The sequence below is a fragment of the Pieris napi genome, chromosome 22 (assembly GCF_905475465.1).
Source record: "Pieris napi chromosome 22, ilPieNapi1.2, whole genome shotgun sequence".
NCBI lineage: Eukaryota > Metazoa > Arthropoda > Insecta > Lepidoptera > Pieridae > Pieris > Pieris napi.
The window spans coordinates 325,916-540,960 of NC_062255.1; the positions used below are offsets into that span (position 1 = coordinate 325,916).

At 33.4% G+C, this 215,045-nt stretch overlaps 10 protein-coding genes and 1 long non-coding RNA gene across 30 annotated transcripts; 5 read left to right on the plus strand and 6 right to left on the minus strand.

Moving 5' to 3' along the window:
* The first annotated feature begins 87,619 nt into the window (after positions 1-87,619).
* Positions 87,620-105,804, plus strand: LOC125060893. Its single transcript, XR_007118938.1, has 3 exons — positions 87,620-88,101; positions 96,027-96,031; positions 105,791-105,804. It is a non-coding gene; the product is annotated as an uncharacterized LOC125060893 (long non-coding RNA).
* Positions 95,333-95,974, minus strand: LOC125060892 (calexcitin-2-like). The gene has a single exon (XM_047666008.1). The coding sequence runs from the start codon at positions 95,934-95,936 to the stop codon at positions 95,412-95,414; it is 525 nt and encodes a 174-aa protein (XP_047521964.1). The 5' UTR covers positions 95,937-95,974; the 3' UTR covers positions 95,333-95,411.
* Positions 101,633-102,314, minus strand: LOC125060891 (calexcitin-2-like). The gene has a single exon (XM_047666007.1). It carries the CDS (start codon positions 102,274-102,276, stop codon positions 101,725-101,727), a length of 552 nt encoding a protein of 183 aa, XP_047521963.1. The 5' UTR covers positions 102,277-102,314; the 3' UTR covers positions 101,633-101,724.
* Positions 104,770-105,479, minus strand: LOC125060890 (sarcoplasmic calcium-binding proteins I, III, and IV-like). Its single transcript, XM_047666006.1, has one exon. It carries the CDS (start codon positions 105,428-105,430, stop codon positions 104,879-104,881), a length of 552 nt encoding a protein of 183 aa, XP_047521962.1. The 5' UTR covers positions 105,431-105,479; the 3' UTR covers positions 104,770-104,878.
* A 7,289-nt stretch (positions 105,805-113,093) lies between the features above and the next one.
* LOC125060763 (protein transport protein Sec31A) lies at positions 113,094-128,950 on the minus strand. 4 transcript variants are annotated; one of them, XM_047665814.1, is made up of 27 exons: positions 128,844-128,950; positions 128,425-128,674; positions 127,599-127,735; positions 126,584-126,753; positions 126,236-126,318; positions 125,897-126,013; positions 125,401-125,545; positions 124,830-124,976; positions 124,067-124,228; positions 123,566-123,640; positions 123,386-123,486; positions 123,134-123,246; positions 122,552-122,634; positions 121,573-121,629; positions 121,364-121,448; positions 120,266-120,376; positions 119,798-119,995; positions 119,284-119,495; positions 118,700-118,858; positions 118,078-118,204; positions 117,606-117,731; positions 116,664-117,097; positions 115,944-116,012; positions 115,230-115,595; positions 114,517-114,642; positions 114,238-114,309; positions 113,094-113,818 (listed from the first exon to the last, which is right to left on the minus strand). In XM_047665814.1, exons 2-27 carry the CDS (start codon positions 128,625-128,627, stop codon positions 113,639-113,641), a joined length of 3,858 nt encoding a protein of 1,285 aa, XP_047521770.1. In that variant the 5' UTR covers positions 128,628-128,674; positions 128,844-128,950; the 3' UTR covers positions 113,094-113,638. The 4 variants fall into 4 exon arrangements, with proteins under 4 accessions (XP_047521770.1, XP_047521771.1, XP_047521772.1 ...); XM_047665815.1 differs by lacking the exon at positions 128,844-128,950 and having other exon boundaries at positions 118,084-118,204; positions 128,425-128,833; XM_047665816.1 differs by lacking the exons at positions 121,573-121,629; positions 128,844-128,950 and having other exon boundaries at positions 128,425-128,832.
* A 1,510-nt stretch (positions 128,951-130,460) lies between these two features.
* Positions 130,461-135,615, plus strand: LOC125061053 (trichohyalin-like). Its single transcript, XM_047666203.1, has 13 exons — positions 130,461-130,621; positions 130,716-130,873; positions 131,064-131,239; positions 131,896-132,099; positions 132,583-132,703; positions 133,025-133,195; positions 133,419-133,540; positions 133,606-133,749; positions 133,880-133,979; positions 134,085-134,261; positions 134,646-134,819; positions 134,891-134,986; positions 135,432-135,615. Exons 2-13 carry the CDS (start codon positions 130,718-130,720, stop codon positions 135,495-135,497), a joined length of 1,707 nt encoding a protein of 568 aa, XP_047522159.1. The 5' UTR covers positions 130,461-130,621; positions 130,716-130,717; the 3' UTR covers positions 135,498-135,615.
* On the minus strand, positions 135,507-189,463 carry LOC125061051 (pericentrin). Of its 12 annotated transcripts, XM_047666191.1 has the most exons (39): positions 189,280-189,463; positions 188,056-189,081; positions 186,951-187,663; positions 186,859-186,867; positions 186,532-186,655; positions 185,800-185,943; positions 185,260-185,349; positions 184,434-184,490; positions 181,487-181,585; positions 163,716-163,822; positions 163,314-163,448; positions 161,688-161,938; positions 161,272-161,384; positions 161,048-161,181; positions 160,693-160,825; positions 160,423-160,470; positions 159,091-159,258; positions 158,198-158,248; positions 157,514-157,873; positions 157,297-157,413; positions 156,999-157,157; positions 148,999-149,163; positions 148,476-148,593; positions 147,659-147,838; positions 145,547-147,237; positions 144,778-144,974; positions 144,583-144,693; positions 144,332-144,464; positions 143,923-143,984; positions 143,720-143,854; positions 143,517-143,640; positions 143,280-143,441; positions 142,792-142,976; positions 142,594-142,714; positions 142,421-142,507; positions 138,610-138,779; positions 138,195-138,475; positions 137,758-137,815; positions 135,507-137,218 (listed from the first exon to the last, which is right to left on the minus strand). In XM_047666191.1, exons 1-39 carry the CDS (start codon positions 189,322-189,324, stop codon positions 137,125-137,127), a joined length of 8,157 nt encoding a protein of 2,718 aa, XP_047522147.1. In that variant the 5' UTR covers positions 189,325-189,463; the 3' UTR covers positions 135,507-137,124. The 12 variants fall into 12 exon arrangements, with proteins under 12 accessions (XP_047522147.1, XP_047522148.1, XP_047522151.1 ...); XM_047666192.1 differs by lacking the exon at positions 186,859-186,867; XM_047666195.1 differs by lacking the exon at positions 184,434-184,490.
* LOC125061054 lies at positions 140,068-141,409 on the plus strand. 2 transcript variants are annotated; one of them, XM_047666204.1, is made up of 5 exons: positions 140,068-140,263; positions 140,369-140,498; positions 140,640-140,799; positions 140,910-141,030; positions 141,107-141,409. In XM_047666204.1, exons 1-5 carry the CDS (start codon positions 140,220-140,222, stop codon positions 141,378-141,380), a joined length of 729 nt encoding a protein of 242 aa, XP_047522160.1. In that variant the 5' UTR covers positions 140,068-140,219; the 3' UTR covers positions 141,381-141,409. The 2 variants fall into 2 exon arrangements, with proteins under 2 accessions (XP_047522160.1, XP_047522161.1); XM_047666205.1 differs by having other exon boundaries at positions 140,071-140,263; positions 140,387-140,498.
* Positions 189,464-190,922: 1,459 nt separating the features above from the next.
* On the minus strand, positions 190,923-193,436 carry LOC125060595 (protein phosphatase inhibitor 2-like). Of its 4 annotated transcripts, none has more exons than XR_007118892.1 (3): positions 192,852-193,374; positions 192,122-192,302; positions 190,923-191,656 (listed from the first exon to the last, which is right to left on the minus strand). XR_007118892.1 is itself a non-coding variant. In XM_047665536.1 (3 exons), exons 2-3 carry the CDS (start codon positions 193,245-193,247, stop codon positions 192,225-192,227), a joined length of 474 nt encoding a protein of 157 aa, XP_047521492.1. In that variant the 5' UTR covers positions 193,248-193,282; positions 193,360-193,436; the 3' UTR covers positions 190,923-192,224. The 4 variants fall into 4 exon arrangements, 2 of the variants coding, with proteins under 2 accessions (XP_047521492.1, XP_047521493.1); XR_007118891.1 differs by having other exon boundaries at positions 192,050-192,302; XM_047665536.1 differs by having other exon boundaries at positions 190,923-192,302; positions 192,852-193,282; positions 193,360-193,436.
* Positions 193,437-193,541: 105 nt separating this feature from the next.
* Positions 193,542-194,514, plus strand: LOC125060596 (protein aveugle). Its single transcript, XM_047665539.1, has 3 exons — positions 193,542-193,761; positions 194,078-194,191; positions 194,305-194,514. The coding sequence occupies exons 1-3, from the start codon at positions 193,723-193,725 to the stop codon at positions 194,485-194,487; spliced, it is 336 nt and encodes a 111-aa protein (XP_047521495.1). The 5' UTR covers positions 193,542-193,722; the 3' UTR covers positions 194,488-194,514.
* A 137-nt stretch (positions 194,515-194,651) lies between these two features.
* On the plus strand, positions 194,652-214,305 carry LOC125060592 (SET domain-containing protein SmydA-8). 2 transcript variants are annotated; one of them, XM_047665534.1, is made up of 11 exons: positions 194,652-196,728; positions 201,863-201,903; positions 208,255-208,412; positions 208,682-208,819; positions 209,138-209,299; positions 210,188-210,377; positions 211,555-211,755; positions 212,124-212,356; positions 212,781-213,040; positions 213,680-213,783; positions 214,116-214,305. In XM_047665534.1, the coding sequence occupies exons 2-11, from the start codon at positions 201,877-201,879 to the stop codon at positions 214,254-214,256; spliced, it is 1,614 nt and encodes a 537-aa protein (XP_047521490.1). In that variant the 5' UTR covers positions 194,652-196,728; positions 201,863-201,876; the 3' UTR covers positions 214,257-214,305. The 2 variants fall into 2 exon arrangements, with proteins under 2 accessions (XP_047521490.1, XP_047521489.1); XM_047665533.1 differs by lacking the exons at positions 194,652-196,728; positions 201,863-201,903 and adding an exon at positions 207,932-208,078.
* The last annotated feature ends 740 nt before the right edge of the window (positions 214,306-215,045 follow it).

Genomic DNA, 215,045 nt, shown 5'->3' on the forward strand with positions numbered 1-215,045 from the left:
ACGCAATATTGTGAGAGCAATAATTATGACAGGAACAGCAAAGGGAGAAGAAGTGTTAATTCCCCGTATTCCAATAATCCCTACCGATTTGCCATTCCAATTCAAAAGAGTACAATTTCCCCTGAAAGCAGCATTCGCTATGACGATAAACAAAGCTCAAGGACAGACACTCAAAGTAGCTGGTGTTCATTTAGAAAAAAACTGTTTCTCCCATGGGCAACTGTATGTGGCGTGCTCACGAGTATCGAGTCCACAAAACCTACATGTTTTGACCAAAGAAGGAAAAACAAAAAATGTCGTATACAAAAACGTATTAAACTAAGTTAAGTCAGGGATCAGGGTCAGGAAAAGTCTACCTATGTTAATCTCAATAATTCAATGTGCCGGCTTCATTAGAATCGTTTCATTATAGTTTCAGAGCCTATTCAGTCCAAACAAATTTACACGAAGTAGTAGTTCTACGCAGACGAAGTCGCGGGTAACAGCTAGTATTTCATAAATTCTTAATAGGTCTCAATCGCTCTCTCTCTCTTTTCTTCGACAAAAACACTGTACATCTTAGTGGCGCTAATATTATTATTATTGCGTTTCATCCGTAAAAAACTTCACTTCAAAAGAAACATAGTACCACTTTATTGCACAACAAAACCTTATTGCTCAAGCATTTTTAAAAACTTTTAGAAAGAATACTTCGCTAAGGAAACTAATTTAGTGTTCTATGTCCGTGAGAAAGCGTGTCTCGTCCCAGCTGTGAGCTTTTATCTGTAGCTGACCTTTTTGTAATATGTACTTGATATTTACTGCTGAGAGATTAAAGAGAATTTATTTTATCTAAGTGAAATGTAAAGGAACGTAATTTTTTAATATTATTAGTTGGTAAATTATATTTTAGAGTACCTAATACCATATTACAAAATCATTCGTTCCGGAAGTAATTTCATTTGAACAATCGTACTGTATGTATAAGGAATAAAAAAGTTTATTGACCTTAGTTATGTAACCTAACATTAATTTATAAGTTACATTATATATATATATATATGTAATCTAATATATATATATTAGATTACATATATATATATTATTTAGATTATAATTAGAAGCGCCAGTTAGAAACCAAATGTTAGCAATTATCGCACACTTGCAGCCAACACGATTTCCTTAAATTATTCCCACACTCATAAATTGTAATATATGTTATATTTCAATTTTCTCGTTTCCGATAATGTCCAATAGAATAGAATATATTCTTTATAGGTAACATAAGTGTCACTTAGATTTAAGAAGCCTTAAATAAGTCAAATTAGTTTTTTGTTAATCCATCGTCGTAACCCCTTTATGTTAGATATAAGCTCATGTTTTGAAAGATTACAGTTGACGCCCAGTATGAAATAAATAGTTTCATTTAACATATATTTGTACATACCCTACAACAACCAACACCCAACAAAAATTACAAAAATAAATAACATTCTCCAAAAAACTTTTCAAAGTGAAGAACTAAACGGTCAATAGAAATAAATATGATTTATTAGCTTTAAGACAAATATAATGATAATATTACTTAAGTTAGAGAGCAATATAAAAATTTCATCCAATTTGTCTATTGGTACTTTGTTGTAATAATTGTGTTCAAGAAAAACTCCAAACTCTGCCAATACCTAACGACGGCGGAGCCAATTTGGCAAGCTTTTATCTTAATATTATTAAGCCTTATTTCATAAATATTTTGTCTGACATACTAAGCCAATATTAGAAATAGAATTTCCAATAAATATAAAACTGTCTGGCCCAATAGATTAACTTTATGTAAACTTATATACAAGCTAACTTTTGTTTTTATATTCTCAGATGGCTTACCTATTGACAAAACTAATGAATAAATGAGAATACTGTATACATGTATACTTCTTCATCCTCATAGGTTTCGTAATTAAAAAGGCTGTCCCAATATAAGTTACGAACAGAAGCGCTAGTAAAGATTTTAAAAATTAAAGGCACATAAAAAGCGTGTATAATATATTATTAATAAGTCGGGCGGTCCATATGGCTCGCCTGCATTTCATCTCATGACCCCACAGGTTGGAAGCGGTAGCGAGGTTACGCCTGTAATTTCAAATATGTTAAGTATTACATAATTATATAGTCTAGATGTTCTTCGTTATCCGATGCACTTTATATCGTGAGATCTAAAGCAGACTGTTAGCTAAACGCCCGTTATATAAACGTGTAAAAATTCTTATTAAAATTAAAGTAAGTTATAAAATATTATTAAGTGGCTTCAGAGTGTAAACTCATCTCTGAGGTTGTAGGTTCGATCCCCGGTACCAATGGACTTTCTTTCTATGTGCGCATTTAACATTCGCTCGAACGGTGAAGGATAACATCGTGAGGAAACCAGCTTGAATTAGACCCAAAGAGTCGATCACCTACTTGTCTTTTAGATTAACAAATAATCATGAAACGGGTACTGAAATCTGAGGATTATACCTCAAAAGGTGGTAGCGCCACTGATTTTTTTTCATTGGAGAATCGTAGAAAATTAATTGATATATCGTTTGTATTTAAGATATTTAGCAATCAGGTTGATTGCCCCAACCTTTTAACAATATTTAAATTTCGTGTACCCTTTAGATACCCCAGACATCCCATCATTCCATTTGTCCCTGCTTTCCGAAGAAAGCGTTTTTATCTCTTCATGTATTTAATGTTTGCCTATAATTATTGCTTGTCACATTAAACATTGTATTTTATTGTTCTTGTACCAATGTATGTGTACCGAGCGTTGGAAAGATTTTATAGATGAATAACATCTAATATATAATATTCTCGTGTCACAATGTTCGTTCCCATACTCCTCCGAAACGGGTCGACCGATTCTTATAAAATTTTAAACCCCTAAATGTTAAGGGTGTTCCACCCCAAAAAATTTATTTTTATTTTTTAGACAATTTTTTTTGTTTTTATTTTTTTATGATACCTACAGCGTACAAAAATACATACAACCCTAAATTTCACCCCTCTAGGATCTACTCATATTTTTTATTATAGTAGATAGTTATTTTAATTGAACTAATAAAATGTTTCCTAGAAATAATATACATGGCAAAACAACTTTTGCCGGGTTTATGTTTATAAAATCTAATTAAATTTAAGAAATATTTCTTTACTCTGATCTCAAAATAATTAATTAATTTACAACGCTGTCGTTTTGAACTTATACTCTCAACGAATTTATCAATCGGCAGGCAGTTGCGTGGTACCCGCATAAAATGACTTCGGTACCGACTGAGTATTCAGATTGTTTTTCTTGTTTTTTCCGCTTTCAAAAACAACTTAATTAAATTACGGTTCATCAAAGTTGTTGAAATATGAAAGGATTTTCAGGGACAGGCTTGTCTCAATAAAAAAGGTTTCAATTGGATTATTAGAGCGAATTTGCAGTCTGGTTTTAAAAAGTGTAAATTTTGCTTATAATACAGGAGATACGTTTAAAAATGATTTACGTTCGGACACACCTTTCAATATTTCATAAACGTTATAAAATACGGTATATAAAATTAATATAAAATGCCTACAATGTCTGAAATTGTTTATTCCTAAACCAACTTCATTATTGTATGCTACGCACAAATTAGATAATGTCTATCTGTCTGGTAGGGGAAGCTCTCATAACTTAACAGACCTAACGGTATTGAGAAATTGATTTAATTTAAAGCTTATCATAAATTTGGGGTGGGCTGATTTCATTGATATAAAAAAGCATTTAGTTTTGGTATACAACAATTCACTATAGTTTGTTACACATATTTAAATAATAAAAAGAAATAAATCAGTGGTGCTACAACCTCTTTAGGTCTTGGCCTCAGATGTCTGAATCTGTTTTTGATCATTTTTAAATCTAATAGGCAAGTAGGGGATCAGCCTCCAGTGCCTGACACACGCCGTCGACTTTTTGGGTCTAAGACAAGCCGGTTTCCTCACGATGTTTTCCTTCACCGTTCGAGCGTATGTTAAATGCGCAATAGAAAGTCCATTGGTGCACAGCCTGGGATCGAACCTATGACCTCAGGTATGAGAGTCGCGCGCTGAAGCCAGGCCAACACATATTTAAATGACTATAATTTAAACTTAAAATGGTCTTTTGTAATGTATTCTTAAGTATACTTTTGACTTACCTACCTGTCACTAAATATTTAATAATATGATGGTTTGTAGTTGGGATTGTTTATGATAGACATTTAAAATGTATAAATGTAAATGTAGAGGAGAGTGACCAAATATGGAATACCATTTTGATTTTTAGGCATAATTTCCACAAGTGTTATAAATAAAAAACGTTTTGTGGTAATTATTAACAATCATATATTTGCACTTTAGTTTGTAATAAGTTTAGGTTTTATTGATTAGTTTAAGGTAAGAAAAAATTTAAGAAACTAAATAAAGATTTAGGTATCTAAATATGGAATAGGTACCCCAAATATGGAATACTATAAACACTATCAAAAATTAACCTTAAAATACACGAGACTCTTTGGAAACTTGGTAAAAATATAGAAAGGTACACAATTTTTTTACAAAAGTCACAAATCCAGGTATCAAACTCTGGCACAGCGCAATCATTACATGCCCAGAGTCCACACATAAGATACTTGATCCATGTTTCCCCATGAGTATCATTCGAAAACAGCACACCACAGAAAATACACTCCGAATCTTCAGATTCTGGAGCTGTATATCCTATAAAGGCATCGGGTTCACTGTCAGTATCAAATAGCATCACCTCCTCATTATCTGAATTAGGCTTAGTCTTCTCTTTTGGTTTTTTCCTTTTGATATTTTCTCATTCTTACTTCTTTTTTTTTGCCAACACGACAGTTTTCTTTCCCAGTGTAGTAGCTGCGGCTTGTTCTGGAGAAAATTCGTTTTTCTGACATAATCAAAACAAAGTAGATCTTGACACATCAAAGTATTTTCCAGCTTTTAAATAACCCATTTGTTTCTCTCTTACTAATTTTATTACTTCCGCCATATGCTCTGAATCCATTCTTTTCGCTTTGTTTTTGAGTTAACGCCCGCCATTTTGGTAAAACATTTAAAAAAAATATAATTAACAAAATCATCATGTCAGCTGATACTTCAGAGAACCAATTATGGAATAGTCCATAATTGGATACTGTGATCTGTCCATATTTGGATTTTCCAACGATTTCAAAATGACATTCAGATTTTTATATTTAAGAAAGTAATATCATCTAATACCGCTAAAACATACAAAAGAACGTCTAAACGGTCTCTAAAAGCTATAAAATCAATACTGTGTGCACTTTCTTTACGAAAAATACGTATTTTTAACATACTTTAGAAAGTTATGCGGTAGCGACAAAACAAAAAACTGTCACAATGACGAAAGCACTTGCTCAACTGACATGCTACAACTTGTACGCGTAAACGGGAGTAAGAGGAGACAGAAAATCATTGTTTAATGAGTATGTGAGTTTGCATTTGGGAGAAATAGGGGTATTCCATATTAGGGATACTATCCCATATTTGGTCACTTTCCTCTAATGTGTATTATTTGTTCTTTCTAGAATTATATTTTATCAATAATAGTTATTTGACATAACAAAGTGTAAAAGCTACTTAATCAACATTCTCGATTCAAACGTGAGAAATAACAACTTCGTTCGAAAAAACGAATTTTACAAAGTCTTTAAACCGGCGCAAACATCCAACGCTTCATTTTCCTTGTTCTAAAGCAAAAAATACCTTCACAAATTTCGGTATCCACGGCACAATAAAGCGCTGTAAAGCTTAAAGCTGTAATTCATTAAATCGGTACAAAATCTAGATCGGATTGGGGAATTTCACGAACAAGCATGTCCAATTAACAGCGCTTTTATTTTTAATGGTACGAAGTTTCAGCTCTTTGAAAATAATGTACGTCGGAGTCAGGAGTTTTGTGCTGACATAATGTGTCAAAGAGAAATAAAAGTAACGGAGATTCGGCGTTTTAAACAAATTAAATCACCTTGTTAAACATGAATATTATTCGCTACAGTAGTATAGTATTTGTAAGTATAATCTAAATTAGTGTTTATAAATACGATTGCAGTTTTCCATTAGTTTCGTAGAGAACGTAATTTGTAAATATCCGACGCACCATTCGTAAGATATAATTTTATATAACTACGTAAAGCATAAATTTAGTCCGAAATCTCTCAATCTGGGTATCTCGTTAAAATCATCGAAAACGATGGCCACAAAATTTTCATGAAACATTTTTCTATTAGGTTGGTGATGCACCTGCCCGTTTTTCTCTGGTCACTAAAGACATACTTAGGTTATTTCAATGCAGAATAACCTAATAAGAAATATTTGGAGGCCAACCAAGTCCCTTCAAGAACACGGTTTCTTTGTACGTATGGGATATGTGTGACGGCGAAAGTGTTGTTTACGATAAACCCAGAACCAGCACAGATCGCCGTGAACGAAGGCGGTGGTGCGCCTACTGAATGCTGTTTCCGACACTATCGACTTTATATGTTCACAGAGTTAGTTCACAGCGATATTGTGTATTTTATGTATTTAATATTATATATTTTTTGTGGACATTATCGTATTGGCTTAGTAAGTTGAGCAAGGATCTATGTGAATAAGTAAATAAATAATGTATGTACGTACTAATATGATAAAGTGTAAGATTTGTATTGTAACCCACCAATTTCAGAAATTATTTCATCAACAAAATGTATCCTTCATTCCTGAGTAATATTTAGATGTATGTATATAATATGATGTTGATGATGTATATTATATTATGTACTAGCTGACCCGGCTAACTTCGTTCCGCCTTAATAATAATATCGTTGTTACTTTAGTTAAACTTATTTTAGGATTTCATTAAGGTGATGACTTTTTTTGCAAATAGAGAAATGTTTTATTGCTTGCCATTGCAAAAGAAGAATGGCAGTTTTACACATTAGGCCTCTTCTCTCTATCGCCAATATTGCGATACTGCATGTTAAAGCACTTTCTGCTTTACAACATTTTTTGATGAGGTAACACATGCTTTCGATCAAGATCAAAGACTGGTTATGCATCTCCTCATTTACCTCAAGTTCGGAATTTCTTGAAGTGACACGAATTCGACGCGATTGCGTAGTTTTGTCAACAAATGTCACCACATGCCGTGTGCATTCGTAAAATTAATTAATTAATTTATTGTTATTCGATAACTTATCCGATATTTTATTACTTATTCTGCTATTCGGAGTGGAGAAAAATCCATCAAAAAAGACATAACTAACATCGGTCCAGCCGATCTCGAGTTATAAGTGTTGTAACAAACACGACTTTCTTTTATATATATAAGATGTATGATGTATGTCCTTAGATTTCGGTTTCATTTATAAATATTTTCAATATAAATTTCTAAGCGTACAAAGACAGGACAGGCCCAATATATTTATTTAGAGATAACACGTTTAAGAAATTTTCACATAATGTACTAAATGATCCAAGATATGAGGATGTAGTAAACTCAGTGTACAACAAACCTTCAGCTCATCAATAATCGAAATCGTCTTAACGTACTCTGGAGGTTTAGGGCGCTGAAGGGTCATTGAAATGTTATTAAATTTGGAGACAATCAAGAATTCTTTCGTAACAAGAGTGAGCTCCAGTGCGCTGGAAATTCGACAAATTGCACCATTATCTCGAGAGAATTATGGATTTACAAAAACAGCTGAGTTTCAGTCTTGAATTCTATTCCGGTTTCAATCCAATTCAGTCAATGTTTTATTTAATTCTCTGATTGCCTTTTTAACTTAGTGTATAATCTGTTTCATCGGCATCTAGGCTCAAGAATAGATTACCCAGTTAGTTATAAGATATTTTTTACCATTTTCTTACAAATTGTAAACAAATTAAAGGTGATAGATAGACATTTTTGATGATATTAACTATTACACGTATCTTTTGGATAATGAAGATGTATTCAGGCTCCCATAATAAGTTTTCCATATGACTTCATAAGTGCTTCCTGTCATTAACTCTATATTGAATTTTATTGTAGTTTAAGTATTATGTACTTTAAGCACATTCTCACACTTTATTCATAAAAAAAGTAAAATAATAGCACTCCCTCAATCAAAGAAATCCTTATTTCATTGACCTATTATGGCTAATGTCAAAATGATTCGGAATTACTTCTATGAACAGCTGGTGAACGGGAAACACCTCCGACGAACTACGAGTTTACTTAAAAGATGGAACAACTTTTTATACATAATATTCTTAACGACCTTTCTAAAAGTATTCATCTTTAACCAAATTCGTAGAAACTAGAGTATTTACAGTTTATCTGTATGTTACTCATACATCGAGATAGCATTGTATGACATAGGAACCGGGTCAACAAACAAGCGGAGTTCACCGCAATACCACTGAGCTAACCAAAATACGAGGTTTCTTAGAGTACGATTTGGTAACGAAATACTCTGTGAATAATCCAGCGAACGGGCTTAGCTTTTCACGAATGCTTAACACTAAACATAGGTAACGTGGCTTTAAGTGACTGGAACGTAATTAATTTTCAAGATACAGCCTTAATGCTATTGTTAAATAACAAAAGAAACCTTTAATTAATTCCCACTTTAATATAGTCTAACAAAACAACATATGGGAGTAATGTTACAGATAAACTATATATCTTGTGCCTTTTTTTGGAAAGCTAATAATTAAAATTATTTCGTGCTGGCTTTTGTAACTTAGCGTTCTATTTTTGAGTAGTTAATTTCTATGTTTGAGTCATTAATTTCAGCGTTGTTTAAAATACTGCAACACTTAAATACTTTATTAAGTATAGTAATGGAAATTAAAAGTATACATTATTATTAAAGTATATGCTTTTAAATAGTTAGTTAAGATAGTCCAATGTAAGCAGTTTGTGTTATGTTTGTGTCAAAATGAATAATAGTGCTAAACTGCTCGCTGCGCACGAATATGTTTGAATTTATAACGTACACGGGGCTTCCGAGATTTACCTTCTCAATTTATTATCGCCAATTTATAATACACAGAAGGACCTTTACTTATATTTCTATTAGGTAAATTTAAATTTTCAATACAGCCTAACTAATATGGAACCATAGTAATGAAATATTTACCTCTAAAAGCACGCAAATGTACCTCTTACGGTGAGTTTGGAGGTTAAAAAGAGAGGTATTTATGTAATGAAATAAAAACAAGATGACAAAAAGATTATTTAAATATTTTTAATTCTGCAACATTATTTTAAATAGATCTTTTCCATTGGTTTTGTTTTGAATCCAGTTCTTACACTCAATAATAGAAAATACAATTAAGATACATTGTTATAAATGATAGCCTAAAAGTTAATGTACAGCTGTTATTATTCATTAAAAATGTAAACAATTAAATCTAGATACGTATTTCGCTCTGTAAAGAATCCTTTACACCAAAGTTTAAATGATCATACTTGATTTTATGAATATACAATTCTAGCTTAGTCTACAATAAACCTGTGTTAAAATAAACTCCGTCACAGCACTTAACCATGGCTGTATATCCTAAAACTGTTTTGTATGCAGTAGTAACTCAATTGAAACATTAGGCCAGCGAACACTAGATGGCGCTGATTAATATTCACATAAACACCAATCTAACGTTGATCCCTCTCACCATATGATTGCCTTCAAGACAAGTGCCTCATGAATATGGAGACGCGTACTTAGGGACCATTTGCATTGTTTGATCTACTGGGGATAGTAAGGCAAACTTCTAATAAATAGTAGATGAATTTTAACAGTTCAGTATCTTAATATTGGTAGAAATATAGATTTTTTTCTTCTAAAGACTGCAGGTTCCTCCTCTTCGGAAATTCCGAAGCTATTAAATAGGGAGAGATGGATAGAGGACAAGAGAATTATCAATTAACTACCTACCTATACCTCTCCAGCAAATAACAGATATCTTTATCAAAATAAAAATAATTAAATTGTTGCTGTTGTCTTATTTGTATAATTAATTTAATAAACTTGTGTATAATATAACTAAAAATTAAGTTTAATACGTTTAAATTATCTACTACTACTAATAATAATAATATAGCGTTTATATTCCGAAACTCTGTGATCTTTAATATATTTTCACTATAGTATATCTCGGAGTTCAGTGAGCCTCTTGGCAAAGGCCTCCTCTAACCTTTCCACTGTTCTCTACCCTTTGTGACTCTTCTCCAATTGTAGCCTAGGGTTAATTTGAGTACTTAAAGTTTCGTTCCGTCTCTAGGGTACCATTCCGTCAATGTTTTGCTCCATATTTTCATGGGTGCTCCGTAGCATATGATCCGTCCATTTCCATGTCGTTTGGTCTATCTTAGTGAGAATGTCTGTCACACCTGTTCTAGCTCTTATGTCTGTGTTTCTTTGCTTGTCTAATTAAAAAAATTTAAATACGGTCCTAACTTCAATTTAAATAATAAGTCAAATATTATGCGATAAAAAGAAAGTACACTGTGAATAATACTTGTTCTTACTGGCGTAAGACAACTCGCGGAAGTGAATGAAAAGCACTAAATCTGCCGGCGCCGGGTGATCACTACCAGTAAGTGATAGAATTAATGGCATTTGTTGTATAATTAATGTGGGTAAAGAGAATAATATAACATAACTATTGATAAGCCCTGCGGGTGACAGATATTGTATTACCCAAGTCGTAAATTATAAGAAATTAGATTTCAGCTAAATTTTCATATTGAGGGAAATATAATAAATGAGGCCTTTAAGCGCTTTATATAAAACACAGCTATTAAAGGTATATATATAAATGATGTCATCAAAAAAATTCATCAATATATCGATATATTAATCTAATAGACAAGGGACTTTTTGGGACTAAGGCAAGCCGGTTTCCTCGCGATGTTTTCCTTCACTGTTTGAGAATGTTAAAGCGCACATAGACAGAAAGTTCATTTTTGCACAGCCGGGGATCGAACTTCCGACCTCAGGGATGAGAGTCGCACGCCAAAGCCACTAGGCCAACAATGCTCTAAATGGTGTAATAACTGTAATAATAATTTCGTTTGCAAATCTGATGTTGAAAGTAAACCAGAGCGGTTAACAATCAATCTTATTTGAAAAGTTTAATGTAATCAAAGAAACCGCGAGCAAAGTTGGGAAGTGCGTATCTTTCTTGTTTATTTTCAACTGATTAAAATTAATAACCGGCCAAATGTCTGAGTTCAATAACAAGTTTCCAGTGAGCCAGTGGAATTTTAATTAAAAATGAAGTACGCGGAATTTTGTATTTGGAAAGATGAGTTCTTATAAAAGTATTTTGTTAACAAATAGTCACTAGGCTTTGAAAACCTATTTAATAGGCTTGTAAAAAATGTAATTAATAATAATTGTAATTTGTAAAAAAATGTAAGGCAAGGTAAATATATATATATATATATATATATATATATATATATACCTTGCCTTAGACCAATGTATGTAAATATATTTTTCATTATATATGCCTTTATAACAAAATAATCGTAAAATTTCGTATGAATCTATGTTGGTCTTTCATAGCCTCCATAGCTGAGTGGTTAATGTACATTGTACAAGTCACTTTAATGGTTATGGGTTTTAATTCAGATAAAACAATAATTATTTTATACGACTAAAGTAAATTATATTTTATAAGTTATCACAGCTTTTAAACAAATAAACTCCAAATTGCAATATTATTTCTTCAAACTAATACCTACAAACGCAATTGACTGTTTGGAATTATAATAATTACTCATACAATTAAAAAAATGTGTAATATAACGTACTGTAATGTAAGCACACGTAAAATCCTACGATATACAGTATCTCCATACATGACAATATCAGTTAATTCCTGTCAACAGATCAGGGAGTAATGCCCATCTACAGTTACTAATGCGTTCTCATATTCCTGTTCCGTACATTAAACTTTCTTTGTTTCCCAAGAAAATGTGCTCATGAGTAATCAGTTAGTTTATTGAAATATATATTTCGTCGCAATTAAGTGTCTTTCTGTAAATACAACAGCTCGTCATTATATTTTCGTATATGACCAGGCACTTAATAATTGTAGTATGACCAAACAATATTTTTTTACACCTGTGAAGAAAGACACCTGATCCAAAATGGAAGTCAACATATGAGCGAAGACAGAGTGGAGGAAGACGATTGCATCTGGAGGCCATTGTGCGAGAAATATTGCAGGACAGAAAGCGGCGGAAGGTTCTCGTTTCGAAGGCCAAAACATATTTTGCTTCGCAAAGCCGTAGGAGTAAGTGGGGATGAACATTCACGAGGCAAATGATGATGTGTCGAGGTTCAAAAGATGTAAATAATGCTTTGTACATGTTGCTTCAAGGCAAAGAGACTAGTAATAAAAAACTGAAAATCCAGGAGCGTGTCAACACTTCAAAACACTCAGATTTTATTTCAAGGAATGACACGAATGGCACTTTTATCTAAGGACTTGTCTTGAATTGACTTATATAATGAAAGTTAATTTTGTTTGCTTTAATACGTATACGTTTTTCTCTTTACTTTAATGTTGATGAGTTAAAATGAAGTTGACTGCTTTAATCCAAGTTCTACGGAGCGTAGTAGTAATAAAATTAAAACAATGTTTTGTACTGTAATTATCTACGGCTATATATTTAAATTTGACAAAATAAACGATGAAACACGACTGCCTGCTGGCGTTGGAAGATTTTTCCTACAAATATTCCACAACATTTGAGACTGAACCGAAATAATGTGATCAAGCAAGATGCAGTATATCCGTGACTGGAAAATATCACTTGATGCCCTCCTTATTATTCAATCATTATAATTGTACTGTATTTTTGCTACGTGTTAAATAATAAAATAAATAAATATTGTAAGTGTATAAAACACACTAGATAAATCTGTTTTTAATTACTTATTTCATTGTAAATAATGAATCACTTGATCATATTAATAATTATTTATTATTAAGCTTAAAGTGTGGATGGATGTTTATTCAACGCTTGTACACACGCCCGTTATTAAAGCATGTTAAAAATATTAAAAGAGAATTCAAAATTTTAAAGTTTCAATAGTTTGTACATCCATAAGTTAATTTCTTTAAATCTCTACTAAATAGCCGAACTATTATTTTCATGTTCAAGATAAATGTATCTGCATAGCGTGTTTTATTGAATCAATTATAAATTACAAACTAGACGAAAGACAGTAAACAGTTTTATTTTCTTCTAAAATATTTTGCAATAATTATGTTCCCATATAAAGATTATACATGTGTGTACACATCCCGAATCGCCCTTCGATTAAGAGCGATCGTCTCCCAGAACAAACGAATAGGGCCTGTCATCGACTAAGACAGGCCCATTTTATTTATTGTAATTACATTATTTACTGTTTATTTATTGGCTTCAGAGTCAATTTAACACGTTTAGTTAATTTGTCTTTATATTCGGGTTTATACAAAACAATAATAATCTAAATTATTAAAAAAATATGATAAAAAAAGAAATAAATGTATATATGTACTAGTAGTACATAAAAATGTGAAATATTAAAAAATTATCACTAAAAATAAAAAAATAAACACTAATAATTAATCGGCTAGCCGGTTGATTTCTGTGTTTATATGTATATACGTATAAAAAGTTATACTCGTACAGCTTGTCCTTGGACAAAGGCCTCCTCTAAGGACTTCCACTCTGCTCTATTTCTAACTTTACGTAGCCACATAAGGCCAGCTACTCTTCGCACATCATCTTCCCATCTTTTTATTTGTCTTTCTCGTTTTCTTTTGTCTTAGCGAGGAAGCCATTCCGCCTCTCGTCGTCACATATTCTAACAATATATATAGTAACAAGTAGTAAATGCACAATGCACATACAATAAAAGGCCCGCATAACACAGACAGCGGCTGGCAATCGTCTGAGGGTAGGCTCTGTTCGAGAGGCATTAACGCCTGCCCTCGCCTCACGAGTTAACGGCTGCCAACGTGTGGCCAGAAAATTCGTGGAAAATTGGTACATTTTAGTTGTTTTTTCTAAAATCTTGCTTTTCAATAAGTTTTATCTTAGAGAAACGAAAAGCTTATATATTTCTAGTTGCCAATTAATATTTATTATTAAGGTTTTTGATGGTAATGCTGATAAACTTTAACTATCCATATTAAAATTTTAGTAATCCATATTTTAAACAAATTGTTATTAATGCTTATTAACAAGGTATATAGATTCATCAGATGGTAGATACATGATTAAGTATTATATTACATTGGTGATTATTTCATTTGTTTGCCCTTACCATTACATTGAAAACATAATGCAATCTTTAGTGATTGTTTTTAATAAAACAAAATATTACACAATAGAAATTAAATAGTTTATTATAACAAGTCATTTTCTGAGTATATTTTTGATAAAGCAAAACATAACCTCTAATAGATTATCAGTATTTTCGTAGCCCTGCGTTTGAAGGGTGATTAGGTAGCACAATAGTTAAGTTTGCTTTTATAGAGGTGATTGTGAAGATTTGGTCCAGTAGCCTGCCAATGGTTAGCGCAGATTTATTATCTTATGGGGGCGAGGAGTAAGCTTATATTATTCACCCAACTTCGTTTTGATAGAGACATTCCGTCTTTGATATCAATGCCTTAATATTTAATTAAAGCCTTGCCGTTATTTCATGATAATTTGTATATGAATAAATTTGGCGGGTTTTATGCAATCTAACATTAGTTAAGTTACATAAACATGTATGTATATTTTATTTTGTTATTAGAATCGCAAATTTTAAAGATCATCATACACTTGAAGACAATAAATTGAGAAACGTCTTTCGTAGTTTTCCATACACTCATAAATTATAATATAACATTCTCGTTCCGATAATGTCCAACAGACTATTTAAACATTATTTTGTTAACAGAAGACGAGTAAAAAGACAAAAATCTTCACTTGACTTTCATAAAAATCGATTCAATTAATCAATATTATATTGAAATTATATATATCATAACTCAACAACATCCCTACACAATTATCTTTTAAAGTAACTTTGGTTTGTATGTTATTCCAAAAGAGGTCGCTGCTATTATAAGACAGGCTTTTAAAGATCTAATATTTTGAAGTGGAACTGAATAACGACCGAATAATCAGCGAAGTGCGTTATCATTTATCTGTAGTGGCAAGTTAATTATTCAGCTATCGAGTAATTAATTGAGCAACGTACACTAATTGTTCCTGATTGCTCGCCCGCTATCGATTTGGGTTTGTCTCATAATCATAATTTACTACAATCATGCGATATTGGGTCTTAAAGAATAATTAGTACAAGTATAATAGCTGGGAAAGCTGAATAAAAACTAACAGGTCTAGTTTCGTATTAGTTCCATACGAGGTTAGTGTCCTTACAATGTCAATGTGATAAGATTCATTCATACAACAATATACTATATATAATAATTAATGTTCATTCCTGATATTTATAGTCATATCCCGTAGCCGTGCATGAGGCAGATATATTTAACTTTCTAGGACGGTTTATAGATTTATAGACAAGTTGGTGATTACCATATTTGCCTAAAAGATGTTGATTTTTAGCTCAAATAATAGAGTTCTAATTGTTTAATTTTGCCATAAAAGTAAACGATAAAAGAAAAATCCACGATATCTTCTGGATGTGAAATTGTATTGTAACTTGCTGCTTGCGTCTAAGGTGCAACGGAATTGTTATAAATAAGTTTTTGTAGATTATCCTAGTATTGATTTTATTTATTTACTCTACATTTTTTGAAAATGTGTATGTTTGATTTAATTGCTATCAGAGATTTATAAAAACATCTTTGAGCTTTTAACGTAAACACAGACGATATACTAAACACAATGGAATTAAATGAACGAGCACGATTTACCAAAGCTGTTTGCAAATGCTTACTAACCCCTCAACTGCGTAAGTCCAAATCAAGAAGCCAATCACCCGGTCGTTTATATACCAAAGGAAAGACGCTGGGAAGAAGGGCAAATTCAAATATTGACAGAACTCTCAACGACAATGCGAATTGGAGTTCGCCCGACCGACTCAAACGCCAGTATTTTCACAATAAACATCGTATATTCGGTAGGGAAATTGTTAGGTTTATCTCCTTTGCCAACATTGCTAAGTGTCATATTTTTGCGCTTTAATCATGTAACTGGGTTAACCTTTACTAGTTTAAAATAAATTTGTGTTTTAAGCACACTATTTCTTTTATTAATTAATTTATAATTGAAATTAAAATGCTACAACAGTAGCAAGTTATAAAATTATCAATGATTATTTTTCCGACCCTAATGTCGGCCAATAGAATTGCACCATTCGACGTCACGTGGTACAACCTACATGGTATTATACTGAAAATTTTTTGTGAAAATTTTCTCTGGTCGTTGCTTCAAGAAAAGTATTAAGTAGTTGTTTTATTCATTATGAAATTCTTATTTGTTAACTGTACATTTCGTCTCATGGTGCAATTCTATTGGCCGACATTTGGGTCGGAAAAATAATCCCCCGAATACCACACGAGCTTCAAAATTATCTGGTATTTCCCTCAAGGTTCGTTGCAAACAAATATAGTCGTCATGACGACTATATTAATTGTTTGCAACGAACCTATCGGGAAATACCCGATAATTTTGAAGCTCTTGTGGTATTACATATGAATAATGTTTGGTTTGTGTATTTATTATTAAGGACCCCAGTGAAGGCTAATGCTATTATGTGTCCATTTCAGAAGTCGACGCTTTACGCCAATACATCAAGAATATACACTATATGCGTTTATAGCCATAGATACCAGTAAAATGGTTTGATTTATAATTTCTTCGTTCAAATAAACTACACATATTCTTAAGTGCTAACCACTGTTGTGTGAAAAAGTAACACAAGAACAGAGTGTCTTCCCCTTAAAAGACTGTTAGTAGTGTTATGAGACACTTTCATACGTTAAATATCGATTTTAGTTAATTAACTAAAATCGATATTATTATAAACCTAATTAGGTTAGATTTAAATTACTTATTAGTCTTAAGTTAGGCTAGATTATATATTAAATTGTGTCTTTGTGTAGAGACAATTCATAAAAAACAAACTAAACACAACTGCCATTTAATATCCCTTACAAAAAACTCCCAAGGAAAGAGATAGTTTCCCAAATCAATTTAGATCGTCCTTACCCCATACAATTAAATTGCGGACTGACACAGCCATTACGGACCCTGAAATGGTTGAAATCGTCTGAGAACAATTTATTGTAAGTTCGTGAGTAGTGACATCACACTCGTCTTCAGTGCACCTGGTACAATCAGTCCCTTGTCAGCTTGAAACGGGTTATTCTTTAACTTACGAAAACTAAAATACATATTAAAATACTCCGGAACACTACGGTATATTTAGTTATACATGGTTACATACAAACAACTACAAAGAAGTGGTATTGTTTTTATGTAATGCCGAAAACCTTTATATACAGATTTTATTATTAAGACAAAAACGCGCACCGTTTATCTTTAAAAGGAATACACAAGTAACATAAAATGTCTTTTATTTATGAGGAGCTAACTAAAGAAAGATGACAGAAGAACATTTTATTTATTTATTCACAAAAAATACATACACTATCCTAACAGTACTAAACCAGTACATGTTGAAAAATAAAATGAAATATATAATATTAAATACATAAGATACACACTATCGCTACTGTGAACTCACTCTGCGAACATATAAAGATGTCGATAGTGGCAGAAATTACTGCCAAAGCCATCCATAATTATAATGAAGCACGTAATATTAATTAATTAACTGAGCGTCATAGCCTATATTAAACCACCGAAAATGACCATATTATTAGATCCCACAAAGATCTAATATTGTATTTGATGGTGTAATATAACTGTTATTACGTCGGCCCGTTACGATCGTAACTCGAAATTAACTTGATAATCTAGCATAAAACAAATTTATGGACTATCAAAGCTGAGTTGGACAATGGTTGCGTGACACCGGGCCATAATGTTGCGAACCGTTTAATTTTAACGTGAAATTATTTGGGTGCAAATGATCCCTGCTGCATACAGAAGTTAACTAGTTAGGAATCGATATTTAATGGGTGCTTGGGGTGTGGTACATTATTTTCTTTTTACTTCGTGTACTGTCGATTTTTACGCTTCTAAAAACAACTAAAGTTACCTTTGGTGTACGCAACGTATAGTACTTTGAATAAAACTTAATCTCTTGCTGACACTGATTTCTGAATAGCAGTGGAGACGTTATATTAATAATGTAATAAATAGCTTAAAGAAGTATTTTGAAGTGAAACGTTTTTAGGCGCTTGAGGGTAATTTTTTTACGAATGAAACGCAATAATAATAATATTAGCGTCACGAAGATGTGCAGCGTTGTTGTCGAAGAAATTGAGACCAATTGAGAGAGATTGAGTTACCTTATAGAAATTCTATTTTAAAAATTAAAGTTTCGTAAAGAGAATTTATGAAGTATTAGTAAGTATATTATATTTTATGCAAAATAATTTATTGAAAACTCAAATGACGAATTGTAAATTAAAATGCCACGTGTTTTTATTAATATTTTAATGAAAATTAAATTCATTAAATTCCTTACATATCTTCCTTTTTCCCTCTAAGTCTCTAATATGAACAAGACTTAAAAAGTAGTTTGCCAAAGAAGTTTCACTTCTCACATGTGTACTTTGTACGCACGCACTTTTTTATTTTAATTGCTTAAGATGGCATAAACCATGCTTTGGTTATACTTATCTAGTTTTCTATTATCACGAAACTACCGAGAGGACTGTCCACTTCGTAGCCACATCACCAACGATATTTCTAATATTCATAAGCCTAGGTAACATTTAAACAAAGATAAAATAATCTGCAAAACCTTTCCTTTGGTGTCCCATAAGCCCCCACAAAGTAGCTTGGGCCATGTTTCATTGATTGTTCTTTGAGTCATTTCTCTATGACTGTACAAATAAAAATTCATTTACGCACATCTCAGGACCCACATTGCTCTTTCTTATAAACCCCATAATTTACTCACACACATCATTAATGAAAAGAAATCATTAATCATTATTTCCAGATCAAGCTCATTACTCAGTCAATAAATCATTCCTTCGGTATCTGTTGAGAAGTGCTTCATTATCTTTCAACTCGGTCGCGTTGTTAACAAAGACACTCACTCATGCGTACCTTACTGATATCGCTTTAGGTTTTCTATATTTAAACTTGTATTGCCTCACTCCTGCTTTACTCGATGCCTAGTAAAATATTTAGTTATTTTAAGGTACATCTAAAAATATCGAAAAAGAAATTTATATTTTGTTCACACCTCCTTCAAGCTATAAATCACTATGATATCAAAAAATAAATATAATTCAAAATGTCTGAGGCCTGGTATGAATATTAAACAATATAATAACAACACCGATTATTGTGTCTGTTTAAAACCGGCAAAATTGGTGTGCGTGAGAGAAATACTGATGGCATTATACTCACTGTGCTATACAGTCAGTTATTAGGAAAAAAGAAAGCGCTGTTTATCTTTTGTTTTTTGTCCCAAAATAAAGTTATCTCATCATTGAACTTTTGGTGCGTTACACATATTTACTGTTACACAAAAAAAAATCAATTGCGTCACTTTAAACTTATGGTATAATCCTATTACCATTTGGATATCAGTTTTTAATTGTTGAAAAACCAAGTAAATAATATTTCCAAATATTACAGTGCGTAAATCCGTTCCGAGTTGTGTTTCTTGTTAAGAAGTTGAATGAGATTTTTTCCCGCGAGCGCTTCTACGAATGCCAATTAACGCTGGTGACAAAATCAACAAGATAGACCAGTTCATAAAAGTAATCATAGAAAATAAGTTATTAATATCTGATCTGAGAAGAAAAGCTCAAGAACTATCTCAATGTGTTACAAATAACATTAATTTAATAGCCAAAGTATAAAATAATTATCATAAGTTTTACATTATTCATATTGCAAACTAATGCACTCAAATGCAAAGAAGCTATTATTTTAATAAAAATAAAGCAGTGGCGTAAAGGTTGTACTTTTTAGGTCTGAGGTTCAGATTACTGTATCTGTTTCATGATCATTTGTCAATCTAATAGGCAAGTTGGTGATCAGCCTCCTGTGCCTGACACAGGCCGTCGACTTTTTGGGTCTAAGGCAAACCGGTTCCCTCACGATGTTTTCCTTCACCGTTTGAGCGACTGTAAAATGAGCACATAAAAAGAAAGTCTATTGGTGCACAGCCAGGAATCGAACCTACGACCTGAGGTATAAGAGTAGTACTGCTCTTTTATTTTAATTATCGTGCCGAAAACCTGTGTGTAATAAAAACAAGCAACTCTGGTTTTTTACAACCAGAGTTCGGACAACGGACTCAAATACCAAGGAAAGAATTTTAATAATTTAAAGAAGTCATGTACGTAGCGAATATATAATGTGATAGATATATGAATAAAATTTGTAGAATAGCCGATTGAAATGGCATATTGTGTTCATTACATCGGCAAAGGCATTTCTTTCCATTCATGTCTAACAAGCCGGAAAATTGTGTTACTGCTCGATACCAAAGCCTTTGCAGAACAAAAATAGGACGCCCGCGCCGTCCGCCCTAGGAAAGTACAGTTAGCAGTGAACATTTTATAAATTTACAATTTTTAGTATATGCAATATAGAGATTTGTATGATGAAATGTTATATATTTAGGAACATACATATGCCAACTTGATAGATAGAACGACGATTATTTCCAATTATTTAAGTAGTTATACCAACTTTTGCTTTAGTTTTCTGACACATGCTGACCGGTACTATTTTATAGCTAACAGGAATAGCGCTCCAAGTAAACCGTAAATCTTAACAAGCCTGTCATACGTATCTCAAAGAAAATTTATCCGCGATCGTACACACAAGGAGTTCCAAAAGTGCAGCCGTCAGCCCTCCGCTTCTCTCCGCATTATCGCTAACGAAGCGGAGGGTCCAGGGCCGCTCACTCCACCGAACTGCAATAAGAGGATACAACGCCCTTTCTCTGCGGGACAAGACGTAAGCGGAACGTGAAAAAGGAATACAAATTTAAATCGTCTAATTTGAGTCTTTAAAAAAGTGAAATTTAAATGATTTACGACAGGTGTGGATATTATTGTTACAGGCTGTCTCAATCATATGCTAGAAATAAAAAAGAAAAGAAAATACTTTATTATACACAATAGGAAAGGGATGTTTAGTTAAAAAAAGAAAGTGCACTAGCCCTCACACTGGGATTCCCTGTTGTGGGTAGCTAGTCTATTCCATTTGACATGATAACAGTACTTGACAATAATTCAAGACTTAAGAAATTTATTATATCAAAATAATAGCTAATTGTTAATAAACTTACTGCAGAGAAAAAATATTGAAAGCTTCATAGGAATTTCTGATAGAGTCGCAATTCTAAACATTGTGCAGGGCACCAAAATCTATTTTATACAAGTCGACGTACCCACAGATATAGCAAAAGAAGACGAGCTCAAAACGTTTTATGCATACGTGTATCTTTGCAACTATGCTTTAGATCTCGCACATAATACATATATTCGAGCGATCTAAATGCCAAAATAGGTCAACCTAAGGCAAATGAGATACCTGGAGATTCTTGGAGGGGGCCTTGCAAGAATCTTGCAGAAAATTTCTTGCAAAGTAATTAGGAAATAGATAAAAAATAGTGTCATTTATTTTCTATAACAAATATATTATAATTGGATTAACTTAATTGCTTATATTTGTTTTTGCATGAAATAAAAAGTCTTTTTAATTTAATTTATATTATAATAATATCTATATAATATTTGTGTTTATACCACACCCCTCCAAAAAGTACGCTCGATCTCCTCAATTACACCGTCAAATAAAAGAGGAAATTGCATTAAATTATAAGTCGACGAGCAATCACGTTTTGTTTCCAACAGGATTTAACGGTGTGAATAAATCCGATTAATTAGTGAAAATCTAAAGATGGCGGATGCCAGCTGACTTGTGACGTGACTTGAACTTAAAGAAGAGATTTGATGATGTCATCTCATTTATCTTTCTGGTTGAGTTAAATCGACTTTAAAATGCATTTAGGTGTGCTTACAAAATATTTAAAATGTAATTAATGTTTTCTTAACGTGAGTACGCAAATATTAACAAAGCATTAGGGAGAGATACATTTTAGAAGTTTACAAACGTATTTAATTATCCCATTTTTCAATTATCTATATCAAATAAAAAAATAATTACGCTGTCCTGACTGACTAATATACTGTTTTTTTCTATGGCGTTTTTTTCTTGTATTTGCTTTGATTAATTATATTTTATCGTTTTATCGTATTAAAGAATTAAAAATTATGCATTGATCATCTTGGTAGATAAAATGAGATCAGGTTAAGTTAGTAGTTGGTAAATCCGGCCATTGTAATCTAAAAACAAATGATAAAATGTGAGTGTACTAGGCGATTTTAGTTAATTAATATAATTTAGTTGACTTTTAAAATGTTTAAAGAAAAAGAATGTATTTTATTTACATGAGAAAGTTAACATATACGAACGAGATACACGTCGCCATTAACCGTCCCAATTTTAGTCTACTCTCATTCTAATATATATCTTTAATGTCCTTTTGAATTGGTTAAGCGCACTAATATTACGAATTTTAGACGGTAATTGATTAAATAATTGCACACCCTCATACTTAATAGACTTCTTCAAATAATTTTAAAAATATTTATATCTATTACTTCATATAAAGTGATAAAACTATAGGATACCGTACTTTATTGAGTCCCGTAGCCCATAAAGCACAGTATTTCCTTTGCGTATGCGCGTCACGCGTTGACAAATTTTTGCAAACTTAACATTGATCCTGTATAAGCCTTCTCGTTTGCATACAAATTACGGACCTGTCTTTTGTTAACGAAGAATATTTCCGGGTGTGAAAAACTTTATAAAGAACTTATAAGTTGGAGTAAATTGTTGATCTATTAGAAAGGGATTATTTTTTTATAATTCTTATTTAGATAAAGATGTTCCTAGGTTATAAAAAAATTTTGTTCTTAAACAGTACTTTGAAATACTAATACAATTTTTAAAACATTTAATTTATTTATTGTCTGTTATATTGCTACATAACAAACAATATACAAACTCTATGAAATACATTTCCATACGCATTATGTAAATTGCTTGTAATTACTTTATTTTATTTACAAATAGAAGATTCATTAAGAAACATACAGATATCACAACCTAACACGAACGGGTTCGCGCCACTGTTTTTTTTTGGTGATATTCCCTAGATATGAATTGGAGGCCCTAACGGTGTATGACTCCCTCATAAAATCACCGTATTATATTTTCTAACGCCTATAAAATGCGCTAATATTCTTCCTACAAGTTGAACAAAACTCTTTATAATGTTGTATTCAAAATCTGGGCGTAATAAAAAAGCTAGACAAAAAGGGATGTGCTGGCAACACCGGCTAATCTCGGTTCTGGCTCAGCTCCAAACACCTAATTCTAGTTCTGGTGCGGCTCTCGACTGAAATATTGCTTCAACCAGATTATCAATTAGAATTCACGAGTATTTTGACTATTAAAAATATATATTTAAAAGGTGATAATATATTATTATGGATGTCACAGAATTAATATTATAAAGATTCTTGTAGCTAAGAGATGGTACCCAAGGTGTATTTATTTTAGTTGTTAAATTAATTTATTTACTTTCACTGGTATAAATTTTGTGTATGACGGCGGTGTCGCAATAGAAAATACAGTGCGTTTTTGGTTCCACCGTTTTCGTTCTGGAAACTTCGACCTGCAAAACAAGCCCCGTGGACGGCCGGAGACCAAAGATGATAATGAAGAATTGAAGACTATTGTGTAAGCGGATTCATCGCAAACTACGTCTGAGTTAGCTGGAGGCTGCGGTATTAGTGATAAAACTGTATTTATCCACTACAAAACGCCAATTACATAATATGTAAGGACCTAATATATTATCATAAGTTGTCCTAATTTTGACATATGTGATGTTTGAAAACATAAATTAAATTGAATCAGATACACGAATTCATGTTACCTATTCAAATAAAATACATTATTAACAAAAGTAATGCCAATAGAGTAGTAGCGAGATCTAGAACAAGTTGGAAGACTGCGGTGCTCTTTCGACAATTGGCCAACCATTTTCGTCTAATCTAGACCAGACTACAAGTCGTAATAGCTCTGTTAATGACCACAACAACTTTTATTGCCATTGAGCTAAATTTAAAATTCTCGAACCTAATGACTGTATTTGTATCATATTTAAATTATATCATTAATAGGCATGTCTGTTCATTGGACTTTTTGATGATAAATTACTTCGCCAGAAGATAACGAACTTTTGTATAACATGGTAAACGAAAAGAGCACATATTAAACTTAGCTAAATGTTTTGACGGCATAGCTTTAAAATTATTATATACAAAAAGATATTTTATTAGTATATATGTGCTACAAAATCGACAATTTCTTAAATGTTATTTATTAAAACTAAATACTTTCATAAAATTACTGTTAATGTTCGAACTGAATCATTAGCTTATTAATAGGAATTATTATCTATCAAATGAAAAAAAAATCAAGTTATATAAATAATGTTAAAATGTTCGCTTCTCTTCGCTGTTAAAGAACTCGAATCTAATCTCGTAGTTGCATACACAAAAATCTATTAAAGATATAATTTCTTCACATCGGTGACCTAGGTTACATACATCTATGAACGCCAGTAAAACGTTATCTTAACAATGGCAAAAAGCACTAGTCTAGCACTATTGGACAGGGATTTTAAAAGTTGCAACTATTACACCATATTATTTGTATATTAACTCAATGTTAAGGTTCAGTTAAATGTGAGTTTAAATACTTAACATAATTAAACTATAATATTTGAGGCATTTTGATATTAAACAGTGAAGTCTAGACTCGGCTTCAAAGTTAGGTTATAAATTAAGTCTATTATTGCGGAAGTTTACAGCTAAAATAATGTTTTGAAACGGAAAGTTTATGTTTTTCGTGTAATGAAACTGGTAACTATGAATTTCGCGGTTACAAATAGCAATGCAATTGTAGTTTTGTTTTTATCTTTCCATTAATTTTTACATGCTTAAAATGTTATACTTACATCACGCTTACATTTTTACCGTAAAATTTAGATTTATCTGTGCATAATTATATTTATATCTGTATAGAGAGAAAGTGTGAGTGTGTTTCTTCTATATGTACTTTCGTATTGAACTCAATATTTTAACTTTATTTTAAATTTTATGAATTGTTCAATCAAATCCTATATTTCATCTTTCTATGAAATAGTATTGATAGTCTAGTCGACAAGTTGAAAATGGAACAAAATAGAGATACTACTCTTAAAATTATGTGCGATAGCTCATTGGATCCGGAATGACGTCTAGAAAAATGTGCTAAAAGCGTGTATTAGCACATAAAAAATTGCAAAAGTTATAGACCATTAAAGATGAAAAAATAATGGCATTTAGTTTTTTGCCAATATTTAATAAACTATTAATATTTAAGAAATTTCAAATAAAGATTCTGAAAGAGGAGGAAATTTCTAATAAAAAACTCCTGACTCCCAGAACTCTATCTCCATTATTGATAATGTTAATTTAACGCTGAAAATAGGTCTGCGGTTGACATTTTTAGGATTCGCGCGTGGCGTCAAAAGCGACTACGGCACATTAATTTATTTATTTAAGGTATTGAATTTTTTTTTTTAAATTTGAAAAAATTATGGTGTGTTCTGAACACTATAATTAATTTATTCCCGTTGAAAATTTTACTTAAAGTTAATTTTTCAACAAGTTAAATAATTGTTAACTAACGAAATTTTCTCGAACGACCGTCTTAATTGTAAGTGAAAAAAAATGTTTAAATAATGGTCGTAAAAATATTTCGCTTCGTAGAGCCTTTCTTACATACATACTTAACAAGATCGTGCCATAAAAGTTAAAAAAATATTTATACTTTGTTTATAACAATTTTTTTACTTAAACAAAAACTTAAAAATCCATGTAATGATGTTAAAAAAAAATTTTTTTTTCTAAATCATCATATAATCGTTTTTTTATTAATACAAGATATTTATTGATTTGCGAAAAAAAAAATTCCCGCCATTTGTTGATAAATTTTTTTTAAACAAATTGATTAAATCAATATTTTTTAAAAAAAATTTAACACAACTTTATTACATTAAAAATTTTATGATTTTTAAAAAAAAAATTTTTCCTTAATAACAAATTTTAATTGTTTATAATCGTTTTTTTTAATTTTCTATTGTTTAAATAATTAGTTAAGAAATTTTTTTTTTCCTAAAAATCATAATTGACAGTCTTCTATAAAGTAACAGAAAAAATTTTTTTTTTAATCAACAATTCTATTGTTTATTAACTTACCAATTTGTTATAAACAAATATTCAACTTTTGTTTATTTTTTTTCTAAAACTTCTAAAATTAACAAAAACAACCATATATAACAAAGTATAGAAAAAATTTTTTTGTTAATTTTTTGATTATCATGAATATTATTTTTATTTAAAATTAAAAAATTTTTTTTCTATACTTTGTTATATATGGTTGTTTTTGTTAATTTTAGAAGTTTTAGAAAAAAAATAAACAAAAGTTGAATATTTGTTTATAACAAATTGGTAAGTTAATAAACAATAGAATTGTTGATTAAAAAAAAAAATTTTCTGTTACTTTATAGAAGACTGTCAATTATGATTTTTAGGAAAAAAAAAACTCTTAACTAATTATTTAAACAATAGAAAATTAAAAAAAACGATTATAAACAATTAAAAATTTATTAAAGGAAAAATTTTTTTTTTAAAAATCATAAATTTTTCAATGTAATAAAGTTGTGTTAAATTTTTTAAAAAAAATATTGATTTAATCAATTTGTTTAAAAAAAATTTATCAACAAATGGCGGGAATTTTTTTTTTGCAAATAAATAAATATCTTGTATTAATAAAAAAACGATTATATGATGATTTAGAAAAAAAAATTTTTTTTTAACATCATTACATGGATTTTTAAGTTTTTGTTTAAGTAAAAAAATTGTTATAAACAAAGTATAAATATTTTTTTAACTTTTATGGCACGATCTTGTTAAGTATGTATGTAAGAAAGGCTCTACGAAGCGAAATATTTTTACGACCATTATTTAAACATTTTTTTTCACTTACAATTAAGACGGTCGTTCGAGAAAATTTCGTTAGTTAACAATTATTTAACTTGTTGAAAAATTAACTTTAAGTAAAATTTTCAACGGGAATAAATTAATTATAGTGTTCAGAACACACCATAATTTTTTCAAATTTAAAAAAAAAAATTCAATACCTTAAATAAATAAATTAATGTGCCGTAGTCGCTTTTGACGCCACGCGCGAATCCTAAAAATGTCAACCGCAGACCTATTTTCAGCGTTAAATTAACATTATAAATAATGGAGATAGAGTTCTGGGAGTCAGGAGTTTTTTATTAGAAATTTCCTCCTCTTTCAGAATCTTTATTTGAAATTTCTTAAATATTAATAGTTTATTAAATATTGGCAAAAAACTAAATGCCATTATTTTTTCATCTTTAATGGTCTATAACTTTTGCAATTTTTTATGTGCTAATACACGCTTTTAGCACATTTTTCTAGACGTCATTCCGGATCCAATGAGCTATCGCACATAATTTTAAGAGTAGTATCTCTATTTTGTTCCATTTTCAACTTGTCGACTAGACTATGAAGAGAAAAAATGTCGAAAACAAGATTATAACATACGTATTGGTTTTCTACGAGCTAGTGCTAATTGTGGTCATTGAAACAAATATCCGTGCAGAGGTGGGATTTCAGCGCACGTCAAGGAAAAGAGATGCTTTAACCACTAGGAAGACAGATAAACAGCATAAATGAAAACCGCAATTTAAAGGTATACATTATACGATATCTACATAACCAATCTCATTTTGATACAACGTTGTCAATGAATAATATCTACAGGCATAGTGAAGTGAAGAGTAGTTAGAGAGCAAAGTGACGCGGACGCAGATAATCAAGAGACGGCGTTGTGTCGTCGGCGGATTAAAAACTTTGTTCATGAATGGTACAAAACAGAAGCGTCGACGGAATGTCATTACAGTAATTTTTTGCAGTAGCTACTCTGTGTCAGTTTTTAGTGTCTTTGTCTATTTTGAACCTTAGAAAATGACAACTTTAAAGTGGTATCGAAACTCACCTACTACAATAGCTAAGGATCTGAGCCGCTTAAATAAAAATCTAAACCTGTTGTCAAAAATATTAATAACTTTTAAATTGTCGTATGATTTATATAGCTATAATAATCATAAATTTATCAAAAACTGTAATATACTGTTTTTAAGTTTAATTTAGTCAAGATCACTATTAAAGTTTATATATTGCAAAACATATTTAAATCATCTGCAAGAAACATCAATTTAAGGAGAAATACTTTTGTTTTTATTAAACTAGTAAAATAGAAGTGCGAATTCAATTTTTTTATGTTATTGCCATTTAAATTAATAAATTTATGAAGTATTTAATATTTTGTGTTAATCATTACATCATTGTACCATCTTCAGTTTTAATTACATGATTGTCCGTTTGGTTGCGCCACATTCGCAGCTTAGTATCTGTCAAGTAGCCGATTTCTATCACTTGCCATAAACATGGTGTAGACTAAGCCCGAGTTTAACTTCGGGCGTCTCTTAATACAAATAACGTCAATATTTCATATTATCGTTCAAAATAGTTCAAAATATAAATTACTTCTCCACCCTATTGTATCTTCTTTACAATGACAGCCTGATATACATTGGCTGGTGATGGCAATTTTTACCTAAATGACTGAATTAATAATAATAATCTAAACTAAAATTAAATAGTTATAATATTGCGATGTTGACGTTTCTAAATCTAATAGGAAGTAACGACACATGGCGCCCTATCTTACAATAATCATAACAAACATTGCGCCTTATGCGAGATGTGTGAATGCCGCAACATTATATTGAATTTGTAATAAAATTAATTAGTCCGCTTATACTGTATGACTTGCGACAATAATAAAGGACGAATCATTTTCGATGCCTCACAGTCGCAGCTGATCCATCGAGATCGAGACTTTTTATTTTTACTTTATTCCATATTTCATAGATTTTTGTCGATCAGTCGACAAAAGGCAGATCTAAGGTTTACTGTTGTAAATATTTAAGGTCATGAAATAGGTTTTCTTTCAGTATATCTGCACAGGTTAAAAAATATTTAAAGTTTTTAAATATAGCCAAAACGGATTACAATATATATACGAAGAACATTATATACAAACAAAGACAATGTACTAATAATATACTCGTTGATAATATTGATAAAAAATTGTTAAAATACACTGAAATATCTCCGTTAATAATATCAAAATTGCAGATGGCGGTAAAATTATATAAAATACTTTTTTTTTAAACTAGATTATTTTTTATCTTTTATTAATGTAAATAAAATATCTATAAAAGTTGAATTACGATCACATCATTCGTAATAAAATAAAATGTTATTACAACAATGCATTTTACAATGAGCAAGGACATCAATAAATAACGAAACACAATGAACATTGTTTCAAAACCACTACTGAATTACTATTGCTTTAATAAAAAATAAACAATGAAACAGCTTGTGGCTACTTTAATTTCTTATCGCTTAGGGCTGTTATATTCGAATGTGTTTTATTCGCAATTGTTAGTAAAATAAAATATTCAATCTATACAGTAGGCGTCGGGTCATACTTGTACAAGTTTGCACTAAATAAGATAAACATTACTTAACTCAATATTATCCTCAGCCAAAAAAATATATTCATATTCATTGGGTTCACATTGCTTTCCTTTGAATTATTTCTTTATTAGTAAATATAAAACCAGTTATTTGCAGATCATCAATAAATAAAGTAAAGTAAAACATCACGAAGAACCCGGCATATGTCCACTTGACTAATTGTGTTTGATACATAAAGCATTGAACTTAATAAAACTGGTAACCGAAACAGACACAGAAATGTGTTTGCCCCGTGTGCCATTAAAAAAAAGCTGGATTACAGCTTCCAAAACCCTCGTGTATACTTCGCTTTAGTGCTCACAGCCCTAGAGACGTGGGTAATAAGACCCTAACAGTACAATTACGCAGCCCAGACAGTCGAGTAATTAAAAAAATGTGTAAAATATTCTTTGCAGTGCGTATTCACGGAGACAAAAACATCTTTATTCTATAGTATTATTGCTTCGCAATTCTTTGAATAATGATGGTAATGTGATGTTTTGATTAAAATAATTTAATTCATTATATTATTTTTAATTAAATACGTAAAAACAAACACATATTTAGTTAATTTTTTTTAAAATTTGACATAAATTGACTCTAAATTTCAACTGTTATAATCATAGTAACTGAGGCGTTTACAAAATATCACTGTTCATTTGTTTTTGTTAATGTAGCCATAAAATATGAAATACATATATTTAAGAGCATTGGTAGAATCTTGTGTCAGTGTTCATATTGATAGTAGTATGTGCATCCAAGTTAGAGTAACGTTGTAGTCTAATTAACAATTAATTACTAAAGAATCAGTGAAACCCAAGTATGTTTTTCGTCTTGAATTAAAAAAAAATACAACTTCCATAACGAAGAAGAAATAAATATTTTTTGTAAAATGTAATGAAAAAAGTGGCATGGGTGAGCAGATACGTACCATAGAGTTTCACTTCATTTCTTTCATAATAAATCTGCATTTTAATATAAATAATCATCAATTAATCGATTACTTAAATCACAAAGCGTGAATGATCTATTTGTTTTAATTTGACGTCGACACAACGTCGTATCTTGATTTATACCGGCTTTTGTCCCAATAGTGAGACATTTTTAATTAAGAAAATCGGCGCGTTGTCACTGCGAGGGGCCAGCCATGATTTCTTTGAGTAGCTTTGTTTTAAACCTCCTTTGTCCTTCTAGGTGCATTAGGTAATGAGGAGCTGGAGTTCGGCGTTAATTGTATATTTATTATGTCTATACAAAAACTTTAATTTATTAGAACCCTGTCATTTTAATCAAAAAATTGCGAAGAATTTAGCGACTTTCAAAGTCGCTAACTTTAAAATTCTCCATTCATCTCGCATCTCTTCTTTGTTTGTTTTAATATTTTATAATTGGAAAATAGCACTCCATTTCCGCGTCCAATATTAATAAAAACCTATAAATTTTTATGACGTTTGCAAGCACAACTATTTTAATAAAAGTCCACGATTTTCATTAATTTAAAGTTGTCTGACAGACGGCTGCTATAAAACCAATACAGAATTATAAATTGTATTAGCGCGAAGCAAGATGTAATAAAATTTCATTAAAATATCTTCTTTGACGGAATTAAGAACGTTTGTGAAACTAACTTGTTTTTGTAATGCTATTTTAATAACACCATAGTATAATATTATGTGTACTTTATTCAATACAAACAATGTTTAATACTTAAAATCGCACATATCCTAAAAGGTATGATGAGAAAAAGAATAAAAATACAAACTAAGCCTGCCATTAGCACCCCTGGTACGACAGAGGCGTTAAATTGGAAAATTCCCGAACTGGCCGGAGCCATTGATTCCACAACGACAATAGCAGGAGAGCGCACTAATCTTTTCATTAAAAAGCGATTATTCGCTGCACGAGCCACTGCACTAATAGGAATAAAGAACGCGCGGCGCCTGCATTTGATTAAGCCTTATTACTAACGCTGCAAGTGCTGTTTTGCGCAGCCTCCTCGTCATGCTACGGTCATGCTACGCTACGGTGCTACGAGGACGTGATGACATTTCAATTTGAATTCTCGATGTCCGGAATGTTATTAAATAACATTTTTTGACAGATAACTGAGGGATAGAACGTGACTGGGAGTTGGAGTCAAAAGTAACAAACGACATTCCTCGAATTATAGAAATAGAGAATTCAAGAGCAAAATAGTCCATTATTCTTAAATACAAAAATATATGTTAATATAACGGCTAAATTATATTATATAACAGATAATATTTAACATTTGAATGATTAAAACAAATCCTCAACTATCAAACAAACCTTATATTAGTTTCTTAAAAAACACTTTAATTGTATTTCTAGTCAAAATTTTAACACAGAATCCGCTATCTGTATCAATAATTAATAATAAAGAGGTTCTCACAGCTCATCAGAGCTGGTATTTTCATACATAATCTGTACTCCAACAGGAATAGAATTCAGACAAAGCAGTTACAAGAGTGTCAAGCATCTTTTGAAAAATAAACATCATTTGCAAGTTAAACGCCCGTCAATAATGATCTATAAAACGCCTCCACTTCACAGGGTGTTGTAATGCCACATAGGTAACCGCAGCCGTGCGTCCAAGTATACCCTCTCCCCTCTGCGGTTATATAGCCTTGAGGGTGACAATCAGCTGCTGTGGCTTTGTAAATAACGACACGTGCATATGCTTTACTTTGCATAAATACTATTTGGGCTAAATCAAAAATCAATCCCCATTCAAAAGTTATATTCAGTTTTAACAAAATCAAATTGTTACAACACTTACAACAGATAAACTAATCTTCTTTTTATTTTCAACCAAATAAACCTCTACCACAAGTTATGTAGCCTAACGTTAGTTAAGATATTTTAAAAGTGTATACCAATAAATTCATATTAAAAACTAAAATAGTATAACAGTCCCGTTTTCGAGAATGTACTATCAACATCAATTATATTCACTTAGTTTAAGAACCCATAAATAAGTCAAGTTATAGTTTTTTATTTCCAGCGTCGCAACCCCACTACCCTTAATTTTTTGTTAGTTATTAGCTCTTTTTTTACGATTGACAGTTGACACTTCGAACAGTGTTTTATTTACTTGAACATCCCTCCAACAACCGCCACCGAACTTAACTGACCTTAAATTAAGTTCATAACAATAGTTTTATGATAGAGGAGAAAACAATTTTAATTGTATTTATTTCTGAATCTGTTTCATGATCATGTCAATCTAATAGGCAGGTTGGTGATCAGCCTCCTGTGCCTGACACACGCCGACTTTTTGGATAAGGGCAAGCCGGTATCCTTACGATGTTTTCCTTCAGCGTACGAGCGAGTGTTAAATGCGTACATAAAAAGCCGGGGTTCGAACCTTCGACCTCAGGGATGAGAGTTGCACGCTGAAGCCACTAGGCCAAAAGCTGTTCTTTGCTATAGTAATGCATAAACTATTTCTATAAGACGATAATAATATTTTGAAATAAATGACATTATTATGTGATTCCCCTTATATAAAATATGTTTATATATGTGAATTTCTATAGTTCAGAATAAATCCTTCTAAATAGTTGTAGCCGTGGAATCTCTTGAAACTTGAAGCAATTCTCAAAGCCACACGTCAAGTCGGTGATAATGTCAAAGTCACTCAAATCCCATTCAGAAGCCGCCTCTCGCGATAATCATGCCACAAGTTGCTGCGAAGTGCTCTCTGCCAAGTTGCCCCACCCTTAGCTATTTTTACGCACTTTTGATTCGCGACATATTGTACTATGCTTGTGTAATTGTCTTGATATTACTTTGTAATAATCCGACAAAGCTAAAAGGAAATTACACCATAAATCGTGCTATCCTTCGTAGTATGGGAAGTTACTTAACGTAAACGTAATACTCCTTGAAAAATCTGTTGCTTATATTAGTAATGTGTAGCATGGCGCACTAAGGTAGGTAGGTAGGTTCTAATCTGGTTAAAAAATGGATTTTCACAAATCCATCCATTACGTACTGAGTTAATTTAGAAAAATAAGTCTAAAAAAATATTTATACAAAAGACGTGGTAATATGTCTGACTTAGGCTTAGCTACACTCTCAAATACATACTTTTCATTATTATTATGATCATGAGTTTTCCGTATTGTGATCGGTTTGTCCGTAAAAATATATTTTTGTATTTAAAACAAAGCCTTTATAAATATTAAGGCATTACATTTTTTGAATAAAATTTAGAGGAAAATTTCAGTCATTTTCATCCCTAAAATTCGAAATAAGGAATCCGTAAATAATGATCTGAAGTTAAACTTTTGAGTTCTGTGTCCGTTTCCTTTTTCCTTTCCTTTGTTGCCTATTATGAAATATATATTTCTAGAGATAGATATTATTTCCTGCCTAGCCATATTGGTTTTATCGTCGTAAATGCTTAAATTGTTTTATAATTCCAAAGTTGTCGAATAAAAATTCGCTCTTCGAGTCATCTTCGGTCTTTGTTCATTTATAGAAACCTAAATATTTTAGTGTAAGAACAATGTAATACTGATGTAGTCAATGTTGAGTTAAGTCCTACGTATCTTACTTCAATAAAAAAATCGGTATATAAAAACAGATTGGGAGCGATAGGTACACTTAATGGATCTAGACTGGCGAACATGAATATATAACAAACAAGGCAAACGGTTATAACTAATACACACAAGTGTAATATTATTGTGTGAGTAATTATGATGTCACTACATTAGTGACCGGAAATAATCCTTTGTGTGTTGTTAGTGACATTTTTTCATCCCATTTAAAATTTGCATTTTCTATAGGGGCAAGCTGAGAATCAACTTCCAGGAAAGATATTCCCATATAGACGAGACCTGAAACTCTTGAAGAAAAGTGCCTCTTTCTCAACTCTTTCTTAAAAGAGTTCATAGTTCTTTGAATAATGAGCATTATCCGCTTATATTCATACTGATTATCTAAATAAAAGAAAACCAAAAATTTGGTATGAACTTATGTAGAAAAAACTTAAAATTACGCCAGAAAATACGTGATCATTCCATAACATAGTATTTGCAGTCAAACAATGGTGTTATAAATCGATTAATAAAACTGGATAGTTAAATTGTAGTTAGTTCTAGTTCAAGCAGTTAAGTAGTTAGTATTGTTTAATGGTCAGCCTTCGATAGCTCTCGAGTGTGGATTAGTATAGTTACTAAGTGGTTCAAACTAGAAGCTAGGGACTTATAACATGCAAATTTACGTTTGGCAATAGCTTTTATCAATCGAAATTAATTAATAATTGAGTTAATTAAGAGCGGTGATAACTTGCTTGAATAACTTGCGTATTTAATTAATATATTACGTAAAAAATATATGGGTGTGGTAGAGAAATAATGAAGAGGAGAGCGTCAAGAAGTATGTGTGGTGTAACAGGATAAGTAATAGTGAATGCTTGGGTTAAAAGAGTGCGTTATAACCTAAATAAAAAGGTAACAAGTAGGATATGCAAAGCAATCGTGGATGGTGAAGTTGGGTTTGGTAATGGGTAGGCCTTGTCAGATATACATAGAACAAATCCAGGAGGTACTAGAGAAGGGATAAGTATCCATAACCGACGAGATGCATGGTGAATGTATTGATAGTGGATGAAGCTAGATATGTCAGGATCGTATAAATTGGAGTATCATAATCTCTACCCCTTCAGAAAAAGGCGTAAATATATAAATAAATAAAATAAAATATACAAGTATACGTTTATGAAAAATTTAAATAAATTTAGTAAACTAACTTAACTTCAGTCTTATTGAAGTTGTTGTGTTTTATATCTCCAATTTTATATAAATTTAAAAACGTAGCACTTAATGCTAATAAAATATTTATTAATGCTAAGTATGTTTTATTTGGTATGGAGTAATATTTAAAATACCTTCTTATTAATACATAAATTTAAGAAGACTAATGAAGTTTTATAATTACATTAATATGATAAATCTAAAAATAAAACAAGATACTACTATTTTCGCAACAATTACTAAGGATTCTGTTTAAATTACAGTTAACACATTTGTGATGTGAGAACTGAAACTCTCAAATTATCATAGTTCTCTGACACTAAATGCACAATACAAAGTTTATACCCTCTAAGCTCACCAGAGCTTATAAGTTAGCGGTTAGGTAGTGAGAGTTCGGACAGCTCTGTAGTGAGCAGCTTGTATTGCCTTTGTTAGCGATGGCTCTAATATCTGTTAACTAGATATATTACGCAACAAATATATATACTATTGTTATAGTATACAGTTTGTTATTATAAAATCACAAGAAATAAGTTATTAGCGATAAGATATTCTAGTACAGGCTTGAATCTCTTGAGTAATGATTTAACCAAGTTATTACAATTTTATTTACAACTTTCATGTTTGAAAAGTAGAACTGCTGCTAAGTTGGATTCCTATTACATTCATGAGTCTCACTTAACTTTTCAGGTCGGACGGGGTAGGAAGCTTATCTGACTGGTCGGAGACCTAGACCTAGGGTCGGCCTAGGTACCGCTGGTTAGATAAAGTGGCGAAGGACCTGCTGCAGCTGAAAGCCAGCAACTGACGGGAGGTAGCACAGGACAGGAAGCGCTGGAAGATTCTCGAGACCCTTTTTGGGTCACAGAGCCAGCGGAGTAAGAAAGTAAATCTAGATAAATTATTTTATACCTCGCAAAAAGCAACTGAGAAAATCTGCAAATTCTGTTAACCAAAAGCGTACACATGTTAACAATATATTGTAACGCATTCTGCTATAAACGATATCGGTCGCAGACATCAAACAAAATGCAAAAAACAAAATATGATAATTTTTCAAACAACAACATATCTGTATTGGTTCGTAACGACAGTCATTTAATTTTGATTGGCTCGCTCCAATCACGGTTGTTCTGAATTTTATGTTATGAAAGGGAACCGATGTGGATAGATTAGTATGTAATTTTTACAAGCCTGGGTATAAAATAATCTTTATCTTATATACACGCGAATCGATTACATTATTTTCATATTTTGATGTTTTCGCACACCATAATAAACTTTTCTGCGTAGTGCTTGCATAAATAAAAAATAATATCTACATTTATTTCGTCTAATGTGAATCTGAAATATATCTAAATACCTCGAGACAAGCTGAGTATAGAGTGGTGTGGAGGCAAGTTCACGAATTGGTTAGGGCTTTTCAAAGACAAGGACTACGTTCAGTACGGAAGACTACGTAGAAGTATAGTAAAGTAGCAGCTACTTAGCAGTAGTAGTAGTAATAGTTAGCGTACAACTCTCAACTCAACTGAACCCAATGGCCGTGCGTTCCCCTGAAAATGCATATTTTTTTAGATGTGCAATTATTCTACTACTGTAAAAGGAAACATTGTAAGGACACCGGAATCTCGTAGATTTAAAAATCAAAGACAAAATGGCTAACAATCTATTTGTCCACCCAGTATACTCTCCTTTTCTTCTTCCCTCAAGTGAATTCCTTCATAATAGGTAATCAAATCATCTGTCTGCGTCCCACTTTCTTTAAGTATATCTTCAATGCAAGCACTCGACATTGAAATAAGGTAATTGCACGCAATCCATTCATTCTATCCCCTGACTGCAACAAAACTTTTTTTCACTTGGTGCGACAATCCTTGCCACTCAGCCGGTTTAATTGCGAGTAACACAAACGAGGATGTGGGGGGGCAAACAGACCGGCTGATGAAACGCGGCGTTTTAAATACAGTTATTTTTCTAGTGTGATATTTTCCAAATTAAATTAATTAGTCTATTTAATTGTTAATTTATAGCAAGCGTTGGTGAACGTTTGTCTAAATAAGTTCAGTGTTTTTTTTTTCAGAAATCGAAAGGAAACAAAATATTAGTCAAAATGAACAAATTAATATTTTCAAAAAAACTAAACTTCAAATCAAATCATTTTTTTCATAAAATATAAACTAACATAAAAACGCTCACTTACAACTTCCTAGTTCAGCGACAGAAATAAGCACACACTATACAGCTCAACCACAAATTCTCGCATCCGCTTTCCTCGCTCTATTTTCGTGTACCATTGTGTAAATGTCAAAACATCCTTTCTATTTACATTTTTTGTGTCTTTCGCTCAGTCTAACTATGAATATTTATGATCTTACAACACTGAGATTATTTTAATGTAGTTATTCTGACAACATTTACGTGGTTAACAACATTTTACAATAGAAAAAATATTCTTAAAAAGCAAACGATTTTTTTTAAATCATACCCTAACAGGTTTTGTTAAAGTTACAAGAAAGTAAAATTACAAGTACTATATTTTGACATAATATTAAATTAGACTGATTTTTGATCCCTGAAAAAACATATATACGAAAAAAATACTAAAAAAAACAATACCTAAGCCTTGGACTGACTGTTTAATAAAACACGTTTTTAATTTATTTATGAAAGTACAAAAAGCTTTCTTCTATGAAATCTATTGAAATTGAAAATTTAAGACCCAACTGTAAGATGCTTTAGTGGGCTTAATTGAACTCTCATAATTAATCTTATTAATTAAATTTAAAGTCTTATCCTGTATCAAAATTAACTGTAATCGATCCATTGGTTTAAGCATTGCATAGATACTCGTCTGACTCACATAATAAACGTGACAATGTTTCAAGCGTAATTCTAGGTAAAATTTTGTCAAAATTTAGAAGCTAGTAATAAATAACTAAAAAACAGAAACAAAGGAGTCTATAATAATGAATTTTGATGAAAAAAATGCAAGTATTTTATAATTTGTATTAGTTTTGCGTATAATCACATCAGATTATTGTTATATTGTATCTACTCCCTTAGTAGGTTACAGCTATACAAATAATAATAAAGATATTTATAAAATAAACTAACATTGTTGTCTAAGACATTCCACGATTTGAATGCAAACCTCATTTCCCGTACAGAACACATTAATGCTAAAACTTTCGTCTTCTAGATAGTTTGCACACCCCACATCACTCAACAATCAGACATAAGGAATTCGTAATTTAAGTATAGCGTGAAACTAGTAATTTTAATCAGAGGCCGATTATTCCGGCTGGGGTCCCAACGAGGGTCCCATATATCAATTCTTTCTCATTCCTTGCCTCGAAATGAAACGATTGTGTTCATTGATTCCAAGAGGGGACGCAGATGTATTAATTTTTGTATTGACAGAACACAATGAGACGCATCAATGTAAATTATATGTCATTTGTGTTTAAATTGAGCAATAATTATTTCTCGGAAAATTAAGAACATTCAAAACTTTTTTTGCTCACGTCAATCTTGGACGTTCAAGCTGTAAAGTATAAGGTAGATTATTTCAATGTGTTGATTTCTCGCGAGTGCGTTGCCTTTAGAATTAAAGAATGTGTGTTTACTTGCGGGTGTTTTTATTACAAACAAAGTTTAAATATAATGTAATATTACTAAACTGTAATATTCCAGTTTAGTATTATTACATAGTTATATTTAAATATATACATTGAAAGACTAGGAAAATAACTAAAATACGCAATTAAAAAATCATTACCATTTAAGCAAAATTTAAGAAAATTTTGTGCAGAAATAAAGGCATAATGAAACCAGAATGACCTCATAAAGCCTTAAAGGTTAGCTATAATCCACGAGCTCATTACGTTCGTCACGTGGTAGGAGCGTAAAATATTGTCCCAGCATATTGCGAGGTTAGGTGGGGCAAGGGGGCATAGAGGGTGTAATTAGTCGTGTAATAAATCTCCGTTTTCAATGTTTGTCGTTGACTGATGTTTGATTGTGCGTAGTGATTATTGGAGTGTTGTAGATGGTTCGCTTGTATGGAATGTCAGCTATGCGTATTGATTTGCTGTGAGTTATGTGGGACGGTGCTTAGTGACACTTAGCCTTTAAAAGAACTATGCAGTAATTCAGCTGACAATAGCTAGACTTATGACTAGAGAGTAATGTCTATTAAATTACATTTAACAATAACATAATTTAGATTCGTACATAATATGTTTGATTGTATTTTTCTTCAGACGAGTAGATAAGCCTTCTGCACTTGAAATACGTCTATTCAATTTTCCTCACTTTCTATTCCTCACGCGGTACATGCAAGTGTTTATTCAGCAAAGATAAAATTTTATTAATTTACTAAAGTTCACCGCATCTACAATCTACATAATATATGCTTATATTTTCTAAAATAGATGACACTTATGTTAAACATAAATGTAACAAAAAATTAAAAAATTACACTTCCAATTTTAGATTTTACTAGTTTTTATTTGCTTATTGTTAATCAAAATATTAATATCAAAACAGATTAGGTATCAGATAGGCACTTAATAATACCACTACGGAATATGCCAAGCTCTGGATAGTGTTTCCTACTAATACTGATACGACTTCTGATAGATTATGATGAAAATAAATATTAAAACCTTTAATTTCTGTGACCTATAATATAATAATAAAAAACAACAAAATATTTGGTCTACATTATGTCATGGGATAGCTTTTAGCTCTCTATATTTATTTATATCCCAAGAAAGTCTATACGTCTTCTTAAATTAAATGAAATGCATTATTTAGAATATTCACGATACAAAACGATACAAAAGAAAGGTACTTCAATTCAACGTAAGTATAGACTAGTGTTTCATCGTTTTCATGTAGCATTAATATTTACAGCTAAAATCTTTTAAAATTGTGACAAATTACTTGAGTAATAGTCTTCTAGACGCCACAAAATCAAAGGTTGAAAATTAAAATTTCACGGTATAATTTTCATGACAAAAACTTCATTAGGCCTCACAAAGAAGGGTCATTTTACCATTGTTCCATGTCCTTTGGGCTTTTTGTATTGTTTTCTTTGAATATTCTATTTTGAATCTTATGGAATTGTAATACGGTTTGTTATGAGAATGTTTTCACACTTTATTAAAATAATCGTTCCAACATATGTATGTAATTCTTCCCTGATGAACTTTTAAAAGATGGATTAAAACTCTGTCTGTTGGCTTTTGTTAATATTAAACAATACAAATCTACATATCTTTTGTCTAATTTATTGACATTTAAATACATTTTTATTTATACATTTAAATACGAAAGGAAAAAGGGCAAATTATTTTAGGTTAGCGTGTAATGAAACGATTACTTGATAAGTATTCGGTAATTCACTTAAACATGTTGGCAAACAACAAGTTAGCCTAGTGGCTTCAGCGTGCGACACTCTTCTCTGAGGTCGTAGGTTCAATGCCGAACTTTCAACCATTAACAATCAATGGTGAAGAAAAACATCGTGATGAAAACCGACTTGCCTTACACCCAAAAAGTCCACGGCGAGTGTCAGGCACAGGAGTCCGATCACCAACTTGCCTATTAGATTGACAAATGATCATGAAACGGATACAGTAATCTGAGGTTCAGACCTTAAATGGTTGTAGCGCCACTGATTTGTTTTATTTTAATAAAATAATAGCCGAATAGCAGCATATGTGATCCATTCAACCATCTCAATATTGTTATTAGCTACAGTTTTCATAGATAGTTAAAACTAATTTAAGAAGGAAAAGTCGGAAAATCTTTATTAAACTTTATAAAACCATGAACAACATTACCGTTAAATTAAACTACGAGTTTGTGTAATATTTTAAACTATTTGTAATCCAAACATAAGTCGTGTTTCCAAAATAAAAATAAGAAAAAAAGTGAAAATGAGTAATTTTTAAACGTAAAACATTTCTGGCGTAATCCAAAACGTACTTGAAAATATTCCATTTTGATTTTGTCCAACGTCCCCTCTAAATCCTTAGGCTTGATCTTGAGAGATTTCTTCATATAAATGTAAATTCCCACTATGGGGTGAATTTATCCCAATATAGACGCATTTCGATTGTGATTTATCGAATTCCGAACCTAACATATCATTTAAAACAAAGTAAATACTGAAATCTGAGGCACAGCTCCATCAGGGAACCGGATTTTTATTCTTAATTGTTAATATAACATTAGATTATTTAATTAGGCAACTCATTGTCAATCAGGTATATAATAATGTATTGGATATATTGGCTTAATAGATTTATCAGACAAAAATCGATTTGCGTTTTATTGTCGAAAGCTTAAAAATTTGTATTCTACAAATTCTAATTTAATTTCATTGTAGTTTAAACACATTTTGGTAATATTTTGGTACATTATAAATCTACATGACATCATTAATTGTTTATATATTGCAAGGTAATGCCAGCATGGTGTGGATTATTGTTATAGGGACGAAACTTTCAAATTTGTTTTTTAATTTTCGATTTATAAATTTTTAATTATTATTATTACTATGTAGACTAATATTTTAATGAATAACAAAACTAAATAGTAAATTAATACACATATAGAGAATTTCCCTGTTCAGGGACAAGACATTAGTAGGTTTAATTCCCAGGCCCCAATAGAAACCACGCGATATATTATTGAAGCTACGCCGTAGCTCGACGCTCGTAGCTCGTAGCAAGCCCTGCCTCTGTATTATCAATGAGGTACGTTAGACAACGAATTTCAATTTGTGCAAACCGCGCCTAAGAACAGCCTTGTTAGGGATGGCCGAAATCACTGATGTTGTATTCAAATGATGAGGCACTTTTGTTTTTAACAATATACTACCCAAATTATTGTTTCGAATACAGGATTTTCTTGCGCACACACACTGCACTACTACGAATAGTTTTAGGCACGGCTATACACCAATGGTTTTTTCTTTCTATGTGTGCCATTAACACTTGCTCCTAATATGGAGGCAAACATCGTAAGGAACCAAGCTGTCTTAAAACCGAAGGGTATACATAAATCTAAAATAAAAATTATTTAAGAAACTGATGCGGCCAAGACTCATAAAGGTGTGTGGCTAATGAATTAATTTTTATTTATAATAGCTAACTTTAAAGTCAATAGTCATGTCTCTTAGTCATAATATTCCTAATAATAATTGTTTCCTTTCACACCTGTTAAATAAATTTCTAAAAGCTTTGGAAATCAAACAAACTATTGTAGACATAAAAATATAAGTTACATATATCAACAAAATATATAAAATATTTTCGTAATATTACTGTCCAAAATTGCCGCCTCAATAATATTCGTAGCTCCTATTATTCACAACTTCGGTACATTCTTGATATGCAAATTTTCGTTCGCTGAATAAATAATTCATTCGATACAATATCGCCACCATTTGAAACTAAACCACTTATTCAATTGTTAAGTTCTGTACGTAAATTTCATTTGATATACAAGAATTAATCATCTTTATAGTAAACTTATTAAAGATTTGAACAAAACAAAGAAATTACTATAACAATACAAGCCGAACAAAAATGCTTAAATGTATAAATATAAGGTAAAACTGTAACCTATCTCCATTTATAGGCGCCTCTTAATAAATCGATCCTTTTAACCTATCCAATGAACCAATGACCCAGTAAAAAAGTAAAAAGGCGGCAAAGTTCCCGCGATCCAAGATGGCGGACCAGTTGACACATTGGCGCGCGTTCGAAAACGACATTGACAGAGCGCGTGGCTACGCGACACTCATTTGAAACGTTCGGAAATATTTTTGGGTATTTTTTTAAACATATGTTTTTTGTTTTCGTTTAAAAAGGAACGTTTATATGTATATTGAAATCAATAAATAACAATGCATACTTAAATTTAAAAAAAATATATTTTATTATGATTATTATAATCGCGTCTGTAGCGTTTACATGAATTATCCACAAAAAATATGACGAGTAGCTTAAAAATCGCTTAGCGGAGCAGCTTTGTACGGTTCAATGAGAAATTCCGACAATTCCGTTGAGCGGAACATTTCTGAGAGACGTAAAAATTGGAAGAGAAAACGAAATAACTGTGGTAAGAGGGACAAGTCAAAGTGCACCTTTCATACAATTTTTGTGAATAAAAAAGATGAAGATAATTAAACGGTGAGAGAAAGAGTAATTACAGCTAATAAATTTAAAAACTCGGAACACATCACTGGCAAATGACTTGTAACAATTAATATACATCTACATGCCATAACACAAATATTAAACAAAATAAGTTAAATTGCACACATTACTAGTGTATCATATCTACAATTTTTTTTAAATATGTCGTGTATAGAATGATGGTAGAATCCTGCAGTAGTTCTACCATAATATGATAAATATTACAATTGTCTATAGATACATCTTCTATTGCATAGCTGATTAAAAAAATTGAACGTAAATACTTCTTTAATCATTTCGAGTTATTCGTAATCTAATCTTTGGTCTACGAAAGTATTACACATTGAAATAAAAATGCTTACCCTTAAAGTTTAATAAATATATACATGTACTAATTACATTATACATATACTACGTTATTATTACATAACTCAACGTCTCAAGTGCATTGCAGCAGTTGTGGTCAGACAGTTTGCGTATTGTATTAAATTCTTCATATCAAATTATTTATAGCTATTAATAATAACTCCCTGTATTTGATTAGCGCAGGACTAACTACGGTTTCATCCGCGTTATTTTGGTTTTATCTAACACATTTTTTAAAACGAACCAATAGTTCCTGATATGGGAACTATCCAATGGTACCAATTTACAGGTCAATAAAACGCCGTAAGTGGAAATGGATGACCATACGCTCCGGAGAGATCAATGTCACATTGACAAGCAAGCCCTCGACTAGCATTCTCAAGTCAAAAGGAAAGGTAGCCGCCCAAAACAGACCTGGTATCGAAGCATCATTGCAGAGGCAGAGGAATGACGTGGAGTCAAATTAAGGTAATTAGAAAGAGCTGCCCAGGCCATAATATTAAAAAAAAAAAAAAAAAAAAAAGAGCTGCCCAGGATCGATCAGCCTGGTTTGCTACGCTGAGTGCCATCTGCCCCACTTGGAATAAATAGTTCCGGAGCTTATCTCCACCACCACCAAGCATACAAACCCATCTGCTACAACCATACAACCGCTTCAGCTTGTAGCAAAGTACGGGCCCTAACACCGGATAAATTATCCGCTTTCTTGCTTTTGAATTACTGAAATAATCCGTTTGTATGGAGCGAAGGTAATGACCTTTCATAAATACCCAGCGCAATAAATTAGAAATGCAGGTAAAAATGCCAGCAACTCTCCATTTCCTAATTTAATGAGGGAATTTTTTTCAAAGATATCCCGCGAATTTTACTTTTGTCTTCCGCGTTCGTGAGATGAATTTCTGTATCTCATTATGAGTTTATTATAATTCCATTATATTTATACATTTATGAAATAGCCTGTATTATAACTGGACTAAAGTCAGTACCGTGTTTGTACCATTTTTACCATTGATTAGCATTTTCATTGAGAAAAAATCACAAAGCTTCCACCTCAGTTAACATTTTATAATACAGCCAATAATGTTTTTATAAAATACAACTTGTTTTCAGTATTTATTATAAAGGATACAATAAATTTCTAATGACATTTCAAGATCACATTTAAAGGTTTAACCTCGTAGCTACTCCCACGAAATAATGCAACATTAATAGGTTCATGTTTAGTTTAAAGTGTAAAATTATGCAATTAGATATATTCTTTTAAAATAAATATATCACATACAAACTCAAGTTCAATACTGTTTTAACTTATTATTTTGAACACAAGATAGAACAACAAACTGTATACCATCAAAACCAGAGACACTTGTACTCCCCCTATTTGTCGGCAAACAAGACGTCTCAACAAGTATATAAAATATAAGGCACATTAAGCATGTCGTGGACAAATGCAGGACTCCAATGGCACTAGAGGAATTGTCTGTAAATCGTAAATCATGTGGGCCCAATACACAGGACAAATGGATGATTGCTCCGGGAAATTGTGTGATTCTATACGATTGATAGTTTATGATTCGTGTGTAGTTTTTATTTTGATGATGTAATATATGTATGATGTGATACAAACTCTTGCTTTTATTGACATTAATTTCACAATTATATACTAGAAAATATATTATGCACATATAACGTTTTGAATTTAAGTTTTATGATAAACATTCTGATTAATTATTTATATTTTCTTTACAATCAAGGTGTTATTTCCTAGAATGAGATACCTACAATACAAAGATATGAACAAATCTCTGTATTGTAACAACCTACACACCGTAGTCTATATAAACAGAAACCGCAACATCTATCCACCGCCACATTCGTAGACCCATAGAGCCTCTAAATGAATTAGGATCGTGTAATTCGACCGAAACACGGCGGGTTATAAATGAGTCCGCAATCTAGCGGTGTCTAGGATTGCGACTCAGCACCGGCACAAAACCTATTACTTTGATGTTGAATAGTGATGGTACATTTTCGATAAATTTTATACAGGTTTTGAGTATTAAAATCTTACTTCATTCGGGTTATTGTATTTAAAATTTAAAGATTAAATTTAATACATGACTTTAATACAAGCAGATCATCTAAACCACAAGTTTTTGTTTTTATACATTATGCTCAATATAATACAGTGGAACCTTGATATACGAGTGTTTAAAGATACTATCAGCCGAGCGAGCGATAAATTGCTTTGAGATCATACCAAGACTTAAGATAGGATAGATAGAGAGATAGACAAGATAGAGGAATCGCACTCGACACACTTCACTAATAGTTTCTCCCACCTCAGTCTGTATGCTTGTTTCCCTCGTATACGAAGCATTTTTGATAAGTTGAGTTCGCGTTTTTTGCTTTTTGTACATATACAAAAAATTATCACATATATTTTTATAAACTTGGGTCCAAAGAAGATGATGTCTGTCGAATTAAAGCGTGAAATTTTCTTATTTAAAAACAACTTTGAGATACGATCTAGGAACAAATTAAACACACGAAAAAAATAATAAAGGTTTACGGACACGTATTTGTAAAGAATAGACATTTATATTGTGAAAAATCTAAAAAGTTTTGTTCACTAAGGTTTAAAAAAAAAAAACATCTCAATAAATTAAAAATCTATGGATGTATTGACATCACTAGTAAGGTGAAAAGCCCTTAGCCCAGTTGCACTGCACTATGGCTCTCGTCACGCCCTCAACTTCTAATACTTTGCCAAGTTTGTTACGAAGGCCACTCTATCCTGGACACCAAACACCATCCTTCAAAACCAGGATATAGAGATCTGGGCCAGTTCTACTTTTCTCACCTTCACAATGTTCTCGTTATGGTCAATAAGTATGGTAAAACTGAGGTAATAATATTACAATAATTTACCACATACGTATAAATATGGTAATTTCTGAAACCCCAATGTGAATTTAAGCGCACACACGTCTACAGCTCATTTAACTGTGTAATTTATTGCAGTACAACAATAATTCGGCATTTCTTACTTAGGCTGAGATAGCAAAAGATGCCTTTATGTTTAAGTTACAGCTTATCAGCTTTTTAATTGAAAATGTAAATAATTTATAAAAATTGCGTTCATTATAAGTTATACATGTTTTCAAGTCAATAAGAATTTTTTTTTTAATAAATCTATTAAATTAGACATGCTAACCTATCATTTCAATTTTAAGTTGCAATAAAGATACAAAATAATCATATAACTCACCCTCTTACTGTCCCGAAACTTCAACCATCCGCTGATAACACTTTTATCCACTTCACAAAACTCTTCTTCTAACTCCCTCCTTTGAGGGAGAGGCGATCCTCCAGGGCTGTCCACTTCCCTTCGCCTCATGACAGGAGTACATTGTTGGGACAGCCTTCCCTCATTTACGGCATCACTTCGCCGCCCCAATATAGGTGTGTTGTGCCCCGAAATCCCTCCTAATATCCCGCGTCGATGGAGAAAGGGGCTTTCCCATTTCTTCTTGCATTCTGAGTGAAGACAAAGGGCATCAAAATTCGCAAGTTCAACAGACACCCGTGTCTGTAATCCACTGGGATGGGTGGTGAGGATTGTCTGTTTAGCGATGCTGCAATGGTGATGCTCCTGCCTCTCCATCTTGGCATCAGTATATGTCCGTCTGAAAAATACAATTATTAACCTTTAATTCCATCATATAAGGATTTTTTATTCAGATGTATGTGATTATCTGATTCTACTCAATACTTGAATACCGGTGAACGTTATACCTATGTATAATATTAAAATTTATCATTTTCTTCATGTTATTATTAAATGCCACAAAACAACGCAGATTTATGAATTAAATGGTTAAATGTTTTAATTTCGCTAATTTTAATTTTACTAACAGTTATAAGTATTACTTTACTAACAATATATGGGCTTATAATGGTCTGAATTAAATAATTTAATAATATCACAAAATAAAAAATTTTAAATTTTAAAATATTCACAAAATAGGTTTCCGTAAAGTAGTATTGTTTTTAGTATTTACTTAAAGTTCAATACGAAGCGAAATTAGTTACTATATACAAATTAAAGAGAGAAGATCTCTCACTCTACTGTGGAATTATGCGTTTTGTAATTATTTTTGCATTTCATAAATATTAAATCATTCAAAATTTTAACTCCCTTCAACCGTTTTAAGCGTTCTTAAAATGTCATTTAAACTACTGTCAAGTAATAAAATGACCAATAAACGACGCAATCAACTTTCCCTATGCCTTTCCATTATAAGTCAATTTGATTTCAAATCACGGAATAGGGCTAAATAATTTAATTAAGATGAACAGACGCTTTTTGACATCAATTAGAAACTCGAATGGACTGTAGACTATAGACTTTACGCCTTCTAAACCTACTTAACCTTTATAATTGATTCATAAGTTATTTAAATAATATTTGTTTTTTCAAAGAGACACTGGACCGATAATTAAAAAATATATTATATTTTGTGCTTAGAGACCCTATTTTGAGTCAATAATAAATTATTTAAACATAAGAAAATCTAATATATAAAATTCATGTTCGTTGCCATACTCCTCCGAAACAGCTCAAGTAAGTAAGTCTTAGAATCGGCTACTATCTTTTGAATCCTTAAGTGATAAGGGGTCACAACATATAAAAAAATTATTTGTTAATTTAAAACTAACAGAGAGAAAAATTCACAGAAAAACCTAAAAGTTTTCATCCCAGAAAGTAAAATCACATTAAGAAGAAACAAAGTTCGCGGCTAGTAATATTATAGTTTTTAAATATTTCATTATAAAATTCACATTCAGTTACATAACATTTAGTAAACTTTAACATGAGTGAAGAAATTCATAATTATTCAATAAATGACAAATTTCCGAATAAAATTCGTTGTCAAAAACAATATTGATATTCCGTTTAAGTAATAAGTATTGCCATAAAAATACTTTCTAAAACAGATTAAGTCGTGGCATTAATTTTTTAAAAGCCCTTAAAAGCATTAAAAAGACTATTTAGAAATTCGTGCCAGTTTATTCATGGACATAGATTGTCGGTCATTCGTTAGGGAGAGGCTTAATCTTGGGAATGGTCTACGGAATGTAATTTTAGAATTCTCAGAATTATGTTCTAATGAACTTTGGACTTAAAGGCATTTAAGATTTGCGACTTGAGAAATCTCTTGATTAATATTTAATAAACAAAAGGGGAAAACATTTTGGGGTCTAATTCTTAAATGAAATACAACTTGCAAGAAGGTTTCATCTTTCTGTTATTTTGAGATTTAAATATCAATTTTAAAAAGTTATATTTATTGCAATTCCAACTTAATATTTAAGCTATATTTACACAGTCTGTAGCTGTCGCTGTAACATTGTACGCAGACGTCAACATTCAAACTAACATGAGGTGTATAATAATGATATCTCTAGAGCTTAAATTACGACAAATATTAATGGCCTATGGTTGTTCCTTGTTCCATCAAACTTCGGTCGACTTTCATAGATTATAGAACTTAACAGAACTCCACATTAAACAAATACGAGTGACAGAAGGCAGTAATTATGTAAATTGTCAGGGTAATGACAGTTCGTAATAGTTACTGTCGTATTCTTGTTTAATGCGGGTAAAGAAAGGGTAAAGTGCATTTACAATGAACTAAAATGACGCTTAGAAAATTAAACTCAGTTTCAGCTAACAGAAAATAACGAATAAATAAGAAATCGAATACGGAACACATTCTTAACTAATATACCATTTTGATTTTACATGCTTTGTGCAATCAACGCTTACGATATTCATAGTGAGATAACTGGCAAGTCTTACACCCAACCACCACTACCTAAACCACGAGATCAGGCGCAGAAGACTGATAACTTGTCAATAAGAAAAATTACTGAAGTAATAGGTTCACTTTGAGGTATAATATAAATGGTTGTAGCGCCACTGGAATGTTATTTGTTCTTTAGCCTTCATCTGGTATACCACATAAGATCTACCACCAGGGTTGCTTTAAGCAAGATATAGGTGTCCCAGTAATGAATCCAAGCTGGAATCAGATGAGATTTTTGAAAGTAACCAGGCTTACGAAAGATGCTGGCTGGTTGGCTTATATTGTTTATGATAGCGTAATAAAAATTGTCTCATGGGATTGACCAGTCTAGACCAAGACCGTAATAGGTGCTCAGACAAACTGACAAACAGGCAATCTGCCCACATTATAGTATACATTATTCATGGGGCCTTCTGATAGGCTTCAGGCGATTGCGCTAAATTGCCGTCTCATACGCAGAATATATTACTGCCATTTTGACGGAATAGTTTCGTACTGAGCTCTGCTGAATGAAGTTATTAAAACTCAAACCTACATTAATAATTATGACCTATGAACCTTGACTTAGTTGAAATTTTATTCAGGTTTTGTTCACTTTTCAGTTGCCTTTTTTCATTTCATTTCAGTATGGAATTAGCAAAACCACCTTGGTGCCTGAAGAAAAATGTAATGTAAAACAATCTACTTTTAGTTTTAGGCAAAGATTTCTCCCCTGCGAAATAAACAGGCTCTTATTTTATATGAACTATATTATAGTTTTGATATGAATTAATTCAAAATAATTTGAATTATTATGAATACTATTCGTAGTAAACAATTGAATACTTCTCACTAGATTTATTATTGATAAAGTCAATAATAATAAATTTCTTCAAAATTTTAATAATTTGAACCGAGATCGAAGCTTACTTATGTCATAAGGTTGACCATCAGCTACATCGATACTTAGTTCATTACCCAACAATTGAATTGCAGAGAGGTGGTAACAGGCACCAATACTCGAGGATCAATTACTTCGGGCGTAATTGCACGAACACGATACATACACACGGACCTGTTTCCTTGAAAATACAATGCCCAAAAATTCCATTCGATATTGGAGGCTTCATACAATATTTACATTATAGAATTTATTGCACCAAGAAAATTCGAATAGCTACTTTCTTATGAGTGTGATATATACTCGTATTATATACCCGTCAACAGTAATTATATTGTCTAGATATTAATAAACAAATGTTAATGTAAAAAAAGTAGTTGCAGCTTTTCTTAAGCTGTGACCAGCCTTGAACGCCTTTTGTTTTTGATTAATTTAATTTAACAATTTTAAATTCATTCCCCCGAATCGAAACCTGGTCTTCAAATTATCATATGAGTTGACTAAGTAGTTAACAAATATAAATTGAAAAGATACCTATCTCTTATTACCGATGCACTCTGTTTTTGTTAATCATAAATAAATATTATATATTTATTAGGGTCTATTAACTGCAATAGCCATACGTAATATTCCAAGTATTTCCCAACTAACCTATAAGCCAATTAAAAATAGAATCTTTATAAAGTTAATGTATTCTCGATCGAGTGCGTAGCTATTATTCAGTAGTAAATAAAGCAAGTGTGATGAAAATTCGCACCGCATCAAAGTGGATTGCACTGTAATCGGATACAGTAAATTCGATATTATAGAATCGATATGTATCGTTCAATCGGGCCTCTCGTTTGTATTCCCGAGATTAACTTATTATATTTGTATTCAATTGTTTTTATTCGTAATTGTTTATTCAATAGGATCGTGTCCAGTTTTGTTTTTACAATATTTATTTCTGTTGCACATGTTTCTGGCTTGTCGAAGCTGATAAATTACAATATATTGTTTTTTTTTTTGTATTTTTAGTTCAAAATTGATGTAAAATGTATTGGTTAAATAGAACAAGTTATTTTTAGCCCTAATCTAGGACTTTTAAAATCTTAGTATGTACGGTGTGTACCCTTTTTACCCAATGAAGTATCCGACCTTATTTATTCTTGGTTCTGTGAGCTACAACGAGCTTAGAGTACGCTGAGAATTCGCGCTTGTGATGTACTTCATAGAATTGTGACATGGAAAGGACAGTAATTCAGCAGTACTATAGTGCCTTAGCTTGAAAGTGCCTGATAGGTACGTCAGTAGGCTACATCGTCCGCTGTAACTTCATTTGCCCACAGCTGGAACTAACCTTCTGAAAAGGGCATATGAATCGGCGAATAACTTCTTTTCAATTTAGGGTCATCTATTAGGACATGATATGTGGTTTTTTAAATAAATAAAAAATATTTTTTGAATTCATTCGTAACAAATAAAAAAATACAAATACATATTTCCTTTTTATAACATTAGTTTAGATAAGAATCAGAATAAAATAATTTAATAAATGTTTACTTCTACTACTTGTGTCGGGATTTTCTTAAAACATACATATTAGAAATAGTTCTTATATCTAATATTAATATTTGTGATAGTTGCTTCACCAAATTTCCATTTAGGGTTCAACATTGTTTAGTCTTAAAGCATTATCTTTTAGCTTAGTACAAATAAGTACGTGTGTTTGAGACCACTGGTAGGCAAGTTACCGCCTTACGTGCTCTGGCATTGTTTAGCTTTTGACCAGTGTGTTGTAAATGTTTGCTATTTTCCGCTGATAGTTTAAGCTCTTTGGTTTGAACACCAAACCATTTTAGAGCTATAAAGAATTTAAATAACTCCAAAGAAAATAATCAATCATTTTGTTTTAATTTGTATAACATTGATCATACTATTTTTCGATATGATTCACTGATTCTTTAAATCAGGCATCAATCACATGCATGACGAAACTCAAGTCTTTACATAGCCAATCAACTATCTAAATATATTAAATGAAATCGAATGTTAAATGCGCACATAGAAAGTACATTGGTGCTCATCCGGGGATCGAACCTACGACCAACCGACTAGGCCAACACTGCACTACAATTTGTCATTATTAGAGGATCAAAAACTTATAGTAATTTGCATTACTACGATGATAAAATTTGTTATTCAGCTAAAAAGTCAAAACGTCTTCTAAATTCGAAAAAAGTATTAAAGTTAAACCTTATTGGATTTAAAAATAATAATGAAGCTTAGGCAATAACGCAAACCACGCACGAAAGACCGACAAACGTGAGACGGTGATGGCTCATTGCGTTAAACGACACTATTGGTTTACAAGCGATTTGAGTTGTCGTGATAGAAATAAGTTATGTCAGTATTTTGTATCAAACAATTTAAGGCGAGAAATATTAACAGTATTCGTTAGAAAAAAACGTGTGTGTACTTATGTACACGCATTAGGAGTTATACTTTTTGGCGTAACAAGATAAAAATCTTAAAAAAATATATTCTACGTCTGTAGAAAAACGACACTAACAATAGAAAAAGGTATTTAATACATTGAAAGTTTTATTATAACGCATTATCTAGTTAAATAAAGTTTATTTAAATATCACAAAATAAAATGTTGACTATAGTTAACTTCAGGGTGTCGGTTTTTTGTGACTGTGTGCGTGCGCATCGTAAAAATGTACTCTCATCATTTTTCCCTAACGCGCCAAATGAAGTATAACTTCAAAAACGAGCGACGCCAAAAATATCATTAAATAGTAAATTACATTTATGAAACTTGCTAGTGTAGCCTCATGGTCTCATCTACAAAATATTCTCATTCTCAGCTCATTGGAGAGGAGTGTTGACGGTTCAACTACAGGCCAGAGAGATACTATACACTAATGAATTATTCTTTCTATAAGCGCAAATACTTGCTTGTACTGTGAAGGAATACGGGCATGTTCTAGACCCAAAAGTCGTCTGTGTGCAAGGAAGGCTTGGTCGGCCTATACTCATCGTTTCCAAAAAAAAGTATTAAGAACTATTACAGAAAGCCCTAAATGAAAATTTGTACAATAACCTTTTCTTAATAAGTGGTTTTCACATACAATTATTGTTGTTTTTTTTAATTTATTCTAATTGTTTATAACAGGTCTATTGCTTTATTCTAAAACTATAACAAGGTAATATATTTGTTTCTAAATTTTAATTTTGACCTCATCTAAATATACTTCAATACCTTTGCACCAAACTACAGATGATGTATGGGAGAATACTCGCAGCTAACTACGTCATTACTCGTACGAGTTGCTGACTCAGCGAGGGATAATTTATGTGACGGTCTTATATTACCTTATCTTTCCAATTATTGCCTGTTATCTAGTGAGCTATTGGCATATTTAATTACGTACTATTAGGTAGTAGGCGAGCCTAGATTTCCTAGTTATGAAGTTGTGTGTTGGATAATTTTTAAGATATATCATATATGAAATTGACGTTCTGTCGTACCAAAGTGGCCAGCACTTTGACCCCAAATATCTCAGCATTGGTTAGGAATTCCAAATAATTTTTTTATAGCTATTTAAATTTGTTTTGCGATAACCATGATTAATTTAATTTTCTGTTTTTTTTTCATTTTGCGTCACTCTATTTATAAAATGGAAAACATGAATAATCGCGTTATTTACAAGTACGAACACCAGTGCTGCAGAAACGGCTCGAAGGATTAATATTTATCAAAGAATGTATCAGGATAAATGATAACTAGGAAACGAAATTTTAAAAAAACATACTTAATAGTTACTTAATTTAGTGATATAAATTTTACATTTTAAGAAAATCTTTTCTTAAATTCTTTATGTTTAGAATAAATCCACAATTGATAGAAGTTTTTCTTTCCAAATCATACAATCCCTTCATAAAATAAACATTTAAACAGTTTTATTTTAACTGTTATTCAAAACTTAAAAACACCTTTTAAATAATTGTACTTTAAGAATTATTTCTTTGGGTAAGTTAAACTCAAGCGAGTTCAACAATTTCACAATGTTCTCTTAACTTTAACAGAAATACGGTGGCGGTTAAACGCGTGGTTAAAAATTTTCGTTAACTTTATTAAAGTGTAGAAATGGGTTCACACCCTCAACTCTAAATTACTTTTAGAGTACTCTAGCTAGTTTGAATATTGCATTAATTCTTATAAAAGGGAAATGTAGAATATATTACTGAACATAGAAAAGTTTTGAATCTATTTTAAATTTATGTTTCAAATATGCCTCAACTATATTAGTTTTGTATCGTGATAATAAATAGTCTAGTAAATAAAATAAACTAGTATAGGTAAAATTAAAAATCAATAGCGCTACAACCATTTTTTAGGTCTGGGCCACAGATTTCTGTATCTGTTTTATGATAATTTGTAAATCTAATAGGCAAATACGTGATCATCCTCCTGTGCCTGACACACGCCGTCGACTTTTTGGGTCCGCCAAGCTGGTTTCCTCACGATATTTTCCTTTACCGTTCGAGCGAATGTTAAATGCGCACATAGAAAGAAAGTCCATTGCTGCAAAGCTGGGGATCGAACCTACGACCTCAGGGAGAATCGCACGCTGAAGCCACTAGGCCAACAGTGCTCATCAGACTAGTATAGATATGTGACAGTAAAATGGAACTGAGAATGTAGGAAGAAACTAAGCAAATCAATATATAATTTAGGATTTAATGTACACTTAATATGTATGTTAGTAATTAATGATTCCAAATTTACATTTACTGACAGTTCCTAAATCAACCATACGTGAAGAACAGCTATGTGTGTCCACCAAAAATAAAAAATTAAGTCATATCATAAAAGTAATTTAATTTAATTTAGAAAAACTAACCCACTTCAAAAACCTATGTGTTATTGTAGTATGTCCTTACCTGGCATATATTATATATCTTCAAATCTAAAATGAGCACCTCAATTAGTTAGCTTAGTTTTTGGGAAATTTTAGCATACTTTATTAAATCTTTAAGTAAAATAAACGTATACGATTGAATTACTTCAATATTGTAAGACGTTCCTAACGGCCAAAATTAATAATGTATCATCAATCTATGATTATAACCAATCTTAGACTGATTCATATCTAAAGACCGATCTCCAATCTGCATGCCAATAAACATTTCTGCTATCCGATTGTTTCTTTGACAAAAGATTGACAGCAATCTTTTGCGTGATCCTTGCCTCTCGACCGCGTTTCGTTCAATGCAATATGTTGTGTTCAAGCATACCAAAAGTTTGCTGTTTTTGGAACGAAATAAAATAAGTAAGACTTAATGTCTGTTTCACAATGTATGGATAAAGTAGCAAATAGCTATGCAACGTTTTGTTTGTTTTTTTGTTACGAACAAATAAATTCTATAGAAAAACATAGAACCTTAACCTTTTTGTTGGTCATTTAATATTACTTGTAATGAAACGGGCTGTCATTGTCATATGGTATTATTGTTTGTTAGGTTATTGAGTATTTTAGTACATATTATTACAAATATAAATTTTCTCTGAGTAGTTTGTGTATGTTGTTTTTGTGATTCGAGGTTGGTTCTTTAACTTAAAAAAATGTCTACGCAAAAACGTGAAAGAAGCGTCAATTTCAGCCGGGAAGAAGTTGACCTTCTAACTTCGCTTGTTGCTGACCATAAAAATATATTAGAAAATAAAAAGAGTGACTCAGTCACCTGGCAGGAGAAAGAGCGGTGCTGGAAGACGCTGGAGGCGCTGTTTAATAGCACAAGTGGGGTAAACTTTCGCAGTGCTAAAGCTTAAAGAGGGCTACAAGAAAAAAGTCTGCCTTGATACATGCTGAAACATATCGTACAGGAGGTGGCCCTAGTGCTGCTACTCCTCTTACCCCCTATCGAGGAAAAAGTCAAAGACATGATATTGTTGTCTGTCGAAGGAAATGAAAGTCAATTGAAAGGAAGAGCATCTAAATAAGAGAAAGCAATGGGCATTTGAAGAGGAAGAAAGAGAGCATAAAAGAGAATTATGGGCCATAGAAAAAAATATATTGTTAAATAAATTAGAAAAATAATAGATTTTGTACCTGGAGCGAGGATGTATTGTATTAAAAATTTGTATTTTTATTTAAATAAATTATTTAATTTATCTCAAAAATGTTGTAATTTATAAAATATTATAGTAATAAAGCAAAATAATCACTTATAAGATTACTTCGCACACTTGCATTTCCCACGTTGTCAATTGCGCTTTGATCAATATCATCAGCTGGTTCATCTACTTGTTGCAGTAGTTCAAAATGTTCATCTCGCATATCAATAATTGTGCAACACTGCACATGCCACTATCACGGCTTGTACACGAGATACTTGAAGCAAAACCTTTTTTGACAAACCGATTTTGGGGAACCGATTTTTTCCAAACACCATATTATGTCCTTTCCACCACATTTCTGCTTCGTATTTGAGATTCGTTATAAAGATGTTCTGCTGGAGTCTTGAGGTTTTGAAGTGGTGTTAGTAGGTAGTATCTATAGTAACAAATATTTTTGGTTGTAGCTAATATTTAAAAAAAAATTACAAAAGTTGATAAAAAGATGAAACCTGCAAGAAGTCATATATGATAGACATCACTTTGTGTAAAAGTGTCTCCAAAGCTTCTTTTGTTAACCTAAATCTAAATGTGAATTCGGCGTCATTCAGGCTCTGGATATAATTAATTCTTGTTTTCTTATGTCTTCGCACAGAAGTACGTTGTCTTCTTCCAGCTTCAGAATTACTATCCCAATCGGATAATTGCATTTAAACTTCAAAATCACTATCACTAGAACTGGAAGATGACGAAGATGAATAAATTTTCCCAATGAATATTAAGTTAGGTCGCAATCCCAAACCCAAATCATACGAGTTTCACCGATAGCAATCCGAGATTGATTTGGCCAATCGAGCAACTGTCAAAATGGACAGATAGGTTGTTGGCATGAGTAAGCATTCATTTTCATACAGAGGGCAATCTTCAATCTCTTATCCGCCCTCTGAACGATTGGTTGAATAATTAGATTGGTATCTCAGTCCATGTATTGAATATTGGCATGCTTTTCTTTAGAAATGGATTGAATTGTCAGTCTATGACAGCTAAAATTGGATTGAGATTGCGTATTGGTTTTGGCCGTAAGTGTACATTGTGTTACCTACCTGAATAAATGATTTTTGACTTTTGACTTTCTTTTTTTTTGACAAAAAAGGATATTATATGTTTGCTTTTAGTTATTCCAATTCCTATAGTCACAATTATATCTTCGGCTGACGAGACATTTCCTAGAAAAAAATCAATGTGAATTCTATATTTTTATGGGTAGATAGAATATCAGAAATACTGGTCTCAAATTTCGCCATGTCAAGTTCTCCCAGGGGGCTTTCTATCAACCTCTAGTATTCGCGTAAATAATCGATAATCACAGAGGTTATAATTAAAGGCCAAATCGGAAATTCGTCCTGTATTTGGTAACATGGGAATTATTTATAGCGATTTGTGCGTTTCAACTCTGCGAAGCGCGCTCGTGTTGATTGAGTTCAAACTAATAGAATATTGATTGGTGACATTTATTTTAACCAAGTCTAGTATAAAACGTTCTTTATATTTGCGATCTAGTTTATAAATACAGTACAGAATGTGTTAGTAAAATGTTTTTGATTTATTCTTAATGAAATTTCAGAATTTGTGCCTTTTTGTGAACCTATAACAAATTGTAATAATAGGTACTGTATATGTTTAATGTATTATTTTTTATATTTTTTTATAGAACGCCGCCCATGGACACTCACACACTCACTCACTCACTCACACAATGTCAGAGGGCTCGCAAGTGCCAGCCTTTTAATAATTGGTAGTTGGTACGCTCTATTCTTGAAGAACCCTAAGTCGAATTGGTTTGTAAAAACTTCAGTGGGCAGCTGGTTCCACATATTGGTGATGCGCGTCAAAAACCCTCAGTTTTATGCCGATAAAACCTAAATAAATACACTTAGCCGCGGTAGCATGATGGGCCAAAAGTAGTTTTCCTAAAAAACCTTTACAGTAAAATCAAATATTAGTTAATACAAATGTCTAAGTTTATAACAGCCTCACAAGAATGGAAACCACAAATATGCATGAGCGATCGAAGTTCATGAGATCGGTTCAGTTTACAAAGCCCAGGAGTCGAACTTTGTAACGTAAGCTACTTGTATTAACTTGCTCGTCGTATAATATCAGTTATCAAATTAACGGTCATGGTTGGTTGTGTATAATATTATATGTGTATGAAGACCCGTAACTCCCCAATGGGGCATCTGGCACACGCATCCCTCGGTCTGTTTTATTGATTTAAGCGATTGGGGAATATATTTTTTTAATTAAAGTTAATCACATCTTATATAATGCATTTTTACAGTATATGTTTAAGTTATCTTTAAAATACATAACAGTTATTGCAAACATAAATTAGTTACACAAAATAAAAATATTGCGTACATTTTAAACGTTTTGCTAAAAAATGCTTTTTATAAAATATATGTGTTTAACACCTTACAATGGGTTTTAAAAAACCTAAAAAGTTTTCATTCCAGAAAACCGAACAGTCTCTGAGGTAGTATAGCAAAATGTACCATGTTGGTATGTGCTAAAACGATAGCTAAGTAAAATCACATTAAGGAGAAACGAAGTTCGCGGGGGCAGCTAGTTTTTGTATAAAATTTCATGAAGGCGCAGCGCTAACCAGATCCATGCAATTTCCTCACAATAAAGTAGCCATACAACGCATGACTCTTTGTATTGAAGAGGTCGCATGAGACCTCTAAGCAACCGCGAATATACACTGTAAATATAATTATCTAGGAATAAAGAAAATAATAATAATAACGACTCGGCAAAAGGTCTCCATAGAGTTGCTGAAAATATCCACCGACGCATTTTTCAAAACACTTTTATCGTATATATGAATAATTTTGCAACATATAATTCCGTCCAGCACAGAGATGATATACAATTCTCACCCTGAGGATTCGCATACCAACTGTGCGCCAACAGTTGCAATATACACTTGATAAATGTTAATAATTAATCAAGTCTAATGCAACTTTTGAACCTAATTGCTATGAATCGAGAATCAAATTTACTATCACATCGTTCGTCTGAAAGAGTAAAATTATTGCTTTTGGAGTGATGTTGTGATGAGCATCAAATCTATATGTTGATGTATTTTCAGGATTTCCAACAAAAGAAGTTTGTAAATTCATAGCAAAAAACTCGAGTCTATAAATAGGTATAAACGATCCTTGATCAATAAAGGGACCAGCATGCTACGGTTCAGTGCCTGATTGGAAGGTAAACAAAAGTTTAACCGATCTTTATAATGTACATTATACGTTTAGATATATCTAATAATTCTGACTATAGTTTAAAATAAACTTGAGGTCATAATATTAATAAATTAATAATACATTATGTCTCTTAATTTGATAACGTTATAATATAGTTTAATAATGTGATGATGTAATAAAAATATAATATATAACTTCTATGTAAAAGTCTGCCTTTTAAGAAAAATTTGCACACCCTTATAAGTAGCAGAATATGCGAAGTTTAGATTGTACCACCATAATATTTTTGTAGCATATTCTTGCAAATAAATTATTTTTATTATTATGCTACTTAATTATGTTACATTCACGTTGCATTTAAAAGTTAAAATTCAATCCTTAAATTTAAAGATGTTATATTCACAAATTCATTACATGCAACAAACAATAACCTAATTTCAATGGTAACAAACTAATTCAGTACTCATTGTCACTCAATGCATAATTAGATTAAGATTAATATTACCAATAAATTAAAGTTACACATTTGATAACTTTGTTAAGTGGATAAGATGTCGATAAATAAGTGAAGTACTTCTAAGTTATTTCTTATTTAAAAAGCTAATATTACTTAGATTATCCTAATGTATAGATTTTATTTATTAGTGGTGTTAGTAGTTTAATATCAGAACATAATTTCAATTCAATGGAAGCATAATTTAATTTTGATACTTATATTTTCAATCTTTTGCACTATTTCTAGCTCAAGTTGATTATATATATAGATAATATCTGCGCAATTAATACTTAATCCTACACTAAAATTCAACTTCATGCCCCTACAGTAAAGGAAACCCAAAAAGTTTACACTATGTATCATTAAATGCAGCATCACCTACTTGTCTATAAACAAATGAAAGTGAACAAAGAAATGGCTGCAATCATGGCACAAATATATTTCTTCTACTTAAATCCGTATTAAGCTTCCTGACCTATTAAAAGACTCTCTGTTTGGAGATGACTTCTAAGTATTATTCTGATAATCAGCGCATTAATCTAATTACTAAAGCTCAAAAGGGTCGCAGGAGTAATAAAATTGACAGGCTCTTCAGCAACTTCCGGGTGACAAGTGACAAGTTGCCATCGTCAGCACGATTTATATTCATTACGTGAGTAGTTTAAGTTTATAAGACAAGTGATAGCGATTCTACGAACTGATGCCCGAGACGCTATCTTTGAATTCATAATCTTATTACACATTATATAAAGTTCTTTATTTTATTTTCTTTGTATTTTCACATACCTAAAATTAGATAAATCTCTTTATTATAATACACATACAATTTAATGATATATGTCTTTTATATATTAAAGTTGTCAATCTTAAGTTATATTAGATATGACATAACCTGGCGACGTACAGACGATGCGAAGAGAACCGGAAAGACTGCGAAGCTCAAGACGTTTCACTGTGGACGCCTTCTATACAAGGATCATAGGACAAGTCATGTCAAAGCTATTCGCTTTCCTTTGCCTTAAGCCGCATCATAATTTATCTTGTAGATCAATCGCTTTTAAATGTATCTTCAAAGACTTACCGGCTTTGATTAACAATAACGTGACGCAATTACATAGTAAAATAATCTTAAATAAATCAAGCTACTACTCGCATGTTTGTGTATTATACTATATCTATACTTATTATATATCTGTTCAAAGAAATGTCCTTTTGTGTGTTTGGTAGAATGCGTTAATCTTACTATACATTCGAATTAAGAAAAAAAATTAAACAATTTATAGACACGATAATAAGTGAAAAATATATTAACTATACAGTATACATATAACTCGTAATTAGATCAACATGCATTATATTATATGTTTGTCCTGTTTGTACACAGTGCTTTGTCAATATGCCACTCGATATGATTAATAGCTCACAACGATGCTATATATATTATATATGTATGGTAACTGGTTTATATAATGTTATAGGGAACAAGTTTCAAAGTTTTAAAGCTTGGGAAAAAATTATGCTTGTAAAGATATGGATTCGTTACGATGTTTTTGGATTGATTTTTAAGTGTTAATGCGCAAAGAATAGAAAATTTTATGGTTAAGATCTGTATAGTTTATACATCAAGACGGTCTTTGTTATTTAATTTCCAAGTTTAAAAAAAATACTGATCATTTTGAATTACCTAAAGAATACAATAGTAAATTAATGAGTTATACTAGGATTTGTGTAAAAAACACAACAAGAAGTTTATTAATGTATCCCATATTGAGCTCATCTCTTGTAAAAAACCAGGCACCCAAACATATTTAAAAAACTAACAATTGTATTGGAAATATCGTAGTTGGAATAACATAGTTCATTCACATCGCATACGTTAACCACGCGCGACAACTTCCACCGTCAATTGAATAAAAAACACAAAGGTTCACTATTTCTGCCCAACTCGAATATTAGTCGAGCGAATATTTCGGCGACAATACTTCGTACCATAGTTTTAGGGAGAAATTTAAAATTGGGTGAAACATAATGGAGAATGTAGATGGAATGTCCAATGAGGTTACTGATTCTATAAAAAGTTAGCTACGAATGGATCGATGTTAGGTAAACATTTGTCGAAACCTCGCCGGAAATTGTTAACATTTTTTTTTATAAGAACAGGGGCAGAAGGCTCATCTGATGTTAAGTAATACCGCCGTCCATGAATACTCAATGGCAGAGGGCTCGGGAGTGCGTTGCTGAACACTCTCCATGGTAAATACGTAATTTAACTACGATTTATAATTATATAATATTGCATACTCTATACCCAAAGGCATGTACTTCAAAATAATTACGGCGTATTATATGTTCCAGAATAAAAGTCAAAAAGCCAGAACACCGTAAAAATTGAGCTCATTATAACCATACAAAGTTTATGAGCGTAAAAATTAAAAGGACGAAAAACGTCAAGACAAATGGTCATTCAGAAAACAAGCGAAACACCTAATTAACCCTCGCCCGCATAAATTGTACGGTGAAATGAAAAATTGTCCCGCGGTCCCTCCGACCGCTCTAAGACAAAAAACTCTACGCGATTTCACTGAAATTAAGCGTGGACATTACTCATTCCTATGCGTTTTTTGTTTACTCTAACCGTAAACGTGTTATTGTTTTTTATTCGGGTTTGAGCAGAATAAATTGTGCGACGTGGAAGGGATAATGCGAGTTCGTATGGTCCGTTAAATCCTATGGTCCTACCATGAAGTGTCAGCTAGCTTTTAATATTGTCTTTGTTTTATGCCAGTAACAACTTATTTAGAGCGTTTTACATCAGGCAGAAAACATGCCTCATAAAGACCGATAACAATTTGATATTATAATTTAATCCTATCGAAAATTTCATACATAAACTCTACCTGATATCCGCAGAATATTACTATTTTAAAAAGTAATATATTATACACTAGCTGACCTGGCTAACTTCGTTCCGCCCTACAACCTTATAATATCGTTGTTACTTTAATTTAACTTATTTTAGGATTTCATTAATGTTAAGTATTACATTAATACAACTTTTTTGCAAATATAGAAATGTTTTATTGCTTGCCACTGCGAAAGAAGAATGACAGTTTTACACATTAGGCATCTTCTCTCTAGCGTCAATATGGCGATACTGCATGTTAAGCACTTTCTGATATCCAACATCTTTTGATCAGGATCAAAGCATGGTTATGCATCTCCTCATTCACCTCAAGATCGGAATTTCTTGAACTGACACGAATTAGACGTAAAATGATGCGTAGTTTTGTCAACAGATGGCACCATATGTTTTTTGCATTCGTAAAATTAATTAATTTATTTATTGTTATTCGATAACTTATCCGATATTTTATTGCTTATTCTGCTATTCGGGACGGAAACAAATCCAACAAATCAATCAATTTTCGAGTTATAAGTGTTGTAACAAACACGACTTTCTTTTATATATATAGATTACACAGGACGCAATAAGACAAATTTATGTTTGTTATCTGAAAATTGGTCTCCCTATTTTTATAATATGAATACAGATCATCAGCACACAGATAAAAGTGAATTAAACAATCGCAACGATAATCCGAAAAGCGCCACCTATCGCCATAAATTATGGTGTAATTTTTCTCATGTCAGCACGGTGTAAAATCGATACATAAACATGAGAAGATGACATCGGCGTTAGTTCCAGCTGGCCGCACGGACTTATTGCGCGCTTCCAACCGGCTGACCGACCTATTAGTGGACGGTTAATTGAAAACTGGCTCTATCCTGTCCGGGATTAGTTATTAGCGAAAAATTATGACCCACTACCGCTAATTAAATGTGTTTGTTTTTGAAGTTATACTTTTAAAGAAAAACGCTTTTTACCGGATTAAAGTTATGTATGAGTCGCTGACATCTTCATGGAGGACTTTGAGGAGAGAGCTCTGGCCAATGCCCCGGTTAAACCTCGACTGTACAAGAGATATGTCGATGACACATTTGTAGTACTCCCCAATGACAAAATATCTGCATTTCTAGCACATTTAAATTCAATGCACAAGAACATTAAATTTACTGTTGAACAAGAAAACAACAACTGTCTGCCCTTTTTAGACATTTTAATTATACGCAAAGCAGATGGCACACTAGGTCACACAATACACAGGAAGGCAACCCACACAGATAGGTACCTCAATGGTGAATCCCACCACCACTCTTCACAACTGCTTTCTGTCGGTAAATGTTTGTTTCAGAGAGCCCAACGTCTTTGTGATGATGCCCACCTCGAGGAGGAACTACAGCATGTCAAACAGGTGCTACACCGAAACAAGCTGCGCATCCCCCGGCTACATCACAAAAACAAAAACAAGACACAAACAGTTCCCCGCCAACCAGCCTACTTGCCATATGTAAAGGGAGTTACAGATAGAATTAGCCGGATCATAAAACGAGCTTCTATTCATACAATTTTCAAGCCGCACAAGAAGATTCAGCAATTCCTAAGACCAATCAAAAGTAACACCCCATTGCAAGATGCAGGTATATACAAACTGGATTGCGACTGTGGCCTGTCTTACATAGGGCAAACTAAACGCAATATGTCCAGCAGACTCAAAGAACACATTGCAGACATAAGACATAGACGACACACAAAATCAGCAGTCTGTGAACACATACTAGATAGGCCTAATCACTTTGACCAACCGAAAGTACTTGCGAAAGAGAAAAGATTCTTCCCAAGATTGGTACGCGAAGCCATTGAAATCAAAAAACACCCCAATTTCAATAGAGAAGACGGCCTAAAATAGTCAAACACCTGGGATCCAATAATATCCAAATTAAAATCTCAAAAAGAAAAACAATCCGCGAAAATAGAGGACACCGTGAGCCATTTTTGCCAAACCCCTCCATCTTTTAGTCGATACCAACTCCGGGGAAATAAATACAGATAATGCAACTTTCTCTGCAGCTGTGATACTTTTTCACATTCAACATCTTTTGTCTTCAGTCACCGTGACCACGCACGCTGTAAAGCACGCGAAACGTCGGATAAATTTAAAATTATGTCAAATAGTTGTAAATTTATAATAATACATAACTTTAATACGGTAAAAAGCGTTTTTCTTTAAATGTGTAATAAGGGTTATGTTAATCAAAGACAATACTATAAAGTTATACTTCTTCTGGCGCATTAGGAAAAATGAAGAGAGTAAATTTTCACGATGCGCGCGCACATCGTCCCAAAAAACCGACACCCTTAAGTATAATCATCATTTTAGTTTTTTCTACAAACGTAGAATAAAATGTTTGAAAAGATTTTTATCTTGTTACGCCAAAGAAGTTTCTGACGCGTTTGGTTCCATTCAATATGTAATCTAAAATATTAAAAAGTAGTAACTTTTACTTTTATTTAAGATTTACTAACGAGAATGCCTTTGCCTACGCAAAGATAATAGACGTGTAGATGAAACCATTAAGATACAATCATAACTTTTTTACCTGTATCGAGTCTTCATTGACTTATTAGTAAAAAAGAGAAATAGCAGATAAATCAATTTAATTTTTATTTTTATAATTTGTAGCTTAAATTTGTTACTAATTCAACTTAAACTGTTTTGGAAATAAAAAAGTGCGTGCGTATAAAGTACACGTGTCAGAAGTGAAACTTCTTTGGCAAACTAATTTTTAACTCTTGTTCATATACGTATATATGCAAATCTAAAACTTTAGACTTTAGACTTCCGAGACCGAGAGGGAGGAAAAAAGGAAGATATGTTAGGATTTTAATAAATTTAATTGTCAATAAAATATTATTAAAAGTGTCGAAACGTAATACAAATAATTAATTTATATTTGTTAATTTATTTCATCGATAATAAAAACACGTGGCATTTTAATTTACAGTTCGTCTTTTGAAATTTCAATAAATTATTTTGCATAAAAAATAAAGTACTGCTACATATATTATACTCTTTACGAAATTTTAATTTTAAAAATAGAATTTCTATAAGGTAATTCACCCTTCTGACTCTCTCTCAATCCGTCACAATCGCTCTCTCCCTTTTCTTCGACCAAAACGCTGCACATCTTCGTGACGTTCCGTAAAAAATTTACACTCATGCGCTTAAAGAAGTTTCACTTCAAAAATAAAACAAACATAAAATATATTATACGTACCAGAAAACTTGACAAAACTATCGCAAGTTCGTGCCAAAGCCATTTCTCACCTTACACGTAAACCAATATCGATTTAACAATTTAAAACATAAAGTGCCCATACTACCAATTAGTCGTACAACGAAGTGTAGATGTTATAATTAAAGGTATTTGCGAACGTAACGGGAGACCGAAGCCCTACGTCCGTCTGACGCACTAATGACATTATTGATAGATTTCTGCCGACTCAGCACCTGCACACGGAATCTCATATCTTTCTAAGCTATCAACGGTAGATGAATTCGTCTGGGCATCTACCAGATTGACAGTAACAGCATTGCAAATTGTGCGTCCTTTGAGAATTTAGTTTATACATGGTTTAACTAAAGTTCAACAGGCAAAACCTCAAAGAGTCCTATATAAAGAGCTTTTTGGAATCGTGAAATTTTTATTAGATTTTACAGCCAAAACATATGAACATTAAGATTTTTCTTAATATGCAAGATTGTGAAAGTGAAAATAAAACTTTTAAAAATGTTATAATAAAAAAAGTGTCGTAATAATAATAATTAAAAGCGCTTTACGCTGTGGCTTTAATGCTGGCAGAATTTAATTACTGTATTGCGATTCTTATTCGTTGACCGAGGAAAGCACCTTCTCTACGGTCACCGGTACTACCTATCAGCTGCCTACTTAAATACTAACTCAAATTCAAAAGTCATTTATTCATATAGGTAACAAAATGTACACTTATGAACGTCAACAAATAAATATATATATGAAATGCTTCTAATTTTACATTTATTGCCAGTTCTCAGATCAAGGGCGTAGAATGGAAGGGAAGAACTGGCAATAAACTATATTAAGTCTTCGATTCTCCCAGTCATTCACAGGGAAGAGTCAAACTAAATCGAATATCAATCAATCAAGTCCATATATACTTCTAAGAAACATATAGTTTGATACTTCTCATAGCATCTGCTGAAATCGATACGTGTGCGTGCAGGTAATCGAACCGAGTACACGCATAGTTGTTAATTCATACCCAACGACCTCAGAGGTCCGTGAGCCGAATACAAATGCTGCTACCTCAAGTACGCTATTCCACAAGTTTGAAGCCGTGCGTACACCAATTTTCTTAATGCTTGGAAAATGCTGGGTTTTATGGTTACGTGAAATAGCTTTTAGGTTTTAAGCTTTCGGAGAATGGTCGTGTCTGTTCAAACTCATGAATGCAATAGTAGGTTTTATGGAAGAACAAATTTTCATTTTCAACAAAAATTATCTGCGTAATGCCAATGTTTCGGCGTTTGGCTATAACACATGACATTTTCCACATTACTAAAGAGGATATGAGGAAATATTTTAAGCGGCGGGATTTTGACTTTATTTAGCTTTTTTAATATATTAAGATGTCGTTTTGTTTAATTTCAGTTTTCTTTTTTTATCTATTTATGTACTTATGTTTTCTGTTTCATATATTTTGTTTATCAATGTAATCTGTTTTGGCTTTTTATATCGTTTGGGTGTTTTCTTTTATAATATGTATAAAAAATAAATTAATTAATTAATACTTTATTCTTATAACGAAGTATTTTTAACTAATTTCTAATTATCAATCTGCTATTCAAAAACTTGAGTATTATTTATTAACTTATTAAAAATTAAAACAAAATAATCAAAATTAAAAATGTGTATTTTTAAACATATATTGTGGTAAAACGATAATGTAATACTTAAAAATATACGATAATATTTATAACGGTATACGATAGAATAAAAATATTGCCCGTGCCAAGAGAAAAAAAAATTAGAAACTGATTTGACCAATAAATAATACTATTTATTTTATTTATTGATTTACTTATAATTAAATAAAGAAATAAATAAGTGCAATATCTAATAATAACTTTTACCATAGGGAATTTAATGAAGAACTACAATATGAAAAAGCTTACAATTTTACGATCAGCCCACGCTATACATAATATTTTAAACCAAGCATTTAAGTTAAATAATACAATAAGATATTTACATAATGTAAATCAGGCAATGCTTATGCCAACTTTATGCTACCGATGGATGGTAAGAACTGGGTAGTACGATCTTATTATGTTTGATATTATTTTTAAATAATACGAACTATATGTAGATGATATTTTTAGTCCTTTTATATTATAACGTACTTTTATTTATTTTTGTCGTATATTTACTGTCGTAACTTTTCGGATTCAAGGCATGCTGGTTTTCCTGAATATAGGTCCCGTATTTTGAACGCACAACCGGTTGACTGTCACACACTCAAACCTATAGCCAAGCATTGCTCAAATAATGTATAAGTTTACGTAAAATTACACCTTTTTTGTACATTTCATGTTTTTAGGTACAAAGGAGGTGTAATGACTATTCATAGTTCTTAATTAGTTAAATCTAAAAATTAACTTATTTTAACGCTTTCCCTACTGTAAACATAATGCGCTACGGATATTACGTAGCTAGCTACGACGCGTAGTCGGCGTAGACCCTTTTACTTCAAAAGCTAAAAATTAATAATAACACATAAATAATAAAGAAAACTTATCTGTAACGATTTTTTTTAATTGAGAAATCTATCATATAAACCTATATTTAACTCATATTTAGTACTACTACTTTAAAACGTTCCCCTATATTTAAAAAATTACCCGAAAATAATGTCAAATAGTACCAAGTGTTTTTGCAGATAATTAAAATTTAATACATTTAATACAAACCACTATTCCATAGTTCGTATAGAAACACTTCACAAATTCACAATTCACTCGAACGTTTAACCAATTGTTCACTCACTAACTTTATGCCAATCCAACAAAAGACGCGAATCGGCGAACTTCGAAACTTATATATGTATGCATTTACGAAAATCAGGGGAAACACCGACGCGTGCTCTCCTCGCAACGACCCGACGGTACTGAATGTAACGGAAGCGGCCCTTAGAATTTTCCGCGTTCGAGAGAGATAGAGAAAATGGGTGATAGGATGAATTACGGGTGCGAGTGGGAGGGACGTAGGAAGTTTCCGTCTAGCACGTGGCTCTATGCGGTTGCAATGCCGTCTACGGTCATTGCCGTATTTTTGTTTTTTTTATCAAGAATTATTAATCAACTTCCCAAGTTTTGTTTTTAAGTACGCTTTTAAGTTGATGTGACGTAATTTTACAATTACGTTAAAATTTGGCAGTTATATTGTTTGTACATTTTTGAGTTTTAAACAGAAACTATTTATTCTCTTAAGACACGGTTGCTAACAAATCATGCGGTGTTGATAGATCGACACACAAACATAGAGATAATCCTGAAAATCATCCATTACATGTATAACAGCACTGCTTTGATCGGCCAAGCGATAGCACTGACCCTATTAGCGGGGATGCCACTGTTCAACGAGATATATTTTTATAATATCTATATTAAAAGCCTTCATTGCTTGTCGGTGAAACACCAAGTTGAATGTTAAGCATGATCCGATATTTGGATAGGGCTCTTATTTGTTTATTCTGTGAATGTATCAGTGCAGTAAAACAAACGAAATGCAATAATTAAGAACAGTTACTATCCTAGTTTTGAAGCTTTTCATTTGTTCAAGGCAAACCAAAATATTATCAAAAAACGAAAACTGAAATTACCTCCTTGATTGATATTTAGACTATTATCACGAATTTCAAAAAGACTTAATCTACGTCTACATTTTTCTTCGATACATTTTTATTTTCTCATCTATATAAAAAGTCTCATGGCTGACACATTAGACTTTTCTTAATTAAGTTATTTAATATAAGAAAGTATACAATAACACTACTTACTTAATTTGAAAATTTTACAAGGAAACTCGATTCTATCTGTTTACAAAGTTATTGACGTCAAGCTCGCGGTGAAAGTTTGTCGAAAGAAAACCCGATTATTCCTTACCGCAACCTGACAGCCGTTGTCGAAACTTTACCAGCCGCAGGAATCGAACCCACTGCCAACGATATATCGTTTGAAATTGTCAATTTTCTTTGTACTGTTAAACTTTTCTTGTACTTTTCAATAGAGAAATAGAAAAGCTTTGAATTTGTAACTCCTTCTGGTTATTTAGAAAAGTACAATTTAAAAATTAAATAAATATGACGTAACGTAGATAGATTTGATTACTGTATGCGATAATATGAATGTATTTGATTTGTAATGTACAAAATGATTGTATTTGCTTCATTGATTGCCTTGATTGATTGGATTGGCAAACTAAAATTTGCGCTTCATAATATAGTAAAAACTAGTCAACAATAATAATTAACGCCTCTTTTAATGTTGCTTAATTTTGGTTTCGTATAGTTGTAGAGATCTTATATAATTGTGTTAAATTATTCTTACATTATTTCAATTACATCAATTTAATTGAAAATTGCTAGCAAATTAATAAAGAATTTGCTTTCATGCTTTGTTCTTTACCAAGATTCCTCAAAGCCAAAGCTCATTAAAAATCAAATGTTTACGCATGAAAGCGTGGACAAAGTCACTAACAGATTTCTATTTCATGTCATGATCATGACCTACATTCATAAACATTTCCCGAATATTTTCCAATATAAAAAGCATTTTTACAGAAAAATGCTTTCCCATTCACGTCACGGACAAGGGCTTGGAGTTTGATGTTTGGTTGCATTCTCAACTTTAGATAAACTTTTACTCAAGAACCGCTCCCCTGAACATCGTACTGTCATTAGACACTTGATTTATTCTTCGCTATTGTTACTTGTTTTAAAACTTGTCTACTTTGTTGTCAAATACAAAGCTTATTTTATGGTTAAGACAATATTCACAACAATACCAAAAATAATCTTATAATTGTTTAATTTATATATAAACTCTTCTTTCCTAACCATTTTATAATCTTTTTTTATTCTTATATAAATATAATAGGTATAGCGGCTTAAGTGTCAAAGAAATGTACCTAAGAATTAAGTTAGTATCGTGTAGATGTTTATTTAAATTTAATTTACTCTACGTAGTAATTTAGTCAAATTATTGACTGTATCATATTATAGAAGTGCCGGCGATAGTAAAAGCAATGTTACCTGTAAGGCCTACATCCCACGTTTAAGTGTCGGCCACGGTATCAGCGATTTATATTATATATTTTGGTAATATATAAGTAACTAATGTGACGATGTCGAAAGAATCTGAGTTTATAATGTATTAATTTCTTACAGTTTTAAAATAATAAAAGAAAATATCATAGTTAAAATAACTAACTAGAAATCAAATACATGCAAAATGTATTCAAACTTAATTAAAAGTTATTTTTCAAATTTAAGTGTAACTTTGCTATATCTTCAGATTAACCGTTTTTTTTTTCATTAGTATATACCTGATTTTTATAGGTTTCGCTTTCGCTGTTAGTGTAATCAAGACCTGAGGGTCAGCAAACGACAGAATCGCGTGATGGCGGACCATTCCTCAGCACCAAAATGAACTTGCCCCATAATATAATATTCCGCTCATTTCTGGAGGGAATTTCTTTTATACAATAATAACTCTTTGGTGTTATTTAATCGTGTTGAGTATCGAATTATATCAATTATGTCTTATTACTGTCTTCTGTGTATATTGTTATCTGTATTACGTCATTGTGTAATGTAATTATAATAAGTTTATTTATATAAATTTTTATAAATAAACCAATTCTTAAACTTTCTTCTCGCGAAAATTTGAAAACAACAATTAAACATAAATTACCAGATTCCTAGATTTCTTCAACACCATGTTTGTATTAAATATCGTACCTCCAGTAATTAACTATTGTAAAATAAATGAATCAGGCATTATAAATTAATTAAACACGTGAGTTTTTGCTTAATAGTTATATGTTTATTTTTTACCCAGCTTCTTCTGCGTTTGGCATATAAGATCAAATTCATTATGCAGACCTATAGAAAAAAAATGCCATTGGTGGTTTACCTTATACAAGTCGGACTAGGCGTTTTTTATAAATTATGCATTCTTCTTTGTGACATTTTCAAAAGAGAATGTCTTGTTTTATTTTCAAATTCACCCGTCACTTCCATTCTGTACGTGACTTTAGTGTCGCAGATACAGCCTTTATGTACGTCTATAAACGTGCATTTTATTTTGTCAAGAATTTTAAAAGCACTTCGATAGATTTCTGCCAACAATATCAATCGCAACGTTGTTATTTTTAAGTTATACTCTGACCTTTGCAATACTATAATTAAATGGAAATTTATTTTCATATTCGTATACGAACGTATATTAAGACAATTTGGCAAATGTGTACTTAAATTTCAATAGCATAAAATAAATGGAATATAATTTTAAAAAAACATGTGTGTGTACTTATGTACACGCGTTAGAAGTTATACTTCTTTGGCGTAACAAAAAAAAATCTTTTTAATTTTTTAAAACCTTATTCTACACTAACATTACAAAGTTAATACATTGAATAAAAATACATATACAATTTTACACGATTTTAAACTCATTATCTAGTTAAATAAAGTTTAATTAAATATCACAAATAAATATTTTTACATAATTAAAGAAATTGCCGTTTTTTTTTTTTGATTTTGACTATGCTAACTTCAGGGTGTCGGTTGTGTGTGACGGTGTGCGCGCGCATCGTAAAAATTTACTCTCTTCATTTTTCCCTAACGCGCCAATGGAAGTATAACTTCAAAAATAGAGGTCTGATGTACACAACATTTCATTTGTGAAACAAAGACAGAAATGTTTATTAGGGAATTGGCTTCTTTCATAAAAACCAAACTAAATATGTTCATATTGTTCATAAGAATGGGGTATTAAATTCAAAAAGGGAAAAAGAACATCGCTTTAAACCTAGTGCATATATTTATTGTCTGTTGATGAGCGGTAGTTAAAAACAAATTATACGACAGCCTGCCGTGTAATTTATCATGAGACAAGTGTGTAGCACGCCTACTGCAGACCAGGGAAATTAATTAACTTACGGAAATACGATAAAATCAAGAAAATCATTTAGTTTTATAATTAGTGGTGTACATTCAAACTAGCATAGTTTGAGCTTCCGATACCTTTTGCTTACAATCTGGTTTTTTGTCCCCATCAAACTGAGATATAGTTTTTAAAGTTTGCATGCAACGCTCTTATATTGATTAATTGCTAAAATAGATCTATATAACCCAAAAACGTTTGCGGAATTGTAGAATTATATATTTCGAAGAACTTTTGACATAAAGAACTACACCGTCTGTCTTACAATGCAACAGGCTCCCGTGTTGAGCGTTATTATTAGGTGTAAATTGCTACGAAGATGTTTGACTAAGATTTACCAATTAAATAAATTAATCTCTGGCGCTACAACCTTTTTAGTTCTGGCCCTCAGACTTTTGTATCTGTTTCATGATCATTTGTCAATCTAATAGGCAAGTAGGGGATCAGCCTCCTGTGCCTGACAAACGCTGTCGACTTTATGGGTCTAAGGCAAGCCGGTTTCAAGATGTTTTTTTTTTCACCATTCGAGCGAATGTTAAATGCGCACATAGAAATAAGATGAATCAAGATTAGTGTAAGGAAAAATACCAAATATTGTTTATGTTATGACGGCCCTTACATATTTTACAATAGTTTATTTGAAAATACTAGCTAACCTCGTATAGTGAAGCAATCTTAGTCAATTGTTAGCGCGTGCTCAGAGCAACTGTAAATCTCGGGGCAGACTTGGCTTGGCGATTTTCCAGTTGTAGAGTTTGTTTTCCACTGCTGTATGACTAAAGTCTGGGCACCGCAAACATACATTCATTCTTAAAAAGCAATTGAAGTAAAATTCAAAATTTTCACAGCCATAATTTCATAAAGTGAACAGAAACCAATACTTAAGTTATAATTTAGCAAAGTAAGTAAATTGGTTTTGTCCGATCGTTTAAAATTACATACTATGTAATTCATTGAAGTAATTGACACTACAATAAGATACTTGAAAAAATATATGACCATGTTATATAAACTGTAGAAGATATAAAATCTTACATATTGTCTCGTACTGGACACAACCTTCAATAATTCCTTGAACATTTTACAAAAAGGAGAGCACACAATAACTTTTCGATCAATTGGCATTGAAAGTGGACTTACAATTGAATTCAACCGAATCAAACAGACCATTTTATTAAGTGAAATTTTATTTCATTCAAAATATAAATTAAATTAATGAATATATCTATTATAACATAAGTTTTACTAAGCTGTCACCGTAACAAGACAAAATAGAGTTTTAAATTTGGAACTCGACCCGTCAGTCTTCATTCGTCACGCACAACTCACGGACGCGTCATATTAAAATAGGGCGCTTATTAAATTGAACGAGTGCAGGATTGAGATGACACGGGACGACACGTGCTTCTTATTGAAATCTGATACATACAGAAACATATGAAATCTCCGTTTCAATTTAGTTGTTTATTTTTGCTTTTCAAAAATGTTTAAAATTTGTTTTTTGGTTTTCTATTTTAAAAATACACTAAAGGTTTACTTTTTGTGGACTGTTTATGTTTCTAGTTCTGAGTTTTTAGTTCTCGATACTTCCTTATATTAATCATTTACTTCGGAAAATAAATTAATTCAGTGAGTTATATCAAAAATATTTTTATAGTTTGCCTATAATGCTTTCAACGAAGTGATCAATAAATACTATTTATTTATCATCACATTTGACAATCTATTTTCTACACATTACAAGCATTGAAGCATTCACAAATACCTAGTATTCTTTAATATCAATACCGTCTTCGTCATGAAGCATCAATCAACTTCGATATAATTTGATCAACACTTAAAATAATGTCGGTGGGTGCTTGACAAATTATGGCAATACGTTGCCTGTCAATGCTTCCTTATCGACCCTGAAATAAGGTATTAATACGCATCAGGAAATGAGAAATTACGTCACATAGTTAAATAAAAAAAATATTTTCTCCGTTATAGTAAAGTAATAGCCATCAACTGTAGATCTATGAAAAATAAAGAGGTTTAGAAACTGAAAATAGTAGTTTTTTATGTCGTTAACAATGGACTGAAAAAAATATATCCTTACATAGACTTCTCTCAAAATTAAAAGTGCTGATACACAGAAATACTCTTCATATTATATGATGTGTGAGCAGCAATGTTGGCCTTGTGGCTCCAGCGTGCGACTCTCATTCCTGAGGTCTTAGGTTCGATCCAATAGACTTTCTTTATATGTGCGCGAATCGAGCTTTCGAGGAAATGTTAAATTCGCTCGAAAGGTAAAGGAAGGCTTGCCCGCAAAGTCGACGGCGTGTGTCAGGCACAGGAGGCTGATCACCTACTTGCACTATTGGATTGACAAATGATCATGAAACATATACAGATATCTGAGTTATTTATTTAGTTTATTAATATTCTAAGCTATGGTAAAATAATTTATCTTCATATTAATACTTCATTTAGTAAATTGTTTGGCTATTAAATTTGTTTTAATTTTTTCATAGAAAAGTCGCTGTATTTTGTTGGTATTCAATTAGCGGTCCAGTATATTAGCGGTTACAATACAATGCAAATTAATACGATGGGATTCGTTGTATGGTTTGAAAGCATTTTTACATTATTCTGCATTTATTATATTAATGTCAAAAATGTCAAAAATCATTTATTCATGTAAGTAACACAATGTAGACTTATGAACGTCAGAAAAAGAAATATACATTAAAATATGCTTCTTATTTTACATTTACTGCCAGTTCTCAAATCAAGGGCGTAGAACGGAAGAGAAGAACTGGCAATAAACTCTCCGCCACTCTATTTAATCGCCAAGATTTTTGTTTTACACAACGTTTGTAAGGAGCTGCAACCATTATACCATGTTCCACATGACATCTTAAGTAATAAATAATGATAAAATAAATTTAAAAAGATTTGTCCTCTATCACCAGGAGGCATGGTGTAATAGCACGCACTTACATTCTCGTGGGAAAAACTAACTATAACCTAACGTACGATGAAGTGAACACAGGTCTGCATTAAATTCGCCCATAGTGAAAAATATAAGTCAGTATCATCCGAAAGTTTATATATTTATTAAAGTTTACCACATCATACATAGTACAAAATCTATGGTATATGTTACATACTCTTTTATCAATGTATGACAATTTAAATATCAACACATACCTCTTCTTGGTTACACCTCCTATCAACCTTTTTACCCACTTATGCTTATCATAAACATAAACTTCTACTCCATCGAAATGTCGCCTTTGCCATAACATAAGTATTAAGTATATTGTGGATAAACTTAGTTCTCTAAATTATTTATGAATTAAATGTACGACGTATATTTAGTAATAAAGTCAATACCAATGCAGATTATTCTCGAACACATTGAACTTATGTCTGCGTCATCCATCCAGTCAAGTCTAATTCAATCTATCATTGCCTTGCGCCACTGATTTGACATCACACATACGTGTCTAAGTTACACGCGCTTGTAACATTTCTGAAAATAAAATAATATTGAATGAAATCACAGACGATACCCATAGATATTTGTATAGATAGTTTAAAAAAAAATAAATATCCGGTGACAACCTTCGACTTTCACTACGAGGAAAGCTCAGTAGCATATGTGTTCCAAACCCTATATTTGAAACTAAAAAAAATGCAAATTACGCTTGTAATAAAAAAAATCTGTAGCAGCTACCAAAAAGCTGATGACATCAAATATAGCTTATCGTTCAACCACGTCAGTTTTCTAACAAAAAAAGCATCATAATCAATTCATTCGTTTAGGAGCAACGTTACCACAAACATAAACTTATAACACATCTTTTAGCGTGGAGGGTTAAAATTATGATGATAATTTAATGATATTTATTTTTCTTAACAATTTTAAAAAGTAAAACGTCAAAATCTATGGAAAATAATTACAGAGCTCCGTGGTATGTAATAAAACCTAGCAATCGAATATGTATATTTGTATTTACACTGCCACAACTCGATTAGGATAGATAAGAACAAGGTGTTAATGAAAGTGGGTTAGAGTGCTTTAGCATATCAATTCTATTTTAGAAATCTACGTTCAATATGTGGGTGAAAGTACACTTGGTTCTGAATGCTGAAATCTCTTATGTGTATTCTGAAAGTCCGACTTGAGTTAATTAGGTATGGTAGGCTGTTCGATAAAGTGCTACGATAAAAGATTGTTCTGACTTTAATTTCATGGGAATAAAATAATTTTACTTTGACTTAGGGCAACCATGATTTTATCCGTGATTCAATAGAGTCAACTTTCAAAATGGTACTGTACGCGTGAAAATTTCGTTAACCTCGCGCTCTCTAATCGAGGCTGACACAGGTCTCAATACAATGAAAAAAAATTATTTCACTTAAAAAGTTACCATTTTGACGTCCATAAAAGTACATTTCTATCTTCGATTAGAAGTCACTTATGATTTATGTTTGATTCGTAAAAATTATATAGGCTAACGTGGACATTGGCCAGAAAAGGACACTGTAAACCCCTCTGAATGCCCTATGCAGCTCCCTGACCTGCATAGGGCATTTGGATAATCTAAGTTGAAAAGAAAACATTATATCAATCAAATAGACGATTGTATCAAATTCTCTAGAGGATTTGACATTTTTGGATGGATCAGTTTTCTGCTGGGAGTGGTGTACTGAATTTCGGGAGTAAGATATGCCGTATTTATGACGTTTTACTAACACGAGTAACTGTATAATTATGTCACCGGATAATAACAAAATCCGCAATCTGGTAGGATTCTAAATGAGAGATAAATTGTATTATTTTACGCCCACATTTTCGAAAATTTATAAACTTAACGAACTCACGCGTAAAATAATATTACTCTGATGGTTTGAATAAGTCACTAACCTAAACTAACCGTTTATAATCTTACGAATGGATATCAGTTAGTTTATAACGTTTGATAAATTATCGAAAGTGTGAGCGTAAAATAAAACAATTTACCTCTCGTTTAGAATCCTACGCATGTTTATAAGTTTCCTAGGAAATTTGATATAATCCGGTGTCATACATAAAATATTGACAAAGTGGAAAACAGATGTTCTATTAGAGTTCAGCCAAGGCTTAGAAGTACGGCCTCAAAGTTAAGGATTCCAAGCTTAAGTAAAGAAAGTTTAGGTTTACACTATTCTATGAAACAGACTAAAAGTTGGGTAAAAAGGTTTTAAAACTGACTTTTATCAACGTTGACGTTAATCTTCGATTAAATCAGTGATCAGGTTTCGTAATCGTGCCTTATCTAGCTCGGTTGTAGCGTCACTAACATAATTAGGGCTTAGATCTAGGCTGTGGATGCATCATATTGACATTAAATAATTATTACTACTGTGACATGACTACATATAATTACGATAGGATTTTAGATATTAAAGACATAACACATTTGTGGATTAAACATTTCTTTTACATTTAAAACTTTAGGAACAATATTACATATAAGCATATTTGACAATATTGCCCAGAAAATAAAGCAGAATTTAGAGGTTCTAATAATGATCCATCCATCCAATAATGATGATGAGTCCAAGTATCCAAAACCTGGTTTTTTACAATCTGGTTTTTTGTCCCCATCAAACTGAGATATAGTTTTTAAAGTTTGCATGCAACGCTCTTATATTGATTAATTGCTAAAATAGATCTATATAACCCAAAAACGTTTGCGGAATTGTAGAATTATATATTTCGAAGAACTTTTGACATAAAGAACTACACCGTCTGTCTTACAATGCAACAGGCTCCCGTGTTGAGCGTTATTATTAGGTGTAAATTGCTACGAAGATGTTTGACTAAGATTTACCAATTAAATAAATTAATCTCTGGCGCTACAACCTTTTTAGTTCTGGCCCTCAGACTTTTGTATCTGTTTCATGATCATTTGTCAATCTAATAGGCAAGTAGGGGATCAGCCTCCTGTGCCTGACAAACGCTGTCGACTTTATGGGTCTAAGGCAAGCCGGTTTCAAGATGTTTTTTTTTTCACCATTCGAGCGAATGTTAAATGCGCACATAGAAATAAGATGAATCAAGATTAGTGTAAGGAAAAATACCAAATATTGTTTATGTTATGACGGCCCTTACATATTTTACAATAGTTTATTTGAAAATACTAGCTAACCTCGTATAGTGAAGCAATCTTAGTCAATTGTTAGCGCGTGCTCAGAGCAACTGTAAATCTCGGGGCAGACTTGGCTTGGCGATTTTCCAGTTGTAGAGTTTGTTTTCCACTGCTGTATGACTAAAGTCTGGGCACCGCAAACATACATTCATTCTTAAAAAGCAATTGAAGTAAAATTCAAAATTTTCACAGCCATAATTTCATAAAGTGAACAGAAACCAATACTTAAGTTATAATTTAGCAAAGTAAGTAAATTGGTTTTGTCCGATCGTTTAAAATTACATACTATGTAATTCATTGAAGTAATTGACACTACAATAAGATACTTGAAAAAATATATGACCATGTTATATAAACTGTAGAAGATATAAAATCTTACATATTGTCTCGTACTGGACACAACCTTCAATAATTCCTTGAACATTTTACAAAAAGGAGAGCACACAATAACTTTTCGATCAATTGGCATTGAAAGTGGACTTACAATTGAATTCAACCGAATCAAACAGACCATTTTATTAAGTGAAATTTTATTTCATTCAAAATATAAATTAAATTAATGAATATATCTATTATAACATAAGTTTTACTAAGCTGTCACCGTAACAAGACAAAATAGAGTTTTAAATTTGGAACTCGACCCGTCAGTCTTCATTCGTCACGCACAACTCACGGACGCGTCATATTAAAATAGGGCGCTTATTAAATTGAACGAGTGCAGGATTGAGATGACACGGGACGACACGTGCTTCTTATTGAAATCTGATACATACAGAAACATATGAAATCTCCGTTTCAATTTAGTTGTTTATTTTTGCTTTTCAAAAATGTTTAAAATTTGTTTTTTGGTTTTCTATTTTAAAAATACACTAAAGGTTTACTTTTTGTGGACTGTTTATGTTTCTAGTTCTGAGTTTTTAGTTCTCGATACTTCCTTATATTAATCATTTACTTCGGAAAATAAATTAATTCAGTGAGTTATATCAAAAATATTTTTATAGTTTGCCTATAATGCTTTCAACGAAGTGATCAATAAATACTATTTATTTATCATCACATTTGACAATCTATTTTCTACACATTACAAGCATTGAAGCATTCACAAATACCTAGTATTCTTTAATATCAATACGTCTTCGTCATGAAGCATCAATCAACTTCGATATAATTTGATCAACACTTAAAATAATGTCGGTGGGTGCTTGACAAATTATGGCAATACGTTGCCTGTCAATGCTTCCTTATCGACCCTGAAATAAGGTATTAATACGCATCAGGAAATGAGAAATTACGTCACATAGTTAAATAAAAAAAATATTTTCTCCGTTATAGTAAAGTAATAGCCATCAACTGTAGATCTATGAAAAATAAAGAGGTTTAGAAACTGAAAATAGTAGTTTTTTATGTCGTTAACAATGGACTGAAAAAAATATATCCTTACATAGACTTCTCTCAAAATTAAAAGTGCTGATACACAGAAATACTCTTCATATTATATGATGTGTGAGCAGCAATGTTGGCCTTGTGGCTCCAGCGTGCGACTCTCATTCCTGAGGTCTTAGGTTCGATCCAATAGACTTTCTTTATATGTGCGCGAATCGAGCTTTCGAGGAAATGTTAAATTCGCTCGAAAGGTAAAGGAAGGCTTGCCCGCAAAGTCGACGGCGTGTGTCAGGCACAGGAGGCTGATCACCTACTTGCACTATTGGATTGACAAATGATCATGAAACATATACAGATATCTGAGTTATTTATTTAGTTTATTAATATTCTAAGCTATGGTAAAATAATTTATCTTCATATTAATACTTCATTTAGTAAATTGTTTGGCTATTAAATTTGTTTTAATTTTTTCATAGAAAAGTCGCTGTATTTTGTTGGTATTCAATTAGCGGTCCAGTATATTAGCGGTTACAATACAATGCAAATTAATACGATGGGATTCGTTGTATGGTTTGAAAGCATTTTTACATTATTCTGCATTTATTATATTAATGTCAAAAATGTCAAAAATCATTTATTCATGTAAGTAACACAATGTAGACTTATGAACGTCAGAAAAAGAAATATACATTAAAATATGCTTCTTATTTTACATTTACTGCCAGTTCTCAAATCAAGGGCGTAGAACGGAAGAGAAGAACTGGCAATAAACTCTCCGCCACTCTATTTAATCGCCAAGATTTTTGTTTTACACAACGTTTGTAAGGAGCTGCAACCATTATACCATGTTCCACATGACATCTTAAGTAATAAATAATGATAAAATAAATTTAAAAAGATTTGTCCTCTATCACCAGGAGGCATGGTGTAATAGCACGCACTTACATTCTCGTGGGAAAAACTAACTATAACCTAACGTACGATGAAGTGAACACAGGTCTGCATTAAATTCGCCCATAGTGAAAAATATAAGTCAGTATCATCCGAAAGTTTATATATTTATTAAAGTTTACCACATCATACATAGTACAAAATCTATGGTATATGTTACATACTCTTTTATCAATGTATGACAATTTAAATATCAACACATACCTCTTCTTGGTTACACCTCCTATCAACCTTTTTACCCACTTATGCTTATCATAAACATAAACTTCTACTCCATCGAAATGTCGCCTTTGCCATAACATAAGTATTAAGTATATTGTGGATAAACTTAGTTCTCTAAATTATTTATGAATTAAATGTACGACGTATATTTAGTAATAAAGTCAATACCAATGCAGATTATTCTCGAACACATTGAACTTATGTCTGCGTCATCCATCCAGTCAAGTCTAATTCAATCTATCATTGCCTTGCGCCACTGATTTGACATCACCATACGTGTCTAAGTTACACGCGTTTGTAACATTTCTGAAAATAAAATAATATTGAATGAAATCACAGACGATACCCATAGATATTTGTATAGATAGTTTAAAAAAAATTAAGTATCCGGTGACAACCTTCGACTTTCACTACGAGGAAAGCTCAGTAGCATATGTGTTCCAAACCCTATATTTGAAACTAAAAAAATGCAAATTATGCTTGTAATAAAAAAAATCTGTAGCAGCTACCAAAAAGCTGATGACATCAAATATAGCTTATCGTTCAAGCACGTCAGTTTTCTAACAAAAAAAGCATCATAATCAATTCATTCGTTTAGGAGCAACGTTACCACAAACATAAACTTATAACACATCTTTTAGCGTGGAGGGTTAAAATTATGATGATTATTTTTCCGACCCAAATATCGGCCAATAGAATTGCACCATTCGACGTCACGTGGTACAACCTACATGGTATTATACTGATAATTTTTTGTGAAAATTTTCTCTGGTCGTTGCTTCAAGAAAAGTATTAAGTAGTTGTTTTATTCATTATGAAATTCTTATTTGTTAACTGTACATTTCGTCTCATGGTGCAATTCTATTGGCCGACATTTGGGTCGGAAAAATAATCCCCCGAATACCACACGAGCTTCAAAATTATCGGGCATTTCCCTCAAGGTCATGACGACTATATTTGTTTGCAACGAACCTATCGGGAAATACCCGATAATTTTGAAGCTCTTGTGGTATTATAACTGATAATTTTAATGATAATTAGTTTACTTAACAATCCTCAAAAAAGTAAAAGGTCAAAATGTATGGAAAATAATTACAGAGCTCCGTGGTATGTAATAAAACCTAGCAATCGAATATGTATATTTGTATTTACACTGCCACAACTCGATTAGGATAGATAAGAACAAGGTGTTAATGAAAGTGGGTTGGAGTGCTTTAGCATATCTATTCTATTTTAGAAATCTACATTCAATATGTGGGTGAAAGTACACTTGGTTCTGAATGCTGAAATCTCCTTATGTATATTGTGAAAGCCGACTTGGGTTAATTAAGTATGGTAGGCTGTTCGATAAAGTGTTAGAATAAAAGATTGTTCTGACTTTAATTTCATGGGAATAAAATATTGTTTAATAATTTTACTTTGACTTGGGGCAACCATGATTTTATCCGTGATTCAATAGTCAGAGTCAACTTTCAAAATGGTACTGTACGCGTGAAAATTTCGTCAACCTCGCGCTCTCTAATCGAGGCTGTCACAGGTCTCAATACAATGAAAAAAAATTCTTTCACTTAAAAAATTACCATTTTGACGTCCATAAAAGTACATTTCGATCTTCGATTCGAAGTCACTTATGATTTATGTTTGATTCGTAAAAATTATATAGGCTAACATGGACGTTGGCCAGAATAGGACACTGTAAACGCTCTCTGACCTGCATAGGGCATTCGGATAATCTAAGTTGAAAAGAAAACATTATTTCAATCAAATAAACGATTGTATTAAATTCTCTAGAGGCATAGAGCAAACACATTTTTGGATGGATCAACCTTATCAGCATGCCAAATCGTAAAATAACTGCTTCACGACTGATTTGAGCGCGACCGCCGCTGCGAAAACCAGCGTACTGAATTCGGAGTGGTGTACTGAATTTCGGGAGTAAGATATGCCGTATTTATGACGTTTTACTAACACGAGTAACTGTATAATTATGTCACCGGATAATAACAAAATCCGCAATCTGGTAGGATTCTAAATGAGAGTAAATTGTATTATTTTACGCCCACATTTTCGAAAATTTATAAACTTAACGAACTCACGCGTAAAATAATATTACTCTGATGGTTTGAATAAGTCACTAACATAAACTAACCGTTTATAATCTTACGAATGGATATCAGTTAATTTATAACGTTTGATAAATTATCGAAAGTGTGAGCGTAAAATAAAACAATTTACCTCTCGTTTAGAATCCTACGCATGTTTATAAATTTCCTAGGAAATTTGATATAATCCGGTGTCATACATAAAATATTGACAAAGTGGAAAACAGATGTTCTATTAGAGTTCAGCCAAGGCTTAGAAGTACGGCCTCAAAGTTAAGGATTCCAAGCTTAAGTTAAGTAAGTTAAGGTTTACACTATTCTATGAAACAGACTAAAAGTTGGGTAAAAAGGTTTTAAAACTGACTTTTATTAACGTTGACGTTAATCTTCGATTAAATCAGGTTTCGTAATCGTGCCTTATCTAGCTCGGTCGTAGCGTCACTAACATAATTAGGGCTTAGAACTAGGCTGTGGATGCATCATATTGACATTAATTAATTATTACTACTGTGACATGACTACATATAATTACGATAGGATTTTAAATATTAAAGACATTATTTCTTTTACATTAAAAAGTTTAGGAACAATATTACATATAAGCATATTTGACAATATTGCCCAGAAAATAAAGCAGAACTTAGAGGTTCTAATAGTGATCAGGAACAAAGAAGGGACAAAACGACCAAGTATCACAAAACCTGGCGACCAAAGGCTGTCAAAGATGAGAGAAGCTTGGATGAATAAGTAACTGTAAGGAAGTGAACATGGAGACACACTATACGTGATGTATATTTCGTCTTACACCCAGAGATAAATAATATATTAAAGCTTAAAGGGCAATAATAAGACAGCAGGGCAAGATTTCACATGAATTGTTATTTCGTCTTCAATAATACAAACATTGCGGGTATCAGTTTTGCTATGACCACGATCTCCAGTCAGATCACCATCATAGAAGCAACGATTTTTAAAAGTATTTTCTATAGAAATCTCTACAATTATTAATAATCACAACTTTTAAATTATCGAAACAGCCTTTTAAAGGCAAGAAAAACTGGCTAGCTAATTAAAGGATATTTTAATTACTGAATATTCATTGAAAATAGTTCTCTCTGTTTACGAAAAAGTTTATCATCTATTTATTTTTATTATTACAATCCTTTTAGTACTTACCATTATTGTGGATCTCTCAAGCCTTGAAAGGTAGGAAAATTAGAATCAGTTTCCACAGGAAAATTTTATCTTAGACTTTTCTTAAGAGCTAGTAATAATCTCAATCTATATTCACAACAAAGGCCTATATTTAACCTGAATAGCAGATAGGATTTTCTGAACCGTAATTTTCTTCAACCTTATAGTTTTCTTTCTCAATTTTCCGTTCATAGTTTTCCATCAGTGTGTAAAACCCTTCAACTAAATAGTATTTGGCTCCATGTAATCAGACATCCACTTTGATGTTTGGAGGCTTCAAAGGAAGCGCTCTACCAATTACGAGGCTTGCTTGATCTTATGAGAAGACTGCTAATATTTATACAAAAATAAAATATTAATCAATAAAAACTTATTTCTTAACCTTTCTATTCTTAAACAAAACAGTTATTATTTATATATAGTATACATTTTAGTACTGTTTTTTATAACATTTACATAAATGAAATAAATTTTGTGTTTCTTTATAGAGAAACAGAATTAGGATGTAATATAAACAGTTAAATAATGACATAGTACTCGTAGTTATAACTATTGTATTTTAAAGTATGTATAAGAACAATTTGAACACCGATTTGTCTGCGTTTATTTTTTTATATAGGACAGAGGAGCAAACGAGACTATGGGACGCCCAAAAAGGTCAGTCACAGCAGCCCATGAACACCCATTTTAGTGGGTGCGTTGCCGGTCCTTATTAAGAAGAAATTGTTAACATTGAAAACATTTTTTATCCTACTAATATTATAGACGCGAAAGATTAAGTATGGATAGATGTTTGTTACTCTTTCACGTAAAAACTACTGAATAGATTTTTAATGACATTTTACATATAGCTAATACATCAGAATAACACATAGGCTACAATTTATAAAAATTGTGTGAATGGTCCAAAATATCAAGTAAGTAGGAAAAAATCTACCATCTGCGAGCTATACTGGCGTGCGCTGCCAAAACCGCTAGAGTTACACATATGTAATGTATGATGGAATGGTTATCTTAAATAGTCAAAATCTTAAGTAGTTTTTTCCAAGCCATAAGATACTCGACATACTAATCCTGTGCAGACGTAGTCGCGGGCACCAGCTAGTTTTTAAATAAAGAGATATACAAAGTATGCTTTACCATGTGTAATGCGACACTGGAGTAGAAAAGACAAAACATTAGCGATTTCAGTGACGTTTATAAATAAGATCAAATAGGCTAGTTTCAATATTAAATTATAAAAACATCAATACTGTCGGCTCCATCGACATAAACGTTTAAACTCCATTCGCTGAAGTGCTTTTTTCATTCATCGTTCAGTATTGTAAACACACTGCCTAGGCAAGGCACGTCGCTGAAATACCTATAGTCCACACTTTTTTGTTATGACGAATTACCAATCCTATAAACGTCATTTTGTATGGAAAGATTTGATAGTATGGACAAGAACTTTAACTCAAATCTAGGTTTGTGGTTCCATACATGACAACATCTGAATTTTGAGTTTCAAATATTAGAACGGGGCACATTTGAAAGCCGGTTGCAGATCGAAAACTAAGCTATGCCAAGGCTAAACTAAGCTATGCCAAGCAAGCTGGGCTAAGCTAAGCTAGAAATAAATACCGTGCAGACCAACAACTAAGCCAAATCTCAGTCAGTACGGCGAAGGATGTGCAAAGGGTGTGCGGGGTAGAGGGAGGGGCTTAGCTTAGCTCGTGTAGCTGCGCATCGGCATACACAACTAACTTAGCTTCGCATATTTTAGTTAGCTCACATAGCTTAGTTCGCATAGTTTGGGGTCTGCACACAAGTATGTAAAACTGCGTCAGCTATGCGAGCTAAGCTAAACTAACTTAGCTTATCTCTTGGTCTGCAACCCGTATTACACCTGTTTCTATTAGGTTAATGTAGTTTCAAAAAAACTATCGGCCTTTTTTTAATTTATTTATTTGCTAATAGAGTTTCCGTCTTTTCGCCATCGTTTCGTTTTACATTATCTCATAAAGACCTCCAGTTAACGCCAACGCGTAAACCTTGTAACGGAAGCGGTCAAAATAATTATTGATTAATGTTATGTTATTTAAGGATGGATCTAGAATTTTCTTTACACGTCAAAGTTACATTTTTATAAATAATACCGTGTGTTTATAATGTAATCGTTTATTTACAGAAGTTTGTAAATATCTACTAAAGAAAGCAGTTTTGTAAAAATATGAAACAGTTGTCATGTTAGTTGATTAAAACAATTTGCAATCTTATTTATTGTTTTTCGTAGTTTGTATCTATTCCTTGGAAGTCTCTGGTTGTAATATAATATTATACTATAGATATTTTAAATAAAAAATCTTCTAGAAATAGGCTGCACTATAAATCAGACACATTCAGTTGAATCGTTTGAAGCGCTACTAAAAGTGAGGCAATTACGAGATTAAACCAAATACTAAGTCTTATTCAGCGCATTTTGGCCTCGATTACCTTTAGTTTTTACATTTTAATTTAATTAATTTAAGTTTAGATAAAGGAATATGTGCAATATTACTCACCTTTCAGTTTAAACTTCTTTATATTACAAAGAAAAACAGGTAACATAAATTATTAGGGATGCAACAAGCCTTATCGCTAACAAGCAATCTCTTTCAGGCAGAAAATAACAAAAAAGAAATACTAAGGATAAAGTGTAATTAGTGCAAAACCAAACCAACATAAATAAAATTACTAGTAACACTGAAAAAATATACAATTACCTAAAATAAAAATACAGAACATTAATAAAATACAAACCATTCTAAAAACTAAAAGCTAATCTTATGCTTTATGAATTACAAAAGTCACGATTGAGCAGGTTAGGACAGTAGTTGATTATACACCAATATTAACTCTGAATTGCTCTTGGGTTATTGGAAATCACAAGTAATTTCTATGGAATAACAGCTAACCGGCTGCAATATATTTTAGCATTAAAAATATATCTTTACCATTTATTTATTAAAACATTCGACAATGTATTGTATCCATTCGAGCTGTTTGACATTTATATAACGAAAACACAATAAAAAGGTCATAATAATGAATTAACTTCATCCACGCCACGAGCAGATTGCAATAAATCGTAAGTCGGAACGTCCGTCTGTCTCACACCGCTCGTAAACTGTCTGCCGATCAAAAGCATATGCCGCTGTCATTACTGTATTGGCATCTCTATTAATTGTGTTGTCTATATTAAAATCAGTAATTTTTTTTTAGGTCTGGGCCTCAGATTTATGTAACTATTTCATGATCATTTGTCAATCTAATAGGCAAGTAGATCAGCCTCCATGTGACACACGCTGTCGACTTTTTGGGTCTAATGTAAGCCGGTTTCCTCATAATGTTTTCCTTCAACGTTCGAGCGAATGTTAAATGTGCACATAGAAAGATAGTCTAAAATTGGTGCACCGCCGGGGATTGAACCTACGACTGGAGCCACTAGGCCAACACTGCTGTATGTTGTCTATATTATGGAAATACATTATTTTATGCTAACCAACGCCACTTCGACTGATCATAGTCTCATATTGCTGAATCTTTTTTATCATTTTCCTTCCGGCGATTTTTATGTCTTAGACATGTCAGTCTATGAAATTTGTTATCGCATATGTAAAACTCAATTAAAAAGCACTCGAAATGTAAATTTTTAAAGTGAAACTTTTATTACATTGTCTAAAACTTTTTCGTCTGTTTGTTACATGTCGCGTGACGGTTGGCCGCGGAGTAGTGATAAAGTGAAAGGCGCTCATCATAGCAGCCAAGGCCAATATGGCGGCGCCTATAGTTCGCAGCAGCTGACCGTGTAGTGAATAGACTATTTAATATAATCTAAATAATTGTTAAGTATTATGTATATCGTACTCTCTAAGACACAGAGTTCAATAAAAATATTAGTTGGAGACATACTCTACTTTTATTATTTCCCATTATCATTCCAATTTTCCAATTAAGATTGATAAAGCGATTTTTATACCCTTAATGGAATAAAAAATTTTAGTTAAATGTCTATAATGTGAAAAAAGTTTCACTTTTACCGTGATTTCATAAAACCACACAATCCTTTTTTTGTTAATCATGTAATGAATACGTCTCATATTCGTTGAAGTTATTATTAAAGGATTATAATAACTAAGGTGCTATAATTAACATCAACATAACCATAGTAATAAATATTTAACTTAAATATATAAGATAAAGTTATATATTATTTGGTTTTAAAATGACGAAACCATGTTACTTTTACCTTGAATTATTTCATAAAGGCAAATAACATTTTTCAAGACTTTTCTCTTTAAACAAAAACCTTATTAAGAATGATAAGCGAAACACGTTCAAAAACTTAATTAAAAGAAATATATTTCGTAAAAATATTGAAAACCCTAGACGTTTTTGCATAATTTTAATATTTCAGATCCCCAGAATGCGCAAATTATTCAAGGCTGTCAAAATTTTAACGCCGCTGAACATCCCTGCATAATACTCGAATAAGCAGATTGACAGGCAACTGACAAGTTCTGGTGAGGGAATAGAAGATATATTAAATAATAAGATATTCCCTTTTGTTAATATGATCCAGACTGAGTAGATGGACAACTAAAGTTTTGAAAAATATCACTATAATAATTTTATTATAACAAAAGATAGTGAAGTATCCACCTCTTTGGAAAGAAAAGAAGTGATAAAAATCGAATGTATCGAATAGATAGCAAAACTGGTACCGTAAAAAAGCGTTCTTTAATGGAAATAGCCCTAACCACTAATAATGCATAAGATGTTGGATGGACAGATATGTTTATTAATTTTTATAACTCAAACACAATATAACTTTATTAAAATAGGTAACCAAGTACACTTATGAACGTCAATAGAAAAGATGTTAAATTGATTCTAATTTTACGTTTACTACCAGTTCGCAACAAGGGCGTCGAGCGGGCGAGAAGAACTGGCAAGAAACTTCCCGCCACTCTCTTTAATCGCTAAGTTTTGAGTCATACAAATTGTTTGAACTGGAGCAAATCAATCCCAAGGATTAGGTTCATTTAAATAATCGTCAAAAAGTATACTATAAACAAAATATTAACACTATTATAGCCTCCGTCTTTGCTTGTGTTATCTATTAACCAATAACATAGTTAAATGTTTCGTAATTGTGGCATGAAACAGTGCTGCCTTACTTCCATAGCGCGTTAACCACTAAGCCAAAAGTGAAAACATTTACCCATACTAGTGAACAGGCCATGACCGGAGGCTTCTTGTAAACAAATGCGTTGATAAATAAAAAACAGCACATCCACGTCGGTTTCTAATACATTTTTGATTATTTCTGTGTAAGAGATATGCCATTCGTTAGCGTCGCTACGGGGAGGTAGGTCAGTGACGCGACTCCGAACGAGCGTGACAGCACGGAATTGCCTGCAGTTACCGCGAGACACGTTGCCATGGATACGGTGAATTAAAACCATATACGTATTTCTTATATCTACATATATAAAAATGTTATGTAGGTTTGTGTACGCTTCAAAAACTGAAAAGTTCTGCACCGATCGAGCTGAAATTCATTTAGCCTGACGTATAATCCGCATTAAGGATTGTTTTTATCTATTTTACTTATCTTTTTTTTCCACGAGTATTGCTAAATAAACTAATATGAAATGTATTATTTGTTTTGTTTCTCATTTCTCAACCATTCAATCACAATGTGCCACAGCGAAGCGTGGCAGAGTACAGGTAGTTTATTATATATAATCGGTTCAATAAAATAATAATACTGAATAAATAATTTTTTTTAAGTAATAATGATAATAAAACACTCAAATAAATCATTCTTGAATCTGGATACACTTATAATTGAACTTAGTTATTTTTATTGTTAAAACTTTTTTAGGTTAACCAATTAAACTAATTTTATGTTCCTCTCTGGTGGTAGTTTTGATTTGCGTTCCCTAGACAATCTAATTTTTAAAACTCCTACCCATAAAATTGAATTCTATCAATCCTCCTTTAGTGAGCAAAGTATCCTGCTATGGAATTCCCTACCAATTGATATCAGACGAGCTCAGTAAATTTATTTAAAAATCTTTTTTTTATCATTTTTCTTCTGTATCGTAATTGGATTAGCTTTTACATTTTTGTTTTTACATTTTTTTTATTTAGATTTTACTTTATTTTAGTTATGGTAGTGTTACATGTTACTTTACCCTCTGTAGGTGTTTCTTTTTTTTATTGTTCCATATTAGGGTTGCCTGGAAGAAATCGCTTGTTAGCGATAAGGACGCCCGTTGCCTTATAACTTATGTAACCTGCTTTTTTTATATGTATGTTTTTGTATAAGGTAACGAATAATGAATATATAATAATACATAAACGAAATAAATAAACTGTCTGGCTGGCTGATTCTTCGCACTTTTTTGTATATATTACAGGGGGTAAACGGGCACTAGGCTCACCTGATGTTACCGCCAGTTCTTATACCAATGACGTTGAACGGAAGAGAAGAAACGCCGTTACTGTTATTTGTGTTTGTTGCTGATTTGAATCCCTTTCACGCTTATCTATGTACACAAATTACATCGAATTATAAATCTACTACTTCCGGTTTTAAAGTCGATTAGAAAACAATGAAACCAAATTTGCCGCATCAAATGGTTCGTAGATCTTATTGCGGCTAGATGTAATCAAACGAACTGTGACACAGTGCTGCGGGTTCCGATAAAACTCTAAAAAGTTTTTACAGCATTGACGTTAGACAAAGTGTCTCCGTTTACTTACAGATTATATTCCTGTTATATCTATACTTATTTGGAATAATCTGCTTTCCCTAAACTATTTTATCGAAAATAAATTAATATTTGGTTTTGAGAATAAATATTAGTGATGTGGCCTTTGAGTTCCGCCCATTGACAATTTTAATTGTGCAACGGAACGGAAACCTCTATTCCGTTAGGCTTTTTGTCACCGCACAATAGTGTTGCTATGTGTATACTCAAGTAATAAACACTGAAATTACGAAAATGACACGAAATTTTAAAGAATATGCTTTGATATAAAGCCTCATAGAGCAGCGTTGGCCTAGTAGCTTCATAAAGCGACTCCCATCCCCGAGGTCGTAGGTTCGACCCCAGGCTATACAAAAATTGATTTGACAAAGACTGATCACGTACTTGCCTGTTAGATTGGCAAATGATCATAAAACAGATACAGAAATCTGCGGCCCAGATCTAAAAAGTTGTAGCGCCACTGATTTATTTTATTTTATAAAACCTCATAGAGAACATAACCACTCAATTTAATGTCGGTTAATAAAAGATGAGTGGTCAAATGTCGAACCCCGAATATTGCGAGAGCAATGTTTCACGCCATGATCTATCGAAGCAGATTAATTGCCTTTTTGACGCTAGCACGGGTTTTACTTGCAAATTGTGATATTGGACGATTTATCAAACGCCAATAGAATTTATACTGTTAGAACTAAAGCTATTGTATTCTACTGATAACAATATATGGTTTATATTGTATATATGAAAGGTTGAAACATTCGTTTATATTCGCTATAACGATCTCCTCGGGACTTTAATGACTACAACAACAACTACATTCCACGTCGCCAAAATAATCAAAAAGATTGCTAGAGCCCAAGAACAAAGATCCACCATCATGTGAATGTTGAGGCTATTAGACACCTGAGAACATTGAAAAGGAGAAACCATTTGAATGGTAGTGCCTGTTAGTCTTAAGTGATAAACAGTGGTAAGTGATAAATTAGAACACAAGAATAGAGAATCTACCCTTTAATAGAGACTGTAAGTTATTGGAGACGTTTTTATGTGAAATATCCTTATTAGTAAATTATTAGGTTAGACTAAAATTAGTTATCTTAATTAAGATAGGCTGGATCGGAATATTTTATGATGTCTCAGTAAAGACACATGTATTAAAAAAAATGATATTTAAGTTTAACCGGACAAGGGATCTCATAGCTTCGATCTCGTAAAATTCAAAATTCGGAATTCAAAAATCATTTAATTCATATAGGTAACAAAATGTACACTTATGAACGTTTAAAAATAAATAAATTATATGAAATGCTTCTAATTTTACATTTACTGCCAGTTCTCAAATCAAAGGCGTAGAACAGAAAAGAAGAACTCTCAATAAACTCTCCGTCACTCTTTTTACTCACAAAGTTTTTTGTTTTACACAATGTTTGTAAGGAGCTACAACGATTACACTATATTCAACGTGATATCTTAAGTAATTAATAAAAATAAAATAAATTAAGAACAAAGATTTGTCCTCTATCAGCAGAGGCATGGTGAAATAGGAGCATTCACTTACATTCTCGTGGGAACAACACGCAACTGTACAATGTACACACCAACCAATAAGTATGTTTTATCAAGCCTTCTATTTCTTTCAAATCGTTGCAATTAATTGTTAAACTAAGAACCCAGACTTAACTCGAGCCGTCTAAGCCGTGGTAGCGGTGGTAGGGTGGTGGTAACGCTGCGTTTGAAAAGCGAAAGAAGACAAAACAAATTTGTAAAAGTGAATTGTAAATCTAGAATTTTAAGAGAAAATCTCATTAACAGCTATAAAACGATTCTATTTTATGAATACTATAGAGGTAGCGTAGTTATTTCTAAATTTTGATGTTATAACTATACTTTAAAACATGTGATACAAAATAACCGTGGTACTTCGTCAGTAATTAAAACAATTTAAGGCGCCTTTCCATTCCACCTTTACGAGATGTGAGAGAGCGGCGATCTGCACTTGCATTTGAAATATCAATCAAGTCAAAATCGAGATAAAACAAAAAGTTATATTTTAAAGGATTATACGCAACTACTTTAAAGAATTCACAATTTTTTAATACTCTAGTCTAATTTTATATAATATCATTTATATCATTTATCCTTTTCATTTATTTACTCTTTATATCTGTAGACATAAATACGCGGAGATAACTCGTGTCAAAAGTGAATACAAGATAAAATATACAATCAATTGATTTTTTTTTATAATCTTGTTTATAAAAAACTTCAATTTTGCATACAGAAATGATCAACAAATAAAACCACATGTACTTATTAAAATAAGTGTATTTTTAACTTTATAAAAATGATAACATAATAATTTAAGCAAAATATTTTGTTCTGAAGTCTATCCTTTAAAAAAATTCAATGTACCAAAAATGTAGTTCCCGGGGTCATCGATATCGTCAGACAGGAAGAACTCTTTAAAAAGTTGTGAAAAGTCATCAAAGTTGAGACTGCTCTTGTCCTCCGCTATCGTCTGGAAAGCGTCGACGGCTTCTTCTTTCGTGCCTCCGAAGATTTCGTGGACATTGAGAAACTCCTCTTCATCTATAACACCATCACCAGTCTTATCTAGGATGTGGAAGCAGACCTTGCAGAACAGGTTGTTCCATTCAGGCAAGGTCTCTGTGTCTTGGAGGTCCCACATTTTGATCCACTCGTCGGTGGATACTTGTCCATCACCGTCAACATCAGCTGCCTTAAATCCATCCCATATCTGGTTCTTGATCTCCTCGCCGTCCGTTTCCTTCCATCCTAGCTTCTCCAAGGTTTTCTCAAAGTCTTTTTTTTCGACGGCGCCACCTTCGTCGGCGTCGAAGAATTTTTTGAAAGCAAACTGCAGCTTCTGTATTCTCAGGTCGGACATCATTTTTATTGAATTAATTTGATGTGATTAATAATAATTTTAGTTGTAAGGCCCTATTTATATGATTTATTATCTCTTGATAACATATTACAGGTATAGTGGACGGTGTTATACACTCATTTTGTTAGCAATAAAATGATTACTAACAGATTACTCATAATACATAAATGCACAAAATAAGGAAAAGTGAAACATAATAGTTTCTAAGAATACACGATGAATACATGCATTCATTAATTCTTAATCGAAAGAAAATGGATATATTCAATTACAGAAATACATACATTATCCTTAGAGACTATGCTAATACGATAATGTCGAGAAAAAAAAAGGGTGCGTGTACTTATGTACGCGCGTAAGAAGTTATACTTCTTTGGCATTATTAAAAATAGTTTTTGATTGCATGCTAATAATTAATTACAATTAAATAATCAAAGACTGAAAAAGGAGTCATTATAGTCAATAAAGTTCAGTTTACATTTGAAAAATTAAATAAATAAATATTTATTATTATTCCCTTACATTAAGTGTAACATAAATTCTATTATTATTCGAATCTTCTGCATCTTCCGTGGGCAACTTCATTCTGTTAATTTTGTGTCACGGTGCGCGCGCATCGTAAAATTTCACTCTCATCAATTTTTCATAACGCGCCTAAAGAAGTATAACTTGAAAAATAAAATATAATGATGTAAATATTATTTGTTGAAACACATACTGGTCGCACATATCCCATAGGTATCCCAATATAAATAAATGTCTAATACTCTCAAATATGTTATATTATATTAAAAATTAATTAAATATATTATTATATATATATATCGATTTCCTGTTCACTAATAAAATACAGACGAAAAATGATAGTGGGTAATCATGCCAATTGATTATTTTTGCTTCGAGGAAAAAAGATAACATTTGAACATGATATCATTGTTTACACCTTGGTAATATGTGCAAATTCGAAATAACGTTTTTTATTCAAACGTATTTTTAATAACTCTGGTTTATTTTACATCATATTAGAACTTATATGGTACAGACTTCAAGATTATACAACGATGATATGAACGAAGAACTATAGGATTAGTTATATAAATCGATACTTTGCCAGCATAATAACGAATACTGTATAATAAGTTAATTAATTGATTATTAAAGGCCGGGTACGCACTTCCGTTAGGTAGGTAGGTACGCAACCTAACCTAACCTAACCTAATATCAGGTGAAACTCCTGGCCTTTTGCCCCCTATTATATATTTAAAAAAAGATTTTCCCGTTTCCAGGCACCATATTCTTTAAGTACCTGAGAGTTGTGTATTTGAGGTTTTTCTATTTTTTCTTGTAAGTCAACTATTAGTGAAAGGTAATTTAAAAGAATATTAAAAAATAAAACATATAATTTTTTTAGTACGTGACTTTCAAAGCGTTATAACTTTTTCTAAATGAAATATAAATACAATTATTGTAAGATTATATAAATAGCCTTTGTGTAGATTTATCAATTCGATTCACTTAATTATTTATTTATATTCGTTAGGCCGTTCGTAGCAAATATGTATTTAATTAAGGATTCTAATTTATTGCGACTACATAAGTAAAGCTGTTAGCTACCGACAATAAAATAATAACATAAGAGTTATCATGTATATTATATTCCATACTTAATTTTATTTGTTTAGATTTAACCCTATACATTAAGCCGTAGCTTGGGTATAGTAAGTTGACAGATAGAACGCATCTTGTAAAAAAAATATTATTAATATAGCCATGAGGGGGTCTAAAAACGCCTACAAAAAAGGTTAAGCAAGAGTTCGGCACGTATAACTAATCACAACATTGCATTGTAGGCGTTTTTAGACACCTCATGGCTATATTATCGCTCACAGAGCTCCATGCCTCTTTCACACATATACCACATCCTTACACACTTACTATAAATCATATACTTACAAGAAATAATTCATATAGCAAAACAACGTTTGCCGGTTCAGTTAGTATAACGATATTTAAGTTTCCTGACAAGGGTTCTCATAGCTCATTTTGTTACCTATATGAACACTTATGAACGTCAAAAAATAAATATATTATATGAAATGCTTCTAATTTTACATTTACTCCCAGTTCTCAAGGGCGTAGAACGGAAGAGAAGTACTGGCGATAAACCCTCCGCTACTCTTTTTAATCGCAAAGTTTTTTTTGTTTTACACAATGTTTGTAAGGAGGTGCAACCATTACACTATGTTCCACATGACATTTAAAGCTATTAATAGCTAATTAATAATAATAAAATAAATTAAACAAAGATTTGTCCTCTATCAGCGGAGGGCATAGTGAAATAGTAGAACTCACTTACATTCTCGTGGGAACAACACGTAACTGTACAATGTACACACCAACCAGTAAGCATGTTTTATCAAGCCTTCTATTTCTTCCAAATCGTTGCAATTAATTGTTTAACTAAGAATAACATCCCAGACTTAACTCGGGCCGTTTTAGCCGTGATAGCCGCTGAGAAATAGCAAAAGAAGACAAAACAAATTTGTAAAAGTAAATTGTAAATCTAGAATTTTAAGAGAAAATCTCATTAACAGCTATAAAACGATTCTATTTAGAGATTATATTTAAAAAATACTTTAGACGTAGAGTAGTTATTTTTAATTTAGTTATTATAACTATACTCTAAAACCATGTGATACAAAATAACTTCCTTCGTCAGTAATTAAAACTATTTAAGGGGCCTTTCCATTCCACCTTTACAAGATACCTTTACGGCGATTTTCTCTTGCATTCTAAATATTAATCAAGAATGTCTTTGATCGAGATAAAACAAAAAGTTATATTTTAAACGATTATACGCACTGTTTTAAAGAATTCACAATTCTTGCTTAGATTCTAGTCTAATTTTATTTCTGGCTCGATGTTTTTTTTTATAGAACATAACGCAAACGAGCTGGAAGCTCAGCTGATGTTAAGTGATACCGCCGCCCATGGACACTCACATTGCCAGAAGACTCGCAAGTACGTTGCCAGCCTTATAAGAATTGGTACGCCTCTTTCTTGAAGGATTGGTTGGGAAATACTTCAGTGGACAGCTGGTTCCACATAGTGGTGGTGCGCGGAAAAACTTCTGTCTCGTATAAATAGGATCAACATGTCTGGGGAATGTTGTTATTTGTTGCACGATGTTCGTACTATCCTATACAGTTAAGAGCGAGCAAAGTATATGCTTGAAACAATAGAACCTTATTAAAGCTTAGTCTCCAAAGTAATCACTTCTTTGTAACAAATGTTCGGGAGATCATGTAATTAAGGGGGTAGATTTTAACAGCGATTACGCTTAATAACGTGGTCATAAATATCCCTGAAGCCACTCTTGATACAGCCACAAACGGTCTGTAACGTAAAGTGGACTAAGAAATAAACTTACGCGTTTTAGCGTGTAATAATTTAAAAATGGCTTTGCTATATATAGAGTATAGGTATGTAAGTAATGGTAATTTGAAAGTTAGTTTGATTTAATTCAATAAAAATTCAAATAAAAAACTAATATTGTGTATGTAAACAGTCATTGAAGATGAAGAACGTAGCTGATTCATTTATAAAATCTATTGTCTTTGATTGACATAACCTTTACACATTTAAAGAAAAAACTTTTTACCGGATTAAAGTTATGTATTATTATAAATTTACAATTATTTAACATAATTTTAAATTTATCCGACGTTTCGCGTGCTTTAAATTATAAAATCTATCTTGCGAAGTATATATACGACTATACAATGAGTAGTTGTTTAAAAAAAATTGACTTAAAGCCGCTTTTTATCCGTTATTCCACCTTGTACCTGCCCCAAGTCGGAACTGGAGCTATAACTCGTCATAATTAGATCTCATCGTGCTATAAAATGTCCACTTTTATTCATTACTTCCTTAATTCTTTTTATATAATATCCTACTAATGTTTTTGGTAACTCTTATTCAAAATGATGACTTTGTGCAAAGATTGTTATCGTGACGCAAAATCTTGCCGACAACAAGTGATTGTTTAAAATGTTACAGATCGAATCGTGAATTCGTGAGACACGGAAAATTAAGCGATCCAAATTTTAAAACCACCCGATGTTTTATCCATTACGTAATTTGCATTACACTTTAGATGTAACTAAAAATAGCACTGCATTTAATCTATGCAACGTAGATAAAACGATATGTCATCTTTTTATCGGTGAAATATTATTTTCGTAAAAGTACAATGAATATACAGAACGTGTTAATAGATGTCAAGACAAATCTATCAAAATATAAAACAGATGAGCCAATCTAACAACAACAAAAAAAAAACTAAAATAGATCTGGAACCAAAAACATCACCCTCGATACTTTCGACGGAAAACAATTTTTCTTTGAAATATTGTAGATAGATAGATAGATATGGGAAAAATACATTTCAATAATATTTAAAAGTCGAAGTTCGAAAAGAATCCAGACGATAAGAACTAAAAACAGTAAACTTTTATTAAAATCTTCTTGCAGTTAAAAATAACGTAAAACTACGAGGGAAATGCATGCAAACTATTTAACAATATTTTCTTTAAAATTTTCCTATTCTAGTTACTTTGAAAAATTCATAAAAATTTTCCTTTTAGCCCATGCATCTTAATTAGAAATTACTGTTTTATTAAATATTACATTCATACTTTGCTAACAATGATTGGCCTAATTACATTATACCGTAAAGGCATGCAAGACTTTCAACAATTAAATTTTATATTTTACAATACAAACTTATGATGAACATTCCTATATGACTTTCGTTATATAAGCAAGAACGCGAAAATTAATACTACACTGATTTTTTAATTCTTTAAGATAATATTAGATAAGATATGACTTACGTGTTTCATTATCAAAGAATAAGATAATAAAGTCAATTTTTTAAATTATCATTAAAATATTAAGTTGTCGTTTGTTTAATTTCAGATTTTTTATCTATTAATATGCTTATGTTGTCATACATTTTGGTTTTCTGGTATATGTATATAGGTAGATTACAAATAAATAAATATCTTTTGGAAGTTAATTCACTATTTTAACACTAATTTATACTGCGTTTCAAATTCATCCCACGAAATATGAGATTTACGGTAAGCTATTTTTCGAAACGTTTCTTTTACCTCGTGTTTGGGAATACCTAAAGCTACGTGAGAGCGAATAAATTCCTTTTTGTCAACGACACCATTGTCCACCACTTCGTCTTGAAGGAAGTTCACTTTGCAATAGAGTTTCTGCCTCTCTTCTTTTTTATCTCTGGCACTCCACACTTCTATCCAATTCTCTTTATTTATTCTATCCTCTATTTTTCTAATTCTTTTTCCGTTTGCATCTTTCTTAAACTCCTTTATGCTGAGCATAAACCTTTGTGACGCCTCGAAATCTTGTTCTTCAATAGTTAAACATGACATTATACAAAATACTTGAGTTTAATTTGCCTAAAAATCCACACTACCTTAACTTAGCAGAACAAATGTCCTTTTCATTTACTCTTTATATCCATAGAGATAAATACGTGGAGATAACTCGTGTCAAATAAAAGTGAATACAAGATAAAATATCCAATATCAATTGAAGTTTTTTTATAATCTTGTATATAAAAAAAAACAATTTTTTATACAAAAATGTACAAAAAATAAAACCACATGTACTTATTATAATAAGTATATTATTGTAAGTATATAAAAAAATTATGATTATATACTCGTAATAATTTAAGCAAAATATTTTATTCTAAAGTCTATTCGTTAAGAAATTTGATTGTACCAAAAATGTAGTTCCCGGGTGCATCGGCATCGTCAGACAGGAAGAACTCTTTAAAAAGTTTTGAAAACTCATCGAAGTTGAGACTGCTCTTGTCCCCCGCCATCTTCTTGAAAGCGTCGACGGCGTCTTCTTTCGGGCCTCCGAAGATTTCGTGGACCTTGACAAACTCCTCTTCGTCAATAGCACCATCACCAGTCTTATCTTGGATGTGGAAGCAGACTTTGCAGAACAGATTGTTCCATTCAGGCAAGGTATCTTTGTCTTGGAGGTCCCACATTTTGATCCACTCATCAGTGGATACTTGTCCATCGCTGTCAACGTCAGCTGCCTTAAATCCATCCCATATCTGGTTCATGATCTCCTTGGCAACGTTGAAGATAACGTCCGTTTCCTTCCATCCTTGAAGCCTCACTAGCTTCTCCAAGGTTTTCTCAAAGTCTTCTTTATTGACGGCGCCACTTTCGTCGGCGTCGAAGAATTTTTTGAAAGCAAACTGCAGCTTTTTCCTTCTCACGTCGGACACCATTTTAATTGAATTAATTTTATGTGATTAATAAATTACGTTTGAGTTGTAAGACCCTATTTATATAATTAATTATCTCTTGATAAAATATAACAGGTATAATCGATGGTGTTATCCACTCATTTAGTTAGCGATAAAATGTGTATAATAGATTACTAATAATGCTAGTACGAAATTAAGAAAAAAAATTCAGTGCAATTTATTTTTCATGCATTAATAAATTCTTAATCAAAAGAAAATGTATTTATTTACAGAAATAAATACATTATCCTTAGAGACTATGCTAATACGATAATGTCGAGAAAAAATAAAATATAATATAATAAAGTAAATATTACATATATGCTTAAACACAATATACATAATATCGCTATTGTGAATTCACTCTGCAAACGCATAAATATGTCGATAGTGTCGGAGACAGCATTTAGTAGGCGCAACGTCTTTGATAAAGGGGATCTGTGCAACAGACTGGTCGAAAATATACCATAGGAATCCCATAAATGTCTAATAATAATAATTAATTAAATATATTAAGAAATATATCCGGATTACTGTTCATTAATAAAATACTGACAAAAACTGATAGTAATCATGCCAGCTGATTATTTGTGCTTCGAGGTATTAAGATAACTGCAATCATTGTTTAAAACTTGGCAAAATGTGCAAATTCGAAATTATGCTTTTTCCTTCAAATGTATTTTAATGAACTATAGTTTATTCTTCATCATATTATATCCGAGATTTAAATACTCCAAGATTATACGACGAGCATATGAACGAAGAACTGTGGAATTAGTTATAAATAAAAATCGTTACTTTGCCAGCATAATAACGAAAACTGTATAATAAGTTCATTAATTGATTATTAAAGGCCGGGAACGCACTTGCGACCCTAAGCTAACCTAACCTAACATCAGGTGGGCCTCCTAGCCTTTTGCCCTCTATTATATATCCTTTATTAGTTTAGTTTGTTTTTTGATCCTGTTTAGTTTTTTTTCTTAATAACTATAAGTTATATGTATTGTGGCACTACGGCCTACCTTATTTAATTTAATACTTTTTTTTTCTTTTCTTACAGATGTTGCGTGGAAGACATCGCTCGAAAACGATATGGCCGCCAGTTGCCTTTCTTTTCATTTAATTATGTAAAAAAATTATATTGTAATGCAACGAAGTGTTAATAAATAAAATTAAATAAAAAGTCTTTGTATGGATTTATCAATTCGAATCACTTAATTATATTTCTCTTCGTTAGGCCGTTCGTAATAAAATATTTTTTTAAATGAGCATTCTAATTTAATGCGACTACATAAGCTGTCAGCTACCGAAAATATTAAAAACATAATCATGTATATTGTGTCCATACTTAATTTTATAGTTAGATTGAGCCCTACACATTAAGCCGTAGCTTGGGTATAGTAAGTTGACAGATAGAACGCATCTGTCATGGTCCTTCACACACCCACTACCGACTAGATCAAGCAAGAAGAATGGACGCGGTAGATAAACAATAACTTTATTATTTGGAAAAAAATTCGACTTCATACAAAACTATTTAAAAATTACTTTGTTTACTTTAATTTAACAGAATTTATATCAATGGTCTCAAATATATAATAATATTATTATTGTAAAATAATTTTATAGACTTATTGCAAATTAACTAAATTTACATTGTAAAACTAGGTATTGTGGGCAGTGTTGGCCTAGTGGCTTCAGCGTGCGTCTCTCATACCCAAGGTCGTAGATTCGATCCCCGACTGTGCACCTATGGACTTTCTCTCTATAGGCGCAATTAACATTCGCTCGAACGGTGAAGGAAAACATCGTGAGGAAAAAGACACGGCTTAGAACCAAAAAGTCATGAAACAGATTCAGAAATCTGAGGCTAAGGATGTACCCTGGAACTCTTTTTGTGTAGAAATAAAACTATATTCGTTGCTTTTTAATATCTGTTATAAAAGCGTTACTAATAGCACTTAAGTCCAAAATAATCACTACCTTATTTACCATAGAGATTCTAAAATATTGTTTATTTGTTAATGTAAAAATATTTCTATTTCTTGATTGTTACATAATTATTTTAATGGTTTCATCAACTAAGGGAGCACCGCGTCCATTCTCTCGTATACGGTTGGCTAATGCGATAAAGAGAGATCTAATGGCGACAGAGCTGAACCCGGGAGAACGCCACTCATTTGCCAAATTGTCCCGGATTATAGAATTTTTTATCGCCCATTGCACTTACTTGATGCGGTTTATAGCTTCGTTGGAACTACGAGTTTATCGTGTGCTTTGGACAACATTTTTCTATAATTACTTTGCCACAGCTGCCACTAAATTTTCATTCAGGAATTGATGTGTTCACGATACTTATTTTCTTGAATGTGGTCGTATAACAGTCATATTGTTTAAAATAAAAAATAGACTACATTCTGATATTGTTTCTTTTGAGGAAGCTGTTATGAAAATGAAACTATAAAATGAAATTCATTTTATTATTATCTATATTTTAATCAGATACAAGCTATACAAAACTGATCAATCGAGCAAGACCGATGAAAAACTTACAGATATTTGACACTTTGATTTCACTTAACATCTAAAAGCTGGTTTTTCCGAAGATGAAGTTACCTGCTGCATTAGCGTCTTCCGAGGTGAAATATGCCTTCCATAGGTCTTGGAATTCAGACCAGGAAACATTTGCTTTGCCCTGTGACATTTTTCTGAAGGCAGCGAGGGCGTCATCTTTGCTTAGACCAAAGGACGCGTACACTGATGAGAACTCTTCGCCGTCAATTGCTCCATCTCCACTCGCGTCTTCCAGGTTAAAGATGAATTTACAGTAAAGGTTTTGCCACTCAAAAGATCCTGACGGGTTCTTGGCGTACTCATCCCACATCGAGACCCATTCGTCTACTGATATTTCTCCGTCTTTGTCACTGTCGGCCCTTCCTTGTAGGGCGTCCCATATCTTCATCAGTGAACTCTGAGTCTCCTTGTATTTAGCGTCACCGGGAGCCCAACCACGCAGCTTAGAAATATTCTCAACCGCTAGTTCAAAGTCTTTCTTATCAATGGATCCACTTCCGTTCCTGTCAAAGAAGGATGTGAAGACGTGGAGCAGCTTCTTCTTTCTGAAGTCGGAAACCATTTTGACTGTTGTGTTATCTTGACTTTGTAATTAAGTGGTCCAGGATGTGAGAAGAAGGCTTTTATATGCCGAATTATTCCGCAAGATAATGGCTATCAAGATGCAAGCCTTGGGTGACGTAAACATCTCTTATCATTTTGATATCTACCTGCAATGCAGTAAATAATGATTAACTTTAGACTAAGATAGGAAATAGAGTAATTAAATAAACTAAAATAGAACTCATTCGTAAATCTAATTCTTGAAACTCCTATTCATAAAACTGAATTTTATCACTCCTCCTTTACTGTGCAAAGTATCCTGCTATGGAATTCCCTACCTATTGATATTAGACGAGCGAAGTCCTTAAATTTATTCAAGAAGCTCCTTTTTGATCATTTTCTATCTGCCTCGTAATTAGCGTGCTAATATGTATTAATTATTGTGACTGTTAACTTTTCGATTGTATTTAACATTTTTGTTTCTACATATTTTTATTTATTATTATTTTATCTTTAGATTTTACTTTATTTTATTTTAGTTATAGTTACGTGTTATTTTGAGTTTTTTTTTTGTTAAAAATTTTTGCATTATTTGTAGAGTACACTCTACCCTCTGTAGGTGTTTCTTTTTCATTGTTCCACTTAAGGGTTGCCTGGAAGAAATCGCTTGTTAACGATAAGGCCGCCCGTTGCCTTATAACTTTTGTAACCTGTTTTTTTATTTCTGTTATGTGTATGTTTTTGATTAAGGTAATAAAGTATAAATTAATTAATTCATTCATTCATTTGTAAGGTATTTGCAATTTTGCTATTTCCCTCGATAATTAATTGTAGGTAGTTGTATGGATATAGTAAGGTTATAAGACTAGGCTATTTATTAAACTTAAAGGAAGACGTATTAGATGTATACCTTGAAAGATATTAGACACTGTATTATATATCTCTCTAATTATAATATAGCCCAATTATAGATAAAAAAATCATTTATATCCTATGACAAACTGCTCTATGTTCGGTTTCGCTTTATTTACTCTATATCAAAATTGCATTAGCTATGATAATAGTGACAGACAGTGTGCTAAACCTTGTTATAAACATTTGATAAGCCTCGTTCTATTCACGATTCAGACAATTGATAATGAAACAAAAAAACAGTTTATGTAAACTTTTTATAAAATCTAAATTACTGACATGACATATATTTATTTCATAATCCTACAGCTACCAAAAAATATATATAAAAACAAACAATTAAACTCAAAATATAGCCAAAGATGCCTCAGAATATAGCAAACATAATATTTATAAAAAGGTTCAAACATTTACAAAAGGATAAAAACAATAAAAATGATTCAATACATTTAACTAAGTGGTACCTAATTTGGTTGTGATGGTTTAAAAGTGAGGATATGTACGTGAAGGTGTGTATGTGGTGTGTGCTCATGATGCAGGTGATTTTGCTCTATGGATATTTTTAATACTCCTTTTAACTTTATTCCGCGATAGCTTAAACAAGTCAAGGCTTAAATATTGGTCCGGGCTGCGCGATAAAAAACTGAGATTACGATAACTGAAATTCAGAATTATATACTAACCTAACCTAACCAAACAATAATAATAATAGATTTTTTGGACAGCTCTGGCGCTACCAGCCTTAGCGGCTACGGCTTGCATAATGCCTGTGCTTTGTTACAGCGGGTGGGGGCTGCTCTTCCTCCGCGCCTCCGATTTTTTATATACACTCTAGGGGTAGGCCAGACAAGACCACGTGGATAGTGGGGTGCTCTGATTCGGTTTTGGGTACTTTTTGGATATTAAAGTAAACACTTTATTATTATTAAGAATTAAATAATACAGAAAGTTGTAAACAATTTAATACAAGTACTAATTAGGAAATACAAACGAGTAGGTATCGATAATTTCAAAATTTTCGGAACCCTATAATCTATCAACACGAAATTAGAACTTTCCGGACGTAACTTTTATTATCTTGATTTAACATAAGATTTAGATTTGTGTGTAACACAAACCACTATTTCTAATATTTTTAAAATACTACTCTAAGGAACTCTATTTAGATATTTAACCACAAGCCGTTGCCATTTATAAACGAGTAACATGTTGTTTGTCACAACAGAGTTTAAAAAACCGTAGCAAGAGTCATTGGCCACAATTTCTGTAATGTAATCTAAAGCTCTAGTTATGTAATTAATGCAAAATTCACATTTATATATTTGAAAGAATTTAAAGCCTCCATACAAATATAACTCATATCAACATAAAAAATATGTTTGGGATTACTTTTCTAAGAAGTCTTACGAGAAAGGACTCGAAGACATGTAAGTAAAACAAAGGACAAATGTGGACATAAAAATGTTCCGCCTCGGGGCAACTAACAGTCCCTTACGCGATGATATATTAAGAGAAACTGGTGTTGGACACGCAGGATCTTATGTTAACAATACTATATACCCTTGGTATATATACCGTATATATATATCGTGTTATTTATAAGTAAGAAAGCTATAAAAGGCTAAAAATGAAAAACTGAAATCCCGAAGGCAAAAATCCCTCTTAGTTTAGGGTGAAATACGTCACTATTATAGGTCGTTCTTATACTCTTTTTGTAACTTTATTTGTTGTCATCTATTAACTATGCAGTGACACTTACAAAAATGTTCGGAAGAGAAATTGGACCTAGAACACAACAATCTCAATTATTTGTTACAGTTGAAAAGCACAAGTGGCTAACTACCCATTCCCTCATAAGATATTTAACTACTTATCATTCAAATAGACTCAGAAACTCTGTTAGTCTATCCGTAGCTAGGTAGTAGGTAGTTAGTATGTACCGATATGTGTTCAATAATGTTTTTTTGCTCGTATTGTGAAGAGAAATATTGTCCAAATCGGTATAACATAGACCCAACAAGCGTACTTGTCTCTAATAAATTATATATAAAAATAGCCAATATCACACGATACAATTGTTTATTAAACGGATGTGGCTATAGTCTACTATGCTTATTTACGTCAATGTTATCGTTATTATTATTTGATAATCCCATTTGTGCAGCTGATAAAAAAACATATTGATAATATATTTATGTTACTTAATTTGATTTTCTTTACTTTTTATCTTCAGTAGCGATATTGTGTATATTATATGTTGAATATTATTTATTACATTATATTTAATTTTTTCTCGACATTATCATATTGGCGTAAATAAATGTTTGTCTTTGTTGTCTTGGTGTATGCGAATATGTTTTCGCTACATCTGCATGCCTAAATTGCAAGCCTAATAAGCGCAACACAACTTTCACATTGAGGCTTTCAAATTAAGGAAATATGAAAGTAATACCGCGAAGGAGAAAGTCTAATGAAAGCTGAGCTCGTACAAACCATACAAGTTCGTCGGTATGCCTCGATATTATGATCATTGTAACAAAAGACCTAACATACAACATCTCATACTTATATTTGTTATTTTCTAGACTAGATTACTGGATATGAATTCGTAACATAGTTTAACAATGCGAGATAATATACGGTAGGTAAATGATGAATTATGTTAATATCACCTTTTTTCTGATTTCAATTTTGTTTCAAACTGCAATATTGTCGCTCTTGATAACAATATTTGTATTATAAGATATCACGTTTATTCAAGATAAAAAGACAACAAAACGTACAGCCGGAATCATATTATTTTATTGTTATATCATTATAAATTATTTGTGAGATTTTTAACTCAAATTTTGTAATTCACAATTATGTTTTTGACTTCCACGCAATAATCATTTAACAATTTCGCATACTATGTATTATTCGTATGAAAGTGTTTCTACGTGTTAATTAGGCCTTAGTAAGGTATATAGTATATATTATAACAGAGTCACATCCAGAGGAGTAGATCCTTAGGATATTATTTTTAATACTGCACAATGCAGGTAGCGCTACGCCGTGTAAGACGACCTCGTTACGCCGGCTAATCCATGACTGCGCCGACATATTACTCGTTTCCTTTATACTTTTTCAGGTAGAGAATCGAAGTAACGGATTTTTTAATGTTCCATAATATTTTAAGTTATCCCATTCAATTAAATCTATGTGAAATGAAATGTCACGTCTGGTTCGTTAGTCTTTAGAAATTTTTGTATGTACGAGACAATGTTAACATAAGTATTTGGAAATACATAACAGTATCAAACAGAGAATACTTGTGCTAATGAACTAAATACGCATTTATTTATTTCTTAATCCTACAGCTAACAATAATCAATTATTATACTAAAGATATAGCCATAGATGGAATACATAATATATATAGGTTCGAACATTTACGAAAGGAAAAAAATAGAAATGATTAAATAAATTTAACTATTTAGCTAGCCGAATTAAGTAATACTTAATTCGGCTGTGTTGTATGATGGTGCGTATGTGGGGTGTGCTCATGATGCAGATGATGATTAAGCATATTCCGTGAAAGCTTAAACAAGTCAAGGCTTTAATAGTGGCCGTTGTATTGAATAATATATAGTTTATTGCTTAAGTTGTCGTGTCGTGTGGTTATGGAAAATGTGAAGAAACTCGCGATACCGTCTCGGCCGCAATATTAACCGCAAAGCATGTGGGAACACATTGTTTACACTATTTATTACTATAGTTTTACATACGTTGCAGATTATAATATTTATGACGACGAAAATGAAATATTTTTAATAAAATTCCTTAAAGCATGTAATTTAATATACTTTTTATTTTTAGTGCTCCACGTGAAATGAGGTACTTACTGTATTGTAGATTGAATTGTGTATCTATCCAATTTTGATATTTCATTTGAAAATAATCTTGTTATTTTCTGGAGAGATAATTTATACTTATCTAAAAAGTTTTCAATTATTTTTACAATTCTACATATCAACGGAATAAAACTCTTTTACTGCTGATAGAGGACAAATCTTTGATTTTTTTTATTATTATCATTAATTAACTATTAATTACTTAACATGTCATGTGGAAGATCGTGTAATGGTTGCAGCTACTTACAAACATTTTGTAAAACAAAAACTTGGAGATTAAAAAGAGTGGCGGAGAGTTTATTGACAGTTTTTCTCGTCCGCTCTACGCCCTTGATTTGAGAACTGGCAGTATATGAAAATTATAAGCATTTAGCATTTAATTTGTATTTCTTTTTTTTTCTTTTTCTTTTTTTTATGGCTCTGGCACGATTTGTGCATTAGCCAGCGTCAAGTATAGGATTTTTTATAATTCGTGCTTTGTCTTTAGAAATTCGACCATGTCCTCCATGTACGGTTTAGGCAATCGCCCGGTACCGCACAACCCTCCCAAAGGCCGAGAACTTTCTATTTCTTTATTGACGTTCATAACTGTACATTGCATTACTACCTATATGCATAAATGATTTAGAATTTGAGGTTAGATCAAATTGATTTTTCGTTTTCTCTAGTACGTAGTTACTTAGTATGTTTACAGCCTTATATTATTATTATTTTCTTCTATAATAATACTTTTTTTTCTCACAGTGGGTGCCTGGAAGAAATCGAAAGCGATAAGGCCCTCCTTTTCATGTAATAATGTTCAATTTATATATTGTAATGCAATAAAGTGTTAATAAATATCACATACTCTCGAGTAAAGACTTAGCTTTCAAAAAAACCTTGGTAAATACTATTTTTATCTTGAATAATTAAATTTAAAAAATAATAGACGATTTTATTCCTCTTCTTCTGGGACCAAATTTGTATCTATGAGTTTGTCATTTTACGTTTTAAAGTCGGTAAAGGCACCGCTGTCATTACTATTTTATAGCGATTTTAATGTGCACTCTCTCAAAGCGGAATGCTTTTAAAAATACTTAAAACAGGAAGTAGTAAACGCAGGATCTGCGGGTGCCTCCCTTCTCCCGTGATTACTGCGAGCACTTAGTTGCAATGCTTCAAAATATTATATACTATCCGTTTCTCATTTAGGCAGGCGCTGTATCTACCTTATAAATGTACCACGTTTAGTTTATTGCGTGTTATTATGTGATATAAGAAACCACAAAAGGATCAATTACTTTCATACAGCCCTGTCGGACAGGGAATATGGACTATCACATAATAAACAACTCGCGCCCATTCCCCTGCTATTGCGAGTCGTTCGATAAACGCGTAAGCGGTAAAGCTAAGAGTGAACACTCACTAATAATAATATTAATAAAACTTAATTCATGACAGAAAAATATGGTTTTGACAAAATTTATGTTACACTACAACGGCTCGTGTGTTGTGGGTAAAAACAAACAAAAGATACAAATATTCCGTTGCATTTTTATAACATTGTTTTTAAGATGAAGTAGTTTTAATATTACATTTAATCAAATACAAGTAACAATAATTCAACAATACGTTTAATACCTTAGTAGGTATGCGTGAATGTATGAGAATGATACTACAAGTGACAATGATATTTCAGCAAGAGAAGGACTTTTATTAACGCATTCGCGTCGGTATGGCGGGCTGTAAGTCACACCGGAGAAGTATGGCAAGATACTGCTTTCTCTTATTTTTTTATGGACTATCGGAAAATACTAGAATGTTTGTGGTACAAATCATTTGATACACTCACTAATCCGACGAGTTTGACTAACGCCCACGCAAATGGGCCGCCAGTACCAGCGCTATGACCATCATTTTTTCTTTTTTTTAATTGCGTAATAAGACCCCTGAAGAACCGACATACTGGTACAAATCATCCACTATTTTGTGTCACAATCTCCTGGCCTATCATAAATGTACTCGGAAGCGATTTCTCTTCAATAATTACGATTAATCAACATTTATTTTATAATCTTACGTAACAACAACAGTTCTAACAAAGAAATTAAGTATAGAGGATATGATTAAATTTAGAGGTAAAAAATTAAAAGGGGAGTTGCAATAGATGACACGACGCAGGACCTAGGAACTAAGGGTAAAATTCGTGAGCGCTAGGTATGATTACCGTATGTCAAAAACGTTTTCGATATTGAGATACGGGAGTCCTTTCTTTAAAGATACCATGAATTTGAAAATTCGTAGAAATTTCAATTTCTTAGACAATATGCTGGATACATAAAATTTAAAAAAAACGGGTGCGTGTACTTATGTACGCGCGTAAGAAGTTATACTTCTTTGGCCTTCTTAATTTTTTTAAAATATAATTAATTAATAATATTTAACGTAAACAATTTAATAATATTAAATATTTAGTATATTATTAAATTATTAATTAATATTAATAACAATTGTTATTCTTATTTATTATTTTATTATATTATTAATTCAATTTAATAACTTGGTATGTTTCATAACCTTTTAACTAAGTAACAATAGGTCTTTGTGAAAAAACATTGCTAAATTTCTTTGAAAAAATAATTAAAACTCCTGTATTTGTTTGAAAGGTAAATGTCATTATGGTCATTCAAAATTCTTTGCTAACTTCACGCATATTCTATTTCTTTTTACTTGTAGATTGTCTTATTCCCATCTCGCTCGCGCACGCTATAATCACACTGACAACTTTGTGTCACGGTGCGCGCGCAATCGTAAAATTTCACTCTCATCAATTTTTCATAACGTGCCTAAAGAAGAATAACTTCAAAAATATTTAAATTTATAAAAAAAAAAACAAAATAATTTCTCAAAATATATTTCATTTATAATATAACTAAGACTTAATTAAGTATACACTGTTTATAATGTACATTCTGATACAGTCGTTAGGATATAATACAATTAAATTTTATTAAGTTATTTTACATACCTCAAAGATAAAATTATTATTATAACTTTACCATACATTATAAATATTGTAGGATGCAAAACATTATTCAAAACATCAAATTAATATATTAATAAACTTTTAGAATTACTAAATAATATATTATATTTAAAAAACATTTCATACAAATAGTATTATGTGATCAAACAATTTTGATTTCTCAGTGCATATCATTCAATAAATTATCTTCAGTTTAGATCGTAACCGTAAGCAATTAAACTAAGGTAGCTGGGAAAACTATAATAACGTGACACTCACAGGCAAGCTTTAAGTTAACAATTAAATGTAAGAAAGTCATCAATCACGCCTTAAAATTTCCTTTGAAATCAAAAATCAATAAAATTGGAGTAATCGGTGATTGAGATGTAATCAAATTATTCCGTCAGGGGAACCGGAACTACCGCGACTGCTGGTCGGCCAAGGTGAGGAGCGTCTTGATGGCCGGAATGAAGCTGGCCACCAGAGCGAAGTCCACGTCTCCGGCCAGAGACATGATGGCGCGTTGAGCGCCGTTCAGGTCTCCGCTTTGGACGCACTGCACGCACGAGTGGAGGGTCCCCAACGAACTGTCCGAGAGCTGAGGGAGAGTTGATTCAATTAGACCTCTTTTACTTTGGACCACTAATCGCAGATCTGTGGCCGAGAAGGTCTAGGTCTAGTGGGCTCAGGCGATGACTACTCCCGAAATATACTCATGATATTTATGGGCGAGGCGCAGCCCGCTGGTTGGCCCTTTTGCTATTCATCTTACTGACATATTTAACAATTCTGGGGAAGATCTCTGCTCGAGGACATTTTATTAAATGTATATTCTATTATCGAAATTATTCTTAATTAAAGGCCAGTCGTATAAACGTAATGTGGGGCAGTAATGAACACGAAATTCTAAAAACTTAAAAAAACTAAAAAAAACTAAAAAAAACTAAACTTAAAAATCAAAAATTAGTTATCTATGATATTAGAAAAAATACAAATAAATGTTAATCTGTTTCATACCCTATTAGATCGTAGTAAGTCGTACAAATTCTCTAATTTTTTCTGAACTTCTTGGAGTTTTCTCTTCGCCACCTGGAAAATAATAATGACAGAATATGGTGCACTTATTCGCTCAATAAATTATTAATGGAACAGACGGTTGAACATGACATAAATATGTAAAATTAGATGTATTTATAAAATTAAATATGGAATTAGTGAATAATAGGATTCAGTTTTTTGATTTTTCTTTTTTAGTTTTTGACCAATAGGTTACAATTAAAATAATAATAATAATACCGAGCTAGTGGCATTGTTGACGCAGTCGTGTCTCAGCTGCTCAAAAATAGTCTGCAAAATCTGATGCTGCTCCGGAATAGGGCCTTTGGGCACGGGAGCCGGCTGCACCGGAGCTGGACTCTCCGTCTGGAAATTTATATTTCACCTCTCGTAGTAAAATAATGTTTGAATAATATCGAACTTAAATATTGTTAATTTATAAAGTCTATCTTCTAATATATAAAATTCTAGTGACACAATGTTCGTCGTTCCCATACTCCTCCGAAACAGCTCGACCGATTCTTGTAAAATTTTTTATGCATTCATTAAGTCATTCATTAAGTCTGAGGATCGGCTACTATCTCAAACCCCAAAATGTTAAGGGTCGTCCATCACTAAATTTTAATTTTTAGATAAAGTTTTTGTTTTTATTTTTTTATGATGCAGCATACAACAATACATACAACCCTTAATTTTCACCCCTCTACGATCAATCCCTATTTTATATGATTGTAGATAGCTATTTTTAACAAACTAAAAAATGTTTCCTAGAAATAATATACATGGCAAAACAACGTTTGCCGGGTCAGCTAGTAATTTATAATTTAGTGAGACATTCCTTGATTTCTTAATAAAATGACCCCAAATATGACCATCACTCCCCGCTTCACACATTTTGTTATGAATAATATGGCTACAGGTAAAAATAATGTATGAACTTCAACATTACTAACCCGTTGATATCCCTGCTGCTGATACTGTCCTTGATACTGATCTGAATACTGCTGAGGGAATTGTTGACCAGGAAACTGGCCCTGTTGCCCCGGGAAAGGCTGTTGATTAAACTGCTGTTGCCCGGGTAACTGTTGTCCCGGATATTGTTGCTGACTTGGAATTTGCTGTTGGCCGGGGAACTGTTGTTGGCCCGGGAACTGTTGTTGACCCGGGAATTGTTGTTGACCCGGGAACTGTTGTTGACCCGGGAATTGTTGTTGACCTGGGAACGGTTGTTGACCCGGATTCAGCGGGACGTGCTGAGGTTGCTCAGCGCCGAATAATGGATGAGTGATCGGAGCCTGTTGTTGGACTTCTGGCTTTGGCTGAAACAGGAAGTTCTGTATTAATATCTCGATCGCATAACAAAAAAAGAGAGTAATACAAATGGTTGTATGTGTTATATATAGATTGTTGTTTGGACTGCTAATATTTTATTTAATAAATGAAGTTATAAACAGATATGATTGAAAATACAACTCGGAATGAAAAACCACGCCCCACCCACCACATCAAGCTTCAATAAAACTCCTAAAGAACAACTAAACTGAAACCGATAAAACCATGCTCACACATCTCTGATGTTCATGCTCTTTTGTTAAACAAACTGACAAATAAAGTTACTGGAAGAACTAAAACTTCAAAATTGTTCAGTTCGTCCGTTTGTGCGATACCTCGTGGCTAATAATGTGACTCCAGTGCCTGGTGCCCGCGTGTAAGGGTGACATATCTTGGTCATATTGCTGTATCGATTAAATAAATAAATAAACATTTAATATATAAAAAATTCTAGTGTCACAATGTTCGTTCCCATACTCCTCCGAAACGGCTCGATCGATTCTTATGAAAATTGTATGCATATTCAGTAAGTCTGAGGATCGACTACTATCCATATTTCAAACCCCAAAATATTAAGGGTGGTCTTCCTCTAAATTTTAGTTTTTATTTTTAGATAAAAAAATGTATATGTAATGTTTTTTATTTTTTTATGATACAGCATAAAAAAATACATACAACCCTTCACCCCTCTACAATCAACCCCTATTTTTATTATAGTAGCTAGTTATTTTTAAAACTAAAAAAATGTTTCCTAGAAATATACATGGCAAAATAACGTTTGCCAGGTCAGCTAGTTATAATATAAAATTATACAATTAATTAAACTTTCAGCTAAACTCTCGAATACATGCGCATACACACCCATTCACGCACTCACTCATCCACTCATTCTTAATTTGTATTATCTTTTTTTAACTGTTTTAAACATGTACCACGCAATAATTATTTTCTAGTTACCCACAACACAGGGCCTCGCGATATATGAATTCTGTCACAACCTTTTTGTCATAAATAAAATTCTTATTATTATTAATCTAAACAAAGTTCCCGTTTACCTTAGGCTTAGAGGTCATGACGGGCGGGTCGTTCCATCCGGGGGCGACCGGTTTGGAGGGAAGAGCGGGAGCGGCGGGTTCGACTCCCTGCGAACCATAATAGCTGCCGTTGGTTTGACCCGGTTGGTTCACTTGGTTCGAGGGGTTGGCTGGTATATTCGCTGGGTGCATCGTCGGGTTGTGGGGAATTGGATTTAATTGATGGGACGGGTTTAATGGCAGGTTTGGGTTCAAGGGTGGGTTCATAGGATTGGGTTGGTTGATGGGGGTGAAGTTGTGTGAAGGGACACCGGCGGGATTGTATTGGTCGGGAATTGGACTATTGTAACCGAATTGTGGTTGATTCGTGACCGCGTTGTTGAAGCCATATTGGCTGTAAAGGGGGGCGGATTGCACCGACGGGTCCACTTTGTATTTGGAGCGGGATGTTATACCTGAAAAAGCTATTTTTATTATAAAGAGAAAAAATAAATGACACCTATGCAACACATTGTCTATACTTTGATTTTTAATTCCGTAGAATTCTCACAGCTATAATTTTTTGACATGTCAGAGATTACAAACCTTTTTGGTCGGGTATATATTTCAATTTCAATATGAGTCTGAACATCTGAGTCAGTACAAATAGATAGAATATAAAGAATACGTAGCAATTTTTAAATTGCCTTCAAGTAAGTCAAATTTGTTCCATTTCGACGGAGAACTTTTTTAGTAGCAACACTTATGAAATGTCAGAATTCTACGGGATTAAAAATCAGAGTTTCAAATAATATTTCGAATATCAAAACAAGGTAATTATTTCTTGCGGACATAATGAATAACAATCGCTGTATTTATCATAGACAATTTTAAAAATTAATTCCTTCTTAAAATTAGCTACCTAAATCAAACTTATCCCCATAATTAGCCCATATAATATTTGTATGATTGATCAAGACGTACCGGTCTGAGGTCCCACGCTTCCAGGTCGCGAGTGCTGCGAAGGAGGCGCCACTTGCGCAGGCGCAGCTGGCACTGGCGCGTTCCACGGGTTGGATGCTCTTTGCCACTGCTCTTCTGGCTTCGGTGCTGTAAGGGTTTAGAGAAAATAGCATACAATAAAAAGCGTTGAAGTAAAATTATTTGGATTTAATTGTTGTATCTTGATTGGTGATTTTTTTTACGAGGTAAGTAGATGCCTTCTGTGCCTGACCCGAGCCGACATCTTTAGATCTAACACCCTAATAGATTTTCATAATTTCCTCACGAGATTTTCCTTCACCACATGAACGAGTGTTAAAAGAAACATGTATTAGTGCACGACCGGGATTCGAACGCACGACCTCAGTTGTCGATTGAGAGGCGTTCAAATTATAATCATTACAACTTAAAAATGTAAAAAAATAATAATTCGTTACTCATTATGATAACTGATACTCACGAAGCGCTGCATTGTTGGGCAAGAAGTTGTTCGGTTGAGTCCGTTTCTGCGAGTGTTCGCTCGCCGTACGGGTCCTGCTCGTGAACTGCTGCTGTTGAGGTTGAGGGTGTTGCGGGTGTTGCTGAAATAGACGTCATATGATTAATTATTCCGGTAAAGAATAAATTTTTAAGTTAACTTCACAAGTTAAACTAGACAAAATAACAACATATTACCGTTACGTTAGAACCATTTATAATACATAATAATAATAAATAGTTTAATTGCAATGAATGTGATACATTAAGTTTGATTAATTATAAAAATCTGCACAATCAGCCATATAAAAATAACAAGTTAAATTATGTACGTATAATTTTTCCCTCCCACGCTAAAAAGGCTTGCCTTTAAAATATTTAATCACCTTCCACTTGAAAGCATTACACGACAGTGATCTATATCTATCTGAGATAGATCTATAACTTCTGAAATGGTGGTTAAATAGTTTGATGACCATGGCGTAGAAATTTTTCGAATCATTTTCGATACGTTTTTACAGCCATCTTCTAGCATATATAATATTGGTACCGTCAAAATACCGAGTTCACACATTACATATATACGTATATGACAATACCTGCGCAAATCTGTTCTGTGCCAGCCCTAGGGCTGTGGCGAGTCGGTCGTACATTTCCGAAGGAGACCCCTGGAGAGCGGTGAGAGCGCTTTGGAGGCAGCCCTGAGAGGCCAATCGCCCCGCGTACTCTGTCAGAATACTTGTCAAGCTGCCTCCGTCCTGGAAAACAATAACTGTTGTGGAGACGTTTCGTGTTTGACAAACAACTATTGTTGGGACAGTACAGCAGGATTTTTTTAAATAAATCAGTAGGCGCTACAACATTTTTAGGTCTGGACCTCAGATTGCTGTATCTGTTTCATGATCTTTTGTAAATCTAAGCCGACGACTTTTTGGGTCTAAGACATGTCGGTTTCCTCACGATGTTTAGCTTCACCGTTCGAGCGAATATTTAATTCGCATATAGTTTAGAAAGTCCATTAGTTTACAGCCGGGTATCGAACCTAAGACCTCAGAGATGAGTGTTGAACGCTGAAGTCACTATGCTAACACAAAATTATTAAAAATTCAGCATTAAAAACACTAGGAAAAATATATAAATAAATAGTTTGGTTTTTGCATTTGAACAAGTACTACGAACTAACCTGCACTGGTCTACCGCGCGTAACCGCAGCCGTTTTTAGTAACAGAGCGAGTTGGGCTCGTCTCGTCAGCTCTGCTATATCGTTGACGTCGCGTTTCTCGCGCGATAACCGCGCGGCTAACGCGTCCCCGGCCGCACTCACCACGTAGCATAGCTGGGCCGCTTTTTTGTAGGTTTCGTCCGATTCCTCGGATAACTTGTCGCCTAATAATTCTGAAACATTTGTGAAAAAACTGTGTAAAATTTCTTAATATGTGCCTATATTATGATTTCCATCTTTGGTATCTTTAGTATATTTGTTGTTTGTTATATATATGTTAGCTGTAGGATTACGAAATTAATATTATCACTTCAAATAAATGTAAAACATTACGCTACATAAAGAACTTGTCATGTGAAATAATGTATCAATTAAATAATTTGATTGTCGGATGCAAAGTGATACTTCGATCTCGGGAAACCGCAAGTACGTTGCCGGCTTTTTAAACGGTTAGCATTCCTTTAAAAGCTCTCACCGCAGTAGTGCGGCAGGACATCGGTGTCCGCGTGAGTGACGAGGGTGGCCAAGACGTCCTTCCAGCTCTCGGGAGCCGAACTCCTCACGAGCCCCTCCCACTTGCTTCGCAGAAGACTTCCGCTGAGGAGAGACACCGGGTCTGACGCGTTGGCGTTCAAATGGTATCGCTGGACTTTGTAGACCAGCTCTTGGCTGCCTGAAAATATATACTCTCATTTTATCATACAATAAACCTTAATTTCAGTATTTAGATTTAACTCTCGTCGTTAGTTCATGCAGACATCGTCAGCGGGTAATTAATGTAGAATAAGATTCCAGAAATGTAATCTGTTTTTTTTAAATTATAATCTAAGTAAAAGATTATTTGTTAAAATTATATAAAAATTATTGATATACACCAATGCACAATGGTGACTTTTTAATCACGCAAAAAACAAATATTGATCAGAAGTAATAGTGCTCATACCCAGAGAAGCGATAATAAGCGCATCGGCCACTCTGTTCGTGTCGAGACAGAGTTCCACAGCCTCTTCCAAGTTTCCGCAGACCAGAGCTCGGCAAATCAAACTCGTTGATTCTGAAATCATTTTTAGACCTAAATTAGTGATATTGTTGGAATTCGATAATACTGCAGCATGTATGCCCACAAATTTTTTGAAATTTGAAAACATCGAGACAGAAGAGTCACGGTTTCATCAAAACTGGCTTAGTAGTTTTTTTGCATATTGACACGTATTCAAAGACAGTTCAATTCAGCTTGAATTACTTTAAGCTGAATTTAACTTTCCGAGTGCATCATTAAACATTTAGGTCTAACTGTGTTCATTCTCATTAAAACATACGTGAGAAAAATATATATTAAAAACATAAAAAGTATAATATTGCGCCACCGTCGCGTCGTACGCTGTTACTGCATTAGAGTACCAAAAAGCTTCGCAGACGTATTCGAAACGAGTCCACTATTAATTCCCGTATCCCAGAGGTTGTTGTAAAGACTCGTTCCGAAATAGGTTATATTTTACGATCGTGATTTTATAACTGTATATGATTAGTGTTATGTCGGCTACGTGTGGGATTTAAGTTTAATTTAATACTTATAAATACCCACAGGTCGTTTATATTTTTTAAATCAAAATGCATGTTGTGTTTATACAGCTAATTAATGTTCATTAATTTTCTGTTTTCCAATTATCAATTCGTATTAAAATAGCTTTTTACGAATTTAGCACTGCATTTACAATTATTAATGTCCTACAATTGTTATTTATCACTTGCACAAACAACATGTGGACCATTATTACACCATGCTTGCAGCTCCTTACTAACATTGTGTAAAACAAAAAACTTGTCTATTAAAAAGAGTGGCGGAGAGTTTATTGCCAATTCTTCTCTTCCGTTCTACGCATTTGATTTGAGAACTGGCAGTAAATGTAAAATTAGAAGCATTTAATGTATTTTTTTTTTGACGTTCATAAGTATACATTGTGTTACCTACATGAATAAATGATTTTTGACTTTTGACTAACATTAAAATTTAAAATCATAAACCGCTCAAAGACATTACCTTCTCCGTTCGGGATAACCACATCTGTGGCAGTGGTTTCTAAGTCGAGATTCGCTAATTTCCTTTCGATTAGGGTTTGAGCCTCCTGAAAAGCCAAGACTTTTATGAACTACATTTAACATGAAACAAAGCTAAAACGATTTTACACTACGGCGTTCATTACAAATATTAGTTGTCGAAATGCAAAAGCTAATTACCGATATACTCACCGAGAGATCGGTGCTGGTGTCGGTCGAAAGTTCAGCCTCCGTCTCCGTGGACTCGCCCTGAGAGCGACGGACAGACAGAATAGCCCACGGTTACACATAGCGACATTAGCCACAAACAGCCCACGTTTCTTACATTATTTGTTAATTGTAGCGTTTGGACACACAAAACAGGCTTTAGCAAGATAACTTTTGAAATTATTATTTATGAGTTTTGCTCTATGTAATGTTTTACAAGAAAAACTAGACGCCCACCAGAATAAAAGGGATAGCGGGGAAGGGTTGACAAAAGGTGGCGAGGATGAGAGACAAAGAGGGTTTCTCTCCGTCGGAGGTCGTTTACTAATGTAAAACATAGTGACATGGACTTGTAATCCTAATTATGTAGTACTCGATACAGGCTATTTTTATTTTTTAATGTTTACAAGAGTTTAGTATAGTTTTTGATTTAAAAAATACACACTTCCACCAGCAAAAAGTCACTAACGAGTTAACGGGGGAAGAGCAAGTTAAACAAATGACATACAATATCTCGTTTAATTGTGATTGGTCAGAGTCCCTCCAATCACAGATACGCGATACCTTTATTTGCGTTTCACCAATAACAATCTAACGTGACGAGGTATCGTTTCGTCTTTCTGCTTCAATATATAACCTCAAATAGCCATTTAATGTTTTTTTATTTATCTCAAAAGATATTGAAAATAGATCGAACGCTTTTAACAAGTTCATATGAATTTAGTGACCTTAGATTCTTTCGATCTAAATTATTATCGAAAAAGCTTGAATTAATTGCGTTTCTTTAGCTATTAGTGCATCCCACAATCTCAAATCCTATGAAACTCAAATGTTCTACAATTCTTCGAAAGTTCTCTTGATTTCCCTAACTATTAATAAGCGAAAGAATATCGAAACATGAATTAGAAGCTGGCGATCACGATACATATATACATACACATTGAAATGAATATTTGAAACTCACCCGGCTCAAAAAGGCTGTGTCGTTTTGGATGTCTCCAGCGTTTTGACTTTTGAACTTCGATGGGATCTCGTCTTGCTTGTAACCTTTAATGTAAATTTTATTTTACATAATTTTGCATAACGTATTTAAAAAATCGTATACAACATTTTCGTTGTTTGAATTTTTCGGAAGATGATTTAAACGGTTAACGAGTTAATTTTACTATGAATTTTACATCTTTCTGTATTGTTACAAATTTGCTTCTTGAACGGCCCCTAGTTCAAGTAATACGTAAGCACAAGACATGGATCTAGATGAAAACCTAGACGAAACATTATAAAGAACATTGTTTTGTTCGAGCTTTGCTTACTTTTTCTGACAGGGAGGGGGGAATAATTGTAGTAAATCTGTTTACGTAAAACTTGAACGGCCTCTTACCAATTAAAAACCTTAACCCCGACTCGAGGTGACCCCAAGGTCATTCACAAATGCAGAGCGTGTCTGACGCCCTTGAATGTCAAAATATAAGATAGATAATATTGCCATTTCCTTAAAAATATTTGACTAGGATAATCAAAGATGTCGAGAGTGAAAAGTACTCACCGAGCAAGTTAAGCACTTCAGTGCGGAAAGAAGGAAGGAAGTTGGCCCGAAGGAAGAACCACGTGTACCGCTCGTGTTGGTCGGAAGACGCGTCTCCCTGCTCACGACAGTACCTGGAATTGTCATTGTAAAATACACCTTAACATCGGGCAATAAGGACTACATTACGACGCCTAATTCAAATTCCATTTATGTTTCCTATAACTAAAAATAAACAATAAAAATGTTTTTTTAATGAAAGTGTAAACTAACTCTGCAAGTCTGTCGGCCGCCTGAGGGTCACGGCTCAATGTGAGAGCCAAAACTTGTTCCAGCGACACCGATTTCTCCACCAACTCTGGCTCACTCACAACCTGTAAATTATAAATATGGTGAAGACATTTTTTATATCTTTTAATCAACTGAATAATGATTAAAGGGAAAAAGGTATACCTGCGTGATTTGCACCAATCTCCTAACTTCTTCGCTTTGTGGACACTTGTCAAACGTTACCAGTTTTCCGCCAAACTGAAAGAAATACATTGTTAGTAATATTTCTATGAAAAGTAATATTTTGTTAGTTTCACAATTATTTGAATTGGATTTTTTTGCGACTGAGGCGCAAACTAGCTGCTGCGGTCTCTGGCACAATGACCAGCGCTGTGGAACATTCTGCTCTTCAGCACAATGCTGAGCCAATTACAGCCACAGCACACAAGCATTACACACTTGAAACGAACTGAATGGGAAAAGGGAAAAAATTGTTTTTTTTTATATATATATTCTCACATTATATTTTTTATCTAATATTTTCTTTGATTATTATTATTTTATGTGTTTTTGTTTGTAATAAATGATATGTCTATGTCTATAAATTTCATTTGGTTTTTTAAGTTAAATAAATTTTAATGAATGCAACTTTATACATATTTCAACTGTGATAAATAAACTCACGGCAAACTTGGCTGCGCTGGGCCTCTTGAGCCAAGCCGGCGGGTTCTTCGGCAGAGGGTTGGGCGCCGAGGCGGGCTCAGCTCTGGTAACCGCCGGCAGAGCTGCGAACGAGTCCGCGCCCCCGAACGACTCCATTATGTTGCTGGCCGTGTGGAGACTTTGCTGGGGGTTTCCAAGGTTCTTTGAGTGATGGGTTTTAGAAGAAGAGAAAGAGAGAGTGCAAACTTGATAGTAAAGATAAAATTAAATACAATTAAAAGAAGAAGCTACACAGTTTTAGACTAAAGCATTCTTTTTGACACACCTTTGTAGGTTTAGTACTTGTCCTATACTTTTAGGTCCATCAATCGTTAAATGTGTCAAAGCCCGGTCAAAGTCAAAGTTAAAATAATTTATTCATATAGGTAAGACAATGTACACTTATGAACGTCAAAAAAAAATACATTAAATGCTTCTAATTTTACATTTACTGCCAGTTCTCAAATCAAGGGCTTGACAATATGGGATAAAAGTGTTATTGATAGGAGTCTGTCTATAACACGACTTTAAAAATCGATATGGAGTAAAATAATCCGTAATAATAATTAATTTATGTTAAAATTCATAATTGAAAGTGTATATACCTTTATACGTCTGTCTTCTGACACAAAACAATAGTCGAATCGACGGTGAGATAAGCTAATCTATCCTATCTTTTTATGAAATGGTGCCTAAAGAAATAAATAATTAACAAAGTCAATATGCATATAGAACCATGTCTCACCCGATCAGGCCTCGTGCCCCCCAGCAGCGAGTGAACGGCCACGTGCTCCGCCGCCGCCGCCGCGAACACGCCCGCAGTGCGGCCGCTCCACGACACGTCGTTCACCCACTGGCCTTGCTGACACACTTCCACCACCAGTTCTCCACCCTGCCAATCGAAACAATTATTAATGCAGACTATATATTATATAATAAAATAATTATGCTGCTTAACATCTACCCGCTCACCGTCTACGTCACGGCTTCTGAGCATACCTATATTTGAGACCTAGTAGTTACACACTTTTTTCATTCACTCACTGACTCACTCACTCACTTACACATTTGCAACCACACACTCACTCATGCCCTCAGGCGTGTTAACAGTTGAAAAGTAAATAAAATAAAAAATGTAATTAGATTATATATAAATATATTTTAAGGAATTTATACTTAAGTTTATTATGGAAGAGCTGGGAACCCTGACACAGGTTTTTCGTACTTAAAAGGGTTCCCAAATCTTACACATTGTAATGTAATTACTCTTGGTATAGAAGACTCGGGGGACGTGTCTGTTAGGAGTGGCAACATACCGGTTTGGTGTTATTTGGGTTCCAACATAGCAGTCGGCCATCCTTTCCGGCACTCAGAAGTAGGTCAGGATCGTGCGGACTCCAGGATAGACCCAGAATTCCCTTGCTGTGTCCTTCCAGGGTTACCAACGGAGATGCTGCTAACCTGCACGAAATGTTTTTGTACCAACTTATTTACACAAAAAATCGAGTCAAAAAAGCGATTGGTAGGTGTAACTTTGTTTTATGAAAATATATATAATATCTTATTATAAAATCAGTGAACCTATACTTCATTACGAAATCGTTCAAAACCAACAAATTTAACACAAACATTTTACACTTTTAAAGTCCTATGAATTGCTTTTTATTTTATTTCATTTCAAAACATTATTGTACGTCCAAAGTGCTTCTACACGATTTTTTTCAATCAGTTGCCAGTTCATGTCATATGAAAAGTGTTAATAAAGAAACGAATTTCAATCAATTCCTAGTGAGAAGCCTAGTGGAATCTCACCGCAGATCCCAAAGCTGTATGACCGGCAGCAAGTCGTCCTCTGAGGCGATGCAGAGCTGGGTGGCCACGGCCGGATGCCAGCACACGCTGCGCCAACGGGTGCGGGACTGGGCGTCGCTAGTATTGGTCAAATGGAACATTTTTATTTCCAATCATTATATAAACTAACTAAAATAACGGCACAAATTAACACAATAGTAAACCTATCAATAAATAATTAATCAAAGCAAAGAAATTAATTTAAATATCTATAAATATAATAATATTTCGTCACTTTGGAATGATTAGGAAAAATTATTAGAAAATCACAAAGCTTTAAATACTCACTAAACAACTCACCTCAATTTCATTATAGGTTCATTCTTCCTCAAGTCCCATACTAAGCACCTTGTGGCAAATGTGGAGCCTAAAATGTGTTGCACCTAAAAAAAATCGTAACGCATGTAATTATGCAAACATATACATGAAATTATATATTTAAAGAAGACACCACAGTCAATATGCTGACACAAATAAACGTTTCATGTAGGAACAGTACGGCAAACATATTAACTAGATCCAATATATAGTAAATTTACATACAATTGTTAAAAACTATTTTACCTAAAAAAATTATACTTCTAGTAGGTTTGTTAAATCTAATAAATTTATATCTGTAGGAATAATAACAAATCTTAAAACATTCACCTGCTGGTTCCATGCTAGGGCCTGTACATGTTCATAAGGCTGACTTCGATTTCCCGGTGCCATTGGCTGGCTTGTGTTGTTTAGATCCCATATAAATATTTCACTATCTGATGCTCCCGATGCTAATAAATTCTTTTGATACGGATTAACATCCAATGCAGATACATTTCCTAAAAAGAACACCTTATTTAAAATACATTAAAGGTAAGGAAGTAATCTGTGCTTGTCAATAATCAATTAAATTTAGGTAAGACTTCTAAATTCTTAACTTGGTTGTTAAATACTTGGGGATAACAAATAAGATTTAATTAGACTTTGAAAAAGTATAGGGTCTTCATTCAAGACCAATGTTATTAAATTAAGTCAAAGTTCTGATTATATTATTATCAGTAGTGAAGCATATGCAAAGAAATAATAGTAGCATAAACAATAAACGTAATATTTATATATCTCAAAAATTTATAACTAAGAGATAACCTATCAGTTGCAGCTAACTGTTACAACTATCGGCAGCTATTATTACACAATTAATTAGTAACAATAAAGGGGCCGGTATTGTACTGGGAAAAAAAGTATTAATATAATTGACTTTAAAATTATATCTAGTTGTTACATTGATTCATGAAATTAGGCCAAAGGATAGTTAAGATGACACTGTCATGTTGTAACAAGTGGCAATATGCTAAACTAAAATTTACTAATCAGTATAATCATACTAGAGAATGATACATTCAAGTATTACAATGGGAGCTCTAAAAAAATATAGTTATTAATTGAAAATTGTATAATATGCTCTAATAGGTGTTGGACTGCTTCATGTAATTTAATCAATTAATTTGAAAATGGAGGTGCATACGCTCAACAGACCTAATGAGAGTCTAAGTGCGGAAACTGCGTCCACCAACCATTAAATGGTGTAGGAAAGTCAAGAGTTTTAAAGGGGTTATCAACCCCTTTAAACCTCTTCACTAAAATAAGATCTCTAAAATGTTTATCTGTAGAATTATTTATTTACCATTATGTTTATCGCTGCTTCCAACAAGTGCATCAGGTGAACTATTGAGAACTTTCTCAGTATTATAGAATTGAAGCAAGCCTCCATCGCAGCCACCAACTATTGTTCCCGCTCCTGACCACACTATCTTCTGAAACCTTTACAAAAAATCCCTTACTTATTACTGTCACTTTCAAATGGAAAATTGGATATTAACACAAAATAATTCCATATACATAACTTGACATTTCAAGTGCTTTTCAATAGCCATAGCACATAAACCTCAAAACATTTATTTAGGTAAATAATGTAAAAAATGTGTGTATATCCATGAAACAAGTTTTTTAATATGTAGTATGTATGTACATACACAATATTTAACACTTATTAAATCACAATTTCACACATGATCCACATTTTATGTTGCTTATTAAGAAACAAGTTTTCAAGAGACATACTGGGTTACACAGCTACACTTGATGTTAAATCTAGGATTATTAGAGTGTACTATAATAATATACTGTACTTACTAACCACCTAGCATAATTTTTTGAGCAGATTGAAAATAATTAATGATTTATTTAACTTTTACTTATTTTGTTCCATTTTAATAATCTCACATATTTTACACACATTTACATTTGCAGCTTCTAGGTCAAATAAGTTCTAATCTGTATTATACAATAGTTTTTAAATCAATAGTTTATATTATTGCTTATTATCAAGAAAAAGTATGCATAACAATAAAATATGCATATGAATAAAAGATGACATATTTTTTATGTAGAAAATGAAGTAATAAACATTATTTGCTATATGGTGTGTTTTAAATTTTAAGATCACTCACTTGTGCTGTGTTTGCAAGCTGGCCTTAAGCTCTAAATCTAATCCTAGGTCTTCTAAATTTAAAGAATAAAGTTCTAATGAGGAATTGGAACTGAAATTTGCATCCACTTGCTGAGCCGCGGAGCCGGCAGCCAGCATCGACGGATATTGCTCCGCTGGCGACCAGCTCACGTTGACCGTCTTCTTTAATTCTTTCAGCTTCATGTTAAGGCACCAACTCTACTTCAAAAGGCACCAAATTTTGTAAAACCCTGATTTGAATGAAATAACAACAAAATTATGTCACAGGTATTCTTGAAGTATATCACAACTTAACAACACTAATGTTGAGATTTCGTAGCTTAGATAGGTGTCAGTTATTGTATAATGTATCTTTTTTTAACAATTTCATTTAATATGTCTGAAAAATCATTTATTTACCATAAAAACACCAAGTTGGCACTTCCAACGTGGCTGACGTAAAGCAATACAAATTACAAAATTTAAATTAGCCGATTGACAGTTTACTCATTTGTTAAAAAATATACATGACACTGACAATAACATCAACACGACGATTACTACGTCATACATTCGAGTATAGCTCTAAATATTTTTATGTCTATTTAATTTTTGGCGCTTTTTTAGTATTCCTAAGAGCTAACTTTTTTTAAATTAGCCTATGTTACTCATAGACCAGTGCAGATAGCCTTTAAAATAAATAAAAAGTGAAAAAAATTACAGTAGGATGAAACCCATTAGAAAAGGAGGGGAATGTGATCAAAATGAAAGGAAAAATAAATTACGGTCGATCTGAGGTCGGGAAGGGGTAGGGGGGGGGGGAGTTTTAAGGGTAAAAAACGGTTTATCTCGATTTCCGGCAAAACTAAAAGTCCTATCGAAGAAAACTTTTTTTTTATTTTTATTTTTTTATTTATTAATCATACAATCAGTCTTTGCGACTATAAGTAGATACGTTGAGAGCTTTTTGACGTGTTAGGCGCTACTCCCAGCGGAGCCTGCCTATTCTTATTTAAAAAAAATACGAAATTCTATGAAATACGAAAATTTTAGCCCATCTAAAGGCTAAAAATTTTTTTTATGTCACTCAGGTATATATAAGTTATCTTAAAATAGTAATAAATAGGCATCTTATTATAATTTAAAGAAGATTCATAGAGAAGTAGGGAAGGGGATGACGGGTCTGGGCGTTACTGCATACGATTTTTTGCATTTTCCGAGAAGATTTACTATGGTAATATATATAATTTTTTTTACCATAGGAAAGAAGAGATTTTAACGCACTGAAAGCACATCAACTTTTTGAAAAAAGCTGAAATTTTGACGTCAGAATTTTCGATTGAAAATTAGGGTGTTTTTTCGATATTAATTCAAAATAAGGTGAAAAAATAAATATTTTTACTTAAATAAATTACAGTATATTTGGGACATAATAAGGTAAGTTTTCACCAAATTTCGTTTAAAAAAATAAATTTTTGTAAAAGATATAAATAAAAAACCAAAAAGTTGGTTTTTTGAATTTTTCACATAAATTTTGAGGTTATGTGAAAAATGTGTGAATACAAAAGTTGTAGATCTTTTTATGACCTACAACTTTGCCGTTTAGTTTTCTTCGATAGGACTTTTAGTTTTGCCGGAAATCGAGATAAACCGTTTTTTACCCTTAAAACTCCCCCCCCCCCTACCCTTCCCGACCTCAGATCGACCGTAATTTAGTTTTCCTTTCATTTTGATCACATTCCCCTGCTTTTCTAATGGGTTTCATCCTACTGTAATTTTTTTTGGTTTCAAAAATTATCGGCACTGGTCTATCAGTGTCTAGGCAAAACACATTACACAACAGGATATGAAATATAATTTAAAAAAAAAACGTTAATATCGTATTTTCAATCGTGTTATTTATTATATACTATTATTTATATTGTCATGATTTTTTGAAAAGTAATTTTTACATGTTTGAATGAAATAAATAGACTGAATTCTCTTTTCTACTTGACTTTAAAATCTGACAGGGTATTCAGAAGCATATTTTATGTAATAAATTAATAATGAAATGTGGAATTCTATCAGTTTTGACTTTGCAACGCTGTCATATTTAATATTTTGTGATTTTATGTGCGTGCTCCTGCTTTTTAAAACGAAACATTATATGTAGTTAAAATTTTAAATATTAGTCGGAAAAAAGTGTATACAACAAGGTACGTAAATATATAAGACTACCTATGCGTTGCTATGTCGAGGTTCTGAATATTGACTAAACTGTTTAATACTTATTATTTTTCGTATTTTCAGCAATGCCGATGGTTATGTCAAAGGACGAATGGTCCAAAATAATAAAATGGACTGATTCAAATCGTGAAGATCCCGAAGTGGCTAGACGAAGAGAGTACGTCAAACATTTAAACGAATCCAGTAGGAACATGACCAAGCACTGGCCTAATTCTCTAGAGGTATAACTTTAAGTTATTTATAAATATATCTTAGGTAGGTATAGTGTTAAATATATGATACAGTATAAAGTTGTTTCGCCGTAGCTCAAACTCAGCACCACTGGGTTAAACGCCATGTGTGTTAACCACTAAGGCATAGGAGCAGAAAAGATAATGCACATAATTGTTGTTAAATACTGTTATATTTCAGAATGTTAATAAGCGCAGTGAAGAAGTCCGTCGGGCCCGTATTGAAGCAGCTGAGCAGGCTAACAGCCGCTTCTACCAGCAGTACCTGAGGAAGAAGCGTCAAGAGCAACGGGAGCTGATGTACAGCGCCAGAGAAACTGTCTTCAAGAACAAGGATGCGCCGAAGTTGCTTCTGTCGTGAGTTAATTATTATGTACTAGTGACCAGCCCGACTTCGCTGGCATGGTCGGCGTTTTATGTTAGTGAAAACCTTTTGGATGACTTGTTTTTTTATAATATCGATATACGTCGCTAACTTTTATAGGCATTGTCAAGCTCTACAACTTTTTGCTGGAACTTATACTTCCCATCGTTAAGCCAACGTTCGTAAGAAACAGTTTCGTTAGACAGTTTTTTCCGACTTTGCACACGGAAGTCTTTTAATTTTTCGTAATCATCAATTACAATCATCGTAAAAATAATTCTCAAAACGGTTTAGTAGATCCGTAGATTACAACCTCTCAAAGTTTACTTTATAATATTTGTATTGATTGTTAAAATTGTTTACGCTACAATAAGTCAAAACTCAAGTTAGTTAAAATAAATGATGGTTTTTATTTGTTTCTGGAAAAAAAAACTATTTTTGGTGACAAATTAGTATAAAAGTATAAGGAATGCGTAACAAATAAAACGATTGGAGCTGTGATATTAGCTGTTAGTTTACCTTGTTTATTATCGCTTTTAACTATCAACGACGTATACAATAGATGTATAATAACATACAATATTGTGATAAAGTTCTAATCCAGCTACTGCTATTCGTTAATAATTAAAATAATACTTCTTAACTTCAGAGCAGTCATAGAAACGGCAATACAAAAAGAGCGCCAAGAGCAAATAAAGTTTAACAATGAGTTAAAGAGACTAGAAGATGAGCAGAAGAGGAAAGATGATGATGACATCATACGGAAGGCGAAGGAGTGGCACGAGTTAAACGAACTTCGGAAGAAGAGACGGTTCGAAGTCAACAAGCAACATCAGAAAGAGATTTTAGATCAGTAAGAGATTTTTTGTACTTATGGCTCAATGGTCAATGGCTCTGTTTCTTCAGTCGGCAGCTCATGTCTGAGCTTTGTGGTCAGCAAGAAAACATCTGGAGCGGACGATCTGCTTCTGTGCCTCTCTTACAGTGTATAGTTTTGAAGTCTTTCGGTTGATCGGTCCATCTGATTGGTGAACGGCCATGTGATCTTTTGCCTTCTGTTACTAACCACGATCAGATTCTCCAAGTTCTCATCGCCTCTGCCCATTGTATGGTCGAAATATAATATTATTCGTTGTCGGCAGCCGAGTCCGTATGTGTAATTGAGTCAGGATGGATGTATTGGTGCGCTTCGCAGTCCATGGTATTCAATGGCAGGAATCATCAAAGACTTTATCTGTTAAAAAAATACATCCTTTTTTGATTAAGTGTCCATATTACATTATCTCAAAAATGAAAATAAAAATCAAAAATTTTGACAGAAACGTGTTTTTTTTAGAGCTCATGAAGTGTCCGAACGCAATCGTATAGAATACGAGACAGAACTGGAGATGCAGAAGGTTGACAACATAAAAGCCAACGAGCAGATGGAAGAACTTAAGAAGTTTGAGGAGGAGTTCGTGAGTCTTAAAATATTTATAGTCTTCTAAAAGAGGTTATCGGCATTCCAAAGTAATGCTGCTTTTCATAGAATTGGGTTAACGATCACCAATTTTTCTAAACCTATCTATCCATTTTAACTTTTCGAAATAAGTATTACGACAATCTAAAGGCCATTTTCCTTAATTTTACTCGGAAGTGTAAATATTTATTCAGAAATGATATTGACTATTAATCAACGCTTGAAGAGACGAGATTTCTTTTGGATAGCAATACATTTTTTAAACTCCATATTGCTTAAATTGAGTTTTTAGAATTTTTAAGTTCGATGAATCCTCTAGAAAACCGCTGAAAAGGGCCGAATCCTATCAGACATGCGGCGAGCCCGCCAGGAGTACGAGCACCGACGCAAGGAGGCCGAAGCGAGGGACAAGTGCGACGACAAGCTCATCCAAGTTCTGCAGAAGGCCACCGCCAGGGTCGCACGGAGACGGAAGCAGACCGAGAGCGATGTTTGTATTAGAACATTTTTCTTGATTGGTTGTGTCAATCTCTAATTAATTAAAATCCATTAAGTATATTTTTACTGATCTGCGGCTGCACCAGCTTGGGCGTCGTTTACTATCTATCTCATTGACCTTTCTGAACCCCCAACTTAATTTTTGCGATACTTGCTCGGTCTATCGTAGTGGGTTTTTTTCTGTTTCATGCCGATAACATGGTCTTGAACTCTAGTTGAAAGCAGAGAAGTTGCGGGTGCTGGAGGCGATCAGCAAGAAGCTGGAGAGCGGAGATGCGGCGCGAGAGGCCCTGGAGAACGAGCACCTGCAGAAGGCCATTCGGGAGAAAGAGGCTGCGTGAGTGCTTGGTTTTACCTTTTTCTTTTTATTGAAAACAGCCCCTATATGTGAGTATCTTTCAGAGCGGACGCCCGCCGAGCGGCAGATGCCCGAAAGAGAGAGAAGTTCATAGCGGAGAGGAAGGAAGTGAGGGAAGCCTTCCTCAAAAAAGAAGAGAAACGAATGCACGAGTTCAACACCATGAGGCAGTGGGAGATCATGAACAGGTTCTTAGCTGACCAACATTAAATTGTTTTTTGAAATTACTCTATTTGAAAATTCATCAGTTCTTTTCTAGCTGTAAAAGTGATAAGTGGAGTGATGTTGGTGGCCTCTTAAACGGTTGCTTCATTATAGATTTAAAAATGCCGAGCTCTACGAAGACTTCAAAGAAAAGTTGAAAGAAGAGAAGGAGAGGAAAATAAGAGAGTATCGCGAAGATATACTCAAGTTGTGGGTGAGTCTAGGCAGTCACTTCTATACAGTTTTTATTCATTTATTTATTGTGTCGTGTTCGATTTCCAGTGGGAGTGCAAATTATAATGAAATTTCACCTTTTCAGAAAGAGCGTGACGAGCGCGAGGCCAAGGAGCGGGCGGACACGCGCTACTTCTACGGCGAACTGGCCGAGAAGAAGCTTCGAGAGGCCGACAACAAGCTGCTGACTTTGGGCGGAAAGCTTTTGGACGAGGCTCGGGAGCACCAGCGGCCGGAGTACGCGCTGCACAGGGCGGTCGATGTGAGCCATCTCTATTGTTATTGGTACCCTTTATAGGGTAACTTCCCTCTACTTGACGTGATTGCATGCAGATTTTAAAATAGTCTTAAATAGCGCCTGACCATAACATACGTTGTATGCCTTGTCCAATTTAAAAAAAAAAATCTAAGTTCCGTATTCCCTAAATGAGATTTTTATTTGTGGTTATGTACCTACCCGAGAAATTCATACACCAGGAATGGAATCCGGGAATTTCAGAGTATTCGCTACGTATTTGCCATTTCTTAGTCAATATCTTGACTGCATATTTTATCAGTCTATTCTCACAACAGCGTAATTACTCGAGTACTTCAGCTAGAAGCATCGCCCCATGAAGACGTTCTCTATAAATAACTTTTGTTTCAGCGCTACTGCAAGCAATACCGCCTGTACCCGATGCCGCCCCTACCCAGCTCCTTGCAGGAGCACTACGGGGACTACTCCCCGCGAGACGTGTCCAAGCCGGACCCGGACTACTGCTACCCTGCTCCCCCGGCCGACGAAGTGGACGGCAAGAGGGATGGCCTGCGGTCCACTCAGGTAATGGGTTTAAATTTCATTGTATTATTAAACATCAGACATCAGTTTATTTAAGTAAATTAACGTTTCAGCCTGTCGCTGGTCCTTCGAAGCCGGAACAGCAACAACAAGAGCCCGTGGCGGACTACAAGCGCAAAGGACCCGCTAATGGGCTGCAGACGAAGCCCGTGAGTTATTATCTCTAGACTCAGATTAAAATTTAACATCTAAATTCTAAAGTATATTTTTAACAAAAATAATGACACAATTCGTGTCGAAAGTTAAAATTGTTGAGTGTTCAGGATAACTACTAAACCAATGAGGCAGTTCAATCATTGTCATTGCTCTCAGCGTTAGTAAAATGTTATTTTCTATTGACGTAAGTGATAAGCGTCTCGAGATATCAATGTGCCTGACGGGTCACAAGGAGACGTCGTCCGTGCCGTCACTTCGTGTGCCCACAGCTAGGACTAACCATCTGAAAAGGGCACAAATGATTTCGCTCACTTTTATAGGTCGTGGAGTGAACTAACAAAAGTTATATTATTTGTTAGTGCCTATAGTAGTTAGTTAATATTTTTTATTATATATATATATATATATATTAATCAAATAAAAAATATTTATCCGAAGGGTTCTTTGCCGAAGCTGGTCGTCCCCTGCAAGACCGAGGCCTGCCGTTGCGAGCTGAAGAAATAAAACGCAGACTTACAAAATACTTTTATTTTTTACTTTTTGAACATATTTTAACAAAAGTATGGCACGATGGAGCTGTGACTAGATGATGTGAAATTTTCAAATAAATTTTCGTTGGGTATGTTTGTTTGTTTGTCTTAATCTAAGTATCTTTGGTCACGTTGAGTGTAATTGTAGCAATTATAATGTATAAACTAAGGGTGAACTCACTATAAACCTTCGAATTCTTGCAGGGTCATGACAAACGAGTAATTAAACATTTGAATTCCTGCATGGTCATGACAAACCACTAACTAGCTAACGGAGGCTTATAGTTTGTTTTTAACTGTCAATTTTATTTTGTACATAACGATTGCAGTTCGTGCAGTGGATTCCGTAGCTCTTAATATAAATTTCACATCGTAATTAAAAATAGTTGAATACAGATAACAAAATAATGTCAATTGTCAATAAAGTCGTGTAATACTTTTTGCTTTGGCTTACTCTACGTATTGTCTATTGTTAGGAAAATTATGGCAAAGGTGAATTTGTATATGGTACTTCGATGGCAATTTGTCATATCAAATTATTTTATGAATAGAAAAAAAAATAACCCGCATTATTACTACAGGTTTAAGTTTAGGAATTCAAATTGTTCGGTAGCAAATGATTTATAATGGAAATATATCTCTGACAACATTAAATAGCACGTAGAAAAATAAGACAAATCCATCTCGATATGTCTCTGGTTAATATTGCCAGTTAAGAAGTACCAGAACTTAATTACTAAAAATTTACAAATCTTAAAGCTAACTTATTGGAAAACAGATAATCTCCTAAGTTTTCTGAAAAATAAATGTCGGTTTTCGTGGAACGTTCGAATGTGTCGCTCGGAATCGGTCGGACTCGACTAAAGCCCCGTTCTAACGCTCGACTTCCAGAGTTAACTTTTTGTCAGATAAAGAACGGAGAGACTTAACCTAACTTGTACTTTCGTGCGTCCATCACTAAAATATTTAGGGCGTTTATACACGCGCGACCGAGTTCATTCAGAATCTACTAGCTCATATTACTTTATAAAATTTATGAAAAAAAAAGTTCATTAACAAAACGGGTCGCCGGTGTATAAACTCCATGGCAAGGTTGCGCTTAAAACTTTAAAAAAAACGTATAAACAATAAGGTTCCGTGCACACTGAATTATTTTCTACCGTCAATTTGGTCAATCTGAAGTCTACCCTCGTCACAATGTCAATTTCTTCCAAACATAAAATACCTCCAGGGCACCCGTAGATCATCTTGATAGTTTCGGTGACACTTACATTTACACGTTCACACGCACACATAGGCGGATAACGACATAGACTAAAATAAATTAAGTAACACAATAACTAATTTTGGCACTAAACTAATTCTAAACTAATTTGTGATGGAAATGGCCGGTCCTTAATATTAAAGTACCGATTTGTAACTCGGCTCTCAGCACGCAAATATCGCGGCCACGTTAGGCTAAATAAATAATCTTTGTTTTATCGATGGGAGACAGTTAGAGAGCGTCAATTGGTTAAACTAAATACACAGCCTTAACCGGTAATAAGGCCTCGAGTTCCAGTGGGATTTGGGAGGGACGTCCGAAGTCGAGGGCCGCTCGGTCAAGGCACGTCCCTGGCCGAGGTCCGGCCCGAGCACCTGCCGACGGCGTCCGATCTGTTCGAGTACGCCGACGCCGCTTCGCCTCGAGGAGAGCTGGGATGGGAAATTGTTATTAGACTACATTTGTGGCTAACGCCCGAACCCAATAACCTATCTCAATCCATTTTTGACCATCTTAATCCAAATGTTGTAACTAGTGTGCCAATAACCAATCGACGGATTGTAATAGCTATCTGTCGATACGAGCTATCCATGGGAGGTCATATCGGTGTCTATGGATAGACCTTTGTATGAAAATGACAGTTGACAAAAGCCCGATTCCAACAGTTAATTATTTTAACAGATTTTAACTTACAACAGTTTTTTAAATAATTAAAAAAGTTGTTTCTTATGTTTTATACATAGACATGTATATTTTTATGTTATTTGTACGGTTTTATTTACTTTTTTGATCATCAAATATGAGTGTAAACTCGGTAAAATGGATCGACAAAGAGCATTTTATCCGTCGCCAAAAATGGATTGTCATCGTAGGGTTTGGTTATTGGGATGCAGATAGGAGATCGATCCACTGTCATCTCAGATTATTTTCAATTACAGAATTGGCGATAGGTTTAGAAAGTCTGAAATACCTGAGAATGAACCTCGCGTCCCGAGGTGAGTTGAATCCAGAGCGGCGATCGTTCTCTTCTGCAATCATTTATTGTTTTTGTGAGCACAAACTATTAAGTCATAAATCATTTATACCCTTATATAAATGAGAACAGAGAATACAGAAGAGAGAAAACAGTGATGCTACCACTGTACGCTATTACTTCATAAAATTCCATCGAAAACGCAAGTGTATTTGGAACTGGTCCACTGCTCCTGTTTCCCGTAGCTTAGGAGGCGAACTGACTCACTGCGAAATTAATTGAAGTGAACCAAAATATAGCTACTACGAATATAACTGAATTTTGAATACCGGCTGTTGTTTCGAATGGAGCTCAGTCCGAAGATTAAAGTGTCAAACACAATGATTGTGTCAATGAAGTTAATATGTAAATTGTTTTAATTAAAAACAACTCACCATGTTCTCGCGGCAAGTCCATAAAATCGTGTCTGACCAATCCCGCCGCGAGCGGACTGGCCCGTATGGGCGTTCCCAAGTTGAGCGCCCGCGCCCTCGTGAGCGTCTTGGACAGGGGCGTGCTGTACGTGTGTGCGTGAGTGGGAGTGTGCGTTTGTATCGGTGTAGGTGCGTCGTGAACGTCCCGAAGTAAGCACGCGGCGGCCACCGATCGCACGTGGTGACGTCTACGTACGAGGTATTGCATACGTATCACTGTCACTACGACGCGCACTATGCACCTGGAAATGGAAAATATAAAACCATTAATACAAAATAGAATTATTTTTAAGACCAATTATTCAACATAATAAAGTTATCGTTTAATTTACAATAAAGCCAATATACCAACTTTAGAAAACAATATAACTTTTACCTAAATCGTCTCTTTCCCGAAAGTTGTGGGGTATTAATGTGACCGGCCGGAGTCAGACTTCTCTCGATCTCCTGGAAACCAGTCACCACTCTTTGCAAATATCTCTTCTGCCACACCAGCGCCTTCCGCCAGCTCTCTAGCCGCAGACAACGACCTTGGAGGTGCCGGATCTGAAAGTATTTTTTTTTAAACTGAATCGAAAGAAAATACGAGTCTCCTAAACATCTTTATTCTTAAGAATTAGCTAAAGATAGTATACGGAAATAACAGCCATGATAACATCAAACATGGAATTATTTTCATTAACATCTTTAGTCTTCAGTCACCGTGACCACGCACGCTGTAAACCACGCGAAACGTCGGATAAATTTAAAATTATGTTAAATAGTTGTAAATTTATAATAATACATAACTTTAATCCGGTTGAAAAGTTTTTTCTTTAAATGGAATTATTTTCCTTCCTTAACTTTGGTGCACGATTTAAAGTAAAGCCGCTTAGGTTACTGATGTAAACTTCTTGCTTGAAACTATCAGCCATGAGCTGATGTCATTGTCAATTTTTTTCTCTTAAGGCTGATTTACACGTATTAAGTTGCCAAGTCTTAACTAAATTTTAACTAAATTTCAAGTGACTTAATTTTAAGTAACCGTTTACACGTAAAAATACTAAATAATTAGTTAAACTCATTTATTCGCTCAAGATGGACGACCACTCTCTTCCTGATTGGGGATTTACTGTATTGTATGCTCCAATACATGATTGTGAAGGTTCTGGGGACTCAACGTAATACGTATTTGAAGAAGGCGAAGGAGTAAAACGGCTACTATTATTCATTGGGGAAGGGGTTCTACTACTGTTCATTAATTGTTGTATACGCATATCGGACAAATAGTTTTGGATATGTTTTTGAGCTTCCAGCGCCGAAAGAAAAAGCATAGCTTTGCAATGACTCCGCCAGCTTATGCTTTTCACTTAAATTTAACTAAATTTTGCCTGTCCAAACGTGTCAAGTGATTAGCCACGCCCACCAACTTAACCGAAAAATAGACAAAATTCTACTCTACCTTGTTTAGTTGCAACTAAATTTTAACTTGCAACTTCTTACTAAATTCACTGTTTACACCGGTTAAGTTACTTAAAATTAAGTTAATATTTAGTAAATTTTTAGTCAACTTAATACGTGTAAATCGGCCATTATTTCAGTTACTTATAAAAACAATTCTAAATATTAGATCTAGTCGACCTTGCAGTACCACCTATCGGGCCACTGGTTATGTCAATTTTAATATCGCAAATGGTTTGGAATTTTAAAATAGCGTGGGTCACAACATAACATGGCTTTTGTGCTAAAATTGTGAGATACAAGAAAAATTATTATTAATGAACAAAAATCGAATTATATTATTATTAAAAATTAGGTATACAATCTTTTTAGTAACGAAATGTCAGGTTAATTTAAAAGATATTCTAAAAGAGAAAGCTGTCACACGTCATATTATTTTCCTTTCAGTTGACGTCGGGAAAACTCGCGAACTATTTTTAACACATTTATTTTTTTACAAAAATTCCGCTGTCTTAGAATGCTTATATAATTTCTAGAACTATAATTATGGAATCTCCGAAACCAGAAACGCCCAAGCTACCGGATATGGTGTAAGACAGGTTTTTTAACGTTAACTCGATAGTTTTTCCAAAATATATTTTGTGGTTAAAAATTAGAATTAAAACGTAATTATTTTTAAAATAACTTTACTATAGGAAGTTGAAATTGCGCAGAATGTGCGGAGACCACCCGTCCGTCACGAAGACGGAGCTAAACGTAAAAGAGGCAGCCCTCGAGGACAATGACAAGAGACCTTCCTCGTCCTTCGCTAAACTTTCACCGACGGTATTCGAATTACTATGTTTATATTAGATTTGTATGAGCGTGTAAGATTTATAATTATTTCGATATTCAAGCTCTACCGCCACAGCTAGCTATTTACATTGGGCATTGGGTCAAGCCATGAAATCAAAGTACTCCTTTCAGCCGTCTCGAACGGAGAGGTCGATATTATCATCCGAACTGAGAGCGCGCACGATGTCGGAGCACGCACTGCGCGCAATGGAAGCACGGCGACGCACCGGCACGGAGGCACATCAACGTTCGGATGCCGACCCTTTGCACGCTAATCGTGCGCTCATACAAGGTTTTTGTCGATTTCTTTTAAACAATACGCTCGCCATTTACGTCCTTCTTTTATTTATTAAATAAGACAGGTGAAGACCGAAAGAAACCCTATAATATAATGTTTCTCAGCGGCGTTGGGCAGTTTCCGTTGGCCGCCATACTTGGTGTGCGTGTGGGTGCTGGTGCTGCTGGTCTCCCATCTCCTGCACTGCCTCGTGGGCATCCTGGAGAGGGCCTTGCCTGCCATCTAGTGAGTGTTTCGAATACCTGGATTTATTCTCTTCTATCTGTATGTTTTATGATTATTAAACTCGGTTTATTTTTAGCAAATTCTGCCAATACTTCCGAGCGTGGACAGAGGACAGTTGGCGCAACGAGAGCGACGTCAACGGCCGCCTTTATCCGATCGGTCTCGCGTGCGTCACCGGCCTTCTGTACGTCCTCTATTGCGTCTTGTATCTGTTGTACTCCGTGACCTTGTGGGCGGTGGAACCGTTGTGCACGGACACCGAAGAGAAGCCGAGCACCTTCGACGTGCCCAAAATAACCAACTACATCGACGAAATACACAGCAAAACGAACGCAACTATTAAATCTTGATATTTTACTAAATTATATTTTACGAGTAATTTGTTCTTTTATTTAAGGGATTTAAAAAGAAGAGAAGAAAAAAAGGGGGTGCGTACAAAGTACACATGTCAGAAGTGAAACTTCTTTGGCAGACTAATTTTTAACTCTTGTTCATATTTATACAAATCTACTAAAACTTTAGATTTCCGACAGTTAGAGGGAGAGAAAAAGGAAGATATGTTAGGAATTTAATTGTCATTAAAAGTGTCGAAAATTAATACAAATAACAAATTTTTATTTTATTTCTTCGATAGTAAAAACACGCATTTTAATTTACAATTCGTCATTTGAGATTTCAATAAATTATTTTGCCTAAAATATAATAATACTAATATTTCAAATTCTCTTTACAAAATTTTAATTTTAAGAGTATGTCCACACGTCGCGTCAACAAACGCTCGTCCTAAAAGTTTAAATCGACAGACTTAAACTTCGTACTCATACCATTTTGCTCGATCGAGCTATCATGTCGAGTAAAAACCATGGCATGGGCTTTCGTCCACATATTCAGCATTATCTATCGAGTGACGCGTTCAGTATTCACCGAACCGTTCGAGCCAAAACGTGTCTGTTCAACAAAGGAGACGGTGGCTACATTTAGCAAGTCTAGCAGTTCTTAATTGTAAAAGAATTAAAGAAAATGAAAAGAAGAAACATAAATGTACTGGGTTAAAGATTGGTTAGGTCGCCCACTGATTACAGCCACGTGAACTTGATTAAAGAGCTGTGTCCCGGAGATTATAACAGTTATTGAAGGATGCCTGAAGTGCTAAAACGTGTTTTCACGACGATCAACAACATCAGGCTGACGTTCGCGGTCACGTACACACGCTCGATGCGAGCCTTCGAGCTGTGACTTTTGCGGTCCACGCGTTAATATTTACTCGTTTTGGAGTAAAACTATCGAGTAATACCGAAGGTTAGTATGAAGCTTTAGACAAACGAGTAGCTTAAACTACGCAACTAATTCTTTAATCTTCACGGAGTTGAGAAATATCAGAAACACTTACGGCGTGCTCCTTTTCGTCGTTGGGAATTGGAGTCCTGAAGATTTGAGGCCGAGGGCTTTCCATCAGGTAGCGGGTGTCGTCCAGCTCCTGGAAACGCACAATACACATCATCATCATCGACAACAAACAAGCAAAAGCTCGACTCGATTAAGAAGCAAAAGAAAAGTATTAACCGCAGGCTTCTGCAGCTTGGGAACGGCCGACAGCTCCTGCTTGAGCTGCGAGATGGCGGAGTTCTGGATGCTTAACAGTTCTTTAGCCCTCACCAGCTCCACGCCCGTTTCGTGCTTTAATCTGGAAACAAAAAAAAATTCACTCGCATCTCACTCACTATTATAATTATTCATTAAATAAAATTGCAAAAGCCTCACCTCCTCAGTTCGGCGAGTTCAGTCTTAAGTTGGACACACATCTGCGTCCGCGCATCTCCTTCCCTCTGCGCCTGCGCACGTATCTGCTCGATCAATGACTGCAGCTCGTTGTACCGAGTGCGCTCCATCTCTAATTTGGACTTTAGCACTCGCACTTCACCCTTTAGACGACCCACGTTTTCGACCTGAAGGGAATTAAATCTCTTTACAAAACATTTTGCACTGGTTAAAAAAAATTAATTTTAATTAATTGTCTCTGCACAAAGACACAATTTAACATTATGATCTAACTTAAGACTAATAAGTAATTAAAAAGGATTTAAAACATTAAACAAAATTTTCTTCCCGATTATGTAAAACATGTTCCATCTCTAGAGGATATCTTGGAATATCCGTAAAGAGTAAAAATGTCAGATGCAAAACTATATTCATATATTCGATAAACAATATTAGTGACTTATTAATATTAGTTCAAACAAAAATGTCACCTCGACGGCGAGTCTATCGTCATTGCTGTCATCCTTGGTCCTGGCTTCGAGATGCTGGATCCTGTTCATCAGCTGCTGCTCTTTGTCCCTCAGCTCCAACTCCGACTTCATGGCGCTCTCCAGGCGACGCTTGAGCATCGAAATCATACTCGAGTCTTGTTTCTGAAACGCGATCGGAAGAGATGAAGATGGGCGTCATGCAAATTGCCTCGTGAATCGACCAGGAAAAAACCTCACCTGCAGCGCCGTGGCCGTGTCCTGTTGGGCATCGAGAAGCAGCTGAAGTCTCGCAGAGTTGTCTCCGAGAGCTTCCTCTCGCAGCCGAAGACCTTCACACTCCGAACTCAGCTTCTCTCTTATCCTTAAACAACAATTTTATTTTTAATCAATAAGCAAAAGGCTTAATAGATCTGAGTTGCGTTCGGGTCTGAGTATTATACCTTTGCAGTTCCCCAATGAGGGCGTCCTTGTCTTCGAGCCGCGCCTGAAGGTTGTCCACCTGCATCTGCAGCCTCTCGCACGAGGCCTTGAGGCGGCCGAAACGTTCGCTGGACGACGACTGCACGCTGGAGGACCTGGAGAGAGGTTCCCGTTAAACTGAGACCAAGTCAACGATTTCGAAGACTAGAGATTTGCCACTCACTTGGAAGAGTCGAGAGCCAGACGCGGAATATCTTCTCTCTCGTCGCTGCTGGCAGATAATATCTGAAATTCAAAAATATCTTAAGTTAACTGCCAGCTTCTTGCGTTATGAACTTTATGTAAACATGTCTTCATTTAATACAAGTAATATATATCTTGACATAACAACGAATTCAAACTCGTATGTGATACCACTTGCATCTCTTCTTGTTGATAAAGGAAGATATTGGCACTTATGAGAATATGCTCAATGATGAGTTTTTGATAATCTAACCGAGACTAGAAAAATTTATTCGCAAACATAAAAAATATATAAATTTCAATTAGATTTTGATGCGTGTATGATATTAAAGCAAAAGTGAATAATAAACTGAAAATTGCTCTTCCAAAATTATCAAAGATGAGCCCACCTGTTCCATGATGTCCTCGTCCAAGGTCCGCGAGTGGTGAACCTGCTGCCTCAAAGCCCTCTCCAGCTCCGCAGTAGGAGATCGAGCCCCGTCGCGTTGCTCCACGCTCAGAGACATGGGCCCGCCGCGAAGCCTTGGATTTCCAAACGTATGTATTATTTAAATATTGCTTTTAATGGTCTGTACTTTATAATGCATAATGAATAAATACGTAATACAGGAAAGAAAATTCAATTTTCAATTGCCCTCACCTCTCAACGACATCTCTCATGTTCTCCAGCTCTGACTCAAGCTCTCGACATCGCTCCGCTTTTTCTTTCAGCTTCTGTTTCAATTCGCCGATGTTGCCCTCTTCTCGTAACCTGAATTAAATAAAAATAATTAAAAAAAAAAACATTATTGTGGTGAAAAAATTTAAATTAGATATTTTAAAAATGCAAACACACCTAGCCAAAACCATCTCCAGTTGTCGCGCAACATGCTGCTTCTCTTCTTGCAGCTGCCTGACTTCTTTTTCCATCTCCTCATTCTTAGACATCGTCTGCTCTCGATTCACCTCCAGTTCTGCAGCCCTCTTGTTGGCTTGGCTGAGGTTGCTCTTCAGTTCTGTCACGTCTAACTTCGCTTTTGCCAGCTCGAAGGCCTGCAAGACGTTATATGTAATGAAATAATATGTTTTAATATTATATTGAATGTAATGAACTTTACAACCCGTGCGCGATAAGTTGGGACCTGAGCGCGGTGACGTCACAGTGGCATGTTTGTACCATCCGCAAAAAAGCGAACACAACGAGCAGCCGCCGCGGCTTCGTCCTTGCTTTTTTTAACCTAATTTATTATGTTACTCAGGGATGATGCTGCTTTTTATCTAATCTTTATTTATTTTATACACTATTTGAATAAGCCAGAACGAGACTAAAATTCCTAGTAAAAAACTTGCGATGCCAACGGTACAATACGGGCGCCATCGGGGAAGTGCAGGAGAAGCGGGCGGGGAGCCGCATTCCTAGAAGGTCCCAACTTATCGCGCACTTGTTATACATATATAGCTATAAAGTCTATATCTCTGTTACAATTTAAAAGAAAATTACCAATGTAATCTTAAGAGACTACTCGGTGGTCAGGCGCATGAGCCTTCCCAACCCAAAGAAATTATTCTTTTGTTATTGTAAGCAAACAAATTATATCGAATACGTCAAATAATAGTACACGTACCTTGTCGTTCAGCTCCTTCTTATGAAAATCTAGCTCATATTGCAATAGGGATATTTGTTTCTTGATCTTTGCGAGTTGCTTCTTGTCATTGTTGGCTTGTCTGTCGCCGGTCCGTTTCTCCTCTCCGTCCTTGCTCCTCGGGGATGGGCTTCGGGAAGCCATCTTTAGCTGCTCCTTGAGGGCCGCGATCTCGTTGTGATACGAGCTTATATCTTCATTCAATATCTCTATTTCGGTATTTTTATCTTTCAGCTGTTCAGTCAACAGTTTCAGTTCCTCGATCTTCGCCGTTAGATCATTGTTTATGCCGTTGACGCGTTCGAGTTCGCTTTCGCTGTTCTGAAGTTTGAGCGAGGCGTTCTCTTGTTCCTTTTCTAGTTTGGAGAGATTAAGTTTGAGCTCCTTGTTCTCAGTGTTGAGTTGATCGTTTTCTTCGACGACTTTGGTGATATCTCGGTTCAGACCGAGGATAGAATCTTGCACTTGGAATACTTCTTTTGATTTCTTTTCTAATGCGACCTTTAGAGTTGCCGCTTCGTCAGTTTTATCATTTAAGCGTCGTTGTAAGTCGTCAAGTCTGTCGAGGTGTTGATTTAAACTGTCAATTTGTTGGTTCTTTTCGGACACGAGTTGCTCGAGCTTGTGAAGTTCGATTAATTTCTCTCTCAATTGTTGGTTTTCTGATTCACTTTTTTCTAAAACTGAATTTTTGTTTTGCAATTCGTTTATACGAGCTTCCAAGTCAGATATTTTCATGGTCAAATTGCGTTTTTCTTTTGCAAGTTCGAGTATCATGTTTTCTCTCCTCAGTATATCTTCTTTGAGTAGGTTCAGATCTTTAGTCTTCTCGCTAACCTCTCGATTCAATTCGGAAAGTTTTTGTTCTAAGTGATTTTTATTAGATGCAAAGTTTTCCAACTGACTTTCATAAAATTTCTTGTCCTTCTCCATCGCCGCCACCGTGTTTTCTAGCAAACCCTTTAATTCCTCTACCTCTTCTTTTAGAGCTGGGAACTCGCCCAATTGTTCTTCTGCATTTTTGAGCTCCGATTTACAATTTGCAAGTTCCGTTTGGGATTTTTTAACTTCGTGCTTCAATTGAGACAAAATATCGGGAAAGTTCTCTTGTTTCATATCTACAGTGATGCCGAGTTCTTCCAAAGACGTAAATTCGTGACTCTTATGGTCCGACGCCTCCAACGAGAAGTTTATCTTTTTGGGTTCAACGCTAAGATTATTACTGATACTAGCGTTTCGGTTGGGATATAGCGAACAATTGTCGGTTATTTTCTGAGCGGTGGAATGTTTGACGTTATCGCCGAATCTATCGATAGTTCCAAACACGGTCGTTTCATTTGCGTTCCTTTTAAATTTATCTTTGTTCGGGGTAAAAGTGAAATTGACCGGAAGCGAATCGGCTCGAGGCGTATGTAACTCGAAATTGTCTACGTTTTCCGCGTCCAATGAACTCACATCGGGCCTCTGCACGTCCGGGGGCAACGTCTTGTTCTGCAATTTGTCTCGTGGAGCGCCCGTAAAGCTGGCGTTTTGGTTCTTTAGCTCGGCTCGACGCATCTGTAGGTCTTGCTCGTCGTAATCCGAAATCGATACAATATCGCTGAGCGTCCGTCCCGATGTTTTTCCTTCGACATTATCGCTTTTTTGATTCGGTTCTTCTTCCAATTTGAGAGCTGAGAATGAATCACGGTCTGAATTAGTGGCCCGGTCTAGACGCATGTTAGAGTTAACCTATATCGACGTTTGGAGGGTCGCCAAAACGCATCGTAAAGTCAATAGTACTAGAGTATTATGCATTTAGACGACAGGTTACAAATACTACATGTAGAACAACTCTTATTCTATACATTAAGGTTTATTAATTGTTGAAAGTTAGAACACCTAATGAAATATTCTTTTTTGTATTATTTAATATAAAGTAAACGGTAAAGTAAATCTTGTTTAAATATCTTTGACTTATATCGTTATTAACAAATCCATAGTGAATAACAGTTTTGGGTTGAAAACCCCAAATAGCTACTAACAGTGATCTCGAACACTTAGGGTAACTTTTAACCTAAATCTAAGAACCAAGTTAACACTTATACAACATACCCATAATCTGATTCAGCTGTTCCTCCTTATCCAAAAGCAGAGCCTGATGCTCCTTTTTTTCGTTTTGCAGCTTTTCATTCTCCACCTGCAACTGAGAAGCGATGTCCTCTAACTGAGCGATACGCGCCTGCGCAGTGGACAATTCGCGTTCAAGAATTATCACTTTGTCTTTGGGATTACCTGAAAACGAAATAACAATAATAAAAAAGGAAATCGATTTTAATGAATCTCATTTAATTCATAATATATAATGACTATAACAAAGCCTACATACACCCCCTCACTTTTACACAATCACACATAATAAATAAACAGTTTAATAAGCTCGTAAAGTGTAGTACAAATAAGACTGATTTATGTTCAGGAATGGTTAATATATACTTTGTTGCGTAAATAGTACATACACAATTAACAAACTATTAAGGAGGCAACGGGTGGTCTTATGCTAACAAGCGAACTCTTCCAGGCAATCCTAGTAGGGAAAAAAGAAATTGATAATAAGTTCGCGTTTACCTAATACACAAATTTTATTTAAATTATTAGAACTGGTTAGTATCATGGACATAGTATTACATATATTGTAAAATGTTTAGTTTAATTAAAAGATAATATGTTTACCAAGTTACGATGCAAATGATTTTCAAGGACCATCTACTATGGTAGACTGTTAAAAATATTAGTAACACTAAAACTTGTCATGTCTTATAGGAGTATTAATATACATAAAAATATATAATATATAGATTGATTATTATAATTATCAAATTATTCTCTATACTTTTTATTAAATCAATAATCGTAAGAGGAAAATACATACAAGAATTCCCGTATATGGCTGCATGTGAATCACCAAGTTTGTCTTTTTCGTCAAGGTTTTGCTTCAGTCTAGATAATTGCTTGTCCCGCGATTCCAGCTCTTCCTTTAGTCTTTGAACCTGAAAGTGTCATTATATTAAAATAAAGCTAACTTTTGTGAGCACGTTTACCAACCAACATGATGTTGTATTGTTGTCAACTTGTTTAGTTTTTAACTATAGGCATGTAAATTAAGAAACAATGTCAAAATTGAGAATTACTGTACAGTTCAAATGAACTTAATTCAGCCGGTTTAAACGAATAACGACCAAAAGTGTGTCATGACGCCATAAGCGTTGGTCATAATAGAATTAACAAATCGCCGGTGACCTTTTTTATATTAGCTGAATCAAAATCAAGGTCTTTAAATTAAGCATTTCATATAATTATGTGAATGTGAAAAGTTCTCCAGTTTCAACTGTAGAATAGAAAATTTAAATCGTTTAATTTTACTAATATTACTGCACACCTTTCTAAAATATTACCTCTGCCTGTGCATCATGGAGCTGGACGCTGAGCTGGCTGGAAGCAGTATGAGCGAGAGCCTCCGCGTCATTCCTATGCTGCTGCAAACGAGCAGACAGGGATGATATCTTCAGCGCCTGCTCCGACATACGTGCCTGCAGGACATCACGTTCCGCACGGACCTCCTGGAGGAAAAAATTGAAGATAGAGATTCAAATACTATTTGATCTTGAATGACATTCATCACAGACAGATCTTGATAGTATTTTCCACTTAACCATCAAGAATACGCAAACTTTAATAGTTAAGAAAAAACAAGAGAATCTTTCTTCTCTCTCTCCCCTTCTTTAAATCTTCCTCCTCGTCGTGTCATCCCAGATCAACAAGAACAGACATAGACAAAAACATACACACTACACAGCATTCAAATATATTATTGCTTCGGAAAATGCGGAATTACATTAAATTTATACATCTAACACGTCTCATCTAATACTTGGAACAATTCCAAATCGTGTTTAGATTTTTCTGAATGAAAGTCGCAGAATCTAATTTTATATATTTGGTAACGCAACATATTGGTATTATACTAAGTTTCGCATAATAAGGTTTCCGAATTCCAGAATTTATACGATCTTGACTCAAAGGTTTTTATAATAGGCGCGCAATCTAGTAAGTTCTATACACTGTATAGAATACTATACAGTAATTCCACCTATAAAGCTGTAGACCCAGACCGCGTTATATTAAACTGCGTTGTAAGAGAAATCTCGTAAAACCGTTTTTTTGCACGATTCAAAAACTAGGAACATGGATTTAATAAAGTTATTTAGTTTAATTTTATAACAACACAATTGAAACAGGTGCAAAAGTACGCAAAAATAATTATGGATTAATACTGGCATTATAAATTTCAGCGTTATATACACGGAAATCATTATATACAGCGGGAAATACCGCATTATGGGGGACAGAAAACGCGTTATAAGGGGATTACTGTACACGTAATTCCTTTTGCCTTTACAGTACAATCTGCGTAATATTTACGCCATAAGAACACTTTAAATCTGGCAATACAGAATGAGAATCTTCTTACAAGGAAGCACAGAATAAACACAATCTCTATATAGGTCACAACAAAACTAACCCGTAATTGCGTTAACTGACAAATTAACCGTACAGTAAATCTGACAAACTACCGATGTGTTTAGTTGCAAGTTAAATATAAACTCGAACTAGTTTACGAGCTGAAAGATCACTAGAACGATGACTAGTATCGACCTTAGTTATTTTACTGCAAAGTCCGGAAAATTCTCGTTACGATAAAATATATTGAAATTAAGTTTTATATGTCTCGACTACAACCTCAATAATACTTAAAAGTAGCTTTTAATTTTCAACAAAGCCCTCTAATAGAATAAATAATTTCATTGTCAATTATTCTATATATTTTTTATTTTATTTTTCTCTTGTTTACTGTTAAAGGGATGTGACAAATATTTGTTACTGTGGTGTAAATAAAGTGTTATTATTATTACATAACATAGAGATCATACACTTATAAAAAACACCTTTAGTAGCATTATTACATGCTAATAACAAAGTAATAAGCGCCACCCTCTCACTGTTATCTAAAATGAATAAAGAATAAAAACAGCTTGCCACGAGAAAATCTATTGGAATCGTTGTACAAAGTCGAATCAAGTGGTGAACGTTGATTAAAACAATTTTCAATTGAATATATTAAAGATAAATTATACTCAGGCAGCTTATGTAGAACTTTAACAAAGCTAATTTGATACATTTGTCATTGAACCAGCTTTTAAAATAACCAAAATCTTTGTTTTAGTTTTAAAACACACACATGTATTTGTTTACAAAGAGCGTTGTTGTTGCCAAATGAAAAGCGGTGTTCTCTTTTCACATGCGTAAGCATTTTGAATAAATACAAAAATGTATCACAGAATAAACAAGGAAACTTTAGTACAACGTGAGACTGACAAATCTAGGTCTATTAAAAAATAATATTTTTTTAATAACTACGTAAGCGATCATTCAATAATGATTGTAATAGAAAATACATGTGAATAATGTAGGCTTGCCCATGTATACTTTCATTTACCAACTACATAGAAAAATCATGTATGTACAAGTATATATAAATGATGGAAAAACGTCTCTGGACACTATGGCAGATAATAAAGTAATATATACAAGAAGTTTAATTTAAATAAGTGGTAATCACGTAAACCAAAAAATATTTATTATATTTGCAATGATTGTGCAATATGGTACATAATTAAACAATATACATTACAGATTTACTCAACCGTTCAATGGAACAAATATCCTTAGTTATATAACACGTATTATTGCTTTTTATGCTAATATTATTGACAAATTAATTGAATTAATTAATGTATATTAAAGCTTACTTTTGTACACATAATTTTGTATGTAAGCTGATTATGTTACTATCTTCACGTTTACAAATAAATAAAAGGGCGCGATACGATTGTGTTAGTGCATCATATAAATAATATAAAAAAAAACTGCTTTTTGCATACTGATGTACTTTTTCTTACTAGTTTAATACATAATGAATTTATAAGCCAGCTTAATTTATATATTTTCTAATATAATAAAATATATAAATCCTTAGATTTATGTATCTGTTTCATGATCATTTGTCAATCTAATAGGCAAGTAGGTAATCAGCCTCCTGCGCCTGACACAGTCGAGTTTTTGGGTATAAGGGAAGCCTGTTTTCTTTAACGTTCATACTACCTCAGGAATGAGAGTCGCACTCTGTAGCCATTAGGCCAATACTGCCCTCTTTCGAATGTTAATTCTTTCTATTAACTTAAAATATTAATGGAATATTATAATAATCGAAAAAGAATATTATATTATTAAGGAGAAAAATAATATCTCAAAACCAAATAAACGTGCATGTCATAGTTATAACATGCTGGTCTTATTCCTCAAGAGTATCGTTGATTACTCTCAACAACGTCAAGTGGAGGTAATTGGAGATAGCACGGGTTAACAAATGGCAAAATCTTTGTCCATGCTTTTTATTGCTCGCTTCAATTGGCATTGAATATATTTCAATAAACTACTGAATATATTTTTTTTAATGGGACAGGGGCTCATCTGATGTTTGTGTGTGTGAGTGTGTGAGTGCTGTGCCGGTTTTGAGGAGTTAATCACTTGTACCAATTTAAGCCTTTAGACTAATACCTGCAGCTGAGGTTCATTATCGGACGTCAAGGCAGAGTACAAAATACCATCCGTATCACCTCGACGTCCGTCGTTCCTCAACAGGGCGTTTATTAAGGTAGTTTTTGCCGCGCACCACCACTATGTGGAACCAGCTGCCCACAGAAGTATTTCCGAACCAATTCGACTTAGGGTCCTTCAAGAAATGAGCGTACCAATTCTTAAAAGGCTGAGTTATGTCTCAACCTCTCATAACACATAATGATTTATTAAGTTTATTTATCTAAATGTATATAGACAACAAGTTAATATATTTTTATCAATAGTGCATTGGCTTATAAATATAGTGTTTTAAGTACATATTTGTTATTTATGCAGTGGGTCGTTTACCTATTTATAAGATCTTATCTGTTATATACATTAAGACATAATACAGACATTCAAATGATTAGTTATTAAAATTGTTGTCTGCCTATTTTTGTAGAACAGGGAACAAACGGGCAGAATAAAACCGCCGCCCATCGACAATTTTAAAGTTTTTTTAAGTAAGTAAATCGGCACGCTGTTTGGTCTGGAAATACCGCTACGAACAGCTGGTTCAACATAGTGATGGTGCGCGGTAAAAAGTGCTTTAAGAAACGCTCAGTTGTGGAACGAGGTGATAGGGTTGGAATACTATATATTTATTTATAGGCCGCACCAACAAGGCACACATAAAAAAAGAGAAAATATAGATATACATATATCAATACACGTACGTACGGACGGTGAAAACAAACATAATTCATATAATAAAATGGATAAGTTTACATAAATGAAGATGGGCCAAAGGGACCAAAAATAACAAAAACTAACAAGCGTTTTAATTATTTCTTCAATTCTTAACTTATTTACAAATTAATATATTACATTTTCATTAGTAGTCAAATAAATTTACATAGATATTAAAACATTCACAAATACGTATCAGCGCAGTGGAAATGGCGCATCGTTTTCACAGGAGCGATTAGTGTCAATCTGGAGAGGACTCAACGAAGTAATTGGTGAGAGCACGGGTCAATTGTGGGGGCGAGCTGGCATATAGTTAAAATTATAACTAATTCTTTGTTTTAGATATGTTTAGTCAGCGTCAAATATATATATTTGATAAATTACAAAAACATTTTGAAAGATACACGTATTAGAAATTCAATAATGTTACTTGTTTTTTTTTAAATCAATTGGCTTCAAGCTTTAAGACACAGGGTGTAATATTAAAAATCACAAAATAATAACCTGATTTGGTTCTGAATCACTGAATAATGGACGGCAAGTAATACAAAAATATGACGTTTAACTACACTTAAATGTAACACAAACAATGATATTACAAGAGGAAAACCCTTGTTATTGAGGAAATTAAATGTACCTACAGTTGTGTAGTAGACATAGTATCTATATAATATTATAAATTAAGTTTTGCATTCTACATAATTGTTTTTATACTGTTTTCTTTAATTAGGGTTGCCTGGAAAGATCGCTTAGAAGCGTTGCATCATGTTTTTTTACTTTATATTTAAGAAGTGTAAATAAATAATTTGTAACTATGTATACGTATAGAATAGAATCAGAACTTTAATCATTAAAGACTTTTTCTTGGATGTATTAAATCCGAAATTACATATACATACTAATATGAAACTAAACCGAATTCAATCCCTGACTGTATATCATAATTCAATGATAGGGCATTTATAATGGAACATATTAAGCAATCATTATAAAATTACGTCAATACTAACAAACAATTTAAATGTAAATATAAATATTTATAACATATTTATTATTAAAGTTTACCACATCAAACATAATGCTTTATCCACAGCATATGTTAAAAGATATCTTTTCCTATATGACGATTATGGTAATTGGTAAAGATAAATGTTACAAAAGAAATTACTAACAAAACAGGGAATTAGGTATCAGATAGACATAACAATGTTTTTTTTAAAGTCAACAATCATTTATTCATATAGGAACAATGTACACTTATGAACGTCAAAAAAGAAATATATAGTAAATGCTTCTAATTTTACATTTACTGCCAGTGCTCAAATCAAGGGCGTAGAACGGAAGAGAAGAACTGGCGATAAACTCTCCGCCACTCTTTTAATTATAGGTAATATCAAGCGTTCTGCTAAAGCTATGTATGTATTACATATACATAGCTTTTCGAATTAATCTAATATATCAAATTCACACAAACAGAGCATGACTGACTACAAGTTCCAAAAACACTGAGGCCAAAAGTTAAATTCACTCACCGTATACTCCGGTAGGCCCATCGCAAACACCTGTCTGATACGACTCCACAAGAACATCCCACACAGGGCAAACTAATCTACTCACACGTTACATGATTTAGATGATGAAGAAATGATAAATAACCTTTTTGCAGCAGAAAACACTTTTAAACATCGGATGCGCGCACGCTACTGAACGCCTCTACACGTTACGGGAAACTGAGAAATGCGCGTTGAAGGGAAAATCGAGTGCATTGAATGCGCGGAAATTATATGTACGAGAAAAACTCTTGACAAAGGAACAAAATTCTATGGCCGTACTTTTATCACGTAAATTGGGAAATATTTTTTTTACTTGGCATATTAGTTTAAATTTGTAGAAATGTATGAGATAGTTGAAGAGAGAAGAAAATATCAAAAATAAATATATGTACGTAATGGATTTGTAAAACAATTTTTAATAAAGTAAATCGCATTCAGTTGTTATAAAAATCCTTAAATAATTCTCCGAATAGGATTTTACACCGCAATGAACCAAAGCAACAATATCGTTTTCCTACAATCTAGAAATAGAACATTTACGATAATGGAACATTTGTTAAAATCGGCATTTTGTTCTCAGAATAATGGTAGTAACACGCCGTGTCCATAAATTTAACTTTTAACTAACGAAGGATATATTTAGATCACTTATGAGCGCAATGTATTGTAAAAATGTTGATGTGTAATTTGTTAAGTTCAATGTAATGTACACCTATAAACAAGGCTTAAGCTATATGAAAATATAGGCATTAAGGCAGGCGTTGGACGACCTCCCACTACTGGAAATTTAGGGGAAAAGTCTATGAGGTCTATGTCCAGCAGTGGACGTGAATAGATTGAAAAGAACGATATTGAATATATCGTTTCCACATAGATGGCATATCGAAACATGACCCATGGCACAATGGCACAGGACTTCACATTATACCTACTGTAAATTCTACCATGACATAATATATAATAATTTTATTAATACAATGGATGTAGGATGGCTGTTCATTCGGTGAAGATGATGACTGATAGCTAGCTAAAGTTATATGTTAATGCAGGATTCAAATTCATTTGCGAACTATTGTCTAAACAGTACTTGACAAGATTAACGTTATATTTCTTCTATGACTAAGTAGATAATGAGCCGCCTTCTGCAAGACTTCATTGTTTTAAAGGTGCATTGAATCTACTTTCATGCCCTTCACGAATCAATCTCATACAAAATATATCATAGAGCGATATTGGCATCGCTACACGAGAGCAAGAGTTACCAAAACAGTTTGGACGAGCGCCAGCCTGTCCAAGGTCACAAGAAAATCAAACTGTTGATATGTTAGTTTATTTAAACGGGTTTTTATGATCAATATTTTACAGAAATCAACACTGTTGTGGTAGTTATAATTAATGATTTAAATTATTTATTTCAAAATGATAATTGTGAGAGAGACAACAAATCCAATACTTGAGGGAGGGGTATATAAAGAATAGTTTTTTTTCAATAGGTAAACATTTTTTAAAACGATATTTTACTAATTAATAGATGAAATAGGGGGAAAAACCATTTTTATTTGATGTAATAGGAGAGCAGGAGGTTAAGTGATACCGCCGCCAATGGACACTCACATTGCCAGAAGGCTCGCAAGTGCGATGTCGGCCTTTTAAAATGTACTAGAAGCCTCAATCAATTAAAGAATGCTAATGAGGTTACAGTGCCGGCCTAGTGGCTTGAGCGTGCGACTTCGGTCTCCGGCTGTGGACCAAAGGACTTTCTGTCTACGTGCGTATTACTTGCTTGTACTGCGCACGAGGACAAATAAAAAAAATCGAGGACATGTGTCAGACAGAAGGCTCACCTACTGGTTTCAAAGAAACGGATGCAAACTGAGGCCAAGACCCACTTAGAGTTGTAGCGCTACTGTATTGTTATAATGAGTTCAATTCACAGGCAAAAGACTCATGAGATGCACATTAAATAGCTTGTTTATTTAAGCTGTTAAGTTTGAAAGATTTATACCCTCACTTTTACACCACAAACAACACAGGCAAATTAGGCATTACTTTGTTGATGTATTAAATAATTTTTACTCTCTATTAAATAATTTTATTTTTATATTTTTACTTTATACGCCGGCTGTACGCATGGACAAGCATGACTCATTGTCCCGGTACGCTCATTGTACGCTTGCGCCGCATTTACCTCTCTTCCTTCCTACTCGATTGGCCTATGCGTCCGAGGATTCATTCCTTGTTTGTAACCATTCAAAAAAGTGATAATTCAATAATAATAAATGACTCCAGTTTATTCATAAAAATATGCATATCATTTCATCAATGTTTTGTTATGACGTTGACACGGTAAACTATCATCCGTAAACCGACTTTACAGACAACCATTTCTTTCCCTTTTGTAAATGTTTGAATCATTTTGGTACATATCTTTATAATTGTTTTTTGTTATATATGTATGTTAGCTGTAGACTTACCTGAGCGATGTCATTGAGCGTCGCCCGTTGCATCTCCAGATCCTTGACCCTCTTGAGCACTGCGTCTTCAGCTCTCGTGAGTGCTTCGATACCTTCCCATACTCGGCTAAGCTCCGCTAGACGCTCTATACGCGGACTGGCGCTGTCCGGAGACCGCACCTTCGGAAAATCATGAGTTTCAATAAAGAATAAAACATTAATAACAACCTTCTAGAAGGATCTAGAGGCGAAAAAAATCTTTAATTAATAATTTCAATTTTTTTTAACAACATTAAATAAGTCGCTAAAATAATATTACCTTTTGGTCTCGTATAGAAACATCTTCGCTTGGTTCTGAAGTGGGTTGAGAGCAGGTTTCATGGGAGCGTTCCAACCTGCGCGTGCGACGGTGTATGTGTTCTTCAAGCCAACAGGCCTATACATAAATTTATTTATGAAAAATCATTATCACCACAACTATGTCTACTATTATTGTTCTCAATGGGAACATATTACAACAATGAATAGGACTTTACCTGTTCTTGAATCTTCTCCAGATACTCGGTATATCTATCTTCTTCTTGCGCACACCTCACGCACGTAACATCACTAATATCGACTCTTTCACTCCTTAACGATTCCAGTTCACCGAGAACAATCCTCATCTTGCTATCTCTTTCGTCTATCGTGCGTTTCATTTCTTCCAATTGTTCCAGAATTTCTGTTTCTCTGACTGTTTTCTGTTCCAGCTGAGCTTCAAGCTTGGCAATGATGTCGCGTAGTAGAACCGTCTCTTCTGCGGCAGCTTTAAGCACTTTGTCATTTTCAGCCTTTTTCGTCTCCAATTCAGCTATTACTTGGTTCATTTCACGTGTCTGATTTTCTAATTGCTCCACCTGAGTTTAATATAATATTTACAAATTCGCCCGATAGGTACGTTTATTCATTTTGGCATGTTCCAAAGATTTCAAGTTCCTTCTTTGTCATCCAAACTGGCTAACTACGATGGCAACTCAAATTAAAATATTATACAAAGAAGCAATGTAATAAAACAATACACACAAACTCATGCATTTGTTAAATTATTAGTAAAAAGGCATGCAAAGCTACGGGACTAAACAATACTGGCAACGAACTAAATAGGAGAGCGTAAATCTACTGTAAAAGCTAAATAGAGGGTGAAAATGAGTGAAAGCTATGCGAAGGGGAAAACCACTTACATGTGCATCGTGTTGACGACAGTTGCACTGTGAGAGTCGTAAGCAGCGGATCTGTATTTGTGGACTTAGATCTTTATAAAGGTCTCAGTTGACTCGGGTCTCAGAGCTACCCCGAGCGTCTTTTGAATTTATCATCAAAGAGTTAATATTTGGGAGTAGAATTTAAAACTATTGACTACATAAGTGTTATTGTTAGTGCAAAGAAAAAGACAAAACACGGTTCGGTGCATTAGTGTGGTGCATTTCGTGAAGATAAAACACAATATCAAAACCATAACCGAAGTAACTGTGCAAGGGTTAAAGTTAAATCCTCAACCAAAGGTTAGTGTTGAAAGAAGAATTTGTTGTATCTACCAAACAAATTTAAAGTTAGAAATTTGTCTATTGGTAAATACAATACAGTAAAAGCTCCTTTGCGTTTCCTTCATTCGTGATGTCACTATTCGCGAACTAAATAAATGCGACCCACTTCCTATATTCGCGGATCTAATCAGTACATTTATAATAATAAAAAGGATTCCAATAGGTATCCAACCCAATATCCTTTGTCCACTACAAACTAATACAAAAGTAAAATAGACCTTATTACAACTTTGCCTAAAATATGTTTTACATGGTATCCCCGTTTTTCGTCACCTATGAACTTATCCCTATAATCCCATATAAATTATCATTCTGTATTCGCGGCATATTTATGGAACATATATGTACTACGCGAATAAAAAGCTTTTACTGTATTTAAGAAATTCTCCATTCAATATTATTGAAGATTACCATTAATTAATGTTTTACACTTGAAACAGAACGAATTAAGTTATTTTTTCAGCTCTTATAGTTTTTCAGAATTAAAAAAAAAAACATTTCGTTCTGCAAACACAAAGAACAAAACCCACCTCGCCCATGATCCTGGCGTTGCTCTGCAGTCGAGTGCTGAGTCTGCTATTGTCCTCCCTCAACTCGGCCAGCCGTTTGGCGAACTCGTCGCGTTCGGCCTCGCGCTCGCTCGCTTGCTCCTCCACGAACTGACGGGTCGACTTCAGCTGACGGTTTGCTGCTTCCAGCTGTTATTTATATTGCAAAGTGTTAACGGAAATATATTCACAGTAAATGATTAATTGACGAAATAAAACCTGATTAGGTCTGGTAATATAAAATCTTAAAATTACAAAATTTCTAAAATACAAACACTACAAAATAAATTAATAAAAGCACTATTCAGATACAATTTTTTAACACCTACTAATAAAATCTACCAAGAAACTAAAATTATGACGATTAATTATGTTTATAGCACCTGTATCCTTATTAAAAAAAATTAAATAACTCTCTACATAGTAACTTATCATTTCATAAAATCAAATACACCACTACTCGCAATACTCGTCGAGCGAGTTTGCTTATCTTGCCAAAGCCGCGCACAAATTATTTAAAGAGATCTATTAGGTATGAAGGTGTGCAATTGTTTAATCGGTTGCCGTCTAAGGTTCGTAACATTAGCGTGATTGATCAGTTCAAAAGGGCATTAAAGATACACCTCAGAATGGGCCCATTAGACTAAAATTGGGCTAGCTGATGGCGACGTGTATCTCGTTCGTATATACTTAATATTAAATTTCTCATGTAAATAAAAAATAATTTTTGTAATGAGAAATAAAGTTCTTTAAACATTCTTATATTAATAGACCTAGGTACATTTTTCCAACATTTAACAAATACAGTATAACGCGGTAGACCTGGGCCGCGTTGTAGAAGTATTCTCGTAAAATCGTTTTCAAAAACCAGGATCAAGAATTTAATATAGTTATTTAGTTTAATTATAATAAAACAAACAACCATAATTTTGGACTTGACAAGTCATTATAAATTTCACACTACAGAAATATACATTGAGAAATCACCACGTTATAGGGGGGATAAAAGTACTACAATTTAACTAAATTATTGTAAAATAAAACTAACAACATACACGGTACTAAATGAAGTTCATCGTTTAAAATAAACTAAATTAGCGATAAAGAAATGTTTAGCAACTCATACACAAGAGTACAAAGCGATACATAAAGCTAAAATACAACAAATTATGTACAAATAATTATCGTTAAATTAAGCATATATTGAAAAACTCGAAGTTTTTCTAGAACATTATTTTATAATTAATGCCAATAATAATAACTAATTGAGACTTATAGCGTGTTAATGAATGAGATCGTTAATTTTAAGTTTACCTTATTGCAGCAAATTTTATGCACGGGCGAGTTTGTCATCCATTTGATCTGTGCATGTGTGCGTGCCGAGTGCAAGAATATAAGCATTTTATCATTTAAGTGACGGATATATTATAAAATATACATGTATATGAGGATTATAGCAAAAAAGCGTCCTCTTCGCTTTCAATTTATCTATCAAACACTTTCATATATACGTATGTACAATACATTAATTCGTTTAATTAAAAATGCATGTCTAAAAGAGCAGCATACGGAGAAATGTATTACCTGTTGTTGCAAATCGTCCCTCTCCTTGAGCAGAGCCTCGAACTCGTGGTGGTTGTGCCTGGGCGAGAGCGCGTCGTCCAACGAGCACCAGCCCGTGCCGCGGGAGGACGCGCGTACGCCGCCCGTGCCGTAGCTGCAATTACGATCATTTATTACCACTGATTTTTACATCATATAATTACGATACCGATCTTTATAGGAACTAATCGCAAACAATTTTATAATAATACGTGACTTTGATAGAACGTCATAAGAGATACAACAACATAGGATATTAATACTTTATCATCTGAGTTTTTCAGCATATTTTTCTCAAAGCGATGAATTTAAAACACCTTGAGTAATATTGACTCACCCCTCAACGATGTCGTCACTCAGCGGTCTGTCACCGAGCGTCATCAGGTGAGAGATCTTCATCATGGCCGAATCTAAATCTGATCGGAGAAGATTCTCTCGTTGCAGACATTCAGACATTGCTTCCTCCATATTCTGAAATGTTAATAAATATTTCATTATTCACGGTTTTTATTTTATAATCTCTTTCTCTCTCTCTCTAACAAATGTAACTCAGTCCATTACCTTCCTCTGCATCTCACAGTTGTCACATCGCTGATGTTTCCGCTCCAGCTCTTCAACCAGCTCAGAGATCTGAACTTCACTTGCCTCCAACATCTTTTGTTCATTGTTTTGCTCTGTAAATTAAACAAGTATTTTAATGCCTGTCCTTATTATGGCACATATTCAGTAGATACTGGTAGTTAGTAGTGGCAACATGGATGAAAATTTTGAATTCGTGACCGGTTACACAAAAAGGTCCATATCTTATTTCACACTACTTCTTATAATAAACTGCGTTTACGTAAGCGAAACCATTCTCAATGATAAATGTCTGTAAAAATCTGTTATGTTTTATCAATTGTAGGAATATCTATATATTATACGAAATATCTGAAAAACTACTAATTGTATTTGTACGTAGTGAAAGTAAAACTTACTATTAATAGCCAATTTATTAGACAAGTCCAACAAATCCTGGGCTTCGTGGCGTAACCTCTTGAGAGAATGCTCTAATTCCAACTTCAGCTCGGCACTGAGGTCCCTTTGCTGCTGCAGGAAACCCAGGACGCCATCCTCATCCAGAGAACCGAGTATGGAATCAAGGTCAGGTGCAAAATGTACGTGTTTTCCACGGGAGACCAAGCTCACACTTAAGTCAGGTGTTGCGGGTCGCGAATCTTCTAATGTGCTGGAATAGATCGAGAAAGCTTATGAGTCCGAGAACAAACGAAGAGAACCGGTTTTGTAACTTTCAATAGTGATATTGATGCCGTCTTTTAGATCGATAGTTAGCGCTCCTATGGACACCACGGATATGGGAACTACGATACAAAGAACTACATCGAATGCTTTCGTAAACGTCGAGACATACGCACGTACGTAGACTATTGCTATCGGAAGTTACAGAGTATTGGAGCCGTGTTACTAGATTTCCAATTAGTTTAAACAGAAAAGTGGTAAAAAAAGTGTCATAAAAATGTTAATAAGTATATTTTTAAATTATCTTGTTCGGCTTTCTATGAAAAATGAAAAATTTTCTCAAAAAATCAAAATCCATTTATCTTGGGTAATCGCAATTTAAGGAAATAAGTTTGAAAGGAAATAAAAATACCGGAGAATTACTAATCCGCAAACGAATAAACTTCACACATTCATAATTGCGAAGACGTTCGCCAGAGTTAATAAACGTCTAAAACCACAGTTTCAGTTACACGCAAACCGTTTGGCACAACGCCAGCAGATATCGAGGATAATTAAGTACACGTAGAATAGATATTCCTGTCGTACTCTTCATAAAGTAAAACTAAGAAAGATATATATATTGGCAACTAGTTGAATGTTCACCACGTCTGTGGGTAATCCTTAATGCATATGACATGTATATAATCTAGACATTAAAATATAAATAAATAAATTATTTATAATACAACTACACTAACAAGTACATAATAGCCAATGCGATAATTTTGTAACTTAACATAGGATATTTAATGTGGTTTTTGAGAATTTTCTCTAAAAACATATAAAAATATCGATAGTTCCGGAGACATTAAGACACTATTTAGTACTCGCAACGCCTTTGTTATAGGGGTCTGGTGTCATCGCTCTGCCCGTAGGGACTGTAATGTAAATCGTTTTTTTGCAGTTTCAAATAGCCGTTTTATACAAATAAAATGAGTTCTGGCAGAACACTAGGATTACTAATAATTCCCTGAAAAACTTTAACAACGTAGCAGGCAAGCTGTAATTCCCGTCAGGTTTCTAGGTTGTGGGAACCATCCATAAAGATCTACTAATTTTTCAATATCTGTCCTCAGAACAAAAATTCGTGTTCCTGTCCAGATCGTTATCGGAAGTGACAAAGTATGGGTTCTGATTACTTTCTTTTTACTCTCATATTTATTTATTGTCATAATAATGGCAAAAACTTGCAATTAAATATATACAAAACCACTTGTCATTGTATTTCTTTTATAAGCGTGCCTCCTTGGTCAGGAGTTCTGGATTCCATCTCGACAAATTATAAGCTGATCACCTACACACACAGTTTTATATCTACTTACGAGTCATGTGGTAGCAACTTAGGAAGCAAATGTGCCAGCACAGTGCGGTTAAGTTCATCCTCGGCGCTGGCGCAGTACGCAACCAATTGCGATACTGCGCGTTGCAACGCGTCTGCCACACGTTTTAGTCCGTCCCTGAAATTAGTCATATTTATTCAATTCAAAGAAAGGTAAAAAATATTCACGATGTTTATGGAACAAGGTATTTTGAAGAATAACAGTATCATATTTTTATTTATGATTAAGCTTTAATGGTTCAATACACTCGGTTCCATTTATTTTATTTCACAAAATATCTACGCAACGGAACAGATTTTAACTGAATGAAATTCTAATGCAATATTCAAACTAAGGATATGAAAAAAATTATATAATTGTGGCAAAAAAATTTTGCAAACCTACCTTTCTTTAGTAACCTCTTCCAATTGTCTATTCTGATCAAAGCTATAGTTCCTTTTCTGTCTCCATTTGTCTGACTCCCCGACTGCCTCGTCACGGAGACTCGACAACTGTAAATATAATACATATATTATTTATTACATTCATTGACGATTATGCGTTGTTTAAAGAGCCACGGAAATAAATACACCTTTTCGTGTTATAATATATAAAAATGTTTGCCAAAACTTGTCTGCGCTAATACAATACTATCACAAATTTAATTGAAAACTAACACTAGGAAATTTCATAAAATGCAGAAAAGAAGGTACTCTAAAATATATGTTAAATTTAAAAGAGTGTCATGTTCATTTCTATACATTACTGTAAAAACTGATAAATAAAATCAATATGTATTGTTCTCTGCTTCTGGTCCTGTCCACAGTACACGCGCATTTATAAGTAACCTTCTTAAAATCTGTACTAAAAATCATAGAAAATCCAGAGAGACCAGTGGGGGCTTTTAAGCCCCCAAGGTTGCGACATCAGCATTGAGACATTCAGGGTTGGTATGGCTGCCGCTAATGGAAATTACAGAATAAAGGTTCAGATATCCCAGGTTCTAATGGTAATTTAATACTATCCGCCAGATAAAGGTGTATATATGTATAAAGGTGTTCAAAGCCTCCAATAGGTAAATAATGTCACATGTACGCAAACTGGCATTAGAGTGATATGAATAAATTTAATACATAAGACGCTTTAAGAGATATATAAAGACTAGCAGACCCGAGAGACGGCAGCGCTCAAAATTTATTCAAATCGGTCCAGCCGTTTAAGAAGAGTTCAGTGACATACACACGTACAGTAGAATTATATATATAAAGATATGTAATAAGTTTATATGCAAAGTAATTCTTTCGTTATTATGATTCAATTAAATGGTTAAAGCCAAACTATATGGGCATCTTTCATTTAAGATGACTACCTTATTAGACTTTAGAACAGGGTGCAAATGGACAGAAGCTTCACCTGATGTTAATTGATACAGGCCTCCATGGACATTATCAATCTCAATGCCAGAGGGCTCGCGAGTGCGTTGCCGGCCTTTTAAGAATTGGTACGCTGCTTCTTCTTAAAGGACCCTAAGTCGAATCGGTTCGGAAATACTTCAGTGGGCAGCTGGTTTCACAGTGGTGTGTGGCCAAAACTGTCTTAAATATTGCTTATGTGGAACGATCACTGTCAACGTCAATGTCATAATATCTTAATTGACGAAGACTTCTATTATTAACAGTAGAAATTACATTCCAAATTAAAATGCTATAAAATACCCACCAGGTACCTCCTCAGCACAACCATTTTGCAATCACATTTTCAACACTATTTTAAATATCCCACTCACTTTGTGTTACAACGTTCAAACAATACAACGAAAATATTGCTTCTTTATGTAGATTATAAAACCTACTAATAATAGATTATTTAAGCGAGAAATCCATAATCCTACATCCAAACATAATGTCAATAATTCAAAATTAAATTTGCTCCAGAAAGCTTGCTCTAAATGTATTTAATCTATTAATATTACAATAACAGTGAAAAGAAAACGTACAAGTGACCCACTTGAGTGAGACAAAATAGGAATGATTTCATCTTCTACAGTTTAGACATTCAATATGAACGTAAGATTGTTTACTGTTTTAAATTATTAATACCTAAATAGAATTATAGAACTGAGAAATTTCGCTCATTGTTAAACACAAATGCCTTTGCAATTTAGGATATTACAATATAATAATAATACGTTTTTATGTTCATAATTATGATTATATGGATTGGGCAATCATTTAAAGCATTTTTGTTAGTCACCTTAAGGAGGAAAATAGAACTAATAGAGTAACTTGTTATCGAGTCGAGATTTTATGCTTATCACTCCCATGACAAATGCAATATCTTTTAAAAGGACAAAAGGTTTTATGTATATTTTGCTTAATACCTCGAAAAGTAATATTCGCTTATATTATACTGGAAGGTTTCCTGTTAAATATTAACCTACAACAGCAACCCTTTAAAAAAAATTGGTCACACATATTAATAACCATGTATGTTTCCTTTTCCTAACCTTTTGATAACTTTTTCTAAATATATCCTCATCGTTTAACGGGTTAATAAATCAGTGTACCCTAATTTGATAAGAATATTAATTAATCCTGAACAATTCCTTGAAATTGAAACTTGAAACTAAACAAAATGGTTTTCACTAACCTCAAACAATCGAAACAATATACTAACGTTTTCGATTGACATGTGCCGATATTTCTTCGTAAACTCTTGCGCACACAATCCTTTTACACATTTCTTAGAATAGACTTTATCACAAATCGTAAATCAATTACAACAGTCGTACACTGAAGAGCATTGTATTTAAGCCACTTTAAGAAATATGAGTCGGTAATTATAAATTCGCTACTACCTCTATTTTGACATTGATTTGTGACTCATTTTTATAATTTTAAATAGTCCTAAATTGTTTATAATTGACAACAAAATTTAAATATGCTAAACTTAGTGCTTTGATTATTTTGTATAATCTACATGTCCTGGGTTTGGTTTCTGACGAAACACCTAATTGATAATCGTTTTTAAAATAAGATGTGCAAATTTTTCAAACATTATATGCTGCTGCACGTTGTAGGGTCTTTATTGGCCCACTTATGTGTACACAATTACTATTTCTACGAAAACCAGCGGGTTAAAACAATGGGGAACCGGGGTTGCAACATAGAAAACACAGCTGCGCTTTGAAATAAAATCTTCACAAGTTAAACAAGTGTAAAACATACATTGTGTTACCAGCTGTAGCCACGATTTGCCTACTTGAAATTAGGAACTCCTATATATTCATATAGTTTATATAATGTCGGAATTAATAGGTGTAATAAAAAAACTATTTGAGTTATTACGTGATAAACGTCGCAAATTCAATGTAACAAAAATGGGCTGATGTTATTTTAACTTTTAAAAATAACAAAGGCAAAGAATGATCACCTACTTGCCTATAAGGAACAGCAAATAATCACAAAACAAATACAGAAATTTGTGGCCGACCAACATGATTATTTTTAACTAAAGAAGTTTCTCATATCTGAAGTTTTTTAATTGCGTCTTGTCTAATCGGAAACATAACAAATATACAAATATAATAAAATATCCCTATCCTATATCATTCAGACATAAGTTGACAGGACTACAAAATCCAGTAGATTAGTATCGTAGTAGATTTTAAATTAAATGTTTAATATATGTATATTAGTATTATTGTTACATTTAACATTCGCTGGAACGGTGAAAGAAAACATCGTGAGAATTCCGGCTTGCGTTAGACCCAAAAAGTCGACGGCGTGTCTCAGGCACAGGAGGCTGATCTCCTACTTGCCTATTAGATTGAAAAATGATCATGAAACAGATACAGGAATCTGATGCCCAGACTTATAAAGGTTGTAGCGCCACTTATTTATTTTATTTTAGCTTCAAGCGACAGTATACTAGTTATCTTATACTATGACTACGATGTCGTTATAAAAATTTTACACAGATAAGTAATTTAACCGTTGTCAAACAGTTTTCAACCTAACCATAACACGAATAAGGCACACTATTCCACATCAACGTTAACGTAACGACCGAGTGAGTGATATATCACAGACCTGTTTGAGACGAAACATTTGTTTCAAACAATAACAATTATTTCCTTCAATTATTTACTTTTGAATGAAAACCGTCAAAACGTTGTCAGGTATAAAAATAGCAATTATTAATTATTTTAGAAGCTTAGCGTTTATTGCCAGTTCTATTCTTCCCTTCTATTTGAGAACTGGCAGTAAATGTAAAATTAGAAGCATTAATATGCATTTATTTATTGCCGAGTCATAAGTGTACATTATGTTACCTATATGATTTTTTTACTTTTACTTTACTTTACTTTAGGTGTACCGAACAGTAGTTTCATGAAGCTTGCAACAAATATAGTGGCTTTAATAATACACTTAATAAAGGAAAGGGCCAAGGAGAAGAGGGTGCCCTAAAAAATGGTGTATTGAAAAAAAAAAAAGCGATAGTAGGCTGACCCGGCAAAAGTTTGTTTAGCCATGTATATTATTTCTAGGAAACATTTTTTTAGTTCAATAAAAATAACTACAATAATAAAAAATAGGGGTTGAATAGGGTGAAAATTAGGGGTTTTCTGTATTTTTGTACACTGTAGCATAAAAAAATAAAAAGGATTTTTTCTTTCTCAAAAAATAAAAAAAATTGTTTTGGGTTGGATACCCCTTATCACTTAAGGATTTGAAAGATAGATAGTAGCCGATTCTCAGACTTACTGAATCTCCATAAAAATTTTCATAAGAATGGGTCGAGCCGTTTCGGAGGAGTATGGGAACGAGAATTTTATAATATATAAGATTATACAGATATTTGAATAAAGCTAGACGAGTCCTTTACCCATGAAGGAGTCTGATCAATGGTACTGAAGGGAGTTAAGATATTAGGATAACAATAAAAAATATAACAAATCTAAAAAAATTAACTGTATATTTTATTCTTCTCATTTGTAAAGATAAACAGACTTTTATTATTAATATAGTAAATAAGACAATTTTAATTTGCTAATTAAGTTGATAATTCTGGTTGACAAAGTCGTTTATTTATGATCACTTAAATAGTTCTGTGTATACTGAAACAGCATCTATAAAAAAAACTCTTCATTGTTTCCAAAGTTCCGTAATTGGAAATGTGGCAGGACACATGTTTGTATGTTAATCATTTGAATTTTTATAGGTGAGCAAAATTCTATGCCAAACCAATTATTATCATTGAATCGGAATCAAACTAAAAAACAACGGATGAAATGCAACAAGCTTTTAATCAACTGTAACACTACGGTATAAATCTTAACATTTGACGCTGAAAAGCTCAATTTTTTAACGAAATTTAACAATACAGTGGATATTCAACTACAAAGTCATGTAAAGAAGATTATTGTATTTCCCCTCATTGACGGTCCGAAATATACTTAGGGGAAACGATTTTAACGTCCCACATAAAAACACCACCCTTGTGTACGATCCTAATGCTAAGCAAAATTCAAATATAATACTGATGTTCAATTAACTTACGTTCCGCGAACGCTACTTCTTTAAACACAAAATAAAATCAATATTATTGTCTTTTATTGACATAAATTTTACACATTTAAAGAAAACACTTTTTTACCGGATTGAAGTTATGTATTTTTATAAATTTACATAACATATTTTACATAATTTTAAATTTTTCCGACGTTTCGCGTGCTTTACAGTGTGCGTGGTCAAGGTGTCACCGTTGACCGGTGTTTTCTTTAAAAATCAATATTATTACGATTTCAGAGGTCGTGTGTTTTTGATCTCTCTGTTCATCAATAGATTTTTCTTAATATTAGCGCAATTCATATTTACTAACACGGTAAAGGAAAACATCGCGAGGAAAGATATCTTAGACCCAACATTAACTGGAATCAAATGTCAGGCAAAGCCCCTAAATTAGAGAATGTCAGGCACAGGAGACCATGAAACAAACTGTGAAATATGTCAGACACATGCCCCTTTGTGTGGATACTTTATACATTAAGGTCCTTTATTCTATATCTTTTACGATAAGCTCCTTTGAACTCGAACAATTAGTTTCATGATACGAAGCACCAGACAGTTATTAATACCGAGATAAAACGACACATCTGGTACAAAAAAACCTTAATTAATTATAAACAAAGCTTTATTGAGTTGTACGATGACCCCGCTTTAGCTTCCTTAGATTCAATATTCTTATCATAAATACACTATATGTTAGTTCGTTATTAATGTAAAACAATGCAAAGTGTAGTACAATGATCCCTTGCTATAATAGAATACTCTAAAATAGTTCGTGAGTAGACCAAGATTAATCGAATTAAATTATATCCTATTTAATCTCACAGCTCACAATTATTTATGCGCAAAATAAAAACATGAGGCAAGTTTAAGTTTGAATTTGTTTACATTATGTCTAGACTAAGTAATAATTAACAAGCGCGGCTTATAAACCACCAAAATGTAAGCATTTTTCTTTTACACGATAAATTCACACATTTTTATCACTTGTCCAACCTTCACCAAAGGAAAATAAACCGTAGTATAATAACGTATAGCGCGTAATAGCGTGCACGTGTACGCTCACAACTGCGCACGCAAAGTACGTGCGACTACGACGCGGCCAAAAATGCACTGATGTTTACAAAGTTGGGTGGGATGCTGCATCTGACACGTATTTAGCATTTAGGGAAACTTTCCTTCTATTAATAAATTTATGCCATTGACGTCTGAAATTCAAATTAAATGCATGACCAACTTTTGCATTGATACAATAAATATTATGTTTAACATTTAGAAGACACGGAAATTAATGATTTTCATAAACGTAATAGTTACCTATAGTTACTATATGTTATTATCAATAAAAATCAGTGGCTCTGCAACCTTTTTACATTATTTTTGTTAGATTTCTGTATCTGTTTCATGATCATGTGTAAATCTAATAGGCAAGTAGGTGATCAGCCTCCTGTGCCTGATACACGCTGTCGACTTTTTGGGTCTAAACAAGCTGGTTTCCTCACGACGTTTTCCTTTACCGTTCGTGCAAATGTTAAATGTTTAATAAAATATTTAAAAGAAATCCCTTCAATAATCACCACTTTACAATTATTTTTTAAAGCACCTAAACGCGGTAATTATATTCTTAATATGTTACTCAACTATAGTTTTACTATAACAAGTATTTCTGTCTTAATTTAAAATTAACGTAAATGGTAACACTTACACCATAAAGGAAAATAAACCTACAAATTACAAAAAGCTGCTTAACTAATTACACAGCGGAAGTCTAATTGAAACAGACAGACGTAGCGTAACATATTCTCAACGGATCTTCACGTCTCATCACTGGATTTATTGTATGGAGATACACTTAGATTGATTTAAATGGACGCTTCTTATGTTAGACGCTTTTTAATTTATTTTCTATGTTTGTGTAATAATTTTAGAATCAGTATTGGCGTGCGAGTCATCTCATCAAGGGTCGTAGATTCGATCCCCGACTGTGCTTGGACTATATGTGTGCATTTTACACTCGCAGAAGTAAAACATCGTGAGGAAACCGGCATGTCTAAGACCAAAAAAGACGACGGCGTGAGTCAGGCACATAAGGTTTATCACTTCCCTATTAGAATTGATCACGGACCACCTAAAAGGTTTAGAGTCTGGTATATAATAATTTTAGAAACGAAAGGACCAATTTTAATTGCTAATTTGCTGATCAAATGATAAGTTAGCAAATGATAAGAGCTAAATAGCTCTAGACGTCATTAGAAATACTTTCATTGTTCGAGCCGAGCCGAATTATTTCTACACACAATATAATTTAGATCTCCAAAGAGAAACTTTGGGAGCGCTGCCGAGAAACTCCGATTAACCAGCAGATCAAGCGACGCAGGTGGAAATGGATGATAGGCTAAACACTAAAGAGATTCCAATCATATCCCCAATCAGGCGCTTGATTGGAACCCGCAAGGAAGGAAGTGCGGCCGTTCCAAGCAAACCTGACGTCGTACAGGAGACTGACTGTGGACCCCCTCTGCCCCATCTAGGGGTTATAAGACATTAAGTCAAATCACACACAATATCAGTAGAATCAGCGTCACTACATTTTTTGTTATGTTTTAGGAGGCAAACGGGCAGGAGGCTCACTTGGTGTTAAGTGATACCGCCGCCCATGGACACTCACATTGCCAGAAGGCTCGCAAATGCGTTTCCGGCCTATCAAGAATTGATACGCTCTTGTCTTGAAGGACCGTAAGTCGAATTGGTTTGGAAATACTTCAGTGGGCAGCTGGTTCCACATAGTGGTGGTGCGCGGCAAAAACTGCCTTAAAAAACGCTCAGTTGTGGAACGACGGACGTCGAGGTGATACATTTCATCAATTCAACCAACCAATATGAACATAAAAAGTTACTTCCTTAATATGTATTTTAATAATTCATTGAATGATGAAAAATAAAAAACTTTGACACGCACTTCGCAGTATCCTGATTCGTGTAGGTATAAAATCGACGCATAAAATTGTCTTCACTATATTTAGATTACATCCTGCCTCGGAGTAGGGTCACCAAAAACAGTAATTTTTTACAATGAATGTAAAAAAATTGTATAAATAATGTTTTTTTTGTTATTTTGTAAATATGTAGATGAACGTATTAAGTCCGTAAAATATATTTATATTAGACTATTCCTAGTTCTAGTCCCAAGTATTACTGTTTATGTAGACCGTATCTGTCAGTTACTAGACCAGTGTTTCCCAACTTGGGGTCCACGCACCACAGGGGGGCAATATGATTGTTTAAGGGCTATTCGAAAATTAATTAAAATTATTTGGAATTTGAATTTCAGTTTTTCATTATGTTTTGAAGAATAACTTACTGTGTTTCGTTAACAATTTCCTTCCTAAAACATATCATTTAAGTTTTTTTAAATGAACAATATTTTTTTTAATATTAGAAATTATGTTACATGGAGGGAGGAATTAGAAAGGTGGTCACGGCACAAAAAAGGTTGGGAAACATTAGACGGTAGTCACTGATGATTATTAATACAAATATCGTTTTACATTGTTTACTTATTTCCCATATCTCCATTGAATAAACATCAACTGACTGCAGAGTATTTCTAAGTAATGATACCGCAGGAATTGCAAAGCCGGAATAAATAGTGGGCTGGTCAGATTTAATAGACTTAAAACGGAATATTGAAATCATATTCCAAATTATTAACAGATGTACACGTGTCAGCGCAAGTTGTGTAATTTATGAAATGCTTCATGCTTAGAAATGTATATTAAAAAAAGAGTATATGTACTTATGTACACGCGTTAGAAGTTATACTTCTTTGGCGTATGGAAAAAATATTGGTTGTTTGTAAAGTAGGTTTACGATCGAGATGTTTACGTGATAACGTCTTATTGGTGATATAAGTTTTTGGGAAGTAAGGAATTAATGAAGATAACAATTTTTTCAAATTTTAAATTACATCTATCGTTTTATTCACACTTTTGATGATAAATTTCGGGTGTAAAATGACAAGTTTACTTATTCGACTATGATATACATTTTTCTTCATACATTCACGGAATGGCTGGCAGCGCTCGAGATGAGACGGGAGATCGGTCCGTCTCTCTCTCGTTATACCTGGGATCGCGCTCGTGAGGTTTTGGTGTGACACAAGTTTCTGAACATGTCACCCGACTAAAACGATTTTAAAGACGTTATCACGTCAAAAATCAGTATTTGATGGCGGCGCTAGAGTTTTTTTAGGGCCTCAGATTATCTCAATCTAATAGGCAGTTAGGTGATCAGCCACCTGTGCCTGACACGTCGTCGAGTTTATGGGTCTAGGGCAACCCGATTTCCTCACGATGTTTTTCTTCACCGTTCGAAGTTATGTTAAATTGACACATAGAAAGCAAGTCCATTGGTGCACAGCCGGGGATAAATCCTACGTCATCAGGGATGAGTCGCACGCTGATGACAATACCGAAACTGCTTTTGCCTTATATACGGTTTAAAATTGTCACTGTAAAATGATAACCTCGTATGTCAAAAAACCATTTATTTTTTGTTCTTAGACTCTTATGTCATTTAACTGGTATAATCATGAAGTAAGGACTTATTTATGTTGTTAATAAATAAGTCCTTTTTACCATCTAAAACTATGGACAAAAACACATAATAATATTTTAACGAACATTGACGAAATGAAACATTTTTTTCGTATCCTGTAATGTTTGGTTCTCTGGACATACGAGGTTATCATTCTACAGCGACGAAATGTTTTATGTAAATAATATTCTTACCCACTCTACAGTAGTAATTGTAAATTAAGAACCCACTAATTCTTATTTTTGAACCTTTAAGAATAAATGGATTTTGAAACAACATCCAACCATAATGGAAATCATATACCGCATAAGGAACACGCAAAATCAAGACTCGAACGCTCTCTCTAAATAAATATTTAACGAATTGATATCCAACTTCATGCTAACATGACATTAGATTAGAATAGGCCACGGGTCAGACCGATCAGCACAGGAAGTACTTTATCAAGTATTGTATTGAGATGTTCAAACGTCGACCTGTGCTACCTTTGTCAAGACTTGAATAAAACTTCTTAATACCCAAAGACAATAAGACTTCAACCGAACTGCCCACAAAATGATTTCACGGATTTAACTATACCTAGTAATTTGCCAAGAACATTTACGTTCAAACCGTGATTCAAATAGTTTAAGCTTATGGTACGTTTGTAAGTAATATTTATACAGATAATAAAGGTTATGATTTCATATAGAATGTTCAGTTTCACGGTCATACTACATACTCGTATGTTGTATGGGAAGGATAAAGTAACCTCTAAGAAGCTTGCTGTGAAGGCGAGACGGTATCTTATTCTTGGCCGCTACTTGCAACTCTATACAGAGCAAATTCGTACCACATGGAAAGGCCTTAAAAGGCCGGCAACGCACTCGCGAGCCGTTTGGCAATGTAGCTATGTAAATAGCCTCCTACCCGTTTGTTATATATATTTTATTTTTTATGAACAGCTACATCTAGATTTTTCTTTAACCGTGATCAGTCGTACCGTGGGTCCTTCACCACACGAAAAAGTTAATTGCCTATATAGGAATGTATATTTTTAAGATTCGAATTCTAGCGGTCACATTTTGTTGACACTGCTTCATAATTTCTTCCTAAATTCCCATCGAATTAACAAATAACGTGCTAAAAAATCACAAGCTAATAAAAACGTGTCCTCTCGGAAGTACTTGTCAGAGGTACTTGAGGGCTTTAGGAAGTTAGCGACAACGCTGATGTCGCAAAATTCAATAGGGCTCCATGCGATTATTTACCAGTAGTTTTGACAAATAGTCAATTTCTTTTTACAATAAAGTTCACAAAACAGAGTGCGACTTTACTTGAACTATGGCCTATACAATAATTATAGCTACTTAGGGTCGATTCGACCAAACAAGAGTAAATCTTAATCTTAGAATAAATCGTCAGTTAATCGAGAGTAAATCAATTTTACGTTTTACCAACTAGAAATTCTAAGAATAGTGGGCTTATTCGGGAATTGCTACTATACCGCCGTTTCGCACGGAATAACAGCTATTCCTAGAATAATTTAATGGCGTCAGTCAGTCCAATCAGCTGATTTCTGTCATTTCACAAATATGTATTCTGTGTTTTAATTTCAAGTCAACGCAACGCACTAAATTAATAGTCTAGCATTGTATAATGAAACGTTTAAACAATTTATTATTTATTTATTTGTTTTTAGATTTTTTATTTTCTATAATATTAGAATGAAATTCAACTGGGCTCAACAGAAGTTCCTTTTTAGACGAAAGCCTCAAACAAACAAGAAATAAAAACTTTTTGTTGTCGTTTGACACCTGTTAAAATCTACTTTTTCACACTATAATACGGCAAAATCGAGTTGACATGATGTATGCTCTTACACTGTCCCGTTGTAGAACAACATTTATTTGCCGAGATTTATTTTCGTTCACCATTCTCTTGCTATTCGCGTATTGTTATTCCTAGCACAATTATACTATCGATTACGTGGACAAACGACTATAGATTTACTCGAGATTAAAATCATGGAATTGATTATTCTTGGTATAGTTACTCGTGTATAAATTGAAGTTTGGTCGACCCTAAGTGACTTAATTCTCTACAATACTAAGTCAAACTCGAAATATCTTTATTCATACAGGTAAATAGGCCTCAACTAAGGTAATGTTAATTAACAGTATAAGTGTTCTATGTTTTGACACTATGTTCGTGTTTCCGACCGCACTTGCACTTATATTCACTACACTAGGTCTATTAACTCAAAAGGTTTAGTTCTCTTTAGGCGCCTTGTTCCTGTTGTATCAAGAAGTTGGATTGCCTTAGCATTCTGTCATTACTCAAATACATTTAAGTGTTTTTTAAACGCCATAAACACGTATTCAGTTTCTCCTTTAAACTTAAAACTAATTTTGTAGTTTATTAAAGAATCATCAATCAATAAACCTCTGCTCAATGGACAGTTTTAATCATGCTTTAAATGGCAACACAAATAAACTTACGATGTCATTAAAAGCTACTTCTTCTATATAACTAGTCTAGACTTTCAGGATGATGGAAATTCTATAAAATATCAAAATAGACATTACTCCAGTAACATAATAGTTTCTTTAACATTAAAATGCGGAAGAGTCTGGAAGGAAGCGATGCATTAAACTGCGAACTCACGCCTTCTTGGAAATATTATCGTTCATAGAGAGATGTTGTATAGATTTCTATAGAACAGAGGGCAGGATACTCACCTGATGTTAAGTGATACCGCCTCGTCCATAGACATAGCTTGTTTGGCTTTAAAAAAGAAGAGAGAGAGAGAGAAGCCAAGAACTTCATATTCAAATTACAGATATTAAAATTTAAGTTGCAGTAGGTGGTCCAGTCTGATAAGTGCAACTAAAAGGTCTTCAACCGAAATCTAATTTGTTACGTAAATATCAATTAGGCTTGCACACACCGTGTACAGCTGCGTACATAATTTGTTTTGTGCTCTGGTTACTTATATAGGGTAAACGGGATAAATTATCTTTCGTATGAAATTATTACGTATGGGAAGACGATAGGCCCGCTATGGAGGATAGCTCAGGACTGACTACAGTGGAACAATCTGGAGGAGGCCTATGTCGGAAGACAAGCAAACACCGAAGAAGATTTATTATAATAAATGAGTAAAGTAAATTCATAAGATTAGTTATTAGGTGTAAGAACTTGGTTGTTTGAAGTAAAGGGTTTGTCATTCATTCATTGACGTGTGAGGCTATGGTATTCCAAATGGCTTATGTTTAAAACTGTAAGCACGTAGTTCTAACCGACTTCTAAATAACCGAAGGAGGAGGGTATCAATTGTAAGTTTGTGTGTTTTACGTAACATAAACAGAATTTTCTACTTTTTCTCCCATAAAACAGTAGAATTGAAATGTAAAATTGTGAAGTTAAAATTTTTTTTAATAATTTTCTGCTTCATTTATATGCAATCACGATCGAAATTTTACAGCAATTGATAATTAGAAACAATTGAAATGAACAACTTACGCGGTCGCTTGCGCACAATATTAGATCATCATTTCTTATAACCCTGATAAGACTTAATGGATGGGCAAATTTTTAACAACTTATTCTTAGTTCTTTATTAAAATAATTCAACAGTTGTAATTTATTTAGACCCCATTTCTTCATTCGGATGTTATTTATATAATATTGAACTTGGCTTCCATGTCACAGTTATATTTTGACTGGATCTTTTTAATAAAATGTGTAGATTAGCTCTTGGGTTTGTGCACACTGCACGGTCTTGGACAAACTCAAGATTGGGCGTCGCACGATTAACTCACGAGGCCAACACTAAGCAGTGTTAGTAATTACGAGCGTAATTAAATATATAACTAAAAGAAAATTGTAAACATCAATAAGAAATTTGTTCATACCTCTCAAGTGCCTTTAGCGCACACCAGTACATTTTCCATTCAATAAACGACCCGTGATATCTCGAGTATCCTAATGTAACAAATGCATCTGGTCCGCCGTTACCGTACGCCGTTATCAGTACAATTTAACTGAATTAGCGTATTACACACTTCCTACTTCAATGATACGTGTTTATATCAATGATGTATGTAGAATATACCTACAATGTTAACGAAAGATTTTTAATATATATACGTATATATTAAAAAAGGACGATTAAAAACTAATTTGTGTGTATATGTTAAAACAAAGCTCCACGGTCTGTGGACCGATTTGAATGTTCGGGGTGTCTGAGATTTCTAATGAATAGCCTAATAAAATCATTAATTTGGTTTGGCTTAATTTTTCTTCATTCTTTGATTTTCATTGGCTGACGATATTATAAAGAATTCTCGAGAGAAATGGATGGAAGAAGACAAAAAACAGATCCAAATGGAAAGTTCAGGAGACCCAAAAACAAGACACGAAACAAGAAAAATTAACAATAACTACCTAAGTGTATAATAACAAAACTAACATCCATTTGAATTGTAAATTTTATTGTAAACGTATTAAAGTGGATTTATTTTTATTTAGCCAAAAAGGTTACTTGGAATAGCCCATGAAATGGAAATATGTAAGACAAAAGATGGGAAGAAAAATGAAATAAAAGAGATAGCAGGGAAAGATTGGAAAATAGTAGCGAAGATAAGAGACATGACTCTATTGGAGGTCAAACTGTACTAAATCACCTTCAATATAATGTTTAATGTTTAAAGAACTTTATTTCTCATTAAAATTTTTTTTTTACATGAGAAACTTAGTATATACAAACGAGATACACGTCGCCATCAGACAGCCGTCCTAATGGCGCGTCTAAACGGGCCATGTTTTGCTGCAATTGATGGCTGCAACACTGTGGCCGGCAACATTGCAAACAATAGCAGCTACACTATGCAATATTGCAGTAATGTTCCGGCCATATAGCCAAACATGTTTTGTATAGCCACATATGGCCGATATTGCCCCGATGGGTGGCCGGACGATCGCTAGGCTATCGAATTCAACTGCAATATTGCACAGCCAGTTCTATTGTTGTTTCAGTCACTCTCTTTGCTATGGCACAGTGTATCCTTTTCTACGCGACATGACGTTTGCTATGAGTGAAGTGTGCCTGTTGCTATATTCTGTGTTTTGCGATCAGCTGTATTTGACGTTAGATTACTACGTAAAAATTACTGCTTTTGACATTCTAGTTGTTGAATAATTTATTATCAAGACTTATTTCTAGACTCAAATTGTCTACAGTTTCACGCCTATTTAAGTAAGGTCGAATCCACAATCTCTTCTTTTTCTGTTTCTTTTTTAAAACAATATAAGCTGCTGGGACAAGTGTGATTTCGTCAGCCATTGTTGCCGGTTTGTGTAGCCCGTTTAGGAGTCTGCATCATGGGCCATACTATTGCAGACATATTGCAACACATTGCCCAGCCATAGATTGTTCGGCCATCAGCTGCATTAAAATATTTTTCTAATGGCCGGACAATTAGTTGCCAACAGTGCAGCCATCAATTGCAGCAAAACATGGCCCGTTTAGACGCGCCATAATAATATACTAGGCTCATTGCAATATGTATCTTTAATGCCCTTTTGAATTGATTAAACACGCTAATTTTACGAATTTTAGACGGTAATTGATTAAATATTTGCAATATAGTACTCGAATAAAAATAAAAATTTCATTTCAGATATATAAAAACACGATAATTATTTACTTCATTATTGGAATCGCTATTGATAGTTACAGAATAACGCTGATAATACGTTTCTACATAAAAATTCCAATCATCTGATTTCCTTGGAACCTCTCCGTCAATCGACTGGCTTCAATCAACGACGCGTCAGTCACGGCTGTGGTAGCGCCACAAAACAAATAGCGATCAAATGATGGCCAAACATACAGCCATAGAAATTGAGTAAGATTGTTGGAAAAAACGCTCGGTATTTAATTAAATACATGGTCATAGAACAATATATTCTCTCTCTCTTCGGTAGCTCATGTCTGACAGTCGTGGTCAACAAGGAAACATTTGGAGCGGACAAACTGTTTCCACCAGTTTCTGTCCAGCGCCTCTCTTAGTGTGCAGTTTTGAGGATGAAACATTTTTTTTTTTATAGAACGGGGGGCAAACGGGCAGGAGGCTCACCTGATGTTAAGTGATTCCACCGCCCATAGACACTCTCAATGCCAGAGGGCTCGCGAGTGCGTTGCCGGCCTTTTAAGAATTGGTACGCTCTTTTCTTGAAGGACCCTAAGTCGAATTGGTTCGGAAATACTTCAGTGGGCAGCTGGTTCCACAAAGTGGTGGTGCGCGGCAAAAACTGCCCTGAAAAACGCTCAGTTGTGGAACGGCGGACGTCGAGGTGATACGGGAGTAATTGAAATGAAATCATCAGTATATTTCATTATTTAAGCGATATTTAGCTGCGGCAGGAGGACCTGCTGCAGTGGTGTGGCGCGGCCTGCTTTAAGAAACGCTCAAGTTGTGGAACGACGGACGTCAATGTGATACTGATGGTATTTTGTATTCTGTCTTAACGTCTGATAATGAAGCTCAACTGCAGGTATTATTAGTCCGGACAACTGCCCTGAACACTCTTAATGGTATGTGAAAGAGGATGCAGAGTCTCTACTCAACGCCAAGGGATCAAGACGCACGGAAAGCGACTGGTCATTGACGATACGAATCTCTCTTCGTTCAATACGATTTACAGTTTATGATAATTTAATAAAAGATAATAAATATAAACAGCATCATGCAGCGTTTATTTTAGACCTACTAAAATTTACTCTGTGCTGCAAACCAATAAAACGGGTTAATTCGACACGGCAACCAACAAGATCTAATATAGAGGGTAGTCTATAAATAAAGGCCACCCTCGCATTCTCGACGCGTGACTCGTATGATTCGCTCTAACCATAAATCCATGATACGCGACTAATTTAACCCTATACCAGAAACTGGTTTAAATTTAACTAGACACCTAAAATATTGTTTTTTTTTTTGCTAAAAGCATACTCAGAGTCAGTCTCACTTGTTTATTAAAACTACAAGTAATAAACATAGTATTAAGTTAACGTTAAATTTATACTAATACTAAAACCGTTTACGACGACATCGTTTAGAACAACATACCGGTTATATTGACCAAAATTAAAATTAAAATCTCGTCCAAAAAATAAAAATAAAATGTTAGGGGTTGACAACCCTTATCACTTAGGGGTATGAAAAATAGATAGTAGCCAATTCTCAGGCCTACTTAATATGACTATAAAAATTGGTCAAGCCGTTTCGGAGGAGTACGGTTACTAACATTGTGACACGAGGATTTTATATATAAGATTTTGTTAATGTTGCAAACTCTTATGCATGTATAATAATAATTGTTTTGTGACCTTCGGGCGATCCGAAGGTGTGGGGGCCTGATGACCTGTAACACAGGTACTCTTACCAGGCATCAATCTCACACAAACAAGCATTTCCTTCTATTATAAATAACGGTTGCTTCATTTTAATAAGAAAAATAAAGATTATTATTAAAACTATTCCTTGCGTGATTCATGTTTTCTTTTGTCCGACAGATATATAAACAAATGCATAAATGATTAAACGAAACTAGATAGACAATATACAAACATACGTTCATTTTCTCAACGCTTGACGTTGAATTCAGAAACATCGTCTCACTTAAAATGTACAATATTTTGTTAGAAAGTAGTGTTTGTGGGTTAGGTTCAGGGCTTAATAGTAAGGAATGAAAGATTTTATCAAGTGTTTCAGGTCATTACAAATGATTTTTGTACATAATAAAATGAACCTTAATTCAAAGTAATAAAGATCATAATAATTCACGAGAACTCATATTAACAATAAAAAAGCTATAGGCTCAGTATAACTTATTTAATAAAGGCTTTATATGAAATGGTAACCATGGTAACCAACGGTATTATACACGTATTATAGAGACATTTTTAAAAACAGTTATGGAGGTTAATTTAAATCTGATGTGTTCTATATATATCATTACAAATACCTCATTCTCTTGTGTTTTATCAGCATGAATCTTGTCCCTCAGGACCACCAGCTCCAATGGCCAACTGGTCAACTCCGCATCTGGGTCCGATAGCAGCACCTGATAAACAGCATACATAATGTTTTAAGTTCGATTCGATTTTCAATAAAAAGGATTAAAAGGAAAAACACAATTTCCAGCCAGTTTTAAAAAAGCGTACTGTACAAATGTAACACAAATATCTATTATATTAACTCACACTCATTTTAATTCACAATACAAGACAAATTAAACGAAGCACTGAGGTCCACCAGCTGACCCGCGCTTATCGTGAACTGATTGTAAAAACAAACTCATTACACTATAGAAATATACTGGCAACTAATTATTATGTTTGATTTTACCCCTAATTAGTCGGCAATTAGTTGAAATTTTCAATTAAGCACTGTCGTATGTTATTTATCAATAGAAGGATTTGAAGCTTTCATTGTTAAATGTAGTATTAATCAAAGAAACTGTTTACTTTTGTTTACTGAAAGCAAAAAACATATAATTTATATAATCTTGATAATACGTCATACATGTGTAACAGTAATTTCGCAAACATTAACGTAAATATCTCTGATATATGTAAGTAATAAAGATCCTTTTAGCATTTTACTCGACGCGCTGACCTTATGAAGTTTTTACTCAAAAATTAAGCCATTCTAGTTGAAGAATTTCAACTAGAATGGCTTATTAACTCATTTGCCTCTCAAACACAATTTGACAGACGTTTTAAATTTAATTATTTTTATTTAAAAGAGCAATGTTAGCCTAGTGGCTACAGTGTGCGACTCTCATCCCACAGCGTGAGTTCATGGGTTCGAGCCCCGGCTGTGCACTTTCTTTCTATGTGTCCATTCAACAATCGCTCGAACGGCGAAGGAAAACATCGTGAGAAAACCGGCTCCGGCTTTTCATGGGCAATCGTAACCCCTATTAACCATGACCATGGTTTACAATTACAGAAAAAAAAACTGATGCAATTTTTCCAATGTTTCTATCCGTAATAACCTTTGCGTTCAAGGAATAAATACTTAATTTGGATCAGCCGTCTTCGTCTCTAACGCTTACCAATATATTATGCATTTTATTATTTATATTATATAGAAATTGTTAAAAGATAGCCACCAACACTATGTTTAGCTTTTTACTACCAGTGGTAATTTAATCATATAATATTGTACCAGAGTGAATAATAAAAAGTATTTAATATACGAATAACAAAAACACTTGGGCGAGACGGCGTGGTCAAAAACCGGGTCATTCACGCGAAAAATGTCACTTAATTTGGCGATGAGCCAACTAACGCTGCCGTCGCGAGTAACGATGACTTGAAATCTAACTATAGATTTCCACAAACTTGAACTCCTAAAATAAAGTGAAAATGTGCTATTTATGGGTCTCTTGTAGTGGCGATTGTAGACCTCAAGAGAGGAAGCAGTTTATCTGTTTCGGGAATATTATGAGATAACTTACGCGCCGGGCGAGATGATTACGATCTGGCATTTCACATTATTTTAAATACACTTTATAAACAGTTTTTAATATATTCCGACTCTTATAGTTTAAAATCACTTTCACTTTATAACCTCAAAATGAAAAGCGCGGAAAAGTTGTGTACATGTCGAAATCGTCACAACAACTATGGACCTTGCTCCATTTGAGCCGAAGTACGAACCTCGATTTTATTAATGGTACCTTTTACCATTGGCGATTAGCCAGCATCGGCTGCTCCTAGACGGACAAGATTTTTAAATACCAGATAATAATATAAACATAGTCAACTTTCCTTGAATTTATTTGCAGGTATTCCTTCGAGAACTCTTCTTTATTGAAAAACATTGTGTAAGATAATTAAAACCTTATTTACGTGATTTATCACGCCAGCCAATGCTCTTAGGGTGTTTATGTGATTACTTAAATATAGTTAACATCGATTTATGGCACACACCATTTAAAGATATATAAAACACAGGTTATAAGTTCCCACATGGCATTATTCACGATTACTACATGTAAACTATACATCATAATACGTCCAACATGATATGTTTTATGACTGCACACAACGTTATTATTAAATAAAACCTCAACAGTTAGAAAAAAAAACAATTTCGGTTGTAATGCGCCTTCTGTATGGAGACGTGCGAATTAGCGTACGCGACCCCAATGCATTTGGCAACACTTAAGATTTCCTGGTTTGTTGATCTGTGATATTATTTTTAAGTAGGACAAAATTATAAAACTTTGCTATTGAAACAAGCATTGAAAATGCTAGTTAGGCTGAAGAACAAAACAATACGTCCGACTTGAATTAATGAAATTATTTAATTTGCCCAAACATTTATTGCTAAAATTCGATAGACTCCAACGCTATAGACCTTTCTTTATCTAATATCAAAACCGATAAGAAACCAAATGATTTGAGTGATGAGTTAACTCAGACACGCTACTACTACACAGCCACACTCATTCTTGTGAGGACTACATTACTCATTAACAGTAATTGAAAATAAATATATTTTTTAAAACACCTTGTGTTTGCGGGTACTTTTGAAATTGCAGAACCTGTAGTTTACGTTTTGGTTTGACATTTTGTTGTTTTACAGCCATTTACCACGAATTTCAGCTTGTCTTGTTTGTTCGTATATTATGAATCAATTCGTCAATATTTGTCTTCATTGCGATTTTACCGCAGCTACTAGATTGTCATTAAATCATTATCATACATTATCTATTCTTATTTAGCTCTATAAATTGTAAGGTGTATTTTTCATACACAACTCAATAAAGCCAGTAAACGTCCCTTCACCGTCGCTATATATAGTTGACTGAATAATGAATTAATGGTCCTTCGATCCGGTGGAACGACATGTAAGAAAATTTCTAAGATATGTTTTTTAGAAGAAAAGAAGGTACATACCTGCAGTTGGTCTTGCAGCTGGTGAATCATTTCTTCGCGAATCCTTTCGACGTGTCCCTGCGAGGCGAGCGGTTAGTACGTACATGCATGAGTTATCCAAATACACATACCGGTGGTAATACAATAACCTTCAATTAATAAGACGGAATGGAAATAATGTTAAATTATATCGATTCCTTGTATGTTAAGTGGTATTTACAAATGTAGAAGGCCATAAATTTTGATTCATCCATCATCATCATTAAATACATCGTGTGCGAGTACTCTAGAACTTTCCATTAACACTTTAATTAAATTTCACAAAACAAAACAACATCGACATATTATTTGTTATAAAGAAATTAATTTTTAAAAATTGAAAAACTATTTCTTAAAAGAAGGGCGATGGAGCGTCAATATAAACACGTTTTAAATGATTTCTAATAATAATGAAAAGTCTATGTAAAATGTGGATGAGAATTAAAATTATGGCTTCTGTGAGAACAGCCTGAAAGAGATATTCATGCAAACGAACCAGTCCACCGATATTTAGCTCAGATCGCCCATCTTTTTGTTAATAATAATTAATGGTAATGCAGCAAGTGCCACTACACACATTGTGTCCACGAAACTATTTAATCAATTCATTTGGGCTTATTCGTGCCATCTTATTATATGCCAATGTTACCAAAATATCTATAATTTTGTCTAAAGTAGGATCACAGAATGGTCTTCAATATTTTAATACGAAATACTTTGCGATTTATTAAAGCATCGTAACAAAAGTCGTAAAAAATTAACTAAATAGTCTCGTGGTCACATTTGTACGTTATATTTTATTGAATACCTTTTCTAGTTCCGAGTCGATATCCTGTTGGAATGAAAAGTTCCCTTCCGTATTCTCTGCTGTCTGTATGTGAGCCTTCAAGTGGGTTATCTGGGTGAAGAAAATTATTTTGATATCATTTGATAACGTAATTGTTACATTATTAGAAATTTAAAGGCCTTATTTTTGTCACTGCAAAGATATTTCATCTGAAATTAACCCCCCCCCCCCCCCTCCCTTCTTCTCAGTAAGCAAAGCTCTCAAAAATATTAGAACTTAAAAGGATTATTTTTTTGTAGGAATCCTCAAAAATGCATATGCAATTGCAATATGTGTAAAAAAGTAAATAATTAGTGTTGACGTAATCACCAAATAAGAAAATCAAAGACCCCAATTTAGTGCTTAATATTCTACCGAGTACGTCGAAAGGACACAATTATTGTCATGGTTAATTCTTAACGTTAAGGTGCATTTCTTCGCAGTACTCATTAAACAAAATTAAGCATCAAATTTCCGATACATTTTAATACTAATAATATTTATTAAGTAAATATAATGTACCTGTTCTTCTAAAGACGCAATTTCCTCTTTATGCCTCATTTGCAGTTCGTTAATATACTGCAAGTGTTCAGTTTTCAACTCTTCCAACTGTTGTTCGAGTTTTTTGTTCGTTTGTCGTTGTGTCAATTCTACTGGTGTCGATGTCTGAAATAATATCGAAGAATTAATGTTTTAAATTAAAATTATAGTAGATACTTGTACATTTTTTTTATTTATATGGCTCTGGCACGGTTTGTGCATTAGCCAGCGTCAAGTATACGATTTTTATGATTCGTGCTTTTTGCCGTAGAAATTCGACCATGTCCTCCATGTACGGTTTAGGCACTCGCCCCGTACCGCACAACCCTCCCAAAGGCCGAGAACAAATTTAAATTAAATTAAAACTTGCCCTCGAACCCGGTACCCCTCACCTAGCTGCCACTTAATAATACCGCTAGGCTATGAGGGCCCCCCCCCCCCCCTACTTGTACATTGAAGACAACTTTTATCCATTTCTACGTTAGCTTTTATTAAATATTTGAGTAAATGTTAGGTAGTTGAAGAAAATGGGTTCAACAGAACGACCGCTGATTATTATTATTGCTAGAGGCTCTTAAAAGAAAAATTATAATGTTTCAAACCCCATATTACGATTTCAAACTATTCGTGTATGTTTAAAAAAACTATTCAAACAAAACAGACTGTTCTTAGAGATAAAACTTAATTAATATAAAAGTTTTTATCAAGTAATACCTCAATGCGTGAGGATGGAAGCTCAGCGGAACGTGTTCGTCGTCTCGCGTCTCCCGCCCCGATCTCATCCTCCGAGGATCCCGCAGACACGTAGGCACGATCGCGCCAAACTTCTTCTGAATAGCTGGAAATTATTCACCAAAACATTTACATGGAAATCATGTAATATATGAGCGTAAATCTTTTAATGAAGAAAGAATTTCTTTTGTAAACCAAAGAAAATTGTACGTAGGTATATAATAAGTTAGTTATAGTTGTAATATTATAAATTTAATAGGTAATCAAAATTAAATAAATAATAAATTCTTTAAAAACCATTGAACTTACCCCTCAGTCCTTGCAGAATTAAAAAGAATATTTATTATTGAAAAATCTAGACTAGAAAAGTAACAAATGTTTTAATAATGCTTACTTCTTACCTTTGTTTTATATCAGAACATTTCTCTTCAAAAAAAGTCCGTAAATCTTGCATTTCTTTCTCATACTCTTTCCTTAGTTCATCTATATTTGCATTGCCGGCTTTTACCGAAGATAGGAGATCTCTAAGCCGTCGAGTTTCCGAGGTATATTCTTGTTCGTTCTGCTTCATTTGACTCTCTAACTCCCTCACGTCCGTCTCAAACTCTAACCGCATTTTTCCAATTTCATCGCATAGCACTGATATCAAGCTTTCCCTCAATTTGTTTCTTAAATTATCTTCTATAAAACCACCAAATTTATTGAGCAATATGGACAACTTATTTTCAAAGCCAGTTTGAAAGTCTTCGGATCCTGAACCGGACTTTAAATCTGACTTAGAGTGATTGACCGTCATTTCCTCGCGGTCCATGTCCTTTTCACCATTTGAGCTTTGTAGAGATGTGGTCCCACTCATAACAGCAGAGTAAAATCTAGTACTGTCATCCTTAAGCATACCTTGATACTTCACGAAATCTGAAAGTTGGCCTTTAATCGTATCATGGTCAGATTGTGAGTGTTCTGCAACAGCATGTTGCAGTGTCTGCACTTCAGAGCAGAGATGCATATTTTCATGTTTAAGGTGTTCGCGTTCATTGTTTGATTGCTGCAATGAGATTGTCAAGTCTGCAATAAGCTGTTCTCGTTGGTTTATAGCTTCTTCCAAATGCACAAGCTGAAAGGATATATGAAAAGCTTGTAAACATCAAGAGAATGCTGTAAACTAAACATAAAAAATTATATTGATAATTGTAAATAAAAATTTAAATAGACTACATTCATTTAAACAAAAAATACCAAAAAACTTTTGTGAATATTAATAAAAACTTTTTTTAGCCACTAATTCCCATACTTTAAAACAAAACAAAAAAAATTAACAACCAAAAATTTATTTAGAACAAGAAACAAATATATGTGCACTTTTAAAAATGTTGAAGTGCAAAACACTAATGACACATGCAATGGGCATGCAAATGGCAATGACATAAGCAGTAGAATTAATATGCAACACACAAACAAGACACAAATTAAACACGCACAAAAACACAACACACATGCAAATAATACCTTCACAGTATATTCTTCACAGATTGTTTTGTAGTCAGTTGTCATAGTGCTAAAAGACATAGTCTCATCAGGTATAAAAGATTTCGGCTGGTCATCCTTTTTTTCTTTAACATAATCAATAGTCACTTCTTCAATCAACACATCTTGTTCCTTCTCACTGGTATCGCTCACTAAAGATTTATCTGGAGATGTTTCCTTAGATGCTTGATTTGAAATTTCTTCTACAATAACTCCCTCAGAAGTGTTGCCAAGTTCAGAGTCAAATATTTCTTTTATTTTGATTGCTTCTGTAGTTAATGGTGTTAATACAGGAAAAATAGTACAAGACTCAGAGCTAATAATAGTTGCACAATCAGGTGGAGGGCCAAATATTATTTTAGCAGACTCTAAAGGGAACCTTGGAGCACCTTTTCCTCTTATATCTAGCTTTATAACATCCTCAGAACTTAAACTCTTGTCAGCTTCAGTTTTAATACTGGTACTTGAATTCCCTGCACTGCTTTTTGAGTTGGTATTCAGTTTTACATTATCATTTAATGAGTCTGAGAAACTTTTTGGAGATTCTATTTCATATGAGTTAGAGTCTGATTTTTCTCTATGTAATTCTTTTGATGTATCAGACGACAATGGCAGATTTACTGGGCTTTCGTTGCTTATGTGAAAATCAGAATATTCTGTATCATAGTGCCATGATGTAGTTTGTTTTTGCTGCTGAGCACTGGGACTAATGCTAGGAGAATTTGATATTTGTAAATGAGGAGAGGCATTTTTTTGCGTTTGTTCATGATCAATAGGTACTCTAAGGAAATCTCGAGATTGTGACTGCCCCACATCAGACTCAGAAACGGAATCTTCAACATTAGAAGGAATTTGCTCTGAAATAGATTCCGCTTCACTAACATAATCCAAATCTGTCGGGTTTAATTGCGATACCTGAATTATGTCTTCCCTATTTATTTCAGTTACTTTATCTTCACTCTCCAAAGTAGCGATCTGTTTAGAATGAACGACATCCGGAAGGACATTCTAAAAATACACAAACTAATATATTATTCGTACCAAAAATTCGTGACTATAAAAGTTAGCGCTGTCGGACGTGAAATACAAATAAATTACATATTTTATTTGTGTCCAAATTGAAATCACAAACACACATTTTAAGAAAATAATTCAAAATCTGTAATTATTTCAAATTCCCTAAGCTTTAAAAGTTGAGAAACTTACGTGAATATCGGATGTATGAGGTAGATTTTTTTCAGTTTCATCCATTATTCAGGCAATTCATACTAAATCCATGATGAAATTCGTTTATAAAAAAATTTAATTCCGTTGTCAAGGCGACGTTTTTTTCAAACAATTTATTTAAAACCAACACAAAACACAAACACAACACAAACACCATTGACGTAATTAAAATGTTGCCGCTTTCTGCATGAATTTGTCATATGTCATCCAAGAGTATATTATACACGAGGAAATTAATAATTTCACCACAGATGAAATTATTTAAGAAATGATCTCAATTAATAACACAAAAAAACTGTAATATATTATGTAATAATATTAGCACCAATATTTTATCATAGTGTCAAAACAAATGGCGAGCGGCGAATTTGTGCACGATAATCATTATGTTATTTATTATTTCCGAACCAATTCGATTTAGGGTCCTTCAAGAAAAGAGCGTACCAATTCTTGAAAGGCCGGCAACGCACTCGCAAGTCTTCTAGCTATGTGAGTTTCCATGAGCGTCGATATCACTTAACATCAGATGAGACTCCTGCCCATTTCCCTCCTGTTCCATAAAGTTATTTAGACCAAAAATTCTTAAAGCAAAGAAATATTATCCTTTAAATTAATATGTATATTAATATTGAGCAAATAAATAAAGATGACCATGAATATTTTATGCAAGTCCTTTAGTCGAATATACTGATTTTCATGTTTAACAAATGAAACAACCTATTGTTAATTTAAGTATGTAGTTTATTGTTATTTACATAATTATAATATTTAGTCATCTTTAAAATATTACAATAGTCTTTGAATGATTCAACTCTAAGAAGCAAATAAGGCTAGTTATACCTTAGAAGCTCATTTAGTCACAAAAAATTTGACTTTCCCATGTTGTTAAACAGCAACAAGCAAGGCTCAAATAATCAAGAAAAACAAATTTAATGTTGGTTTTATCTTGATTTCATATGAAAGTAATAATTTAAGCCTTATCTTTTTATAAAACTCAGGCTTAACAAGTATTCATTATAAAGTATCTTATCCAATAGATTAAATCTACAACAAAAATTTACCACAAATTATTTTTTTACCAATTGGTAAACATTTCATTGTACAAAAATAAATTTGTATTTTATTTACTAATTTTTTTTTGTCAAACCAAAGCTTAATATGCCTGGTACAAAATAGTGAAGATAACATTACTATGTACACATAATTTTATTAATATTGGCACATTTCCCCAACTGCCTTATACTCTATACAAAAATAATCTTGTTGTATGGCATGACTTTTTATGTAGATATTATGTAAACAAGATGTATTTCTATATTAAATTCTTACATTGTTATTTTGAATCTCCTATGTAACTTATAATTTATTAATTGATGCCAAGTAATTTTATCAAAATATTATATATCTACTATATAAAAATAAGTCGGGTTTTCCTTCCTGACGCTATAACTCCAGAACGCACGAACCGATTTCCACGGTATTGCATTCGTTGGAAAGGTCTCGGGCATTTATAGCAAAGAAAATTAAAAAAAAAATTCAACAGAAAAGCGGGATCACCAAACGAAATGTTACATAAAACGAAGCCATCTGGTGGCGAAACGGAGTTCGCCGAGTTTGCTAGTTTCCTATAGAACTTACAGCTTTAACTTGTAGGTTACTTTCAAGAGCATAAAAACTTTTAATTAAACTTTCTACAGAAAAATCTACTTTTAGTTCAACAAGTAGGACTGAGTTGACGTTACTACAAGATTTACAAGCAAGTATTCCTGCATCAATAAATGTATGAATTTTTTGCTGTCTAATTAACAATAAAATGTCTTATTACTTTTTAAACAATTACTATATTCTGTTGATCTACTACAGTATTTAAATGAAAAGTGTGCACATATAAAGACAGAATGATCTGTTTTTTATTTACTATACTCAGATGACTAGAGCTTGAAAAGCAAAATTCCATTTTTAGCCTCCTGTGCCCACTCAACCAAATTATAGTAATTATTATTTACAATCCTAATTTACTGGAAGCCTAATTGAAATATGAAAATAGCACAATATTAATCTATGAAACACACAGATGCTAAATACTTATTGAAAAATACATTTTTATTACCATTTCTTGTGTTAAAAGTTATAAACCCTAATTATATTGTGCGATGATTTTCAATTTAGCAGTAAAGAGGACAAATTATACATAAATAATATTAAAGAAAATGGTGCAGTACTCACTGCTATTTTCAACCTAAGTATATTTTAAATAATGACCCAAAAAGTGTTTAGGTACATATTAATTTAACAACCTAATCAGGAACAAAATATAAAATATTTTCCACTTCACCTAGTAAACGCTGAAATAACCCTGAAACAAGAATTACAGATTAAAGAAAGACATATACCAATAAGATTATTATTTTCCTTAGGTAGCCTAAAAAAAACTTTTTTTCTGAAATGTACAACATTTGTATGATTTTAGTTTGATGTTTATATATGTTTCTTGTTTTCCAATTTTGTTCTAGGATACAATCCTAAGACTTAAGTAACTGAGCTATATATTATGTACTGTGTAGGAAGTAAAAATAGACAAAAAAGAAAACATTAAAGTTATTGCTAATCTAATCTTCTATAGTTTATCTTTCTGCACCTTATTATTGGCCATTCAAATACATTTTAAAATGTGTTATCATTTCATAACCAAAAATCTTTGCTGAAGGTGATAACAGGGAGAAAACTAGTTTAAATATATCTAAATTACCTTAAATAATGTTCATCACAATAAAGTAACTGAAGCAATAAATAAATTAGGAACTAATTTCAAGCATCTAACTTTGAAATTGGAAGGTATATTTTCCAAGCTGTTCAGAAGACAAATTTAAAGTTTAAGCTCAGGAAGCAATAAGTTTTACGGTATAAATGGTAAGTGACTGCAGTCAGGTGCTTGTAGCCTGATCTCTCTCCGCATCATCTTCTTCTTCTTGTGCCAATAACTGTCTTGCCAGCTGTAATGCCTGGAATTACAATATTAGCTAGTCAGATTTAGAAGATTTATAATAGCTAAATTGTACTATTATGTTAACATTATTGTTACTTTCTATTGAACTTATACAACTTTAAAGATAATCCAGTGTTCTCAAAAAAAAACCAGTAGACTAATCATATTTTGGAATTTCTACTAATCTCATAAAAAGATCTGCAAGCTCAGTTATTATCATAGATTTTTTAAAAAACATTTTGATAGAAATCTTTAAATAACCTAAATCTTTAACTATGATAAATAATATTCACCAATAAATATATATATATATATTGTTTAAAGTTAGTATAGAAATTGCACATAATATAATAATTACATCCAGATGTAATCACTAATTTCACAAATTGTAATCATAAACATGTAGATAATATTTGTGGTTATGTGTCTTAGAGTTATCAAATATGTAAAACTGCATCATGCTATGAGTGAACCAATGTACCTATATCAATGTGTGTGGGAGACAGACATTCAAAACCTAAATTGTTATTATCATGCAATAGCAAATACGTAATTCTTTTTATACCTGGAACTCGTTGTAGTGCGTTTTTCTCTTCTTTTCGAATTCTAATCTTCGCTGTCGTACATCCTCTGGCTCGTCTTCTTCATTATCGCTCATTTCTACACATTTAGGTGGTTTATTCATACTTGCCGCTAACTTAGCTGCCAAAATATTAGCATCTAATTCGTCATGAGTTTCCATATCGCTATCCATGGCTTCTGAGTATGGAGTTTTAGGTTCATCCACTTTCATATGGCCATAATCCTTATTTGGAGGATGAAATGTTTCCATTATATTCATTTCATCGAATCTCTGCTCCTTCGGTCGTTTACTTGTAGAAGGCATTCCATCCTGCCCATCTACGCTACGAGATGTTTTTAAGATACCCTTTGACGGCTTTTTTTGCAAATTCTGTGCCATGATTTTGCGATTTGCCTCTTTTTCACTATATTTGACTAAAATAAGTGGAAATTTAAGAATAAAGTGTGATTACTTCTTTCAAATAACAAAATATATCAAGCTTACTTTCAACTTTCAAGTCTCAGGTTTGATTTATTTCAAAATTTATCTTTCATTTTGAAGTATGGCTATTGTGCGATGACTGTCAAATATTAATATGTCATTGTCATATTGGTCTCGACGGTCGACAGCGTGCTAAACTGATAAACATTAAACTCTAAAGTTTATCTTGCTTCATGAATCATGCTTGCTCTTTTGACAATCATAATATTGAATTTATTCTGGACGCAAATACAAAATATTTCGTTTTAAACAATACATGGATTCAATTTTTAGTTTTAAATATTAAATTATAAATATAATAGAAAACAATTATATTTTCGGTAAACTTCGCTTAACTTGTTGACGAAAATGCTAGAATAAAGCGCTTAAAAATATGGTGGAAGATACTAGCTTAAATTCTAATAAATCTAAGGTACGTTATTCAATCTTTCCGTCGGTGGCTGTTCATTTATAAAACAATATTTTTAACTATAGATAAGTTATTTGTCAATAGAATTAAGTCTAGTAAAGAACTTACTAATAACAAACCAATTGTATGAATAGTTAAGCTCAATACTTTGATATATATGTTGATACATTATGTGAGTTAGCAGAGTGAGCCTTAGTGCTAAAAACATATTGGCTTAAACCCAGAGATCCATCCCTATCCACCAAGATATCCAGTTTCCAGCTAAAACATGAAAATACATATTTAAAAAGATTGGGAATAGTTAAATTCTTTCTTTTAGACAAAAACTGCACGACCAAAGGCTGTGTATCTTTGGACAGAAGCAGATGTGCAGAAATGGCTACGTCGACATTGTAGTGACTACTATAACCTGTACTGGGAGAAGTTTCACGAGGTATGTTTATAAATTTTATAATCAAATACCATGAAGATCTTATCTTAATTTTAGACAGCAGATGTGGTGGTCATAAATAGCTCTATAATATATTCATCTTATTTTTTTTTCAGCATGACATAACAGGTCGAGCTTTAGTCCGTATTAACGACAATACTCTTCTTCGTATGGGTATAACAAACCAAGAGCACAGGGAAGCAATATGGCGGGAGATACTAAAGTTGAGGCTAAAGACTGACATTGTGGAGATAAGAGACTTGGAAAGAAGGCACAATTACTTTAACTTTAATTTATAAGAAAATAAATTTAGGCATTTTGAAATTTGTGCATATTTTACAGTATCAATACCATTTTCTATATTTTAATAAAGTAATTTTAAATGGTTTTTTACACATTGACAGAAGACCTAAGGGTATCAGGCAGAATTCTCGTCTGCCTGGTTGCATGCCTTATCAAAAAGTACTTACGAAAATGCTTTTTTGTGACTGCATGTTCCTTTATAAACATACAAAATGTATAATCTGCTTTACTAAAATAGTAAGCTCTACTTATATACATTTATGTACCAGTGTGAGACAAATTATTGACTGTACATCTCTGTACATTTTTCTAAAACAACACTTTAATTGTAGTAGCTATAATAATCTATGTCGTTGCTACTGAGACGCAACCAAAATAACAATTTTAATGATCATCCATTGTTTATTATTCGTACGCTCGCGCCAAAAGCGACGAGACAAGATCACCAAAGTCCGCCGACAACTCTTTGATGCATAGATGTGATGTTCTGAAATAAAAGGCTTAACTTATGAATGTCATATTTAAATACCTAGAACTGTTTTTAATTTATGACCTTTTTTTGGTGAATATTTTTATCAATTATTAAATGTCAAAAAACAACAACATACGGAGTTAAACACTACCACGGACTACGGAGTTGTCCACATCATAAGAATTATATAACAAACAATTGTTTACTATTGTGTACGGCAGTGACTAAATTGAACGCCGTACATAATATTACTAACAATTTTGCTGTGTATTGATATTTATAAGACAAGCTAGTTTTCTAATATTTTTTTTTTATCAACGAGCAAATGTTAATTGCGCACGCACAAACGAGGATACTTTAGATACAATATTTGGCAGCAGTAAGCCTGCGTTAAGAAGTCTAATTGGTTATACTGATACCGGCAAATAATAAAATCAATAAAAAATAAAAAAATATTTCTAGATGTCATCTGGAACATATATGTTATCAATGCAGATGTAAGAGTACAGCTACTTTAACTCCAGCTTATCCAGTTTTGTAGATTTTTCTCTTAGGTATTTTAATTTTGTCAAATATATTCTTGTCTGCTTCACACATACACCGGCACTTTAATCCGCATATTAATTATAATGGAAATTTAACAGAAATACTTAAACTATAAGTTTAAGTACCTACGTCAAACGCCTATGAAATTGCGTACTTGCATGTTCTCGTTTATATGTATTTTAATGATTAGTCAACTGCCTCAAATAGGGAAGATTCGTTCAATCTTAATTTCGATAATGTTGCTCATCACGTAAATATGCGGTCTATTTAAAGATCGAAAGGGATATTCTGGTAATCATTGTATCCGTATTTCATTTTGATAAATTAAAAATTAAGTTAGTATTATCTTTGTGGAGATATCAGTTTCACATTTATTTTTGGTTGTTTAAGGTTTTGTGCAAAAATGCTTTTTGTGTAAAGTAAGTTTTTAGTAATATCGTTATAAGCATTAGTTTAATTCACGCGTATTACTTGTATATGGCGTGACTAAATAGTAAATAGGTATAATAATAATAATTATACGTCTATTTGGCTATGGGAGTTTACAGGTATGACTTTGGAAGTAGTAGAGTAGCTGACCTATAGGTACATACTTTCCTTTAAGTTTAAAAAATAAAAGACTGCAAGTCTGACAAATAACACAACAAATAAAAGATATCCTATTATTATAATTAGAAATTATTAAGAAGGTAAATAATATATTACTGTAAAATACAGTACCTACCATAGACTTGATTAAATGAAATGGGATCATAGGAGCGACGTATCTAGGTAATTATGCAACTAGCAAAAGAAAATCCCGTCTTGCATTTTACTAACACTCAGAAAACTAAAATAGTATTTATTTTATTTACTTTTTTAAGATTGACTGAAAACAAATGTATTGTTGGCATCATCATGAAAAGCGAGAAATAAACAGTCTCATGCCATTAAAACCATTTGGCATTCCACTGTTGCCAAATTAACTCTTAAGAAATGTCCCGCAATTCGGGATACGTTTAGATATTACGAAATTAAATGCAAAGCTGAGTCGCCTTTTGGATGCTTAATTTTATTGTGTCAAGCCAAACGCGGCAGTTAACGTTTGCGCGGGAAACGAACGCGCGCGCCATTAAAATTTACCGCCTCTTCGACAATTCGGCTTTATTGTGTATTGTGTAAGGTTTTTGTGTTTAAAGTGCAGTTTATAAGAACTGATATTCGTTTTCAGGCGAGACAAGTAAGTTTATTGTGAAAATTGTAATATGTGTAGGGTTTTAAAATAGTTTTTAGTGCATATATATATATATATATATATATGATTTAAAAACAATTCGAGATGCTTTAGAGAATTTAAGTAAATATTATTGGGCATTTACGGTTTAAATTAAAATAAATAAACAACAGTTTATTCGTTTCTGCGACAGATAATCTAAAATTTTGGATACATGTATTTCCAATGGCATACAAAGTTACAATTATAACATTCAAATGATGTTTTTTTTTATGTAAAGCGCCCTCCCTGAATATTCGAATGCGAACCATAATAGCTTTCATGTAAACATTGCTCCAATAAGACAAGCGATATGAACTGATTAAAAGTATAGTCAGCATGATTAGATCATAATAATAAATTTGTTAACAAAAATATGTAACCGAATCCAAAATGCACTAAGAAGTCCATCTGATTACAAAAACATTTCCGTGGGACCGATTCGCTGCTGATGAATAATTAGACACTTCGATCTCAGATCGACGAAGCGAGCTGCTATGCACAAGCATATAAATTAAATGGGTTTTTTAAATCAAGTAATATTTATTTCTACACAATTATTCCTATCTTCTCTATAAATAAATGATAAAAAAATATATTATTTACCGTTTCATTGCTTTCCAATCGGAATTGACATTAAAAATATCTACAGATAGAAAAGTATCTGTGATTTGTAAGATTTTGTTTACAGGTATATGTCGCGGATAAATATTAATATATTATGTAATTTTTAATCTAACCGTACAGCGGCTATCAAGCGATCAGAATGCAGTGGCAGCGAGTGCCAAGCGTTGCATAGTAGAGGATTTATGTCTGTCCGTCTGTCTGTACGCCCTACACGTGTATTTGGACAGCTCTATAAATATACCATTGTCCCACTCTTTACTTTGTCATATAAGCATGTTCCTAATATCATACGTGCGTCATAGATTTATTCTTGAGGCTTCTATAAGGGTTATCCAGTATTTCTAAGGTATCTAGGTGGAAAATTATAGTTAAAACACAAATACTTTAGCTGCGAACTACTATAACATGTATTGAGTCAATAACAATAGGAATAGATTTCAAATTTATGCATTAGATTTATGATTGTAGATAATGCTGAATGCAACTGCCAAGTGGATCACAAACGCATTGCGCAGGATTACATACGAGGCTATAATGCCTAGACTAGACTTTGCTTAAATAGAATACAAATCCCTATTATTATCTATTTGTTAATATAAATTTGGACTTAAAGAATGTCAGTCTTGCAATTATGTTGTCATATTTACTTACCGCCTTTGAGAATACAATTCAGAAATAAGAATTCGTTGTTGACTTATTGATATATAGTGAGAATAAATATACTAAAATATAACGTTTATTTATTTACAGCATAAATGCCAAATACTAATAATAATACCAACTTACACACTAACATAAAATAAAAACGAATCGTTTTCCCAAACCTGTCACAAATATATCTAGTTCTGGTGCAGAACTGAGGAAACGGTTAAGTAGCGGAATTGGTGACTGAAGCGGAGAACAGTTTGTGAGCTCGACTTAGACAGCATGGCATGCCTTCTGGATCTGAAATACTTTTCAGGCACATGCAGTGTAAAGTCTAAATCTAAACAGTACTGGAAGCCGATGCATTCTGTTCTACCCCGCAAAGCAGCAAAGTTCTGTTTTTGTAGGTAGCAAAATATCTTGTCAAAATACAAAAAATTCATGCTGGCAAAGCTGGGTGTAGAGTATTATTAAACGATAGCTTTAATGTAGCATTTGTAATTTTGCAGTTTTCATCGGATATTTTTTGATACGCGTCATAATTTTATTTTGACTGCGTTTTTGTATAATAAATGAGTCGGGACCGAATTTAATTAAACGTGACGGTTGACGTGCTGAACTGGGCCACCATTTGCTTGTGAAATCGGAGGAAAAAAATTAGTAACATCAGCAGATTTTTCATTTGACGTGCGACGAATAGAAAATAGAAAATGTTTGAATTGAGGAGAATGCGGCAGACGGCACGGCACACCGTGTTCGTTCTCCGACATCTTTCTATGTGTAGATATTTTGTTGAAGTGAAACTTCTTTAGGCGCATTAGGGGAAAATTTTTACGGAACGTCACGAAGATGTGCGTTATTGTCGGGAGAGAGCAAATGAAACCGATTGAGAGAGAGTGAGAAGGGTGTTCTTTTTTTAATGAAAGCCGATTTGATTTAAATTTTTTCCTTTTAAACTTTCGATGTGCAGGCCGTTTTACTACTACACAGAGCCAGTCCGATATAGTTAAATATGTTGACCATTATTGTGTTAACAATTTTATTAAACCACTGATTAAATATAAAAAAAGTTAAGTGCCTATCGGATACCTAATCCGCTGTTTTGCTAGTAATTTTTATTTTTTGTATCATTTATGTTTACCATAATTGTCATATATTTTAGAAAAGATAGCTAATAATATGAACTATAAATATCTCATTTTGTACGATGTAGCGAACTTTAATAAATAAACAAACTACTAAGTAATTAGTTTCCTAATAGTATAGCTTAATTAATATTGTTAAAAATGTGGTTAAACTGATCAAATTTTTGCGATTAAGAGCGTTATATGTGATTTAATTTACATTAAAAATATCTAAATCCGTAGGCAACTTTAATTTAGTATTTCCGCCTCGATATAAAAAAAACTAATTGAAAACAATTATTACGTAGAAAAATAGAGTTAAAAATTTATAAATATAAAATTCAACATACTTATTGTGAAAATATTTTAACCAGAAACAAGCATATTTGTTTTGCTTCCATGCCAAATGGCTATCGTATGGAAATAAATTCTATAAACATTGCAAACTGAAAATCCGGGACAACAATTCCCGTATTTAGAAATCGCGATATTTTTTTCAAATGGCACATGCTATGTGATGTCTGCTTTTAATACACACCTACTTTAAAAATTGATTGTTTACTTTGTTTAAAATTGTACGTCCGAGTTATTATAGTATTTATCGCATTATTATTAAGGACATGAATCTCCTTAATTTTATTTAATTATTTTTGTTACTTACAAACACAGCTTTGTTCGAGAACTGTCCGTATAACTGTGCGTTAGGAACACTAATAATTTCACTGCCAGCTTCTATTTAGAATAATTTATGTATTAAACTTATTGATAAAAAATAAATAATAAACATAGCTAAATAAAGTTTTATCGTTACAAAATTTAATAAAAACGAACTCAAAAGAAAAATGACCTCGCGAAACATTATAAACATTATATTAATTTTGAAGAAATGTATTATTTGCACATCACATGTCAAGACTACATGATTGCTGTGTGGGCAGATAAATAATTCATGTTCACATGTTTCATATTTACGCTGAAATCCGACGATTCAAACACTAAAAATACAAAACGATTGATGCTAACAAGAAGTAGTGGCCATTTCCTGTTTCTTTTACGTTTTAACGGAATACCATCGGTTTTCCTGTTAAAACATTTTTAAATTTCGAAAAGCTCTAATTTCTTGCTAGGTGGGAAAATAATACTTAGTTTTGTTTAAGCGTGTGTAACATTAATCAAACTTTCCGTTATGAATTTAAAAGCAAATTTTGTACACATTACATAACTCGATAATTTGAGTGTTTTTAATAATGGTAAAAAGACTTTATATTCGTTAATTGAGTTTTATTGAAATTATTTTTCTAAAATATATAGTCCATACATTTTTATATTTTACATCAATATAACTTGCATCAACTTCTTCGAAAATTTGGATCAGTATTTAAACAACTTTATTTGATTCGGAATAAGCATTCTTTTGTGATAAAAGAAAAGATGAACTAGCGGGGGAAAACTGGATGAATGTTGCTCAAGATAAAAGGAAATTGAGGGAGCATACAAATTCTGGAACAAAATAACCTTCATTTTAAAAACTAATACTAACAGAACTTATACTTATATTAATAAATGTAAAACAAGTTTTGTATGGATTAATTAATAAAGCTTTAATCATAATCAATCATTTTCTGTCCAGTCAGTCCAGTCCAGTCACGTCCATTATTGGAGGATCATGGATTTTAAACGCAATGAATGCAATGAAATTTGCTTCAAAAAGCGTATAATTTATGAAAGACAAAAGAAAGATAATGTGAAATTAAAGAGGTACATATTTTATAAACGAATATTTCAATTTGCATTTTTACGAGTTGCGTAAAACAAAGTGATCAAAAGCTTTATACAAAATGTACGCAATAAAACGGTTGATAAAATATTTAACATGTACCGGGCGTAATAATAACGAACATAAATTTTATGCGGTCGTAAAATCCTCAGCTGTGAAACTGAAAATTCAGATTGCGTAGTCTTCATTGTGGGACATCGTTTCAACCTTTAAATGAAAATTGCATCTTCTACCGCATTTACCGTGGAGACTGTTCAGAGGAGTTGTTCGGACTACTACCTACAGCTGAGTTTCATCATAGGACGTCAAGGCAGAATACAAAATACCATGCGTATCACCTTGACGTCCGTCGTTCTTACTTAGCGTTTCTTAAGCCAATTTCTGCCGCGCACCACCACAATGTGGAACCAGCTGCCTACTGAAGTATTTCCGAACCAATTCTTAAAAGGCCAAGGCCTAGAGTGTCAATGAGGCTTAACATCAGATGAGTCTCCTGTTCGTGTGCCACCTGTAACATAAAAAAAAGACGTTAGATCCAAGATCTAGAATTATCTTTATCATTATTTAATTCTTATTCGAATATAGGAATACATCCTGTATTCGAATGAGAATTCTCGTCAAGAACAGGTTTCTTGCTTCGGCTAACTGTGGAGCGTCAATTCAATTGGGTTGTGACGTTTAACGTTTTATTTACAATTTTAATGGTTATAATGTTATAGTGTATATGTCACTGGCCTTAGTATATATGTTAGTTATTTAAATATGTTCGTATAGTATATAGCAAAATTGACTCTTCTCTATAGAAAATGCTACGACTAGTACGCTCTGGTATTTTGGGCCATCGCTACAAGCTGTCGCCCATCTAGATGTCTAATATGACATGTAACCAATGCAAACCAAGCTATGACCATATTTCATTTCGTTTCAGATTCCAATCTCAGCATGAACAAGAAATCTCATAAGAAAAAGGTTAGTTTTTTAAATTAATAAATTACGGAAAGAAAAAATGGAATAAGGTACATTTTAAGTGTGTGTGTGTTGTGGTTGTAACTGGCCCTGGCTCAGCACTATGCTGTGGAGCAGACGTGTTCCACAGCGCTGGTCATTCTGCCAGAGATCAAAACAGTTAGTTTGCGCAAAAAAAGAAAAACAATGTAGTAATAATAATAGTAGAAAAATAAGTATAATTGTTACTAAAACTACTATAAGAAATAGATAAATAAATATTTTTGCTTTGCGTGTTCATGTTATTGGATATAAAAAAGATAAAAATATGCAATAAATAAATAAATCTCCCGTAGTAATAACTATGAATATCCAACTGACTTAACTTATAACAGTATTCCCAAAACTCCTCGTTTTAAGAGCTTATCAGAAATCCTGGTCAGAGAGAGACGTAAATGTATCTCGCGGATGAGGTTAATAGCAGCTAGTGCAGCACCAATAATGCCAGGCGAATATATTTTGACTTATGTTAATTCGTTCCATTCTCATATTTCATTGGCGAAATGCTTGCCAACTCGAAATAGACCTGCTTGCACAATCCAAGGGCTTTTGTTCGTGTTGCTATTTACTCATCGGTGTAAATCTAATGACATATATTTACCTTAGTTATTCGTTGGAAAAACAGACAAACTAGCCTTGAAAATCTAGACAACAATATACAGGCCATCCCGAAGTTATGGAACATGAAGGGAAATGATTAATTTCACGTTGTTCCTTTCTTTTAAAATACTATGTTTCTTAAGAAGAGTTATTAGTTTTTGGCCATTCTTTCGATTGGCATCATAAAAGTAGGGGTGTTTTTTTTTATTGAAGTCGGTTCGATTCCCAGACGAGGCAAGAAATTTTAAGAAAATCTTTGAATGCAGAATTACTAACGATTAAAAATAACATAAAGTCTTCTTTCAGTAAAATACCCTATCTACGATATTTAAGGTACTTTCCCTTCATGTCCCATAACTTTGGGACGCCCTGTATAACACGACTATGTTGACATGATAAGATTACTAGACAAAATCTGAAACCATAGTACTGCTGTCTGGGGCAAAGAAGCCATACTACATACACGTAAACACAACATTACAAATTATACATATAGAAACATTATAATTTCGATGTTCGAACTTGATTATAGTTTAATCAGGCTTTTAAAGCCAGTCACAGACGCCTACAATTTTGCAAATGATTTCATGGAAGCTATGAGTCTATGAATAAATTCTCGTTCGAATTTCGTTCCCCAAAAAAGCATTGTAAACTAAACCTTAGAATCGACAATGCGTTGCCGTCATACATCAGCATGCCGATCAGGCGTGGCTCATATCTACGAGCGGCGTATGCCCCCAATTGTTCTTCGACAATCAAATGATTGAAAGGTGCCAATAATGATTCGAAAATGTCAGACGCGCCGACCGCTAGCGCCAACGTTATGCTGGCGTGCAAATTGCCAACAGCCTATAATTGAGTACATTTGATTGTAGTTTTGTAACGTTAAAAAAAATAGAAAATTGCAGTAAGAATGCTTCTGTTCTTACAATTTTTTTTACAAACTCAGGAGGCTCACCTGATGTTAAGTGATACCGCCGCCCATGGACACTCTCAATGCCAGAGGGCTCGCGAGTGCGTTGCCGGCCTTTTAAGAATTGGTACCCTCTCTTCTTGAAGGACCCTAAGAGGAATACAATACAAAGTACGTGAATTATAATAAATTAACTGAAATTTTCTAGCTAATCCAATTCTATTAATGTGCGCTTGAGGGAACTTTTAAAACATCATGTCGACAAAAAGGAGGTTGTATTTATCCCTTAGAATTAAAGATGGATGTCTGATGTGATACAGATGTAGCACGAAGACGCAAAATATAATTTCATTGACAAGTAAAAACCAATTTCGTTCTTCGCACGAGGCGCGAACATCTTGTTAAGACAGGTGTCAATTGACGCTCTAGTGAAGTGGAAAATTTAAGCTATTTATAAAATATTCCAGTCATGTAATATATTATGTTGTAGTTAAATAAGGCCAAGGCATATTTCAGGTCGCTAAGCCTGACTGACTGAATCAGTAATACTATTTCCGCCAGAATTGAACCATATCGGTAGAGTCCTTTGGGCTCCTATGTCATATGTGTATAGGACATGGGACCATTAAGACATGGAGACAGTACCATAGGTAATCATAATTGATTCGTTTAAGTATCAAATTTATAAATCGAAGAAATCGTTAAACCTTACAAAAATATAAATCCCGACTTTTTGCATGAGGCGAACAAAATTTTTAATAATTGATACAATAAATAATAATACATATTTTTTGTATATATTTTAAATAAACTTTCTTTTCTGTTTATGAAAATACTAAAATAGATTTTTAGTAAAACTTTGAAAGAAATTTTAAACACATATATAATCTGAATAAACCGACGCGGGCGACGTTCGAGTCTTCTACCGCCTGTATAGTTGGCATGACAACTGCACCAATGACCAATTTAATAGACATTCTAACACAATAAATCTACTGTTTAGTATTATATCTCGCAAAGCATATAACCCCGTCGAAGCCAATTAAACGTTTACTGCCTTAAAAATTCACTTTTCTATAAATCTTTCTGAGGAAGGAGTATGTGTGTCAACGGAGCTATTAAACTAATTCACGGTTTAGCCGATAAATAAACTGATTGTTAGTCGGCGCGAATAAGCGATTAATAGCCAAACAAACTGTCACTTACACTGTAAACATATCCGTGAATATATTTTAGTAACGGGATTTTTAAACCAGATTAAAAATAATGCTAGACGATCGTTTCCGACTATACTCCGAACTAGTCTGTCAGTTTTACCTTTTAAGATATTTAATCTCAACCATTTTTCAATGATATACCTACCGAAACATTATAATTATTAATAAGCTTAGATATTATTAAATATAAAAATGCTATAGTCAAAGTCATATAGGTAACATTTACATAAACAACAATGTACACTTATGAACGTCAAAATACATATTAAATCTAATTTTACGTTTACTACCATTTCTTAAATCAAGGGCGTAGAACGGAAGAGAAGAACTGGCAATAAACTCTTCTATATGGTCGGGATGCATCATGCAGATTGGTTCTTATATATTTAAACCTAAAGGAAGATATCTGGCAATTGGTAAAAATTCTCGAAATTATAACATAAGATATTTAAAAAAATACATTAAATATCGAAATGAAAAGTTCTAATTTGAATTAATAAACAGGATTTTGGATAGGAATCACTTAAGTAATTAGCTCAATTCCCTTTTTGTGTACATCTTCATCTGTGTTATTTATGGTATATTGAATTTTTTGTTTTTGTTTCATTCAACCCAACATTATGCTTATCGAAGTGAAATTCTTTCGCATTAAAATGGAATATACTCGTCAATCTTTTATAAGATGATCAAATATTTAGAGAATTTAAAAAGTAATTTGAACGCGTTCCAACTAGTAAAACAATAGTTTTGCTTCGAAGCCGTTTAAAACATCAATTACTAAACGAGTGCCAAGAAAGTTGTAATTATAGACTGTTGCTATGGGAGTTTTAGAAGCTTATAAAAGCTAGCATACATATAGTGAAATCTTTACCACTTCATAAATTCCTTGAGTTTTTATATCGCGTGACCCCAGCAGCGCTGAAAGAACTACGAGTATATCAAATTTACAAAACGGTAGATATAATATATCGCAAGAAATTTAAATGTAAATTTCAGAAGAAATTTTTTTTTTCATAGAACAGGGTAAAGGGCAGAAGGCTCAGCTGATGTTAAGTGATACCGCCCATGGACACTCAATGCCAGAGGGCTCGCGAGTGCGTCGCAGGCCTTTAAAGATTTGGTACGCTCTTGTCTTGAAGGACCCTAAAGTCGTATTGGTTCGGAAATACTTCAGTGGGCAGCTGGTGCCACAGTGCCGGTGCGAGGCAAAAACTGCCTTAAAAATCTCTCAGTTGTGGAAAGACGGACGTTGAGGTGATACCGATCCTTCCGATGTCGAAACTCAGCTCCACTGAACACTCTCCATGGTTAATGCGATAGAAGATGCAGACCCCACATCGCTGCGCAACGCCAGGGGATCAAGCCGCTCGGAAATAAACTATAGACTGAATCGACTAGCGACCATCAATAATATCAAAACTCCTTTAAGGATAGGTAAGGATCAAGGGTTTAGGTAAAGAAGAAACTAAGGAGCAGCATAAAGCGGCTGAACGTATAAATTACTCATTTCAAGACATTCTAGGTAGACGCGAATTTACGTTTATAAAATGCAAGCGTGCTTTAATTTATAAATAAGAGATATGATAGGTTATATTACAACATCACCTGTTGAATTACGATTATTTTGATGCCTCAATCATGCCAACAGACGTACGACACGAGAACGAATCTATACTATTTGTGGGAGGTCGCGTGAAGTCCGGGTAATAGAATATTTTTTTATTGGTCTGCATATGGGACGGCTTTCTGTTACTTTTGAATGTACAGTATTCGTACATTACGTTTAAGAAAATTTAAATATACATTGGTTTATATAAAATTTTCCATATGAATTTATTTCGTACTGTTAGACTTTACGGCCAAAAGATCAAACATTTTTTTCGAAACACACGCCTATACAGACCTTATGCGTGGTAAAGACAGCCGTAAAACTGCGACTGGTATTTTTATAAAAGGGTCTTTATAAATTTAGTAGTAATAATTTTGCGTAAAAGGTAATGGTACCATACATTTTCAGTTAAGAAGTCATAATAGAACTTTAATGATTTCATAAAGCACTTTCAGCTTGGCTGGAAACGAGCGGTTCACATGATTGAGTGACCGACTCAGTGCCAAGATGTGTAATTTAATTTGACATATGCGACAGCTACGAAAGTGATTTAGTTAATATAATGAGTTCTATACTAATTATGTCTTATGCGCAAACGTACAATAGTAGGAATGCGTTTATTTTCAATTCGCACTGTACACAAGTATATAAAGAATTATATTAGGTCCTTACATATGAAATTGGCGTTTTGTATGGGGGGAACAAAAGGTGGATTTTTTTAAATAGATTATATTTAATTTATCTAAATATATACCATCGCTATCTATGCACTCTCTTAGTCTCTGGCCGTCCACAAGGCTTGTTCTGCAGGTCGAAATTTCTAGAACGAAAACGTTGGAACCTAAAGCACTGGTGCCACAGTGGAACTCGTACTCGTAAATAACGAGATAGTTCATGATTTTAATTATAGAGTCACGTAAAGAAAAAAAATTAAACGGGAATATGAAATGAATCATGGTTTTCGAAAATTTGTATTTCGAACGAGTTTTTGCCCGAGGAAATAGCTGTAAAATTTGAAATTGGAATTCTTGACCAAAGAGGAGATATTTGACATAAAGTGGCCAGTACGCCACGCCAACATCATCTGTAAGGACCGTATATATTGTTAGCTGACATACACTGTAACGCCGTTTAAAGTTACAAGCGATTAAAATTGTATTAAGTTTCGCATCGCAAAATCGTCGTTAACACGATTAACACGACACGATAACACTCAGATCATAATATGTACTTAATCCTAAATAACATGAATAGCTCTCAATTATACCTTTTTATTGCTATTAATAGTATGTGAGTATTCATTTTGGTATACGTTCAAGCTAATCATTCCCTTCATTCCCATTAAATATCCTATGGGAATAAAAAAGACTTAGAGATGTCAGAAATATGGAATATGTTCCCTAAATTCAAATTGTTGAATTACAGTCAAGCGTTTTATCACACACACAGAACTAATTAGTGATACTGTGCCAATGGCCAATTTTGTACGACAGACCATATTAGATCCTTTCTAATCAGCTTAATCACGGCGTTCAAGGCTTAATTTCATTTATTCAATTGCGACAAGGCTTCCTCTGACCTGCATTAGCTTAATACAGGATTATCAGTCGCACTTAGCGGCGTTCCTGCTTAATGAAATTACAGCCATCAGTCTCTGCTTGTTATTGGCGGGATTATGAGTTTTTTCCAACTCAAGTGCTGAACAAAAATACACTGGCTCCAGAATCATTCATAATACGTCACAAAACATTCGACGGTCATTCATACTACGCGTCTCTGATGCTACGATGTCTAACTTGTGTACGTAGATTTTGAGAATTGGATTCATGTCAAATTTTATAAACGAATGTGATCAATTACCGTTTCAAAACACCGTGCTGTTAAATATATTTAAATAATCATGCGAGTAGTGAACGGTAATGTTAAGTGTTTTCGTAGTAAACGCTGGGTTCTTACGGAGTATTTATAATTTACAGCACAAGAAACGCGGAAAGCACGAAGTACGAAACAAAGAAAACGTTATAGAAGAAGTTTTGGATGTAGAAGTTAAAGAAAACGAAAAGGATTCAGCGGAAACTGAAAAGGAAAAAGACAAACCATGCTACGAAATCAAACAGTCGGATGTTATGGGACGGTAGGTTTAATTTTTATTAATAATAAACGTGGTAATTGTTTAAGAAACAACTTAGATCATATTCCTGCAATGATTTATCTAATTGTTTAGGATTTTAACAGAATGTTTCAAATGTTGCGATTTAAATTATATTTATCAAAAAGTAAACTATGTGACTTCAAAAAACTCTAAGATTAATTCATTAAAGTCATTGTATAATGTCTGTTGCAGAATAACTATTAGAAAACATCTCTCTGTGTCAGGTCTTAAATGTTGGCTCTTTGGTATAGATACGTGGTGGCCAGTCGAGATATAAAACCAGGCGAGGTGATTGTGGAAGCTCCAGCGCTGGCTGTGGGTCCCTGCAGCGGCTGCGGACTTATCTGCCTAGGCTGCTACAGAGAGCTCGACGAGAACAATATATACAAGTAAATTTATTTCACAGTGGCCCGCAGTTAAGATGGTGGATAAAAGTTAATTTGGTTAGTCTTTGTTCGATAGGCCCAAAACAAAGAACAAAAAAAGTTTACTTTGACCCTAGGGTCTAATGGTTTAACCAAACCAATAACCATATTCTTTAGTCTAATAATATATTAAGATACGTACATTTTTTCTATAGTAATGGAACCATGTTAAACTCTCTTGATCACTTGTACTAATTCTGTAGTATCACACGACTCACTCATGATAATATAATAGATTATGATATTATAGGTAATTACACCAATAACTTTCTATACTTCCAGATGTACAGGTTGCGATTGGCCATTGTGCAGTAAGAGCTGCCCAGGCGTAGGGTATTATACTGGACACTCGAGCTACGAGTGTGAAGCTTTAAAGGACTCGTCTCCAAGCTACGCGAACATTGAGGAGCTGAAGGAATGCTACCACGCCCTCATGCCATTGAGGCAGGTACACACGCTTGCGTTATTATTTAATTTAATATGTAGATACGTAGCATATCTATATATATAAAAATGAAACCCGTTTTCCGTTGTCACAACATAACATGAAAACGGCTTGACCGAATTGTCTGATTTTTTTTTGTTGTGTTTGTAATTACCAGGAGAAGGTTCATATAAAAGAAAAAAATAAAAAAATTGCGTGGAAAATTAGAAAATTTAAGAATACTTAACCACCATACAATTCGAACTTTTTGATGTAACCTCATGGCGTTTGACATAACATTGACAGAATGCATGCTGCAAATATCATCAAAGAGGATGTAAGAAAAATGAATATCGTTTAAAATAAATGCTTCAATCGGAGTTATTATATTGATAATATAATAATATGCGAGCCAGAAAAACAAACAAAGAATGTTGTATAACATAAAGCATTAGAATAATAAACACTTTGTTTCTGAAATATTTTTTAATTAATTATACCAATTAGAAATCAATATTCATAGTTAAGATAGGACAACGTCTGTCGGGTGCGCTAGTAATTTATAAAAAAATATCATATAGTTTAAAACTTTAATTCTATGTTTCTACTACATTAGTGTTAATGGTAAAATCGCTATTCTTAATCCTATGATCAATGTAAGTTTGGGCCCCGGATGTAAAGTTATGATTTATAATTCTATGTGCGCAATGTGGTTACGGAAGAAATGTTTCAAAACCCTTATACCGAAAAATTTAATACAGGCACAGAAGGTTTTTAAAAATGTTTCTATCTCTCAAAATAATGACTGGAGCAGATGCTAAGGCGAAGACCTGTGAAGAGTTGCAGTTCTATTTCTGTATTATAAGCTGCTGTCGCTGAATCCATGAATTTTTATCCCTAAATTCCAGATGCCTTCTTCTCAAAACGGCAGACCCTGAAAAGTGGGAAGGGGTCATAGCTATGGAGGCTCACAACGAATTACGCAAGTCGCGGGGTGACATATGGCCGGCAAACGAGAGGAATGTTGTCCAACGGTTGAAGAGCTGGGGTTTCGAGTTCGATGACGTGGAGATACACACTGTTTGTGGGATATTAGAGGTATTTTTTAGAAACCTTGCGTTCCCCAGTGTATAACTTATCTTTAAATGAAATCCGTTACAGCATCACCACAAAAAGAGGGGAATAATAACATCAGTTTGATATTTTTAACTTTTTTTAAGCTTTTAAGTGGCTTCAGCGTGCGACTCTCATACCTGAGGTCGTAGGTTCGATCCCCGGCGTGCACCAGTAGACTTTCTGTCTATGTGCGCATTTAACATTAGCTCGAACGGTAAAGGAAAACATCGTGAGAAACCGGCTTGCCTTAGACCCAAAAAGTTGACAGCGTGTTTCAGGCATAAGAGGCTGATCACAGCTACTTGCCTATTAGACAAATTATCCTGAAACAGATACAGAAATCTGAGGCCCAGACCTAAAAAGGTTGACGCCACTGATTTATTTTATTTTTTAGCTTGGAATAGAATGTTGGGTGCTTTAAATCATCTCAAGATATGTCAAAAAACGTTGGAGTTTGAAGTACGGCAGTCGTGGTTCGCTATTTTGGTTACAAGATTTCATAACACAATAAAGTTGTAAAACTATAAAAGCCGACCGAAGCATAAATTTTAACAATCTCATTTGGGTTGCCCCAAATATACTTTTAAGCCATCCACCAATCTCGTCTACAATTTAGAATTCAATTAATAATTGCAATTACAGTAAAACGTTATTTTTTAAATAATTTCAAACAAAATTATTTACATAGTGGCATATATATAACACGAGGGAAGCTTTACAGAACATCCGGCTACGACCAAATTAATGTGGGTGGAACCGCAGAGCACAGCTAGTACTATAGTGTAATGTGACTTATGACACAGAAATATGTTTAAGGAAATGTCAAAGGAAAACATGATGAATCAAGCGACTCTTTTCATGGTTAATTTTAATCTGATTTCTTAGGTCCATACTGGGACCATTATTTTATTATATGAGTGAATATAACCATGCACTAATCATTTACTATAGTAAATTTTTAACGAAATAACCTTAATGTACTAGTGAATGTGAAATCAAGGATTCAGTCATTCAAAAGATGGTCCGGCAACGTACCCACTGGACAAATGTGTTTGGTTTGCGGTATATGCCTATTATAAAAAATAATTTAAAAAAAATATTTCATGAAGTAAATTTTCATAATCGAAATCCACGCTTTTTTAATTTTAAACACCTCCAGGTGAACGCATTCGAAGTCGGCGGCAACGGAGCGAACGCCCGCGCGTTGTACGACGGCGCGTTCCTATTGGCCCACGACTGTACGCCGAGCACAACGCACACGGACGCAGAGCGGGTGCCCGGCAGACCTCTCACGGTCAGGGCCTCGGTGGCGCATCGGGCGGGAGACCTCGTGTCGCTCTGCTACGCTTATACCTTACAGGTGAGGTAACAAGGGTAACATTATTTACAGATGCTCCTATCTATCTATATTGCGGTTCGTAAGTCTCACTAAAGCTCGAGAACGGCTGGACCGATTTGGCTAATTATGATCTTGTAATATTTGTGGGAGATCAGGGAAGGTTTAAACATCAATTGAATTTTCCAATAAAACCTGTACTTAGTTCGGAAATTTAACGTCTTTTTAGAAATAAAATCAGAAAATCTTTCAGAAATATGTGTCTCATAGTATTAGTATGTACCGCCTCCGGATACCAGGTTCTCATGGTTAACATTTTCTCAAAGCAAGGGAAGAAAATCATGGAACTCCTTATTCGTTACTCTATTAAAAGCAGTTTTCTCGTCCTCCAGGGAACCTTAAAGCGTCGTGAGCACATCCGCCTGAGCAAGTTCTTCGAATGCCACTGTAAACGTTGTTCAGACCCATCGGAGCTGGGCACCTTCGCGAGTGCCTTCCGCTGCCCCAGGTGCTCGGGCAGGATCCTCTCCACTGCACCATTGGAGCCCAAAGCCCCCTGGAGGTGCCTGGACAATGCATGCACCTACACCATGACAGCGGGGGGAGTTCAGGCTATGCTCAAAAGGTGCTTATTTTTAAGAAAAATAGTTAAAGTTGTTTTTTTAATATATATTAGTTTAGATTGAAAGAATCAATTTTCGCAAGTAACCTTTATTTTTGGATATTTTAACTGATAGTTAAATAACTTTATAAAAACGATCACATGATATTACCGGATTAAAATTCGTTAAATAATCAGAAATGCTATGTTCCCTTTACTTTAAAGGATTTTAACGCTAACGAATTATTATTAACTATTAGTTAAATGTAATGTGTAACGAACGTTAAGAAAAAAGCTTGACAGCTATTTCACACAATACATTCATAGACAAGAACTGCCCATAGACTATGAGGTATAACCAAATTAACACTACTTTGGACTTGGCCTGGTCTTGACTTTATTGATGCTCTCTCTGTTCACGTACCGAACACTTCTCGTCTTCCGTCAGGTTGACAGAAGAATTGGAGCAAATAGACGCGAATGACGTAGAAGGTTTCGAGAAGTTTCTCCACAAGTACCGCAACGTGCTGCACGACAACCACTACCTGTGCCTGTCCGCGTTGCACTCCCTGAGCCAACTCTACGGCAAAATCTCCGGCTTCATGATCCACGAGATGCCGGAGTCCCAGCTGCACAGGAAGATCGAGATCTGCCGCGACCTGATGAAGGTCTTCGACGTCATCGAACCGGGATACTCCAGGCTACGAGGTACTGCTCTAAGAACTGCTCTCTTATGTCAGAATCCATAACATTTTCAAGTGTATAGTGAAATTATATTATATTTATTTCCAACACACAAATATACAATATTCTTAACATAGTAATAATAATTAAATAATTAATAAAAATAAAATAAAAGCAAATTAAAAAGTTTGCTCCATGGCAGTGTACCTTTAAGGCTGGCAGCATTTCCTCGCTGCAATACTTATTCGTTGAGCAAAGCCCCAGCTCGGGGGTCACCGGTACTATGTACCAGGCGCCAACTGAAATCTTTAATAAGCGCCTGTGCACTTGAACCCCAAGGCCCAAGAGTTTACTCCAAAGGGAACAAAATAGAAGTTTGAGGAAAGACTCATATATTTGAGCCGGCCGCGCTAGTTGCGATCCTCCGAGGGAATTGAGACGGGGATAACGTCCACACAAGTCATATCTATATATATATCCCGTACCAAAAGCCGTCCTATGTAATAAACAACATATCGGTTTCTTTATTATTACTTTCCAATTAAACTGGTGTCAAACACACTGACTGACATGTCCCACTTTGTACGAAGGTATACGATGTATATTTTTTTATTTTTTCATAAAGATATATAAGTCGTATTTCTCTGTTTCTTATACTCTCAGGTATAACATTGTACGAACTTCACGCACCTCTGATGGTGCTCACCACGAGGGACTTCGAGAGGAAAGCCATCACCAAAGAGAATCTCAGGACCAGATTAAAAGAGGTAAGGAGAGAGATCGTAAACCGGTGGGGCTACGATCCTTAAAAGCTTTGCTTTTTAGGTTTTAAATATGCCGGTTTTCTCACGGCGTCTTAAATGCAAAGGGAAATTCATCGGCCCGGGATTCGAACCTACGACCACAGGGATGGGATATCACGCTTAAAATGAAATATTTTGCTTAGCAACAAGCGATCTGTTGTAAAAACATTGCCAAGTATTGTTTTTGATGATTAAAAAACATATAAAAATAAAGAAATATTGTTGGTAGGTTCGGCTTATAACCAATTTTTAAATTATAGAAGTGGACACAAAAATAGTTCTTATGTTAATTTCAGATCGTGAGTTATTTAACGGAATCTGCCCTAATCCTCGACTTCGAGCCGAAACAGTCCCCCGAGGGGCTCATGGCAACAGCCGCGAGGGACGCTCTGGATAAGATCAAGACTTGGGAACAAATTATTGGGAAAATATCATAATATTAAATTACATGTGTATTTTATTTTAATATTATCGCCAGGACAACAGTCAGAAAGACAAAAAAATTAAATCAGTTATTTCAATACATCTTTAATGCAGAAAAAAAATTTTGAGACCATAATTAAACTAGTTACAGTCAAATAGGAATTTAAAGATTGTTTTTAATTTAAACAAAACACTGTTCTAATCTAAATTAATTATCTGTGGTGGACTTTAGCTTGCTTCATTTCCACACTATACGGTATGTTGTAAATGATGTTTGCAAATAAATAGTTCCCGAATTATTGGCGTATATAATATATACGGGGCGTCCCAAGACTATGGAACATCAAGGGAAAAGTACCTTAAATATCGTAGATAGGATATTTTGGTGAAAGAAGACTTTATTTTATCTTGGAAAGTAAGTATTACTGCATTCAATGATTTTCAAAAATTACCTGTCTCGTCTGGGAATCGAACCGACTCAAATGTAAAAAACTTTTTTTTATGTTAATTAAGAGAAAAACAAAATAATAATTCTTCTTAAGTAACATGTAATTTTTAAAGAAAGGAATAACGTAAAATGTTTGCGTCAAATTTCAATAATTGTGTTTGGTCGTAAGAAAGCCCCCAAATATTTGAGGTACTTTTCCCTTCATATCCCATAGCGTCTTGGGACGCCCTGTACACATTTATTTTCTACTTACACCTTCAATTTTTTTCATTTCTATCGAATTAGTGTGAAACTGTAATAGAAAATAAGTTTAAAATAAAATAAATGCTTCAAAAGCTTAACATATTCTTGAAGT

Bases quoted from the DNA above. Each gene is read 5' to 3' on its own strand.
- LOC125060892 (XM_047666008.1), bottom strand. From the start codon at position 95,936: ATGATGTCCGACCTGAGAATACAGAAGCTGCAGTTTGCTTTCAAAAAA.
- LOC125060891 (XM_047666007.1), bottom strand. From the start codon at position 102,276: ATGGTGTCCGACGTGAGAAGGAAAAAGCTGCAGTTTGCTTTCAAAAAA.
- LOC125060890 (XM_047666006.1), bottom strand. From the start codon at position 105,430: ATGGTTTCCGACTTCAGAAAGAAGAAGCTGCTCCACGTCTTCACATCC.
- LOC125060763 (XM_047665814.1), bottom strand. From the start codon at position 128,627: ATGAAGCTGAAAGAATTAAAGAAGACGGTCAACGTGAGCTGGTCGCCA. The intron at 125,546-125,896 runs GTGAGATTCCAC...CATTTCGTGCAG, and splicing joins ATACAGCTTTGGGATCTGCG to GTTAGCAGCATCTCCGTTGG. The intron at 123,487-123,565 runs GTATACCTTTTT...TATAATTTACAG, and splicing joins GATTGGTGCAAATCACGCAG to GTTGTGAGTGAGCCAGAGTT.
- LOC125061053 (XM_047666203.1), top strand. From the start codon at position 130,718: ATGCCGATGGTTATGTCAAAGGACGAATGGTCCAAAATAATAAAATGG. The intron at 133,196-133,418 runs GTTTGTATTAGA...CTTGAACTCTAG, and splicing joins GGAAGCAGACCGAGAGCGAT to TTGAAAGCAGAGAAGTTGCG. The intron at 134,262-134,645 runs GTGAGCCATCTC...CTTTTGTTTCAG, and splicing joins CGCTGCACAGGGCGGTCGAT to CGCTACTGCAAGCAATACCG.
- LOC125061054 (XM_047666204.1), top strand. From the start codon at position 140,220: ATGGAATCTCCGAAACCAGAAACGCCCAAGCTACCGGATATGGT. The intron at 140,499-140,639 runs GTATTCGAATTA...TACTCCTTTCAG, and splicing joins TCGCTAAACTTTCACCGACG to CCGTCTCGAACGGAGAGGTC. The intron at 140,800-140,909 runs GTTTTTGTCGAT...AATGTTTCTCAG, and splicing joins TAATCGTGCGCTCATACAAG to CGGCGTTGGGCAGTTTCCGT.
- LOC125061051 (XM_047666191.1), bottom strand. From the start codon at position 189,324: ATGGATGAAACTGAAAAAAATCTACCTCATACATCCGATATTCAC. The intron at 185,944-186,531 runs GTATTACTTGAT...ATATTATTTCAG, and splicing joins TTCCATCCTCACGCATTGAG to ACATCGACACCAGTAGAATT. The intron at 181,586-184,433 runs GTATGTACCTTC...GCTGTTTATCAG, and splicing joins AGCTGCAAGACCAACTGCAG to GTGCTGCTATCGGACCCAGA.
- LOC125060595 (XM_047665536.1), bottom strand. From the start codon at position 193,247: ATGGCACAGAATTTGCAAAAAAAGCCGTCAAAGGGTATCTTAAAAACA. The intron at 192,303-192,851 runs GTATAAAAAGAA...TTGTAATTCCAG, and splicing joins CGCACTACAACGAGTTCCAG to GCATTACAGCTGGCAAGACA.
- LOC125060596 (XM_047665539.1), top strand. From the start codon at position 193,723: ATGGTGGAAGATACTAGCTTAAATTCTAATAAATCTAAG. The intron at 193,762-194,077 runs GTACGTTATTCA...TCTTTCTTTTAG, and splicing joins TAAATTCTAATAAATCTAAG to ACAAAAACTGCACGACCAAA. The intron at 194,192-194,304 runs GTATGTTTATAA...TTTTTTTTTCAG, and splicing joins ACTGGGAGAAGTTTCACGAG to CATGACATAACAGGTCGAGC.
- LOC125060592 (XM_047665534.1), top strand. From the start codon at position 201,877: ATGAACAAGAAATCTCATAAGAAAAAG. The intron at 209,300-210,187 runs GCAGGTACACAC...CCTAAATTCCAG, and splicing joins CACGCCCTCATGCCATTGAG to ATGCCTTCTTCTCAAAACGG. The intron at 213,041-213,679 runs GTACTGCTCTAA...TTATACTCTCAG, and splicing joins GGGATACTCCAGGCTACGAG to GTATAACATTGTACGAACTT.